Genomic DNA, 222,290 nt, shown 5'->3' on the forward strand with positions numbered 1-222,290 from the left:
GCCCTGGTGCCCGGCCTGGTTCCATGCGGCTCCCACAGGTCCTGATGGGTCAGCCTCGCTGGTCCCCCAGCCTTGGCCTCGCTGCCTAGAGGAGAGCCACACAGCCACACACCCTCAGCTGTGGTGGCCGCAGGTCCTGTGGGGGAGGTGGTCAGCTCTGCCCTGCTCGTCCTTGCTCTGCGCACAGATGGACACACCATAGGCTCTAGTGGGGTGGGATGGGGGCTTGAAGCCGCTGTGCTCACTAGAAGATTCCCCACCTTGACAGGAAACCATTCGAGACTCCTGACCAGAGGGACACAACGGGTGGCCAAGATGGAGCCTGGCACAGGTAGCAATGACGAGGGGTGGGCTTGGGCAGCAGAAGCCACCGGTGGGGGCATTTGCAAAGTTCTCTGGGGTGAGTGGCCAGGGAAAGAGTCTTGAGTCAGTTCCTGCTGTGTGACCCAGCCTCTCTGAGCTCTGCACCTGGTGGTATCGCCGTGATAAGAGGCTTCCATGGAGGTCAGTGCCCTCCTCGTCCACACAGGGGGGGACAGAGACAGCCTCCTGTGCTCCTCAGGGACACAGCTGCAGTGGCAGAGCTGGAACTCAGAGACAGGAAGCTTCTGCCGAGGGCAGCTGTCCACGGCGGCTCCTCACTGCCCAGCCCCCCTGGGGCCAGGGAGCAAGACCAAGGTGGGGATCGGATGCCTGTGAGACAGCGGGTCTTCAGGACCACGGTCCCCAGTAGGACCCCCACGGGATCTGCTGGCTGAGCCTCTCAGAGGTCCACCTGCCCCGCCCACTCTGAGCCCCACATCTTCTGGGGAGAACACCTCCTGGGCCCGTGCTCTGGGCACCACCCACGGTGGGCGTTTGTGTCCATGGTCAGTGGGTCCCGGCCCACACTGGCTCTCCTCCCGTCCCCCTGCCCTGACTGCACAGCTGACCGGCCAGAGCCCTCCACAGCCTGGCACCCAGCTGCGGCAGCAGAGGCCGGCTCCGCCTGCAGCCCCTGCCTCCCGGCGGCATCCCCGGCCCCTGTTCGCCCATTTCCCTCAGCAATACCCCTCCCACCCGCTCCCCCTGCCTGCCTACAAGCCCAGTCACCCTGGAAAGCTTTATCAGCTATCCCCCTCCTCACCAGGGAGACCTCACTTTCCCTTCAGGCCACCCTGGGCCTTGGTTTTACCCCACCAGATTTTCACTAGTGTCTGTGCGTGTCTGCCTCCCCCCAGAAACAGAACTCAGAAACAGGAGGCCAGCACGGGGCGTGGCCTCGACGGAACAAGGCAGCCTCTCCCCACTGGCCTCCAGGGAGCGTCACTCAGGAACCCTGGTGGAGGTCTGGGGGTCCCAGTGGAACCCTGCAGAAAGCCAGTCTTGGCAACGTTTCCAGCCTCCACTCTGGAACAAAGGCCCCGTTTCCTCCAAAAAAGATGGGCCAGGGTGACGAGGATGAACCCCGGGCACCTGCCTCCCATGACAGCACAGCCGCCTGCTCTGGCCGAGGCGTGTGCACTGGCTTCTCAGCAGAACCAGCTCCCACACAGTGGGGGACTTAGCGCCCCCAGAAGGGGAAAAGACAAGGGTCCCCGGGAACCTCCAGGAAGGAACGTGGCCCTGCCAAGACTGACTTCAGCCTCTGCAGCAAGCCCACGAGGCTGACCGCCCACCTAGGACCACGGTGGCCATCTCTAAAGGGTCAGCTACTGAGCTCGTGGGGTCTGTTACATCGGAGCAGCAACAAGTGCACCGCGCCTCCCGGGGGACACCGGCTCCCAGAGAGGAGAAGGACCTGCCCAGCCTACTGCCAGGCCTCCTGACCACTGCCCAGGGTCCCCGCCCGGCCCACCCTCCTTGGAGGACAGGACAGAGGCACCAGCAGACAGGCAGTGCCGGCCCTGAGAGGCCAGAAGCTGCGGAGCCCGTCGCTGTGCGGCCTCAGGGAGCTGGGGGCCGGGGCGGGGGGCTGTGTGCGGAAGCCAGGGAGCAACTGTGGCAGAAGTTGGAACTTGTAGGGAGCCAGTGCCCTGCCAAGAGCCCCCTGGGGTCCCCACGTCCCTGCAAAGCAGGTGGTGGCAGGCGCCCACGTCAGCCTGGGTCCAGAGAGCACCCAACACACGCCCTCGTCCCCGGAGGCCGGTTGGTGGCTCTGCCTATTTATAGAACCCTCATCCATCTTCCTGCCTTTGATCAGGGAGGGGCCGGGCTCCTAGGAGGCTGCAGATCTTGGCAGGCCCTGCCTCTGCGGCAGGGTGGCCGGGCTCCCCTCACCGGGGTGGGGCCAGCACTGGGGCTGGGGAGCACCAGCGGCAGATGGCCTCAGGCCACCTCAGGCTGACCGGCAAGGGAGGCTCCTGGTGGAAGGGCTTCCGTGGGCCCTTCTCCCCCGCAACTCTGGCAACCAGCCATCTTGGCGTCTGTGGCCCTGGGGCTGCTCTCCTGGGAAGCCACTCGGGTCTCGGGTCCTGGGTGCCCTCCCTCCCCCCACCCGCCATCGAAAGTCCAAGGTTCCCACGCTCCCTGGAGTTTGGGCTCCCTCCTTCAGAAGAGCCCCGCGCCCAGGCCCTGGGGGGGGCACAGAGGCGGCCAGCGCCTTCACTCCCAGGGTCAGCCCCTCCTGCTGGACGGTGTTCCATGCCCACCCCCACTCCCTCCGCGTGACCAGAGCCAGGAGGCCTGTGTTCTGTCCCCGACACGTCCCCGACACGTCCTCGAAGGGCAGCTGGACCCTGGGGGAGTGTGAGTGTCAGGGGCTGGGACTCCCGGGCTTCCTCAGCCGCTGCTCCCTGGACTCGAACCCTTCAAGGCATTGGCCTCCCTGCTCCGTGCCTTGTCCCCTGGGGCTGGACACCAGGGCTCTGGGAGGGGACTCTTGGAAAGGGGGAGGTGGAGCATCAGGACTGGCTGGCCGACTGTGACCGGGCGCTGCGCGGTTTTCTTTCTTCTTTCTAATTATTTGAAGAGATCCTAGATTTGGGCAAGGTCTTCGCCTGGCCTGAGTCTCGGGGTCCCCTTGACCGCTGTAGAGCCCCTGGGATAATCCTCCTTGCCCTCGAGCACCTGTCCCTGCCCCCACACCCAGGAAGGGTCTGAACATGGAGTAAGAAGTCAGCCAGGAGCGGGCACAGCCCTCCGGAAGGGGGGCGCACAGATGGGACTCCTGGGGGGACCCTGAGGCCTTTCCATCTCCGCCTCCCCCACGCCCCCCCCCCGGGCTGCCGCACACAGTAGGTCTCCTAACTGGGTCCCCAGGTGGGTCCTGATCTGACTCCCTCAGTTCCAAGGGGAGGCTTCCTGCGGAAGCACTGGAGGCGGAGGAAGGGACGGGACTCGCCATGCCACCAGGCCGCCTGCGAGGCTGCCAGACAGGGTGACCCTTGCTGTCTGATTCTTTCTCCCCTCAGGTCCCGCGGGCTTGCTCCCAAACTCCAGCCCCAAGCAGCCATTCCTGCACCCTTCATGGCTCGTCAGCCCAGGAGGCGGCACGAGCATGGCTCCCTGGCCTCTCCGCCACTTCCAGGAGCCAGGGTGCTGGTCTGGAGGCGCGGGCCTCAGTGCCACCCTCTGTCCTCAGCCCTCCCATCACGTCCCTGGGGGGCCTCACACAGCACTCTGCACGCACCCCGGTTCCAAACTCCTCCTGCCCCAGGGCCTTTGCAAGGACTGTGCTTCCTCAGCTGTCTCCCTCAGGCTCTCCCCTCCATGGTCTGGCCAGAGGCCTTCTCAGAGCACCACCCCACAGTCCTCCTGCCACTCTCTCTGTGCTCTTCTGCATGGTACCATTGAACCCAGGGACACTTTACCACCGAGCCTCTTCTGCAGCCCTTTTTATCTTTATCTAGTTTGCCAAGTTGCTGAGGCTGGTCTGGATCCTCCTGCCTCAGCCTCCCGAGGCCCTGGTGTTCCAGGGGAGCACCCCATGCCAGGCTCTCCCTGGGCTCTTCCTTGTCTTCTCTGTGGTGTGTCCCCTCACCCGTGTCTGTTCTCCCCCAGGACAGTAACCCTGGAGGACTCGGTGCTGCCCGTGTGCACCTTGGTCCTGAATGAGTATCCAGTGAATGAGGGAAGGCCAGCGTGTGGCGGTGGAAGCCAGGCCGAGGGGCTGTGGCCAGTTTGCCACCAGGGCTCCCTGAGCCGCCCAGCGAAGGCAGGATACGGCCCTGGCCAGGGGGGAGCCTGATGCTGGGGTGTGGCTGGGCACGTGGCTGTGGGGCGGCCGTCCTCCTGTCCAGAAGACTCGGGATGTGCCTGGAGCAGCCTGAAAGCAAGGCCCCTGGCCTCTCTGCCTCACTTGGTCATCCCGACTCAGGACAACCTGAGCGTCCCTCCCCGTGCCCAGTGAGGTCCGAGGAAAGTCCCCAGGGAAAGTCCCCTGCAAGCCATTGATGACAGCACGGTTGTAGCTACAATGCTAAAATATGAAAGTAAAGAAAAATTTCAAAAAAGTTTTCTGTGTGCAAGTTTGTCTCGCCTTTTCCCCCACCCAAAAGGAAGGGAGGTTTTCAAAATAATCAAAAAGGAGGAATCAAGCCAAAAACCCATTGACTGGAGGCTGGATAAACCAACCAGGGTGTATCCACAGCACGGAACATTACTGAGCCCGGAAAAGGAGGGATGCGTAATTTCATGCCCACTAGCGGCGGCGTGCGAGTCGGGCACTGCTAGAAAGCAGTCAGGCACAGAGGACGAGCCAGCGATTCTGAAACTCCTGGAAGAGGTGCAGCCACAGAGGCAGAGGGGGACCAGTGGTTTGTGGAGGCCGAGGGGGCGGGCCGAGGAGGTGGGGATGACTCTGGGTTTCTTTTTGGGTGATGAAAACGTTCTGGAATCTGATGGTGATCGTTGCACAACTTCGTGTATCTACCTGACAACCCTGAGCTGGGCCTTTAGGAAGGTCAGAGTTCATGGTTTATATAAAAAGGGAAGAGGATGAGTGTCGGGAGGGTGATCGGTCAGCAGTGCCCCACACTGACTGCATGATAGTGTAAGGGGTCGTGCAATACCAGCGGGAACAAGGACCGTGTTGGGCACGGTGGCCTTGGGGAGCCTGGGTGTTTCCACTTGGCTCTGTGGCCACCCAGCTGCGCCCCAAGTGCGGCAGCCAAGCCCTCGGGTGTTTGTGTTGGATTTGGTTCTCCTGGGGAGGGCTGGGAGCGCACTGCCCCCGTGAACTCCGTGCCCTCCTGGTCTTGGTTGGCTGCCAGGTCCCCAGTGGAACCGGGCACCCTCACCCTGCAGACAGCCAGGGGCTGAGCACATGGGCAGGAACACGGGCAGTGTGTTCAGGAGGCGTGTGGCTGGCACTGCCCAGGGCAGCAGGTGAGCTCAGAGTCCACACTCACAGGGTGTGCTGCTCTCAGCGCCAGGGCTGCGGGTGGGTCTCTGCCACCAGCCAGGGGTGGGTAGGTACTTTGGGGCAATCTTGCAGGGGTACACATGGCGTTTGGCCACTAGGGGTCAGTGTAGCCCCAACATGGGCCCCTTGCGCACTGGGTGCTTGGTGCTGGTGGGGGCGAGGGGCGCAAGGTGGGTGCTGTGCAGGTGAGGGGCACCTGTCTTCCCTCCCCACCCAGGCTGCCCACAGAGGCACGAGGGCAGTTCTGAACATGAGATCGGCACCTATCACCTGCCTTCACCCCGTTTCGGGTGGGCCTAGAGTTGAAGGGGCAGCTCCTGTGCATGCCAGCAGGGGTCCTGGAGCTCTCCAGAAGCCTCCTGGAGCTTAGACTGCCCCAGTGATGGGCACAGGTGGGTTGGGTGCTGGCATCTCAGAGTCACCTGAGGGAGCTGAGCCCCAGGGAGGGACTTCTCCAGGGCCCAGGGTGGCCACACTCTGCACAGGGGCAGGAATTGCGGCATTATTTGTTTCTGGACGGATTCTGGCACCTTTCAAGCAGAAGAATACTGTCCTTTCTTGTCATGGTGCTCTCCTGGTATCTCAGGGAGGTGCTGATGCAGGAGACGGACTCGATGAGGCTCCAAATCCCCCGGCCCCTCGCTTGGATCAACATCCTGATTAATTCAAGCCTCTGCTTTATTCCATGATTTAACTTCATGATTTTCCATGAGCCGGGCCCACCAAAGGTGGGGGCCTGGGAGGGGCCTCCACCTCTATTCCCTGGGGATCTTCCGAAAAGGGGCAGAGTGGAGCCCCGCCTGGACTCGCCCTGCTGGGTGGTTTCTTAGGGCTCCTCACTGTTTAAAGCCTGGCCCTGGAATGTGCTGTGTACCCAACAATTCTACGACTCACTGGGGTTCTGGTTGGAGCCCCTGAGAAAAAGCACTCTAAGTTCTCTTAGCTCACATATGACACTAAAAACCTAGAGTTTCTGCATTATTAAAATGAATTCTATTTTTTGGGGGGGGGCGGTATGGGGGATTGAACTCAGGGGCACTCAACCACTGAGCCACACCCCCAGCCCTATTTTGTATTTTATTTAGAGACAGGCTCTCACTGAGTTGCTTAGCGCCTTGCTGTTGCTGAGGTTGGCTTTGGACTCTTGATCCTCCTGCCTCAGCCTCCTGAGCTGCTGGGATTACAGGCCTGTGCCACCATCCAGCTTCGGTTTCTATTTTAAAAAACACTCGAGTTCATGTGAAACACTTCAGGCGGCTTGCAAAATAGAAATATCAGACCCGGTTCCCTGAGCTCCTGGGAATGGTGACAGCAGTGATTCCAGGCACATCAAACACCATGGGACAGGTGTGGAGGCACACACTTCTAATCCCAGTGACTTGGGAGGCTGAGGCAGGAGGATCTCAAGTTCAAGGCCAGCCTCAGCAACTAAGCAAGGCCCTAAGCAATGTAGTGAGGTCCTAAGCAACTTAGAGCGACCCTATCAAAAAATAAAAAGGCTGGGGATGTGGCTCAGTGGTAAAGCAACCCTGAGTTCAATCCCTAGGACAAAAAAGTCCCTTCAACCTAGTGTGGGTCCCTAAGTGAGAGTCAGTGAGTCAGTGGGGGGGCCCTGGTCCTTAGAGATGGTGGGCATGTCCTGCTTGGAGCCACCCCACGGCTCATCTAAGGAGAATGGTGGCCTGTGCTGGACGGGGCCACTCCGCATGCCATGTCCCTCCATGGAACCCCATGTTTCCCCTCCCCTCTGTGGGCCTCAGCTCCACTTTGTGTACGCATGCTGGTTGGACTGGACCCGTGCCCAGCACAGACCACTTGGGCCACTGGATAAACGCTACAGCTCCTGCTGCTCGCTCCCCGAGGAGCTGCTGTGCTGGGTAACAGCCGCAGAGAGATGGCGGGAGGGGAGAGGCTAGGGTCCACACAAGCCAGGCCTGCGCCAACCCCTTCATGCGGGGCCTCTCCCATCCTTCGCCAACACTGGGAATCCAGCACCTCGGTCACGTTCAGGCAGAATGAGAGGGCAGGTAGGCCTGCGCCAAGCTCACGCTAGTCCAAACGATGCCAACCACTTCAGATTTGTAATTTTACTTTATTTTTTGTGCTGGGGATCAACATCAGGGACTTGCTGGGCACACTGGTGCATGCCTGTAATCCCAGCAATTTGGGAGGCTAAGGCAGGAGGATCAAAGTTTGCAAGTAGTAAAACACCCCTGAGTTCAAGCCCCAGTTGTACACCCACACAAAGGAAAGAGAGAAACCAGGGCCTTGCACACACGAGGCACTCTGTCACTGAGCTTTCTGTCCTGTGGATGCCACCGGTCACCTTGCAGCCCCACCAAGCACGGCAGCCCATCTTTCTATAGCACCCCCTCCTCCCTTTAAAACTGTGGACTTAACATGGTGGACCCCACGCTTGCCTGCACCTGGGTGTGAATGGGATCCTCTTCTGTCTCTACCCTTTGCAGATCTCCTGTAAGTGAGGTTTGGCCATGTGTTCCTGTTTGGCCCCTAGGACCAGGAAACGGTGTCTGGGCTGTCCCTGTGGTTACCTTGCAGTCTGCAGGTGTCCTGTTCCAAGGAAAGCATGCCCACACCCGAACCCACTTGCTGTATTTGAATTCTGTTTATTTAAACCCACCCCACCCTATTTGAAACCCTATTACAAAATATGCACTCCTGCGGGTTCTCCCACTTTCCGCTCTCTCCACCCCCTTCAACCCAGCCCAAGTGTTCCTCCCGGGCCTCCAGGCCAGGGGTCCACACTGCCTCCTCAACCTGAACCCCGAGCTCCCCCCATGGGAGTCCAAGTCCAGGCCCTGGGCAGTCTGGGGGGGTCCTGGACCTGTCACATTAGGGGGTGGCCTTTCTCCCTCCCTCCACGCACACATTTCCGGGAAGGACTTGCCAGTGGAAACTCCCTGAATTAAAAAGGTTCCCACGTAACCCTACCTTAGGTCGCCACCGTTTCCAATGAGAGCGTAGGAGACACACATGTAGAAACCGGGCCCAGGCTCTAAGGGACCCTGTCTTGGACGCTGAGCTTGGGGCTGTGGCCCAGGAACTGGTCCAGGCGGGAGGTCTACCCCCTCCTCCACGTCCTACAGGCCCGCCCCTGAGGGGTGCCAAGCCCTAAAGCCTACACCTCTCATCCGGCCGCCCCCAGGGAGTCGCAGATCTAAGGCTCCCTCCCCGTCGTTCCCTGCGGGAGTGGGACGGTGTGTCTCACGCTGTCACAGGCTCTGCTCCGCAGGGACTGCCGGGGGTGGTAGCTGTTCCACCTGCCCACCCCGCCAGGAAGTGGCCCGCCGCCAGTGGCCTCCAGGGCCCTCATTCCCCAGCACTGCGCTTCAGGAGTAGCTGGTGGCCTGGGGACCGGACGACGAGTGCGCGAATGCGACAAGCTCGCCTCCGCTGTCCCCTCCGAATCCCCACCGGCAACCCAGGTTAATTTTCTTTTCTTTTCAATGTTGCACTTGAATCAAGTGGACTGAATCTGGTTAGCTGCGCTCTGGGTTTCAAAGTGCAGAGAACTTTGTGTGGGGGTCAAGCATGTCAGGCTCGGTTCGCGCCCGGTAGTAAATGTGTAACTGACCCCCCTCCCCCGCAGTCGCAGCTCTTAATGGGGGCTCCCGGCACCTGCGTCACTGTCCGCCCCGGGCCGAACCCGCGCGGCACTGGGGGCCACGGTCTCCGTGGATCGGCCCTACCAGGGTGGGGTGAGAGGCTTTGGACCGCTCCCGCGCGCCCGAAGAGCAGAGCCAGGCCGGGGGTCCCGGCTCCGCCTCTCTGCGCGCGGCTTCCTCGGCCCCGCCCCCGGGGAGGTCCGGTGGGGAGGCCGCCGGGGAGTGGGCCAGGTCCCCCGCCCAACCGGGCCGCGCCCCCGCGTCTCCATAGCGATCATCCCGGCTCGCACCTCGGGGCCGGCTCCCCCCGGGGTAGAACAATAAGCGGCTGGGCCGAGGGCGGGGCGGGGCCGGTCCAGGGGCGGGGAGAGCGCCGGCGGAGGGGCGCGGGCCCAGCGCACCGCCCAGGCAGCAGCCGGCCGCCAGGGTCTGCGAGGCGCGCTGCGGCGCGGCCCAGACCGCTCCAGAGCTCAGCCCCCGCCCCGCCTGGGCCCGCCCCGCTTCCCACGCCCGCCGGGCCGAGCCCGCGCCGGGGCCACCTGGAGCCGCCTGGAGCCGCTGCTGCCGCAGGTTGATGCGCGGCGCCCTCCCGGGACGGCGGAGGAGCCATCTTGAAACCAACTTCGCAAACTTTCGCAAAGTGCTTTCGAAGTGGAAGCTGCGGGGAAGGCCGGGCGCGTGGCCTCCGGTGTCACCGTCTGGGCCCCCGGGGAGGCAGGGTGCGGGTCGCTCCGAGGGCCCGGCACCGGGCGCGCGGGAGCCGCCCCCCGGCCACGCCGGGTGGATGCGGAGGTGCGCCGGGTGCATGGATTGTGCTCGGGCGCCCGGCTCGGGCTCCGGGCTATGGCGCCGTCGCCACCGCCCGTGCTGCCCGCGCTGGTGCTCCTGGCCGCCGCCGCCGCCGCCCTGCCGGCTCTGGGGCTACCAGCGGCTGCTTGGGAGCCGCGCGTGCCCGGCAGGGCCCGCGCCTTCGCGCTCGGGCACGGCTGGACCTACGCATTGGATGCTGCGCGCACGCCCCGGGCATTGCGGGAACTGCTGGACGTGAGCCGCGATGGGCTGCTGACCGGACGGCGGCGCGGGCTGGACGCGGGGCTCCGGGGATGCGCGCGATTGTTGGGGCGGCCGCTGCCGCTGCAGGTCCGTCTGGCCATGCCCGGCGCCCAGACGGCTCAGAGCCCGCTGCTGCTGGCGAGCACCCCCGGCCCCGGCTGCGGCTCCCGGCTGCGGCGCCGATCGGTTCCCGGCGCGGAGCTGCGAGCGTGGACACTGCGCTCGGTTCCTGGGCTCAGCAGGGCTATCTGCTTCCCGGATCCTGGCGGCAGCGCGGCTCCATTTCACTCGGTGCTCACAGTCCTTACCACCTTCCCCGCCTGCAGCTGCCCACCGCGACCTGGGTCCCGTTGCCCGCGCCGCCTCCTTTGCCTGCCGCAGGGCGACTCGGCCAGCCTGCGCTTCCTGTGCGCCCTGCAGCGTGCGGCCGGCGCCGTCCAGGTTGAGCAGGGTTTGGAGATGACCGCGGGGACGCCCTCAGCGTCGTCGCCGCCGCCGCCGTCTCCAATGCGGCCCCAGGCCAGGGCGGGAGCGGCGCGGCGGGCCCGGCGGGGCGCGGGCAGCAGCACGAGTCCGCAGTTCCCGCTGCCCAGCTACCAGGTGTCGGTGCCCGAGAATGAGCCAGCGGGTACATTGGTCATCGAACTGCGTGCGCTGGACCCCGACGAAGGTGAGGCGGGGCGCCTGACCTACCAGATGGAGGCGCTATTCGACGAGCGCTCCAATGGCTACTTCCTCATCGACTCTGCCACGGGCGCGGTGAGCACGGCCCGCGCGCTGGACCGCGAGACCAAGGACACTCATGTGCTCAAGGTTAGTGCCGTGGACCACGGCTCGCCACGGCGCTCGGCCGCCACCTACCTCACCGTTACAGTTAGCGACACCAACGACCACAGCCCGGTCTTCGAGCAGTCTGAGTACCGCGAGCGTGTGCGTGAGAACCTCGAAGTGGGCTACGAGGTGCTGACCATTCGTGCCACCGATGGTGACGCGCCCTCCAATGCCAATATGCGCTACCGCCTGTTGCAGGGTGCGGGTGGCGTCTTTGAAATTGATGCACGCTCGGGAGTAGTGCGCACCCGGGCAGTGGTGGACCGGGAGGAGGCGGCCGAGTACCAATTGCTGGTGGAGGCCAACGACCAGGGACGCAACCCAGGCCCGCTCAGCGCCACGGCCACGGTGCACATCTTAGTGGAGGACGAAAACGACAACTACCCTCAGTTCAGTGAGAAGCGTTATGTGGTTCAGGTGCCCGAAGACGTGGCGGTGAACACGGCTGTGTTGCGTGTGCAGGCCACTGATAGGGACCAGGGTCAGAACGCGGCCATCCACTACAGCATCATCAGTGGGAACCTGAAGGGGCAGTTCTACCTGCATTCTCTGAGCGGGAGCCTGGATGTGATCAACCCGCTGGATTTCGAGGCCATCCGGGAGTATACACTTAGAATCAAGGCCCAGGATGGGGGCCGGCCTCCCCTCATTAATTCCTCGGGGCTGGTCTCTGTGCAGGTGCTGGACGTTAATGACAACGCGCCCATCTTTGTGAGCAGCCCCTTCCAGGCTGCTGTGCTGGAGAACGTGCCTCTGGGCCATTCGGTGCTGCACATTCAGGCGGTTGATGCAGATTCCGGTGAGAATGCCCGTCTGCGCTATCGCCTGGTGGACACAGCCTCTGCTGCCCTGGGGGGCGGCAGTGCTGGCTCTGAGGACCCCACCTCCACCCTGGACTTCCCTTTCCAGATCCACAATAGCTCGGGTTGGATCACTGTGTGCGCCGAGCTGGACCGGGAGGAGGTGGAGCATTACAGCTTTGGGGTGGAGGCAGTGGACCATGGCTCGCCGCCCATGAGCTCTTCTGCCAGCGTGTCCATCACGGTACTGGATGTAAATGACAACGACCCAGTGTTCACCCAGCCCACGTACGAGCTGCGATTGAATGAGGATGCAGCTGTCGGGAGCAGCGTGCTGACCCTGCAGGCCCGCGATCGCGACGCCAACAGCGTGATCACCTACCAGCTCACTGGTGGAAACACGCGGAACCGCTTTGCGCTCAGCAGTCAGAGCGGCGGCGGCCTCATCACCCTGGCGCTGCCGCTGGACTATAAGCAGGAGCGGCAGTACGTGCTGGCGGTGACCGCGTCCGACGGCACGCGTTCGCATACCGCGCAGGTCTTCATCAACGTCACTGACGCCAACACGCACCGGCCGGTCTTCCAGAGCTCCCACTACACCGTGAGTGTTAGTGAGGACCGGCCGGTGGGCACCTCCATTGCCACCATCAGTGCCACCGACGAAGACACGGGGGAGAATGCCCGCATCACCTACGTGCTGGAGGACCCTGTGCCACAGTTCCGCATTGACCCTGACACTGGTACCATCTACACCATGACGGAGCTGGACTATGAGGACCAGGCCGCCTACACACTGGCCATCACTGCTCAGGACAACGGCATCCCTCAGAAGTCAGACACCACCTCCCTGGAGATCCTCATCTTGGATGCCAATGACAACGTACCCAGGTTTCTGCGAGATTTCTACCAGGGTTCTGTCTTTGAGGATGCTCCCCCATCTACCAGCGTCCTCCAGGTCTCTGCTACTGACCGGGACTCGGGCCCCAACGGCCGCCTGCTGTACACCTTCCAGGGCGGGGATGATGGTGATGGGGACTTCTACATTGAGCCAACCTCAGGTGTGATCCGTACCCAGCGCCGACTGGACCGCGAGAATGTGGCCGTGTACAACCTCCGGGCTCTGGCTGTGGATCGAGGCAGCCCTGCTCCCCTAAGTGCCTCTGTGGACATCCAGGTGTCTGTCTTGGACATTAATGACAACCCCCCTGTGTTCGAGAGGGATGAACTGGAGCTGTTTGTAGAAGAGAACAGCCCAGTGGGGTCGGTGGTGGCGAGGGTACGGGCCAGCGATCCCGACGAAGGCCCCAATGCCCAGATCATGTATCAGATCGTGGAGGGCAATGTGCCAGAGGTCTTCCAGCTGGACCTGCTGAGTGGGGACCTGCGAGCCCTGGTCGAGCTGGATTTTGAGGTCCAGAGAGACTATGTGCTGGTGGTGCAGGCCACATCGGCCCCGCTGGTGAGCCGGGCCACAGTGCGTGTCCACCTCCTGGACCAGAATGACAATCCACCCGAGCTGCCGGACTTTCAGATCCTCTTCAACAACTATGTCACCAACAAGTCCAACAGCTTCCCCACTGGTGTGATTGGCCGCATCCCAGCCCACGACCCCGACCTGTCGGACAGCCTCAACTACACCTTCCTGCAGGGCAATGAGCTGACCCTGCTGCTGCTGGACCCGGCCACGGGTGAGCTGCAGCTCAGTCGGGACCTGGACAACAACCGGCCGCTGGAGGCACTCATGGAAGTGTCTGTGTCGGGTGAGTGGCCGGGGGAGGAGGAGGGCCTTCCTGTGGGCTGCCTGGGGAGCTGCGGGGACCCGCCAAGGGCCCTGCTGGGCCTGCTAGGGCCCATTCAGGCAGGGCCTGGGCAATTCTTGGGGCCTGTGCTGCCTCTAGTTGCAGGTTGGGGGCATGCTGCCCGCCAGGCCAAGCAAGGGGGGGAGGCAGCACTCCGCTTTCCTCAGCAGTTTTGCCAGGAGCAGGCCTGGGCTTCTTCAAGTTCAAGTGCAGGCTTTCTCAGGGCTTTCCTCCAGTTGTGCTATTAAAACCTGGCCTCAGGGTTATCTGGGTCGTCTGGTGTGCTGAGTGATGTCCTTGAGTCAGCCGCTGCAGGCAGGGTTGTCTGAGGGATCAAAGGTCACTGCCTGCCCCATGTGCCAATTAGTCCCCGGGTGGGACCGTTGGAAATTGCTGATGTTCCCTGAGTCACCCTGTAATACGGCTGGAGTTCCCTTGGTCTGCTTTTCTGTCTCCTCCAGATAATAACAGCTCGGCTCACGTGTGTGTTCCCGCCTCTGTGTAGCTCTTTGAAACGTGTAACTCCGTTTGATCTTGGCTCCGGCTCTGGACGCGGGCTTGTAATTTGGGAGTTATTTCAGAGGCCGCCCATCTTAGTGGTGGATCCGGTATGAGAACCTTGCTTGCCTGCTCTGGGCTGGGGGGCAGAAGGGAGAAGCGTCTCAGCTCAGCTACCAGTGGCTTCCGCAGGCCCTGCATGCTGCTGACCCTGCACTTGCAGGGGCCCAGCCTGTGGTACCAAGGACAGGAGGACCATAGAGGGTGTGGGAATTGGGAGTCGTGGGGAGACAGGATTGGGCAGGGGATAGGGGACAAGGAAGGGTCCTCCGGTGGCTCTATGAGGTGGCCTGTCTGCCTACCCACCTGTGGATGTAGTCAGCTGGGCAGGCAGGTGGCCTTATTTATGAGACCAAGATCCTGCCCAGAAGGACCCTGTGGCCTTTAGGTCCCTGTTTAAATGATCACTGTGATACAGTGTTGCTGTGGGCGTCCTGTGCGAAATGAAAATTCACTTTGCAGAGTTTCCGCCGCTGGCTGTTTGTCGGTAGAGAGTTGGCATGGGACAGACGGTTCCTCACAGGATCTGGTCTCACAGGGTTGATTTTGAAGTCATGTGACACCTCAGCCTAGCTTCTGGCCACGAAGTCACCCTGTTGGTGACCACTTCAGGTTTTGTGATGCCGTGAAAGTGTGTAAAGCATACGGAACAGGCTCCAGGGGACAGACTGTCAACCAGACTGTGGGTACTCCTCGTGTACCGTGCACCCCCACGCCTCTTCATCTGATGGAGTGGAAAATTAGGCCTGTGTAGAAACAACTTGGCAAGATAGTAGGGTTGGGTGTATTTTTCAGGGGACACGGTGCGTTAGTGGGAGCAGGTGCGTGCTGAGACAGGGTGTTGTGTGGTGTCCACGGTGCGGGCCCCTGTGTGAGTAGAGAGCAGGGTTCAGGTGGATGCGGATTACCGAGGGCTCCCAGCAGGTGGGTGCGCAACCCAGGTCACCGCTGAGGGGAGGTGGAGGCTCCCCGCTGCGTCTCAACGGCCATTTCTGGCTGTGGGTCCTTGGCCAACTGGCCCTCAAGGAAATCTGGGGCTTGGTGCCCTGACACCCCCACATGACAGTTACCTTAGGCTGGTCTCTGGCTGTAAGGAGCTTTCCAAACTCTCGCAGTCACATTGTCATTTGTTCCTGGGTGACACTGAGGTAGGTGCACAGGTGCTGAGTGACCTTCGCAGGGCTGTGCAGCCAGTGATGGGGCACCAGGATGGGAATGAAGCCAGCCGCCCCTCACGCCCCCCTCTCCTACCTTGGGAACAATTCTGAGGAATCCAAAGCTGGATGACTCCAGGCCAGGTCAGAAGCTGTGTGAGGTAGTCATGTTGGTGTGCTGTGTGACCCTCAGGCCATGGACACTATTTACTGCCCCCAAGAAGCTACTCACAGGAGATTGAGACCCGCAGGTCCTAATGGCAGATTCCTGTGGGATCCAACCAATCCCAGTAGCCTCCAGACTCTGGCTTTGTAAGGAACCCTGCGGGAGGCTGTTGATTCAAGCTGAAACCACTTTCAGTGAGGTGCAATTGTCAGCGCAGGCTTTACAGCCTACCCTAAAGTCTTTGATGCATTATTACTGCCCTGGAGGCTCTGGGCAGGAAGGCCAGCCTGGGTAGTTCTGGGCCAGGGCCCCGGGCATGCGCTAGAGGGGGGCAGCTCCCTGCAGCCTGGCCTGGGGATCATCTTCATTCTCCAGGGATAGCAATGATGGTGTTGGGTTGCCCCCAAGGACAAAACACTTTTTGGGAAAAAATGTAATTTTTTCCCCTGGTCCTAGGGATGGAACCCAGGGCCTTGCACATGCTAGGGGAGTGTTCTACTGCTGATTGATACCCCAGCCCCCACCTTGAAAATTTTTGAAGTCTGAATATAGTGAAATTCAGATAGCTGCCATCTTTTAAATACCATTAGCTATTAAGATGTTCATTTCATAGGTGACACTTTTGAATGAGGTTTTCGATTTCTGTGGCTGGGATTTTTTTCTCATGAACGTTTATAAAAGCTGCGTGTGTTTTTCAAAGTCGTGTGCCTGGGAACCTGATGCAAAACTCCAGCATGGCCCCTTGCCGACGTTGGTCTTTTAGTGACGCTGACATTTTTAATGCACCTGGAACATGTGGGTGCCTGTGGGTGGGTTCTTAAGCTGTGTGCATCACAGAACTTGGCAGCCGTGGAAGGTAACGTCCCCACGTCTCCCACGGTGCAGGTGTGTGGCAGTGTCACGGGGCAAAACTGGTTGGTCGGTGAGTCATTCACATGTGTCAGAAAATGTTGGAACTCAGCGAAATAATACGACTGGGAATCTGTGTGCCGTTTGCTCTGGTGGGGAGTGGACGGTCCTGGAGGTGGGTAAAGTTTTAAAGGTATTGGCCTAGTTAAATGCAGGATATCACAGGGACTTTTAAACAGCAGGTTACAAACAAGGAAGTCGGGCTGCCTGCTGTGCCAGGCGCGGCCTGGATGGGAGGTATTACATTTCCCCGAAACTCGCAGTTGGCAGAGGTTGGTGGTCTTGAATCGCCTCAGTGGTCGAGCTGGATTCTCTGAGGGACAGAAACCATGGGCCACTTTTGGCGACTGGTTAGCCATTTAAAGGCTCTGACGGCTTTGGAGAACAGCCACTTGCTCATACGTTTTAGAAGCAGGAGTGACTTTTAACTTACCGAGCATCCATTGTGCACAAGGCCCAAGAGCCCTTTTGAGGCCCCAGAGAGCCAGCGTGGCCCTGGCCATACACAGATTGCTGACTTCAGTGGCAGGGGTGGGGGGGGTGGGAATTTGTGCCAACGTGGGGGTGTGAGGTGAGCGGCTTGCAGGGAGACCAGAGGTGGAGGGATCCCTTGAGCCAGGAGCGATCTACCATGTTCTGTAGGACCTGCTGGGGACAGTGTTGTGGTTGCTGACGGGCTGGTCTCTGGGCTGAGAACACAGAAAGCAGGGCCAGGTGCTTGGCCCCTGGTGAGGTTCCCGTGAAGCATGGGTGAACAGGGAAGCACTTGCCAGCCTAGACGGTCAGATTCGGTGGCAGTGGCGGGGTCATGGCGTGACCGGGGACTGTCCTCCCGGGCCACATTCGAGTCTTGGCTGCCACCTCCTGATGTGGATGGACCTGGCATTACTCCCATCTGAAATGGGCACACCAAGGAAGCACTGGGGACACCTGCGTATGGTGGCAACTGTGCTCCCATTCATAGGACCAAAGGGTCTGTGGGAGGCCAGAACAGGACTGACCACATGGGGAAGAGCCCGAGGGGGGCTCCTGAAGGAGGCCCCTTCCTGAAGGAGGTCCCTGGGGTTGGGGAGCCTGAGGACAGGTGCTGGCGCCTTGTGAGAGGCGGGGAGGGGAGCTGGGAGCTCCCTGGGCTCCAGCATCCTGGCCCGCCCTGCGACACCACTGCTCCTGCAGGTGCCTCCTAATTGGGTACCAGCAGCCTCTGGGCCTCTTTGGAGTTGGGGTGGGCATTGTTCCAGGGTCTCTCAGGCCTGCTGTGGCCAAGCCCTGTGTAGCTGGGGGGGGCTGCTGGTAGCTGCTTCTCTGAGTCTTTGGGCCTGGAGGGGGCGGGGAGCAGAGGCCGTGGGAGCAGGGCCCTGGGAGGCAGGAAGGGGTGCAGGTCCACGGGGGCCTGACGTGCCATGGCCGGGCGCCCAGCAGCACCAGGTGAGGTGAGGGGCAGGAGGGGGCTGCTGAAGTCACCTGGGTGGTGGCTGGTGTTCTTGGTGGCTCTGGAGCTCTGTGGAGGACCTGTGTCACCGTCGAAGAGTCTGCTTGGTTTGAGCTGACGTGTAGGCCTACCCGATGGCAGACACCGGTTGAGGAGCGGGATAGGTGGAAGGTGGGGCCCCTGGCAGCAGCGTCTGGGCCTGGGGCGTGTGTATGGCCGGGTGCCACAGGCCTCTGTCCCTGCCAGCGCTGAGATCCAAACAGAGGTAGATGTTATCTTGTGGGGCAGAGCATGTGGAAAGTATGCACAAGTTTGGCCAGGTGTTCGCTGTTCACAGCCCGCGGGAAATAGTTTTCTGTGGTTTTCCTTAGTGTCCTCTAACCCGAACACAGGTTCATGTCAGTGTCCAGAATCAGGTCCCCGAGTACCGGGAGGCGTCCCTTTAGATCAAGGGGCCCTTTAGGTCACACTCCCTGGTCTTCCTGGTACTTTCCGGTGTTCTTTTTGGAAGGGTGCTGGGTCCACCCCAGGAAACACGGGGGGTTGGGTTCTAGGCTGTGAGGGTCCCAGGGACAAACTCATGCCAGTGGCTGCTCCTTCCTGCAGGGTGACCCCCACCCCCACCCCCACCCCGGCTGCCTCTGCTCCCCGCGGGCCAGGGGCCTGGCTCTCGGGAACACTTGGCAAATATTTGTTGTAGGTTATTTCTGGAATGAGCTGGGTGGGGTCACCCAGAGGCATGGGGCCCTGCCAGGGGATCCAGAGACACCCCCAAGAGCCATCTTCAGTCCCTCCCTCCGTGTTGGGGGACATGCCCTGGGGCAGGGGATGGGCCTTTTTCAGGAAACTCCACAGTTGGATTCTCACACTCTTGCTTCAGGTGAGAACCTGTGCGTACCTGTGATCCGTCCAGTTTTCGAGATGTGACATTCCACAGCTGGGAGAAGCCCCACTTGGCCAGGTGTTGCTGCTGTCACTCTAGTGTCTGTCTCTTGGGGTCCTGGATGGAGGCCAGGGCTTCTGTCACTCGACACGTACCCCTGCTTTCAGGCAGATCATGCAGGAAAGCACCTTCCTCCAGCCACCCCCAATGCACTGTTTTAACCCCGTCTGGGGACGCGAGGAAGTGTGCTGGGGACCTTGAGAGCTGGGGGCCTTTTGGGGGCTGGGAGTGTATCCTGAACTGTGGCCCTCCTGGAAGCAGGGAGGGCTGCTGGCCCTGGGTTCACAGGGCTGTCCTGCAGAGGTCAAGATGTCAGACGTATGCACCCTCTGTGGAGAGTCACAACCGGGAGCTGTTGGAACAGGTGGTTTGTCACTGCGGGGGGAGTGCAGGGGGCTTTGCAGCTGCTTTTCCTGGGACACTGTGGACAAAGGTGAACTTTGGACGAGCAGGTGACCCTAGGTTCCTGGGCTTTGCCATCCAGGTGGAAGCACCCCCATTTTCCAGACCAGGAAGTGGGGCTCCAAGGGAGCCAGCGGTGCCCAGGTCAGCGGTGCGCACAGCAAGCGTTAGCAGCTGCTCCTGGCCGCCATCCTGCCCTTGCATCTGGATCCTCAGTCCTGCTTCTCTGTAGCCCAGGAACCCCTCTGTGGGGTGTTTGGGCAGTTCCTGGGCCCCACCAGGCGGGCTGTTCTGGCCAGGCGTCGTGGGTGCTATTGCTGCCTGCCTGGGTTGTGGTCTGCCCACTATCTGGGCACCTGCTCGGGGTCTGCCTGCATCATCCCACAGAAACCCATTGTCAGGCACAGAAACTGAGGTTGGAAGGCAGAACCAGGCCCAGACCTGTGCGTCTAGTGCTCTAACCACAGTGTCCACTGCTCACTGATGGCTAGGCCACAGAGGGGCTACTGTGACAGCCCAAGGCCTTGGGCACAGGCTCAGGGATTCTGGGCATGGAGCCCAGTGTGAGCCACCACCAAACAGGAAGCAGGAGGGCGGAGAGTCCTGTGCACGTGGTGCCTGTGCTGCTGGCTGCCCCGGGGTGTGTCTGCAATGCTGGGCGGGGGTAACAGGGGGTTGGGGGATCTCGGGGAGTTGTCTCTGTCCCTGTGGGTCTCTGTGTGGAGCTGTTGTGGATGCTGGTGTGTGCAGGGCAGGTGGGCACCAGGTGCAGGAAGGTGAGCCCCTGCCCTGTGTGGGGCGGCCCTTAGGAGTCAGCAGGGCTGCTTCTGGGGTCCGGGGAGGCAGATACCAGGTGAGGCGTCTAGGCTGAGCAGGGGCGGAGCCGGGCTCTGAGGGCCTTCCAGATGCAGAGCCCAGCCGCCACTGACAGGGAGCTGCCTCCCGCCCCGCCTCGCACCCTCCCTTCGGCCATCTATATATCCGTCAGAAATTTTCCTTCTTTATCATAGTCTATTTCCACTCCCAGTTCTGCATTTGTTTTTACAGTTTCAGAGCTTTTTCATATCTAATCTAAATGACACTCAGCTAAGGTAAACTAACAGCGACTAATTCAAATAAAATCCTGCTCTGTGTTAGCATTGGGAGATAAGAACTCCCTTGCAGGGCAGTAACCGCTGATCAGCCGGCTGATTGCGCACAGTCAGCGTGAGGCTGGCCAGCTGCTGTGCAGCTCTACCGCCGGACACCGCTGGGCACGGCCATGGGCCAGCAGCCGTTCTTACATGTGCTGTGACGCTGACATGGATGCCCGCTAGCTCTCTGAGAGAGCATGAGGTTTCACCGGGGCTTGGCCTGGGTTGGGCCCTCCCAGCTGCCCACTGCTGATTGCCTGACTCCAGGTAAGTCCAGCCCCCTCTGGGCCTGATGGGGAAGGACCAGAATCTCCCAGGACCTCTCTTTACTTTCCCAAGGTTTGAATTTTTTTAGGTACAGGATTGGAAACGCAGACGTCCAGCCAGGAGGTGGCTGTGGTTTTTACTCTCTTCCTCTTGCCTATGTACCTTACAGGTGCTGAGAAATCATCTCATTTAAAAACCGTCACGAAGCTGAGTGTGTGGCACTTGCCTGTGATCCCAGCCACCTGGGAGGCTGAGGCAGGAGGATTGCACGTTTGCAGCTATCCTGGGCAACTTAGACCCTGCCTCAAAATAAAAAATAAAAAGGAAAAAAAGTAAATAAATAAAAAGGGCTGGGGATGTAACTCAGTGGAAGAGTGCCCCTGGTTGTTTGGTTCCTGGAGCTGAAACATTTGTAAATTGTGCGTCTGTTAAGGGATTAATATCCAGAGTATATAAAGAACTCCCACAATTCAATAAGAAAACAACCTGAGATTCAAAAATGGGTAAATGGCTCCAATAGACATTTCCCTAAGAAATACAAATGGCCAAGAAGCACATGTGAAGATGCTCAGCATGGCTCCTCCTTAGGGAAATGCAAATCAAAACCACAGGGAGGTGCCACCACTGGGGCACAAGGAACAGCAGGCTTCCAGATCAGCGGACTTCCCGTGGGATCTGGTAGCCTGCTTCTGAGCACGTTCCCCAGAGAATGAGGAGCAGGTTTTGAAGAGGTAGTTGTGCACCGTGTTCAAGGCAGCATTGTTCGTGATGGTCAAAGGTGGGAGCAGGGCTGGGCTGGGGCTCAGCGGTGGAGCGCTTGCCTGGCATGTGTGAGGCCCTGGGTTCGATTCTGTGCACCACAGGTAAATAACTAAATAAAGGTCCATTGGCAACTAAAAAAAAAAATAAACCAAGGTGGAAACAACCCAGCATCCATCACAGGGCGGGGTGAACCAATGTGGTCCACCCACTCAGCGCCTTCAGAAGCAGGTGTGTAGTTAGCTTTTTGTCTCTGTGACCAAAATACCTCAACAGAAAAAACTTAGAGGAGGAGAGGTTTCTTTGGGGCTCATGTTTTTTAGATGTTCCATCCATGGTCCATGGTTGGCTGACTCTGTGGCTCTGGATCTGAGGTAAGGTAGAACGTCATGGTGGAAGGCAACTTCTCACTCATGGCAGCTGGTAAAGAGAGAGTGGGTGGGGGAGAGAGAGAGAGGAGCCAGGGACAAGATATAGTCCAAGGCCACACCCACAATGACCTGCTCCCTCAGCTGTGCCCCGCCTGCCTGCAGTCACCACCTAATAGTCCTTCAGATCATCAGTCCACCGTATGATCAGTCCACTGGCTCTCCTAATCATTTTGCTGCTGAACTTTCTGCATTGCCTAACTCATGAGCTTTTGGGGGAACACCTCCCTTCCAAGCCGTAACAGGCAGAACACTCATACCTGGTGTGACGTGGTGAGCCTCAAGGACATTCTGCTCAGGTGAAATGAGTCAGACAAGAGAAGGACCTGGGAGCCCATTTCTGCAACGTGAGTGGAGGAGAGTCACAGTGACAGAGAGCCCCAGGTAGTTCGGGGTCTGGGGGATCAAACTGTCGTACACCTCAGGTGGCGGAGGCGTGGGGGTGGGTCCTCTGCTGTGGGGTTTCAGGTACGGTTTTGACCAGAGCATGAGTGGCCGAGCAGCCCCATCATCCTGAGTCCCGAGGCCAGTGCCCGCCTCTGGGGTTCTCCTCCCGGGCTGAGGTCTCTTCATTCTGCACATTCTTGCACAAACTCTTGACCCACTTCCTGTCATCCTAAACAGCCAAGGGGACACACTCTTCAACATAAGTTCTTTTGTGCCTGGTATGTGGATAAGGTCTCTGGTTGTTTAGCTGCATGGAGAGAGCTCACAGAGAAGCATGTTCCTTGGGAGCCTGGGAGAGAGCAGGGACTGTGTAGAGGCACCCATGTGGATGAGGGGCTCCTCAGCTTGCTGCTGTGTCTGGGACCTCCAGCTTAGGGACAGGTGTTCCTGGATCTTTGGTGTCCCAAGTCTCGCAGCCCAGCCCAGGAAGGGAGACGAGTTGCGGATTGAGGCCTAGTGCTGGGTACCTCTCCTGAATCTACCACCTGGGGGGAGAGGAAGTGAGAGGAGGTGGCGGGTGAGCCTGCAGCTGCTGTGTTCCAGGGCTGACCCAGCTCCTTCCCCTTCCCCCAGGACTGAGTCTTGGGTTCCAAACCGCTGCGTGGGTGCTGGCTTGGGTGCATTTTTCTTTGGCATTTGCTACCTTTAGGCAGTTTGGCCTGACGTCTCTTAGCGGGTGGAGGGGGAGGTCCTGGGGTATAGGAAGAGGAGCAGGCGCCGAGATCAGATGCCCAGTTCTCCTCTGAGCACCCGAAACACAGCACCGTCTCCCTGGTTACAAAGCCACGTGGTGCACAGGGACCCTGCTCCTTTGTCCTCTGAACAGATCGAGTGTTGCTCAGGATGAGGCCCCTGTTGGTTGTGTCCTGTGGGCTCCCCACTCCCTAAATAACTATCAAATGATCGAGGTGCGGGTGTGGGCTGTGGGAGGCGCCTTGCGGGGCTGGTAAACAGCGGTGTGTGAGCTTTGGGCATTTTTAGGACGTTGGTGCACACCCCCACACACACACTGTGGCTTGAAGCCAAGCTTCCCAGTCGCGGGGGTGGGGGTGGGGGCGCCTCTCCAACTCGGTGATCTCTTACGCATGGAAAATTCTGGCACGTCATTGAAAGTGCCCATATTTTCAAAGAAGAGAGAATGGAAAATATCAAGGTTTATTGTTCTGAGAGGCTTCCTGTCCGTCCAGCACGTGGCCGTCAGAGGTCAGGGGTGCCCGTGTGTGTGCAGGACAGGAAGTCCAGGCCATGGGCTGTGGCGTGTTGCACGGGCACCTGGCTGTGAGCGCGCTGCGAGGCAGGGGAGCCGGGGCGTGCACGCCCGATACTGTGTTCTGAGTCCTGGACGCGGCCTTGTGCTGGAAGGAGAGTGAGGAGGGCCTGGTGGGGTCTTCTCTGGGGGAGACCAAGCCCCAAGGCAGGCAGCTAGTGGCTTTAGGGTTGGGACAGCCTGGTTTGGCTGGAAGTCCCTGGGCCTTCAGCAGGGTTCCGTTTCCCTCCTGCGTTTTTCTCTGCCATGGGTCTGACATGTCTTGAGCTAGAAGGGAACATGGGGTGGTTTAAAAGTGGGCCAGGTGTTCAGGGGCAAGATCTCTTTTTTTTAATACCAGGGACTGAACCCAGGGGCACTTAACCACTGACCAAATCCCCAGCCCTTTTATTGTATTTTGAGACAGGGCCTCACTAAGTTGCTGAGGCTGGCCTCGAACTTGAGATCCTCCTGCCTCAGCCTCTGGAGCCACAGGGATGACAGGCCGGTGCCACCACGCCCAGCTTTAGGGCCGGCTTTGTATCTGGGGGACTGAGGCGGGGGGCTAGGGAGGGCCTTTTGTCCCTCTGTGCGGTGGCTCCTGGGGAGAAAGCCTGCCTTTTGGGTGCCAGGGGACTCTGGGTTTTCCTTCACTCCTCCAGTGCCTCTGCCTCTGCTTTCTGATGGGACGAGCGCAGCCTCCTGGGCCTGTCTTTCCCTATAACCTGCTTAGAAAACAGAGGGGCATCTCACGGTTAGCCAGCCCTGGCACAGGGCTCAAGTAGCACTTGTGGGTGGGCCCTGTGGGTGGGCGGGCCTGTGGCACGGGCTGCAGGGGGTCTGGGGCGCGGGGTGGGAGCCATGCAGGGTCAGCCCGGGCAGGTCGCCTGCCGTTGCCTGCTGGCCCCCACCCGCATGGCCGCTGTGAGCCGCCTGCGCTCCCTGCCCTGCCTCAGGGAGGTGCCCAGGGCCTGAGGGTGGCTTAAGGAGCCCACTGTGAGGTGGGCAAGCGGACTCTGCTCTGGTTGGCTGAGCGGCAAAATGAAGTGCCCCCGGGGGGTGTCCAGGTGGCAGAGAAGAGAGTTGAAAAGTGAGCCTTTCCCAGTGGTCCCTGGGTTGGGTGGTCACGTCCTTACAGGGGCTCGGGTGGCACTGCCAGCTCACGAGGACTGGCCATTTCAGTGCGTCCAGCCTGGTGGCGCTCAGTGCCGTGGCAGCATCGTGCCCTGTCACCACTGTCCGGTTTCACGACATTTTTTGACACCCTTAGATGGTATATTTTTAAGTTTTTTTTTTTTTTTTTAAAGTCAGTTGGCAGTTTTCAAGCTGAATATCACTTTTGGATTGTTCTGATGACTTGGAAGGGTATTGTCAAGTCATGAGATGCACTGACCTCTCCAACCAGGGTTGCTGGTTTTGGTGGCATGGGGGTGGCCGGCTGGAAGGCAGTAGGACTGCACGGTGCTTGAGGGGCAGGGTGGCTGCCTGTCACAGGTGAGGCCCAGGCTGCCTGGGGATCTCTCCCTCCCTCCTCTGGGCCTTGCTGGGGTCCCCTGCTTGCCCAGGGTGAGGGATTTAAGGACTGGGCTTTCTGTGCTGAAATGGAAAACCGTGGACAAACCAGCCCCGTTGGTCACCCTTGCTGTTGTCCATGAAGCCTCCTGCATGGTCGCCCGGGGCTCCTCTGGCTTTGTGACCGTTGCTTGGGCCTGTGATGGGAGCCCAAGGCCCTCCTGACCACCTGGCCGCAGACCTGAGCCCCGGCAGCACTGCCCGTACTCCCTCACCTGTATCTGGGAGCGCAGCTGTGCCTGCTGTCCACTGCACTGGACCAGCGCTGCCCTCTCCGCCCGCCCCCACCTGCACGCAGCAGGCATTTCTGGGCCTCGGCCTTCCTTCAGCCTGACTCCCTGCTCCGGCTGGAATCCTCTCCCCTCCCAGAGCCTCAGCTCTGAGGGCACCTGCTGTGGGGGCTGGCCCCACCCAGTCCTGAGCCCCAGCATTGCAGGTCCGTGGACCAGAGCCGTGTCCTCACCAGAGGACAAAGCCCACGTTGTAGAAGTGAGCTCTGAGCCAGAGTCACGTCCTGCCGCTCCTTGGTGTCCCGTGGAGGTCCTGCTGCGGGTCTGGCCCCCATCCGCCTCCTCCCCAGCAGCCCACCTGAGGATGCGTCCTTCCTGGGGCTCCTGGCACTGTGACCTCCCTAGACCTGGGCTCCCACACCTGCTGGCCTGGCTCCAGGAAGCCCGGGCTCTGGCTGGGTGGGCGAGCGTGCCCAGGAGAGCGGAGGGCCTGACGCTTCACACGGGAAGGGCCAGGCACCAGGGTCCTCCACTCCTGCTTTTGAAAGAGCTGATCTTACTGACCAGAGGAACCTGTCAGAGTCCACCGGGGAGGACAGACCTGCTGGGTGATCCGAGCAGGAAGGGGTCTCACAGAGGGAATGGGAGCAGGGCCAAAGGGGGTCTGCTCCCCACTGCCTCTCCCCACGCAGGGGCCTGCTCAGGACCACCCTCCCCTGTCCCAGCAGCCCTGGGCCCTACCTCCTGGCAGGTGACCCACCTCCCAGGTGTGACCCACCTAGAAGCCTGCTCCCACCGCTGTCCTGCAGCCTCTGAGCAGGCGTCCCTTCCCTGTCAGTGAGCGCAGGGCTCTCCCACTGGCAGGACCCACAGGCCAGTGGGGAGGCCTGGGAGAGGCAGCGGCCAGGCCTCCAGCCTCCCCAGGAGTGATAATCAGCGGGAGGCGGTCCAGCAGCTATCCCTCTGCGTTCATGACGGTGTTTTCCAAAAGCACCACTTGGACAGAGTGTGTCGTGACTTCTCTGCGAGCTGTCGTGGGCATTCCCGTGAGCATGTCCGTGTCACCCTCTCTGGTGGCTGAGAGTGTGCCTCCGCAGCCGCCAGGATTCTCTGACCTTTGCTGGGACCCAGGTCCTCCATGACCGTCTCCTGTTTTGAAGGCTTTTCATTCCTGCTGTTGTGGATGGTGGTCTGTGCTGGGGACCCGCAGAACGGGCTGCATGGTCTAGCTGACCCTGTGGCAGGAGCTGACCACCCCACACTGGCTGTCAGGAGCCTGACTGTCCTGCAGATAGGTACCTGCCAATCAGGAGAGGACTTACAGAGCTGGTCACGGTCTGTCCTGTGCTGAGGAGTGCATGTGGGGAGGCCTGTCCGTTGACTCCCCAGTGGGCACCTCCTGCAGCCCTGAGCCACCATCCTGGGCTCAGGCTCGGCCCTCCCAGTGCTGCCCTTCCAGGGAGAGGCAGGCCGCCATGCTTCCTTGTTTCCTGTCTGCAGCCTTAAAGGAGCCTGTGGTTAGGCCCCCACTTTCTATTTAGCTTATGAAACACCTGGGAGCCGTCCTGCCTGGGCCACGTGGCTCGGGAGTGTCTGCTCACAGCTCTCTGTTGTGGGGGACCTGTGGGCTGTGGTCCCAGCTCTTCTGTTCCCCCCAGGAGGGCCCAGGTGGGGGTCTTGGGCCCCTTGCCTGGTCGGGGCTGGCAGTGCGTGGGCAGGGTCCTGGCCCACAGTCTGCCTACAGGACTGGCTGGCCAAGTGGCTTGACACCTGGGCTGTGCCAGGGTGTGTCCTGCTGGTGCCTGGGGGTTGGGGGGTCAGCTCCTTCTCTCAGCACAGGCTGTGGCCGAGGTGTGCCGTCTGGGAGGGGCTGGCCAGAGTTAGGCTGCTGCCCACACCTGAGAGGGGCTGAGGTGGAGGACGCAGCCACCTCGTGGGTGACTGTGAGTTTGGAGTGGACCCCGGCGGTGCAGGTGGGTCTGGGGTTCTCCCCTAGGCCCGGGGCTGGGCTGATAGGTGCCGGCAAGCCTGCTGGGCTGAGCGGGAGCCCCAGGCCTCTTCTTGCAGGGGCTTGTGTGGGGATGAGTCAGCAGGGCGGGGCGGGCAGGTGGCTGCTTCCATGAACCCCAGGTTTGGCTGATCTGGACGGGGGGAGGGAGGGGGACCGAGGAGTCAGTCTGGTCTGGGGAGGGGTGAGCTGGGCCTTGCCTCATCCTCGTTCCAGGGGGGTCTCCAGAGGATGCACAGATGCTGTGGAGGTGACCTTGGGCCACATCTTTGTCCCTCCAGGCCCCCTCCTCAGAACTGTGTTGGAGTGACAGTGGGTAGCCAGAGCTGGGGGCAGGGTGGCCTGAGCAGAGGGCCTGCCTGTGTCGTGCTGGGACCCAGGGTTGAGCACCCAGCCCAGGGGCGGGGAGGCTGAGCCACGCCAGTGAGGAGCCCCGGCTCACCACCACGGCCTCACTGCCTGCCAGGCCCTCGACACCTCATCCTGAGGCCTCGTGCCCCCACCCCGGGGATGCCCCTGCTCCTGCCGTGAGTCCAGCCCTGGAGCCTGGGGGGTGGACTCTGCAGACCCATCTCCCAGTGCCCTCTGGAAGCTGGGCCAGTAGGAGGAAGGCCTCAAGGGCCTACACCAGGGGGCCTGGAGGGGAGGGCAGTGTGCACCCAGTAAGGAGCTGTCCCACGTTAGGTCAGGTCCTTGCAGGTCTGTGATCCTAGGAGTGCGTCCCCACTTCCCTGCGCTGTTAGGTCTCAGACCTTAGCTCCCAGCACTTCCTGGGGGCCCCCCTGGGGTGGCAGCTGCACACTGCCGTGTCCCCTGCCCGTGCAGCTGAAGGCTCCAAGTTCACCTTTGCCCCTGAGGTTTGACGGCAGAGGACTGGAAGCCGCAGCTGCAGCCCAGGCCTGCTGGCGTCCCCGGCCCCCGTGCAGACCTCCCCACGTCCCCGTGTCCCCTGTGCCTGGCTGCGGACAGGGATGCAGGTTGGACTGAGCATCCTGTGGGGGGTCGAGCCTCGCAGATTGCAGAGTCCTGCCCTCAGCCATGCCAGACGCTCTTCCCTGCCGCTGTGGGCTGTCCAAGGTGGCATCGCCACTGCTTGGTGTCCCCCTGTGTGTCTGGCTCCCCGCTGCAGCCTTGGTCTGCAGCCTCACGCGGGCCCAGGTGGTGGGATCTTGGGAGGCCGCTGTGGAGATGCAGCTCAGGGACGTCACTCCCCGTCTCAGTGGCCTGGTCATCCGCTGGTCACTGGGACGCTGGACAGGTGAGGCGACAGCAGGGCATGAGCGCTGCGTTCTCACTGCTGTTCACGGTCGTCCCACTCGGAGCCCTGGCAGCAGGGCCCTGGTCAGGGTGAGGCAAGGCTCCTGAGACCCAGCACCCAGTGACGTCCCGACGACTTGCTGGCTGCCCTGGAGGCAGCGGGGAGAAGGCTCCCGGTGGAATTGAAAGAGCTGGCGCTGGGGGAAGTAAAAGATGAGCCTCCTCAGGGTCATGCAGCCCAGCATCGGACGCTCCTATAGTGTCCACAGAGCAGTGAGCACAGAGCGGGCAATGTGTCTGGCCACTCTTGGTGCTGGTGTCACACGTCAGCTGTAAAGGCCACTCATCCTGGTGGAGGGGCCCCGTCACCAATCCTGACCCTCCTGCCCTCAGCACAGCCCCTGGGAGACCCCACCATACCTGCAGCCCCGAAGGGCGTGGGGCACTGTGAGGAGTCCCTCATTGTGGGATCGTGGGTGCCTGCGCTGCAGGAGCCTGGCCCAAGGTCAAGGGGCCCCCAGTGATGTTGACTGAATGAAGGCAGCATGCCCACGACGGTCAGCCTGACTGACAGCGTGCTAGCACAGGCGGGGGACGTGCTGCATGCTGTGCTGCTGGGAGAGCCAGGCTGCCCGGACAAACCGCTGGTCCCCGCTGGCGTCTCACGGCCTTGGGAGAGTGCGTGTGGCAGGAGCCCTGGGCCACCAAGCAGCTGGCTAGACCTGCCTTGAGTCCGCCAGCCTCACACTGCAGGGCTGGTCCAGCGTGCTGGAGTTGCCCTTGGCCCGGGGAGCGTGCAGCTGGCTGCGCTGTGTACATCCAAGTACGAACAGAGCTGGAGGCGCCCCCTGAAGAAGCGCAGCGCGAGGTGTTGACCCGTTAGAGCTTTATGTTGTGTGCGTGAAGTTGCTTCTCAGAATATAGTCTCTCTGTTCTGTTCCCAACGGTAAATGTGCTCACTCTAGAATATTCTAAGACCAAAATACAGACAGCAAGGCGTCCCCATGCCCAGAGGCGGTCCCTACTGGCCGTTGGTCTGTGGAGGCGGCCTCTCCACCCTCTGGGGCAGTCACTGTGGGGCCGACGGGTCTTGGCAGCACCTGGGCTGTTCCCGAGTCTGCTGCCCTCCAGGCCCCGGTGGGCACAGGGGTTGTCATGGCAACGAGCCACCCTGAGCTCATTGGAGGCACCTCTGGGGCCCTCCGCTGAAGAGCTGGCCCTTTGTCTAAGGACAATGGGGCCCTCAAGGACTGCATGTGGGACTGGCTTTCTTTAATTACCCCCGGGGGAAGCCCTGGCCACAGTGCTCTGGCCTCTGGCAAGGAGCTCAGTTTGGAGCCCTTCTTTAACGTCCTGGATATCACACGGGAAGACCCTCACTCGTACGACTTCACCTAATGGCCAGAGATGGACTCCGAGGGAGCCCCGTGGGCTGCGTTCGCCTGCTGGACACAGAGGATTCAGAGCTAGCCCAGCTCACTAGTTTTAGAGCCAGTGTTCCGTGCCTCTCTCATTTTCTGTCCCCACTGGCCTTGGAAAGAGGTAGCCCCCACCCCTGCGCTCTCTCCAGCCCCCTGGTGGGAGCGCCCTCCTCCCCACCCTGTGCCCTCAGCCCTGAGGTGCCCTCTGTGCCTGAGGAGGCGTGAGGCCCAGTTCTGCCAGTGGGCATCAGGCTGCGTGGAGGGGGGAGGGTGCTCTGGGTCCCTGGTTCCTCGCCAGATGGGCCTGTCAGTAAAGGACCTACTGTGTGCCCTCCGTCTCGAGCAGGGTGCCCCTTAGCACTGTGCATGCTGGGCGGATCTCTGTGGCGGGCCTTCCTGGGCACTGCAGGATGCCGACCAGCGTTCCTGCCCTCATCGACCGTAGAGGCCGGTAGCACCTGCCACCTAGCAGGGACAACCCAGAATCTCTCTGGATGTCACCCATGCCCCTGGGACTTCTTTTCACGGTTACAGCTACCCCAGAGCTGGACCGTATGTTGAGGGAAGCCCCTTCCTGGGCCTGGCACAGTCCCCAGCACCCAGGAGGCCTTGAGGAAATCTCTGAGGGTCCCAACACAGATGACAGGTGGAGTTGGCCCAGGGCACTATGAAGCACAGAGTGATCATGGCCAGAGCGACCTGTAGCCCGTGGGTTCCTGGAAGGCAGGAGGCTGGCTTGGCCAAACCCCACTTGGCTGTGTGGCTTGGGGTGTGCCCCCTGCGGCCAGCCCCTCTCCTCATCTGTGGAAGGGGGCTACGGGGCACCATGGTAGGTGCCATGGGTCAATCAGTGCCCACCTGAAGGCTGCATCTCCACCCCTTCCTATGGCGTCTGTGACCCTGGCTGGATGGGGTCCCCTCTAGGACTTGGTCACGGGGACAGCAGGGTGTCTGCATCCCCCCAGCTGTTCACCCGGAGCAGGTGGGGGTGCTGCTGACGGGCCGACAGGGCACCAGGTAGAGGACAGGCCTTGGTGTTAGAGCAGGGCACAGCTGAGCACCGTCCTGCCTGGGAGCTGTGGTGGGCGCCCGCACACAGGGCAGGGGCTGTGGAAGCCTCGCAGCTGGAGCCTGCACAGCTGGCTCCTCCGTCCCGGGATCTCAGGCACGGAAAACTCTGTGTTTAAAAATAGCCTCACCCGCAGGTGCCTCTGTGCTTCCCGTCACCGTCACCGAGGGGACATGTGTTGACAAACCCCCCGGACGGCTCATTCTTAGAGATCTGGCATTTCTAAATTCCCTCCAAATGGGGATCCTGCAGAGCCTTGGAAGTCAGAGGAGCCGTGAGGGCCTTGTGGAGTCGGGGTGGCCACGGAGAGCCCCCTGGGGGTGGCCATGGCGGGGGCAGCCTCGGAGGGATGCCCAGGCGCAGGGGAGAGAGGAGCCTGGGAGGCCACCTTGAAGGGGCCTGTGGGACAGTGGAATCTGGCAAGTAAGCGAGGTCCTTCGGCGGGGAGGGGCCAGGCTTGTGAGAAATGCCAGACAATGGAGGGCTCTCAGGGAGGGCCAGGAGGCCAGGCAGGCCGAGGGGCGGTCAGGACGCAGATGACAGGAGAGGGAAAGCAGAGCCAGCTAGCCTGGCCCCTCCCCGCCCTGCCCCCTGCTCCTCCGGCCAGACCCTGGGAGCACCTGCTCCCTGCGGACTCAGGCGTCCTCAGAAGCAGAGCTGGCCTGCTTGCCAGAAACTTCTGCCCAGCTGGACGGTCAGCGCCCAGTTCAGCTTGCCACCGAGGCCAGAGCTATGGAGCCCGCAGGATGCTATGGCGGCCACAGCCCTCGTGTGCCTGGGGGCTGCCCGGGAGCTTGGCAGAGCCTTCCAGACGCCGGTGCTCCCCAGTGAGGCGTGATTTATTTATTTATTTACTTTTTTGAGAGGAGCAAGACTGGGTGGATGAGATGTGTTTAAAAAAGTCCTTAAGATTCTCATTAGTCGAAACCCTAAAGCAATCTCACAAACTTCCCAACCCAGAAGTGCATAAAGCAGAACCCACCCGTCAGGGTCCCCTCCCGCGTTCCCGAGGGTGTCCTTGGTGTCCCATCTGCCGCAGGCGTGACTGGCTGGGACCCTGTAACACTGTGCACTCCCGTCCTGGCCTAGACAACCTGCCTCTCCTGCTCTGTCACCGGCCCACTGTCCCTGGTGTGGATGTGACACTACGTGCTGTCAGGACCCCTGTTTGTTCCCCATTTCTTTGGTGTGGAGTGTCGTGAAGCCGAGTGGCTTCCAGGCTGTTCTGAGTAACAGGCTCCCGGAGGCTGGGGGACTGCCACCAGAGCTCGCACACCTTCTGCTGATGACCTGGCCGGGGCCAAGGACAGTTTGTGGTAATTTATTCTGGAACCAGCAGCGTGTGAAGGCCCCTCCCTGATATTTTCTCCATTGTTGGAGAGAGAGATCTTTCTCGTGTTTTCTAATCATCGACCTTTAAGTAGATGTCTTCCTTTTTTTGTTCTGCATGCCTCTCTTTAGGGACAGTGCACAGTTTTTTTGGCTTTTTTATTGGGCCATCTCTCTCTCTCTCTCTCTCTCTGTGACTTGCTGATCCACTTGTTCAGTCAGCTTGCTTAGCTCCTGTACATGTATGTTTCTCCCAGTTGGCATGTTGATTTAACTTGTTGTGACCTTTTTTGTACCTCACCGTGTCAGTCTTAGATATTTCTAGTGGTGGGAAGATGGTCTTTTTTGTCCGTGCTTCTGTGTGACCTTGCAGAGCTGAATCCTCTGTTCTTAAACACAGGGACTGTGACCAGCCCTCTCAGGCCACTGGAGGACCACAGGGAAGAGGGAGGAGTAGTGACGAGCACCTGCCCAGCCTCTGTTCTGTTGGACCCACAGTTAATTTTGTCCCTCTGGCAGGTCTCAGAGGCTTCCAGTCGTCCCAGGGGCGGGACATCTGTCGGGTCCTCCCCACGTCCTGCGCGCCTTGAGGGACAAAGGGGGCAGGAGCCTCAGGCTAACTGCCCACCCAGGCAGACTGTCCTTAGGAGGACACACGGCTGCGTCCTGGCTCCCATTCTGTGGCCCTGGTAACATCTGGGAGGAGAGGGTGGCAGGGAGGGCCCCCTGCTCCCCGGGCACAAGGTCAGCTGTCCCCTGGCTGGATAGCAGCAGAGCATCAGCTTATGAGCTCACTGGCCGTTGGAGTCCTGAGCGCCACTGTTCCTGGGTGCAGGCCCTGAGCCTGCGGGGTCGTAGGCCCTGTCTCTTGACCCTCTTGGTTTTGCTGAGCTGAGACTCTCCCATCCGAGGCCACTTGTGTTACTGGAGAGAGAGGGACAGAGATGGGGGCCTGCCCTGGCAGGGACCTGGGGTGGGCCCTTCGCATAGAGCCTTTCAGATGCCGGTCAAGTGTCCTGGGGTGCAGTCAGTTATCCCCCTTACCCAGAATGCTTGGGGTCAGTGTTCCGAATTTTGGAGTTTTTCAAATTTTTAAATATTTCCCAAATCTGAAGCTTCTTGAGGGCCAACGTGACACTTTAGTAGCTTTCAGCAAGTCAGAGTTTGGATGTCCCCCTCAGGGACGCCTGCACTGCCCCTGACGGAGCACGTGTTCTTTAAAAATGTCTTGCTCCTGATTTGGTCTGGTCTGTTTGATATTAAAAGACAAAGGCAGAGAGACAGGAGGTCGTGGTGATGTGATTCTGAGTTTGGGAGTCACTTGCCTGGTGACCTGGAGCTTGTCACTCAGTCTCTGGGAACTTGGTTCCCTCATGTGACAGCCGGGCGGTGGGACCTGTTCCACAGGTGTCTGCAGAGCAGGGCGCAGGGCCTGGGGAGCTGCCCTTGGTGGCTGTGGTCTCATTGCCCGTTTACAGTGAAACGTGGTTTTCTGTGGGACGGCTGCCAAGCCAGCGGTGGAGAGGGGACAGTGGAGGGGGGACGGTGGGAGGGGACGGTTCCTCCTGCTCCTTCGGTCAGGAGGGCCCCACCTGGCCCCCACCGCAGGCCTCCCCCGCCACTTCCTGATTTTTCTTCATTTTCTCGTCAAGCCCAGGGAGCTCGTAGCCACGGATCCAGAACACCTGGCCGTTCCTGTGGGGGAGCCACTCTCCCAGTTCACGGGAGGACTGTCTGGTCATTTCTCATCTGAGGGGTGCACATGTCAAAGGGGTCGTGTGGGATCTTTGAAAAATGTACATCTTAGTTGCGCGGGGAAGGGGGCCTGGAGCCAGGGATCTGGGTGCGTGGCACCTGCAGGCCATCTCCAGCTCTGCTGGGAGCCCGCCCAGGTGTGCCCTCAGGACAGGTGTGCCCCTAGGACAGCTCAGCCTCCTCCGAAAGCCAGGGCTTGGGACCCCCTGTGAATTTCCTTTTGAGACCAGAGTTGAAGGCCCAGTTATGGACCCGAGAGTTGTTATAAAGTACTTTTTAAAAAAGTGACATGGGACAGAAGCCCTGTTGTAAAAGCCCCAGGAGATCAAAAGCCCAGGTGTGGGCCGGTGCCGCCCCTGTTCTTTTGTGAGAGTTATGGGTGTCATTTACACCCCTTTGGAAGCTTCTGGAGCCTGCATCATTTTGCCAGTGGCCTTTGTGCTGGGCTCCCATTCAGCCCGCCCCCCTCATCTGAATAAGCACAGAGGCCCTGTCATTGTCCCCCTGGTTACCCATCAACCCTCCGCAGCCTGTGTTGGGCTGCCAGTCTCCATGGTTACCGCCACCTCTGTAAATGTAATCTCGGGCCTTGGGGGAAGGGGACTGAGCGGCTACACAGAAAAGGTCATTTGCAGCAGGCAGTTCAAGCCGGAGCACCAGGTTCCTTGCAGTGAGCCCTGCGATCCTGCTGAGTTGACCAGGAAGACAGGGGCCTCTGTGCCTGGGCTGGTGGGAGAGGCCACTGCAGAGCCAGGAGAGGGGTGGAGGTGGATGTTCAGGGTGGTGGACGGGGCGGCTGAGGTGTCCTTGGTCACCCTTGGGACCTGGTGCGTTTGGAGGAACTGAGGAGGCAGGGCTTTGGGTTTGGGGAGGGGGTTTGCAGGCAGTGAAGGGACATCAAGTCCTATGTGTCCAGGAGGAGGCTGCGCCAGCACCTGGCAGGGTCATGGCACCTGGCCCTGGGATTCTCAGATGTGGAAAGAGAGATGCTGGGAATGGCCAGGAGCGCAGCCTGGCTGCCTGGGTACCCGGTCACAGCCCCTGCCAGCTCCCGTGGACTGGGAGGGAGGAGGCCCTGTCCTCTTTCTTTCTGTTGTAAGGAGTGGTGGCTATCAGCGGGACAGATGACTTGGTGTATGCATTCTGAGGGGTCTTGAAAGCAGGTTTGTAGAGGTGGGCTTGCTGCCTCGATGATACGTCATGTTGAACTGTGGGTCGAATCACCAAATTGCCTTCGGAGACTGTTTTCCTAGTGGACATCTTGCCACTGGGACATAAGCTCGTTAATCTGCTTTTTCCCCAACTTTGATGATATCTTTGTCTGAACTTTGCCAATCTGATGGGCAGAGCAAGCCAGGTCTTAGTTTTCCACCCGTCTCTGGTTCCTTTGGGTGGGCTTTTTAAATTGGCTGTTCTGTTTCCTCTGGGGCCTGACAGCTCCCCCCGCCTGAATCTTCCTTCTTGGTTTCAGGTATGGGGATTAGCATTTCCAAACCCCAGAGGGTCAGACTCTTTCTTGTCTTAATTTAATGTGTTCTGAGTTAATTTGGGGTAGGGCATGGGTGGGGGTTTAGTTTCCCTGCTTGTTTCAGTATCTTTTATGCCCCCCATGCCACCGTCATCACAAGCCCCAGAAGGGGAGCGCCTCTTGCCGTGTTGCAGTGTCCTACCTCACACACTGCTCTACCTACTTTACTGTTGTTTTCTAGCATATTCCAAAAGCCGGTGGTGTTCGATTCCTCTGGATGTTCTTTTCAGTTTTCTTGCGTTATTCTTATGGCTACTCTTTTCGGTGTGAGTTTAATAAGTACATTATAAATGTCTATTTAGTGCAAGAAGAAAATCCTGTAGGAGTTTTGGTGAGAATGACATTGAGCTTACGAATTACTTTGGGTAGTGGGTTGAATAGTGGCCCTCCAAGGTATGTCCACCCAGAACCTGTAAATCCGACCTCATTTGGAAAAAGGATCTTTGCAGGTTTATGTAAGCCGAGGGCTTGGAGATGACAGTATCCTGGACTGGGGTGGGCTGTAAATCCAGTGGCAAGTCCTTTTAAGAGACAGAAGTCCGAGAAACATGGAGAGAGGAGGAGGAGGTGTGAAGATGGGGGTGAGATGGGGATGGGTGGGGCACCCCAAGCCAAGGAGCACCAAGGGTTGCTAACACCAGAATCTGGGAGAGAGGCTCGGGACAGGTTCTCCCTCAGCAGCTCTGGAAAGATCCAGTTCTGCAATACCACTGAAGCACGTCCCCACATTCAGATCGTACTTTAGGTTCCTTTCTAGGAACTTTGTGGGTTTCACTGCTGTCATCAAAGGTCTCTCCTCGTCACATTTTTCACCTGACTCTTGCTGAGTGTTGAAAAGTATTGGATGTTTTATCTGATGATTTTGCACCCACCCAACACCCTATCAGAACCTGGAAGTTAATTTCCCGGTTCATTCTCCAGGAGAGCTGCCGTACTGATTCTAAATAATGTAGGTTTTGTTGCTTCCTTTCAGTTATTTTCTCGTTCCCCTGTTTTCTTCTCCTCTTTGTAGCCACGTGATTTCTCTCCCAGCTCTCAGGTCTTGAGTAGCCCCTGCTTCATTTGCTTACAAGCAGGATTAGGATCTTCTTCCGTGAAATCCAAGAACTAAATCTTGCCCAGAGACTTGTGGTGACCAACTTGCTGTGGGTGATGAGTTAGCTCACTTCTGGCACATCAGTGTGAGCATTTAAGTCATTCATTTGCAGTACTCCTTTAGTGTCTTGTATTTGCCAGACTTTGTATTAAATCCCAGGTATGTAACATTGTTTTGAAATCTTAGCCAATGAGGTAAGACAAGAAAAAAAGTTATAAACATTGAAACACTGCTACGATTCACAGATGATATGGTTACATACAATGGAAATCCGAAGGAATAAGTAAATGAGTGATGCAGATGGTAAGTGCGCTCAGCAAGATTGCTGGATACTTACTCCATAAAACCCAAGGCAGTCTTGATTTATTGGCACAGTAAATGGAAAATGAAATGAAATATTTTATGAGACTCAGTCATGTAAAGATGTCATTTCTCCCCAGATTGGTGTATATGTTCAGTGCATTATTAATCAAAACCTAAGGGATTTTTTAGGGAAAGTTGAAAAAATTAATAAGCTGACTTTAACATTGATATGTGACTAAAATCAGCCGAGACCAGCGAAGGCAGCCTTGAAGAGTGACGGGAGATCCTGGTTGGCTGGGTGCCCAGGCTTACCACGGGGCTGTGTGATTAAGAGAATAGCCATGGACGGTTAGGCAGGTGGACAGAACAGGGAGCCCCGAGGACAGGCTCGGCGTGTCTGGAAATACAGTCAGTCGAGTGGTAATGCAACTGAGGGACTCACAGGCTGGGTGAACGCAGTGAGGGGCGATGCTGTGTGTACCCCTTGTTCTTACTTTGCTTGGTCTGAAGCTTCTCTTTTGACTTTTTTTCCAGTTTATTTTCTTAGCAGCTGAGTCAACTCTATTCTTCAGCTCATCTGTCGAGTTTTTGATTGTGTTTTCGGTTCTAGAATTTCCTTTGGTTACTTTTCTGATCTGCCGTGTTCTTTTCTGTGGTCCCTGGTCTTATGAAGTCGTCAGTCCTCTCAGCTCTTGGAACACTGTGGGGACAACGGTGCCCGTGTCTGTGTCTTCTAGCTCCCGTGGTCTGTTTCAGGCCGTCTCTGTGTCTGTCGAGTGTGCTCAGGTCTTGTCTCCTTGTGTGCCTGGTGGTTTTTATGTGCCAGACGTTGCATTTTCATAATTTTAGGACTAGCATGAGGCCTAGGATGCTGTTGTCTTCCTCCAGGGAGGTCCTTGTTGGCTTCTGGCAGGTGCAAAGGTGCTAGCCATTCGGGGTCACCATTCTCTCTGGGGACTGACCACTGTTTCAGTACTGGCTAACAGCTGTCAGCTCAAGCATGGCTTTTCAGTGCTGGCCCTTGGTGTGCATCCTTCCTGTGGGTGATCAGGGTCATGTAAGTTCTCCACAGACTGCTCACAAGAAAACATGCTGCAGCTTAGCGGTGCATGTAACGTCGTTGACCATGCGGTTTCCATGGGAACCGTGGTCTGAGCTACAGAATTTTACAACCTGTTTGGACGGGGCTTCCTGCGTGCATGTTCAGGGGGGGCAAATGCAGCGTATTTGGAAGCTGCTCACACTGATCCCTGTGAGCCGGTCAGAGAGCCACAGCCTGAGGCTTTTTCCAGCCCTAACACAGGAGGGATTTGCTCGAGTGACAGAGCCCCTGTCACTGTGCAGGCTCAGTTTTAACAGCTAAGAATTTAGGATGTTAGGATCTAAAGGACCAGTGCCCCAGCAGTCGTCTATGGTCTTGGAGCCATGCTGAGGCCAGCAGGTGCCCGCTTCTCTCCCTGGGCACTGGCTGTTGGGCACAGCATACCACTCGAGGCTGCGGCTGCTCCTCCTCTGGGCCTGGCATGCCGTCTGCCCAGCGTGCCCGTCAGGGCCTCGTGACTCCCGTGGTCGCTGCTCACGCACACTCCACGGGGTGGAGCTCGTCTTTCCCAGCTAGTTCCCAGGCATCATCTTGGAGAATGGATCAACGGATCACCATCATCCCTGAGTACCCTGAAGGGTCTCCACTCAGACCTCCTCACTCATGGCCCGAGCCGCGGTCTCCCTGAAGAGGCAGCTGTGAGCTAGAGATGGCGGCTGCTCCCCATGACTGCCTCTCCGACCTCGTGTCCCCCACACGCTTGAAGATGTAAGAGTCACCCCCGAGCTTAGCTCAGAAGAAGAGCACGAGGCCTTGGTGGGCCTGTGGCCACACGGCCTGGGCTCCCTATGGTGGGAGAGTGGAACCTCCCGAGCAGCAGAGCTCTGGCCCCCACCTGACCGGGCCTTGGCCCGTGGCCGGGTCTCCAGTGGTGGTCACTATTGGTTTTTGTAGGCACCGGGGTAGCCAGATGTCAGGAGATGGACCCAAAGCCCCCACCCAGCTTGTCACTCTGGAACTCAGCAGGCCAGAGAAGCCACCGGTGCCTCCGCTTCCTGCAGTGAGCAAGGACACACAGAGGGCCGAGGGGCGCGGGGCGCGGGGAGCCTGCCGCTGCACAGAACAGGGCCGCTTCAGCGTCTCCTCCTGCCGGCTTTCCTACCCCCAGAGAAATTTTAAACGTTTCCATGTCTTTTCAGCTACTTTTTAATCCTCTGTCCTCTGACCAAACGCCTGTTTCTAACCTCAAAGAAAATACGTCCAGGTCGGACAACTCCAGCTTCGGGCTCTTAAAACAAGTGGGTGGTTCTTATGGAAAAGAGGAATCAAGAGTTAATCTGGGGCCTGGCTGGAGTGGGGCCAGGAGGGCTGGTGCTGGAGGGAAGGGGACTTGCTGGTGGGGCTTGCAGAGCTCCCTGGACAGTTCATGGACATCCCAAGGCTGGGGCCACGCTCGGCTGACTCCATGAAGGAATTTCCTAGTGAGGAGCGGAGCTTCTGTTTGGAGGCCGGGTGGAGGGTGAGAGGGAAATCGGCCTCATTCCTGGGCGGGTGCAGAGCCCCGGGGCCACTTGCACCTTGGGGAGCCCCTGAGGGCCAGCTTGGCCATGGCGGGTCGGGTGGCAGCATGCTGACCGTGCCTTCTCTTCCCTTCCACTCCCCACGTGTCCAGCCACTGCCAGGATAGCGGTCCCTGGGAGCGTTTCAACCCTGTGCACCAGAGGCCGTGGGGCTGGGGCCAGTGCACAGGGCCCAGAGCTCCTGGGTGGACGTGGGTTTGCAGCCAGGTGGCCGTGGGCACAACACGTCACCTGACCCTCCAAACCCGGTCTGTGAAGCCAGAAGTCAGCAGAGTGAAACCTGCGGCCGGACCTTGTGGAGGACCAGCGTGCAGCACCCGGAGCAGGTCTGGGCTGCTGGAGAGCAGTGACGGCACCGGAAACCCACCCTGTGCTCAAGGGTGGGCCGACGCAGGCGCAGGAGGCGGGTCTGCGGGTCCGTCCTTAGGGCCCACCACCTCCCTGTGTCTGCAGGCTGTGGCTCGCGGTGCAGAGGACGGGAGGCCCCGCGAGGGTGGTGTGGATCAGTGCGTCTCCCAGCTCGTGTTTAAAAGTGCTTCTTGGAGAACAATAACTGCAGCCCCAGAACGCGCTGGTGTGTTTCTGTTCCCATCGACACTGAGAACAGGAGGCAGCAGGGGGGCTTCCAGGAGCCCCGGTTTCTCCCCAGCCCTGCTGACACCTCTCCAGGTGACCTGGAGAACCCCTTTCTCTGCTCTGTTGCTTCAGGTGTAAAGTAGGGTGCGGGACCTGTGAGTCCGAGGGTGTCCTCTGGCTGCAGGAGGCCGGGTCCCGGGAGCACAGCGGGTGGATGTGCTGTGGCTCCCGAGGCCTTTGCACTTAGAAAGCTGCTCACTGGGGCTGAGGCTCGTGTGGCAGGAGTGGAGGCTCTCACTGCAGGGAGGGAGCAGGCCGGAGAGCCTCAGCCCGGGGCTCCCTGTTCTAGGAACCTGGAGCCCCCAGAGAAGAGAGGATTTTCCCACAGAGGCTGGGCTAGCCCCACCCATCTCAGGTCAGTCTGTGGCCCCATCAGCAGTGCCCACCCTGCAGGGGGGAGGGACACCTGGCAGAGGCCCAGGCCTCCTCCCGGGCTCTAGCAAGTGTGCGTGGTGCTGACAAGTTACAGTGCTGTCCCCTGGAGCAGAGGGTCAGTGGGCAGATTGAGGTGACAGGTACAAGCAACCTGCTCAGAAAGCAGGGTGCCCAGGCCACGGGCCAGGAAGAGTGGCCCCAAGGTAAGTACCAATCAGCATTTTGGGCTGTGAATTGGGGACATCAACTATTTGTTGGTTTAAGGTCCCAAGTGTCCCCAAGACTGGTCACAGACTGAGCATAAATGTCACTTTGGAAGTTACTGGCAGTTACTCGTGAGGTCACTGTGTACCCGGCAGGGAGGGCCCAGCCTGGTCAAGGCGAGTGGGTGCTCTGGGACCTGCGACCTACCCAGTGGCCGCACAGGAGCACGGCACTGCCGTCCTGCAGGAGGAGGCGGTTCTGGGAAGTGTCCACCTGGAGCACGGAGCACTCCCCGGTCCCTCATCCAGGCTCAGGTGGGGCTGCTCAGGTGGGGCCTCCCCCAGCCTGCACTGAGTCCTGACCCCGGTGCAGTGATTCGAGCCACGGGCCCCAGCTCACTCTCTCTCACACGCGCTCGCCTGAGGACCTGCCCGTGCACACACGCGTGCCTGCCCGTGTGCACACAGGCTTCGCGGGTGGTACCTCCCCCACCTGAGACCGGGGCTCTGGGGCAGGGAGGCCTTGGCTGCCTCTCACCCTACACCTCTCCCATGTCCGCCGGCTTCCCACGGAGCACTGGCTCTGGGTGCCATCTGGAGGACCCCCATAGTTTCCAGCGTCACGCAGTTCCAAGGGAGGAACAGACTTCCAGTCCCTGCAGGTGCGGGCCACAGTAGGTCCCATCTTCACCCGGTGTCCCACCCTGGTGCCCCTCCCCCACCCAGGACGCCCCTTCCCCACGGCACCCCCACACACTGACCTCACGGTGCCGGCCCACCAGGAAGGACACCTTGAGGGCAAGACTGGTTTTCCCCGTGGTATCCTGGACGCTCCGCCTGGCACACACAGGGTGCACATATTTGTTGAATTAATGAGTGACGACACTTTCAATTAGTGTTCCTTTGAGTTTAGGTTGCAGATTAGGATCTTCAGAAGGACTTTCTGGGCTGGGTTGTGCTCAGTGGAGAGCGCTTGCCTGGGTGCTATTCTCAGCACCTCACAAAAACAAGTAGATAAATAAAACAAGGCTTCAAAAAGGACTTTGCACCAAATAATTTTTAATCATGAGTGACTTGAGGGTGCAGGGAGCGCAGTGTTGGGGAGAGAGCCGTGTGTCCTTCTCAGACCCTGGGGAGCTCGGAGGGGCCGTTTGCTGCTGTGAGGTCGTCCCCAGCACCTCTGCTCAGGGTCAGGTGACCTCCTCAGTCTGTTCAGACCCCGGCTCCAGCCCGGGGGGCTCTGGAGCTGGTCTCTCCTTGGGACCTTGGGAGTGCAGGGTGGGGGCGTGTGTGTGGAGGAGGGGCAGGGTGGCCAGGCCACCCTCAGTGCACAGTGCACACTTGGTGTCAGTAAACACAGGTGCTCAGGGTGCAGTGGAGAGGCCTGCAGCTGGGCAGTGGCAGGGCAGGACACGGGAAGGCAGGCCTTCGAGACCCAGCACTCCTGGGCAGGGAGCTGGGGGGGACTGTCAGCCCCAGCTCCCGTGTTCTCCTGGACCCCCCTTCCAGCTGCCCCCCCCCCCCGGCCTGGCGGCCCCTCCCTGTGCTCAGCGGGCCAGTCTGCTGGCTGTCAGTATCAGGGGAAGGAGCGGGTGGACAAAGGCCTGGGCCGGGAGCCCGGGAACCACAGAGCGCAGTGGGCAGTGGGGACAAGACCGCGCGAGGTGGGAGAGGGTTTTGTTCCCGCCTTGAGTTCTGGGACCTGTTCCGCCATCTGGAGTGGAGAGAAGGTGGCCTGGGAGAAGTGAGTGGGGGCCACACAAAGCCCTGGCCGCCCTCTGAGGACCAGCAGGGATGCCCCAGCTCAGGGACACCCCAGTCCCTGGAGAGGTGGGGGTGGGGTGGTCTCATTTTCTCTCATTTCCTCCACAAGTGTCCCTGGTTAATAACCCAAACTCCTCGAATGTCATGCTAAGTCGGTCTCTTGAAATTTAGGGCTGGAATTTTCTTAGCAAATATTTAACTAAAGAGCAACCCCCCGCGTTTCTGGGTCCAGGAGTCAGAGCGGAGGCCCAGGTCGCGGAGGATGGGCCATGTTTGATCTGCACCCCAGAAGGAAAGGAGCCCCTGCAGTAACGAGGGTGATCTGCGTGCCCTGGGGGTGGCTGTCCCCTGCTGATGGAGGGGCTGGGCCTCCCCTGCGCCCGGTGGGAATCAGCCACTGCAGTGTCTCCTACCAGCCTCTGGGGCAGAACCCTGCACCTGCCACCAGGGTGCTGCAGTGAGGGGCCCTGTGGTGGCCCTGCCCCGGGAGCCTAGTGTGTCCCCGCTCCTGAGACCCCAGGCTCTGGTCCACCAAGGGTCAGTGGCCTCCTACAGCTGCCCAGTGGAATTTGCATTTCAAAAGAGTCTCAGATTATTCTGGAAGCAACTTGAAGGCCCCCTGGGGGAGACAGGGTCCAGGAGGGGCAGCTCCTCCATAGCCAGAGAGGGTTGGGCCTGTGGCAGTGGCTGTGGTCAGGGTGGGAGGGAGGGAATCGTCCTGGGGGGCCTTGCTGGGCCCAGCAGCCAGAGCTGGTGGGATGGTGGCTGCCACCCCACCGGTGCCAGTCCCCACCTCAGCCCTGTCCCCACCTTCACAGCTGATCTCCTGGCAGCTCCCTCACCTGGCCACTGGCCCCAGACCCTGGGCCTTCCTCTATCAGTGAGTCTGAGAGCGGAGGCAGATCTGGGGACAGCTCCCTGGGGACGGGACTGGCTGCGGTGCTGGTGGCCTTCGATGTCACACTTGCTCTTCCAGCCGTGCTGATGGTTGGCTTCAGGAGGCTGCATGGCCGCCTGTCCTTCCTAGGCCTGTGCAGTTAGGGTCATCCTCTCCCCAAGGCATGTGTGAGGAACAGCCCCGGGAAGCCGCCGTGGCGAGGATCAAGTCTGTATCCCAGTTGCTGTGTGTCCTGGGCACAGTCCCTGAGCCTCTCTGGGCCCCAGATCCCTCATCACTGGGGTAGCAGTGTCGGCTCCATCCTGCTTTCTGGGTGGGAGGAGTGACAATGACGCCAGACATCAAGAGTGACGCCTCGCGGGCCCCAGGAGGCAGGAGACCAGTCACCTCGGCTTTACTGATGGGGAAACTGAGGCCCAGAGTGGCGTAGAAGCCTGCCCCAGGTCATGGAGGAAGCAGGTGGACTGCCCCCGGTTAGGGAAGGCACGTGATGACCTGAGATCCAGGGCCGCTGTCCGTCCTGCCTCCCTGGAGTCTGGGTGACCCGCCCTCTTCCCTGCCTTCCTGTCTCAGGCTCTCCTCGTTCCTGTCCCCTCTCCTGGGCAGCTCCTCATGGCCCCACGAGGCTGCGGCCTCCCTGCCCTCCGTGCCCAGGCTCCTGGGTTCAGACCTCGCAGCCCCTCCGGCTGTCTCCCTCTTCCTGGTGTCTCGCCCACGGCCACAGCCCTGGGTACCTGACTGGACTGCTCTGCCTGGTCAGGCTCTGGGCACCGGCCTGACGCCCCAGAGCCATCTCCACCAGGACCCCGGAGGGCGCCTGTCTGGTCACCTCCTGCTGGTGAGTCTCCCTGCGCCACGGCTGCCCGTCACCTGGCCTGAAGCACCTGCGTCCGTTCTGCCTGGGTTTTCTGTCAGGGACAGGAGGGACACCTTGCTTCTGCTACACGGCATCTGGGGACTTCTCTGGGGATGAGGTGAATGGCAGCCAGGCTAGAATGGCCAGGGCGGAGTGGTCTGGACAGGGGTTGGACGCTGGCCTGTTCCCTACATGTTTTATCATGACCCAGCTACGCCTGTCCAGGGGCTTGTCCAGGACGGCCGTTTGCATGGCCACACACTTTTCTGCTTGGTCCTTTATAGGAATATGCCCCCTCCCCAACCCCCGTCTAGAGTCCCCCTGGAGCAGGCCAGGAGCTTGGTGGGGACGTGAGCCTGGCTGGCCAGCAGTTCCTGGGGGCCTTGGCTTCTTGCATCGTGGCCGCTGGCTCCTGAGAGGGAGCATCAGGAGCCAGTGTTGGGGAGCCCGGTGGAACCGACCAGCCTTCTCTGTCCCAGCTTTGGGGTCACACCCGGCCTTCCTCTGGTGGTGGCCTCCCCAGGCCCACCCAGATGCAGGGGAAGGGGACGCAGTCTCATCTGCAGGTGGGAGGACGTCGTAGCACTTGTGGTCATTTTTTTTTTAAAGCCACCGCGTCCTTTAGAGTACTCATGCCCACCCCAGACGAGTGCTGCCCCGCCGCCCCCTGGAACAGTGTCCCTGTTCAGGCCAGAGCCCGCCCCTCCTCTTCCCGCCCCTCATCATCCTCTGGTCCACCGCCCATTTCACCTAAGGAATTTTTATTGTTGTTTTGAATAATTCAAACACGTGCGCTCCTGAGCCCGACGTGGGGCGCAGAGCACAGCGGAGACGTGCGCCCCAGCAGACGCCCTGTGCCTCCCGGGCCACCTCTCCTGCCACCCAGGGAATTTCCCTTTATTTTCCTTTGCTTTTCGTCTTGGCTCCTGGATTGTTCCGAAGAGACGCTGGTCTGCAGCCCTTATCTGCCACTCCGAATCCAAATGCCCTGAAAACCAAAGGGGGGTTTGAAAAACTCCATTTGACAGCAAAACATGACCCACATCGGCCAGCCACAGTGGCTCGGGAGACTGAGGCAGGAGGATTGCACGTTAAAAGCCAGCCTCAACAAGTCAGCGAGGCTGTAAGCTACCTAGTGGACCCTGTCTCTAAATTAAACAATTAAAAAAAAAAAAAGGCTGAAGATGTGGCTCAGTGGTTAAGCGCCTCTGGGCTTAATCCCTGGAACCAAAAGTTGACCCACCCACACCAGGTGTCCCGGCGACCGTGTTCCCATCCTTTGCAGGCATGCACCCATCTGCTGCAGGAAGGTCAGCATTTCAGTGCCTGGGTCCTGCGCGATGTCGGGGGTCGCGCCTGTCCTGTCCCGGCTTCGAGAACTCTCAGTTCCACGGCCTCCTGCTCACAGGGTTTTGGGTGGAGGATTCTGCACCTGTCTGGGGCTGGATCAGAGACACAGCCCTTTCCAGCTGGGCTCTAAGCTGCAGTGAATGGAGACTCGCCGACCCCCAGGGCCCGGAGCGCTGCGGCTGGGTGGGGGGCTGGTTGGCGGCTTGTTAGCCCCCGTCTTTCCTTCATCCCCTTCCTTGTTGGGCTGACAGCAGCTCCGCGACTTGTCTGGGTGGAGAGCATATGGGCTGTCCCTTGGCAGGTGCTCAGGGGCCACATTGTCCTGCCGGATGGCGTCACTGGGCTCAGAACCAGGCGCTCACTGTTCTCTGAAGCCCACATTGTTGCTTAATCTCCGCCTGGGGGGACTTGGCCCGTCCTCCTGGGAGGGGGCAGAAAGGTGGGCTCTCTGGCTCTGGCAGGAAGAGGGGGCTGGACAGGCGCCCTGCTGGCCCAGCCAGCGGCACATTTGGGGCCCGGCTGGCAAAGGGAAGCCCCAGACAGCACTGCCGGAAGGTGTGGAGGCCCTGGGTGGCCTGGAGCAGCTGGGGTGCTAAACGAGGGGCCCCAGGCGTCTCAAGCTAGGAGAGCCCAAGTCTGTGTTTTCCCGAGGGCAGGTTGTCAGCTGGGCACAGTTCTGACCCAGCTGCCATGGGACAGCGTTGGGAAAAGGACAGAATGTGCTGCTCTCGTCTCCTAGGTAGAGGTCGGGGGGCAGCCTCTGCAGGGGTGCCCGCCCCAGCCAACTGCCCTAGAAGCCAGGGCTCTGTCGGCAGCTGCCACCCCTAGGGTCGTGAGGCGGCCTGCTGCTGGCCTGGCGTCCGAGCAGAGCGTGGTGCAGTCAGACCTCCAGATTCCTGCCCCGCGGTGAATGTCTACTGATGGCCAAAGCTTCCTGGGGCTCTGTGTGACCCCAGCCTGTTCCCTGCGGGCATGGGATCCTGCCGGTTTCTCCCCCAGAGTCTGGTTCACAACACAAACACACTGTGGGGGCTTTGGCGCCCACACTTGAGCAGGAACCAGGTCTTCACAGCCAGCAAGGGGTACCGCCCAGGTTAGGTGGCGGCTTTGCCTCCTGCCCCAACCTCTGACCTCCTCTGACTTCCTTGGCCAGCCAGACTTTGAGGAAGTCATTCTGAAATGCCTTTCAGCATGGCTCTCACCTTTTGAGTAATCTCACGCAAAAAACAAGGCATTCTTATTAAGAGCTGCAGTGCCCCTTTTTTTTAAAAGGAGAGGAAATTCACTTAAGATAAACTAGCCATCAAGGGGAACACTCAACAGCACTTGGGACATCCCTCCCCAGTGTCACGCAGCCGCCCCTGGACCACCCGCAGGCTGCACGCCCTCCGCCCTTCTTCTCTTTGCTTCCTGCCTCTGTGGAGTCCCCTCTTCTGGCCATCCTGTGGACGTGGCCCTTTGTGGCTGGCTCCTTCCATTCAGAGTGCCCGTGTCTCCTCAGCTCTAGAGGATGTGTGAGCACTTCTATAGGCATCCCCCGCTGCCCCGTGTGGACCAGATGGCCAGCCCTGCGTCTGCCGATGGACATTTCCCTCTCGACTTCCTGGCCATCTGAAGGTGCTGCTCTGAGCATTCCTGATGAGTTTCTGGGTCCACGAGTCTTTATTCTTTTTTAAGTTGCATGTAGGGATGGAATTCTGGGCCATACGTCAACTCTACGTTGAGCTTTTTGAGGAACCACCCTGACTCTTAGCTGGAAGTTCTGTCTCGTGGCAAGAGACGAGTCTCGGCCAGCCGGACTTTCCGGAAGTCATTCCGAAATGTAGCTCCTGTAGCTGGGGTTGTACTGGCCACGGTGGGGTAGGGGGCCTGTTATGATCTCAGGCTTCTAGAAGGTTCCGTCAAGTACAGGCAAGACCAGCTGTGTTTTTTATGGAGTAATTAATGGGGTGTCCACCGTGGGACCAGCTTTACTCACACACAAACCAGGACAGACCATTTCTGAGCTGACGGCGTGATTTTATTGAAGTGATGTGGTGGTGTGTGTCAGTCAGCTTTCCCCGACTGTCACCAAAACACCTGAGAAGAACCGATGGAGCGGGAAGGATCTCTTTTGGCCTGTGGTTTGGAGCTCCAGTCCTAGGCTGGCCGCAGGGCAGAGCGCGTCAGGGCGGAGGGTGCAGTGGCAGCGGCAGCGGAAAGCAGAGGAGCCAGGGAGAGGCTGGGGACACGCCCCAGCGACCTGCTCCCTCCAGCTAGGACCCTCCTCCCAGGAGTCCCTGCAGCCACCAAGGGGTTCATCCCTGATGAGGTCAGAGCCTTGGTCCACTCACTCCTGAGGCCCACCTCTGGGCCATGCCACGTTGGGTGCCAGGCTTTTAACATGAGCTTTCAGGGACATTCCAGATCAAACCGTAAGAGTGACATCGAGAACCAGGCCTTAGGGATCTTCATCGTCAACTTTTTCCTGCATTTATTTACTTCTACTGGTGGCAGGCTTTATGTGACATGGAACGTGCCACTTCAACAGGGACAGACAGTGGCATTAATCATTCACATTGCGGTGCCGCCGTCATACCAGCCACCTTCAGGACGTTCACCGTCACCTCCTAAGACGGGGACTGCCCTGGGGCACCTGCCCTGCCCGGGGTGCGTCCTCCTCCTCTGAACTTGACTCCGTGGGCGCCTCGCACGACAGGCCTCACCTGGGATCTGCCTTCTTTCTTGGGCTCATGTCACCTAGCACGGGGTCCTCTGGTCGCTTCCCTCCTGTGTGTTCCTGTTTCTTGTCTGCCTGGAGGCGGGTCCTCTCTAGAACACGCGGTGTCCCCCGACTCCTCCTGTGCTGGCCGTCTGGGGACAGCGTCCGCCCCGGGTCTTGTGAGAGAGCAATTCCTGGCACCTCCAGGACCTCACGGTTCAGAGGGGAGGAGGGGCTCGGAGGTGAGTGTCTTGGGGGCAGAGGATGCCGAGGGGCATTGGGGTCTGCCGCCCGGACCCAGTGCCGGCCAGGGCTGGGGGTTCATGCCGGCTGCCTGGGCTCTGGTGCTTGGTGTGCCCCAAGATCCAGTGGGATCAGCAGGAGAGGGCCATGGAGACCCCCTCTAGCAGTCTGAGGGCAGCAGAGGGGCAGTTACAAGGTGAGGACCTGGGTTCCAAATGAGAGACCCGTGTGGGCTGCTGGGGTTCAGCGGGGACCCTCCCTTCACCAGAGAGAGCTGGGGCCGAGCGGGTGGGCTGCACTGGGACCACACGGTGCCCAGTGTGCTGGTCACCCCCAAGCTGGCCCACGCTCCTCCCAGGGTCTGTGGGGTGCTCTTCCTCCCTGTGGCCGGGGCAGGAGAAGCTGCTTCGCCCACAGGAGCGCCCGCCCGGCCTGTCCCTGGGAGGAGAGTCTGGGTCCAGGAGACGCAGGTTGGAGATGTGGACTCTGTTTCCCTGAAAGGAGGGACCAGGTGCCCTCGGGAGCAGGAGCCGAACGTCACCCCTGCCATCTGGCCTCACAGAGAGGAGCGCCGTGGAGAGGGAAGCAGGAAGCCACCTGAAGCCACCTGCTGTGAGGGGGACCTCCAGACCCTCCTGCCCATTAGGAAGACTTGAGAGGGGACAGGAGCAGGGGACAGAGCAAGGGATGGGAGCACAGTGCCCTGTGGAGGGGCGGGGTCTGGCTGTGGGAGGGCTGTGAACAGGGACCTCAGCAGAGACCATCAGCGCAGAGATGCCACCCCAGGCCGAGGTGCATGGGGTGGGGTCACAGGGACCTGTGAGCAAGTGTCTCTGGCTGTCCTCAGCAGGCAGGTCGGGGTCCTCTCAGGCCAACTGCCCCATCCACCTGACCATCTCTGGTGGGGCCCAGGGCCAGGTTGAGTCTGGGTCCTGCTGCCCACAGCCCGAGTGTCCTCGCTGGACAGAGCCCCTCTTGCCCTGTGTCCTCTTCTGTAGAGTGGCCAGCACGGACCCTCGTGGTGCCCAGGTCCCACCCACAGCCGTGAGGACCCCTCTCCTGTGGCCACTTCCCCCAGGGCCTTACCTCATGGGCCCAGCAGCAGTCAGGAGGCCTCAACCTGCTTGTGGCCTTGTCCCTCCCTCCTCCACGTCCCCACTTGTCCCTGGCTGAACGGTGTCCCCGAGTCCGAGTCCACCTGGAACTGCAGCACGGGTGTGGTTTGAAGAGAGGCTCTTGCAGGTGTCACCAAGGTGACGCTGGATGTGGCCCTCGTCCAGGGACGGCGTCCTTTAGGAGAAATCAGACACAGAGGGAAGGGGGCCTCCTGAGGCCAGGGCGGGGGTGGGAGAGGCGTGTCCTCGGGCCAAGGGACTCCAGGGTTGTGGTGACACCAGAGGCTGGGGTCCTCCTGGAGCAGGTGGTGCTGTGGGGCCTGTCTGGGACCAGCCCCGACACCTAGACAGTGGGCTGTGGTCCCCAGGACCAGGAGGGCAGGCGTCTGCTGTTGTCGGGTCCTGGGTCGTGACACTGCGCAGGAGGTGGCTGCCGTCTGCCTGGCTTGCCGCTGTCCTACGTGTGACGTGCAGAGGCCCTTCCTATCTGTTTCCGAGGCAGGCCCTCCTGGGGGACACACCTCCCCGGTACCTTCTGGGGTCACCCAGCCCTGGCCGCTGTGCCTGTCACTTGCAGCGAGGTCACCTGCCACCTGGCCTCAAGATTGTGGTTTGGTCCTTGTCCCCCCACCCTGGGGGCCGTCAGTTCCTTGGAAGCCGTGCTGTGACAACTCCCCTCAGTCCCCAGGGGTGGGCCCACCACTTGGGCTACAGCTAGACCCCCACCCTCCTCCAGCCACTGTCACATCCATATGAGAGGGTCATATGGGCCCCACCCCAGGCCCTGGAAAGTCCCTGCCAACCTTGTTTGGGTGACGCAGGAAGCACCACCAGGCGGCCCCGCAGCCTCAGGCCTGCCGTCTGCCCATGTCCTCTGCCCTCTCAGGGACGGTGCGGTGACTCGTCCTTCCCAGGGTGGGCACAGAAGGTGCACTGGACTGCCTTTGGGGTGTGTGGAGCTGGCGGGACGCTGATCCTCCAGCTGTGGAGCAAGCGCCTGGACGCAGGCTGGGTGCTGGAGCCCACTGTCCTAGCAGCATGGACCTCTGCACCAGCCGTCCACACTCCTGGGGAGAGGGACGTCCTGGGGAGAGGGACGACCTGAGGGCAGAGTGCGGGCCACCACTGCCTCTGCCCCACCTTCTCCACGCAGCGTGAGCAGCACCCCTCGGGCTGCCGGGTCCGACCCAGAGGAGCAAGGGGACGTGGTGGCTGAGTGTCGCGTGGGGTCTTGGGGTGGGAGGGACAGTAGGTAAAGACCTGGAGACCTGAAGACAGCGGGCTGTGGGCAGGCGGGGCGAGGCCGCCGTGTGGACAGGGAGCCTGGGCGCGGCCCCGGGTGAGTGTGAAGCTGTTGGAACGTGAAGGTGACTCAGAACAGAACCTGTGCCCCGCCGGGCCGCTGCTGAGAGGATCCGCACTGGCAGCTGCTACTCCGTTGGCTCAGCCTGGTGCTCCATCACGGGGGTGGCCGCTACGTCACTCGGTGGCCCCTGGCTGATGGGCACTTGGTTTGTGTCCTGGAGGCTTGTTGAAAGCAGGTGGCTCAGAAGCCCACCCTGGAGGCCGCAGAGTGCAGGTCCATTGTCCCTGTACCTGGGTGTCCACGGTCGTGAGTGACGCTGACGTTGGGTGGTGGGTGACGCCTGTCATGTTCCCAGCTCAGCATCGTGCGCTGACGTTTAATGCCGTTTCCTGGGCCCCAGAGAGCGCGAGTCCCTGGAAGTGGGTCTTTCCTGCAGGTTTCCGCTATGCTGTGCCCTCTGGGTGCCCACGGGCGGGTGGCCGAGTCCTGCAGCCCCCAGCCCTGGGGACAGGAGAGCCCAGTGCAGCCAAGGAGGTCTAGGCTTTGAGTTTCCTGTGGCCTGTGCGGCCAGGGCCAGAGCAAACAGACCCACGGTGGCTTCAGGAGAGAGGAGTCTGGTGAGTGGTCACCAGGAGGCCAGCCATGTCCTGCCTGCTGTGTTGTCACAGCGTTGGCCAAGGAAACCCGGCAGCTTCCAACAAGTAAAAACAGCTTGGGTGGACAAACGGAGCCTCCCGTGCAGTCTGCGCGGTGGTGCAGGTGGAAGAGCTGCGTGGGAGCCTCCTCCCGCCCAGGTGTTCACCCAGCAGCTTCTCAGAGGGGAATGTTCTAGATGTGGCAGGAGCAAGACCTGCAGGTCTCAGCCCTCAGACTCCCCGGGGAGAAACAGGTGTAAACAAATAAGGGTGAAGTCGGGCAGCGGCAGCTCCTGTGCAGGAATGAAGTGGGAACTCGAGGTGGACGGGGGTGCCCTACCAGAGGGCTCCCGTGGGGGGCAGGTAGCTGGGACCCAGTTGGCCCTGCTCCAGGTGGAAGACAAGATGCGCAAAGGCCCTGGGGCAGGAAGAGGACCTTAGGTTGGCAGGGCGGCATCACTGTGATGATGGGGAGGGTGAGGGACATACCGTGAAGGACCATAAGACAGGGCAAGGGCTGTGTGTTTTATTCTAGGTGTCATAAGGGGCCACAAGGCAATGGGTGATGGCGCCACCCTTGGGGACTGTGACCGCAGCATGAGGGTGATGGTGGAGGGAAGCCGGGGCTGATCGGCCCAAGCCGAGCTCACAGGGTTCAACCAGGCTTCATTTTTCCTTTGAAAATTGAATGGCAGAGTCGGGTGTGGTGGCGCACGCCTGTGATCCCAGTGGCTTGGGTGGCTGAGGCAGGAGGATCGCGAGTTCAGAGCCAGCCCCAGCCACAGCGTCTCCGTTTCCCACCTGTTTTTCTTTTTGTTTCTTTGGTGCCAGGGACTGAGCCTGGGGTGCTGAGGCCGGCCTGGAACTTGTTATCCTCCTGCCTCGGGCTCCTGAGTCCCTGGGATCGCAGGCGTGGCCACGGCACCCAGCTCAGGGGGGATGCGGTGGCTCCTGTTGGGGTCTCCTGGGACCTCAGGTTTCCCGTGACAAGGCTCCTGCCTGCAGTCGTGACTGCGGGTGCTGATGCTCTTCACTGTGTGGACAGGTCACGTGACTTGGATCCTTGTGGCCCAGAGACAGCCGGGGCTGCAGGCGACCAGGGAGAGCGGCCCGGGATGCGGAGGCTCTCTCTTCCCTCTGCTGTTTGGGGGCTTCTTGCACATCTGTCTGCACATCTGTCTGCACATCTGTCTCCTCTGGTTCTGGGCTTGGAACTGGGTGGTGCGACTCTGTGACCAGCGTCGTCCTCCCTTTGGGTCTGAGTGCCCAGTACTGTCTCTTGGTTTGTCCACTGTGCTGGCCGGGACGCAGTGCGGCCCCGTGTGCCTTCCTTGGCATCCCTGCCTGTAAAGTGGGTACGACGGCGTGTCTGGGTGGGGCGATCTCGCAGCGCCAGTGCAGGCTTGCAGAGCTCCCGGGGCTGCAGCTGGGCTGGGGACGAAGGGCGGAATGTGGGCAGAGGGCAGGTGGCGTGGGGTGCGAGGGCCTGGTGGCCGGGTCTGTGATTGGAGTGAGGTGGTGAACCCCCGGGAGCCCTGAATCATGGTGGTCACTGGGGTGCTCCCCTTCATGGTTGGGGGCCACTGAGGGCCTCTGAGCAGGGGAAGGACATGGTGGGCTGTGGTCTGGAGGCTGGTGGGCGTCAGTGGCAGAGGGAGGAGGGGGCCGGGAAGCAGGAGGTCGAGGTGGGGAATGGGCCTCTTTGCCAAGTGCGTCTTGGGCTGTTCCCTGACCCCCAAAGGCATCCGTTGACCCCACTCGCTCTCCTTGTGTCCCCAGATGGCATCCACAGTGTCACGGCCCTCTGCACTCTGCGTGTCACCATCATCACGGACGACATGCTGACCAACAGCATCACTGTCCGCCTGGAGAACATGTCTCAGGAGAAGTTCCTCTCCCCGCTGCTGTCCCTCTTTGTGGAAGGGGTGGCCACAGTGTTGTCCACCACCAAGGACGATGTCTTTGTCTTCAACATCCAGAATGACACGGACGTCAGTTCCAACATCCTCAACGTCACCTTCTCAGCACTGCTGCCGGGCGGCGTGCGGGGCAGGTTCTTCCCGTCCGAGGACCTGCAGGAGCAGATCTACCTGAACCGCACGCTGCTGACCACCATCTCGGCCCAGCGCGTGCTGCCCTTCGACGACAACATCTGTCTGCGGGAGCCCTGCGAGAACTACATGAAGTGCGTGTCCGTGCTCCGCTTCGACAGCTCGGCCCCCTTCATCAGCTCCAGCACCGTGCTCTTCCGGCCCATCCACCCCGTCAACGGCCTGCGCTGCCGCTGCCCGCCCGGCTTCACCGGGGACTACTGTGAGACGGAGATCGACCTCTGCTACTCCAGCCCCTGCGGGGCCAACGGCCGCTGCCGGAGCCGCGAGGGCGGCTACACCTGCGAGTGCTTCGAGGACTTCACGGGTAGGTGTCCAGGCCTGGGCTGTGGCCCCGGGGCTCGTCTGCACTGGCACCCGGGTGCCCGGGTCACACGTGGGAGGGGTTCTGTGGCTCCTCGGTCTGCTTCCCTCTTGGCGACGTGGTCACAGGACAGGTGCTGGGCCCAGGTGTGGGCTCCGTGTGCCTTGAGGGGTCTCTGGAGTGGCACTGGGCTCGGCCTGCTGCGTGGGAGGAGGCCCTTCCTCCCTGACTCTGAGGTCTCATTCACACCTGGGAGCCTGAGGCCGTCCCTTCAGGAGGACTGCAGGAGCAGGCCGCAGTGTGAGGTCCCCCCGAGGTACCCAGGTGCACGAGGGCACGCATCACCTCTGAGTGTTCCAAATGCGTCATTCCAGATTTCCAGCGCAGTTGGTTAGTGCAAAGTGGAACTGGGTGGGAGTCCTGGGCCGCCGTCCCATGGGTCCTAAAGGATGTTACCTACAGTTTTCCTGCCTCATTGTCACTGTGGAAAATGGCTCACCTTCCCCACCCTGAAACGCACTACCACAACGCGTCCTGACTCATGCCAAAGCGAATCGCTCCACAGGCAGCCAGCGGTGGGCCCTCGGCTGTACGTAGGATCATGGCCCCTTTGAGAAACCAGTTTGTGGTGTTCCTGTCGTTGGAGGTTCTCTCTTTGGAAAGCCCCTGGGGATTATGCAGGACTTGATCTGCACCTGAGATAACTTCCAGCCCCTTCCATCCGTGAGCCGTATCCACGATTAACCGGCCTGGTGTAAACACTGGGAAAATCAGAACCCGCTGCTGGTGGGGGAGGCTTCTCCGGCACAGAGCGGGAGTTTATGGGCTTAGACAGGAGCTGGAGGTATCAACAGGTACTTAGGGAGCAGGAAGAGAGCGCAAGGGAGGACAAAGGGAGAGGAAGTGTGGGCGCCGAGGTCTGTGCGCTGACCGGGAGGGAGACCAGCTCTGGAGCCTGGCATGACGGCTGCTGCGCTGGCTGCGTCTGCACCGCGTTGGTTGTGGTCTGGCGACGTGGGGAGGGGGGAGGGAGTTTCTTTCTCTTGCCATCTGTGTTCTGTGTACCCCTGCCTGGCTGGGGGGGCTGGCTGCCAGCAGGACCCAGACGTCTCTTGCCAGTCCTGCTGAGTGCTGACCCTCAATTCCCAGCTTGCAGGGAGCAGGAAGGCAGGACAGGTTCCCTGCCACTTTCAGGATGGGGGCGGGGGGGGCGTGTCCTGCCCAGCCTCCCCCACCCGTAGACTCGCATGGTGTGGACTGCATCTCTTCCAGAGCGGCCAGTGGGACACTCAAGCCAACTTGTGTGGATGGCCTCCTCCTGCTGGGAAGCCCCTGGGGGCTGGTGCCCCTGCACCCCTTCCCTTCTGCCCTGGGACCCAGAGGGGCCCTTCACTGACTGTCCTGTGTCAGATGGAGAAGCTGGGGCCACTGTGCCTGAGAAAGGGCTGGGGCCTCCAGTGGGGTCAGCCAATATGTGGTCTTCATTTGTGCCACAGATATTTACTGGGTGCCTGATGTATGCACCCCACCTCACCCCACCCATCAGAGAGGGTAACCCCAGTTGATCTATGCTTTCTGCCCTTGTATTGGCTGAGGGGCAGCCCCCCATCTGTGGGGTGGCGCCGCTCACTGTGTTAAGGCCAGGCGTTGGCCCTGTGCAGCTGCGTGGCTGGCCTGCTGGAGACGCATGGGCTACGCTGGGGCAGGGCGAGTGAGGCCACCAGGGATCGGGGCCCTGGGTCCCCTCTGAAGACAGGTTGACCCGCCGGGTGGAGCCGATTGACTGAGACGTTCTCGAGTTTCCTTTTCATCAAGGGAGTCATTTTTGGAAGAATAATGATGGGAATGGCCAAGGCTGTCATCGCTGGTAAGACCGTGACGCACAGTGATTGGCAGGAGACTCGTCTGACTCCCATTGGGTACTGAAAGCACCCTCCGTGTCCCCCCCCCCCCCCGAGATAAGACTAATGAAGCCTGATTATCTTCCTCGTCCTCTTCCTCCTGCCCCCTCTCTCCCTTTGAAGCACTGGTTTTCTGAGCCGAGGTAATTGCGCTCCTCCGTGCGCGATGAAAACCGCGCTGTCGTCGCGGGCTCCCATTACCCGCTGCCGGGGAAGCCGACTCGGGCCTCTCGGCGGCCTGTTGGAATCAGCCCAAGGGGCGCTGGAAGCCCTCTGCTTCCTGTGAGCCGCAGAAGGAAGGCATCAATTAATCCCAGGAAAACCTCCGCGGGTTTGACGCTGAGAAGGTATCCTGACAGCCCTCCTGAGTGTCTGCTCCATCTTGGCCCCAGACCCCCGGGACCTGGATCCCCTGGGCCCCGCAGGGGAAGAGGGCTGCAGGCTGCTTCGCGGGGTCTCAGCTCTGCGCTGGGGTGGCCGTTAGGACCAGCAAGTGTCCCACTCTTTGAAAGGGGTAGGACAGGAAGACTTAGGTGTGGACAGTTTGGACGCTTTCCCACTTTGTCAGTCTGCTGATGTCCCAAACAACCCGGTGGCAAACGCAGGCTGTTCCCGTCGTCCTCTGCGCAGTCTTGGTTTCGTAAACGCTGTAGTTTTGGTTTCTGGGTCCCTCAGGCCTTGGTCCAGATGTGGACGTGTTGCCCCGTCTCCTGGCTTCCCATGTGCCCTCCGTCTTCCTGAGGTCTTCCTTCCCCTCACCCATCACGGGACACCTCGGGGCCATCCCTGCTCTGGAAGGTTCTGGAGGGTCTCTCCACCCCCTGGCCTCCTGAGTGCCACCTTTGCTCCTGGGGGATTTGCTGGTCAGTGTCTCAGGACAGTGTGACTTGTAGCCGTGTTTCTCGAGTGCTTGGTGGTGCTCTCAGTGTTCTAGACGATTCTACGGGTGTTTTCTCACAGCAGCCCTGTGCCCATTTCAGAAATGGAGAAACTGAGGGGCAGAACATGAATGCATTTTGCCCACAGGCCCCTGGCTGGGGAGATTTTGCCCCTTGGGGACATGGACAATGAAGACAGTGGGTTGTCAGACCTCGGTGCCCTTGGGAGGGGCCAGGGTTGCTGCTCAGCACTCCACAATGCCCAGAACAGCCCAGCCCAGTGTCCACATGGCCAGGCCCCGCCCAACTGCCCACATGGCTGATTGAGGACAGTTGGCCTCGTGTGCTCCTTGAGGACGAGTGGCGGGGTCTTCCCATCACCTCCTTCTCTCGCTTCCCTTGTTTAACAGCACTCCGCGGAGATGCGTGCTCTGTGCTGGGCACCAGGGCGCACAGGGGAAGCGCCGTGGTCAGCGAGTAGCCAGGGGTCATAAGGAAATGGCTCCTGCCTCCAGGCACTCACCCATGTCCAGGCCAGCCTTGGGGCTTGGGTTGAGATCTGGCTGTGCTCTGGGCATGCTGTCCCCAGCCACACAACTGTGGTCACTCCCTCTAAGGTGGGAGACTCTGGTGGTCACTGAGGTGGTCTCTGTTGATGCCACGTGTCTGTGACAGCCCTTGGAGGGGCACTGTCATCCAGTTTTACCCACGTTAGGCTGTGGAGCTGGGTCTGATCTGGGGTCTCTCCTCCCTCTGCCGACGGTCAGCTTCATGTGCCACTCAGGCGAGGCTGGCCTCCCCTGGCTCCAACCTCCTGTGTCCGCCTCTCCTGGGTGTCCAGCGGCAACTCCAGCACCAAGTCTGTGTGTGCCCCGTTGTGACCCTAAGGCTTCTCCTCCAGCCCCCGGGTCGGCTCACCTGTGCTGACCCTGCACTCGGTCTGCCATCTGGTCCTGGTGACTGCCCGTCATCGTCCCCTCCTGTCTACACATTTGCCTTGTCACCTCCTGACTGGTCTCCTGCTGCCCCTGTGGCCCATCTTCACAGCCCAGTGTGTCCCCTTACACGTGCACAAGGCTTCCCGGAGCCGCTCTGGCCTGAAGTCCAGTCAGCCTCTGGGGCCTGCGGCACTGGGGTCCACCCCACCCGATGCGGCTGCCCCAGGCTCTCCCCGTAGCTCATGCTGACCTCCGGCAGGACGCTGCACTCCCAGGGCGCTCTCCCCCAGGGCCCTCTGGGTCCCCTCCAGTCCCTGTCCCTCTGGCTGGCGAGGGCTGCCTCGGTCTCCTCTGTACTGGACGCTTCCTGAGGACAGATGCTGGTCTTCTGCTGCCGGTACCCTACACGGTTGGCATGTGCAGCCCTTCAGCGGCACCGTGTCCCTGGGAACTGCCCTGTCCCCTGCAGGTCAAGGACGCATCCTCCTCCTCAGGTCCATCTGCATTTTGTGCTGTGGTCAGTGACGCCTTTGCTGCTTTTGGTCCTGAGCTGGAAGGGGAGTCCCTGTTGGTCTGCTGGGTTCCTTCCTGGGACACTGGGCCCTCTGATGCACTGCAGGTGTGGGGCTGGCCAGGCCAGGCTGTGAGCTCCTGAGGAGCCCCTTCCCGTGTCCCTCTCTCTACCTGAGGCTGAGTGGCAGGTGATGGTCACCTCAGATTCACGTCCCCTGTGGGGTGCGTTCCTGAGCCCCAGCTCTGATACCACTGAGGAGGTGGGTTTCCTGCAAACTCAGCCCAGCTGGGGTTCAGATCTGGGCGGGGAGGGGCGGCCAGGGAGAGACCGGGAGCCACCTGCCCACCCGCCTACCCCCCATCCTTGGGGAAGTCCTTGTCCTTGGCCCTGAGTCTGGGGGACGGTGGCCCGGGTGCTCCTCCTGGGGGCTTTCGTGGGCCGGGTCTTCTCAGTTAGGGTCGAGTTTATTCTTCAGCCCTGCTTGTGGGACCTGGCTGCTTATCTGCCTTCAGAGCGAGTTTCAACAAACCCTGGAGCAGAGCCCGCGGCTGGCTGACCCTGGGCTTGCTCGTCCACGTTGCCTGGACTTGGCAGTGGGACTTAGCCGCTGTCGGTCAGTGCCTGGGAGGCCCTCAGTGGGGCTGGGCTTGGGCTTCACACCGACTCCCCCAGGGCAGGACCCCGAGTCGTGCCTGTAAAGGCCTCCACAGGGCCCCGGGGCCCCAACGGTCCAGCACGAAGTCACCCCACACTAAACCCACACCTTCGTGCTGGATTGAAAATGCCGCGGTCACTCTGGGCTGTGCCATGTCCCATGAAGTGATGGCCTTGAGCACGGGGTCCCTGCCTGGGGGCCTGGCGTCCTTGCTGCAAGCAGAGCCAAACTCAGTCCTTAAACCCAGAGCCGGTCATCACTAGGGGCAGTCTGCCCGCCTGCGCCCACCTCAGGTGCAGCCAGAGCAGAGCCCTGTCTTAGGAAAACGCACTTTTCAGGCATCTGGTCGCTTCAGGCTCCCCTCGGTGAAGTCATGTGCTTTACTTCACGTTCTTTCTGGAGTCCGCCCGCGGGTCCCCCACTCCGTGTGCTGCATTCCTGGGCAGCGTGGCTTTCGGCTGTCGTGGACTGAGCGATGGGGGTGGACGGGCTGGCAAGTGGCTCCCGTTCTCTGCCAGGACTTATCTCCCAAGGCTGAGCTTGGCATCAACAGTGAGACCCTGGCAGGGTGCGGCACAGCCAGCCAGCTCCCGGCTGGGAAGGTCACCCTGACCCGCCTCCTCCTCAGGCTCTTGTTAGCTTGCCTGGCCGCTGTGACCAACCACGTCCAGGTGAAACATCCCGATCCAAACTCCAGAACCTCTTGTGCACTGACGTGATGCCACAGTGGGCAGTTCTGCGCCTGACCTCACGTGACCCGTCATAGGTATGACCCAGTGGCGCTAACACTGTGTGTGACATAAATGAATTTTGTGTTGAGACTTGGGTGCTGTCCCCAAGATGTCTCATCACGTATATGAAAATATTTCAAAATCCAAAAAAATCTGAAATAGAGACGTTTCTGGTCCCAAATATTTTGAATAAGGCTATTTGGCCAGTGCTGCTCCCTACGGGGCTCAGACAACTGGGGGGTGGCCTCGTGCAGTCTGGAGGCCAGAAGTACAAGGTCAAGTCGTCCCTCTCAGGTCCCGGGGAGGACGCCTCCTGCCACTCCTCCACTTGGCCCTCGGTCCCTGCCCTGATCTCCTGGGGCTTCTCCCTGACTGTCCTGTTCCCCTCTTAAGAGGCCACCAGCCGCTGGAGTAGAGCCCACCCGAGTCCAGTGTGGCCGTGTCTCAACTTGATTTTACCTGCAAGAGCCCTTTTCCACACAAGGTCCATTCCCAGGTGTAGGGAGCAGGTTAGGACTTGCCTCTGTCCCTTGGGGGACGCCATCCACCCCCCCCCCAGGGCTCCTGGTGCTCCCCACCATCATCAGCTGGGAGGCACTTCCTGAGCTTTGCTCTCTTATGAGATCTACACCTAGGGCAGGAGGGTCCCCAGGGCCACCACGCCAGCCTGCAGGAGGGTGTGGGAGGACTCGGTAAGGACTGGTCCTGCAGCAGCGTGTGGGATTGTGCTAATGGGGCCAGAGCACAGGGCAGGGGCAGTGAAGCCTGGCCGGGGGAGCCACGCGGGCCCCAGTGTTCACCATGGCACCACGGTGGGGGGAGGCGGCTGCCCAGGGGTCCTGGCCGGGCCTGCCTGGCCGCAGGTGGTGGGTGTCTGAGGGTGTCTGGAGAGCCACTGATCAGCTGCCATGTGGCCTGTGTCCACCCGCTACTGCCCCATGGCTGCCGGAACAGGTTTCCACAGGTGGGTGGCTTAAAACAGCACAGGTGATGCCCTCAGGCCCCAGGGGCACGTCCTGGAGTCCAGGGGCCCGCCGGGCTGCTTCTTCGGAGCCTCTGGGGCACGCCTGTTTCCTTTCTTCCAGGGACCACTGAGGTCCTGTGCCCCTTCCTCAGGTCACGCCAGCCTCTGTCCTTGTGTCTCTGACCCCCCTCCCTCCCACAGTCCTCCTGCTAACCTGAGCCCACCCCGTCACCCAGGGTGGCCTCTGCTTCTCAGGCCCCGTGACCTGTTCCCATCTGTAGGGCGTGTACTCAGGCCACCAGGATCAGGGCGGGACGTCTTCCTGGGTCCACGGTCTGCTGAGCCACTGACTCCCACCGGACCCAGCGTCCCCTCAGCACTCAGTGGATATTTGCTGATGGGCCGAGAACGTCCACAGGCCTCTTCCCAGGGCAGTGCAGGGGCCCGGTGTCCTGGCTGTTGACCCCCAGAAGACCTCAGGGGACAGAGCTCGCTTTTGGCCAGTTACCCCTCCTGGGCCCTCTCCTGGTGTGGGCAAGCCCTCTGTCCTGCCCCGTTTCCAACAGGTCCACTGGGCACAGCTGGTAAGACCATCTGGGCGAGCGCCCCTCATGTGACAAGGGTGGGTGGCTGCTCTCTGGCTCCTAAAGACAACTAGGAGCTGACCCTGCTTTTGCTGCCGGCCACCTGTCTAAGGGCTGGCTCCTTCCTGCACCCGGTGGGCGGGGTGCGGGGTGCTGAGCTGCTGTTCTGGGTCTGGACACCCTGATAGTGGCTGGTCAGCCCGTCCAGGCCCCCAGGCTACTGCCTGGCTTGCTCCCCAGCGTGGGCTTGTCCTGTGCCCGTCCCTCCCACTGGCAGCCACCCGGAAATTCCCTCCGTGGACTGCAGTGTCACCTCCTGACCTGCCCCGTGCGCCGGACTCTCCAGCCAGACGTGGCCGCAGACATTCCTGTCTCTGACTCTCTTTGTTCCTCTCTTTCTTTCTCTCCCTCACTCTATCTCTCCCTCTCTGCCTCTGTCTCTCTTTGTCTCTGTTTCTATCTTTGTCTCTCCTCCTCTGTCCCTATTTTTATCTCTGTCTCTCCCTCTCTCTTTATCTCTGTGTCTCTTTATCTCTGTCTCTCCCTCTCTGCCTCTGTTTCTCTCGTTTTAAAAAATTGTTTATTTCTTGGTTGTAGTTGGACACAGTACTTTTATTTATTTCTCTGTGGTGCTGAGGATGGACCCAGGGCCCCCCCCCCCCCTATACCGCTGAGCCCCGCCCTAGACCCTGCCTCTGTCTTCTTTGTTTCTGTCTCTACCTCTGTCTCTCCCTGTCCGTCCCTATTTTCATCTCTGTCTCTCTCTCTGTCTCTGTGTCTGTCTCTCCCTCTCTGCCTCTGTCTCTCTTATCTCTGTGTCTCTGTCTCTCTCTCTCTGTCCACTGCTTTCCACTGGTCTTTTTCTGGTGGCCCCTGACTGACAGCTGTCATTCAAATCTGAAGAAGTCCCCTGTGCCTTCACAGAGGCCCCTGGTGACGCAGTTTCTCATGGCCCTAATTTAATCCTGTCTTTTGGCCTTAAGGTGCGGACCCAGACTCCAGGGTTAGGCCGTGGCAGTGTCCTTGGGCCACCTTGGCTGTTGCCACCTCACAGTGGCATCAGAGGAGGGAGGTTGGGAACAGTGCCCCTTCCTGGGAGGTGGTGTCCCGTGGGATACCAGGTTGGGAATAGCTGGGAGGGTTGTTCTGGAACCTTCTGCTTGAGCACCGGGGAGTTAAAATCCCGAGTCCTGGGGCCCAGCAGGCCCCACCTCGCCACAGGTGTCCCCTGTGAGTCAGTGGGCGGAAGCGGGCTGTGCTCTGGAATGCAGTCTTAATTTATATTCTTAAAATGGGTGTGTCTGAAGTTCTGGGAATTTGCTTCAAAGAGGAAGATGAAGTCGTGGGAGGAGGCCCTCCTGGCCACGCACAGCCTCATCTTCCAGGGGCATGCGGTGGGGGTGGGCAGCGCTGGCCCTCACCTGGCCTCTCCTGGCCTCCCTGCTGGGTGGGGAGGGCCAGTCGGCAGAGGGTGCTTCAGGGAGGAGCCAAGGGAGCCTCAGGCTCCAGGTGAGAGCGTCCCACACAGCTGGGGACTCCCGGGGGCAGCAAGGGGGAGGACCAGGCAGAGGGCAGCCTCTGACCTCTGGGGCCTGCGCCCCTTCACCACAGTGGCCTGCAGCTGAGAGGGCCAGGGCCCTGCCTTCAGGGCTGATGTCCAGACACTGGCCGGAGCCTGTTGAGGATGCCTGTGTCCCTGCAGTGGGGCTCCAGGGTTTGGAGGAGGGGAGTTGAGGCCCTGTGACCTGCCACCTGTGTCCCCTGGCTCCTGTGTGGGGCCTGGTGTGGGTGCTGAGGCAGGGCTGGGCACCGTGCACCCCGCGCCATGCGCTGTGTGGCCTCTGACCTCTTGGAGGCTGTGTTCCTGCATCTCTGCCCCCAGAGGGTGAGGCGTGCCCCACAGGGAGGTTCCCTGGGGTGACACTGACCAGCCGGAGCTGAGGCTGCCGCCTGAGCGGCCTCAGCCCTTCTCAGCTCCAGTGCAGTCCTGGTGGCAGCCAGCGGCAGGGGCATCCGTGTGAATGGCGGGCTCCTGCGGGCACGTGGCCCTGCCCGTCCTGCCTGCCTGCCGTCCTGCGTAGCCCGCCTGTGGAGCAGGCGGCACCGCTCCTCCTCTGTGGCCCACTTGCTGGACCAAGCGCCCAGTAGCTGAGGGACTGTGCTGGTCTGGCCTCTGTCCGGGCTGCAGGCCACCGGGCCGTGACTGCTCTGTGTAACCTGGCCACAGCCCTCGTAGGGGGCAGGCCTCGCAGGTGTGCGCTGTGGTGTGGCAGGGCAGCAGGAACTGCGGCCCGCGTGTGCACGCAGGAGCGTGTGAGTGTGTACCTGTCGGGGGACTGGAGGTGCTTTCCCAGCCGGTTGGGATCTGCTGGGGGCAGCAGGAGCCCAGGCCCGTATCCTGCCTCAGCTGTGCTTGAGGGGCCTCTGATATTGATGGGCCTGACGGGTCCCTGAGCCCTGCAGCCCCACTGTCCTGACTGTCCCCTCCCCTCTCCTCAGTGCCCACGCCCTGTCCCCATTCCCCTCCACTTTTCCCATCTGCTAGAAGACTCTTAGCCCATATGTTCAGTTTTCCTGAAAATCTGACGTTTGTAACTCATATGGGAGCTCAGCAGGGCCGAGATCTGTTCATGGTCTCTCGTAGCGCAGTGCCCGCCCTGGATAGACCAGCAGGTAGGGGGTCGGGGGACAGAGGAGGGAATGAAGAAGTGGTTAGGTGGGTAGATGGGTGGACTGGTGGGTGAGGGGACGGTGGATGGATGACAGATGCATGGGTGAGGGGTGGGTGGACAGGTGGGTGGGTGGGTGGGGGGATGAGTATGGTGCTGCCTGGAGCATGGGTGGACAACGTGGGCAGTGTCAGTCAAGCTGATGGACACTTCACAAGCCCTGTCCTCTCTGCTTCCTGTGGCGTGGGGCTCCTGCCTCCAGTGCTCCGCCATGTCCTGGGTGAACACAGGAGGACCCTGGGGCTCTACTGTCTCCAGGTTGGAGTGTCTGTTTGGTGACCTGGTCCCGCGTCGTCTGTTGGCGCTGAGCTCTTTGCTCCTTCCTTCCTGAGCCGTGATTCTGCCCCGACCTCGGGGCCCTGGTCCTCTCCACCGGTGCCCAGGCTTTGCTCCCGCTGCCGTTGGAAATTCTGGTTTTTCTAGTTCAAAGCCTTCAGCTCTTTCCTGGACTGGAAGGAATTGTCTTTTTATTTACTTAAAAACTTGAGTTGGCACACCTTTACCTGCCTCCCTCCTGGGTGTGTCCAGCCCTGCTCACAGTCCTGAGGGCCAGGGCGGCCGGGCTCCCTGCACCCCTCTCTGCCCGCTCCTGGGGGCCCTGAGTGGTTCTCTCAGGCTCACATCAGCACCTCCTAGTCCAGGCCCTCCCGGTCCTCTCCCTGCCCTGGCTCCCCTGCCCCCTGCTCCAGAACGAGGCCGAGGCCATCAGTCGCCCCTCACCACAGATCTGACCCGGCACAGCAGCTGCCTTCCTCTGTTGCAGGCACCACCTGCTCGAGCCCCGGGGAGCTGGGGCGTGACCAGGCCCTGGCTTTCCTTAGGTGGAAGGTCAGGGCTCTGGCGCTGCCAGCCAGGGTCGCGAGGCAGGCAGAAGGGTGTCCCCTCCCTCACCACTCACCCCAGACCTGGAGTGAAACAGGTGCCCGTGACGGTGCCCAGGCCCTGGGGCTGGGTCCCTGGCCCCTGAGCCGAGGCGACTGCCCTTGGGAATAGTTTCCACCAGGCCCTTCCCAGCTTCTCTCTGGGGCTTTGCTTTGGCACCGGAACCCAGGGCCGAGGCCTGCGTCACTCCCGCACACGGGGTTTGTGGCCCGCTGGGGCACGGAGCTCGGTCGTCAGGTGCCCAGGTGAGCCTGGTCCGAGGTGGGGGCCAAGGGGCGCAGCAGTAATGGGGGGTGCAGGTGGTGGGAGGGGGCGTCGCGAATGACTCGTCCACGTTGGACTCCACCAGAAGGCCAGGGCGGGGGACGCCAGGTCTCATTTTGAATGAGAAGTGCTAAAATAGGAAAGTGGCATCTCACCCACAAGCAAAGGCTGAGAAGCCTCGTCCATCACCATGGTTTCCGTACGGGGGTGACCGGCTGCCGTCACGACACCTCTCTCCTCAACTCCGCACCCAGCGCCATCAGGTTGGCAGTTTGAAGGTGGCCATGGGGGGCTCGCATGTGCTGTGGATCAGGGTCCCCAAGGCCCGGAGTGAAGTGCTCTGCTGCTCGGGGCGGGGTGTGCGCAGGGAAAAGTGTTGGCAGGTGACTGCACGGGTGACACAGGCCAGCTGTGGTGGCTGCTGTTGGAGTGTCCTTGTACATGGACACTGGAGTGGACACTGGAGCAGACCCCACCAAGGGTCCCCGGGGACCTGCATTGTGCCAGAGATGAGGCTGGCCCGGCTCATCTCAAGCCTACACTCAGGGAGCTGCCTGTCGTGAGGCCGGCCTGTGGGTGCCGTCAGTCCCTCTGCACGCCAGCCTACTTCCTGTGTGGTTGGGTTCCAGCACCTGAGTCACGTGGCTTCCTGATTCTGTGGCTTATGAGCCAGCGTCAGTCATCCATGCCTTGAACTGGGGAGGGGCTGGTGTCTCATGACCTCATCCCACAAGCACTCCCCGGGGCTGTGGATCCGGCTCCCCTCAGCCACTGCCTCCCTGCGGGCACCTGTCCAGCACCCTGCACACACAAGGTGCCCACTGCGTGCTCGACTGAACAGACACTGCAGCTGCCTCCTCAGAGCCAGGGGAGAGAGATGATGCCGGACGTCACGTGAGCAGGGGTGGCGCAGAGCTGGGACAGAGAAGGAGCAGCCTGGGCTCTGTGTCCTGGCACCAGCACCTGCTCACCAAGGGGACAGGCCCCAGATGAGGACAGGGGTGGGGAGGGGACACAGGGTGGCCTCCAGTCCCTGGGAAGCCACATGCGGAACCAGGGGAGAGGACTGCAGGTGGGCCCGGTTGGGTTCCCATCACTGATAACGAGGGACAGCTCCGGGGGCTGCTGGCCGCCTGTGCTAACTGGTGGATCCCCTGGGCCTGGTGGAGGGAGGCAGGGAGGCTGGTGTGGGGAGGCTGGTGCAGAGGGGCTGGGCCTGTTCTTGATGGCCAGCCCACGGGGTGGGTGGTTCTAAGCCACTGGGACCAACACACAGAGCCCGGCAGCTTGAGAGGTTGTCTCCCGTGTCCTGTGCAGAGCAGGGCCTGTGAGGGGGGCGCCGTGGGCAAGGGCGCTGTGGGCAAGGGGTGCAGGATGAAGGTGGCAGTGTGGGTAAGGGTGTGGAGTTGGCAGGTGAGCATTGTGGGGACCAGGGGCAGGGCTCAGGCGGATGGCTGTGACTCAGAGCCTCACCCCAGATGGGGGCCCCGAGGAGAACCAGGTTGGAGAGGGAAGGTCTGGGCTTGGGGTGCCTGGGGACCCAAGGAGAGAGGGAGTTGGGGTGATCTGGGCTGCTGGCTGGGGAGCCCAGGGCTCTGCCTCTTCCTGGCTGGTGGGGAAAAGAGCCAGGCGGTCGTCCCCGAGGAGAGGAACCACAGCCTGGGACCCAGCCTCGCGTAGTAGACCTCGGGGAAGGACCCAGCAGTGTCTCAGGCCACCGTGTTGGCCGCTGTTGGAATTCTAGGACCAACACAGAAGGCCCCGAGACCCATGTCCACTCTCATTTGGAACGTGACCTCTTTTGGAAGGAGCATCTTTCCAGACGGGAGGAGCTTAGACCCGAGATGAGGTCCCCAGAGCTTAGTCTGGACCCCAAATCTAATGGCCAGTGTCTTTGTCAGAGGAAGGGGAGGGGACTCCACCAGGGAAGGTGGCCGTGCTCTTGGAGCAGAAACTGGAGTGATGCGGCCACAAGCCAAGGAACCCAGGAGCTCCACCCTGAGGCTGGGAGAGCCAGAAGTATCCTCCCTGGAGCCTCCTGCGAGGCCCGGCCCCGTCCACAGCTGGGCCCGGATTCCCGCTCCAGAACATGACAGTGGTGACTGTGGTGTTGGGTTTGTGGCCTTGTGTCACACAGCCCGGTGGCAATGATGACGCTCTCTATAAAGCCAAAGAAACAAACGCTGGATCCTGGAACCAGGCCACCCTCCTCGTGGGACTGGGAATTGTCGGCCACGTATTTGAGATGGCATGGCCACCTACCTGGGGACAGGAGTGCTCCCTCTGGGGCTCACTGTGGCCTTTCTGTTGGACACCAGAGGGTTTAAGGCATCTGGGGCTCAAGTGTCCCTGAACGTGACCCCACAAGGACAGCCTAAGGGCTTGTGGCCCCGTTGCTGCGGAGACCCAGCCTAGAAGCAGCAAGTCCCAGCCAGTCCTTACAGCGTGAGGGTCAGCTGTGTCCCCTGGCTGCCTTCCTTCCCCCTGTGGGCTTCGGTGGGGAGGTCCTGGGCTTCGGTGGGGAGGTCCCTGCGCTGGGATCAGAGATTGGGCAGGGCTGGGAGGACGAGGGTCTGGGCATGGAGGCCAGGGCCTTCTTCAGGGTGACTTGAAGGTTCCCGCGGCCTGGGTCCTGAGGGCTCTGGACCTGGCCGGCGAGCGCTGTGGGCAGCGTGTCCTCAGGGCTTGGCGAGCACTGGGTCTGCCTGTCCTCCTGGGGCCGTTTGTTTTGGAGAAAGTGCCTCCCGGAATGCTGCAAAGCGAACCCTCCCAGACGCCCGCGTTTCTAAGTGGAAACGAGAATCTGAAGTGGCCGAGGGAGGGGTGCAGCTGAAGGCCGGGAGAAGGCAGAGTGTGCCTGTGTGTGCGCGGGTGTGCACGGGCGAGTGCCTGTGTGACAGTGTCGGGGGTGTGTGGCTGTGTGTGGTGGGCATGCATGTGGGTGTGCGTGTGTGTGGCAGGGTGAGTGTGTGATTGTGCATGTGAGGGTGACACCACACATGAGACGGTGGATGTGCAGGTGTGTGTGTGTGTGTGTGTGGGAGCAGGTGCATGACTGGGTGAGAGGGTAGAGTCTGAGTGTGTGTGAGGGCTGGGCCCGGCCCTGCCTGCTGCTGGGGAGAAAGCACCCACTGGCCTGGGCCTGACCCGGAGCCCGCAGCCCCTGGGGCTCTCGCGGTGGCCCCTGCTTGGTAGGGTGGGCGTTCAGCAGGTCAGCAGCCCTCCCCCCCAGGAGGCTGGTGTTTTTCTGGGCGGGGGCTGGAACCCGGGTGCTCCACCGTGGAGCCCATCCCCACCCTTTTGTTTTTGAGACGGGGTCTCCCTGAGTTGCCCAGAGCCCCCCTCAGCCTCCCAGGCCCCGGGATCACAGGTGGGTGCCCCGCCGGGGGCCTCCTTGGTGTTACGAGGGTTCAGAGCGGCTGTGCGCGTCGGGGTCCCCCCTGCTCATGGAGGGGGCATGGGAGCAGAGAGGGGAAGAGAGCTGTGGGAAGGTGGCTCGTCCCTGTGGCTGTCACCGTCTCAGATGGCTCCTTCCGCTCTTCACACCCTGGAGGCCTTCCCTTGGGTGGGGGAGACTCCTGACTCCGTGGTTGGGACGCATCAGGCTGAGCGTGGCCTCCTGGGACCCGAGGTGGCAGGTGGGTGCTGGAACCTTCTTGGGTCAGGGGCAGGCTGCGCTGAGCGGAGCAGAGGTCGGCTGCCCGGGTCGGCCCTTCAGTGATGGCCTGCGCTGGGCCTGTGGCCCCTGTGTGTGTGCCCTGAGCAGCTGCTGGGAGGGGTTGTCCCCGTGGCACTGTCCCCTTGGGTGGGGTGGCGTTGAGGGCTGAGGGCGTCTGAGTGCAGGTCCCCTGAGAGCTGTTGGCACAGCCCGGCCTTGGCCTTGGGGGTGTGGCGGTCCCACAGGACTCTCCCTCACAGCTTCTGGGTCTGTTCACAGAACTGAGGGTGAGTTCCCTGCCCTCCTCCACCAGCTATTGGGGTTCCCGCAGCCTCTCAGTGTCTGCTGAGGGGTGAATGGGCCTTCCCACCCAGCTCCCCAAGTCCTGGCTCTGCTCCGCTTGTGAGGATTAATTAGGGGTTAAGTGGGGTCACGAGGATGGGTTCAAGACAGAGTCAGTGTCTGTGTCAGAAGAGACAGAGCTAGGGTGCACCCTCTCTCCCTCCTTCCCTCTCTGCCATGTGAGGACAAGCCAGGCAGAGAGCCCCACCAACAACCCAGCTGGCCAGCACCTTGATCTTGGACTTCAGCCTTCAGACTGAGAAGTAAGGTCTGAGACATCTGACTTAGTTCATTTTGTATTGCTGTAACAGATTACCTGAGACTGGGTACTTTAAAAAGAAAATAGGTTTATTTAGCATAGTTCTGGGGCCTGAAAGTCCAAGGTTGGGTGGCCCCATATGTTTGGCTTCGGGTGAAAATCTGGCCATGTCATAATATGGCAGATGACATCACGTAGACCAGGTGTGAACAGCCACACAGTAAGAGAGTAGCTGGGGAATCCACGCTGGCTTGATAGCCACCCACTCCCAAGTACCAGTGACCTGATCACCTCTCACAAGGCCCCCTTCTTGTGGGTGGGCATGTGAGCTCATGTAGAGGGCAGTTTGGAAATGTCTCCCAAAATGTCATCGAGCTACCCTGTGACTCAGCACAGCCGGGGGTTTTCTCTAGAGACTCGGAACACGAAGGTTTATGTACAAGGAGGTTGGAAAGGAAAAGATTTTTGCCACTGAGGAAACCACAGGCTGGGGCTGGGGCTCAGTGGTAGGGCACTTGACTCGTGCGTGAGGCCCCGGGTTCAACCCTTAGCATCACCTAAACAATAAAATAAAAGTGTTGTGCCATCCACAGCTAACCGTAAACCGCCTGCATGGCCATCGGTGGGAACAGGTGGCTTGAGTTCTGATGCCACCAGTACCAGGCAGCCCTTGAGGGTCAGCTCCAGCCGCCTGGCTGGGGCGGGGGCTCTGGCTTTTCCCTGGCAGAATGCGTTAGAAGCTGCTGGCCGCGCCGCGTGCCCGGCTCCTGTGCCCTGATCTTTAGTAGATGAACGGGACACTATTTTTAAAAAATGCATTCACTTTAAAATCAACGACCCGGGAAGAGGCTGCTGGGTGGTTCTCCTGTTATGTGAAGGGTCTCTGGTCAACGTCCCTCCCTGCAGAGGTGAAGGAGGCAGGTGCACTGGGGTCATCACCCCCACGGGGGAGGGAGCACCACCCAGGCCGCTGGTCCGGACACCACCTGTGCTGAGGGTTAGCGAGCCCGGGGCCCTCCTGGCTGGGGCCTTCAGGAGATAGGTGGTCGGCTGTAGGCACCCCCAGGCTCTCTGGAAAAGCTTCTGGAACCATCCTGAAGCAGGGGCCTTAGGCTGTGGGGTGGTGCCCCCCCGCAGGGAGGCCATGAGCTGGTGGGAGAGACAGATGTCATCGCCAGGTCGGAACCTGGTGTTGGCTGGTCTGGGCGAGGGGTCTGAGGGCCAGCAGGGAGGACGGGCATCCGGAAGCCCCTGAGGAGGGGCCCTGGGCCCGGAGCTTGTGGCACGTCCCTGAGTCCTGGGCAAGGCACAGATGTGGTCAGCACTGCCCGGGTGCAGGGGTGGGGAGGGCTGGGAGCCCCTGTATGTCTGCACAGTGGGGCGTTGAGCTCAGCCCACAAGTGCCTGGGGTCCCGCGCTGCCTGTCCACCACCCCGCGCTCCCCAGGGCCCAGCAGGCCTCCTTCCTGACCCCTCAGTGAAGACCTCCCGGGTGCACATTTAGAAAACCCCATGCTCCCCACCCTGTCCTCAGCCACCTGGGAGCTGGGGGCTGCCGCTGGACCAGGAGACCACTGGGCGCTGGGCGCTGGGCGCTTGCCCCGGGGGCCCTCCTCTGCTCCAGCTGGTCTTTCCCTGATTTGCTGCTCTGTGGGCCCTCTGAGGCCCGTTGCTGTCCCTCGGCCTCCCGTAACCTCTCGCCTCTGCCTCTCGTCCCCAGGGGACCACTGCCAGGTGAACGCCCGCTCCGGCCGCTGTGCCAACGGCGTGTGCAAAAATGGAGGCACGTGCGTGAACCTGCTCATCGGCGGCTTCCACTGCGTGTGCCCCCCGGGCGAGTACCAGCGGCCCTACTGCGAGGTCAGCGCCAGGAGCTTCCCGCCGCGGTCCTTCGTCACCTTCCGCGGCCTGCGCCAGCGTTTCCACTTCACCATCGCCCTCGCGTGAGTGCCCTGCGCGCCCGGGCTCCCCGCCTTCCTAGAGCAGGTGTCCCGGGGTCCCACCTGGAGGGGGGCGTGCCGTGCAGCCAGAGCTGCCTGACTGACGACGGCCCCCTGTGCGCCTCCTCTGTGCCTGGCAAGGTGGGCTCACGAGGCGCTGCCTGGGGCCTGGTGTGCGGCCCTGCCTCTGCCCAGTCCCTGCCCTCTGCCCAGAAGGCCGTCCCCACAGCACAGCCTCCAAATGAGGGCCCCACCACTCTGCGGGGTCCCCTGTGCGGGTGATTCAAGCAGGGCTCCCGCGAGCTCCCCCACGTCAGAGGAGCCCCGTGTCTCTGGAAAGTGCTGTGGACTGTGACTTGAGTGAGTTTGGGGCATGTGTGTGGACCCATAGTCGGGGCCACCTGCCACCTGGGTGTGGCCAGCAGCCCTCATGACGACTGGCACACTGAGCTGCAGGAGGGCACCCCCACTGGAGGCCGACCTCAGAGGTGACCGGGCCTGGTTCCAGAGGGTGGCCGTGGGGGCCAGGGAGGTGCTGGAGGCTGACACAGGAAGTCTTTTGGCTCCTGACAGAGAGCAAGTGAAAAGCAGCAGTGTTTAGCTGAGTGTCCCCCAGGCAGGGTGACGTCCAGTAGCCGTCACGCTTAGCTTTTCTAGACTGTTATGGAGGATCATTCATGGACCCTTGGCCTGAGTGACTTCAGCCGTGAAGCACGAAAGCCCCCAGGCCCGTCCCAGGCCCGTCCCAGGCCCGTCCTGCGGGGACTGTGGTCCTGGGGCTGGCACCGGGGCCCCTCTCGTACCCAGCCAGGCCCCACTGAGCGGGCAGGTGCGGCCTTGGTTTTAGGTGGCCTCTGTGCGAGTGCCGGGCCCCGCGGCCGCTCCCAGCAGCCTCTCCCTGACTCTGTCCTGTCCTCTCGGGGCCCCTGCGGCCTCGGGGTCTGTTTCCCGGCGTTTCTGCTTCTGCCCGCATTGTCCCCCCGCCCCCACCCCGGGCCCCGGCCCCTTCTGCCCGTGTCCAGCGTGGCAGGGCCCTTTGCCGGCCGTGTGCCAGCCCCAGGCCAGCACAGTGAAGCCTGCGGAGAACCAGGTGCACCCACAGCCGCCACGCCACGCGGTACCCGCTCACTCCCAGGCCCAGTGTCCAGCGTGCTGTGGGCCTTGCCCCTGCCGTGCCGGTCCTCGTTCTGGCAGCCGCCCTGAGCCCATGTGGACGGGGCTGTGTCCACTCAGGGAGAGACCGAAGCGAATGTGCGAGGCTGGCGCAGGCTCCCACGCAGGACGGACGGCACAACCCGGGGCCGAGGGAGGGCTCGGGGGCCAGGTCTGGTGGGCGGCTACCCCAGCACCCCAGGCAGGAGGGGCTTCCGAGGGGACGGCCCTGCTCGGGTGACAGGTCTGCCGTGTCCCCGCGTCCCTTGGTCCAGTCCCACCTTGGCCATTCAGGGATTCAGTGTGTTCTCCATAGCACAGTGTGGACCAGAGGGCACCAGGGTGTGACAGAGAGGAGAATCACAGTCCCTCCTCTGCAGGACGGATGGCACACCCTGCAAGATCACAGGGTCTTGCTTTCTTATCAACAAGCAAATAAATAAATAGGGTGATTTCAGAAGTGAACAAAAGAAAGTGATAGACTGTTAGAGCAGAGGCGAGATTGAGCTAAAGTTGGTGAGGGAAGGTGCGACTGATCAACCCCTGAGCCACCTGCAAAGCCAGGGAGGATTGTAACGGGCAGAGGGAGCAGCAGGTGCAAGGGCCCTGGGGTCCTCTTAACCTGTAACCTATATTCGGGAGCAGAAAGACATGGGAGAGGTGATGGGGGTTCAGAGGAGGCCTGAGGTGTTCCTTCAGCTCCAGTGTCCCTGTGTGCGCAGGGGCTTGGGGACTTGGGGGTCTCTCTCCAGTTGCAGAAGACACGTTGTGTGGTGTGTTCTCTGTCCAAAACGTGTATGGCTGGCGTCTTGGCCACATGTCACCCTTCTAGCCCACGGGGGGACTGTGACGGGCTCACGTTCAGCAGACCGTCCTCACCAGGGTCCCCCACGTTCCAGTTGACCAATCAGGCCGTCAGCTGCGGCACCAGGGTCCTCCCTGAGCTGTGGCCCTGGGCTTGCCCTCCTGGGCCAGCCCTGCCCCTCCCCAGTGGCCCGATGGCCCCGGGACCTTTGTCATGTGACGTGGCCCGCTGCCCCGCAGGTTTGCCACCCAGGACAGGGACGCCCTGCTGCTCTACAACGGCCGCTTCAACGAGAGGCACGACTTCATCGCCCTGGAGATCGTGGACGGGCAGGTGCAGCTCACCTTCTCAGCAGGTAGGCCCCTCGTCCCACGGCGCCCCCAGGCGGCTCACCCCACGGACCCGATTCTGTGTCCAGGGACCCACCTTATGGAAGAAATCCCGAGGGCACAGCTGCTGGTCACAGTGTCACTCGCGGTGCCGGCAGTAGGGGGGCCGCTCCCGCTTCCCAGATGGGGGTCATTCGGAGGCGTGGGCTGCGTCTGCAGCTGAGTGTGGTGGTGCGCGGTGCAGGGGCTGAGCCCAGGTGCCAGGCAAGACTTCACCACCCAGCTGACCCAGCCCTGCAGACCAAAAGTTGACAAAGACATCAAAGGAGTGTCCTGCTGGTAGAGTCTAGAGGCCCCTGGCCATTCTGGTCTGTTTTTCTGGCACAGATGATGTCTTAGTCTGCTTTCCGTCGCTGTGACACAGACCTGAGATAAATAGCTGATGAAGAGGAGAGGTTCCTAGTTGGTTGGACCCATTGCTTCTGGGCCTGTGGTGGTTCCATACCTCATGGCAGGGGCACCTGGCAGCAGAGACCCTCATCTCCTGGCAGACAGGAAGCAAAGGGCAGGGGACACGCAAAGGCAGGCCCCAGTGTCCCAGCCTCCACCCACGAGGCCCCCTCTGGAAGGTGCCACCACCTCCTAGTATCGCATTGACGGGACCAAGCATCCATACGTGGCCTTGGGGGAGAGTGAGGTCCTGAACTCAGCAGGTGATTTTAGAGTGCGCTGTGTCCCTGGCAGCTCCCCAGGACAGCCCAGAGGTGCTGCGCTTTGGAGCCCTGGTCCCGACTCCCACGTGTAGAGTTGGAGGCCAGGACCTGATTTCATGTGGATAACAAGTAGGGACACCCATGACACCAGCCGGCTGTCAGGGACGTGGCCACCTCTGCAGGCTCGAGGGGGAAGTCGCTGCTCTCTAGACCCTGCCCCTCTCTCCAGAATGTCCTGTGGTCCCCTGGGGAAGGCAGTCCCTGCTGGGGGCCTGACATGGCCCTCCTTGCCCTTTGTGCAAGTGATGTCCCTTCCTGCTAGATGCCCGTAGCCAGCACCTCACCAGGACCCTCCACGGGTTCCAAAGGTGCAGTTGCCCGGCACCACCTCCTGAGGCCGGTCTCCTGGGAGAGTGATGGCCTCAGTGCCCCAGGACCCAGGTGTGAAGGGGACATACTCAGGACCTCAGGATGTGTCCTGTGGCTGGGAAGGCGCTGACAGTTGTCACTAAGTGACAGAGGAGGAGACAGCCGGGTGTCCTCGGTGCTGGCCACTGCCGTGGCACAACTCTCAGAGGAGGGCAAGGCCCTGTGCCGACCACGGGGCACGCCGTGGACTGCGTGTGCTTTCCCTGAACGAAGAGATGAAGGAGGGTGCTTCTGTGATCAGAAAAGAAACACGGAGCAGGCCACTGGGGAAGTGGGCCTGGGAGGGCCATCCCCTGGGCGCCCCCCTGTGCCCTTCGAGGTTGGGGTGGAGCCCCCTTGGCGAGGGGAGGGAGCACGTGCGTCTCTCCAGCAGTCTGGAAGCCGCCGAGGTCCCCGCGAGGCCCTGCTCACCTGCCTTCTCTCCGGTCGTCCCCTGGTGCAGGTGAGACCACCACCACAGTGGCGCCGCAGGTCCCTGGAGGCGTGAGTGACGGGCGGTGGCACTCGGTGCAGGTGAAGTACTACAACAAGGTAGGACCCGCAGCCTCCGCGGCTGGGCTGCCACCGGGCCGGGTGACGTTCCTGTCTAGGACAGTCGTTCTCTGAAATCTAAAAGCAGGTGGTGTCGGGAAGCGACACGCGCCCCTCCCTGTGCTGGTCGGCAGGAGGCAGGACAGGGACCGGGAAGCACATGGCACCAGGGCGGGAACAGAGCCGCAGCTGAGGTCCCTGCTGTTGAAATTCCCAGCCGCGGGGACGCAGCCCTGGCCTGGGCCGATTCCTGGGCACTGTAGAGGGGGGTGTCCGTCGGAGGCCCTCCCTCCTGAGAGGCCACAGCGGGAGGGGGTGGTTTTTAATTTCTCCTCCCTGGGTGGTGTCACCTCCCGCCAGTGGCCTGAGGGCACTGTGCCCACCTTGCCCCCGCCTCTCGCTCTTTCTTCCCCTGATGGTCATTGCTGTCCCTCTGCCTCCCAGGGCTGCCCCCCTGGACATCCCATCATGTTCCAGTGACCCCAGACAGGTTCCAAGAGGTGGTCCTGCATGGTGGCCACAGGTCTCCTACTGTCCCTGGCTGTGGTGGTGCAGTGCAGGCTCTGCAGCCTCCTCCGTGACGAGGAGGGCCCAGGGGACAGGCTGCTGGCACCTGGGCTGCTGTGTGCTGGGGACATGGAGGAGGGCAGGTGGCAGTGTCTGTGGTCTGGCTGCTGCAGGCCCCGGAGCTCCTGCTGCCCTCCCCCCAGTGGGGCCACGGTGTCTGGCAGGCCACGGTCACCTGAGGAGGAGCCGGGCGGGCTGGGCAGGGGAGGCGCGTGCCTCTGCCTGTGGCGTCCATCTGGCCTCGGTGTCCTGTGTCAGGGGCTGGAATCTTGTCATGACTGGGACAGTCACAACTGCGTAACGGGTGCCTGCCTGCGTGCAGGGGTCGTGTGGCCTTGGGGAGGCAGGGATGGCGTCGCCCTGTGCCCCTCCCCAGCCCCTTCCCCAGGGCTGGGGTGGAAAACCTGGTCTGGGCTCTTCTTCGATGGCATCTTCACCCACGATGCGCCTTCCCCAGTGGCCATCCCAAGGTTCTCCTTCCCATCTCAGCTGCTCTGAAGAGCAAGCTCCTACCTTTCTGCAGGGTCCCCAGGACCCCCACGGGAACGGGTGGGTCCTGCTCCCCCCACCCAGGAGAAGATCCGTCCTGTGGCCCTTTTCTCTCCATGTGGGGCCTAAAGGACAGCCACCCCCTGGGCACACAGGTGAGAGACGGCTCCCTGTCGCAGGACACTGGAACCCTCTGGAGGAGGGGTGGGTCCCCATGTCCCCACTGAGTGTCCCCTGAGCTCAGCGACTGTTCTGCCTGACGCCAGGCCTGGGTCTGCTCTGGCAGGGAGCCCAGACAGACCAGGTGCTCCTGCTTCCTGTCCAGGTCATCTAGACGGCTTTCCTAGGTGCAGCAGACCAGGGAGCCCAGGAGCAGGTGCAGAGCCCCCGGGGGCAGGCACACCTGGCCGGGGCGAAGACCAGGGTGCCGCATCCCGGCTGGCTGGGCAAACTAACAGGGGGGTGACGAGGAACTTGTGTACACTGATACAGCAGGAGTGGGAGCCCTTTATTGTAGGACAGGAGGGGTGTATATACATTCCACCCAGCTTATCTAATTAGCATAAACTAGATACAGCAGCCAACCAATAAGGAATCTCCACACTTAATGGCTCGCTGGCGTTACTTCACAAACCACTCCCTCTGGCAAAATGCCAGGCGCCATCCTGACTTGTTTACAGACCCTAACACCGGGGGTCTGTGGTTTTCCCACCCACATATGACCTGGCTTTTGTCCTGGTTTTGCACACGCCCCTTGCTGGCCCCTGGCCCCAGGGCTGACACATTTCAAGAGTATCTGCTGGGCCACCTGGACGTGCCCCCTGGAGCCCTGGTCTTCCCGTGGGCACAGCTGCCAGGGTCGGCTTCCAGTGGGCACAGGCTCGTCGGGGGGGGGCAGAAGGCATGGTGGGCCCCGAGCTGCACACAGCAGTCGCCACCCACGGGTGCTTTCCCTCCTGCCTGTTCCAGAATCATCCAGGCCTCAGGCTGTCTGCGGGTGGGGTGAGTGGGGGAGGCCGAGTCAGCCTCGGTTCCCCCCGGGCACTGGCGGACACACCTGATAATGACCACAGCAGTGTCGTGTCCAGCGGTTGAGTAGGCCTGGGCCCTCTGCCCAGGCGCTAGTTCACCTCTTGGCCTGTTCTAACACCAGGCGCGTCAGCCAGGCCCCCGCCTGCCCCCGCCTGCCCTCCCAGGCAGCTCTTCAGAGTGAGCACACCTCGCAGAGGCCCCCGGAGTCCCTGGGGAAGAGGCCCCGGAGTCCCTGGGGAAGAGGGACCTTGCCAGGCAGGAAGGTCAGCGGGGGGCTGGGTTCCCTGGCCACACCTCTCTGTGCAGGGCTGGTCCGTCAGCTGGTCAGCGGCTCCCAGCACAGCCCTGGCCCGGCTGTCCCTCTCTTGCCTGAGGCTGCTTTGGGGAGGACACCTAACAGCCTCACATTGCTGTTAGGCTCCAGCGTGTGGCTCCAGTGGGCCCCACAGTGGGAAGCTCACGGGGACCGGGAGCCACCGTCGTGGGGGGCCATGCGTTCCTACGTGGCTTCTCTCAGAGCTGTGGCTCTTACCTGTCCAGGTGCAGAGATGTCCTTGGAGTGCCCGGGGCCGGGCAGGACTGTCAGGCTGTGGCAGTTCCCAGGGAAGGAGGGAGGGAGGGAGGGAGGGAGGGCTGCCGGCCCCACGTCAGGATGTGCTAGGGACACTGGGCAGAGGGACCTGAAGAGGTGGCTTTCCCTGCTGGCTTCACGCTGTCATCAGTGCCAGGGCTCCTGTCCCCTGGTCACTGGCTCAGGACAAAGCCCGGGATTCCCAGAAGCGTTGGGCTTTCAGCAGAGGGCAGCCCCTGCAGCCCCTTCCCCATGCGCTGGCCGTGCCGAGGGGCCGCGGGCTGCCCAGGTGCCCTCCTTCCTGAGAGCCTCGGCCCGTGCTGTCGCCGCTGCTGGGTTCCTTCTGGGTTGTGAAGAAACTGTGTTTAGGAGGGTGGGCCTCCAGCCCTCCAGTGGGAGGAACGCTGGGCATGGGGCGTCCAGTGCCCTCCCTGCCCTCGCGCTGACCGCCCTCCCAGCACACTTCCGCCTGACTCACGTCTGCTGTGGTGGGCTCCGTCCTGGACGTGCTGGGTGCAGGAGCTCCCTCCTGCTCCGAGGCCGCCCACCTCCTGCCTGGGCAGCTTCAGGGACCCTCCCTGTGTGGGCTGGTGGGGGGCCTCGGAGCCTCCAGGCTGGCTTACTGGTCAGGGTTCCCTTGGGAAACGATGGAACATGCGGACGGGATGACCCCAGCAGGGTTTATTTACAAAGGGACGGGCAGGCTGTGGGTATCAGCCAGGGGCAGCAGAGGTGTGACGACCCTCAGTTCTGGAGGTACAAGCACAGTGGGCAGGTGGACTGGAAGGAGAGGGTGGTGACCTGAAGCCAATCCAGAAGGGCTGTGACCCTCATCAGTGAGGGATGCAGCGGGGGGGCCTCTGGTGCCCTCCATCCCTCTGTCCTCCTCCTGGGCTCCCATTGGCTGAGGTCCTCCAGAAGCCAGAGGCCAGGGAACCCTCCCTCCCTCCCCAGGTGGGAGCTGGCAAAGTCGGGATCTTTTTCTTTCTGCTTGATGACATTGTAAACGAGAAGACCTGTCCACCTCATTCACCTTCCACCAAGCCCGAGTGTTGGGGGCGGACCTTGTTCCGGGAGACCTCTGCCTGCCTGTTGAGCTCTGCCCACCTGCTCCCGTGGCCACCAGGGAGGTGATCTGGAGTCTCTGTGGCCATCGCCTCTTGGCCCACAAACATTCTCCCTGGGTCTTTTGTGAAAGACGGTTGAGAATTTCGGCCACCTGTAAACATTGGCTGAAAAGCATTTGAAACTATTTCTTCACACTGAGACTCAAGTCTGCCATCTGGCTTCTTCTCAGTGCTGCTCTAGCATCACCCCTCAGCCACACACACCTGGGTGTGTGTTCTGGGAGCAGAGGTTGCCCCGTGCAAACAGCTCTGGGTGGGCGTCTCTTCCCCTCCTGGACTGGAAGGCCCCTTCCAACCATCACTGGGCAGTTGTTCCTCACTGAGGACCTCTGGTGGCCGTCTGTGGAATTACGTCAATACTCCTTGCCTGGCTGCAGCGTGGGGCTGGGGCACAAGCTATCCATAGGCTCCTGGGGAAAGGACAGCCCCTGCCCGCCTTGGCCAGGCACCATGGAGTGTCCTCCAGGGCCAGACGTGCCTGCCTGGGTTTCCCAGGACCGCTCCTGGCTGATGAGAAGCGTGGACAAGCTGGGGAGGGATGTAGGCCTGGCTCGGACACTTGGGCAGGCGGCCCCCGGGGCCTGGGGTGTGGTGGGGCGGGTGTGGGCAGTGAGTGGGCTGTAAGGCAGGGCCAGGTCTGTGGGGCTTGCATGAAGAAGGGATTCAGGAGGAGGGGCACGGGCACCTCGCACTAGTGGTATTTGGGGCTGGATGATTCTTCTTCTGGAAGGGCCTGCATTGGGTGGTATCCCTGGCCACTAGCTGAGAGCCACCAGTTATAGTGGAAACCAGAATGTCGCCAGTCATTGTCAAATATCCTCCGAGGGACATTTGCTCTGCTGGAGAAGCACTGGGCTGGAGGGGTGAATCAGCAGTGGGAGGCTCAGATGACGGGGACGGGATGGTCAAGGCTCGAAGGCAGCCTGGACGTTCTGGTGCAGGTTGTCTTCAAGGGCCATCACTGTAGTGGCCGTGGTTCCCCTGGTGGCCGCGTGAGCTAGGGAGGCCTGCTGTCCGTAGGGCGCGTGGCCCCCTTGCCCAGCCTGGCCTCTCTGGGCCCAGGCAATTCCAAGATGGCATGGGGCGGTCTTTGGTGCAGTCTGAGTGTGTTCATGGGGACACGGTGGCCACGGATGGGATGTGCTGCTCCCCTCTGCACTGGGATCTCGGCTTCTGATCCAGCAAAGGATCCCCAGGCTCCAGGTTTTCGTGACTGCGGGGTGACCTCTAGATGTGGTGTCCTTAGGAGTTGCTCCCCCTGGCTGGAGTGTGCACCCTTTGCTTATCTGCCTTGTTTTTCCTGCATGTGAAACCCCAAGGTTCCCAGGACTGCCACTCTGACCCCGGCCCCTGGCGCCTGGAGCCGTCTTCCCGGGCCCTGTAGATGCGCCACCTGGTGGCCTAAGAGCCGTGTGGCCTCCCTGGTGACCCCCTGCACCTGTTCCCTCCCCTCCACTTCCGTCTTCCTGGCTTCATCAGACATTCATGGAGGGCCTGCCACATGCCAGGCACTCTTCTGGCAGTAAAATCCTGTTACCTGCTGGGTGCGGTGGTGCATGTCTGTAATCCCAGCAGCTCAGCGGGCGGACGCAGGAGGATGGCAAGTTCAAGGGCAGCCTCAGCAACTGAGTGAGGCCCTAAGCAACTCAGTGAAACCCAGCTCAAAATAGAAAATAAAAAGGGCTGGGGAGGGGCTGGGGCTGGGGCTCAGTGGTGGAGCGCTCGCCTAGCACGTGTGAGGTCCTGGGTTCCATCCTCAGCACCACATAAAAATAAATAGAGTAAAGGTATCGTGAAAAAAATTCTTAAAAAAGAAGGGTCTGGGATATGGCTCAGAGTAGCCCTGGTTTCAATCCCTGGTACCAAAAACCTCTCCAGACCAATGTCCCTCCCGACATCGACTCCTGTTCACGTAGATGCCCCTGCATGTGTGTTTAAAGGGTCTGGATTCATAAGGGCTCCAACTGGGGACAGTTGGCCTCAAGTGGCTGAATGGCTAAACAGCAGGTTGGTCCACACTGGGGTCGGGGAACACTACTGAGCAGTGGGAAGGAGTGCACAGCTGAGCGCCAGACGTGGGCACATCTCCAGAGACTCAGGCGCATGAGAAAGGCCCATCGCATAGGTGCCACCCTCGGGCTTCATTAGTGTCCTTAGAGTGACGCGGTGATAAGGATGGAGCATGGGTACCTTTCTCAGGGGGGCAGGGGATGCTGCAGGAGGGGACGTCCTTGACATCAGCGTGTGGTCTGGGCTTGGCCCCACCCTGTGGTGGGATCAGGTGGAGGGAAGGGAACTGTTATTTTGACAGTTGTGTGTGCAAAAGTGAGCTCACATCACTGAACACAGAGAACTTTTAAAGGGCACAGGAACACACGCTGGTGTGTGCGTATTATTCTTCTGAAGGTGTCCCTGTCCTCTCCAAAAACATGAGCCTGTTCAGAGCATCCATCAGATGGCCTCTGCTGGGCCACAGTCCACCCCACGGTGTGGCGTCTTAACCTCTGATAGTTATCCATCCACTGGATGGAGTAGCGTGGCCCCTGGTTCTTCCTGTCTGTGTAGTTCAGCGGGCTCTTCTAGAACAGCCTCGCTCCTGTGCCCAGGGTGTTAGAGGTGGCTGTCGGGGTCTGTCCTCTGGCAGGCTGTCCAGGCTGTCCACGAGGCTGCCAAGGTGGACTGGTGCTTGCCGGGGCTCCTGCGTGTCACCCCTGCTCGGGTCAGAGTCTGATCACGTGGCCACGCTGGCCTCTAGGTCTGAGTGATGGGCTTGTTGGCAGGAGCCCGAGTCCCAAGGCTGTGGTGGGCAGAGACGTGCCCCTGAGTTGCGAACAGGCAGGAGACATCGGGTCAGGCTTGTGGGAGCCATTTCAGCCTCAAGTTTTCTGTTTCTTTAGGCCATCAGGTTAAAACTGTGCGAGGTACAAAGAACTAAACGTCTGTGAAGTTAATTGAGCGTTGTGAGACCCTCCCGGGTGCGGGCTTATCGTCTCACCCATCCTGCCCGGGCCAACAGAGGGGGCGCGAGGTGTTTCATGGGAGCGTGTGGGATACACCCTGGGTTCAGCGACCATAGCGGTGGGCTTCCTACTTGTGCAAGCCCCTCTCCCGGGCCAGGCGGGGATTCCATAAAGATCGGGTATCGACATTTCCATCAGGTGACATTCCACCAGTCCTGGGGGATCACGGGGTGGTTCTGAAAGGGCTTATCCTTCATCTCAGGCTCGGAATGTTCAATGCCTCCCTTGAAGCCGAGCACAGCAGGTAATCAAAGCCCGCGGAGGGGCCCCGAGTGGCTGGCAGCAGTGAGAGGAGAGCGTGGTGCCCAGCTCTGCACGGGCGGACACACCCTTCCTGCGCTGGCGTCCTTTCCTAAACAAGACCTCATCAGATGGAGACAGCCACCTGCCATGGAGAAGTGCAGCCCCACCCTGGGGCCTTTGTGTCCCAAACCCTGTTGTGGAAAGTCACCGGGGCTGGGCGGCTCTTCGTGGGGTGCTTCCTGTCTGGCTGGTGGCCACTCTTCCCTCCAATCTGTCTCACCGTCCCAGCCCACCCCCTCCACGCGCACCTAGGGCCTTGGTGTGCAGGGTCCTCCCAGGACCCCTGGCACTGGGCAGTGTGCCCTGACTGACGCCCACCCGGTGCCCACTGGGAGGAGGAGGCCCAGGCCGTCTTCACCCGCTGCGTGTCCAGGGCTCTCATGGAGTTGCCCAGGGCCGTGACGTGCCCCCACCCGTCCCTCCCCGACTTCCTCCCCTCTCTTTGCTCTTCTACCCACAGCACTTGCTCCCCGCCCCCCACCCACCACCAAGCAGTGTCTGAGTGGCCTGCAGACAGGGAGGAAGGGGCGGCCCAGAGAGATGGCCGAGGAGACAGGAGGCCCGGGGTCGCTGCCCAGACTGGGGACAGAGAGGGCCTGAGGCCCTGGCAGCAGCCCAGGGCTTTGTCAGTGTGTACGTGTACAAGTGTGCAAGATTCTGTGTGTGTACAGAGTGTCTTCCGGTGAGTGTGCATATACTTGTGTGAGTGCAAAGGTATGCATGTGCACACATCTGGGTAGGGGTGTGAGTGTGCATGTGCAGCGAGCATGAAGGAGCACATGTGTGCAATGAGTGTGACAGGGCGTGTGCGCAGTTCTGAGCTGGGCGGTGGCTCCTTAGAAGCTGACCTGCTGGGCGTCCTCTTCCCCAAGCGCCACCTTTCTTCCTGGGACACGGGTGGCCTGACTGTGCTGGCCAGTGCCCGATGGTGGCCCCCGGGGCTGCTGCCCAGCAGTGCCCCCTCTGCTTTGTTCCTCTGGCTGGGACTTTTGTGTCTCCCACGTGTGGTATCTGAGGTCCCACGTGTGGACGAGGAGGACCAGGTGGCCTCCCTTGGCTTCCCAGGACGGTGCTGTGTCTCGCCTAAGACCCGACGTGGCCTTCGGTTGTGCGGAGCGAGGCTCCCACCTCGGGGAGGGCCTGCTGGGCGGCAGGGCCGGCCCCTCCGTGGGCCCCGGGGCTCCTGTTGGGACCTGGGTCGGGCTCGTGGGCCGAGCACTGGGCCTGTTGGGCCTTTTCCAGAGCAGGTCGTGGGGTGGCGACCCCGAGCCCTCCGGGGCACGGGCCTGCTGAGGAGCTCCTGTGCCTGCTCAAGCTGCCCCATCTCTGAGCTCTCTGCCCCGGGAGGGGACAGGTACCGTTTCTGTCTTCGGCAAAATTAGTGAAAGCCCAGGAGGCCTCCTGGCCCGGGGGGTGGAAGGTGTGGTGGTCTGGAGGCCTTCTAAGGTGACGTTCTGGCCCCCTGGGTCCTAGTGAGCACCAAGCAGCTGTCGTCCCATCGCCCTGGGCGACCAGCGGCAAGGGAGAGGGAGAGCCGTGCCCTGGGGAGGCTTCAGTGGTGTGGACCCGGGTGTGCAATCACACCCTGCTACCCCTGCCTCTTTTTTCTTTAAAGATGCAAAAATAAAACAAACACCCTTTATAATTCAGAGCAGGAGCTTTCCTACAGCTGGGGAGAAGGGCCAGAAGGGCCAGAGCTCACCGCCTCTGTCTCCTGTGAGAAAACAGTGCTGCAGACCCCGCGCCCCCCGCCCCGTTCTCCACGCGCTCACTCCCCCCAGGAGGGCTGCTCTGGTTCCCACAGGGTCCTGGCGCCCAGGGAAGCACGTGTCTTTCCACGGGGTCAGGAAGTGGACCCCTGGCTTTCAGGAGGGGGAGCTCGGGGGCTGCTGTCCTGCGCCCCACTGACCGTAGGCCCTTGCTGCTGACCCTCACTGGCAGTGGGGTGAGGTGGCACGGCCAGCCCCGCCAGACACTCTGCAGGGTCTCAGATCCCGTGTCATCGTGTTCCCAGGAGTCCTCAGGGGCTGGGCACTTGCCCACGATCTGGAACTGTCCACTGGGCTCAGGGCCCGTGTCACCTGCCCGTGTCAATAGCAGGTGGTGGAGTCCGAGCACCGGGCCCCTCTGAGCCAGGGCTGTGTGGGGTCACTGGACCTGCTACTCAGCCTGGCGGCAGGCCAGCAGCCTGATGGCCCGTGGGACCTAGGTGGGACGAAGACGAAAGGGATAAAACGAGGGTAGCCATGGTGCCAGGCTCCAGACCCGAATCCCACCTCCACACACGGAGCATGAACACTCCCAAGTAGCCCCCTGCCTCACCGCAGGTCCACGCATGGCCCCTCCTGACCCAGGGCAGAGAAAAGGACCCAGGAAGACTCTGGTCAACAAGGAGATGTCCCTGTAATTCACGATTTCAGGGTCTGACGACTGGGCCCCTGTGCTCCTCCTGACAGAGCCCTCTGTGGTCCTCAGAGGCTTCAATCCACAGAGCAGAAGAGTGGGACCCACGGGGAAAGCACTCGGGTTTTTTTCACCCAAAACCCAGAAGTCCCCAGCAGAGAGTGAGAAACACGTCGGGCGACCTGCCCAAGGAGGACTTGAGCCGCCTCCGGTCCCATCCAGCGATGGCGTCTGCCTCTGTGGACAAACCAGCCGCGGGGGAGCCTGCAGCCCCCAGGCCTGACTCTGCTGGCCCTGCGGACCTCTCCCCTAGCTTCTCCAGAGTGAGACCAGGCCGGGCTCACGTAGTCCCGTCCTTAAAGTCCCTTCTACGAGGAGGAGGTCGAGGAACCTCCTGTTGGGTACACTCCTCTTGGGGACCTCCTCAGCCTCCATTCCACAGTAGCCTCCACACGGGGCTGCCCCCGCCCTGGGGAGCCGCGACGCCTTCCCAGGGTGCGGCTCTCCGTGTCCCGTGGGAAGGCTCCGGGGAGCCGGGCTTCTCATTTTGCCTTTGATGTTAAACTCAGGAGAAGTGTTTATAACCCAGGTTGTGGGGACGGACTGGGAGAACACTCTACACGGAGCTGTACCTTCTGTACCCCCTTTATTTTGTGCTCATGTGTAACTTAATTTTTGAGGCCCCCCCAAGTGTGTGCTGGTGACCTAGTTGACCGGAGGAGGCAGACTGAGGTGGTCAGAGCTCTTGCATGTCCAGCCTGAGGGTGGCAGGTGCAGCCTGGGTGGACTTGGGGTCTGGTCCACCCACCTCCAGGTCCCGGGCCAGCCCAGTGCTAGGCAGAGAGAGGTCTTCTGTCCTGGTGCAGAAACCCAGCCTTGCCCTGGAGACCTCTGGACCATCTGTCCCCCTCGAGAGGCTGGCCTGGTTGTGCGGTTCTTCAGTCCCCCGGACACTTGCCAAGGCCTGCAGTGTGTCACACCGAGGGCTGGTGCCTGTTCATCCCACCCTGGCTCTGCCAGCCCAGCCCAGCCCTGGGAATTCTGTGATGGGAGCAGGTGACGTCCCTACTGTGGGGTCTTGTATTCTGGTGGGGAGACCAGGAGAGACCAGGAATATCAAGGAAGTGCCTCTAGAAGAACCAGGAGCACCCTGTTGGGGGACGGGACACCATGTCAGATACACCTGGGTGTCTGGCCCTCCCTCTCCTCTGCCCCTGTCACGTGGGGCCTGGGGTGGGCCTCACTGCCTGGCGAGGACACTGACCCAGCGTGGGTCCCTGGCCAGGCCTCCTGGCCCTGTGTCTGTGTTCCAGCGAAGGCCGGCTGGGGCGGGGGGTGGGTCCTGCAGGCCTCAGGAAGGCTGTCTCCTTGGGCCAGCTGACCAGCTCCCATCGCCCCAGCTGCCTCTGGAGCCCGGTCCCCTGGTCCAGGGCTGGCGCGGGCTCCTGCCCCTTCCTGGGGTGTGGTCTCCAGCCGGTCCACCCTCTGCGTCAGGGAATGACGGCCCAGTAGGTGCAGCGCCAGGCTTCGCTCCCCGCGGCCGTGCCTCACGTCCCCAGCTGCGCGTCCTGTGACGGGAGCGCCAGCCCGTCACCCCGACAGCGAGCCAGCATCGCCGCCCCGCGTCCGCTTTCCCGGGCACCCAAGCCCCTCCCCGCACTGAAGCCGTGCCCGCCCCCACCTCCCGACGCGGGATCCGCTGCAGCGGGTTGGCGGCTGCGGAAACGCGAGCCCTGGGAGAGGACACAAAAGCTCCCCGCGGCTGCCTGGGGCGCCTGCGTGGGCGCCAACGGGAGGCCCACACGGGGAAGGTGACAGGCGGCCCCAGGGACGCACCCGCACCAGGAGTCCTGCTGCAGCCTGGCCCTCGGGGACCTGCCAAAGTGCGCAGCGGCCCTCGGCCTTCTCGGGGAGCGGGGAGTGGCGTGGTGGTCAGCGCTCGCTGGCCTGTTTCCACTGGCCCTGTGAGGCGGGCTCGGGGTGTCCTGTGCCAGGCAGGGCAGCGGGCCAAGGGGCCTGGGTGCCAGGGGCGCGCTGCTCCAGGTGCCCCTCCTCGGCTGCCCCCACCTCTGCTGTGTGCTGCTCCTGCTTCGTCCAGCCCTGAGCCTCGACAGGGCCTCCGGGTGTCTGTCCCCGGTGTGGGGCCCGGGGCTCCCTGCAGGGTGGCTGGTGCCTGTGCCCGCCCTGCGCCCGCCCGGCGCCCTCCCACTCCAGAACTGGGAAAGGGAAGGGTCGCCCTTGGGCCCTGGCATGGCTCGCCCCGTCCTCTCGTCTTGGGAGAGCTGCAAAGCAGTGCTTCTTGGCTTTGCTCTGTCCCCGTCCTGGGCAGGGGCCCGTGGGCCCGTGCGCCACCCAGCGCGCTCTGGCTGGACTGCTGGGGGACCGTGGGCCGGCGTCCCTCCAGCGGCCACTCTCCTCGGCTTGCCTTTGTTGTTAAGAACATGCCAGACGAGTGCTCTGCCACCGAGCCGCGTCCCTTAGACAGAGGCGGCCGCCCCGTGCCTCTGTCTCTGTCCCTGCGAGCCGCCTGCACGTCGTCCACACACTACGACCCTCACGGGGGACGTCCCCCCTCACAGTGAGCAGCCTAGACAGGGAGGCCACTTGATGTGCTTTATCATATGTCACAGGAAAACACGGGGACAGATCTTTCCCAGGTCATCCAGGTCCAGTGAGCAGGGGGCCTCTCTTCCCTGTTGAGTTGAGGCCCGTCACAAAGGATCTGCTTTGAGGTGGCCCTGGGAGCATGGTACGGCAGCTCCTCTCCTGAGGTCCAGAATAGGCCCTCCACCCTGGCAGGACACGCTGGCCCCGAGGCCCTGCCCCACTCAGCTGGCCTCGACCTCTGGACGTGTCCCCTCGGGGCGTTTCGGGGAGGTGGAGTCTTGGGCCCGTGGCCTGTGTGACGGCCCCTTTCACCCAGCACCATCTCGAGGGTGGCCCATGCCGTACCGTGTGCTGGTGCTCGGTTCCGCTGCTGACCGAGTGACCCCTGTGTGGCTGGGCACCTGCGGAGGGGCATGCGGGTTCTGTGCTGCGGAGGACAGTGTGGGCCTGGTTCTCTTTCCAGCTCCCTGGTGTGTGACCTGGGACTGACCATGGTCCAGGTCAGCCGTGGGCAGCCCCGTGTGGTCCCGGGTCATCCATCCCATGGCTTCCTGCCACCCTTGCCCTCCGTGCTCACTGACCACATGTTGCTGGACAGAGTTGCCGAAATGGGGGCATTTGGATTGCTGTCCCCAGCTGCTGTCCTGGGGCAGCATGAGGAGGGCTGGGCAGTGGACACCAGCTTGCCGCTCTGTGGAGCCGGGGCCAGGCCCCAGACCCCAAAGGATCCCTCTGCCCTCAGCCCACGGTGGCCCTTGTGCTGGGCCTTCCTGCTCTTGACCGCTGGTGCCCAGTTCTTTGACCACAAGCCTCATCCCTTCGGCCTGGGGGGGGGCATCAAGCCGTGCGGGCGGGCGGCGGCTCTCAGGCCGCGTCCTCCAGCCGCGAGCCCTCTGCTGCGCAGACCGCAGACGCTGAAGTCTGGTGTCGGCAGCGGGGTGCCCACGTCAGCAGGGGCTGTTCTGATGCGGACGTGTAATTTTATTGGTCTTCTGCCCCAATTTTCTTTTCCCTCGCGGCCTGTGCGAGCCCGGGGTGCTGATTACGGGCCGCCGTCTGCCGCAGCTGCAGTTTGGTAAACAGCAGCTTCGTCTCGTTAGGGCCTTCCGAGCGTAAGTGCTGTTTATGTCCTGCCTCCAAACGTCTCGCACCCGGCCCCAGAAACTCAAATTATACGCCGCGGAGATGACGCCGGGCCCGCCCAGCTCGGACGGCTCTCCCTCCCCGACGGCACCTACCACTTACACAGCCCTGATGGGCACTTGCTGGTGTCTGCCAGGGCAGCCCTGGGTTACCCAGCGAGGGCAGATTCTCCCAGGAAATGGGTTAGCAGACCTGGCGAGTCCATCAACTGGTGTAAAGGGTTTCCCATGAACCAGGACGGTTGGCATCAAAAGCCTCTCCTGGATGTACCCAAGACGTTCATGTATCTTCTGTTGACATCGCCCTCAAAGTCCCTGTAACACAAAGAGGGCCAGTATTCTGATATTAAGTCCTTATCCTGTCCACAGAGAGACCCAGGTACAACAGTGGGCCTTATTCAGCTCAGATGATTGGATGAGCTGGAGAGGAAGGCTCAGCCGGGGAGGCCAAGTACGGCCACGTAGGCTGTGCACTGCACAACTCCAGGGGATGCTGCCAGGGTGAACAAAGCCCCCGCAGCCAGACCCCACACCTGCCTGGGCTCCTGGTACCAGCAACTGTCTTGCAGCTCAGCCTCCTCAGTCAAAGGGATGCTTTGTTCCTATGGGAAAAAAAAAAAATGAAGTTTATTTTGGAAGGAACTATGCTGTTGTACCCTTATTAAAAAGGCATTCAGGATGGTTTAATCGCATCGTTTCTGTCACTGTTTACAACAAAACTAGGAAGAAGCACAAGATCAGACCCTGTTAGAGGCTCAACCCGATCCCAGGGATGTTGAGGCCCTTCTCTTTTTTTTGAATTTTTCACTTTTGAGAAGGGGTCTCCCTGTGCTGCCCGGCTGGCCTCAGACCCCTGGGCTCCAGCCCATCTCCCACCTCAACCTCTCGAGTGCTGGACTCCAGGCGCGTGTCCCCCGGCTGAGGGCACATCACTCTGTGGGTGGGGAAGGACGTTGTGGGCTTCCTCCCGGGAGGACGGAGCTGTGGGCGCCCACGCTGACCTCCTCTCCAGGGTCGGGTGGCCGTGCAGGAGGCCTTGGCGCACCTCGCAGATGGGATGGCCGTCCAGGAGGCCTTGGCGCACCTCGCAGGATGCGGGTCTTGGCATCCGGGTGGCAGGTGTGGCCTCCGCCGCCTCCTGCCCCAGCGTTTCTAGGACACTGAGACCCGCATGACCCTGTGGTGCTCTGTCTCCTGTGGAAGGACCCCTGGGCCGCCTGGGTGGACACTAGGTGTCCTGAGAGGGGCCACCGTGAGTGGACAGCTGAGAGGGCACAGCCCTGGACAAGGGCACAGCCTCACCCACCCCCGGGCAGGACCTCAGGGAGGCCACGGGAGACCAGGGCTTGCTCTGGGGCACGGGGGTCGACTCCTGGCCTTGAAGGGGGCATGGAAAGCACGGGTTCTGGTGTGGACAGGCTCCTGGCCTGGACAGGGCTCCATGCTGTGTGGGGACACAGGCCATCTCAGGCAGGCAGCGGCTCCTGGGATCTGTACCCTGTAAGGTGGGTGGGGTGGGCAGGGCCTGCGGGGGGCCCAGTGCCAAGAAGGTCCCCAGAAGAGCAGAGGCAGGGGTTAGGAGGGTCCCCAGGCTTGGCGGAGGCTGCGACCTGGGCCCACAGTCGACCCTCCCTCACTGGGGAGTTGAAGGCAGATGGCTGGGGACAGGGCTGTGTCCCTGGAGCCTCCACGGGCCATCCCTTCTCTTCAGCCGTCGGGGAGGCCGTCAGGCCGTGTCATGCCCTGGCCACAGCCAGTCCCTGCAGCCTGTGCCTCCGTTGCCCCGGCGACCCCTGCAGACACCAGCTGTCTTGCTGTGTCCTGCCGCGGGCTCATCTCAGGGCAGCAGCCCTGCTCCCAAGGCCTCACCCCCAGGCTCTGGGGAGGGTGTGGACTCTGGGGCCCCCACACCTGTGCAGCAGGTTCAGGGAACTCACCCCAAACCAGGCTCTGGCCCTGGTGCCCTGGTGCCCACGGGGCTCTCCAGCCTCCTCCCTCCCGGGTGGTGCCGGGCAGGGACCCGCTGGGTGGTGGCACTGATGCAGTCTGCCCTTCTCTTCCTACAGCCCAACATCGGCCACCTGGGCCTGCCCCACGGGCCATCTGGAGAGAAGGTGGCCGTGGTGACCGTGGACAGCTGTGACACCGCGGTGGCTGTGCACTTCGGGAGCTACGTTGGGAACTACAGCTGCGCTGCCCAGGGCACTCAGAGTGGCTCCAAGAAGTGAGTCCTGGGGGCACCGGGCGGCTGTGCCCCGGCCACTGCTGCCAACGCTGGATCACCCGGGCCCAATCCAGCTTGGCCTTAGGTTGCCCCCTGGTCAGGGCACCGAGTGCCCTCAGTGGTGTCTGTCAAGAGAGTGTCCAGGGCAATCCAGGACTTACCCAGAGGCCCCCCTGCCCCGTCTCCAGGGATCCCTGGCTTTGTCCTGGCCGCACTGGGGCCTGGACACCAAGCTGCCGTTAGCGGGAAGTGGCCGGATCTCCTGTGGGTCCTGGAGGAGGCTTGGGTCTCCCTCCAACTCAGGACGGGATTGCCCACAGGCGAGCAGGGCCCTGCTGGGCCTGTTGCTCACCATGTGCAGGTGGACCTTGGGACCTTCTGGAGGTCACATTTAGTTGAGCCTGGTGTGGCCTGAGGTTCTGACTGATGCGGGCCCAGGATGACCATCTGTCCCCCAGGCCCCACCCCGCTGTCCCTGGAGGTCCGAGCCCTGGCCCGAGGGCACACAGTTGCCATGGGGGGCTGGGTTCCGTTTTTCTTTTGTCCTTCTCCTGGAGGGTCTTGGGGCAGGGGACCTAAAGCCCCCTTGGCCTCACTGGTCCACCTTCCACTGGAGGAGAGGACCTGCCCAGGCACATGGACTCGGTGGCTGGTCATGGTGAGCCTGGGACGGCCAGTTTTCCAGGGTGACATTGAGGGGGAACAGGCCCAGAGAGTCCGTGAAGAGCCAGGGTGGCCCCAGAAGCAGAGTCCTCCTTCCATTCTCGCCTTGGTCCCCTCCTGGACTCCTACCTGCTCTGTCCACCATGGAAGATTTCTGGAGGCAGAGATGGCAGTGAGAGATCTCTGAGCAGAGCCGGGGCTGTGGCCACCTCTCACTGCCCGACGTCACAGGGGACGGACGGCTCTCCCTCCCCAGGTCCCTGGACCTGACGGGCCCCCTGCTGCTGGGGGGCGTCCCCAACCTGCCCGAGGCCTTCCCTGTGCACAACCGGCAGTTCGTGGGCTGCATGCAGAACTTGTCCATCGATGGCAGCAGCGTGGACATGGCTGGGTTCATTGCCAACAACGGCACCAGGGCAGGTACGTGGCTGGACATGGGCTGAGCTCTCCACGGCCAGCGGTGCTGGCCTGGCCTGGCTCAGTCGGGGACCAGCTGGCCCCTCGGGTGAGGCTCTGCTCCTGTGCCTGCTGAGGCCGGGCCGTGTGCTGCCCGTCGACAGGCTGTGCTGCTCAGAGGGACTTCTGTGACGGGATCTGGTGCCAGAACGGGGGCACCTGTGTCAACAGGTGGAGCACCTACCTGTGCAAGTGTCCGCTCCGCTATGGCGGGAAGAACTGTGAGCAAGGTGAGGTCTGGCTCTGCCCGCATCCCCTGCCAGGGCCACCCCGGGGAGCCACACGGCTGTGAGCCCGGCTGGGGGGCTGAGCGGGTGAGGCTAGAACCCGGGGGCTGGGCCCTGCCTGCGGGGTGCCCTGCCTGCTCCGACCAGGGCCACGTGAGGGCAGGAGGTTTGCGGTGCCCTTCCCTGGGGACACCCTCCAACCTGCTGCTGGCTGCTGGCCCCGCCCCTCCCCTGCCTCCATGCGCAGATGCTGGCGGATTTTAAGCAGTTAGCTTGTTCTGCAGCGGGACCTTTTAAGTGGGTACCCTCACTTTAAAAATCACTTCCACTCTTCAAGAAGGTGAACCAAAAGGGTGGTATGACCCCGCTGCCCCCCACTCAGATCCTCAGTGCTCCCCAGCAGGTAGAAGGTTCGGAGATGCCCCGCGCTACCGCCGCCACCCACAGCTCCCAACCCCACAGTGCGAGGTGGCACCCGCTCCTGTCCTGCCCACATCCATCAGGGCTGGGCATGGAGGTCAGTGCTCCTGAGCTGGCCTGTGCCCCACAGGCCCACTGCAGAAAACAGGCGCTCAGTGCGGGTGGCCCCGTCTGCCTGGCCGAGGGTTTTTCAAGACGAGGCTGTTTGTCCCCATCTTGAACCACCGAAGGGGTCCTCACATGCTAGGGTCCTGGGAGAGCCAGAGCTCTTCCATCTCTGCCCCTCCCCGGGAGCAGAGGACAGCAGCCTGGGGGCCTGGGGGCCACAAACCCACCGCCATGTCAGGCCACCGCAGGTGGGGGGTGCTCAGACGCTCACGCTGCGTTGCACAGCGTCCTGTTGGTAGGTTCTGACACCCCAGAACCCTGTCCTGTCCACCCCAGAACCCTGTCCTGTCCCTGCACCCCAGCCCCACAGGTGTGGGGCCCCGGGACACAGGAGTCCCAAACCACCTCGGCCCCGTGCCTCTTGTCCAGCCTGGATGCTCCCACCCATGGCCGAGGTGTGGCCAGCCCGGGCCTCCTCCAGTGGAGGCTGTGTCCCCGGGGTGTCTGAGGACCTGCTGCTGGACTCGGGGCCATATCTGGCACAAATGCTAACCTGAGCCTGGTCTGGGTTAGAATGAAAGGCCCAGGAACGCCACCCCCGCCCAGGCTTGTCCTCTCCCCCACAGCTGAAGGAGGTGCTCCGTGTCCTCCTGATGGGGGAGGCACCTGAGGTCCCCGTCTGTGCCCACAGTCATGCCCCATCCCCAGCGCTTCACTGGAGAAAGCATTGTGTCCTGGAGCGACCTGGACATCACCATCTCGGTTCCCTGGTACCTGGGGCTCATGTTCCGGACCCGCAAGGAGGACGGCGTGCTGATGGAGGCCACGGCGGGCGTGTCCTCCAGGTTCCTTCTCCAGGTGAGCAGGCCACCTCCCACTCGCCACCTGCAGGGTCGCCGGTGCCTGAGAGAGGGACCTTGGGCCGGAGCCTCCCAGGCACCTTGGAAAGGCACCTGAGGACCTGCCCGGCCGACTTGCACAGCGTTCCCTGCATCGTTTTGGTCTTTGATGATGTCCCCAAACATTTCTAAGGTTCACTCCCCTGCACCCCACTCCTGGGGCAACACTCCTGTCTCCCAAGCGCAGGTTCATTCAGAGAGTTGCAGGTAGCCTCCGTGTGGGAGGCCAGGGCCCAGGCCCCCGTCAGGCTGCCCTTTGACCTCGGCCTCTCTGCTGGAGGCTGAGGGGGGAGGAATCCCCACCTGGCCCTCACCCTGGGTTCTGAGGTGTCCCAGGTGTGGCCCAGGTCCAGGATTTGCTGCTCTACTCCCATCCTGTGCGGGGCCCAGGCAGGATGCTGACCTGCTCCTCCTGTCCTCACGTCTGCAGTGGGACAGGTACCAGTGTTCTCACATGAACCTCAGGACCTGTCTGACCAGGGTCAGGCTCCCAGGTGCCCAGGCTGTCCTCGGAAGCCGGCTTTGTGACTCTTCCTAGACCTAAGTTGCCCTGACTGGGGAGCAGCCCGAGGGGGGACTCCTGCCTGAGCGTGGCCCCTGGTGACCTGCAGTGTGTCTTTCTGTCTTCTAGGCTCTTCCTCCAAGTATGGACATGTGCGTGCACGCATGCGCCTCCTCGTGCTGTGTCAGCCTGTCTGCGTGGTCTGTGTGCACGTCTGCATGCCTGCGTGGCTGTGCGTGGGTGCGTGTGCACGTGTGCATGTCTCTGCATCCTGTCTGCAGTCTCTGTGTGCTCGTGTGCATGTCTGTGTGCATGTGTGAGCATCTGTGCGTGGGTGCGCATCTGTGTGCCCTGTCCCTGTGCGAATGCGTGTGGCGGGGCTGGGGCACGCCGGCTCTCTCCCTGCAGGAGGCCAGGGGTCTGCACCACGTGAGCTCGAGCCCCTTCAGCATGGCGGCCGCCTGGCTCCGCCTTTTCTGTGGCTTTAACCTGGCCACACTGGGACACATGGCACTGCCATCCCAGGATAATGGGCGCCAGGTGCAGCGGCCCTGAGGCTGGGAAGTACCTCTGGAGCTGGCACTGGTGTCCTGCACTGTCCCAGCGTGTCCTCACAGAGCTGGGGCTTGTCTCTTGGGAAGCACCGGTGCCACGTTCCCATCCACACTGGGCAAACCAGGGCCCAGGCTGTGGTGTAGGCCTGGGTTCACTCCCACCTGGGGCCCTGGGATGGCCCAGGACCCCTCCCACGGCCCTGCAGGCCACCCATCTGGGACCCCTCCCACGTGGCAGGCTTGCAAGGAGGGCCAGGGGACAGTGAGGATACCCGGCATCCCCTCCCCCAGCATCCCCTCCCCCAGCTCCCTGTCAGAGGTCAGCAGGGCAGGACCCCTCGACGGATCAGTTTGTGGGTGGTGGAGGTGGCCAGGGCCCAGAGCCAGACAGCGGGCCTCCGTGGTTCTCCTGCCCACGTGCACCCCGCTGATTCCTGGCACGGCCACTTGGACCAGGTGGAGGTGCCGCACATGCGTCAGGGATCTTGCTCCGTCATCGCGTTTCCCTCGTTAGCTGCGGCTCCTCGTCTGCCTGGCTGCTCCGCAGCCCTCTCTGGGCCAAACCCAGCAAGCGTGGTTTGCCCGGGGATGGCATTTTTTTCTGTGGTTGTTTCTCTGTTGGAACAAATTAAATTGGCTGTTTTCAGTCCAGGTGATGAATTGGAGCTTGCGAGTTGTCACTTGGCAGCGGAGTCTCTGTAGGAAAAATGTACGTGCTCTGTACAGCGCTGACAGCCCAAGGCCCCGCGTGCACGGAGCAGTTACGCTATTTTAGATCATCCACAAATTGAGGGGTTTTGCCTGGGACTGCCGCCAACCTCCCTGTGGACCTTGTGGGTGGCAGGGATGGTGGCCCGGCGGGGATCCTGCAGGGACCCTGCAGGCCCTGGGGAGCACCCAGCGGCTGCTCCAGGACGCTCCGAGGCCAGTCTGCGGCATCGCAGGCCTGCCCTGGTGGTTTCTGGGTGGCACCTGGCTGTGGGCTTCCTCAGGCCCTGTGAGCTCTGTGTACACAGCAGTTTGGGTGCCTGAGAGTCCCTGCCCCTCCCCAGGGCAGACCAGACACAGTGTCACCATCCGGCAGCCACACCATCTGGGCGATTGCTCAGGTGCCCAGCTGTCCTGCATTGTGAAGTAGGATTACCTGGCGATTGTTGAAGGCTGCTCTCAAATCCAGAGACGCCTAGCACGGGAGCAGCTGTCCAGGGCTGGCTCTGCAGACAGCACCGTCGTTGGCCGACACAGAGTCATTTTGATGGCTGCTGACTCCAAGCTTTGCTAGCAAGGACGGGGAAGGAGAGGGAAGGAGAGACTTCTCCAGAACAGAAGTGAACAGAGTATTCTATTGTTGAAACTGGCCCTCGGTGGAGAGCAGAGTGTGTTGTCAGTTATATCACTTTTGTGCTCGGTGAACCACCTTCTCGATGCTCTCCCAGGTTCATTGGAGGCCTGTGGGGGCTCCCGGGCTGGCAAGCACGAGGCGTCTCCCCCACATCATTTGGGGTGTCTGCAGCCTGTTTTCCAGCAGAGAGCTGAGGCCGTGTGATTTCAGACCTTTGAAAGACGTCGAGGCTGGTTTCTCAGACCTCATCTATCAGGTGTGCTTGGGAAAGAACTTGCCCTCCGTGGCTCTTAGGCACAGGGTTCTGCATGTGTCAAGGTGAGGTTTGCCGACTGGGGTTCAAATGGTCTACATCATTATGATTTTTTTCTCTGTTTCCTGAATTTTATAGATTTTCAGGTGATGTTATCAGGTGCATTCAAGTTTAGGATTGTGTTTCCTTCCTGGAAGATTGACTCTGTTATCACATGACAGTCCGTTTTTTATCTCAGGGTCTGCTGTCTGTTTAATGCAGACACGGCTGCTTTCTTTCGGTTGGTGTTTATATCTCTTTTTCTGTCTTTGACTTTCAGCATTCTCTGCATCCTTATATTTCAGGGGTGTCTCTTTAAAGCCCGGTGTTAAAGGTTGGTTGGTTTTAAAATCTAGGCCGCCTGTGACTGGAGATGGTCTTTATGAGTATCTTTGGTGAGTTTTCTGGATTTTCCTTACGAGTGTTTAAACACGGTAGCTTGGCTTTTCATGAGAAGGGACACAGCTAGTTATGCAGGCCTGGTGGTCATCGAGTCTCTCTGGCAGAGTTCTGCGGTTGTCGTGGGCTGTCCCCAGCAGGGTCTCACCATCTGTTGTCTGGACCTGTTGGTGTGCCTCTCTCGGATTCCAGGCTCGCTCTTATCTCCTCACGTATTTGGTCATTTTTCATTGAGTGCTGGACATTGTGCTGCAAAGACAGGGAGACGGGGTGCGGTGGGTGTCGCAGCCCACGGGATGGTTTCCGACCCTGGCATCCAGAGGGCGTGGTGACCGCAGCCTGGGCGGGGTCGGAGCTGGCGTCGCTGCGCGGGGTCTGCTCTGTTTCCGGCTTACTCGTCATGGACGTCCTTTGGGGTCCCGGCCTGAACTGAGACCGAAGGTGCCTGCCCACTTTCCTTGGCAGGCCCTGAACTCCAGTTTGAGCCCTGCCCCCAGGGAGCCTGCCCAGCTTTTCAGCTCAGCCACGTCTCCCAGAGCCAGCTGGGGACCTGGAGGAGAGGCCCGAGCTCTCCCGGGCGGCTCTTCCTCCGGGTCCTGTTCACGTGCCCCTCTGTGCCTCTGGTCTCTCTGATGCCTCAGAGTCCTCCCCTGCTTGTCCCTCTGTCCTGCGTACTCGGGAGGAGGTTGGTCCCCATTACCTGTGCTTCATTCGGGCAAGAGAGCCCCAGCCCAGTCGCTGTGAGGTGCTGTCCCGGCCAGCGGTGCAGGTCACTACGCATGGTGGACGGCGCTCCATGAACAGAGACCGCCTGGTTGCCAGTGCCCTTCTGCCCCGGCCTCGTTCCTCGAGCCCCGCAGAGCGTGCTATGGGTGCCGCCTTGCACCCACCGTGGGCGTGGCTCCCCTGCCCCACAGATCCTGAGCGACTACGTCCAGCTCGAGGTGTCCCACAGCCCCTCCGACGTGGCGTCCATGCAGCTGTCCAGGTTCCGCGTGACCGATGGGGAGTGGCACCACCTGTTGATAGAGCTGAGGAGCGCCAAGGAGGGCAAGGACATCAAGTACCTGGTGGCCCTGACCTTGGACTACGGGATGGACCAGGTGAGGGGCACCAGAGTCCTCTGTGGCACAGATCCCCTCCTCAGGCTCCCTGAGGGTGCAGGGGGGCTTGGGGGTGCTCTCTGGGCCCCAGGCTTGGTTCCCACATCCACATCACGTGGCGGTCACCGGCCTCGCTGCACCCTGGCAGGCCACTCCTGCTTGGGGACCAGGAGGTCTTCCGCCTGCTCCCAGCTCCTTTAGCCACGCTGGCCGGAGCCTCAGCGGGAGCCCTGCAGCCTGAGCGTGGGCCCAGGTCCTGGAGGGGCCGTGGGACACGGGGAGGTACTGTCCCAGGCGGGCACCTGCCCGAGGCTGGTTCCACAGTCCCCGCTGGTAGCATAGGACATGTCACAGGACACCCACACTTGTGGGGAGCGGCTGGTGACTCCCAGGGCCTCTGGATCTCGGTCGTCCTGTTCCACATCTGAGAATTCAAGCTGCTGTGTCCCTGGTACTCGCCATCTTGGGACCGAGGACCGGCTGGGACTCCCCGGACCCCACGGCTCTGACCATGTTCCTGCTCTACCAGCCTCATTTCTGCCCCGGGGCTTGCTCAGTGCAGCGCCCGTTACAGGGGTGGGAGGGATGCCCGCGGCCCCTGCTCGCCACCTTCGCGCGCCCTGTAGTCTGCCATGCTTTCCCCAGGAAGGCAGATGGTGAGCCGCCCTCTCTTAGGAGGCCCAGGTGTCCTCAGGCTCTGGGGTTTGTTGAAATGTAGCCCAGCAGGAAGGTGTACCCAGATCAATGGACGTGACCTCCACAGCCCCTGCCCCCAGCACGCCCATACAGAGGGCTCAGTACAGGGTGGAGGACGTAGCCCCCAACACCCCCATAAAGAGGGTTCAGTGCAGGGTGGAGGATGTGGCTCCCAGCACCCCCATACAGGGGGCCCAGTGCAGGGTGGAGGACACAGCCCCCAGCACTCCACAGATACAGCACTGTGTAGGGTGGAGGACATAGCCCCCAGCACCCCCACACAGGGGGCCCAGGGCAGGGTGGAGGACACAGCCCCCTGAACTCCCTCCCAGGGCAGGGTGTAGGATGGAGGACGTGGCCCTCAACACACAGGGCACCATACAGGATGGAGGACATAGCTCCCAGCACCCCTGCACACAGGGCCCAGTGCAGGGTGGAGGGCACAGCTCCCAGAGCCCCTCCTTCCTCTCTGCGCAGAACATGGTGCAGATCGGGAACCAGCTTCCTGGGTTGAAGATGAGGAACGTTGTCGTCGGGGGTGTGTCTGAGGACAAAGTCTCCGTGCGCCGCGGTTTCCGGGGCTGTATGCAGGTACGGGGTGCCGGAGCCCACCCTTCCCCGTGGCTCAGGGTGGCCTGCGCAGCAGCTGCTTAGTTTTCAGCGACCAGGGACTTGTCCAGTAGGCGTCCAGCCTGGGAACTCCTTCTCCCGCTAGGCCCACCCTGCCCCACGTCCCCTCAGTGCTGGCCCTGCAGGCCCTGGCCCCAGGCCGACCAGGCCTGCTGCTGCACCTTCGGCCCCTTACCTCTGCCCCCGCCTGGTGCAGCTGCCCCGTCCACCCCGACGGCCGCCGGGCTTTCCTGACCTGGGTGGCTGCAGCCACTGGCAGCTGCTCCTAGGTGGCTGGCGCCCGCCCGCAACAAAACCCGACCTCTCCTTCCTTAGCTGCTGCCCAGGGGATCCGCCCCGCTGGTCTCTGAGCGCCTGGTCCCCTCAGGACGGGCAGAAGCTGGGCTTCCCTCAGCTGCCCTTGCCTTCGATGCTCCTCCAGCCCCGACGCCCGGGGCTGACTCCAGTGACCCCTTTATGAACACAGGGAGTGAGGATGGGGGAGACGGCCACCAACGTCGCCACCCTGAACATGAAAGACGCCCTCAAGGTCAGGGTGAAGGACGGCTGCGACGTGGAGAACCCCTGCGCCTCGAGCCCCTGCCCTGTGCACAGCCACTGCCACGACACCTGGGACGGCTACTCCTGCGTCTGTGACAGAGGTGGGCACCCTCGTTCCAGAGCCCACCGGTGGGGACCGGGGCACCTGGGCTGGTTACATCGAGTGACCCTGCAGGTGTGGGCGCCCTGGCTGGCGGCGTGGCCCGCCTTCTTAGGCCGAGCCCCGAGCCTCTCTCGTCGGGTGCGGGGAAGGCGCCTCCTGGGTCCTGTGGCAGGGGTGAGAGTCAGGAAGGAATTAGTAGAAGTGCAGGTCTTCCTCCGAGTTCAGGGGCACCCACTTGTCCTCTCAGCTGCACCTGTCACCCTGGGTGGTGGGAGCTGGGGGCAGGAAGCGTCACGGGAGGCCCCGGGGGCTGTCTTCACTGGAGGGCATCCCCCACCCCCACAGGGTACTTTGGAAGGAAGTGTGTGGACGTCTGCCACCTGAACCCCTGCGAGCACCTGGCGGCCTGCGTGCACTCCCCTAGCTCCCCGCGGGGCTACGCGTGCGAGTGTGGGCCCGGCCACTACGGGCAGTACTGCGAGAACAAGTAAGGAGGGCACACCTGGGCCTCGTCCCCTCCAGGGTCCCCCGCCCCTCCCCTCTCATCCTCCTCTCTCGGGGTAACAGGACGCCGTCTTTCCCCAAACTTCACGTGAAATAAGTGAGCGTAGCTTGGGCGCCCGGCATGAACCCGTTTGAGCGTGTTCTCCCTGGAGGCAGGTGGCACAGGTCACAGCCGTGGAAGCCCTGCCACGCGCACGGGATAGGGTCCTGAGAGGTGAAGGGAGATGGATGTGACCGTGGACGGCTCTCTGTGGGAAGTTGCCTTCGATGTGTGTGGAAGTCCTGGGGTGGAGGGTACCCAGGGTGGGAGCTGCACCCGCCCTGGGCTTCTGGGGTGCCGTGTGCACAGTGTGTGGCTGGCAGAGCACAGGTGTGCGGTCACACAGGTCGACACCTTCCCAGCTGGAGCCGCGTGGTTCTTCACGCACCAGGACTCTGGCCCCCTGGCTCACGCCCTCTGCAGACGGCCTCGGGTGAGGAGCCACGTGGGTGCAGTCCAGCTGAGTACTGGGCACACTTGCCCTGCTCATGATGTGCCCAAACCCCGCACGTGCTGTGGTCCCTGGCTGGGAACCTGTGCCCTTGGGCTTGTGACCTCATGGGAAGACGCGCCCCGCAGCGCACTGGGTGTCATGGCACCTCATCAAGGAGAGCTCACAGGAGAGGCCCTGAGCGCAGGGAAGGGCGAGCAGGGGGGCTGAAGGTGGAGTCCCTCGGAAGGCTGCCGAGAGGACTGGTGGGAGGAGGCTGGCCTGAGGAGCCCAGCGGGTCGGTCCTGGGCAGATCCGGGCATGTGCTGTCCTGAGCGGGGGGCAGAGACACAGGGAGGAAGTCCTGCCCTGCGAGGCAGGAACAGAAGGCGACTGTGGAGCCCCTGCAGGGATGGCAGGGCCAGGGTGGGGTGGAAAGCGTCCTGGCTGCCCCCAGGGATGCAGTCTGGGCGGGGGAACTGGGGCAGGGGAGCCCCCGGCGGCCAGCACTGGGGCCTGGCGTTGCAGACACACCAGGCTGCAGAGGGGTACAGGGACGGAGGTCCACCAGGGCTCTGGGCTCTGTACCCTGCAAGTGCAGTCCACCAGACAGGTCCCCTGGGGCTCAGGGGCGCTGGCCGGTCATGTTCCTGCCTCAGGTAGGTGTGTAGTCGGCACTTAGCACTGGTTGCCGGGTGTGCCAGGGGGCACAGCAGGTCGCTGGTCGGCTGGAGGAGCGTGAAGGGCGCTCTTGGGGCAGGCGTCTGTAGGCAGGTGGGTCCGCAGGAGATGCTAGGTGTGGTCCACCTTGGGAACAGGTAGGGTGGGCAGAGCACAGGTGGCAGTGACTCAGGCCTGGCCTTGGCACTGAGACGTTGCTCACCCCCAGTCCTCCTCAGGGAGGCAGGAGCAGTGCCCCCCAACCCCAAGTGCCCTAAACCCGGCACGTGGCTGCTCACTGCTGACGTGAGGGCCACGTCACATGGGGCAAGGCTGCCCAGAGCATCGTGGGCACAGTGGCCAGTGTCAACACGGGGGCCTGGGGGACAAAAGATGCTGCAGAATCTGTTGCGCTGGCGGACACTGCGGTTCCTGGGCGAAGGTTGCCAGAGCAGCTGGGCTCAGTGTGCTGAGGGGGCTGCAGCCACGCAGAGCCAGAGGCAGGGGGCTGCTGTCACAGAGCCCAGAGTGGGCAGACAGGTGTGCCCGCCATGCTGGTGTGGCTGAGTCCTGGTGGCCGGTGTGTCTTCAGGTGGAGAAGGGTGAGGAGGGAAGTTATCTTAAGATACCGTCTCACGGTGGAACCTTCCTGGTGGACCCTGACGCCCGGGAGTAGGGCACAGGGTTCCAGGGGTCTGGAGGGCGGGGCTGAGCCCACGGAGGGGAAACTGAGGCCATGTGGAGGGGGGAGGTGACGGGGAGGGTCACCACCATCTCCTCACTGCCAGGAGGCTCCTCTCGGTGACCCTTCCGTCTGCCGCCGTCTTTTCCTAACAGAATTGACCTCCCGTGCCCCAGAGGCTGGTGGGGGAACCCCGTCTGTGGGCCCTGCCACTGTGCTGTCAGCCAGGGCTTCGACCCCGACTGCAACAAGACCAACGGCCAGTGCCAGTGCAAGGTGAGGCCCGCGGGCTGCCCTCCTCCTCCTGGGCCTGAGCCCCGCACTCGTACCTCCACGCACTCTCACGTCTGTCCGCACCCGCCTGCCTGCCCATCCCCCGTGCCTCTTCTCACGTGCTTCTGTGTCAGCGCTTAGGAGCCTGCTGTGGCCCCGACCTGGGACTACCTGGGCTGCTCCTCACAGGGACCCTGCCCTGGGCACCGGGGCCCTGGCCAGCTCTGCAGCCCCTCACTTGGTTGGCGCAGCAGCCCACCTTCTTGTGAAGGCTCGTTCACCTGCAGCACCACCGGGCCTCCTAGGTGGCCACGTCCTCCACCGAGCCCGTGCTCGCGGCTCGCGGACGGCGAAGCTCTGAACGTATCAAGGGCTGGGCTGCGGCTCGGTGGCAGAGTGTCCCTGGGGTGTGGCTCAGTGGCAGAGCGTCCCTGGGGTGTGGCTCAGTGGCAAGCGCGTCCCTGGGGTGTGGCTCAGTGGCAGAGCGTCCCTGGGGTGTGGCTCAGTGGCAGAGCGTCCCTGGGGTGTGGCTTAGTGGCAAGCGCGTCCCTGGGGTGTGGCTCAGTGGCAGAGTGTCCCTGGGGTGTGGCTCAGTGGCGGAGCCCTTACCTGGTGTATGCGAGGCCCTGGGTTCGATTCTCAGCACCACATGTAAATAAATAAATAAAGGTCCATCAACAACTAAAAACTATTCAAAAACAAAAATAGTACGTGCAAGAAAGAGTTCAACGGGTCGTGGTTGCCCCCCTGCCCCAGGCCTGCCCTGTGTGACCAGCGCCCTGCCGTCCTGCTCACAGCTTCCCAGGTGTTGGAATTCCTCCGTCAGGACGGCTGCATCCCCCCGAACGTGGCTCAAGTCCACAGCCCACCCCATTTTCCAGAGGGGAGCCCAGGTGGCCAGCCCAGGGCAGAGTGGCCAATAGACAGCAGAGCTGGACGTGATCCCAGGCCTGTGAGCTCTAGACACGCTCTTGACCATCCCTGGCCTGCCCCACAGTGTGCATATGGATGGCTCCGAATGTGTCACAATCATCTAAAAATAGAACTGAGTGCCGTCCTCTCACGATGATCTCCGCTGAGTCTCTGATTCTTTTCAGAGCAAGTGGAAGATGCCCGTGGCACGGATCAGAAGGGGAGAGCGGGAGGTGCTTCTGGGAGAACGCCCCTGGGCCTGGCACTGAGGGCCCCAGGGAGCCGCCCTGGGCATGGGCGGAGGCAGTGAGAGGAGCCCAGAAGTTGGTGGCCACGGCTCGTGCCCAGCGAGGTGGACCTTGGCGGTGCTCAGGAAATATCCTCCCGGAGGCTGGCCTCTCGCCAGCCTCTGAGGTCCCCCGTGCTGCTTCGGCTTTTGCAGGAGAATTACTACAAGCCCCCAGCCCAGGAGGCCTGCCTGCCCTGCGACTGCTTCCCCCACGGCTCCCACAGCCGCGCGTGCGACATGGACACAGGGCAGTGTGCCTGCAAGCCCGGCGTCATCGGCCGCCAGTGCAACCGCTGTGACAACCCTTTCGCTGAGGTCACGTCGCTTGGCTGCGAAGGTCCGATTGCCCCCTGACCCTCTTCTGGTCACACACAGGGACAGGCTACAGGGTGGCCTGCACGCCCCTGGACTTAGGGGCCCCTGACACTCCTGACCTTCTAGAAACCTGACCTTCAGAAGGGGCAAGGGTCAGGGCCACAGGGCGGGAAGGTGTGAGGGGTGTGGCTCTGGGAGAGTGTGTCCTGGTCCTGCCGCTGAGGACTTCTTTCTCTGCACCCCAGTCATCTACAATGGATGTCCCAGAGCGTTTGAGGCTGGCATCTGGTGGCCGCAGACCAAGTTTGGGCAGCCGGCTGCTGTACCGTGCCCCAAGGGATCTGTGGGTAAGTCCTGTGGCCCGTGGCATCCACAGGGTGGGAGATTAGACAGAGATAGGCCTTTTTGGGGTGAAATTGACCCACGCATCAGAATTCACGGAATGTTCCACGTTTAAAAATGTCTCAAGGCAAAGCGTTTGGGAGAAACAGTGACGTTTCCCTCCAGGGTGAGCCACGTGCCACGACACGTGTTGGGCCTGGTGAAACTGCAGGTGACACACTGCGTGACACCCGTCTGCCCAGCCTGGATGCCCTCATGGCTCTGCCACACTCACAGTTCACGTGGTGGCTTCTCTTTGTGCATTGGGGTAATGGGGGTGTCCACACCTCAGGGCACCCGGGAATTCGGCGAGGTGTGTGTGGTGACCGCTGGCCCTGGCATGTGGCTTTCCTGGCTTCTCGTGGATGTGCTGGGCAGCCAAAGGGCCTGGTGTCAGCCCAAGAGGTCATGCACGGGGCCCAGACTGAAGGAAGGGAATGTGTGTTGGCTCATGGCTGTGGAGCTGCCCGGCCTGGGCTGCCCTGGGACCCTTCGCCGAATTCCAGTATGGGCATTAAATGGGCATCGACGGGCAGGAGGTGCACACGGCATGTTCCCATTGCCTAGGAAACGCGGTTCGACACTGCAGCGGGGAGAAGGGCTGGCTGCCCCCCGAGCTCTTCAACTGCACCACAGGCTCCTTCGTGGACCTCAAAGTCACGGTAGGCCCGGAGCCTCAGGGCACATGTGTGCACCGTGTGCGTGTGTATGCGCGTATGCGTGTGCGTGTGTGTGTGTGTGTGTGTGTGTGTGGCGAGCCCCAGGTGGGGCAAGGGCACAGAGGCCCCTGGATCGCTGGGGCTGGTGCTGCAGGCCAGGGGCCAGATGCCAAGCAGCCTCCCTGGCATAGCGTGTCGGGTGGCTGGCGAGCTGGGCACAGGCAAGCCCTTCTCTTGGGCCTTCAGTGCCCAGCTCAGCATCCTGGGTTCTGGAGCGCGAGTCCCCGCCCGCTGTGTGCTCGGGTCTTTCTGTTCCTCGCTGTGCTTTGTTGTTCTGCTCCGTCTTGGGGCGTCCCTTCCGAGCCCTGCAGACACCTCGCTCCCACGTCACGGTCCTCAGTCAGACGACTTTCCTGGCTTTGGGCTGTGGGCTCCTTTCTGACCAGGAAGCTTCCATGGAAGGTGGTGGACGCCCGAATAGCAGGAAGGGCCTGGCGGGTGTCGGTTGAGATGTCCTGGTCTCTGTCCTTCCAGAACGAGAAGCTCAGCCACAACGAGTCGCGGCTGGACGGCGCGGGGTCCCTGCGGCTGGTGAAGGCGCTGCGCAACGCCACGCGGCTCGGAGGCCCGCTCTTTGGCAACGACGTGCGCACGGCCTATCAGCTGCTGGCCCGCGTCCTGCAGCACGAGAGCCAGCAGCAGGGCTTCGAGCTGGCGGCCACGCGGGAGGCCAACTTCCATGAGGTAGAGGAGGCGCTCGGGGAGCCCAGCTGGGGTGGGCCGTGGCGTGGGGCGGCGCTGGGCAGCCGGAAGCCCCAGGCACTCCAGGCAGCACTCGGCTTCCCAGGCGTGAGGGGGGCGCGGGGGCTGGCCGAGCTGACGCCCTGCTGGCAGCAGGTGGGCAACGCAGGGCAGGCCCAGCCCCGGTGGTGACAGCCCCTGCCGCTGGCAGTCGGGGGGCACCTAGGGCACCAGCCTTCCACCGGCTGGTGCAGCTGACCCCACCTTCCTCCCCCACGGCCGAACACGCGGCTCGTCGCCCACCCACTCGCCAGGTTAGGGAAGGAGGCACAGAGAGCTGGGGCTGGCCCAGGGGTGCGGCTGGCAGGCGGCGGGCCCCAGCGAGGGGCTCGGGCACCTCCTGCAGAGCCCCTCCCGCCCCGCGTCTGCTGGGGTGACCGGGGAGGTGCCCCTCTGTCTCCGTGCTTGTGAGCCACTCTGGAGTGTTCCAAGCTGCCCCTGGCTCCTCTCCAGGCCCCGTCCTGTGCCCCCAGGGACCCGTCTACCCCACCCCCAGCCATGCACAGCACTGGGGGCCCAGCGAGGCCCAGCGAGGCCCCTCGTGGTGATTGGAGCCTGGCCTGGGGACTTGGGCCAGAGGAGCTTTTCTTCGTATTTTATTCCTTCCTGGTTCCTGTCTCGGGCTGAGCCCTGGCCACACATCTGAGGGCCCGTCACGCTCCTGCTCAGCCGAGCCTGGGGGTCCTGCTGCCTGCCCTCCCCAGGGGTCCAGGGGTCCCAGCACATCTCCCCCGTCAGCGTCTCAGGGCACATGGTGGAGCCCTGGCAGGGCGCCTCCTGATGGCCTCTGGCCTCCAAGGCCACCTCCCCGACACTGGCCTGGTGCCAATGGCCTTCTAGCCGCACGGCCGGACTCCATAGCGAGACTGAGCATGGCGTCTGTGTGGCCAGGACGTTGTGCACACGGGCAGTGCCCTCCTGGCCCCGGCCACCAGGGCTGCGTGGGAGCAGATCCAGCGGGCAGAAGGTGGCGCCGCGCGGCTGCTGCAGCACTTTGAAGCCTACTTCAGCAACGTGGCCCGCAATCTGAGGAGGACCTACCTGCGGCCCTTTGTCATCGTCACCGCCAACATGAGTAAGGGCTGCAGGGCAGCACCCCCGAGGGTGGGGCCCCAGGATGCCCAGGTGTCCTCGGAGCCGAGTCCTGGGGCAAGGCCGTGGGTCACCGCCCAGCCTGGCCTCTCTAGAAGAGAGAGCCAGTGACCCTGGCCTCCGTCTCCCAGTGGTCAGTGGGAGAAGTTGCCCGTGGTCAAGGGCCTTTGGGCGATCTGCAGAAACACACGGTGCTCCAGAGGCTGGGCCAGCACGGGGGTCGACGGGTGGAGGTGCTGCCCCGTGGTCTTTGGGTCCAGGTGTGAGCCTGCAGGAAGGCGTGGGTGCCGGGGCTCCCTGCAGTGCACCCTGCCTGGGCAGCAGAGCCCTCTAGACTTGGCACAGATGGGCAGTCTCAGGGCAGAGGCAGGGGCACAGGCTGTCCTGGCCAGAGCCAAGCGGTCTCAGGACCAGCACCTCGTGGCCTCAGCACCCTGAGCATGGGGACACGTGACCTGGGGCTGGAGTTTCACAGGGTGGTTTTCAGGCAGAGAGAGCTGCAGGGTGGAACAGCCGGTCCCCACCCCGGACAGCGCAGGCCCACCCTGTGTAGGCCGGCAGCACGTCTGACCCCGCAGAGCCCTGCCAGCCACAGGCTGTCCCCTGGGCATGTTCTGGGCTCTCCCCTCCCGAGGCCCAGTGTGCCCGCCCAGCCTGGCCCTCGCTCCTGCAGGTAGCCAGAGGGACACTGCCCTCGTGGGGAGTGTTGGCTTGGATGGGATCACTTGGGAGGCCCAGGCGTGCAGAGCGGTGTCACTGGCCCAGCAGAGGGACAGTCGGACGGCCTCGAGCTCACCAGGGCCCTGCAGGCCGTCCTCAGGCAGAGAGGCTCGGGCGATGCCAGCCCAGGCTCCCTCGGGGTCAGGGTTCCAGTTCCGTCTCTGTCCTGTGGCCTGTCTGCCACCCGGAGGGCTGCAGGGAGTGGCAGGATCTGCGTGTGGGGCTGGGGGCTGCACTGCTTGGCCAGCACGGCCGGCTTGCCCACCCAGAGGTGTGTGAGACGGTGCTGGGTGCCACCTCGAGTGGCATCGTCTCCCCCTTCTCACGTCACCTCAGGTGCCCTGCTGCCAGCTCAGCAGGCTGAACAGAGGCAGGGAGGTACAACTGGGCTCTTCTGAAGGCGCCGGTCACCGTGGGCAGGACGGTCCTGGGCACGGTGAAGGCAGGCTCAGGAAGGCCTGGCGTTGTGTGTGAGTGAGGAAACTGTCCCCAGTTCTTGCAGTTGACGTCTTCGACAAGTTCAACTTCACGGGTGCCCGGGTGCCGCGGTTCGAAGACATTCAGGATGAGTTCCCCAGGGAGCTGGAGTCCTCGGTGTCCTTCCCAGCCGACGTCTTCAAACCTCCCGAGAGAAAAGGTGAAACTGCAGCCTGGGCATTCCTACTGTCCCCACTGACCATCCAGGGCGGCGGCCACTCGCTGCCATCAGCCCCAAGGGCAGCTGTGCTCCCTTCTCACGGGACCTAGGTAACGTGCAGGGGCGAGGTAGCTGTGCTCTGCCAAGCTTGGTGCCCTCGTCCCCTGCTGGAGGCAAGACGTCGCCTGCTACCCAATGCAGCTGGCATGTGGCCTCTCGCATGCCCGCCTCACGTGCAGCTGGACGCCCACACAGGCCTGAGATAAAGCCTGGGGCGGAACCCACACAGGCACATGTCCATGTCCTCCCAAGGCTCCCTAGGGTGGCCCTGGGTGGGGACAAGGAGCAGGTGGGGGACGGACATCAGCTGACCATCACACGACTTCCGTTGTTGGTGGACTCTGGCTTCCTTTGGGGGCTCTTGTGAATTCTGCTGCTATGAACGTGGGTGAACATCTCTTCAAGACCCTGTTTCAGCTGGGTGTGGGGAGGCACGCCTGCAATCACAGCCGCTAGGGAGGCCGAGGCAGGAGGATCGCAGGTTCTACTCAGCGAGGCCCTAAGCAACTCAGTGAGACCCTGCCTCAAACTGAGATATAAAATGGGCGGGGGGGTGTGGCTCCGTGGTTAAGTGCCCCTCGGTCCAATCCCTGGTACCAAAACAAAAACAAAACAAACCAGCCAGACTGGGCTGGGGCTCAGGGGCAGAGCGCTCGCCTAGCACGGGTGAGGCCCCGGGTTGGATCCTCAGCGCCACATAAAATTAGATAAATAAATAAACCCCAAATAGACCTGCTGGCCACACAGTGACCTGTGCTTGCTTTCCGGGGAGCACCGTGCTCTCTCCCGGGACGGCTGTCAGTGTGCAGAAGCACTTGCAGAGGTGGAAGGACATGGTGGGGACACAGGTGCATGGCCTCAGCTTCATGCTCACGTTGCAGAAGGCCCCGTCGTGAGGCCAGCCTGGAGGGCCACGCTGCCAACGATGCCACCGGGGCCTGGGACTGAGAGGGAGGGCCATGTTAGCAGGCGACGGAGACACCCGGAGGATCCCAGCCAGTTTGCTGTCGCCCTGGTCATCATCTACCGGACCTTGGGCCAGCTCCTGCCTGAGCACTACGACCCTGACCGCCGTAGCCTCCGGTGAGGCCAGGGATTGGGGCTGGGGCGGGCTCTTCCCCCAGGGTCCCGGGCTTGGGGAGGGCCTGCTTCTGCGGGGTCCCGGGCTTGGAGAGGGCCTGCTCCCCCGGGATCCCAGGCCTGGGGAGGGCCTGCTTCTGCGGGGTCCCGGGCCTGGGGCGGGCCTGCTTCTGCGGGGTCCCGGGCCTGGGGAGGGCCTGCTTCTGCGGGGTCCCGGGTCTGGGGCGGGCCTGCTCCCCCGGGGTCCACAAGTCCGAATCCTGATCACCTTTGTCATCGTAACAGTCTTACACCATGACCTCGCCAAAGACCAGGACCTCGCCCCGTGGTGTCCTGGCCCAGAGGTCTGGGCCAGCCAGATGGGCACTGCATGCTGGGACATTATGACCTTCACCTTGGCTTGTCCTGGCCCTTGTGCCCAGATGTGCCTCAGAGTGTACCCCACTTTGTGCCTCCGTGGGTCTGCCCTGCCCCACCCCTCACCTGGGGCTGTGGCGTCGGAGCCTCTGCTCACTGCCCCCTGCCATCAGCACCAAGGGTCACTTGGCCAGTACTAGCCTCACAATGTGTCTTCCACCTCAGGGGCCTCAAGTCTGACTAAGGGTGTCCACCAAGGTCATACTTTCCAACCCCAAGGTCATTTCCCAGATACCCCCTGGTTCTGTGGACCTCATAGTCACATCCCCTGGTGACTGGATGAGGAGGTGCCGTGGGCTTAGTCACTTGACCAGGGCCTGCCCTGGGCTCCTGGCCCTCCCTTGCTCCAGCTGGGCCGTTGACATCTTTGTACATGAATTTTCTGTTCGTTTGTCAATTTCTGAAGCCCCCGTGTGGCCCGGAGGTGACGCGTCTCTTGTGCCTGAGAACAGGGCCACTGTGTGTGCCCAGGGACCATGACTCCTTGCTCGTCTGACCCGTGTCCCCTGGCATTCATACTCTTTTAAAGGGATGTGGCCTCCTCACTGTTGTCCCCTGGTCTCGCTCCTCTGCCACAGGCTGCCAAACCGGCCGGTCATCAACACGCCGGTGGTGAGCGTCATGCTTCACAGTGAGGGGGCCCCGCTGTCCCGCCCCCTGGAGAGGCCAGTCCTGGTGCAGTTCGCCCTGTTGGAGACGGAGGAGCGAACCAAGCCCGTCTGTGTGTTCTGGAACCACTCTCTGGAGTAAGTGCCACTCTAGGGCCAGGGACAGCCACCTCCTGCTGCAGACACCCTGAGGCCCAGCCAAGGCAGGACTCCTGGACCGTCTTCTGGCCTTGGTGGCCAGGAGCTCCTCCCCCCGTGCTGCCTGCGGGGGTGTCGGAGCCTCCTCACACAGACACACGCAGACACACTCAGACACACATGGAGACACACACGCAGACACATGGACACACACAGACATACATGTAGACACGCACAGACACACACGCAGACACACAAACACGCAGACACACATGCAGACACGTGCAGACACACACAGACACATGGACACACAGAGACACACACAGACATACATGTAGACACACACAGACACACACGCAGACACACAGAGACACACATGCAGACTCACATGGAGACACACATGCAGAGTCACACGTAAACACACGCAGACACACACAGAGACTCACATGCAGACATGCGTAGACACACACGCAGACACACCAGGAGACTCACATGCAGACATACGGAGACACACATGAAGACGCACACGCAGACACACCAGGAGACTCACATGCAGACACACCAGGAGACTCAGATGCAGACTCACAGCCAGGCACGCGGGGTCCCCCCAGGGGCCTGAGGCAGAGCCGGGCTGCCCGCTGTGGGACTTCAGAGGTGCCGACTGACACCAGTGCCCAGGCCTGTGCGGCTGAGCATAGAGGGCGAGTTCTGAGCACACAGGGCGATGGGTCTCGGGCCAGGCCCAGGCGCCCAGCTGTGGCACCTTCCCCAGGGGTCCCTGGCCTTTGGCCAGCTCGGCGCCCCACCCCCGCAGCAGGTTTAGGAGGCTGTCAGGCACCCTGTGTGCATGAGCACCCACAGGAGCCAGGAGAACCCCCGCGTGCTGGGGAGACGTGGGGCTGCGCCTTTGCCCCTGCTCACACGAGACTGGCTCTGAGGCCCGTCTTCCTCCCCTGGCCTTGAGGTTTTGAGCTCTGTGGGGGAGGCTGGCTTTTTCTCCTCTAGTTCCTGCTCAGTGGTGCTGTCTTGGAGTGGGGGGACACTGGTGGGACCGGTGTGCGCAGGAACGCTCCCCTCACCAGGTTCAGTGCCGTCTGCACCGTGATGGTGGTCGTCTCTCCACCGGGAGAGCTGGGGGCTGCCAGAGAGCCAAGCCCCAGGCCCGCCCTCATGCGGGAAGCGAGGCCCCAGGTGCGCACCTAGGAGCTCCTCCGTGACAGGGCCACCTCCCGGGGTGTGGGTCCTCTGGATTGAGTGGGCGGCCACCACGGGGCCGTGCCGGGTGCAGGCCCTGCTGAGCAAGCGGGCTCCTGTGGGGCACACGTCCGGCTTGGCAGCGAGAGCTCACGCGCCTGCACTTTCCACACACTCGCCAAGCCGCCCCCGGCCTGTCTGGCTCTCAGAGGAGACGGCGGAGGGGCCTGCGCCCAGTGGGAGGCGATGGCATCTGGCCTTGGCCCGCGGCTGCTGGGCATGGCGTCTGGCCTTGGTCCCTCGTTTGGATCCTGGCAATTAGCTCTGGCTCTAGTGATCTGCCCCTGCTTTATGTGGCTCCTTTATCCCCAGATCTGAGCGCCCTTGGCAAGCGCACCGACGGTCACGGCCCGTTTCACAGATGAGTAAATTCGGGATCAGAGAGGTCACGTGACTTTCCCAGCATCGGGGGCAGGGCCCAGAACAGCTTGTTATTTGGGGCTCCCCGTCCTGAAACGGGAGGAGTATCAGGGCCCTGACTTCCAGGCAGCCCCGTAAAACACGGTGCAACCTGCCGAGGAAAGTGCGGCCGACGTAGGAGTGAGTTCTGAGATGGCCAGGACTCAGGCCTGCGGGGGGCAAGTGGCCATGGTGCCACGGAGGCGCTTCTGGCGTCAGGCGCACAGCGGACGCGAGGCTCCTTGGGGTTTCTCTGCTGTGACGTGGACCATTCCATCTGGAGAGGTGCTAGTGAGAGGCGGCGGCCACCAGGGGACGAGTGCTCCGTGGTGTCAGGGGCAGCACAGCTGTTGTCCTAGCCACAGGCCGTGCAGTGAGGGGGCAGGGGACACGGCAGAGGCCACCGGTGAGGTCATGGGACACAGCACGCAGGGCTGCTCTGCGCGGCCCACTCCCACCGGCAGGGTCCAGCTGGCCAGGGCCAGGGCAGGCTGCTGCGCCTTGGCCGTGTCACGGTTTCGGGGACCGTCTCACCCCTTGGTCCCCTTTCTCTGCAGCATCGGTGGGACTGGAGGCTGGTCGGCCAAGGGCTGCGAGCTCCTGTCCAGGAACCGGACCCACGTGGTGTGCCAGTGCAGCCGGGCCGCGAGCTGCGCGGTGCTCATGGACATCTCCAGGCGCGAGGTGGGCATCCCACAGCCACCGCCCCACCAGCAAGTGCGCCCCACGGGCCCCAGGAAGTGGCTGAGCCCCCAGACCACGCTTCCTCCTCAGCGCTGTGAGCAAGCCCTGCGGCCCATGAGCCTGAATCTGGGGTGCCCCACCCCCCACCTAAAGGGTTCTGAAGAGCCCAGGTTGAACACCTGACCTGAAGCAGGGGACCCTAAGCTCAGACTCAGAGGTCCCCAGAATGTCACCCCCCTTCAGAGCAGGTCCCAGCCTTCTGTTAGACAGTGTTTCTGCCTCTACTTTGAAAGACGGGCAAGACAGCGAGGCTGGCATGTCCCACGCGGGTGTCACTGCGGGCCACATACACCGGCCCCAAGGACCAAGGGGTCAGGTCCTCAGTGACAGGCGGATAATCTTTGGCCTCCGACGTCTTAAGCACCCTGAGAATGTGAGCCACACATCGTGGGGCGGTGGTAGGGCAGAGGGGCCCTGGGCAGGGCAGGCTGGGAGGACCTGTCCTGGCCTCCTTCCCAAGGCAGGGAGGTGGCCCGAGGCCAGCCTGGGCAGCGTGGGACACTGGCATCCAAGAACCCGAGGCAGAGGCCGGGGTGGCCTCACCTGTCACCTGCTCAGGGCGGGGATGTGGCCCAGGAGCCAGCCCGTTGTCCCTGCCAAGGCCATTCTGGTGTCCTGGGGCTCAGGCTTCTGCACCTTCGTGGAGGTGTGAGCCAGGTGGCAGGTGCCCAGGAGAGTGGCTTTCGTGTGCTGTGCAGGTGAAGCTGCGGCCCGGCCCCCAGGGCGTCTGCGCCCTCTCCCGGCACCCACCTCCGTGGCAGGCAGCACTTCCAAGCAGGTGCACCAGGGCCAGCCGGAGGCTGATCACCGAGGTCTTGAGATAGGGGTGAGGTTCCTGTGGCCAGGAGGCTGGGCAGCACTCAGATGAAGCTGAGGTAGAAGAATGCGATGGGAGTGGTCAGGGGCTCCTGTGCCCAGGGTGCCGCAGAGCCACAGATCTCTGAAGACCCCTGGCCCCGAGGGGAGTCGGGTGCTGTAGGCTCCAGGACTCCAGGCACTCGGAGCCTCGAAGGAGCATCTCTGGGCCCAGTCCCCTGAGCGCTTGTCCTCCTGGCCTGCCCGTGCTGGCTTCCCAGGACCCTGCCAGACAGCCTGCTCATGTCCAGGAGGTGCTGGACACCGGGAGGCTAAGGCAACCCGGAACCTGTGTCCTGGGCAGGAGTCACACTGTGCAGATGCCCAGGAAGCGCACAGTGGGAAATGGCTGGGTGGTAAACCCCTGCTGCGTGTATTTTCCACATTTTTTACAAAAGACACATTCATTGACCACAAGAGATGAGTGGTAAGCCATCTGGAGGTGACGCGGGTCAGTCTGACACGAGCCACTGTGGAGACATCTGCGTGGCATAGACCGGGGGTCACTCCTAGCTCACAGAAGGCTTCACACTGCGGGGCAGGTAGGGTCCCAGGAAGGAAGGCCCTGCCCGTGTGACTGGAGCTCTTGTTGGCCCAAGTCCCTGGCACCTGGAGTCCCACCCGGCCAGCTGAGTGGCCTCTCGACACTAGTTTTCCCGTCTGTTGGGATGAGGACGGTGCTGGCCGTGCCTCGTGGGCTGGATCTAGGCCTGGTGTGGAATAGGGCACGTGGCAGGTTTGTGAGTGTCCCTCCCACACAACGGACCCCAGGAAAGCCACGGGTCCTTCACGTGTTGTTCCAACTCCTCCAGCTTCTTGTGAAGAGGGAGTGACGTTTGAGCAGAGGAGTGAATCTGTGACAGTGTAAAATAAAACAGAGCACAGGAGGCCATGGAGCGCCCACCGCCCGACCGCGTGTCCTCGGGCACCGTGTCCCTCCAGAAGGCCTCTGTGGCTCCGGATTCGGGTGGGCAGGCCGAGCGTCTCCATCATGTGACCATTGAAGGGTGCAGTCCGAGGCGCGGTGTGTGCCCGTGGCTGTGTGGCCGTCTCCACTGCCCTCCACAGTTGGTCCTCATTCCAGATTAATCACTGGGTTTTGTTCCACCTGTGCCACCCGAGAGCCAGGTCATAGCCACATGGTTCCTGCCAGTCTCTGCTAATTTGGTGACGGATCACGTTGTTGGCCTCTGTCACGCAAAACTCAGTGAGAGCCAACCTCACCATCTCCTGCTTTAACCAACCCACCCGCAGCACGGGGAGGTCCTGCCCCTGAAGATCATCACCTATGCCGCCGTGTCCTTGTCCCTGGCAGCCCTGCTGGTGGCCTTCATCCTGCTCACCCTGGTCCGGACACTGCGCTCCAACCTGCACAGCATCCACAAGAACCTCATCGGGGCCATCTTCTGCTCCCAGCTGGTCTTCGTGGTCGGGATCAACCAGACCGAGAACCCGGTGAGAACCCGAGCCACGTGGGCCATCACGTCCTGGAGGCAAGCCTCCCAGCCTCCCGGGGAGAGGCCCACACAGGGAGGAGGGGCTGGGGTGCTCCTGCTCTTTCAGTGCGGCTGGGAGTCCTGGGGGCAGTTGGGACTATCGGGTTGAGCCAGGTGGACTCATCGCTTTGCCCCTGGGTGGGACCGTCCCCAGAAGGGTGCCCCAAGGAGCCCCATCAGAAGGGCCTAGGACTCTGCACACATTCATTCTGACCCTGTGGCCGTTCATACTAGTGGCCTCATAGGAAATGACAGTCATTTGCCAAGTCCCAGAGTCCCATGCTGTGCAGGCAGAGCACCTCACAGCCTGAAGACTCAGGGTGCAGCTACTGATGAGAACCTGAGACCAGGGACAGCAGCGCATGCTGAGATCCAGCCCTTGCTCAGAGGCTGAGGCAGGAGGATTGCAATTCTGGCCATTCTTGGCAACTTAGTGAGACCCTCAGCAACTTGGCGAGACCCTGTCTCAAAATAAAAACTTGGGATGAGGCTCAGTGGTAGAGCACCCCGGGTGCAGTCCCCTGCACCAAAGGAGGAAAAAGAGTGTCCAGGACACACAGTGTGTCCAGCCCCTCACGCCTCCTGTTTGCGGTGAAAGCCACAGGCTTCCCCAAAGTGAGCAAGACACCTACAGCAGGACTGGGGGGAGGGAGGTCCGGGGATACAGAGGACCAAAGCAGAAGGAACTTTCCAGAAGAGCAAATGGGGGAGGAGAGGAGGCGGAGACGCTGGTGAGATCCACACCAGGTGTTGTGGGGTTCCCCGGGGGCTCCGTGGGCCTGGGCCTGTGTGGACTCAGGAGTCGGGGAAGTTCATGGTGTCGTGGCAGCTTGTGGGGGGGCGCCTGGCCACATGAGCAAAGCCAGTGAGTTTTTGCTGGACGCAGGGATGATACCAGGCCACCTTCTCCAAGACCCTGATTCCCTCTTTAAGCCTCTGAGCCCCTGACTTGGGGAGGGCCGGTTCCCTGGGGATGACCACGTAGACGTGAGCTGCTGAAGCAGGTAGGGGCCAGCACCTGCCTGCATCTCGGGTTTTCACCCTTGAGGAAAACTGGTCTTTTCAGGGTGAACCGGACTCCCTTGATTTGTGGCCCCAACGATAATGCCAGCACAGGGTGCTGGGCCACCGGGGCGCACTGCACAGCCAGCCTGAGGGCACCGACCCTGGAGGATGCCCAAGGGAGGCCGCTGAGAGGCAGGGGAGTGGGGTCCCAGCTCACCTTTCCAGCAGGAAGTGGCTCTTTGTGAAGACCTGGGAGGAGCACACTCACCCCAGGGGGCAGAGTAGCCCCGTCCCCCACCCTCCCGCTGTCCTCCTGGAGCTGGGCCCCCACAGCTGGGAGTCCCCAGGGAGATGCTCCTATACTCTGGGGGCCACGAGGTGGAGAGCTGGAGGGACATCCCCAGGCAGCCATCTGGAGTTGCAGGGGGAGGGGTGCTGAGACGGAAGCATCCGGGCTGGCCAGAGGTGGGCCAGGGCTTTCCCACTCCGCCCGTGGCCACGTCCGAGGCCAGCAAGGCCTCTTTGCAGCCAGGTCTGATGGCCTCTGACAAAGGCAAGCAGTTGACTTAGAGTGACTTAGAATTGTCTCGTTGGATTCAGAGACGCCCATGGGACTCTTGGGAGATGTGTAGATGGGGAGCCGTGAAGGACGTGCCTGTGAGTGCCAGCCAGAGTAGCCTGAGGGTCCGCGTGGCCAGGTCTACGTGCCTGAGAGGAGACAGCAGCAGCAGTGAAGAACGGGTCACTATCTGGTGACAAAAAGGCCGCTTCACCAGGAGGGCAGAGACCCTCTAGATTTTTATGTGCCTGGCAAAATGAGTCAAAAATCCACCTACAGGAAGCCAGACTTGATGCTTTGGGTCCAGGGGAAGTTGATGAGACTCCAATGGTTCTGCCTCCCACGAGGCGGAACCGTGACTCGTGAGAACTAAGAGGAAAATCCAGCTGCCCCAGCGTTTCCTGTCGCTGGACACAAGTCCTGCACAGGCAGCTTGTGCTGTACACCGCCAACACGGTCGCAGCATGACCTGCCACCCACTCCTGGTGTCGGGTGAAGAGCTGCATCTGTTCAGGGCGGGGCTGAGGGGGACCACCAGTTGCCACCCATGAAAAGGGGTTCAGGGTAAGCTGGGGACTGGGTCATCCTGAGGTCTGCATCCAAGAATGCACACAGCCTGCCCTGGGGAGCCCTTGGGCAGCCTGAGGGTGGGAGGTTGACCAGCCCAGACGGCCAGGGGAATTGAATCTGGAGCAGAGGCCGGTGAGTAGGCACAGAGAGGAGCCGGAGGGAACAGGAACAGGACTCAGCGACTCTAAACTCTCCAGAGGATGCCCTTGCCGGGCAGCGGTCCTTCTGCGTCTAAGCGGGGGAGGGCCTGGGTGGGAAGCCATGTGGATACTTTGGAGCCCTTCCAGTGTGCTTTAGTGGAGGGAAAGGGGCGGCCACTCGTGCCACCAGACACCAGGTGTGAAATGCTGAGGGGCTCCTTCCTGGCTCCTCCGCCCCCTGGAAGGAGACCTTTTTGGTGGCAGCAGCGCATCTGTGAGCACAAAGATGTGGAGGAAGCGGGGGCAGGGTCCGGGCTTGGCCTCGGGTGACTGTTACAGGTCTTCTGTAAAGTCACAGTCTCTTCTCTGGGCAAGGCCCTTCGACTCCCAGGTCTGGCCGGCTGGAGTGATTTACTGGACATGAGGCCATCTTTGTTCAGCTCCCAGGGAAAGTGGCGCCCACGGTGCCTGTGCGCGTACCTCTCCCCAAACCCCGGAGGGCGGCCCAGCCTGTCCTCCATGTGCCTTGCTGCCTGAGCCCGCCCTCTTCGCCCTCATCCCCCTCCTAAGCCAGGCCAGCCGCGCTTCCACTCGGGAAACTGGGCTGTGAGCGGGGTGGGATGGCTTGGTTTGTGCCACCCAGGCAGCCGCTTCCTGACGCCCGCAGTGGGCATGTCCCCAGCCAGGACCCCGGGTCCTGTCTCCTCAGCCGGGTTCTGCCGTGCACTGCTTGGCAGAAGGGAATGGGAAAGGGTTCCTCCCACACCTCGGGCTTTGATTTCTGAAGAGCACCTGCCCAAGGAGGCTGGCCTGGCAACAGGTGGCCCGGGCCATGGGCTCTCTGGCCTATTCTCTGTGGACCTGTCCTGGTGTGGTGCCTGAGCACAGCCACATCATTGTCAGGATGAGGTGCTGGCTGCTCCCTGTGCCGGCTGAGGGGTCTCTTTGGGGAAGACGCTGGCCCCCAGGAGGTTGGGAGGTTGCATGTGCACGGGCTCAGCTGTGGGCGTGGCCAGGGAAGAACCCAGCTGTGGGGGGCAGCTCTGCTATGCATATGGCTGGGGGGGCTAGGTGGGCCACCTGGAGTGGGGCTCAGTTGTGGGTGTGTCCTGGGAGGAGTCCATCTGGGGTGGGCCCAGCTGTGGGTGTGGCCAGGGGTGGGCCCAGCTTTGGGTGTGGCCAGGGGTGGGACCAGCTATGGGTATGGCCCCGGGGTGGAGCCCAGCTGTGGGTGTGGTGTGGTGGGCCCAGCCTTGGGTGTGGCCAGGGTAGGACTAAGCCTTGGGTGTGGCTAGGGCAGGGTTCAGCTGCAGGGTGGGGTCAGAGTCCCACTCAGTTTCCTCTTCTGCTGACTGGCCCGGCTTCCTGGCACCTGGAGGGGGACCTGCAGCCAACTCCTAGGTGGCTGGCCTTGAGAGCCCCGGCTGGGCAGGTTCTCCCAGAAGGCCCATGTGAAGGTGCTCTGGGCCACATTTCCAGTCCTGTCCTAGAACAAGTGGGAAGGCATTTGTGCTGGTGTCTGTGGCCCAGTATCCTCAGATACCATCCTGCTTCTTCCTGGGCTCCCACTGCCTGTGTCCAGGCCAGGGGCTGGACCCCACTGCCCACTGCCCCAGGGGGGGGCATGCTGTCTGTTAGCCCCCTTGTGGACACTATTTTCTTCTCCCTGCACTTGCCCCTTGGCCAGACACAGCACTGCCCAGCTAGGACACATCCTCTCATCCTGTTCTTATTTCAACAGAAAATATAAGGACTTTGTTTGTTGGTTCTAGGGGTTGAACCCTGGGTGACTACCACTGAGCCACACCCCCAGGGCTTTTTACTTTCTGAGACAGGGCCTCACTAAGTTGCTGAGACTGGCTTGAACTTGCCTCCTCAGCAGCTGGGACTACTGGGGTGTGCTGTGTACGTATGACCTTGTTCTTTTTGGACGTGAGGTCACTGCATAGATTCTGCCATGGAAGCTCATGTAGGGTCAGCAGAGGTGGGTACAGGCCAAGATCCCAGTCTGGGACCCTCAGCCTGAGCAGGCTCAGCTCCACAGTGTTTTTTAAAATCTAAATACCAATATTTAAAATTTGGGGACCATCACATAAAATATGTATTTCTAGCTTCTCTTTAAATTAAACCTGAGTGCTCTGCAACCTTCATCCCTGAGCCATGGCCAGTGGACCCTGGCAGTGGTCCACACCCAGGAGGGTCCCTTGAGCGGGGCCCTAGATGCCTCCCTCTGTCCCAATTCCATCTCGGGGCCTGAGGCCCTGGGGCCGTTGGCGTGCCTGGTGAGTCTCAGCAGGGCCACAGAGACAGCTCCATTTCCCTTTGCAGACGCAACAGAGCCCTACATTCGCAGAGTGGCCTTTTGGTCCCCCCCCCACGCCTATTGGGCCTTGGCTTCTGTGGGTGCCCTGAGTCGGGTACCTCTCCTGGCAATCTCTGTGCCCCGTGGGGCTGTCCCTGAATCGGACACCTCTGCAGCATGCCCGCTGGGGTGCCCATTGAGCCCGTGCCCTCTCTGCACAGTTCCTCTGCACAGTGGTCGCCATCCTCCTGCACTACGTCTACATGAGCACCTTCGCCTGGACGCTGGTGGAGAGCCTGCACGTCTACCGCATGCTGACGGAGGTGCGCAACATCGACGCGGGGCCCATGAGGTTCTACTACGTGGTGGGCTGGGGCATCCCGGCCATCGTCACAGGTGAGCATGCCCAGAGCAGCCCTGCCAGGGCGGCCTGCGTGGGAGTGCGGTTTCCAACCCACCACGGCCAGCGGCCCTGCGAGCAGGCAGGAAGGGCCTCCGTCTCTGCTGGCCTCCCAGGCAGTCTGCACACCTAGGGGAGGCTGCCTGGCACCAACAGGAGATTCCATGCCTGCCACTGGGTGCGTGGGGACGGGTGGGGGATGGGGGGATGGGTCAGTAGGTGGTGGGGGGGCCGCTAGATGGAAGGTGCGTCGGTGGTGAGTGGGTGGACGGAGGGGGGCGATGGTCAGTGGCTAGCAGCTGGATGAGGGGATGCTCGTGGAGCAGCGGCACCTCCTCGCGGTCAGGAGGTGGGTGTTTCCTGGTGCACGGCCCTCCCCTGTTCACAGTGGGAAGTGCTGGCCCCGGGTGGCAGGACCCCAGGGCTCTGTGCAGGTGTCTGCACCTGAGGCGCCTTCCAGCCGCTGCTCCTACAGGACCGCCAGGGCCTGCAGCTCCTGATGTGACTGCCCCGGCTCTGTCCAGGGTGCCCCCTGGGACGAGGCCCCTTTGTCCAGAGCTGTGGAGGCCGGGCAGGGTGAGCCCAGAGGCCACCTAACTCGACAGAGTGGGCTTTCATCCTAAGAGCGCTGAGCTGCAAAACGGGATCTGGCGAGTGATCTTTCCAGAGCCTGCTGTCTTGGAAGCCACCTCCCCCACAGCTCTGTCGGGTTGTGCCTGTGAGAGCTCCCGCCCCAGGACCTGGTCCAGATGCCAAGCGCACGTTCTCACTGACTTTAAAACACGTTCTGACGCTCACGTCTCCTCGGAAAGACCCTAGATTCCCCGGGAGCCTCAGGCAGACGAGGCCTTGGCTGACGGCAGCGCCCGCCAGGCCCAGGATGTCCAGGTCTGCGCGGTGGCGGATGTCCCTGAGGGGCGGGCCTGCGTCCCTTTCCTTGCCCTTGGCAGAGAGCTCCTTCCAGGCCAGACGCCGGCAAGGGAGGAGGCAAATGGGAGTCCTCGCTCAGAGCGGAGGTGACGAGTGGCAGCCTGAGGTTCCGCCCTGGGCAGACCCTGTGCTGAAGGGGCCCAGAGCCGGGTGGGGTGTTCCTAGGACCTGCTCTTGCCTGGAGCCAGGCAGGGGGCATCCTGGAGCAAGTGCCACTTGTACTGGAGGGTGGGGAATGTGAGGGCGGGGGGCGGGGTCGGACCCCAGCAGGGAGTGTGGCTGGCAGGCCCCACACTTGCCTGGCAGGCCACCGAAGCACCAGGTCTGTCCCCTGAGCGCAGTGGGAGGTCCCAGGGTGGGGGTTGAGCAGCAGGGGACATGGTCTTTAAGATCTGTGTGTGGAGAGCATCGGGAGGGTGTGGACCAAGCCAGCTGGAGTGAGGGTGACACAGGCACCCTGTTCCTCTGTCCCATCTGAGGTCTGTGTTGAGGGGCTCCCAGACTCATCTTGACGGGCCACGTGGACAGGCTGTCCTTGTCCAGCTTGTCACCAGTGGTTAGAAAGACACTACGTAGGTGATGTGGGAATGCCATGTGTATAGCAGTCGCCAGTGAGGGGTTGTGTGCCTATGCAGTGTGGTGTGTGTGTGTGTGCCGTGTTGAGTGTGGCGTGTGTGTGTGTGCCGTGTTGAGTGTGGTGTGTGTGTGTGCCATGTTGTATGTGGCATGTTGTGTATGACATGTGTGCATGCACCTGTGTGTGGTATGTTGTGTGTGTGGCATGTGTGACATGTTGTGTGTGATGTGTGTGGCGTGTTGTGTGGCATGTGTGATATGTGTGTAGTGTGTTGTGTGTGGCATGTGTGTGTTCACCTGTGTGTGGTGTGGTGTGTGTGTGGTGTGTTGTGTGTGAAATGTGTGTGTGACATGTGTGTGGCATGTTGTGTATGACATGTGTGCGTGCACCTGTGTGTGGTATGTTGTGTGTGTGGCATGTGTGACATGTTGTGTGTGATGTGTGTGGCGTGTTGTGTGGCATGTGTGATATGTGTGTAGTGTGTTGTGTATGACATGTGTGCGTGCACCTGTGTGTGGTATGTTGTGTGTGTGGCATGTGTGATGTGTGTGTGGTGTGTTGTGTGTGGCATGTGTGTGTTCACCTGTGTGTGGTGTGGTGTGTGTGTGTGGTGTGTTGTGTGTGAAATGTGTGTGTGGCGTGTGTGACATGTTGTGTGTGGCATGTTGTGTATGACATGTGTGCGTGCACCTGTGTGTGGTATGTTGTGTGTGTGGCATGTGTGACATGTTGTGTGTGATGTGTGTGGCGTGTTGTGTGGCATGTGTGATATGTGTGTAGTGTGTTGTGTGTGGCATGTGTGTGTTCACCTGTGTGTGGTGTGGTGTGTGTGTGGTGTGGTGTGTGTGTGGTGTGTTGTGTGTGAAATGTGTGTGTGGCGTGTGTGACATGTTGTGTGTGGCGTGTTGTTTTGTGGCGTGTTGTGTGACGTGTTGTGTGTGGCGTGCTGTGTGACGTGTTGTGCGTGGCGTGCTGTGTGTGTTCACCTGTGTGTGGTGTGGTGTGTGTGTGGTGTGTTGTGTGTGAAATGTGTGTGTGGTGTGTGTGACATGTTGTGTGTGGCGTGTTGTTTTGTGGCGTGTTGTGTGACGTGTTGTGTGTGGCATGTGTGTGTTCACCTGTGTGTGGTGTGGTGTGTGTGTGGTGTGTTGTGTGTGAAGTGTGTGTGTGACATGTTGTGTGTGGCGTGTTGTTTTGTGGCGTGTTGTGTGACGTGTTGTGTGTGGCGTGCTGTGTGACGTGTTGTGCGTGGCGTGCTGTGTGTGTGCATTTGTGTGTGGTGTGATATGTGGCGTGTCTGTGATCTGCTCACCCACCCGCTCACTGCACATGGTGACCCTGCCACCAGGGCCTTCCCCAGGCACTGCCAGCCTTTGGGGCTCTCGGAAGCTGCCCACCTGTCTTGGGCCCGTTGGCCTTGGCCAGCCTGTGGTGTCTGGACAAGTCTTGCTCAGAGGGCCTGGGCAGGCTCCCTGCTGCAGCCGGGGTCTCCGTGCTCCTTGCCCCTCCTCCCAGGAGGCCAGTGCAGGGACCCTTGAGTGGCCCTTCTCTGGAAACCCTCGGAGTCCCCGGCCACAGCTCCAGGGTGTCGGCAGCTATCTGGATGTGTGGCCCTCACTCTCCTCTGCCCTCCTGCTGTGTGCAGGACTGGCCGTTGGCCTGGACCCCCAGGGCTACGGAAACCCTGACTTCTGCTGGCTCTCCCTCCACGACAGTCTGATCTGGAGCTTTGCGGGGCCCATCGGAGCTGTTATCATTGTGAGTGACAGGGCCTTGCAGAAGACACCTTCCTTAGGATGCGGGGCCCCGGGGCACCCTGGCTGGAGGGGGTGTTGGGGCTGGCCAGCTGGGCAGGAAGGGCTGGTCTCTGGGCCCAGTCCTCAGCCCACTGGTTTCAGGTTACCTTTCATGTTCACCAGGAGGCCACGGTGTCCCCCCAGCAGGAGAGTCCCCACTCAGGCTGGCAGAAGCCTGGCCCCAGGGTAGCCTCCTCAGGCTGGGGCTGAGGCCTCTAACGCAGCCACAGCTTCCCAAGATGTGGTGCGGAGCTCCAGGAGCGGCGGCTGTGGGGGTCGCTCGGTCGAGACGAAGAGCCGGCCCCGACTTTGTTTCCTTTATTTCTTCCCAGATCAATGCCGTGGTCTTTGCCCTGTCCGCAAAGGTTTCCTGCCAAAGAAAGCACCATTATTATGAGAGGAAAGGGGTCGTGTAAGTGGGGCTGGCCCTGACCAGTGGGCTGGGACCTGATGCTGAGCTGGCCCTTCCCAGCCTGGGTCAGCTGGGCCCTGAGGCCCCTGAATGTCCAGTTTATGTGCTGGACAGAGCCTGTGAGAGTGCATCACCCAGCGGCCAGGCCCTCCTGCCACTGGCTGCCTGGCCTGGGAGTCGTGGCCAAGTGTGCTCCTGGGGTGGGTCCGCAGCCCTGGCGGTAGATCGGCCGAGTGGGGGAGGGTTAGCAGTGTCCAGGCCTGGGACAGCAGGGCTGTGGAGATGGGAGGAGAGAGCTCCACCCTCAGGGTCAGACGTCATCAGCGTGGAAGCACCAGGTCAAGGCAGGGTGGAGGGGACCTGGAACTCCACTGTGACACAGAAACATCAGGCCTCGAGTGGAGGAACTGCCTAGGGCGGGTGCAGCCTAGGAGCTGGGGACAGTAAGGGGGAGCCCCCAGGGGCTTAGGGTCGAGGGTGGAGGAGCAGGAGGGGTGGTGGGAGAAGGCGGCAGTGTGTCCGGGAGCTGCAGGGGTCAAGAGGCGTGATGGGGTGTCTGTGGGAGGCCAGGGTCCTGCTGACCTGTTTGATAAGAGAGGAGGCCAACTTGGGGTGGGGTAAAGGGGTGGTGCCCAGGAGGGGCCTTGGGCAGCAGGAGCCATGCCAGCTCCCGCCCTGAAGAAGGAAAGCCTGATAGGCCAGGTGGTGGAGGCTACGGCCTCAAACTGAGCCCGCCCTTCCTCCCTCGTCCCCCTGTCCATCCCTGACACCGCTTCACGCGGACACACTAAATCCCCCCCCATGGCAGCTCACTGTTGACTGTCATCCATTTGTGCCAGTGGGAGGCCACGACAGGTGGGAGCATGCCTCCCTTGTCCCTGGCTCCTGAAGATGCTTGGGGAGGGCTAGGGAGGAAGGGAGGCAGACAGAGGGGGTATGGCTGCCGGACGGACAGAAGGACGAGTGGACTCCTGCCGCCCGCCCCCAGCTCGCTGCTCAGGACGGCCTTCCTCCTGCTGCTGCTCATCAGCGCCACCTGGCTGCTGGGTCTGCTGGCTGTGAACGGCGACTCGCTGGCCTTTCACTACCTCTTCGCGGCCTTCAGCGGCCTGCAGGTAGGTGTCCACAGAGCCCCAGGGGCTCTGCCTGAGCCAACCTGGGGCACCCCAGTGCTGCACCAGAGGAGGCCACGGCCCCCAGCCTGCCTGTCCCCAGCCTTCCTGGTCCCCGCCCACAGTCACGCTGGCCAGGACAGGGTCACTCCTCCCACCGTCATCACTGCCAAGCTGGCCCAAATCCCACTGTGTCCCCGGGAGGAGTGGCTATTTGTGGCTTACACCAAGGGCTGCCTGGAAAGTGTATTTGTGACACAATGTCGGGGACCCCAGGAGACTATGGCCTGGGGCGGGCGGGCCCCTCATTGTCCCAACATGCCTGCTGCCCTGTGCAGGCCAGCTGTTTCTGGGGCTTCCCCTGCCTAAGACAGCAGGGGCCCTGGGCCGGGCCCCTCTGGGCCACATGGCAGGGTGCTTTGTGCTCTCGGCCCCACGCCCTGGGGGCACCTACTCCTGCGGGGCAGCAGAGTGCACCAGGGCCACCTGAGCCTCCTCCCTCCAGGGCCCCCTTGTGCTCCTGCTCCACTGCCTGCTCAACAGGGAGGTCCGGAAGCACCTGAGGGCAGTGCTTGCTGGGAAGAAGCCGCACCTGGATGACTCAGCCACCACGAGGGCCACTCTGCTGACGGTGGGGGTCACCGGGCACCCTGTGGGGCTGGGAGTTGGGCAGCACTCATTGTGGGGCTGGGAGCTATAAGGACCAAATACCAAATGGGGCTCAGTGGCTTTGGTGTCCCAGAGCTGTCCCTGGACACGTGGCCATGGCTCCTAATGACTCTTGGGAGAAGGAAAATAGCTAGGTGGGGTCTCTTTCACGGCTTCCGGAAGACGGGGGCCAGGGCAGGTGAGGCCCCTGGCCCAGAAGCAGTGGCTGTGGGCAGGAGGTGTGTCCTGGGGCCAGGCAGTGCTCTCCCCTTAGCTGCCACGAGGCTCCCTGCGATGCTGCCCTCCTGTCGCCAGGCAGGGGCACAGCCAAGGTGCTGGCGAGGGAGCCTCTAGGGGACAGTGTCCTCCACAGTGGTCTCTGACAGCCCGCCCTCCCTCCCCAGCGCTCCCTCAACTGCAACAACACCTACAGCGAGGGGCCCGACATGCTCCGCACAGCCCTGGGCGAGTCCACCGCTTCACTGGACAGCACCAGCAGGTCAGGCTGCTGCCCGTTGTCATCTTGGGGTGCAGTGGGGCCAGCTCTGTGGCCTGGCCTGCAGGGAAGGTCCCAGCCACGCGCCCTGATGTGGAGACTCTTCATTTGTCTGTGTTGTTACCATTGATCAAAATGTAGCTGGGGCGGTTTGGGGGAATCTTCCAGAACCCCAAGTGGCCATGGTGTGCAGGCAGAAAGTGCTCGGTCACATCAGGGCCTGTCATCTATTCCACTGAGCAAGTGCTGAGCCTGCGCTTCTCTCTAGGGATGAAGGGGTCCAGAAGCTCAGCGTGTCCTCCGGGCCTGCACGTGGTGGCCATGGGGAACTGGATTCCTCCTTCAACCCCAGGAGCTCTAAGAAACCTCATGGTATGGCTTCCCCTGATGGCTGCAGGGGCCCAGGCCGCTCTCATGTGTCCACATCCCCATAGCCAGTGGAGGACATGCCTTGGAGGAAGCACAGATGGCTTGCTTACCTGAGCCTCGATGCCCGCCCACCCCACAGGCCCCGACTCGGACTCGGACAGCGAGCTATCGCTGGACGAGCAGAGCAGCTCCTATGCCTCCTCACGCTCGTCAGACAGCGAGGATGATGGCGGGGAGGCCGAGGACACATGGGCCCCGGCGCAGGGCCCTGTCCACAGCACCCCCAAAGGTGAGTGGTGAGGGCATGGCCGGCCAGGCAGGCCTCGGTGGCTGTGTGCCCAGCAGAGCTGCAGCTGTGCACGGCACGTGGCAACCGGCCCTCGGAGGCCCCACCCTCTGGCCGGCCACACCCTGCAGTCCTAGGGCTCTGCAGATGGTCAGCGCGCCAGGTGGGGCCTCCAGAGTAGCCACTGCGTGGCTAGGTGTCCAGGCAGTGGGGAGCGTGGCCAGGGCCCTCACATCAGGACTTTCCTTTGGGCCTGTTCCCCTCTTTGGGAGGCAGCCCTGCCAGGCCTGTGGGTGGAGGGTCAGGGCCACCCTGGGGGCTTGCCAGGCTTGGGATGCCCAGTGCCGTGTCACCCGTCTCAGCGGATGCCCTGGCCAACCACGTCCCAGCTGGCTGGCCTGATGCGAGCCCCGCAGGCAGTGACAGTGAGGAGGCGGGCACTGAGCCCCACCTGAAGGTGGAGACCAAGGTCAGCGTGGAGCTGCACCGGCAGGAGCAGGGCGACCGCTGCAGCACCCAGCCTCCAGACCGGCCATCCGTGCCCAGCAGCCAGCCCCCAGAACAGAGGAAAGGTGCCCAGGAGGGAGGCCTACCACGGGACTTGTCCCTTGCCAGCTGGTGGGGACAGGGCAGGGGCCTTATGTAGCAAGGTGGTGGGATCTTGTGGGGCATGGGCGGGGCTTAGGCAGATCAGAGAGGACTCTGAACTGGAGGAGGCACAGGTGTGACCCTGTCGGGCCTCCCTCCTCCCAGGCATCTTGAAAAACAAAGTCGCCTACCCACCACCACTGCCGGGACCCCCACTGAAGTGCCGGCTGCGGGAAAAGCTGGCCGACTGTGAGCAGAGCCCCGCATCCTCGCGTACGTCCTCCCTGGGCTCTGGCGATGGGGTCCGTGCCCCCGACTGTGTAATCACCATCAAGACCCCTGGGAGGGAGCCAGGCCGCGAGCATCTGAATGGGGTGGCCATGAACGTGCGTGTGGGGAGTGCCCAGGCTGAAGGCTCCGACTCTGAGTGAGTAGTATGGGCCTCCAGGGCTGGGGTCAGGGTGGGGGCCGCCAGCTCTCCCCTCGTCCAGGACCCATGCAGGCCCCAGGTGTCTATTCCTGAACTGGGGAAGTTCTGCCCCCACTGACTTTTGATCCCACCCAGCTGCCACCCTCACTGACCCACCACCCGCCTGATGGCTTCTTCCACACGCAGAGGCAGTAATGAAACTTCAATTTGAACCATCAGGAAACCATGAGGCAAGCCTGTCACCCCATACAGGCCACCACCATCCTGCCTTGGAGCCCGGAGGGCTGCTGCCTCCAGAATGAAGTGGGCCCTGGGTATGAGGGTCCCTGCAGAAGCAGCTCCACATCGGACGGTCCAAACACGAAGCCCTTGGCTCTCCCATGGACTCAGGGCCTGTCAGACCCAGTGACAAGTGCCAAAGCCACTGGCATGTTTCAAGGGAGATGTTGACCCTGGGCCAACACAGCTGGGTCCTCAGCCTGCACAGAGTCAAAATCATGCTTCTGGCCTGTGCGGGAGGCCCAGCTGGCCTGTGGGCTCAGCAGGGCTTGCAGGTGCTGAGCAGACTGGGGGCCACATGGGCATGGCTTGCAGTCTCTGCAGCCTCGGGCAAAGGCACCCGTCTCCAAGCAGATTGCTTTGCTCTGTTGAAAAGGAGGAAATACTGTTGTATATTTGACCTGAACTTGAAGACAAAAAAACCTGTGTATAATTTGCATTTGGGCCGGTTGTTACTGGGAGGTCTGTGGAAGGATCTCTTACCATTTTCGTACGAGGAGGACTTCACAGTTGGACTTGAATCTGGAGCTGCTGCTACAGCTGGCGTCCCCACATCAGAGGTGATGTGTTCCTGCGGGGGCTACAGTCTTCCAAGTTCCTGCACCTGCTTTCAGCCAGTGAGCAAGGAGGCCTGGGACTACTGCTGGTCTCCAGAATCCACAGCATGTGCTGTCTCAGTTCCTCACCCCACACATGCGGCCCCACAGGGCCATCTGGGACCCGCCACTCTAGGGGCCTGCTGTGGTCAGTGTGGACTGTGGCTGCCACACTGATCTCACACCCCCACCACACCCCCATGCCTGGCCCCCTCCAGGCCCAGGGGGCCCGGAGCCTGGTACTGCAGGCAGGGAATTCCTTTGTTCCTGACTCTTGCTCCCGGTGTGATCTCGAAGCATTCATACAACCCAATTCAAAGGAGCTGCAGGGTCTCCAGGACATCATGTCCTCCTGCCAACATCCTGGCTCCTTTAGATTCTGGGCAGGCTGGGGTGCCATCCCCAGAGTCTGGCCAGTTACATCATTTTGCTTCAAGTGGTCAATGGTGCAGAGGGACAAAGCTGCAGCACTCTTTCCAATGACCACCAAGCTGTTTTTGGAAACTCACGTGAAGTCCTGTGATTGTCCCTGAGAGCCAGGGCACAGCACAGCCCGAGGGGCTGTGGAGCAGGCCCAGAGTCCTTCAGATGCATCTTATTTCAGCATGGCCTCTGATCTAAAATCAGGTGCCCAATCAGGTGGTCGGCACAGCTGCTTCCAGGTGTGACAAGCCACTGGTCAGTGAGAGGCGGATTCTGTGAGGGCAGTGCACGTCCTCAACCTCCACACCCAGCGGGGCGTCGGGACCTCGTGCAGGCCTCTGGGGGAGGGAAGGGGCGTTGTGTCCCTGCTGCCCCAGCTGCCTGTCGCCCCTGGAGGTGTAGTTTTTAATTTGATCAAAATTGTTACCAAAAAAAAAAAAAAGGCATTTTAACAAGACAGGAAAAATTTAAACCTATTTTCATGAGTAAGACTCTGAGAGATCAGACACTGGAGGTTTTAACACGTGTATTTATTAATGTCAAACACTGGAATGACAACGCAAATGAGAAGAGTCTACAATAAATTCAGATGTCTGAGTCTGTTCCTCAGCTGTGCGGGGCTGCCCTGCTCCCCTTCCCAAGGTGGTGTGAAGGGCACCTCAGGCTCCCTCCTGGGAAGCGGGTGGCAGGTCTCACTGGGTTTCTTGAGAGTCGGTCTGTGCCACCAAAGCTGAGAAGTCTGAGTTGTTCCTTCGACTGCTTTCCTGCCCCATCTCCCCTCCTCTCCTGGCACCCGGGGAGGGACAGGCATCCGGCCTCCGGTGCACCCGTCCCTCAGGCCTCCTTCACGGCTCACGTTTCTCTCCCGTTCTGGAGTTGATCGTCCTGGTCCTTCCGCCTCATCACTGAGCGTGTCCTTTTGTCTTTACTTCAACACTGTCACCTGCAGTTCTTCACGTTCCTGGTTCCTGTCCACACTTGGCCTTCTCTCCACTGGGCCCTGCGGTTGCCAGCACTTGCCTTTTCCTCCTGGGGCACCTCAGGAGCACTGCTCCACCTTGCTAGTGTGAGCTCTGTCACCTTAAGGCTGTAATCTGTCCCCTGTCTTTCACTGGTGTCCCCGAGCCTGTGGCTCAGTGATTTCAGGGGAACCCTGCATCAGCACTGGGTCATGCTGGGCTCTGGGCCGGCTGGAGGCCTGAAGCAGCCTGGTCAGGTTCCTGCCAGTCCCACCTGCCCTGAGGGGTTGGTGCCAGCTCCAGAGCCAGGGCCTTGGGTCTGCTGGTGTCCAGCCGGGGGCCCTGGGGCCTGTGCTGGGCTGCTTCTCCAGTCCTCGCCCCGCTGGGACTCACCTCACTCCTCTTTGCCCAAAAAGACGGGTTTCTCCCCGAGTCTCAGCCACCCGCACTGTCTCACAATCTGCCCCCTCGGCCCCCAGGCCTCTCCCAGGTCCTGGCCCAGGGCCCAGAGCCCAGAGAGGAAAGTGACCCATAAGAGCGCCACACCAAAGGCTGCCCAAGTGCTGCCTCCCCGACGCCCTGTGCGTGGACTTCTAAAGCCCCGCAGCCCAAAGCTATGCTCACCAGGAAAGCACCGGGTTCTGCTGGAAGTGGGCCCTGCAGGGCAAGGGGCTCCGTGTGCTTCCCCTGTGGACTTCTGGGCTTCAGCAGACCTAATGTGGACGGCTCTCTGCCTTCCCAAGGCATAGAGCTCAGGCCCCAGAGGGAGGCCAGGCCATCTCTCGGGCCCTTCCCTTGCTGTCCATCTGCCTTCCATTCCATCAGCTGCCAGTGATGAGCCCCTGGACAGCCCACCCAGGCCCCCCAGCCCCTGGACACAGTGGTCAGACTCCTCATCCCAGTTGGACTTTTTATTCAATGCCGTCCCTGCAGTGTTCTTCCAGGGCAACTGTCCCAGGGGGTGAGCATGAAGGAGACTGAACAGGGCCTTGGGGCTGACCCACTGACCATCGGATGCTTCTGTTGCTGGTTTCAGCACAAAGACCAAGGGCCTTCCTGGGGCTGCCCCTGGTCCAGGCAGCACTGAGTCTATCACTGCCCTGCCCTGCCCTGCCCCACCTACGCTGCTCAGCCCCAGGCTCTGCTGTCACAGGGTCCTCCTGCGGCTTGGCTTCTGTCAGGGTGTGGGGCACGGGCCTGGATCTTTGCTGGGTCCCTCACTGGAGCCCTCAGGAGCCACTCTGGCTCTGCTCCTGCCCTTCTGGAGTGTGTAGGCCGACGGCCCCAAGCGCAGGATCTTCCCACTGCCCAGGCACTCATCCCCCTTGTAGAACACGGCAAACTGCAAAAGAGAAGCCTCAATGTGGGAGTGCGACTCGGGCCTGTGGGGCTGAAGGGCGGGAGCCCAGGAGGGCTGCCAGGTCAGTGCTTCAGCTCTCCAGGGCAGAGCCACAGGCACGTGACCACAGTGGATAGCAATGACGAGTGCCTGTCCAGCCGTCCTGCTGGGTGTCCCTGTAGTCCCCCCGCCCCTGCACCCGACTCACCTGCCCCAGGGCGAGGGCCCGCACAGCCTTCACAGCAGTCACCCACACGGTGCCGTCCTGATTGAGGGTCAGCACACAGGGCACTGGGTGGAAAGAGGGGCCTTGAAACCCCTCTGCCAGGGCAGGGTAGGACAGCAGTCTTCAGACATGGCAGGGCATGACAACATACCATCTGCGCGGCCCCCCTCACCCCAGGCCCCTCTATGGCAAACACAGGTCAAGGGAGTTTTGAAAGATCACATCGTCTCAACATGAGGGACTTTCCTGCCCAAGGGGCTCTGGCCCAAGTCTGACCCCAGGGACCTCAGCTCCAAGAAGCCTCCCTAGCCCCGCCCACCTAATCACCTAGCGCCATCTGGTGGCGGAATCGGAAGTGGCACTCCATCATCTTATCCCGGACCAGGGGGGCAGGTGGCTCCTCTGCAATCCAGTGAACACGGCTGGTCCTCAGCAGGTCCCGGTATAGGGCTGGGTGGTCTGTCCGGGGGGCCTGCGGAGGAGTGAAAGCTGTGACGCCTTCTAGCCCTCAGAAGACAGCCCGGAAGCCCGAAGCCCACCTCACTGGCACCTAACAGCTAAGGAGCACAGACTGGTGACAGGCAGCGGCCTGGTCCCTGGAGTCTCACTGAATCATCCATTGTGTAGTTGGGGAAGCTAAGGCACAGGAGGGAAGGGAACCTGCCATGTGGCAGGTGACAAGAGGCGGGGGCGAGACCTGAGCCCAGGTCCAGGCACTCTCCTCCCTGAAGCCCAGGCCCTGCCCTCCACCTCTATGAGGACTGGTTTTCTGTTTCCAGGGACATCGGCCAGTCACACCACTGGCCTTTCAAGGAAAGCAGGGCCTGGAGCAAGCCCAGGAGCAAGCCCAGGGCTGTGTTCACACCAGGGTCCGGCCCTGAGGCTCTCCGAGGAGTAGGCCATGCCCACACCTAGGGCAGGACCAGGAGCACCAGGTCCAGGGGCTTGGGTCCTCTGCAGGTACTGAGGCCACACAGGCCTCCACAGCAGACTCCCAGGGAATGTTCACTGCCACTCCCACCTGCCAGGCTCCCCACACACAGCTCTTCCTGGAGGGGGGTGTCTTGGCTGGCAGGTGAGGTCTCCTGGCCTCTTGAGCTGCCACCAAGAGAAGGCCCCCAGCATTCACGACAGCAAGAGCAAGTTTTCTATTAGGCAAGGGGGATGTCCTGTGCTCCTCAGGCTATTCAGCAATGTCCATGGCCTTATCCACTGGATGCCAGCAGACTTGGCCCCCACACTGAAACTGTGACAACCCAAAGCATCTCCAGACTTTGCCAATGGCCCCCATGGGGGTGGGGGATGCATGCCCCTTGAGAAACTCTGCTCTGCAGCTGGGGCAGCAAGCCAAGGCCGGGACAGCTCAAGGCCCAGCATGGCAGATAGCCTGGCTTGTCCTGGCTCAGCCACTGGTTTCTGCCCCACGAGGACCTCCGAGCTCCTACCACTGCAGCACCGTGGCTTCCTCCTCCTCTCCACGTGACCTTCACCAGTCACTTATCTGTGTGTCCTCCTTGTTCATAAAATCAGATGAGCCGCTAAGCAGCACGCAGTGACTTGAAGAGTGACCCGCACACAGCATGAGCCTAGTACCCACCAGGCCAGGACCCTCTGTCCGGGGCAGCCCCAGGAGGCTGCGGAGTGTAGGCGAGGCCTGTGCCCAAGGCGAGCCCTACTCCTGGCCCCCCACTCACCACGAGCACGTCACCCTTGGCAGCGTCCTTCTCCACCACGTACCAGGGCTCCCTCAGGCCGCTGATCTTAGCTCTCTGGCCCAGGGTGTACAGGAACCAACCTACAGACAGGTTCTCGTGAGGCCTGGGGAGGAGGTCCTGGTGGAGGCAGCAGGTGGCTCCAGGGCGACCCCAGACATGGCTGCAGTGACCAGGGTCCACTCAAAAGCCGTGATCCTCCAGCCTCCAGAGCCAGCCCTGGGCTGGACACAAGGACTATGACCGTGGCAGAGACCATACCTCTCACCTGGCATGAGGAGCAGGGCCAGCTCCTGTGAGATGTCTGAGGTGTGGCCCTGCCTGTTAAGCCCTGGTGCGCCTGCAGCTTTTATAGGCAGGTCCAGCGTGGCCTGTGAGCGCACCACCTGCTTCAGGGCTGACCAGCTCTCTCCACATCCCACTCCACCCATCACAGGGTCCCCAGCTCTCCTGTGCCTCCTCTGGAATGCATGCATGCAGTCAGAGGTGACCTGACGAGACCTGCCACCACACACCAGGCGCAGATTTAAGACACGAGCCTCCAGCTGCCTGCTACGGGAGATGGCAGCTCTGTCCCTGGCAATGTCATTTCTCGGGCTCCCTGCTCAGCTGTGCCTCTCCCTCCACAGGAAGTGGGGGTTCTCCAAAGCACAATTCAGAGACTCCCCCACATCAGAGCATGGCCCAATCCTCCCAGCCAGGGCAGGACTGTGCTGGGCCAAGACTCACCTCGGTGTCCTGCCCTAGGGGCCACATCCCCATCAGCCCACACTGTCCATCCCTGCACCAGGACCGTGAGCACCTGTGCCCCTATGCCCAGCCCAGTGCAGGTCACAGTGGCCCTGTGCCATGAATGTCAGCAAATGTGGGCAGCACCCCTGCCAGAGGACACCTTACCCTGTCCACACATCCAGCTATGATGACCAAACTCCTTCAGCAGAGTGGAGTTTCTACAGTTTCACATTTTCCTTGTTCAGTGAGAAACATACTCTACCTACAGGGACTTGATTCACAGCGGAGACTGAAGCCCCCATTAGGTGGCAGCTTTTTGTCAAATCCAAAGCTCAGGAGGAGACACCATGATAACGTGCACACAGCCCCAGACAGACTGCCCTGGGCCACCACACTTACCCAAACCTGCCCCCAGGCCTTCTGGGACTCCTTGGAAAGGTGGAAGGGACCAAGCCACCTTGTTCCCAGTTCCCAGAGCCAGCACGCACCCATGGCTGGAGGAGCTTAGGGAAGGGGCCAGGACTACAACTCACCTTTATGTGTTCCCAGAACTGAATTGTCCTCAATAGAAATAAATTTCCCAGGTCGAGGCTGCAAATACTGGAAGACAAACATCTCATTACTAATGGAGATCCAGGGCTGGAGCAGCCGCACAACCTATCAAAGAACACTCACCTGAAGAATGAAATGCTCAAAGTTTCTTTTACCGACGAAACAGATCCCCATGCTCTGAAACGAGAGGAGGGTGGCAGATGAGGAGTTGGCAGGAGATGAGCAGATGGCAGGAGGTCTCCTGTGCTAGGAGGCCTGGGCCAGGGAGAGGGAGAAACCAGGGCTGCCCTGGCCTCCCACCAAATACACTTCTGGGTCAGGGCCTGAGGGCCTCCTCCAGCGCCCTCAGACACCAGGCACACCTGCAAGCAGAGCTTCAGGGCTTCACGGATGTCTGTCTCAGGCCGCTGGGTCCAGGTCCCCTAGATGCATACACTGCATGTGCCCAGGGCCTGCCCAGTGCTACACAACATCATGAGCTGCCCCAGGAAAGAGAACTAAGTCTAGCCCTCAGGAGACACTGGAGCAGGGCTGGAGCTAGAGGGAGGCTAGGGCCCAAGCAGAGGGAACAGGGAGGCCAGGGAAGACTCGTCAGGGGCCGGCTGTTCCCTGCACAGGAGGCCAGGCGGGAGGAGGCTACTTCCCTTGGCAAGTAGAGAGTCAGCATTGATGCTTTGGCTCATGTCCCTCCAGAACATGGGCCCAGGAAGGTACGGCCTGCCTCACGAGTCTCAGCAACGCCCTCCGCTCCCACCATGGAGCAATTACTGGAAACTGAACAACAGAGGAGCGAAGGCCAGAGGGAAGGGGTGTCCTCTCTGGGGAGGATGCCTGCTACCCATTCCTGAGAATCAGGCATGAGTGGTGGCTAGAGCTGAAGCGCCTCTGACCTCTGAAGAGGGCAGGCTCAGCAGTCAGGAGGTCTGTGGGCTCGGAAGGCTGACCCTGCAGCAACCTCGCCTCACCACTGAGCCCCTGGCATATGACTTCACCCCATTCATGCCATCACGCCGGCCCCCTTACCCAGGGCCTTTGCACAAGTTCTTCCCTCCACGTGGATTTTCTCACTAATCTCACCTGTGCTTTGCCCTGAAGTTACATGTGATTTCCCCAGGGTCCTTTCTTGGCACCTCTGCCCCTAGCTAACCGGCACCCCAGAGGTCCTCGCAGGATCTCAGCCCTTCCGCCACAGATGCCCGCTAGGTTTACAACAACACATCTCACATATCTCTCTCCCTTTCTCAACTGTAAACTTGGGCAAGGCAGAAATGGAGCTGTTTGCCCGTCACCATCTCCTCAGGCTTTAGCAGCACAGGGCCTGGCACAAAAGCAGCATGAGATGTGCCAGGGTGAAAGGGCAGCTTCGTGTACAGACGGCAGCAGGGCTCCTGCCAAATCGGAGGGCCCAGGGAGGGAGGGGAGCCGGTGCAGCCTCTGCCGCACACCACAGTGCTCAGGCCTGCTCCCAGGGGCTCCGCCTGATGCTGGAGGCCAGGTTAGGGACCCACAGCTACCACGTCACCCTGTGCTGCGGCCAGAGTGGATGCGGTGTGCCCGAGTCAGAGGCCAACTCTCACACCTACCTCTTTCTTCTGGAGCACATGATGGAGTCTATTCTCAGCAGCTATTTTCTTTACAAAATCCTTCGTTAATCCCCCTAGAGGGAAGATAGTTCTTCTCAGGGCATCCTGGGAAACCTGGCTGAGAAAGAAGGTCTGGTCTTTAAAGCTGTCAGCTGCTTGGAGAAGTTTTACCGCTGCCAAGAGTAAAGAACAAAAGATGTTGCAGGAATGAAAATGATGATACTTTGCCTTTAGCCCTATCTTTTTGCTCACTTGTCCCTGGACGGTGGGAGCAGAAGCCGACCCCACAGCAGACCACTGGGGGAGCTGCCAGCGGGGCCCATGTGGGGAGGACTCTCGCCTCTTATTTATCTACCGTAAGAAAACACAGGGCAGGCAGATTTTATATTATGGGACATTTATTCCAGTTCACAATTTAGACTGTAGAGTTCCAAAGATAAAACAGCTTGTGAAAACCACAAAGTGAAAAGGGGAAAACACAAGCCCCAAATAAGTTCAGCCACAAACAGGCATCTGGGCAGGAGAACAGCAGGTTGGCTTCCCACCCTGGTGCCTGGTGGGACAGCACAGGGCGCTCCTGGGCCACACCCGCTTCCTGCTCAAGGGCCCTGTCTGGAGGCCACACTGACCTCACAGCTGCTGTGTTGTTTCCCAAACATGCTCCATTTCACCGTAAGGAACAGCGCTAGCACTTCAGCAGCTGTGCAAAGGCATGAGTGACCCTGGCCCTCCAGCAGGGGAGCTGCCGACTGCCCATCCCACCCAGGGACCCAACCCATGGAACTCATCAGAACAATGACCTCACTCTCCTCTCACCCTCTCACCTCTGGGGCTCAGCAACACCCCAGGTTACAGGCAGAGCTTGCCATGCACACGATAGGCTTCAGCAACACTGTAGGCTTTATTTATTTATTTGTTTGTTTATTTATTTATTTATTTATTTGGGGGGGGTACTGGGGATTGACCCCAGGGGCACTTAACCACTGAGCCACATCCCCAGCCCTTTTTATTTTTTATTTTAAGACAGGGTCTTGCTAAGTTGCTAAGGCTTTGGTAAGTTGCAGAGGCTGGCTTTGAACTCGCATCCTCCTGCCTCAGCCTCCCAAGCAGCTGGGATGACAGATACACACCTCCCAAACCATGCAGGCTTTATGTCAGCACAGCGGTGTGGGCAGTGTGGCATCTGTGTGGCTCACATTTCCACCCACCCATCACACATTAGCCTGCGGTAGAATCGTCCCCATTTAACAGTTGAGGAAACCAATGTTCAGAAAACTGAAGCTTCTGCTTCTATCCCAGAGTGACACAGCAGAGAAGGCAGAGCCAGAAACAGCCCGTCTCCTGACCTCTGTCCCCACTGTGAGCACCAAATACCACAACCAGCCCAAACAAAACCTGCCCCACTGACAGACGGGAGCAGATTCATGTCTCAATTTCCTATTGTTTCAAAACAAAATTCTGTCAAATATTTTGAGTGCAAAGGCCTCCAATTACTGGGAGGAATTAAGATTTTCTTAGTTCTGAGTTACTTTAAACTAAACACCTGTGCTTTTTCAGGAAGGAAGCTGGCAACCCCATGGCTCCTGCAGAGGAGCAGGATGGGAGCAGCTGGGCTCGCGCTGCGTGCACGGGAGGAACAGGCCAGCCCAGCGCTGTGGCCAAGGCTCTCACCTGCCTCCACCTGCCACTCCCTAGGACCGGGGCCAGGCCAGGACCACTAAATAAGAGAACGAAAGTCTTGGCAAGCCTCACACACAATGAAACAGACTTGGCAGCATTACTGAGCAGACCCAATAGTGTACCGATGCTCTTGGCAGAGCCCTAAAGTGAGCACGGTCTGGACGAGGGCCAGCAACTCTCTAGGGGACATGCAGGCCTATGTGTTCAGCTGGGGAAATGTCCCAGCTGTGGGTCCCAGGAATCCACAGATGGCGAGTCCCACTGGGAGCTCCCAGTCAGCAGGCTGTGCCTCCGTCACGCGCTCCGGGGTTGGGGCTTTCGAGGTGAGCGTGCCCAGGAGTGAGAATCCAGTAGGTAAGAACCAGGGTGCCAAGGGGACAGAGGCCCCACAGGTGGACACAGCTGCTGAGGTAACACAGAGGCCTCCCATTCCTCCCAACAAAGGCCCAGGCTTTCCCATGGGGCAGGGGTAGCAAGGCTGCCGAGTACCTGTGCTTCGAGAAAGGAAGGAAAACAAACAGGTCGGACAGCCCCTGCAGCAGGCTCTGGCGCCCAGGACACAGCGCACGGGACTGCTGCTGGTCACTGCTGCTGTCAAAACGGGCTCCATGGCTGGCACAGCAGATGGGACAGGGATGAGTGAGCAGGCTCTGCACCTGGCCGTGCCCGGTCAATGACTTGACCACGCCTCAGATTCCTCATCAGGGAAAAGAGGTGTACCTCATCAGACGGCGAGGAGGCACAAAGCAGAAAGTGTTCCCTCTTCCAGAGGTCCCCAATCCCCATGCAGGGGGTGGTGGGAACCAAAGCTGAACTAAGAGACAGCCAGGTGCCTGGGGGTAGGCTGCTGGCTGCCGGACATGGAGAAATGCTGACCTCCAACCACTGCCCGCAGCCCAAAGTCCTTGTGGAAGCGAGCCCAAGCCCCGTGTTTTACTTGACAGTGAGACGAACTCCCCTTTTCTAACAAATGAAAGAACGGCACGACAAGCCAGAGGCTTCCTGCTCAGTCTCGCTCCTGACTTTCCCCAAAAGTGAAACTTTTTTTCCCCTGACATTTATAAACCACTCTGAACACACATTGTGCACAGGCTCAAGCTGGCCCCAGACCTGCCCAAGGTGCCTGCTCCCTGAACTTGGGTCACACCTAGTCTTGAGCTGCAAACCCTCATACAAAGAAAGCATATCGGAATCTATGGGACACAATGAAAGCAGTTTTAAGAGGGAAATTCATCGCCTGGAGGTCATTCCTCAAAAAAAGGAAAAACCAACAAATAAATGAGCTCACAATTCATCTCAAAGCCCTAGAAAAGGAAGAGCAGTGGTACCTCATGGCTAAAGTCAAAAGTTTTCCCCGCTGAGCTCTAGAATATGCAAATGACCCACATACAATGTCTAGAATTGGATGCTAAGTTTCTAATTTAATTCCCCCAGGCCTTGCTCTGCCACCTGTTTGGGATATCTCTTACTGGCCCCTGGGGAAGTGACTCTGTTGGCAACTGCGCCTTTTCAAATATGAACCCAAAACCAACCAGTTAATTTAGAGCGCAGAGAGAGCCAGATGGCGGCATACTCAGACCCAACTCCTGACATTCTTCAAAATATTTTGCTTTTTTCACAAAGAATTAAGTTCTGGCCTGGGCACATGAACTTACGATTTCTAACTTCAAATCGATTTCTGAAAAGCCCTTCTGGCCTCTTAATATGCTTCTGCTGAAAGACTTCTTCATCCTCCAGTGAAGTTCTTGCGTAGTGGCCTGTGGCAACAGCATCTGCTCCTGGGAAGTTTTAAAAACACAAGGAAGTGGGCTGGGGCTGGGGCTCAGTGGTGGAGCGCTCACCTAGCATGTGGGAGGCACTGGGTTCCATCCTCAGCACCACATAAAAATAAATACAGTAAAATAACTGTATTAAAAAAAAATAAAACCACAAGGATGTGTTTTCAAACACATGTGAGACTCAATGTGAGACTCCAATTCACTGGCCTCGGTCAACATGAGCCAAGGTGATGAAAGAAGCACGCAGACGCGCAGTCCTATGCGGCGGCCTGTGGGGACTGGGCCAAGTGGGCTGCTGATCCAACCTTGCCACACACTGATAATATGTCTTCAAGAGCCTCTCAAAAGTGTCGAGCCATTCATTCTAGTTTAAGGAAATAATCCCACATACACAGATTTAAACTCAAAAAGTTCATTTCAGCCTCATAGTGACACACCTGTGACCCCAGCTACTCAGGAAGCTGTGAAAGGACTGCAAGTTCACGGCCAGTCTCAGTAACTTAGTGACCCTGTCTCAATTAAAAATCTAAAACAGGGCTGGGGGTGTAGCTCATAGTAAAGTGCATCAGTTTCGATCTGCAGCACCTCAAAAACAATCCCCCCGAAAATAACAGCTCATTTCAATTCCTTAAAGCGTTCAGCACCAGGAGGACGATGCCTCAGCTGTAGTGCAGTGGCACTTACAGATGAGACACAGAGAATGCCCATGACACTGTGAAACAGAAGGGTGTATGATACGACAACCTGCAATTTCTGAAGAACAGAAAAAGATGAAGCACCACAGGTTTGCTCCCTTCACTGTGGGAGTGAAGTCTGGATAGCACTTCCCCTCTTTCTTCAGTCATCTTAAATTTTCTAATAAACATAAGTAATTATTGTCACTGCGATGGACCGTACAACATATTCAATTTCTTCTGTCTACATAATGCAAAAAAAGTCAACAGAAACTATCAAAGTAGACTTTAGTGTTGACCCTTTCACTGTGTGGAAATTCTAACTCTTCAGTATCGCGAGGCTTCATGCCAGGGGGTGCAGCGAACCTGATTCCACCCTGAGCAGCCAGAACACTCCGTGCAAAGCTCAAGGTGACTCAGGAGGCTGAGAGCTGCCTGATGCACATGAACTACTGGGAAAGGACCTTTAGGAACACACATTACATCTTGACTTCATTTTCCAACAGAGGAAAAACCCACTTGGTAAAATAAATAAATAGATAGATTAATTAATTAATTAAATTTAAATAATTCAAACATTAAAAAATAAATAAAAATTTTAAAAAATAAAAAATTTTTTTTAAAAATTAAATTAAAAAATAAATAAATAAATAAAAATAAAAATCCACTTGGAATCTTGCATCCTTCAAGAACAACCACTTATGCAGCCAAAACCCGCAGGGTTCTTCTGGGAGAAGCCCTAACATGTCAGAAGGCTTCTCATGTTTCTTCCCCATTATGCTGTCTGTGCAGTTAATTCAGACATGGAAGTGGGCACTGAAGGAGCTCCTTCCAAAGTAAGCCAAGCAACACACACAGGGCTCTAGAGCACTCTGCCCAGGGAGCTTGCATCCCAGAGGCCAGCACTCCTGTCTGGCTCGCCGTCACACCTGCTCCCAGAGAAACCTCTCTCTGTGAATGCCAGCCCTGCTCTCTGAATGCCACACAGGAATACAATCCTCAATCCTCGTGAGCATCCACTTGACCACTGCTGTGGTGACCCGAGTGATCTCAAGAGTTCATCAGAGGACATTTCCACACACACAGGGAATGAAAATCAGCCCACACTCTATCAGCATGTCATTTTTTCTGGATAGCAGGTGGGACCTGACCAGGGCAGACTGTGGAGGCCTCTTCTCCCTGCCCCACCAGCTCAGTCTACACTGGCTTGGACAACAGACTCTGTTGTATTCGTCAACTGGAAGCAACTAAGACCTAGGATCTTCTGCATGCGAGTGGTGACCAATCCAGCTCTTCCCCGCCTGGTGCCAGGACTGCTCGCTGAGCCTTGTCAGCAAACTGCAGCCACATCCACCGCGTGCCATGCTTTTGGTGAGTCCGGCCTTCAGATTTAGGACTTCTTGGTTTCTCTCTTTGTTGCCTTTTCTTTTAACTCCTAATGCGGCAAGTCAACTTTTCATCACCATCGACTCAGCCTTAGGTCACTGACACCTTGCGTCTGAGTGCTACTTGATCCTCATCCATGTCACTGCTAAAAGTGCTGATGCTACTGAACAGGGGCACACGATTACACCTGCCCTGTTCGAGGCCATGCAGGCAGGCAGGCAAGCATCAGTGAGGCAGAGCAGACTGAGAACTGCAGAAGATCATGATGGTAACCCTAAGGAAGAGGACAGGAACAGCTAGCTACCAAAAGGACTTCTAAGTGATTCAGCACCAGGAAGTCCCAACAAATGGGACGGGTGTCAAATACACAGACAGAATCAAGGAGGGGAGATTCAGGAACAGAGAAAAATCTGCAGATTCAATGTGCAGGGTAGTCATCAGCTGGCAGCAGGAGTGGGCTTCCAGCATAGATTGGTAAGATGGCTTTAAACCCATAGAAGAACAGGGGCCGAGGACCAGAGTCAGGCAGAACACGGGCCCATCCTCAGGAAAAAGCACAGCCTCCCTTTTGGAAGCAAGAGCAAAGGTCTCAGTAGGACTATGGAGAGGGATGACTAAACCCAAGTTTCCTGAGCCATGAATTTGGGCTCCAGAAGCTCCCCCTAAGTACACTCGCATCTAGAACCAGAGCTGCCTTGAGCAGAACTGAGCTTCAGGTGGGGTTCATGGCCCTAGGTAGGAGGAGACACTGCAACAGGGAGCCATGTAGGATCAGGGCCTGTAAGTTCTGCAGGCCACCTAGTCACAGCTCAGCTGGACCTAGAGACAACTTTATTGGAAAGGCTGGGTATCCTCTATGGGTGGCACTCTCTGCACTACTTTGGATCCTGGTTTAAAGAGTCTTCCCTGTGCCAGCATGGTGCAATGGCACACAGGCCCCTGGGCACCAGGCCTGGTGCTTTCTTGTGCTCTTCTTTCTGGGCCAAGCTTTTTTTTTTAATAGCTTTGTCGTCTTCGGCATCTTTCCAAGGCTCAAAGCCTCTGGACACATGTACAGGTTCACCTACTGGCGTTTTTCACAGCCTTTTCTTTCTGATGATACCTCATCAAGGTGGCTGATGATCCACTATCATCAATTATGACTTACAAGAATCTCCTCCTCCCCTGAGGCACTGTCACCTTCCAGCCCTTTGGCCAGGAACCCAATACATCTTTCCTTGGGATGTCGGCAGCCTGTCCTCATGTGTGAGTGGCCCATGGGGAAATACCCTGTCCTCCCATCATGTGCACCTCACCAGAAACCTCCTTCTCACTCAGTGAAATACAGCACAACTTCAGTTTCCCTGCTTCTTTTCCTCCTAGGAAATGAAACTGCTCATAAGGTTTTGGCTTCTGTCTTAGCTCTGGAAAATCTTTTTTTTTTTTTTTTTTTTTAAACCAGGGATTGAATCCAGGGGCCTTCAACCACTGAGCCACATCCCCAGCCCTTTTTCATATTTTATTTAGAGACAGGGCCTCGCTAAATTGCTGAGGCTGGCTTTGAACTCACAAACCTCCTGTCTCAGCCTCCCGAGCTGCTGGATTACAGGCATGTACCACTGTGCCTGGCTTAGCTAAGAAAATCTTATAACATATGGAAAAATCCCATATTTCTTACCAAGATTATCCACAGCATAATGGAAAAAGCAGCTGAACTTGATATGCTTGTTGCAGACTATGTCGGGGTTAGGAGTCCTTCCTCTTTCATACTCATTCAAAAAATCACTGGAATAAAAGAAAAGCACTTCAGCTCTAAGAGCAAAATAATTCTTAAAAACAAAACAAAACAAAAAACAGCAGAGTCAGTAATTTAGTGTGGACTTTGTCCTTGCCCTACCCACACAGGAACTTTCTTCAACAGGGAGCTTTGGTACCAAAACACTTCCTGTGTTTTCATCCAACGTTTGTTCAGAGCCCCTGCACTTGCCATCTGATGCTGCGATGACTGACAAGCCTAGATGAAGAACAGGTGTGTCCCTGCTGCTGTGGCTCAGGTGCCACCTGCCTCCTGCACAGCCAGGGATGGGGAGACAAGGCGCTGCACTCCTGCTCCCCAGGACTCCTCCAACATAGGACATGTGAGTCACAGCAGGAATGAGATCTTGAGAGTTACAGAACTCGATGCTCGATTCTGCAATCCCAGGCTGGGGACCCAAGTCACTGGACAAATATGCCACGGAAACCTTTCAGAGGACTAGGAAACTCCTGGGTGCTGAAGCGCATCTAGTTGTCCTAATCTGGTGAATTTCCATCTTAACAGACTGCCCAGGCATCACCCACAAGACATGGAAAGAATGCCAGTCTCAGAAGTCACTCCATGCCTATTTCAGAAGTTTATAATAGGGTATATTTTTAGTATGTGTGATAATTTCCTCATTTAACCTAATAGGCTTAAAAAATGATACTTACCAAAAAGGATGCATTATGAAGACAGAGTGACCTACATGGGATCACAGGTCACCTGTGCATCACCAACAGCAGCAGGCAAAGTCTAACTTTTCTACCTGCCCCCTCGGTGTTACAAAACTGATCTGGTTTCAGATTTGTGATAATACTTGATATTATTACACTCTTTCTACTGTTTCTAATCGTTGAAAGTTGTGAAGAAGTTCATTAAATTGTAAATTACCCAGATGCACGTCTCTCTGTATGTTCACAAACCCAATAAACTTCCTATTTCACAGACACTGTTGAAAAAGTTTAACATTTGACCATTTCCTGACAGAGGAGGGAGGCCCATCAGGGGCACTAACAAAAGCAATGGAGGGAGGCAGCTCTTCCATGGGAAAGAGACCTCACCCCTGTGCGGACAGAAGGAGAAGGGGATCAAAGAACGATTTACTTAGACCCTCCCAGGCCAAGTGGGTCTTTGAACCAAAGAAATTACTAAGCTTGAGAGTGTTTTCAGAACAAAGCTCAACGAGCACAGTTTTGGCTACCCCAGAGCAGCGAGGCAGAGGGCAGCCTGGCCACTGCTGGAGGGGAGCTCAGAGGTGGGTGCACAGGTACTCTCATGGGGCCATGTCAGTCCCTAGTGAGCAGCACCCTAGGGTCAGTGAGGCACCTGGAGATACAGAGGTGCATACTGGCCTGGATAGCGGGGCTTCAATCCCAGCTCTGCTCTCAATCTGCTGCAGCACCCACTACGCCTGTCTGGCCTGTTAGAGGTCAGCTAGCCTGCAAAACCACATGTAGATGCTGTGAAATGCAGCACTGCAGGAAGAAGTTCAGACTCACCTGGGCTTCTTGCCATCATCTGAGACCCCAAGGACTCAGGAACTCAGTCAGTGTCCAGCCCATGTGGACTTGATCTGAACCCAGCACTGGCTCCTCCTCTCTCTGGCCTCCTCCAGGCGCCATTCATCACACTGCTTCCCAAAGACCCTAAGAACCCCTGGATCAGAACCCACCCAGGTTCCAGTTGTGTTTAGCAAGTGCCCAGTGCTGTGCTGGCCTGCATCTGCTGTCCAGTAGACTTGTCCTCTGGGCTCTGAGCAGCCAGCCTTCACTTTCCTCTCCCACATCATGTGTGGGAGATTTTAGGGGCAGTAATTCCTTAGCTGCTGTGCCTCTGGTCTTCCATAATTTATCCTAGACTTGGCTGTGTACTCGCCGAACAATAAAAACGTACTGTGCTAGAACTTTGTACATAATCTCACTTAATACCCCTTGGAGGTATTAGCATTGTCCTTATTTTAACATGAGAAAACTGAGGCTTAGAACAATCAAGTAAATTGCCCAAAGTTGCCCAAGTAGCAGAATCAAGACTGAAGCCCACTCAGGCAGGGGCAACCCACACTGTCCATGTGGCCTGTCTCGGATGCCACTGATGGCTACCTGGCACTGAGCATCATCAGACTTCACCACAGACTAGCAGCAAGGAGGAGCCAAACGTGCAATGCTCCTGAGCCAAGCTGGGCCCCCTCTGTCCCTTCACTGCTGCTTTGGTGCCCACATGGTGTCTTCTCTACTTGGTTGTTTTCAAGCCTCCTCCACGATGCCTTCCTGACCCACTCCACACAGCAGACTTCCCTCCTCCCAACCTGGGCACTTTCCGACATGCCACTCCTCACTAAGGACAACATCTCCCAACTGGATTGCAAAGTCCCATACAACAAGGCCTGGTATACAACGTTCCCAGAGGTAGCACAGTCCTGAGTATGCAGTAAGCAATCACCGCTGGGACTGTATTAGATTTTATAAAGTTTCTGCCTTTTCTTTCCTGTTTCCAAAAGGCACAGGGCAGTCTGTCACATGACACTTCTCTGAGCCTCCCAACTACTGGGCTGTCAGGACACATGACAGCACCTTCCAGGACGAGCTCAGCCTTCCCCTCATCCCAGCTCAGCAGCAGAAACATGTCAAGGTTCACACAGGCTTTAAAGAGACTTCTGGCAGGTGGCAAAATAACAAGAACAAGAGCAGCAGGGGTACAGAGGTCCCCAAGGCCAACTGAGGGCTCCCACAGTCTGCAGCATCATGGCTAATGTGGGTCCTGCACTGCACACCCTTGTGTCTGGCCGACAGTGGCAGAGGATCCACAGGGAGTGGGAAGACTCCTGTGTGCTACACGCTGAACTCACCTGAACACTTCATTCCAATACTCCTTCACATAGGACACCTGGTGGAAAGGGATGTCTAAGACCTGGCAGACCCTGTAAGCATCCTCGCAGTCCCGGTCAGCAGCGCACACGCCATGTTCATCCAGTGAGTCCCAGTTTTTCATGAACACCCCTGTCACCTGGTAACCTGGGCGAGGGAAGAAGGTCACTTGGAGAATGTACAGATCAACCTTGGATAAAAAAGCTCCCAGCACAATGTGGCCTGAGCTGTCTGGGCTTCCCATGAGGACTTGGGTTTACTCCAACGCTCACTCACTTTGTAAAAGCCCCTCGTCACAACACATTAGGGACTAAGACTGGCTGCCCGAGTGCTCAGGTGCTCAAGATGGGATTTTTCTCTTTATCTTTGTCTCCACCCATGTAGAGGCATGGCACCTAGCTCATAGGAGGGACTTAGCAAATTTGTGCTCAAGGATCCAAAGGTCATGTGGCACTCAAATTTTTCACTGCAAATATAAACTGCCATTCAGTTATTGGAAAAGTAAGCTCATTTCAAAAGTTATTTCCAGCTGCTAAGTAAGGCTTAAATTCTAAGTTACCAGATATAAAGACAAGTAAAATTTTGGATATTTTATGTATCCAAAATATATGCCTTTATATAAGGCATAGCTTAATGATAGAACTCATGCTTAGCATGCATGAGGCCTGAATTCAATCCCCAGCACCAAAAACTAAACTAAACTAAATAAATAACCTGGGCATTTTATTATAAGGATTTTACTACTTATATACCTTATGCCAAATATCAGAAAGGTTGACATTAGCCTCACACCATCTTAGTAACTATCCAGCTGCCTACCCTGTATTGAGCAATGTTTCTTTTGAAAGGCTGAATATAAGGAAAGACAGGGTATTTGTGTTAAAAAAGGCTTAAGATAGTATCCCTGTTTTAGCTTTTTCTTTGCTGTAACCAAAAGACTTAACAAGAACAATTGATGGAGGAAAACTTTAATTGGGGGCTCATGGTTTCAGAGGTCTCAGTCCACAGATGGTTGACTCCATTGCTCTGGGCTAAAGGTGAGGCGGAATATCATGGCAGAGGGGTCATGGCCACCAAGAAGCAGAGAGGCTCTCCTCACCATGGACAAAATATAAACCCCAAAGGCATGCGCCCAATGACCACCTCCTCCAGCCACACCCCACCTGCCTGCTATAAGAGCTTAATGCACTGATTAGGTTAAGGCTCTCATAACCCAATCACTTCATCTCTAATCTTCTTTCCATTGTTTCACACGTGAGCTTTTGGGGACACTCATATCTAAAATCTAACCTCCCAAACCAGGGGTCTGTTGACACATCCTTGCCAAAGTGAAAATGCACGCCCACAAGGCCCTCACTCTGCATCCAGAAGCATGATGCAACTTCCATCACAGAATTTGCCACCCTGGGTCCAGCTGTTAGTTCCCTTGCCACTCACCAAAACAGGGAGCTCAAGGAAGAGACTGCCTAGTTCAAGCCTGTGTCCCCGGCTCTAGTACAGTGCCTGGCACATAATGGGAGCTGAAAAGGATAAATAAACTACACGGAGCTTTAAACTCCACTCCACCTGTGGCCTCATCTGCCTGCTCGACCCACTCACACTGGAGGATGGGCCCCCCTGACTTTCCAGGGCACACACAACAGGATAAACACTGAAAATCCTCAATGCCAAAATGAGAGGACCATTGTTTTTCTCAACATCCACCAGCCCCCTCCACGCAGGAAAATCCAAGGCTAGAAGGTGCAGATGCCCGGTCTAGACACAGAGGGTTCATCTTTTTGAAGTAGTTGGATCTGGGCAATCACCCCAGTTTTCCACATCCGCTCAAACACCTAGTCCTGCTCCTCCTTGGAAACCCTCAAGAACTCTGAATTGCCTCCTCACCTTGGCCTAACGTCCCCAGTAAGTGTAACAACTTCCATGATCTTCCAAGATCAGGGCTCAACGCTCCCGCCCTCCTCTGGCCAGACCAAGCCAGCACTTTGCCGATCTGTGCTTCTGCGGGGCAGCTAAGTGCCCAGGCCTGCAGTTCTCTGCGGAGTGAAAAGCCACTCCTCTTCCCTCTCAGTTCAATGGTCCACCTGTAAGGCGCCTGCCTCGGTTCCCGTGAAGGGCAAGCCTTCCTTCCCTGCAGCGCGACTGCTGACCTCCAGGACCTCGCATGTGCTGGGCTGTCCCAGTCCCCGGGTTCCACCGTCCAGGAGCTTCGCACGCACCTCCGCATTCCCAGTGCCGACGCCGGAGGGGCTCGCAGCGAGCCGCGCCAGCGCGTCCGAGCAAGGCCCCGCCGAGAACCCCCAGCACCTGCCCGGCTCGCGCGGAGGCCGGGAGAGGACGCAGGCGCGTCCGGCCGGGTGGACGCCGCACCAGGCCTCCAGAGCGGCCGCCGTCCGCCGCCGACCCGCGCGGGCTTGCTGACCCGAGGCGACCCCGTCCCGCTGCCCCGGGCGTCCCCGGCCGCAGGGCGCATGGCCACCTCACCTCTCCGCCTCAGCAGCAGCGCGGCCACCGCGCTGTCCACGCCGCCGGACAGGGCGCACACGACGTGCCGCGCCGCCAGCATCAGCCCGTCACCCAACTGCCGCCCGCAGCCCGGGCAGCCGCCGCGCCGGAAGCCGCCCCAGGCCACTGCGTTGGCGTTGGCGTTCGCGGCCCGGTCGGAAACGCGCGCTCGGCGCCTGGCGTTCCGCCCTTCCGCGGCTCCGCGCCCGGCGTCTTGGTGCGCCGCACCGACCCTGAGGACCTGGAGTTCTGTACGCACGGCTCGTTGCGAGCGGCGCGGTCCTCGGGATGCGCTCGCGCTGCCTCGTGGGCGCCCGCCGGCCAGGAAGGAGGCCATGGACAGGACCAGGCGAGCTAGTGAGGCCATGCAGATGGAGGGAACCTGCAGTCCTTGCCCGTGGAACCGCGCAGGTGAAAGGGTGGACCGTCCTCTGCAGTTGCAGCCGCCTGCGGGGGCACGCGGTGCTGGGGCTTCCAGGAGCTGCCCCGCGGAGCTCAAATGCCCGTGGCACGGCGCTCAGGTGGGATCTGGTTTGACGTCAGAGGCTACTCCTGCAGATGCAGAGTACTGGCGTTCTTGACACCAGCGACTCCGCTTTTCCAGCCTCAGTCCACATTGACACTTCACGGAGGCCAAGAACACACAGATACTACGCGGACAACTAAGGGTAAGGAAGGCTTCTCAGAATGCCTTAGAATGTCAGGTACTGTGATTTTATTTTCTAAGATTTGCTAGTGTAAACCGGTCGCGGTGGCGCATGCCTCTAATTCCAGTAGCTCGAGAAGCTGAGGCAGGAGGATTGCGAGTTAAAAGCCAGCCTCTGCAAAAGCGAGGCGCTAAGCAACTCAGTGCTTACCAAAAAAAAAGGACTAGGGAAGTGGCTCAGTGGTCGAGTGCCCTTGAGTTCAATCCTGGCACCCTGGTACCCGCGGCCCCCAAGAAAAGAATTGCTTGTGTAAGCCACTAAATTGATTTGTATAGGATTTGAACCGTGGTTACGCAAATGCAGGGGAGATAGTGCACGTAGGTCTTTGTTTTGGGTTTTTGTTTTCTTTTCTGTTTTGTGTTGGTGCTGGGGATTAAACTCAGGGGTGCTCAACAGCCCCAGCCCTTTTTCTTCTTTTTTGAGATAGTCGTTGATAAGTCTGGCATGGAGTTTCTGATCCTCCTGCCTCAGCTTCCCCAGTTGCTAGATTATAGATGTGAGCCACTGTGCCCAGCAACGCCGATCGTGTTACATCTGATCAATAACAAACATACCAAAAGTTGGCAATGAAATTCTGTTTTTCTTAAAAGCCCAATAAAGCACACAAATGCTTAAATGTGGCTTCTTACTAACTAGAGTTGATAGCTTTCCTGAGAGAATAGTTTTAGGGATGAGGGTAGGTGAGGGAGGTTCTGAAAACCCATTCCCAAGAAGAGTCTGAAGAGTCACTGGTCACTGGTGCCAGGAGGTGCCAGGAGATGCAGGGTGAGCACAAGACAGGAGGGAAAACAAAAACCTGGGTCACATGGGCAGCAGTTTGATCCTGCACTTCCCAGGGATGCGGAAAGCCATTATCTGACCCTGACCTTGGGCAGACTGAGGGGCACAGAGTGAGGCCGTGGTCGTGCTGGCATCATTAGTTTGGTCTCTGTCTAGAGGACCAGGACACCCCTTATGGGGAGTGGCAGCTTGGTAAGTTAATGGTAGGCAACTCCCAGTTTTTCTGCCTAAGCCAAAAGGGCTTTCAGCTTCAGCATGCTGCGGCCAACATATAGGGCTGCTGAAACGCGATGCCCTTGAGACTCTGCAGTCACACACCGTATATTCGCTACTTTGTACTGTAGCAGTACCCCACGTGCTACCTGGGGACAGCAGTGTGTGGTATGTGGATTTCAGAGATGGAAATGAGACCTGTGTTCCACAAAATTAGTGAAATAAAGATCTCAGGAGTTGGACCTCCTGAAGCCGAAGCCCTTGGCACCTCCCTGAGTGCCTAGTGCTTAGTCTTCAACTGATGTCGAGTGCCTTCTCTGGGGCGGAGGCTGAGGCTGACCAGGGGACACTGGGGTGGCCCCAGTTACTCACTTTCTGTCAGCTGTGCAGCCACTAGGCAAAGTCTTCATGGAACTAGATGTGCACAAATCAGTGACTTCAGCTAGTCATCAGAACAGGAGAGCCAGTGAGGCCATCAGGTGGAGGGAACCTGCAGTCCTTGCCCGTGGAACCGCGCAGGTAAAGGGTGGGCCGTCAGCAGCAGCAGCCTGAGGGGCACACGGTGCTGGGGCTTCCGGGAGCTGCAGTGCGAGCTCAGGTGCCCTGGTGCCCTTGGTAAGAGCAGGCTGGGGGTCCGCCCCAGCACCCGGCCTGGAGGCCTCAGCCAGCAGGGTCCACTGCCTTCACATTCAGGTGCCCACTACAGCGCGGGTTCCCAGTCTGTCCAGACCAGGCACCTGTGAAGATGAGGCTGGCTCTGCATTTATACCAATTTTTATTCACGATAAATTTTGTAGATTTCTTTTATAAAATCATTAAAGTCTGGACAATCCAGATTTTACAGTGACTGGAGTAATGAAATAGCTACACATTTGAAAATCAAGGTAACCTTTAATACATATAATTTTTCATACAAACTTTTGACTTTTAAAATAGTGGCTTGCTATTTTACAAAAAAAGTTCAATAAAAATCCTTAATTTAGATGTTATACCATAGTCTAGTGGGAACAGGGAGGAGGGAGCTGTGGAAGAGACCCAGGCCACACTCCACAGCCCTGGTCCCTTACCCTGCCCGCTGCAGTGAGTGTACTTTGGGTTTTAAAAAAACATTGTCTTAAGTCAAATGCAATTTCTTCTAAAACTTGTTTCAAAAGCCACTTCACGACTGTTCTTTCAACAAAGACTAAAGGCAAGGACCTTGCTGTATCAGAACTTGAGAAGCGGCGAGTCCACATTCTCCTTGTCAGCCTCAGGGCTCAGCTGGACCAGAGGGGAGCCCAGGTCAATTAGCTGGAAGGGCAGAGACAACAGGGTGAGCGGAGCTGCCCTGGGCAGGCCAACAACTCAGCCCCCTGGATCACCCGGTTCAGGTCCACTTAAAGGAAACCTCGACCATCACATCTAAGCCCACACACACTGACCCCAGGCCCTCACACACTCATGCTCCTTCCCAGCTCTGCACACCAGGGGGGTGTGGAGTTGGGAACATGACCCCTGCCCCCAAGGCCTGGCAGGGGTTCACCACTCAGCGTCAGAGGGTGAACTTCAAGAAGCTCAGGCCAAGCAAGAAGCCTCAGGGCCACCATGCCATGCCCTGGGGCGAGGAACCAAACCAGGCTGAAGCCAGCAGGAATCACCTGCCACTTCTCACCTGTCCCTCGGCCTGCAAAGGTTTTGACACACTGTTTTTTGACACGCTGTTTCTGTTCACATCTGGAGTGTTCGTGGTGAGGTCGATCAGGGGTCTGCTTGCAGATCCCAAAGCCACATCTGCTTCAGGAGGGCTGCAGAAGTCGATGAGGGGGAGATCTGCCGGGGGCCTGCTTACCACTTGAGGAGTGATGGTGAGCTGACCCAGCCCGATGTCTATGAGAAGAGCCTAGGCAGGACAGACGGAAGGTGGTCCAGCACTGTTCTGCCCTGCTCATGCCCCGAGGGTCCACAGCTGGAGCCAAAGAAAGAGGCTGGGCCTGCCGCAGCAGGGTGCACCAGCCCACCCACCTCGCACGGAGGACTGCCCTGCTCCCACTTCCTGTCCTTTGGCTCTGATCAGCTCCGCGGCCAAACACAGGTGAGAGGTGTTGCTTTTCTCCCCTTTACAGCCCCGAGGTTCTGACCACCCCTCTTGGGCCCACTGGAACCCGAGGCCAGGTGGCAGGATGAACTGCAGGACTCTGTCCTTGGGGTGAGTGGCCTCCAGAGTGGCCCTGTGACCCTCCGAGTCAACCAAACCTGCATCTGCGTACCTCCCCAGGGCAGGTGTCTTCCCCCGGCTTGGCCTCAACCTGTGCTGCTCCTGTGAAGTCTCCTGAGAAAGGAGACTCATTCTTCTCCGGAGAAAAATGAAGTGCCTGAGGCACAGAGGGTGGAGGAGAAGGGCTGCCACTGGGTGACAGGCTGGCCAGCCTGCCACCAGCCCTGCGGCTGCTCGCTCCCCTCGCCTCAGTCCTGTGGGAGCAGAGGAAAACAGGCTGGATTTCTCTAGAATGCTCACTCACCTGGCTAGATCTGGAGGCAGACCGCTTCTGGAGGAGTGTCCTGTGTTGGGGAGCTGCTGGCCCTGATGGCAGCTTGTCAGAGAAAGCCACCTACCGCGGGGACAGCTGCCCCTTCAGCCCCCGTTTCCTGTGTAGAAGACTGGGGATTTCCAAGGTTCCTTTCAGCTGGAACATTCTACTTGTTGATTTCACCTGGTGCCTAGTCTGTCCCTCTCAGAAGTGAAGGCTGCATGCAGGGGTTCTGCCCGTCCCCATGAGGCAGCCAAGGTGACCTCCCTGTTCCTAGACCCAGTCCCTCAGGCTCAGGAGGGCTGCTGCCTGCTCCACTGGCGCAGACACCCGCTTGCACTGCGTTCCCCAGCTGGGTCCCAGCCAGGCACAGGCCTGGCACTGGGCTTCCACCCTGTAACAGGCCCCGCCACTGGGCACGTCTCCTTGTGCCTCCACTAGACAGTGGCCTCAGCACCAGGCTGGGTGCACTGGGCCAGCAGCCCCCATACCTGATTCAAATCTGAAGCTGAATGGTCTGGGGGAACTGAGGAAAGCAGATGTCCACAAATGAGCACAGTGTGTCTTCTTTCATAGGCAAAGGCTCAGGACACTCCGAGGACAAGTTTCCTATACTCTGCAGTCACTTTACCACTGGGCCCTCCTCTCTTTGGGGCAGCCCATCTTCTTCCAGCCTGCTTCCTGAGTGACCACACCCTCCCTGGCAAGGGGACAGTCTTGAGGTCTGGGGCACTAGAGACGACCTTGCTTGTCACCTGTCTCACCTCACTGCAGATCTCCTCTGAGGCTCAGAAGAGAGTCTCCGAGCAGGTGCACAGAGCGGGGAAGCCGGAGCTCGGGGCAAGGTTTTGGGAGTCATCAGAGGAAGGCCAGAGAGGCGCCAGCCGCCAGGTGTGGGCAGTGCTGACACCCGTCGCGCACTCGTGGGCGTCCCTCTGCTGCTCAACAGGCTTTGTGAAGTTGGCCCTGATGAACGTCTTGCAGGAGTGCTGTGAGCAATGGCCCTGGTGAAGACAAAGAAGAGCCCTGAGCAGAGACGGCCTCGACAGACTGGAATCCAATGAGCCAGCGTGCTGACGCAGAGCAAGTCCACGGTTTCAACAGGCGCAAGACCCCAAGCTGCTGCCAGCCCACCACGAGACCTCTGGTGGGTAGAGCTCCCCCCACCCACAGGCAAGGAAGAGAGAATCTCATCAGATGTGGCTGTACTTCACAGGGGTAGGAAAACACATGGAAGTCAAAAGAATCTCAGCGGTCACTTTTTTAAATATATTTTTTAGTTGTGGATGGATACAATACCTTGTTTTCTTTATTTATTTATATGTGGTGCTGAGGATCAAACCCAGTGCCTCAGGCATGCTAGGTGAGCACTGTCCCACTGAGCCACAGCCCCAGTCCCTCAGCAGTCACTTTTGACAGCTTGGATCATCTCCACAGGAAGTTCAGACTCACTGGAGCCTGGCCACACAGGTGAACGCACAGGCAGGTCTCACTGCGTGCCACAGTCAAAGGGGCACACGGGGAGTAGAATCAGAGAACTGGTGCTTGGTTCTATGCCAGTCTCTGCACTCTGATAACTCACTAACTATTGGTTGGTCCTCTCGCTGAGTCGATTGTTACTGGCTGTGGTCTGAAGGTATATGCCTACCACAAATTCCTATGTTGAAACCCTAGCTCAAGGGGCAGCACTAGCAGATGAGCCTTGGGGAGTGACGGGCCAGTGGGAGCAGCCCTTGTGAGCGGAATCAATGTTCCCATGAAGGAGGCCACCCTCCCACAAGCAGACCTGGCGGGGGGGAGTGCCACAGCCAAGCAAGCTCTCACCAGACCCCACGTCTGCTGGGGCCTTGACTTAGAGTTTCCAGCCTCCAGAACAGTGAACAATAACTTCCTATTGTTAAAGTCCCTCAGACTGTGGTATTTTTGTTATAGGAACCCCAAAAGTGTAAGACATTATTTCAAAATAACGCCAGGACATACTAGAAATGTCCCTGGAGTGTGGGGAGACTTCATCTATTGGTTCTATCATCCTTTAAAGACAATGTTTATACTCTTCAAAGAGTCTAAAGCCAGGCATAGTGGCTCATGCCTGTAATCCCAGTGATTCCAAAGGCTGAGGAAGGAGGAACACAAGTTCAAGGCCAGCCTGGGCAACTTAGCAAGGACTTGTCTCAAAACAAAAATTAAAAAGAGCTGGGGATGGGGCTGGGATTGTGGCTCAGCGGTAGAGTGCTCGCCTAGCACAGGCGGGACCTGGGTTCAATCCTCAGTACCACATAAAAATAAAGGCATTGTGTTGTGTCCATCTACACCTAGGAAATAAATATTAAAAAAAAAAAAAAAAAAGCTGGGGATGTAGGTAGGTGGCTGCCTAGCAGTGCAAGGCCTTGGGCTCCATCCCTATAACACACACAGTCTAGAAGCAGACACATTCGGCAGGTCAGGGTGGCTCTCAAGCCAAGCTCCTGCCCTCTGCCAGGTTCTGGAGCAGCCCCCAGCCCTCCACTGCTGCCATTGCCAGCTCTACCAGGGACTCCTGAGGACAGGAACAAGTGCCAACAGACGCATCCTGGAGGCAAGCCCAGGAGGCAGGGCTCTCCTCCCACCCCAGAGTGGCTGCTGGCCTCTGCGCTTGCTCTTGCACTCTGCAGGTGGGAGGGCCCAGCACAGCCTCTGCTACAGGGAAATCATCTGTCTACCCCGCAGAGTGCAGATCATCAAGGGATTTGCGGACAGCCAGGCTGGTCCATGGCAGAGCCAGAAGTGCCCCTCTTGTGTATCCTAGCCCAGGGCCTACTCTGCCCAGCCCAGCCTTCGAAGTCCAGAGCAGTGTCCCCGCCCTGGCCACAGGCAGACGCCAGCATCATGTCCCGGGGGGCACAAACCCAGTGGGCTGCAGCCTTGTGGTGCCCCCACCCCCGTCCAGGGAGAGATGGTGAGCTGTAGGCAGGGCTGAGAAGCTTGGGTGTGGGGTCTCCACTCCACCAGAGCACTCAGGAGTCGTGCCAGCACCCAACCTCAGCGAGTGACAGCAACGGGAGCAACAGAAGGCAGCTGGGGCGGAGTTATGTTTGCAACTCCTGAGGGCCTGGTGTCCTACTCTCCGTGTGCCTAGTCTGCAGGCTGGCTGGGTTGGCTGGACCGTCCTCCAGCCAGTGAGAAAGTGCGGTCAGGAACATTCAGTGGCTTGCACCAGGTTCCAAACCCTGAGCCTTGAATAGCTGTACCATGCTGGTGGCCTTTAACTGTGGCACAAAGGAGTCACCTGGGAGCCTTTACAACACCCAGCCCCACCAAATCAGAAGGGGATCCTGTTGTTCAGCACAACAACCCTCCAGCCCAGAGCTGGGAACCGCCAAATCACACTGCACAGAAGCAGTCCTATCCAGCGGGAGCTTAGCGGGTCAGCCTGCACTCCACGTCTGCTGTGAGGCTGACATGGCCGAGGGGCAGCCGCACTGTGAGCCTCAGCCACACACATGTAAGAAAAGGAAGCAGAGCGAGGCCAGTACCTGCCAGTCGAGATGCATGACTGCAGCCGCTGTGCCTGGGAGGACCTCGGCGTCCTGCTGTCTGGGGAGCCTCCTACGACCAGAGAAGAGTGCACGAGAGTCAGAATGACCAGCTGGGAAGCCACCACACGAGGGTCCTTGCCAACAGGCAGTTCTCCTCCACCTAGCTCTAATTTCTCAACCTGTAGCACAGGTGGCACTAGGATGGTGGACCGAGGGTCAGATGAGTCACACAGGGAAACTGCCAGCAGTGGGGTCACGTGAGGGCACTTTCCTCTACACCAGCCTCAGCCAATGCAAGGGCCTTCACCTGCCAACGGTGCAGAGGAGAACCAGCCTCCTCGGGCTTCACCCTCTACCAGATAGGAACAGGACTCTGAGGGCGGCTCAGCCCGCCGCCTCTGCCAGGCCACGACTCCCTGCACTGGTAGAAACGTGGGTGGAGGCCAGGCAAGCCCAGCAAGGCCCTACATACCTTAATTTTCCTGAGCTGTGGCATCGCTGGGATAATTACATGTCACATCATCTATGTGCTGTTGCACAGTTGCGGGAAACAGCGGGTCAAAGGAAAAGGGTTCCTGCCACTGCGGCCTCATCTCAGGCAGGTGATGGTAGCCTCTGCTATTGCCTGGGCCCCTGCCCTTGCCCAGGGGGGATCTTCTGGAAGTCATCTTAATCCCTGCCTAAACCCCTCTGCACTGAGACTGAACCCTGGGGTCACAAACTCTTCCTGAGTTAGCCTGAGCGACCTCTCTGCTTGGTCTCTTTCATTTGTCCCCTGTGCATCAACCTGAGGGAGGTTGCTGGCTGCTGTTCAATAAGCACTCTCCTCCTCACATTCAGAAATTTTAGCTGGGCACACAATGAAAACATGGACTCTTCACATCCTTTGCAGGAAGTGTGGTCATGTGACTAAGTCCTGATCAATGGGACATAAATGGAAATGACAGACAACCTGCAGTAAGTACTGTATCCTTGAAAGATAGGGAGGGGTATGTTCTTCACCTAGGATATCTTCCCACTAGCAGGTGTGAGGGCTGGAGCTAGTACAGCCATACTGGACCATGAGGAGGAGAAGCTAATCATGGCAAAACAAGATGGAAGAGGCCTGAGTCCCTCAACAGAACAGCTCATTGTCATACACAGGCTCAAAATGAGGTGTCGGGAGTTGAGGGCACCTGTACTGACTAGCAGTGCCAGTAACTTCAAAGTATCTGTGAAAGCTGGCAGGATCACAATGGGGTCGCTTGTGCATCCCTAACAAAAAACAATCAAGTCCAGTCCCTGAGGCTGCCAAGGAAGGGCTCACATGTACCCGAGAGCACGACCACAGGACCCTGCAGGCCGCCAGACCAGGGGCCACGCAACCTCCCACCAAGAGCTCAGCTGCAAGGACACTGCAGGCTCCTCCACCCTTGGGACTGAGGACCACTGCTTCAAAAGGCCCGCTGGGTGCTCCTAAATAGAACAAAGGGGGCCTGGGAACGTCCCCTCGGCCCGGCCTCCTTGATGTGCCCGGAGCCCAGCAGGGCATGCGTGTCCCACTGCAGTGCCTGTCACTCCCAGATCACCCTCATGCTCTGGGGAGCCTCTCACTGTCCGGTAGGGGGACAGTTCTGGTGTCCAGAAGGGGACCTGAAGCTGACACACTTTTAGAGGGGACTGGGGAGCCCGGCAGGCAGCCCCCCGCCCTCCTGCCTGCTAAGCCCCCTCTCAGCAGGCCCTCGTCCTGGTGGCAGCTCCCTGTGGACTTCACTCGGGATCAGGATCGGAGCAGATGTTTACACACAGGACTCGCGCCCTCTGTGGGCTCCAGCAGGCGGTCTCTTCCCAAGAGCCCTCCCTGCGGGACGCTGTCGTGTGAGCACATTTCCACAGACCTCACACTGCGAGGACTTCACATTTCTTCTGTTAATTCTCTCTGTGATGCACACCAAGTGCACTGTTTTCTTTATCTGCAGGCCTAGTTTGAAATTTCCTGTGAGCACCTATATTCTGGCTTACCTGGGCCTGGCCTCGTATGTCTCTAAATAACGTGACTCTACTCTTTTCCTATTTCTGAAAAAAACTTTTTTTAATGTACGCATGTATTTACTCATTTATTTTTAAGTGGTGCTGAGGATTGAACCCAGGGCTTCGCTGAGCCAGGCGAGCGCTCTGCCACTGAGCCACTGAAAACTTTCTGGGAGCAAAAACAACGATTTAGATGGAGGGCCCAGGACTGCCACTTAAAAGCCACAAGGATGGCTGTCACCATCTTCATCCAAGACAAAGAAAGTCTCCTGCAGGAAGTCTGTCACAGACAGCCCTGATGGCCACCAGAGTGCCTGCCAGTCTCCGTGACCAGGGCAGAGCAGCCTCAGGTCCAGGCACTCTGCCTTGTGAGTTAAACAAGAGCCCCGCCCTGATGTGGGCGGCCTATACCTGGCCTTCTTTGACCTGGCTCCCAGGGTTCCTCTGTTCTTGGAGACTGGTAGGAAACAAAAGGGGACTAAGGTGCAAAGACGGTTCCCCCGGGGACCCCAGCCAGCTGCATTAGGACACATTCTCAGCATGGGGTTTGTTCTATCCATTGCTGAGCTGCAGATGCAAGCTCCACACCTTGGGAGGCTTCTGACCTCTAGATCTTAGCTTTGCCTATTCTGAATCTGCTGACTTTTTCACTGATATCACGATAAAGACAAACTGAAATGAAGCCAGGACAAAGCCTGCTTAGCAGTTTTCTTAAAATATTTCAGCTGAGATAGCAAGACAAAACTAAAACAAAACAGAACAAATCTTCAAATCAATGGTTTTGTCATTTGTGGCAGCTCTGTGGCAACCCACACACTAAGAACCATTCCTTTTTGAAATGAAAATGTGGCTGATGATGATGGTTTAAAAAGGAAAAGTTCTGCCCTTTTTAAACCAACCTAATGACTTGGTCAACACTTTGAGCTGTGTCCAGCATAAAAATTGTTCTGTCTCCCACACCAGCCAGGAAAAAAACAAAAGTTACAAATAATCTTCAAAGAACAATTTTTTGAAATTCTTCTCACTGGCTTCCAGCAGTCCAGCAGAGCAGACTGGCAAGCAAGAGGAGGTGTCCCTCCATTTAAGGCTGCCTGGAGGTTGTTACTGCAGCCACCCCAAGCCAAGTGTCAGCACCCGAGTGTCCCCCTCTAAACAAAAGCTGACCAGAGAAAAGGGAGGACCTTTCCAAAACCATGCTGCCTGGGGACTCCGTTACCAAGATCTGGCCTGCGCCTTCCTGGACTGCCCTTCCTGGCCAACAGAAACTCCTTTAGCCATTGAGCAGGTGACCTTCACTTGTCCCAATTTGTTAGAAATATAATCGATTCAAATGTCTTTTCACAAAGTGGTGAGTTTACTATATTTTTATATTTTCCACTTACATATTTATAATACTTTATACTTATATATTTACTGTATTTTCCTGTCATGACTCAAATTCTAAACCGGGAGGAACAAGCTCTTGCTCCACCCGTGTGCTCGCGGCCCGTGGTTTCTGCACGGTGAAATCCTGGAGGAATTCCACGCCAGGTGGCTCACGTGAATTCAGACTGCTGGAGGAATGAACCCGATGTCTTCTGCTCCACAGGACCACAGTCAACCTTTCAAGTACAAGTTGGTTTAAAGTTCGCTGGTAAATAAAAATGAGGGTATGCTCAGAACCACGGGCTCGCTCCTGTCTGGCTGCTGGCAGGCAGGGTCTGCTGATCCGTCAGATGCTCAGGATCCTCAGTCCACGTCTGACTGACAACCAACATGCAGAGGGAAGTGCCAGGCAGAGCCTGCGCGTCCTGTCTGTCGGGGGGGGAGGGGGGGGGTGACTTGACCGCTAGGCTTGTCTTTTGTTTTTGTTATTGTTTTAACAAGGAAATAATGACTGTGTTTGTCTAATAACTTATGTTTTATGAGTAATCTAGGTATGATTATTAAAAAAATCAATTAGGTGAATATAATTGGTTTAATGTTTATAAATGAAATTTCATGTAAGTCTTAATATTAAATTGAGTAACATATGTACAAAACATCTGAGTCATTTCTAAGTAAGCTAAAATATAGAAACATCAACTGCTAAATGTAAATTCAACTTTGGTTTCTTAAATTCCATATAAAAATGATTTATGCATTTGTATCTATTAATAAGAAGGTCCTATTCCATATTTAAAAAAATTTTTTTTTCCTAGGACAAAGCCCGTGTTTCCAGAAATGATAAAGCATGTTCTCATAAGCTATTCACCTATGGCGGGCAATCCAAGACAGTTGTTCTCCTGAGATTCTCTAGAGATTAAAGTCACTAGGACTTGAAAATTCTAATTAATATACGGAATTCTATATGCAAAGAACATGAGGAAATTAAGATGTTTTCAATAAAACTACAAAAAATATACATTTTTATAAGGAGTAATTTTTTATCTAAATCTGGAGATTTTTTAAAGGATTGTTCCAAAATATAAACTTTAGAAAGGAAATAAGAACAAGGTAGAAAGGAACTAGGAAGTAGAAGAAAGATGAGAACTTATGAGGAAAAAGGTGAGGAAGGTGAAAAGAAATGGAATGTTAGGTACACGAGGAAGAATCTGTGAGACAGGATAAGATTTTTGTCCCTAAAGTAGCATTGGATTGTTCCAGAAGGAAGAGAGTACAAAGACAGGACAGGATACATTGAAGCAGTTCATAAAGGCAGAAGGTCTGTGAAGAGCCAATCTTAGGGGATCTCTGTGGGACCAAGTTGGCTAGAATTCAAAGAAAGCCATGTGTAAGTTTTTCCAAAAACTGAGCATAAACACGCTGATGTAAGACCTGAATCTAACAATTCTGCATCTCTAAAGCAGCACGTTTTTCTTGAAATAGTCATCTGCTCGCAGTCAGAACTTACAGCTTTTGATTCTGGCCCTGTGGTCTGCCCGGCAGCTTCTCCTCCTTGGCTCCGTGTAACTGGGGCGCTCTGAGGACTCCAGTCAGCCCCGCAAGATGCCTGCCAATTCCGACCCTGCTCTGTGGCCTGACCTAAAATGCTTGTCTAGGCCTAGAACAATGGGATTTTCCACTCAAGGCTCTTCTTGATGTATCTGAAGTGCTCCATGAAAACAGAAAATCTCAGGTGCTGCTTCTGTTCCCCAGAGGCTGCTGTCCCTGCACACAGCTCCTTCAGCATGAGGCCTGCCTCTGCCCCTGGACGCCTCTGCACGGCTAATCACACTGACTGGGCCCGTCAGCTGGATTCCTCCTTGTGTGATCGGCCTCCCATCAGGAGCAACCGCCACACAGGGCTTTTCTTGACCCTTTGGAAGCTGGACCAGGAAGCAAAGACTTGCTGTGTCCAGGTGATTTCTTATGCCTTAGGTTTTGGTTACTTAGGGAAACAGTCATTAACAGGATAAATTTTTTTGTTTTTCTTTTTAACATCTCTTTCCTTTTAAGTTCTTTGATCACTTTGTTTATAATGTGATCACTTTATAACTAGCTAAATCATCCTGGTTAAATGTTCTGTAATCTTATTTTGACATTTTTGGCATATTTCCTGGGATCAAAGTCCTAAATTAAATCTTTTTGACTTTGGTTTTCCAGCTGGGCCCCTTGAGATCCTCAATCGTTCTCTCTGATTTTGCAGATGTAATGAACTAGCTGGGGGTTCCTGGTATGTAGGATTGTATGGGAAGCACCATCAAATAATCAAGCGATAGTGAGCCTTCTTTACTTGGATTGATAAGGCTGTGTAACTGGTGTGGACGTCCTGATGGTCCTGGAGTGACAGCGCCACTGTTCTAGAATGCTGGTGCTTCAGTAACTGAATCTCCCATCGAATGCCAAACTCTCCTCAGAGGCGTGTCTCGTGTCAGCCACAGTTTTGATTCTTCTCTAAAAGCATTTGCCATCACATCCATGGAACAGTGACAAGTTCTCTTGAAAAGAGGTTTTTGGTAACTGTAAGGTGAACAGACTACACAGAAATTCCCAGAACCCTAAAAAAGGGAGTGATAGTTCATGAAACTGCTCAGGAGGACGAGACAGAATAAGAGCTAACTGCTTAAGTCAGCACGAACTGAGTCTCCAGCTTTACCTGTCGTTTACTTGACATCTTGTTGGATTTTTACCTAAATGTTTTTATTTTCTAGATTTAAAGAAACAACTTCTTAAGCTATCTAGTTTTGATAAAATAGACATTTGTTAACAAAGTTGGGATGATTATGTACTTTTTTTCTCCCTACTCGATTCCTCCCAAATTCAAACACTATTCATATCTTAAGGCAAATGGTTATTTGCACAAGTTCAGGAAGGATTTGCTCCGTCACAGGACATACTGGGGGATGCTGGCACATGTGAAAACACTCATGGTATGCCTGGAGTCAGGGTCTGCAACCTTGCATGAGCGAGGGTGAACTGTCGCTTCCTGGCAGGCTCTGGAGTCTCAGGACACAAGAGGAGGGACGGTGTGACACAGGTGAAGATCTAGTGTCTGCCTTGGTTTGCCTTCTAGGCTCAAGAAATCTCTAACTCTGAGATTCCTGTATAGTAAATCACTTTTCTGGCCACAGGAAACAGCCGAGCCAGAACTAAACTCCTTTTGTAAAGAAATTGTTTTTTTCTGTTATCTTTAGTTTAAAAAAAAAAAAAAAAAGTATTTCTCTACAGAGAAAAATTATGTTTCTAAAGAAAAACTACAGCACGCCTCTGCTCATGTCCTCAGGCTTCTGTCTACCTGGAGACCAGACTGGGTCCTGGATTCTTCTAGGTTCCTCTGATCCAGTTTTCTCCCGGAGTCACTAAGAACGGGACTGCACTTTCCCACAGCCCCATGAGCAGAAGCTGGCCTGATGTGCGGGCAGCTCAGAAAGTGCCAAACTGCTGGGGCTACAACCAGAGACATTCAGACCATACTCTGGGCAAGAAACTGATGTCACAGTTCAAATCATATCAAAATTAGGCAAAATAAGATGCTTGCCCTTGTTATTTGTTATGTATGCTCAGCTCTTTCTCACTTGTCAGGACAACGATGTAGTTAAAATCTCATATTCAATAGCCACTGCTGGCAACTTGACAGGACCTACTCGAGGAGCCCTCTGACAGTATCCTCTGCACGACTTTTTGTTGCACCCGCAGTCCTCTTTACAACATTCTCTCAGTTCAGCCCCATCCTAGTTGAATCTCTCTGTTATTTATGGGCTAAATAAGAAAACGTCTGTTACAGTTATAGTTTGTGCTGGATCTGGAAACTGAGGCCTGACCACAGACGGCAAGACAGTCAGTTCCCTGATCCGGGAAGGCTGGCCTGGTCGCCTCTGTTCTGGTTCAAGCCCCTGTGCAGACTGGACTTGCTGTGCTCTTGTTACCATTTTCCTTCTGGACTCTGTGCCTTTAGCAACTGCTAAAGGCTCAACTCCTGGCAAAATGATGCTGCTAGTGCCTGGAGCCAGCCAACGCCCCCGGGCAGAACAGAGAGGTCCATTCACCAGCCCTGCTGGAGGCACCTGGTGGGCAGGATGCAGACGACAGGGTAGCCTTGCTGTTGGAGGAACAGTGACTGGAGCTCTGGGAGGGCTAAGGTGCTGGGATTTGAGGGGCAAAGGGCTGGAGAGGAGGGAGCTACAGAGAACTCTCGAGTCACAGGGCAGGGCAGGCACCCCACTGGGAGCCGGGGGTGGAGCCATCAGACCATGGTCCATCAGCAGAGGCCATGGCAAGGCCACTGGCAGCGCAGCTGGACCACTGCAGGCACCAGCGCCTTTCTAGACCCACCCCAGAAGGGCCTCAAAGGAAGCCTGGGAAGGATCAGGTTAGTCTGCACATTCACTGCTGCCAAGCCGAAGCTCAGCTCCTCAAAGACGTACAACTGATAACATGAGCCATGAAAAATGAGACCATCACCAGGAGAAAGGTCTGTGAGACAGACTCCCAAACGACAGGGAAGATGGGATAAGAAGAAAGATTTCAAAACAACCATTTTAAATACATTCAAGGAGTTAAAGGAAAATGTAAGGGCTGGGGATGTGGCTTAAGCAGTAGCGCGCTCGCCTGGCATGCGTGCGGACCACGTTCGATCCTCAGCACCACATACAAATATGTTGTGTCCGCCGAAAATTAAAAAATAAAAATATTAAAAAATAATTCTCAAAAAAAAAAAAAGGGCTGGGGATGTAGCTCAAGCGGTAGCGCGCTCCATCCTCAGCACCACATACAAACAAAGATGTTGTGTCCGCCAAAAACTAAAAAATAAATATTAAATAAATAAATAAATAAATAAATTGACCCTGGGTTCCATCCCCAGCAAAAAGAGAAAAAAAGTGTTTAAAAAAAAAAAAAAGAAAGAAAAAGAAAATGTAAGTATCACAAGAACTGGAGAAACAAAAACAATCAAGACTGAAGCAATAGAAAACAAGGTTGGAGAAAAGAGCCCCAGAGATCTAAGCAACACCGTCACACATCAGAGAAGGAGCTCAGACATCCACGCAGGCTGCAGAGGATGCCATGAGGAGGAGCTGTGGGAGCAGCGTGTCCCACACGAGAACCAAGGCTGGAGAACCCCAAGCCAGGTCACTGAGCCAACAAGAGTGGCAGATGGCGGAGCCCTCCCTGAGGGCTACAGAGCAAGGAAGCAAGAGCGCCACCATCCAGAATGATGTTTCAAAACTTAGGAGTTCTTCAGTATTTTAAAACACATTAAAATTTATCTATTACTTACCAGTAGAAAACTTAGGCATTTCAGACGGATTTGAAGGGGTGGGTATGACCTTCGTCTTGGAATTTAGACAAGAAGCTTGCCTTCTTATACTTCCAATTTTATTTGGTTGGGAAGAGGATGACATGGAGTTAGAGTGCAGCCTTGGGCCTCCACTTCTTGGGGTCTGCGGCAGGGCGAGAGGTGCTGTGCTGGGAGCCCGGGGTTGCCCGTCCATGGACTCAGCAGTGTTGGCCCTCCTTGCTGGCCTGCAGGATGCCCCTGTGGGGGCTGTTGGCAAAGATGGGCACGGCATGGCCGGTGCCATTCTGGCTGGCTTGCCAGTACTTGGCAGAGGCCGGGAGCTGCTGCCAGGATCACCTGCAAGTTCACCTGCTTCAGGTGCAAGAGGAGACACAGGAACATCACATTGTTTAATAAGCACAATAAATGTACCCAAAGCCCATTCCTGGAAGGCCAACTGCACTTTTTAAAGTGTAGCCCTCACACCTCTGTATGAGGAACGCGTGGGGGAACTGGCTGAAATGTAGATTTGGGGGCCGTAACTCACACCCCGAGATGGCTGCTGTTGGTCCAACTTTTGACCTTTCACTATGTCTCAACAGAATAGTGGTGCTGGTGAGGGAATCAGTGGAGCAAGATACAGCTCAAAACACCTTGCATAGTGGCCAAGGGCTTCTGTTTTCAGAAAGTGTACATGTGCCACAGAAGAGCCAGGCACCTAGCAGGGTACTTCCCAGTCACCTTGGTGGTAAAAGTCAGGACACGGACTTCTCCGTCTCTGCTGACTTTGTTTGGACAGTGCTGGGGATTGAATCCAGAACCTCACATAAGTACTCCACACTCGGCTACACCCCCAGCCCTTTTAATTTTTTGAGACAAGGTCTTGCTAATTTTCTGAGGCTGGCCTCAAATTTTCGATCCTTCTGTCTCAACCTCCTGATTAGCTGGGATTACAGGTGTGCCCATGTGTTTGTCAATTTTCTTGTAATCACCGAATGGCAGGGTCCAGATTCTAAACACGATTGGTCTGCCTCAAGAGATCATACTTTTCATGTCTCATGAAAAAAAACCCTCAGTGGACTCTGGCCAGATTCTACACTGCATATATAACATGAAAAGGATTTAGTTCTCAAGAGCAGAAAAGATGCTTTTCCTGCCGCCTACAAGTAATTCTGCCCTTTACCACTAGATGGTAGCCTTGGCTCAGCAAGATAAACATGGAGCCTGAATGTGAACAGTGTGACAGGAGGGATTCAAATACATGAAGAAATCACAGGGGACACCTGCCCCAAATTGACGGGACAGTTGTGTCTTAACATGGGTGTCTGACTACTTGAACACGAGGCTGGAACAAGCACCCTTCTGCATCTCAGCATTGAAACGTGCACGTTTCAAGAGCCACCCATCTCCTTACTGGAGGGAAGCACCCCAGGGCAGGGATGGAGTTATCTTCCCCACCAGCCTAGCCACAGCCCAGAGCAAGCCCTCCACAGCCTCCTGCTGAGCCAGGACACAAAAACAGTCTCAGCCTAATGAACAGGGGGTGGCTGGCTGTCCACGCCTCATCTGGTTAGTGGGTCTGAGCATGAGCCGCTGGCTGCTCACCTTTACCTGCTGCTGGAGATGCACACACACTGGATGTCCTGCTGGAAACAGACCCTGAAGAAGAGGACTTCCTTGTAAGACTGCCAGTATAGCCAGGTAGCTTTAATAGTGTCTTCTTTAGCCCCCACAGAGACAAAATGTTAAAGAACAGAATCAGCAAAGATTTCATTATCCATCCATACTTACTTCTGCCAAAGTAGGCTTTTAAAATAATTTGTAATACTTTAATGATTATCATCTTTAATTTGGTAATGGTATCCATGGAGGATTATCCCCAGGACCCTGCAAATACCAAAACCCACAGATGTTCAAGTTCCTTATATAAAGTAGCATAGTATTTGCACATAACCTACACATGTCCCCCTACCTTTAAGCCACCTCCAGATGACTTACAGTGCCTAATGTGAAGTAAACAATGGTGACACTGCATTGTTTAGGGGATCATGACAAGAGGAAAAGCCAGTACGTGTCCAGCACAGATGCAGCTTTTGTCCTGAGTGTGCTCACTGTGCAGCTAGGGCACGCACACGAGTGGGGACCAAGGACATGGAGGCCGCTGTGCTTCTCCAACTGCAGTCTTCAAACCTTCGCTTGAGGAACAGATGAGGAAACTAATTGAAATGTAGATTTGTGGGCTCCAACTCATACCCCAAATTGGCTGTTGTCGGCCCAATTTGTGGCACTTTAAGAGGGAACACCAGTGATCTTTACACATGGATGGCCGTCTGATCAATACCAGAAAACAAATGGCAAAAGGTGGGAGTCTCCATGCCTTTGGAGAGCTGCAGCTCAAAACATCTCACCACGTCCTCTGCAGGGGCCTCGCAAGGTAGACAGGGGACGTCCCACCATTCTGAGATGGACCTTCCCCCGCACACAAGACTTTTTCACCAAGCTGCCTCTAGTGGACAGTGTTTTCAACTTTCCTAATTTGACTTTAATCAAAAATCACACCCCTAATAAACAAAGTTGCTACCCTGTTCCCATGTATGGCAAGTTACAGCCCCTGTGGCCCTGGCAAGACTCACCTTGCTAGGAATGGGGAGTGATCGCTTGCCTTGGCCCAGGTGGCTTCCGTGAGCTGGAAGGCTGACAGCATCCAGAGCCAAGCTGGGCTTGTCCAGGAGCACATCCGCGTGAGGCTGCTTTTCATTTAGGAGTTTCACCCTGGAAGGACTAGCTGGTCCCTCTGTCTTGGGCTGAAATTTTTAATTTGAAATAGGAGAACTAGGTAGTCCTTAACAAGATCCAGAGATGCTGAGGCTTCTCAAGTGACCCCAGACCCTGCCTCTCCTCCCCAGATCTATCACGCTCCTCAATTCATCAGCTGGCGCAAAGGAGTGAGGTTCACGTCCTCCACCAAATGACTCTGCGCACACTGATGATGACATGGCCTCCTTGTCAAAAACAGCATGAAGTAACCCCAGAGAGAGATCTGCCAGAGCCATTCCTCAGTTGGGTCCTCACTTAAGGACAATAAACTGGCTCCAGCTATGCAGATTCTAAAATGCTGCACAACAAAGCTTATGATGAAGTTCACCTCTACCAGAGAAGCCACCCAACTGCAATAAATCTCATTCTAGTGCAGGAAGCCACTTCCTCGGACCAGATATCAAACAAAAAATAAATTCCCAACATACTTAGGGACAAGGGCATTCGACTGCTCCAAGCTCACATAAACAGCAAGGAGGTTAATAAGCCAGGAGCGGCAGATGCTCACAGTCACGAGGGTGCAGCAGCAACCCCTCCCTTGCAGCATCTAAACACCCAAGTTACACTTTACATTACAAAACCACCATTTTAAAGTCTACACTTGGTGGGTTTTCATATGTTTGAAATTCTCTACAACCATCAACGTAAGCTTGTTTTAGAACATATTCCCCTAAAAGAAACCCATATATATTAGCAGCCCCTATCCAGTCTCTCAGCCTCGCCAGTCCTGGGCAACCACCACCCACTGGCTTCTGCTATAATGTGCTCCTGATGGTCATTTCATCAAATGGTCAAACAATATATGACCTTTTGCATCTGGCTTCTTTCACTAATCATGTATTCAAAAGTCATCTGTATAAAGGCATGTATAGTACTGCAACTTTTTTTTTTTTGGTACTGAGGATTAAACCCAGCATGCTTAACCACTGAGCCACATCCCCAGCCCCTTTTATTTTTTTTATTTTCAGAGAGTTCTCACTAAATTGCTGAGCCTGGCTTTGAATTTGCAATCCTCCTGCCTCAGCCTCCCAGGACAGGCATGTGCCACTGTGCCCAGCAGTACACCTTTTTATTGCCAAAAGAATTCCACTGTCTGAATATACATCACTTATCCACTGTCAGTTGATGGACTTGGGGTTGGCTCAGTTTTTTGGCCATTATAATAATGCTGCTGTGAATCTCTGCTCTGAGTACACGTCTAAACCCGCAAATCCTGCCCTATATCCATCTGTGCTATACTCACAAACCCCTAAGGTCAGGTCTCTGATCATGGTCAGGAAGTCAGAGGATGGGTTTAAGAATGGGAAAGGGCATTTCTAGGCAGGTCCTCACAGTGGGTTCTGCACTCACCTAACCCTAAAGCAGCCCACAGTGTCATTCCCTATCACTGCTGCCCACAGCAGGGCAGCGCTGGGAAGGGCGGCAGGCCCTCAATAACCTGCCTTGCCAAGTCTCTCAGACCTCTCCTCCACGGGAGGAGCAAGAGGTGGATCAGATAGGCCGGAAAGCAGGCTGTGGTCTCCATCTGGCATACCCTTCTCCTGGCCATCCCTCTACAAGCCTCCCAGACCCTCAGTTCCCCAGAGTTAGCTGAACGTACCCCAGTGGCATACCCGTCAACTACCATTTCCCAGGACAGCTCTTCCCCACTCAGTGCCCAAGTGGAAAACAGCGTAAAGCTAAGTCACAGCCAAGGAGCATGTGGCTACTAAGTCACAGCCAAGCAGCATACCCAGTGGCCACTAAGTCACAGCCAAGGAGCATGCCCAGTGGACACCCGAGGAGGGAACTTCTGGAAGAGGGTATCTGTTAAGACACATGCATCCCGGTGGTGGGACACCCAGTGCTGTGACAGAAGCCAGTGTGAAAGGCGCTCTGAGGGCGCATTCCCAAGCTGTCGCTTCCGTGCCCCACTACTATCTTCCCATCCCACACTCTGGACCTCAGAGATCTTGCGCCTCCAGGTCTCCATGGCAGGGTGTGGGTGGGAGGCTGAGAAGCAAGGAGTGCCTGGGTCCCCAGGGAAAGCCGTGCCCTGTGGTTTTGTCTACCTTCTCTAATGCGGAGGGAAGGGGCCGTCCTCTCACAAATGAAGCCCGAGGCAGCTGCAGCTTGCTGGCAACCCTCTTTGGAGGCACTCCCTGATCCGGGGGGCGGACAGCACCTGGTTCCCCTGGCAGAGGACGAGAGGAGGAGGGCAGTCCCTGTGTCAGGACAGGGCCCACACGGGCAGGGGTGCTGGGCAGGGCCAGGGAGGAGGCTGGGAGCAGGGGCTCCCCCGAGGGTGGCGGCCCCTGAAAGGGGCTATCTGACAGGTAGTATGTCTCTCTTTTAAGTGACTTGGGGCTCTTCTCCATTTCCTCTTCTTTCTCAAAGAGTTTCATTTTTAGTTTTGATTCCTGGATGAACCTCTCCACACCCTGGCTCCAGGAGTTCCCGGCCCCTGCAGCTGGGACCCCCTCTTCTCGGCTGTGGCTCTCCAGCTGCAGAGCCAGCAGGCGAGCCTCTCTGTACACTTCCACGAACTTCTCGGCCGAGAGGGGGCTCAAGGTGCAGGGACCATCAGACGCTGGCAAGGGAGGCTGTTGGGCTATCTGATGATTTAATTCCAAGCTGGCAGGGATACATCTTTCTCTATGCCCAACAGGCCCAAAAAAGACTTCATCATCTTCATTTGCACTATTTTTAAAGAAAAGGATTATTAATCATTCGTACCACTGGCACTCAAATCAAAGACTTTACTCAATGTGGTTGGGTCCCCAGCAAGGGAAGAAAACTCATTTGTTTACCTTAAAGAAGACAATGAGAGGTCGAAGTCAAATTTTTCATCGGCCAAAAGAATACCTGGGGGAACAATGTTGAATTATTTTAGGATTGAGGTGAAACAGGAAAATATTACCAATCTCTATAGCTATGAGGGCCATGAGGAAATTTCACCCCCCAAGTATAACCTACTGCTATTTTAATTTAGTGGTATTTTCATAGGGAGCTTATTTTTTCCATTTTCTTTTTTAAATTGCACCAGCAATTCTGGGTTTGCTAAACCACCCCAAAAGCACAAAGCCTTGTTTTTGTGATATAATCTAAAAATGCATTCACCAAATCATTCAGCTGGCTTTTCAAGATGAGCTAAGTCATTTTCAGGTATAGAACCACCAGTCTCAGCTCCCTTAGAATTAAATTCCCCCCTCCCTTTTTTTTTTTAGTACCAGGGATTCAACCCAGGGGTGCTTAACCACTGAGCTACATTCCCAGTCCTTTTTATTATTATTACTTGTTATTTGTTTTGAGACAGTGTCTCACTAAGTTGCTTAGGGCTTCACTAAGTTTCTGAGACTGGTTTTGAACTTGCAATCCTCCTGCCTCAGTCTCCTGAGTTGCTGGATTAAAGGTGGCTAAATTCACCTCTTATAAACCACAAAATACCCATTCTGTAATACCTCTATAAGAGCATTCACCTTTCAACAATGAATTCAAATACAATTGAAATGCAGAGTAGAGACTCAAAAAGTACCTGTTGACACCATCACTCCACGGAGTCCTTCCAGATCCCCTCGCCCATACTTCCATCACAGCCTCCGCTGGCCCTGTCCTTCACCCAGCTCCCTCTAACAGACCCCAGGCTCTGGTCAGTGGGTCCCTCAGCTGGGGCAACTGCTCCCCACCTCCAGCCCCCATGCCACAGCTCCCATAGCCTTTGCACCTGACCCCCCCCTCTGGCTGCACTAGCCTGGGCATTTGGGCTGTCTCTGGCCCCAGCAGGGCTCAAAGCTCCTCCAAGACAACAAATGTCTTATGTGCTCAAATTCCCCAATGTCCAGCTGAGGGCCTGGATGTTTAGCAAACAGTTACTGAAATGCACTGAACTGCTACTTCAGTAATTAAATATGCAGCATTTTCACAGACGTCTTATTTAATCTTAATAAACAATGAAGCATATTTAATAAAAACCCCGAGAATCTGAAAATACACTGGCATCCTACTTAAATCTTAGTTAAACAGTCCTAATTATCTAATCAAGGAAAAATATAGACAGGCTGGGGGTGCAGGCCAGTGGTAGAGCAAAATCTTAGCTCCTATGAGGCCCGGGATTCAATCTCCAGCACCAAAGCATAAAAGAACTTAGACAGCGATGGCCACCAGAGAGAAGTGAAAAGGTTCATAGGCTAGTTTGCTCAGCTTCTGGCACTATGCCTATGAACATGGCTGAAGCGGATCATTTTCCAGGAAAATATTTGGTTTTCTACTATACTTATCCAAGATGATTTATAAACTGAGTCAAGAAGAAAGAAAGTAAATCCTAGTAGTTCAATTATCATAAAATAACTGGAGAAACATATTACAGGCCTATCCTAAGGAAAAAAAAAAAAAACAACCCCAGCTGGTTTCACAGGATAATTCTATCAAAGCTCTGTAAGAGCATCTAATTCCAACACTATTTACATTGCTCCAGAAGACAATGAAATAAACCTGGTAACCTGCTTCTATAAAGCAAGCACAGTGATACCAAAAACCTGTGAAGGGGGCTGGGGTGTGACTCAGGGGCAGAGCACTTGCCTAGCACATGAGGCACTGGGCTCGATCCTCAGCACCACATAAAATAAATAAATAAATAAGAGTGTTTGTCCATCCATAATTAAAAATACTAAAACAAAAACACAACAACAAAAACTGTGAAGTTTGCTCAATAAAGGTAGCTGGAGACCAGTCTTACTGTGTCAACAAAAATGTCCTCAACAGGAACAATAGCAGGAGAATCCAGCAGCACATTAAAGACTAATAATGCTTTACTTGACCAAACTCATTTCATTTCAGGAGTGTAACATGGTTTAATTCAACACAATGTTGCAATATAACCATTATATTACTAGAACTAAAGAGTAAGCATATACTTTGAAGAGGCATATGCTAAAATGCAACATATACTCTTGATTTTAAAGGGTCTTAATAAAAAGTAATAGATGTATTTAATCATACAAGGAAATTGTCATCTCAACCCAAAAGCTAAAATTAGGTTCAATGGGATAAAATCAAAAGTATTCCTTCTGGACTGGGGTTGTGGCTCAGTGGTAGAGCGCTTGCCTAGCAAATGTAAGGTACTGGGTTTGATTCTCAGCACCACATATAAATAAATAAAGGCCATCAACAATGAAAAAAAATATTAAAAAAAAAAGTATTCCTTCTAAGGCAATAGCAAATGTACCTTATCAGCTGGAATAGGTTAACTGCTGATATAACAAAGAATCCCCAAGCTCAACTGGCTGAAACAATAAAGACAAATTTCTCACTCAGACTATGTCTGCTAAGGGTAGGATGTACCCTGCTCCATGGCCTCCCCACTTCAGACCCTGGGCTGACTGAGCCTCCAACATCAGGACCACAGTTGGTTCCCATGACAGGGAGAAGAGGAAAGAACAAATTCCAAGCTGGTTCTTAAGGACATTTACCCAGAAGGGACACACAACACCACACTCCCATTTCACTGGCCAAGCAAGTCACCTAAACCAAATCTAAACTTCAAGTGGGTAAGAGGTATTATTTCATCACATACCCCCCCAAAAAAATCCACAGAAATATTAACGAACAGTACCAGTGGCTACCATCTACATGTAAATCAGCACACAAGCCAGCATTAGGCTTAATAGAAAGCCACAGAAACAAGCCCATTAAAGCCAGGCACCAGGCAGTGTTGCCAGACCCCACAGTTCTTAATGTTCTGGACACACTGACCAATATAAACAGATAAAGGAAAGAACATGGAGACAAAGTTTGAGGGTGCACCAATGCTACAGTTATAGACTCAGAAAATCAACTGAAAGCTATTATGAATAGTAAAAGGATAAAAGAACACTCCCAAGGACAAAATTCTTACATGGCAATCAAATCATTCACATAGACAATGAACAGTTAGGAGACATAATGGGCAGAAAGTTTGATCCATATATCATAACATATCAGGACAAATGCCAAATAAATCAAAAACCAATTGAAAATAAAAAAGAAGCCTTAAAGGAGCAAGAGGAAATTGCTTTTTAATCTTGGAGTACCAAGGCCTAACTATGACACCAAACCATAAGCCTTAACATAAAAAAATTGATTTTCAAATATATAAAAATTTGTAAAATCTCAAAGTGGCAAAAATCACCATGAGCAAAGTTAAAAGGAACAAGAAGCAGGAACGAAGCTATTTGCAACTTATCTCACAAAGGGCTAATTTATAAGAATACCTACAAATTGCTAAGAATACAACTAACAACCTAATGGAAAAATGGAAACAAATTTCACAGAAAATGAATAAAAATGTTCTTAAATACAACAAAAAGTTCAGTCTCACTCAAAAGAAACTGGAAAAGAAACCTTCCCTAAGGCTTGACTTTTCACCTGTTAGACTGGCAAAAAGCAAAAAGTTTGATGGACTGTAGGCAAAACTGCACGGAAAGAGACAATTCCTAGACGCTTTGTGCAAGGCAAAGTTCGCCGCAGCTTTGTGGAGGGCCACCTGGCAGAAATGTCACAGTAAAACTGCAAGGCCCTTGGACCCAGCAAGCCCACTTCTGTGAATGTACTCATTTGTAACAGCAAGACAATAAGCATAGACTCAGTGTTCACCTAGCAGATGAATCAAATTGCAATTCATTCCTGCATAGGTACAAAAAAATAACAACATGCCTTTTATACTGACACACAACAATCATCAAGATAAATTAAGTGTGAAAAACAAGACGCAGGACAGGGTTCTATGTGCTCCACGAGAATATACTGGCACTGTCTACATATAGGCTGGCATTTGCACAAAGTGTCTCTAGCAGGGGATACAAGACATTGATGACATCAATGACTTTTGGAAGAGGCCAGGAGGTGAACAAGGGACAAAGATGAAAGGGCTCTATTTCACTTTTTACAATCTCAACTTAGGAAATCGATTTTATAGGTCACTTCCAGAAACTCTCTACTGTCTACTGTGGAAAAAAGTATGGTGGGCTAGAAGCCAGCCTCTTCCAGCCTGGGCTGCCTGACTCAATTACTCTGCAGACTCAGGAGCTCTGACAAGCCACATCATCCACCAGGTGCCAGGCAGATTCAGGACACACGGTGTCGGCCCTCCAGCATGCACCAGGCAGCACAGTGAGAAGATAACACACAGAGGGGACACTCTGAGGAAATTAAATAAAGTGTTTGAGGAACTGGTCAGAGGTCAGTGGCTGCAGCAATGCTGAAGAGGTAGAAGGTAAGCAGGTCAGATCCCAGGGGGCCTGCAGCCAGGCACGGGGCCTTCGTTTTATTCAAGTGCAACGTAAGGCTATGAAGGGCTTTCAGAGAGTGTTATAATCTAACTTGTGTTTTAAAGCATAAGGTTCCCTGGCTGCGTGTACAGTGTGTCAGAAACAAAGCTGCAGTTACAAATGCACAAACTAGCTGTTATGGTTTAGACGAGCTCTCCCCAAAAAGTTCATGTGAGACAACGCAAGAATTTTCAGAAGTGAAATGATTGGGTCCTGAGAGCTGTAACCTAGTCCACAGATTAAGCCACCGTTAAGGATTAGCTGGGTGTTAGCTGTAGGTAGGCAGGGTGTAGCTGGAGGAGGTGGGTCACTGGAGGTGTGACGGCGGGGGGCTATATTTCCGCCCTAGTCAGTGGAGCCCTCTACTTCCTTGTTGTCCTCTGCTCCTTTTTTCAGCCTCACCTCAGGACCAGAGCTGGAGTCACCTGACTGTGGGCTGAACCTCTGAAACTGTGAGCCAAAACAAACTTTTCCTTCTCTAAGTGGTTCTTGTCTGGTGTTTTGGTCACAGCAGAGAAAAAGCTGATTAAAACACTGAACAAACAGGCGCAGGCGAGATGAGGTGGTTGAGAACAGGGTAGTGGCTTCTGAATGGAGGTGGAAAGAGAATGGATCAAAAATACATTCTTGGGGGTCTGGGGATGTGGCTCGAGCGGTAGCGCGCTCGCCTGGCATGCGTGCGGCCCGGGTTCGATCCTCGGCACCACATACAAACAAAGATGTTGTGTCCGCCGAAAACTAAAAAATAAATAAATAAATAAATAAATATTAAAATTCTCTCTCTCTCTTTTAAAAAAGAAATACATTCTTGGGCTGGGGCTGTAGCTCAGTAGTAGAGCAGTTGCCTCATATGTGTGAGGCACTGGGTTCGATCCTCAGCACCACATAAAAATACAAATAAAGATATTGTGTTCATCTACAGCTAAAAAAAAAAATAAAAATAAATACATTCTTAAGGTGGAAACCACAGTGATTGGTGATGAATGTGTGTGGAAGGTTCTCAGCCTACACAGCTGGGTAAACAGAGGGGCCGTTTACTTTGCTGGGAAAGACAAACAAGAACCAGTGAAGACTGGGGTGTGGTGAGGGAGCACATTAGGATTGAGGTGCCAAAAATTCATGTGAAGCTGCCAAACAGGTGACTATCCAAGACCAGAGCCCAGAAGAGAGCTAAAATTGAGCATGTCCACAAAGCAGACAGGGCAGAAACCCATGGGATGACCACCCGGCAGAAAGTACAAAGAGGTCCCAGGCCAGGTCCAGGGGGATCAGCTTGTAAAGATGGCAGAGGAAGAGCAACCTGCCGAGAGATGCCAATTCACCAGGTCAGGGAGGAGAGGAAAAACAAGAGAGTCTTGGAAGTTTCCAGAAGGAAAGGAGGTGGGATGTTATTAGAAAGTTGGTTAATTAAATGTGGACAGAAAAATGGCAAAAGAATTGGCAATGTGGAATTTTAGTAACTGATAATAGCAACTTGACTGGAGGGGTGTGGGCAGAAGCTGGAATGGAAGGAGAAGGAACTTGGCTCTGAACAAGGAACAGCAGTGGAGAGGTAAGGGAGAAGATGCGAAGACAAGGGAACATATTTGCATGTGGATAATGTGTGTGATCTAATGGACAGGCAAAAACATGGAGGGCAAAGGAAGGGGTGAAGCCCTTGAGGAGCAGTGGGGTTCAGTATGTCGTCAGAGGGTCTGATTTGAAGGGAGGACACAAAAGGAAGGAGCGAGTGCAGAGGAAACAGCCTTCCAGACAAGATGAAGAAGCAATGATGACTGGTAGGTAGTCTCTAGGATTCCGCACAACAGTGATGCTGAGGGCACTGTCGTACCTAGTGCCCCTGCCTCACCTGAGTGTCCTGAGGAACAAAAGACAAAAGGATGTCAAAATGCTTTAAGAGGAAAAGAGGGTATAACCTTTACAGCTGGCCCACCGCCTGAATCCCCTGGCTTCCACATCTGTGGACACAGCCAACCTTGGATTGGAAATACTTGAATCCAACTGAGCCGGTCCTGAACCTGAAGACTTCTTTTTCTCGTCATTATTTCCTAATTCAGACTGATAACTACGGACACCGGTGGCGTTTATGCTGTAGTGGGCATGTTAAGTGGTCTAGAAATGACTGGGGGCACTGGGAGGACACGCCCCCGTTATATGCAAATACCATGTCATTTTACGGGAGCCTGGGCCTCCGGGGGTTTCCCCGAGGGCTGCTGAGGGGCAGCTGACCTTCCGTGGATGTCCTGCTCTCTCCTCTGATAACCACCAGAGCAGCGGCCAGGCTCCCCGGCTAACACGGTCCCCGCGGTCCTAACCAGTCTTAGGAAACAGACGGCCAGCGACCAACGAGAAAACGTGCAGGTCACCGCGCACACCTCTGCGCAGCGGGCCCGGCGGGGTCCTAGGCGGGCGAGGCCGCTGCTTCACCGGCAGCTGCCGGGGCGCGACCCGCCGGCCCCCCAGCTCCCGGAACCGCCGCGCTGCGCTCACCTTTCTCCCCGGCCGCGTCCATCTCGGCTTCCCGGGAGGAGCCTGCGGAGGAAGGGCGGCGGTGAACAGGGTCACGGGCCCACGGACTCTCGCCCTCGCCTGGCCCTCGCTTCACCCTCGCCGGCCGCGGAAAACGAAGCCGCCCCGCCGAGGGTTTAAATGCAGCGCCGGGCGGCTCGGGCCGCCGATTGGTCGGTTTGAACAGGCTCGCCGCCCGGTGCACCCTGGAAGTTGAAGTCCGAGCACCGGAAGTGAGCCTAGCGCGCACGCGCACTGCTCCGCGCGTCGGCTTGGCTGCGCGCGGCGCGGACACTCCTGCCCGGAAGTCTGCGGACCTCCAGTTGCCGCCCCCGATTTCGCTTAAGCTACGGGGCGCTTGGGAAGGGCTAGGGAGATAAGGCTCGGGAAGGCGGGGTGGTCTGCAGCGTGGGAGGAGGGTGGCCTCCCGATGCACTCCCCTTTTGCGTGTCCTGGCATCCCCGACGCCTCTGCATCCTGAGGCTCCCGCATCATCCTGGGGCATCGATGTGCTGGGACCCTTTTACCTTTACTTTCCCGCCCTGAACCTCTGACCTTGGGCCCTCTTCCGAGTAGCATTCCTTGTGTTTCTCAGGATCTCATCTACCTGGAAAATAGTGTTGATGACAGATCCACCCAGGTGCACACCCTTTGGGTGGCAAATGACCCTAAGCCAGCTTCAGGCCGGTTTTAGAAAGGAGGATTTCCTGGTTCCCAGAACAGGGAAGTCTGGGGGTGGCCTGCATAGAGGAAGGCTCAAAGGAGAGTGGCTTGGACCTCCCATCCACCACTTCTTGGTTTTGCTCACGCGACCCCACCGCTCTGGCCTTGTTGGGCCCACCAGCTACCTTCTCTTGGGTGGTGGCCAGTTAGTTTCACCTGCAGTAAATCTGGGATTGCAAGGGCTGGGCTTACTTGACTCACAAACAAAAGGGAAGACTATGGCAGGAGCTCCATGGCCCATACATCTTTGGCTCCACTCCTGCCTTGCCCTCTGCAGGTTAGATCCTTGCAGCCCTAAGGATGTCTGCTGGGGGGAGGGGCGGTCCCTAACACCCACTCTAATGCACCTCTACTTATATCCTATCAGCACCCAGAAGGATCTCAGTAAACAGCACTGATGGTGAATAACTTGTTGCCAGCGTGACCTGTATCTTCCCTCCATTACTCCATTCCTCTCTGGCTTCCTCTTTCATCATTGGCCTGCCCGCTGTAGGCTCACTTCTTCCTTCCCCAAGTCTCGTTCTACTTCATTTATTTATGTATTCTTTCAGACATTCATTCACCAACTTTCACTGACAGCTTCTCAGTGCAGGTCGTGTGCCAGTGATGCTAGGGACACAGATGCTGTCCCTGACCTGATGTTGCAGCAGGAGAGAAAGGTGCAATAGCAAGGTCAGGTGGCAATGGCTGTGGGACACAAAGGAGGCACCCTCACCAGCCTGTAGTTGGAGTGGACAGCTTCCTGGAGAAGGGACTAGGGTTCCCACTTCCTTGGCCAAGTTGTGTCTGGCTTCCAACCAGAAAAGGGAAGGAGGCTCCCCCTTGAATGTGTCCTCAACTTCTGGGTAGAGACAGCATGTCCCAAGGGGGCAAAATTGTGACGTATGCAGTCGAGGGAGAGAAATAAAGAATGTCCACGTGCTTCTGCCCTTTTCAATGCTTTATTCACTCAAATCACTCAATACAATTTCACTCTATAGGTTCTTAATCAAGAAAACGGCAATCCTTACTGCTAGGCATTGCAGTAGACATAATCAATTCACAGAAAACGATCTGAGATTAATTCTAAGCACAGCAAAACACACTTAATCATGACAGGTTAATGACAGACATTCCCTCTGCGTGCTAAGTTCAGAAGTCTCAAGTCTTAGGCTTGATGTCCAGCAGATGCACACTCACTCAAACCTCGGTGATCAGGTCTGGAACCAAGGCAGGCTTCTCCTAGTGTGGAGTGGACCACCAGTTGAGAATGTCATAGGGAGAAGTTTGGCTCTTACCAAGGTCCAGATGAGGCCGTAGAGTTTGAGAGCGGTGAGGATCATGCAGAGGATCAGGAAAATGATGACAAATGATGGGATGTCAGTCCAGGTCCTCATTAGGCCCTCTAGTACATCCTTGTTTTGGCTGGCTGAATCCCTGTTCATTATTAGCTCTATTATTTATAATAAATTTTGGGGCTTTTGACCCCCCTTTCAATCCTCATCAGCTACCACCGGATATCTCCTTGACGCCATTTATCCTGGGGTCAGAAACATCTGGCCTGGTGGTCTTCACCCTGATCTTCTCACCTAATAAGTGAGGATAGCCTGCCAGAGGCTTCACTCTATCAGGGTGAGGGGAAGTGACTTGTTTATGTCTGAGGGCCACACTGGAGGGCTATGTTAGCTGTGCCAGCCGAGACGGCAGGTTTCAAACTGGAGTTGCTTAGGCTCAGGCCTAAGGCCATCCTCCCAGTATGTCTCTTTTTCTCCCTGATACTGGAGATTGAACCCAAGGGCATTCTACCATTGAGCTACATCTCTGGTCATTTATTTTTTATTTTGAGTCAGGATCTCTATAAATTGCTGAGGCTGGCCTGGAACTTGTCATCCTCCTGGGTCACTGGGATTACAGGCATGCCCCACCAGGTCTGGCAAGACACAGCACCTCTCTTGAGATCAATATGTTATTAACTATTTTCTTGAGTTGCTGCCCACCCACCCAAGTTCAAGGAGAAGCTAGTTTTTGCAGAATCCAGCCCAAGTATTGGAACATTCAAAGGTGCCCATAAGAATTAGGGAAAAAAAACCAAAAACAATTAACTCATTTTAATACTGGGAATTTGCCCAGGCTTGAGCAAACTGCAGGGGCATAGTGGGTCTGAAGGCCTCCTCTCCCCTTCAGGAGACCTGCCCACTTCCTGCTCCAGTGAGTCCCCAGTGAACTTTAGTGGGAACTGAAGGGACTTGAAAAACATCTTTGCACTTGAACCTCCCCGTCTCAAGGCTGCCAGCAGCACAGCTGCCAGGGGGAAGCAGGAGACAGGCAGCATTCACAGGACAGCTCCAATCCTGTTCCAGCCACACACCAGTGCTTTGGTTGTTGCACAACAGAGCACCCCGGAGCATAATTCACACCCCAGTAATGCATGTGCACCCAGGGGATAGAATCAGAGTGCACCCAAGGCCTCATTCCCAGGTACAGTTCAGAAAGAAACGAGCCCAGATGGACACCACCAAAGCCCCCAGGGAGGGTGGCTCAAGAACGTCCCTCCAGAGACGAAGCAGGAGTGGCTCTGTGTGCTTGTGATCTAGGAGGAGGGCAGTTGGGGCAGCACTGGGGGCTGAGGCCAAAGACAGCGAGGTGAAGACCCTCCCAGGGAGGTCAGGTGGCTTCACTGGCTATGACCCTGGCGGGCACACTCACCCACTCATCACACCCTCCCCTGAAAAATGGGACAGGAGGACTTGTCTAGAATACAAGGACATGAAAGAATTTCCTTCAAGGGCAGCCAGGTGTGGGCAGGGCTGCCTCAGCTGGCCAGCCCCACCTTCCAACCCATGAACACCGGGAGCTGGTGTTCAGTGTGCCCATGGGCAAGTCTGACCTACAAGGCGACTAGAGACAGCAGCACCATGAAAATTGCACCCTCACCCTTCCCAAGAAAATGCCGAATCACACTTTGATTTGTGTTCTCTTTCTAAAGAACCGCTGGCTCAGGGGGCTTTTGCTAAGGCCGAATCTTGCCCTCTAACAACCAGCTGTTTCCTAATCCTAACCCCAGGGGAGCCCAACTAAAGCTAGGAGGCCACCACTGAGCCTCTGCAGGCCATGGGCCAGGCCTGGCTCACTCCAGGAGGTGGACGCTGGCGGCCTTGCGGAGGAGCCTCTCGGTCAGAGGTGAGTTGGGCTTCAGGGCATCGCGCTCCATCAGCAGGCTCCTGCGAGACAGACGTGAGGTTCTGTTGTAGGACACCTTCCAAAAGAAGGTGGAGGCCTGTTGTCCCTTGGGCCCAAGGCAGGGACCCAGCAGCCCTGGACAGCCCAGAGGCCTGGCCTCAGCTGGGGAAAGGGTGGGGGGAGGAAGCACTGTGCGCTGCTGGCAGGAGCAGACTGGGACACCTGATTCCGCCTCGGAGATAAAAACTAGATACCCAAGACACCAAGGGCAAGGGTTCTGGGTGGGGTCATCACTGTGACCTTGTTAGCCTCTGGGAAAGCCAAGGCTCAAAAGTTCACAGCTCATCATCATCCATCAGCCCAATGCTGGGGACAGAGGGACAGCAGATGTGGCATGGGCAGGAAGCACACGGCACTGTCCAAGACATCGAGCTACAGAACAGAGGTGGGGGTTGGGAGCAAGGGTGAAGAAAGCAAGTATAGGTGTGGTTTGAGGTAGAGACCCTGCTATGAGCTGGGCATGGTGTTCACGCCTGTACTCCCAGCTACTAATGAGGCCGAGGCAGGAGGATTGGCAAGTTAAAGGGTAGCCTCTGCAACTTAGTGAGAACCTATCTCAAAAAATAAAAAGGGGTGAGGATGCAGCTCCGTGGCAGAGTGCTTGCCTAGCATGCATGCAGCCCTGGGGTTCCATCCCCAGGATTCAAAAAAAAAAAGATCCCGCTGTGGACGGAAATCAGTGTCCTTCCCGCAGCCCTGGTCCACATGTCGAAGCCCTCGCCCCAGCATGATGGCATTAGGAGGTGACTAGGGCATAAGAGTGGTCCTCGTGATGGGGTTGGGGCACCTGTAAGAAGGATGAGAGATTCACTCTGGCATTCAGAGGAAGTAAGATGCAGCAAGAAGGCGGCCATCTGCAAGCCAGGAAGAGCAGCCTCACCAGAGCCCAAACCCTGATGGACCTCCATCTCAGACATTCCAGCCTCCAGGACTGAAAGGCAATAAAAGTATATTGTGTAAGCTGCAGTGTTGTGTTGTGTTGTATTTTATGGGAGCCCAAGAGAATAAGGCAGACCTCAACAACTGACAACAAGGGTTCTGTGGTGGATGAGTGACGTGAAGGGACTGAGGCTTGGTCCTTCGGGTGGAGACACTATGGCTAGGGACCAAGGGTGTATTAGTCTGTTATCTGTTGCTGTAACAAAATACCAGAAGCTGGTACTTAGTTGAGAGGTTTTATTTAGCTTAAGAGATTTGGAGACTGAAAGTCCAAGATTGGGCAGCTCCATCTGTTTGGTCTCTGGTGATGATGCCCTTGGATGGGTCACAACACAGAGAAGCAGAAAGAAAAACAGCTGCATGCCAAAGTGGCCAAGTGCATGGGGTGGCCTTGCGTTACAACAGCATGCTACGGAAAGAACTAATGGAGTCCTTCCAGAACTACATTCTCTCTTCTGAGTGACCTAGCCAGCTGCCACTAGGCCCCAGTGACCTAGCTATCTCCCAAAAGCTCCACCAGCTTGTCAGCATCCCCACACTGGGGACCAAGCTCCCAGCACACACTGGGCCACACTCTGACCTATGCTTTGGTCTCCTGCCTTTGATGGGATGGCCTGTGCCTGGTGGGCACCTGGAGGGAACACCATGCCCCGGGTGGCCAGGTCATGCAGTGGCTCCCCTGGCTCCCTCACCCTGCCCCAGGAGACCCAGGCTGCTCTGCACTGCCCGGGCACCTGCACCAGTTCAGCCCTCAGCCCTCCTCGACCCACACAGGAGGAAGGAAGACGTACATGGGGAGGCAGTGTCGGCCAGTTCTCTGGGCACACTGAGCAGGCTGACCCAGAACGTGATCCCAGGTAGCCTTGTGCCTTCCCAACCTCAGAAATCGGACCCTCCAGGCATAGGGAGACCCACATGAGGTGAGTGTGCCGGGGAAGGGTGGGGAGCTCACCGCGCCACGTTCTTATGCACTCTGGAGGTGCAGTTCAAGGCTGCGTGAATCAGTAACTGGTTGAAGACGTCTCTCTGCAAGGTAATTAGCAAGTCAGGTGCCTGTAACATGGATGAGAGATGGACCCCAGCCCCACCACGCAGCACAGCCTGCAGCCCTCGATGCCACACTTACAGGCAGTGTGAGGGACAAGGACACTCCCACCTCAAGGACACTGATACCACAGGAGAGACGGTGGGCCGCAGGTGCCCGGGCTCCCTGGCCCAGGCCCTCCCGCTCTGGCCAGTAGTTTCACTGGGGGCAGCCAGCTCACCTGGGCATTGCTGCCCCCTATCTGGACGATGCGGTAGCGAATGGGTAGGAGCAGTTCCAAGACGCGGTCAGGGTTCCCATCCTCGGCTGCCACCAGGGCCTGGCACAGAGGCAGTCCCACATCTCGGGCCAGCAGGTGCTGGCAGTTTTCTCCTGGAGATCTGCCATCAACAAGACTCTCAGCAGCTGTCCTGCACAGCGTGACGTCCTGCCTCCATGAGTGTTCTGAGCGAGGACCCTTTCACAGCCACAGGGCAGGTGCTCTGACAGGGTGAGGCCACAGAAGCAGCCCAACCACGGGAAAGGAAAGCACTCTGAACTCTGGTCTGGGCTGGACACGGCCTATTGTCAGCTACCTGGCCCTGGACGGGTGCCCTGACTTCTGGCCTCAGTTTCCTTACCCATAAAGTGGGTATAACAGTGGCGACCTTACAGAGAGGTTCAGACTGCCCAAAGGCACTGAAAGTCAGGGCGACCACAGGAGGGTATGTCTGTGGCACCTGTGCCTCCCAGGCAACCTGTCAGCCCTGGGCAGTCACTAGCCCCAATTTGCAGATGAGGAAGCTAAGGCTCAGAGCAGAGATGCACCTGGCCTAGGATCTCAGGTGTCTCTGGTCACAGGGCCCCCCTGTGTCCCCCACGGGAGGCTGTTCATGACACTGAGGTTCGAACACCCACCCTGAGGATGGAAAGAGCAGTGAGCTGGGGTACCAGGTGCACCTCTAGACATCATGTGCCGGCAGGGCACACTCCTGAGAATGGCCCTCCGCAGGCGTCCCCAGAGCCGACTCCCTGCATGGCCTCCACCCCAGCCTCCCCAGCAGGCAGCAGCAACCTTGAATAGGCCTTCACACGGCCCCTGCTCCCCCACCCTCGCAGCAGCAGGGGCCAGCCCCACCCTGGATGCTGCTCCATGGCCCCTCTGCATACTCGCTGGCATCCTGCAGGGTGGTCAGCAGCTCCTGTGTGGTCTGGGGGTCCCGGGCGCCCAGGGAGGCCATCAGGAAGTGTGCATCATTGAACAGCAGGATGTGGTCCCGGCTGTGCCTCTGGGTCACAGGCAGAATGTCCTGCCACCTCTGGCCCACAGATACCCCTAGAGACACAGGACTTGGCATGAGACTGGGAACAGGACGTGCCCTGCACTCTGGCCTCCCATGTCCAGGCACCCCTCAGGAAGCCCACACAGTCCTGCTCCAGGGAAGCAGCCAGGTAAACGGGGCTGAGGAGGCCTGTGGACCCTGCTTTAGGTTGACTTTGTTTAACTGTAAGGACATTAAATGTATAGGTGAAGCCAATTTTAAGAATTGTCAAATGTTATTAAACACAGCCTTTGACCCCTCTGACAAACCCCCAAAGCACTTGAAATGCTTCAGTTGTTAACACAAGTACAGAGTCTGATACATAGTGGGCGCTCAATTAAAAATCTATGGAATTAACAACACCCTTCTGCCTGTACGCCTGTCCTCCTCAACTCCAGACGGCCCTGCCTCTGCCCTCCCTCCCTCTGCCGCCCCTCCTGGTCCTCGAGCCCTGGGTTCTCCTTCTCCCGGGCACCTGCCTCTCCACCAACGTTGCTCCTGATCTCTTTTTCATCCTATCAGACTGGACAATGGTTCTGGAGTCTCCACTTTGTGCTGCAAGGACAGCAAGGGCCTTTCTCATCCCCTGCCTGCCCCCTCGCTCGGCCACCTCCTCTCAGGCTGGAGTCTGGGCTCTCCCAGCCCTTCCCTAACCTCTCTCTGCATGGAGGCAGCCCAGATCGAAGCTCCCCAGAGAGTTCCAAGTGCCTTTGAAGGTCTCTTCCTCCAAAGAGGAACGTGCAGGATGCCAGGGTCTCAGGGTCCAGGGGGCCCCCCCCTTGCTGCCCAGTTCTAGGCCAAGTTTGGCCAGTTTCAGCTTTTTTACTTCCTTGACTACAGGAATGACCACAGAGCTAAGCCTGGAAAGTGTGGCAGCAGCCTCCTTGGGGACCCTGGCCTCCTCAGGGATCCCCTGGCCTCCTTGGGGACCCTGGCCTCCTTGGGGACCCTGGCCTCCTTGGGGATCCCCTGGCCTTCTTGGGGATCCCCTGGCATCTGTGAGGATCCTCTGGCCTCCTCGGGGACCCTGGCCCCCTTGGTGTTCTCGGGTCTCCAGCTGAGCTGTGCGGTCTTTCTGGAAGGCAGAGCCAAGCCCTGTCCAGTACTGCTCTGGCAGGCTCCCTCCCACTCCAGATAAAAGCCAAACTGCTTGCTCTGACCATCCTCTTGCCCCATCTGACCATGACCTCTCAAGCCTGCCCTCCCACATTGTCCCTCGCAGGCCACTGGCTGCTCCCTCTGTCAAGACCCTTCCCCGTCTCTTGCCACCATCAACTTCCATGGTTCACATTTTACCTCTGCTAGGAATCCTTCCTGGAACCTTCCAGAAACAGTTCACACTGCCCCCCCTCGGGTCCCTGTGGTGCTTGCCCAGGGCCTCCATCCCCACGTGGTCCAGTGCCCCAGGCCCTAGCGCGGGCAGTGCAGATTTGGCCCTGCTGAGTCTGGAGGAGTGGGGGCCACCTGGCTCTGTAGCAGTTGGCGGGAAGCCATCTACAGCCCTGAGCCGCGGCCAGCCCTCTCCGGGTCACCTGCAGAGCATCGGATAACAGGGCTGAGAGACCACTTTGTGATCCCAGGGTTGAGAAATGCTTGCCTTCCGTGCTACAGGAGAGGACTGAGGTAGGTAGCCAGGTGTCATCAGGCCCACAGGCCTGAGGGACAGGCTGTGGGAACAGCAGCTGCCACCCTGGGTACAAGCCTGAGGCTCCCATGCTCAGGCGAGATGGGGACTGGAAGAAGAGCAGTAGGTGGTGGCTGTGGCCAGTGACCTCAGGCAGGCTGGGAAACAGCCATGCAGCTGGCACCTGGGGGGCAGGTGGCAGGTGGCCACTTGCCTCAAGGCCTGTGGCTAAGGAGCTCTTGCCCAGCCTAAAGCTCACCCTCATTGTGTTGGGAGAGGGGGGCAAGGGGCCCAGGGAGGGCAGGACACACTACCTTCCATCTGCAGGCGATAGAGCATTGAACAGCTGTCCACCACGTCCAGCATTGCACCGCTGGACCGCAGGCTGGGGAGGATCTAGAAGACAAGAGCCACTTAAGGCTGGACTCAGATGGCCAGCTGAGGGTGGGGGAGGGCAGGTGGGGGCACAGGGGTGACCAGAGTCAACGGACCTGGGCTGTGAGTGCAGCCCGCACAAAGCAAGGCCTCAGCTAACAGGACCCACCACCCCAATCATCCAGACCGTCACCCTGTCATGGCCCACACGGATACATGTACAAGAGTGGGCACAGGGCAGACATGAAGGAGCCCGCCACACTGAGGACCCAGGGGCATATGCCAGGCCCTGGCACCTGTCACCCCCCAGCTCTGAGCATCAGGAGACTCGGCTTAATGTTAGAGTCTGTAAACAAGTCAAAATAACACCTGGCATTTTGCCAGGGGAATGTTAAGAGTTCATAAACAAGTCTGGATGGTGCCTGGCAAAATGCCAGAGGGAGTGGTTTGAGAAGTAACAAAAGCGAGCCATTAAGTGTGGAGATTCCTTATTGGTTGACTGATGTATCTAGTTTATGCTAATTAGATAAGCTGTGTGGAATGTATAAATACTGCTCCTGTCCTGCAATAAACGGCTCCCACTCCTGCTGCATCAATCTACACAAGTTGTTCGTCACCCCCCGGTTATTTTGCTGCAGCCGGACTGCGGCAGCTTGCGGCTTGCATTTCTAGAATTTGCCCAGCTTTGCCCAGCAGGTGATCTGGTCTGCACCTCCCGGCACACAGTGCACACCACCTTCATGACTCTCAGAAGTCCTGACAACGAGGAACGATCACTTCAAGGATCCGTTCAGAGGGTTTTTCTCTAGTGTTCAGACTCCCAAATCATGGGAACTTCTGTGGCCACAGGTCTTAGTACTGAGCCCTCACTGGGTCATTTTTCAAAAGAACACCAGGGGCTGGGGAGGAGGGTGGGCACAGAGCTTCAGCATAGGAAGACAATAAGTTCTGGAGATGGAGGTGGGGACAGATGCTCAGTGTGGCCCACGTACTCAAGCCACTTAATTTTACATTTTGCATAAAAAAATTCCAGGGGCAGATCAATTATCTTACCAAAGAAGAGCAACCTAGGAATTAGCGATTACAGAGATGGTCACCTTGGACATGAGCATCTACCACACCTGCAGGGTGGACAGCGTCAATGGAATGCCCACTGCACACTGAGCTACAACACGGCTCTTGGCCACACTCAACCCTCTGAGATCACACACAAGGACGGGTCTCTGCTCCTACTGCTCTTTGGCTGGGACAGTGCTGGTGGCACAGAGGTCTATCAAAGATGAGAAGGCAAGTACTACGTGGACAGAACCCGGAGCACTTACATGCTGGTCGTAAATGGTCAGTGCAGCCTCGTATTCACCCTGAGGACGTAAAGTCACCATGGTTAGCAGCTGGAGGGGCAAACTGTAAAGCCGAGAAAGGCACTGAACACAGCCAGCCAAAGGCCCCACGGGACCTCCACCTTATGAAGGGGGATGGGAGGGCTCAGGCCTGCGTCCTAGGAAGGGAAGAGGCCAAGCCTGCTGCCCCCACTTGGTTCTTGGCTCCAAGAATTGAGATAATGACAGGACCCGAAACTGCTGTGGAGAGAGCCGTTTCTGTGGAAGCACCATTTTTCCTACCAGGAAAGTTCACTCAGGCTGAGCAGCCCTACACTGAAAACCCCAAACCTGAAATCCAGAACCTCTGAGCACTGACATGACACCCCAAGTGGAAAATCCCACACCAGACCTCATGTGACGGGTGCAGTGAGAACACAGGCACAAGCTGCGCGTGGCACACACCCATGATCCCAGCCACTCCGAGGCTGAGGCAGGAGGATGGCAAGTGTGAGGCCCATCTGGGTAAGACCTCATCTCAAATTTTAAAAATAGAAATAAAAAGGACTAGGGGTGCAGCTCAGTGGTGGAGCACTTGCCCAGTGTGTAGGAAGTCCTGGGTTCCATCCCAGGACGAAAACCAAACACAAAGGCACATGCCAAGCACAGCACCAAGTCACCCCCAGACTACGTGTACGTGCATGTGAGTCATCAGTGACTTTCGTGTTCAGACGTGGGTACCAGCCCCAGGATATCTCATTATGAATGCACAAATATTCCTGAACCTGAGAAAATCCTAAATCGGCAACACTTCTGTGTCAAGCACTCTGCACAAGAGATGCTCAGCCTGGGGGCGCACGGCTCCCATCACCTGTTAGGAGCTTCTTCTAGTCTTTTCTTGCTATTTTCCCTCCTGTATATTCAAGTGGTTCTCTGCTTGCTTTTTTTTTTTTCCAAGTCACCACACCTTACCTTGCTCACCCCTCTCTCCCTGGACCTCCAGGGAGCCTCCTGTCTCTATGATGACAGCATAAAAGAAGCACCCCCATAAGCTCAAGGAACCCCTGAGGCCAGGGACTCCCAAGCCCCCACTCCTTCTGGGAGTTCCCATCTGTGACCAGCAGAGATACTGGTCACAAACTACCCACAATCCACATGACTCCCACTTATCAAGAGTGAAAGATGGCCGGGCACGGTGGCACACACCTGAATCCCAGTGGCTCGGGAGACTGAGGTAGGAGATTGGTGAGTTCAAAGCCAGCCTCATCAATAGTGAGGTGCAAGCAACTCAGTAAGACCCAGTCTCTCAATAAAATACAAAATAGGGCTGGGGATGTGGCTCAGTGGTCAAGTACCCTTGAGTTCAATCCCTGGTACCAAAAAAAAAAAAAAAGTGAAAAATGCTTTTTAGCAGCTCCAGCTTGAAAACACGCAGCTGTCTGGCTCCAAGGCCAGCTCGGGTATAAACACAGCACGGGGCTCGGTGGCAGAGGCAGACAACAAACCCTAGACAGCACTTCTTCCTCCAAGTCTTCACAATGAGGCTGCCCACAGGGTGGCCATCTTACCTTTTCAATCAAGTATAAAGCCCAGTGCCAATAATTATGACAAGCAAGCATATCCGAGTCCTGTGGAAAGAAGAAGAGAGTCAAAGAAGCAGCTGGCAGCCCCAGGAGAAACCAGTACCATCCTGTGCTGCACAGAACCGGCCACCTCCGAGGGCAGCCCGGCAGCCCTGCAGCCCTGCCAGGCACCGGCTCCCAGGCCGCCCTGTGCTGGGCATCTGTACACTACCTTATGGCCTTCAGGGCTGAGGGGCAGCAACCATCACTCCTGCTTTTACAGAGGGGAAGCTGGGGCTGGGGCAGGTGGATGCATTGTCAGCCCCCAGCTAGGAGCAGCAGTCCCCGGGTCCCTGCAGGGAGCCTCTCAGTAGCTCCAGGTCCAGCCCCCCTCAGGTGAGGAGCAGGGAAGGAATGTTAGACCCCACCGTGCACCCCAAGGGCTCATGGCATTTGGATAAAACCGTGAGGATCCCCAGCTCAATCGTGAGGGGCTAAGTGTGGGTGTGCTCCAGCAGGGCTGGGGAAGCCCACGCAGGGCGGGCTGACACTCCAGTGGTGCTGCTGTTGGCTAGAGCCCGGCTCTCAATGGAGGCAGGCTCTGCTCAGAGCTGGGCCCACGGGGGCATCCCAGGCTTGAGGGACTGGGCTCATGACCCCTGCCAGGGGCAGTGTGCAATCCCTGGAAACCTAAAACAAGATGGCTGTGAGGAGGGACCCAACTTCTCCTCCCTGCCCTCCACAGAGCTGAACCCCAAGGTCTTCCTCACCCTGAAGGAACATGGGTATTCAATAAAAGCTGAGTGAATGGTCTGAGGTCTCCATCCACTGCCCCAAGTCCTTCCCAGCCCTGTCTGTCCAGAGGCACCACACAGTGATGCTTGCCCTTCCTTCTCTGAGACCCCTGCAGTGGCTCCTCCTCTCCCCAGACCCCACCTCACCCCTCCAGGACAGGCCCCTCCTACACAGCCTATGTCCACCTAAGTTGCCACCAACCGCCCGGCTCCCCTCTCAGGCTCTCATAGGCCTTGGCCTTTGCTCCAGCAGCTGCTGGGCTAGAATACCCTCCACTTTCACCACCTCCATCTGCCAAACACCTATCATCCTTCAGTACTCAGCTCAGAAGCTGCCCCGTCTAGGAAGCCTTCCATGACCACTGCCCCCCCAAGCCCAGTGGGGTCTGACACCTCCTCTGGGTCATGGGGTAGCACCTGCACTCATCTAAGCTACTCATTCCAGGTCACCAGGCCCTGTGAGGACAGAGAAGTCTGCACTGGACCCTCAAGGATTCCCCAGGGAAGGACAAAGGCCTGGGACAGAGACTGGAGTCTCACTGAGATCTGGGTCTGCAGATGCAGAAGGCAGGTGCCGAAGAAGGAAAGGGAGCCCCAGGCCATGCCACCCACACCCAGAGCTATCCAGTCAGGCCAGAGGCTGCCAAGAGCCACCAGGACAGATAGGACACCAAAGGATAATCATCCATTCTGAGACGACCATTGGCTGTGTCGGAACCCAAACTGATGGGGGACTCATCTGGGGCCAAGGCTTCACATAGCACAGATGAGGAAAACTGGGCTCAGAGGGACCAAGGTCATGACCCAGGGTAGAGCTGGGCCTCTATGGCCTCTGTCAGGCATGGTAAAACTAGAGTGCTGAGGAAGGACTGTGAGCAGGACGGGAAGGAGGCCCGGCCTCGCTGCCCCCGGTGCTGCCTGGGCCAGCCTCCTGCCCCTCAGCTGGGAGGACTGGGATAATCTAGTGTTCCTCACCCCAGACAGCTGCCCACCTGCCTACAAGAACTCACAGTACCTGCCTGGGGAGCCAGAGGTGGCAGGTTCCTGGTTCCCCAGGGCTGGTTCCACTGCCCCTGGGGCCTTACAGTGCCCAGAGTTTGGGGATCCATAGAAAGATCTGCACGTGGGCCTCACAGATCAGGGTTCTCAAATATGGCTACCTCTTAGCATGCTGTGCCCAGGAACACTCCTGGAGATGCCGGAACCTTCTTGTAAGCCACACCCCACTGGGAATGTCATGGGCCAGGAGGCGGCTCGGAGGGACATTGGGTCCTTTTTCCTCACATCACTGAGCACCGGCCACCTGGTACCAGGCTCTGGGGAAGACTTGCTGCCCCGGTAGACGGTGCCCTGGGGAGCCCACCATGGTACACAGAAGGACAGGACAGCAAGGACACCTGGTCAGGTGGCCAGGCCAGGTGCCAGAGCACGCCTGGGGCAAGAGGCACACAGAGAGGAGGAAGGGCCACCTTGGCTTGCAGGGAGGGAGGAAAAGATCCCAAGAAGGCAGCCAGTCAACAGCGGGGCTGAGTGAAGTCAGGAGCCGGGAGTGGGCACAGTGAGGCCGGAGTGGTTGGGCCACTGGAAAGGGCCTGGCAGGGTGCCACGACTCTAGAGGCCCCAATACCTGCCCCCCATATGCCAGTCCTGCAGACACCACGGCCCTCGCCCCCACAGGCCTCCTGGCCTTCTTCCCAGCTGCATCAAACACTTGCCGAGGCTACTCAGCGATTTCAGGAGGAGCCCCTGGCCAATGCCAGCCAACTCAGGGTCCCACCCACACCAGGCTTTAATCTCCCTAGTGACCTTTTGATCCGGTTCTTTTGCAACCAAATGCCTCAGGCCCAGAGCAATTCTAGAGTAACCTGCAACGTTGGCAGCTGTGGCTCCCAGGGAACCCTGCTGCCTGGCCCAGGTACTTGGAGCTGATCACACTCTGGAGAGCTAAGCCACCTGGGACTCCCATGCAGAAAGCCTCGGGGCAGATGAGGTGACCACAGAAGCACACCTTCCAATGGGCTTCCGAGTGCTGCATGAAGTCCATCCCGGCCCGCACCTCGGCTCTCATCTCATGGATGTGGGCAATGGTGTGCACCGACCACGCATCCGTGGGCTCCGCGGATAATGCCTAGGTAGGGCGGGTGGAAGAGCATGGGTCAGTCAGGTGGCCTGGGCTGGGGCAGCACCTTTCTAAGGGGCACAGGGTCTGACCTGGACAGGGCAGAGCAAGTGTGAAGACTGAGTTCTGACTCAGCAGAGCCACAACCAACAACCAGCTCCTGTGCCTGGGGCACACCCAGCTGGTGGTGCCAACCCCGGGATGTGCTGAGGGGGTATCCCCGCCCGTTCCACACATGAGGACACTGAGGCTCAGGGGGGCTGAGTGACTCGCCCAGGTTTCCGAAATCCAGAGCTCAGCCGCTGACCTCACAGCCTCCTTTGTACTGCTGAGCCGTCTGGTGGCTCTGGGCCTGGTTCCCCCTGGTGGAGGGGTCACTGATGCCACCTTCCTGTCACAAGCCGCAGTGGCTTGTGGCTGCCCCCTCCCACTGACATCCATGTGATGACCACCCGGGTGGCCTTCTGAGTCCCCTGGTGAGGCCCATGCCAAGCCGCGAGTCCTGCAGCCCCACTGCCTCCACCTTCCCACACCTTCCACAGCGGCACGGAAGGGCCGAGCACCTCTGTCCCAGCCGGGCACCCACGCAGGGTTTGGCAACAGGTGGTCCCCAGCAAGCCCTCCTTCCTGTTCCAGCCTTGGCTTTCTCAGGCTCTGCCCACTACACATGGGCCTGCGGGAGGAAGAGAGTGGGTCCCGGGTCCCGGGAGGCCCAGGTGCCAGGCACCTGGGGACATTGCTGTGCTCACGCAGGGCAGAGGAAAGGGGCTGTGGCTCAGAGCAGAGCCCTGCCCCCGCTGGCTCTCGCTGGCTCTGGCGGGGGCCACAGCCTCTTCCCTTGCATGGAGCCCTCTGGAGGACCCTGGGAGCGTTCAGGCTTCCTTCTCAGGCTCCCCTGGCCAGCCAGCCACTGCCTCTCTGGCCCCTCACTAGGCTGGGGCGGGCCTAGGGGCCCTGCTGCTGCCCTAGGAGGCCTGTGCAGGGCAGTGGAGCTGCTGCCACCATCCTCGCTGTCCTAGGAGTCTGGTGGACACATGGAGCTGGCCTTCATGCTCAGTGATTGTCTATGGGGGTCAGGACAAGAGTCAGAGTGTGCGGCCTGGGAATAACAGGAGCCAGGGGCGCAAGGGAGCAGGGCAAGAGCAGGGCCTACCTCACTGCCTCTTGCTCCTGTGAGGCCCACCCAAGCCTCCACCTTTTGCCATCCCCTGGGTGAATCTGCCATGTTAGTTCCCACAGCCTCCCTGCCCCAGACCTTTCTCAACTCTCCTGCTGTCCCTCAGGTGCCCACTGAACGTCATCCAACCAGAGAGCCATCTGTGATGGCTCCTAAGAGATCTTCCTGTGGCTGGCCCCTGGACAATGGTGCCTGGTCACCAGGGAGCCAGGATGGCCAAGAAGCTACCCAGTCCTCCCAGATCTGACTCAGAGCTAAGGCAAAGAACCTCCATCCTGAGCCTCAAACCTGGGCTCCGATTCTGTAACCAGGCAGTCTTCAGACACGCCTAGCAGTGGTCTCGTGGGGAAGGGTACTTCAGGGCCACACCTGGGGGAAGCCTCCTGGCTAGGATGCCGGGAAGCGGGGGTCTAGACAGGCAGCTTGAAGCCTTCCAGTTTGGTGGCCCATGTGAGAATCTGACCACCTCCAGCAGTGAGCAGTGTGGCCTGGGGCAGGCTCTGGCCCTGGCCTCTCCGAGCCTCTGCCTGTCTTGTCTGGGCAACAAGGAGTTTAGGATCACAGGTACAGAGTGTGGACAAGAGCTGGCATACATGACATGCCAGTCCACTGCTGGATCAGGAGCAGCTGTCACCCTTTGTGCAGGACAGTCCCTCCCTGAGCCTCAGTTTCCACTCTGCAGGGACAGAAGTGGCAGAGAGGGACTCCTCCAGAGCTTGAGTTGCCATACATGTAGGCCTGCTGCCTGGCCTGAGATCTGGGCTGGTGGAGCATCCACCAAGCTCTGTGCCAGGCAGCAGGCACCAGGTGGCATGGAGTTGGGGCCTGGGAAGGCAGACATCACCTAGCAGGCTCTGCACTGGCCCTTCCCACAGGTATGTACACTGAGCAATAGGCCTGGCCAACAGGAGGACTTGTAGGCAAGAAGACCTCATCACTTGAGGGGGACGAAGAGCCTGTGGCAGCCTTTATTTATCATTACTGACTCCCAGAGCCTTGGTGCCATTAGCAATGCTTACCAAAGTCAGTTCAAGCAAGAAGAACAAGTTTGCTTCTGCCTCATCACCTGTAAGATCCTGTCTCAGCCAGGCACTTATGGCTCTGGAGACAAACAGGGCTGATGGGAGCCCAGAGCCACCATACTGTGCAATCCCACGTGAGTGAGGGGCCCCCGCCTCCCTGTCCTAATCTGTAGACGTGGATGTGGCTCTGGACACCTCAAAAGGCACAGATGAGTGACAGACAGGAGGAAGCCCTGCCTTGGCAGATGACTGCACCAATGTGAGCCTCTTCCAAATCTCTGAGGATGCTCAGAGTGGGTCACAAATGAGGGGTGGCCCTCAAAAGCTCTGCCCTACCTGATGGCCCCTCTCTGAAGGGTCATGCATGCTGGTAAAAGCTCACTTACCTCTTTAGCAAGTTTTTCTGCCCGGTCATAGAAGTTGGTTTCCATTAATCCAAATGAATAGATGCCTTTCACATAGCTGGGAACAGAGAAAATGTCACAATATAAAAAGATGGACCTGTAGTAGGTGGAACTGTATCCCACAAGGCGTGGTAACATTATCACTCTCAGGACCTGTGAACGTGACTGCACTTGGAAATAGGGTTTTGCAGATATAATCAAGACAAGCTGAGGTGGGCGTAATCCAAAGGCTGTGGTCCCTACAGGAGGCCACGGGAAGTCAGAGAGAGGCACAGCAGAGGGCCCGTGAAGACGGAGGCAGAAATTAAAGGGACACCAGAGAGTCTGGCCACCACCAGAAGCTGGTGGCGGGAAGGAGGGACCCCCTAGACCCTTCGGAGAAAACAGGTCTGGCCCAAACCTTGCTGCAGACCTCTGGCCTCCGAACCAAAAGTGAATGCATGTATGCTGCTTTCAGCCATGCGGCTGGCGGAACTCGGTTACGGCAGCCCAGAGAGACTGGCCTGCTCCAGCCCGTGCCAAGCCCTGAGCTGCTCAACCATCTGAGGCTTCTGGTTGGTGAGGAGCAAAGTGGCCTTCATCATCCACGTACTGTCCCCAAGCCCAGCGCCATCCACATAGCAGTGGCCTCAGTGTCCACCTCCTCAGACATCAGCAGTCTCCAATGAGGACCGCTGGTCCTCCTGGCCCTGCTGAAATCCACCCAGGGGCATGGCTCCGGGCACCTTCCCAGGAAGCCTCTGTGGCCCGTGGGCTGTCGGCGGCTCCTCCTTTGCTCCTGCAGCACTGTGCACAGGCCCACTGCCCGACTGGACGCACCCACTGGACAGCCTGGCCACTCCCAGGCCCAGAGCGCCAGGACCTGTTTGTCTAATGCACTGTCAGCCCTGGCCCTGCCCAGGCTGGACTCAAGACGCTGCTGAACAGACACACACCCGCAGTTCTCATCCGGGCCCCAGAGCCCCAGGGTGGCCTACACGAGAGGCGTTCTCCCTTGTGAGAACAAGATAGAGGGATGCTGGTTCTGCTCCAGGCCCAGGTGTTGTCCTCACTGATCTTTACCACCATGGACAGAGACGATTCTAACTTTCGTTATTCACCAAAGCAAAGTTCTAAAGCAGTAGCTCCAGGTGTAGCTTTAAAGACAAAAACAAAAAAATTACTAAGTGCTCACTGCACTTCAGGTATTATCAGGCTGTCAGGATAATTTCATGTGTCAGCTGGGTGGGGCCACAGTACCCAGTTGTTAGATGAAAACCAGGGTAGCTGATGCTGTGGATATTTTTCTTTTTAGATGTGATTTTTAACACTTAAATCAGTAAAATTTGAATCAAACAGATTACCTTCCATAATGGGGGTAGGCCTCCTCCAATCAGTTGAAGGTGTTAGGAGTAAAGACTAAGGTCCCCAAAAGAAGGAGCTCCGCCTCCAGAGTGCCTTCAGATACTCGACTATAATGCTAGCCCCTGCACGAACTTCTAGCCTGCTGCCTTGCCCTACAGATTTCAAACTTGCCAGACCTGACAATCACATGAGCCAATTTAAAACAATTCTTTCTCTCTTTCTCCTTCTTTTTGGAGAACAAAATCTAAGGGATGCTTGTTATTGTAGCAAAAATGATCAAGAGAGAGATACGGACTGAGAACAAGCCCAAGTTCCTACTGTTTTTGGCTTTTGTGGGGGTTTTTCGGACAGCCATGACCAATACAGCTCTTTATTCTATTAACCTGTTTGATGCTCACAACAATCCCAGGACTAAATTGCAATGAAGCCTATCATGGGTGGTGGTCAACAGGCTATTGTCAGACACACCTGGCCTTCCTCTCTTTCCAAGCATGGGACAACTGTACTTTCTGCTCTCCCCTAAGGGGATCAGGTCATGTGTTCAGTTCTGGTCCATGATGTGGGAGAGGCAGGGTATCCCTTTCATTCTGAGCACTGAATTGCCACTATGAACCCTTAAGAAGAGTTCTTTTTTTCTCTGGTAGCAACTGTGTCCAGAGGGCAGCTACGTCACTAGCTGGGACCCTAGCGGGAGACAAGGACACTGTCACAGAACCCTTGGCCTTCTTTAGATGGACATGGAGTATACGTGAGAAATTTGCTATAATAAAGTTTGGAGAATAAGATCTAGGGAATGCTTGTTTTGTTTTAATTTTTTTTCAGATGTAGTTGGACACAATATCTTTATTTTTATTTATTTGTTTTTATATGGTGCTGAGGATCGAACCCAGTGGCTCACACATGGGAGGCAAGCACTCTACCACTGAGCTACAACCCCAGCCCTAGGGAATACTTGTTATAGCAGCAAACAATCCCATCCTGACCAGTACATAGTATTACTACCATTTTCACAGGATGCAAGATCACATGAAGAAGAGGAAACCTTTTAACTTTGAAGAACTAGAATAGCAACAGCGGTCTCATTACTTTTAGGGCAGATCCATAAGGGTGGTTATATTTTTAGGGATGAAGAAAGCAATTAAGATATAAAAATGATGTGATTTCCACCATACCTGCTAAGTGGGATGTCAGGTGTCCAAAAGGGGTAAACTCGAGCAACAGAATCTCGCATCTGTTCCTGATAGCCCAGGTAAAAATAGGCATCATGGGAAAATTTCAGGGCCAACATGTCTGTTGGGTGGTCTCGGAGAATCTGTTCCCATAGATCACAGGCTTTGGGGAAGTTCCTGGAAACCAAGAGAGATCTCTCAGCTCCGCTGAACACAAAGCCCACGTATGTGGGAAACGTAAGATACCTGGTGTCGGAGTCTGCACTGAATTGTTTTTTGCTTGTTTGTTTGTTGTACTGGGGATTGAACCTAGAGGTGCTTTACTACAACTAAGTCATATTCCCAGCCCTTTTTATTTTTTTATTTTGAAACAAGGTCTTACTAAGTTACTTAGAGCTTCACTAAGTTGCTGAGGCTGGCTTTGAACTTGCGATCCTCCTGCCTCAGCCTCCAGAGTCACTGGGATAACAGAGTATGACACTGTGATCGGCTCACTGAATTGGTTTTTAAAAATTATAGTAGGGGCTGGGAGTGTAACTCAGTGGTGGAGGACTTGCCTAGCCTATGGGAGTCCCTGGGTCCCCTTGTAAATTGATCATTTCAGTAGCTTTGTCAGGGTCGGAGAGCAAATGGACAGCAGTCTGGGTGGTAAGCAGTATGTGGGTGAATATGTCCTCTTCTCTTCTCTCTTCTGGATATGTCTGTAATGCCTTCCCATCCGTTTTTTAGTTAAAATAATAAGCCATTTAGTTAGGAATCAAGTCGCCCTGAACACTGATTGGGATCCCACACAACAGGTACCTCCTTGCCTGGCATACAGCAGCCAGCAGGACGCTCTCTGCAGCCAGCGGCTCCCCAGGTGGGGATTCCTCTGAAGCTGCCCCTTCCCGAGGGCTCTGGGACGGCCTGCACACCACCCCGCATGGCCTCGCAGCGCCAGGCCCTGGCCCAGGGGGCCCCTCACCCCTTGGCAAATGCCTCCACCGCAGACACGTGCAGCTGTTCCCGCGGTGTCAGCAGCTGGGTGTGTGAGGTCTCCACCATTGTCTTCACGGCCAGGTCCAGCTCTCTGTCTAGCCTCACGGAGCTTCCCGTGCCGATGAGCACGAGGCCGTTAGAGATAACCTGGCCCATGGCTGGCGGAGGATTGGAAAACAGCTCTGGATTTAGACGGCCCAGCTGAGCCCTGACCAGCCCCGTGTGGGAAATGGCCAGCTCACGTCCCAGAAGTGTGAGCCAGACTACGCATGCTCGATGGCTTGTGCCAAAAAACAGAACTCAGTCCTGGCCCTCAGTGCACGGTCGAGCAGGGCAGCCCTGGAAGCAGCCACACATAGTTTCTTAACAGGGTACTCTGGCGAGTGCCCATGTCCCAAGCACCTGCCCTTTCACCTGAGGAGCGGGGGAGGGGTCTGCCTGTGGGTTCATGGGCTGGTACTGTCACTACGACCAGCGCTCTGTCCCCTGGAGATGCTCAGTGGACACCATTCAGGTTGGTCCCACGAGGTCCCAGAGCAGAGGTGCACAACCCTGCCCCACAGCTCTCACTTGCTGACAGTGGGGGTCAGGGTGCCTTGGGGCAGCAGCTTGTCAAACCCTTCCTTGGCTTCCCAGCTCCCACCTTGAGAGAGGCAGGGTGTCCACTGGCCTGGGACCTAGAAACTACCACAGTGCTAGGCCCGTCCATGCGGCCCCTGTTTCTGAACTGGGCTTGAGGTCTTCTCAAAGAACCTGAGCCCACCCTGACCACTGGCTGCCCCTGCAAGCTGGGGTCAGCTTCCCCTTTCCTCCCCAGTTCCATCCCCGTCTGCCCTCGCCAGGGCAGCACGAGGCCTCTGCCTTTATCTGGACCAGGGTACAGCAGGTGGGGAAGGGTCCCTGCTGCCAGTCCTCTCCTCTCCTCCCAGGCCCAGAGCCTCAACCCACACCGGGATGCCCACCTAGGGTCTGGGATGCACTGTGCTGACGCCCTGCCCACCACCCACAAGGCTTGCCTGTGTGCCAGCCTGTCCCGCAGGGTCCTGCCCTGCCCCCACCCTGGCGGCTCTGACAGAGTCTGTAGTCACCACCTCCTGAGTTCAGAGCTTGGGATTCAGACAACTTTGGGAATGTGCCTTATTCTCACTGAAACTCAATTTCCTCATCACAGAAGGTGGATCAGTGTCTTCGTGAAGAATTGATGGTAATCAGGAAAAAAACCTGGAAAGAGCCTCCTACAGAAGCAGCTGGACCCAGACATGACTGCAGCCGAGGCCCTCCCTCCCGTGGCTGCCCTCAGCAGCCCTCCCCACCAGCCGAGCCCACACCGTCTCCTCACTGGGGAGATCATCACTCACCAAAGGTCGGATCTGCTGCTCTGAGCTTTGACAGACAGCCCTCAATGCCACCAAGATTCTTGTCGTTGGTCCATTTTACATACTAGAATTAAAAAGGTAAAACCAAGTTGTCCTCAGGGACCCCTTGAATCTTATTAATGAAGGCAGAGTCTAAACCTGGATTTTTTTTTTTTTTTTCCAGAGCTGCGGTCTCACGCAGGCTAAGCACATGCTCTACTGCGGAGCCACACCCCAGCGCCAGATTCCTTTTCTCTCTAGGACAGTGGGTATGTTTGGGACTCTGGCATAACTTTTGAACTCGTAGAAAGCATAAATTGTGGTTTTCTGGGAAGAGATTAAACGCAGATGACTCAAGATGCTTTTTGGCCTGGTGATGCCATTTCCCAAACCCAAGGCTGGTCCTCCTGACAGGTAGCCTGCCACACATCAGCTTCTCTGCCTGCAATTCCTGCTTCTAATTCACTCCTCTTAAAAATAACTAAAATAGGGCTGGGGATACAGCAGTGTTGGAGGCGGAGACATTTTGAGGTGACCAGGTCGTTAAGAGGAAGTGAAGTCCTTCTCCTGAGGCCATATTAGTTCTCTCTGAGCAGGTTATAAATCAGGCCGCCCCTTGGTCCCTATCCCATTCTACTTCCTGCCATGAGGCCCTCACCAGAAGCTGAGTAGATGCTGGTACCATGCTCTTGAACTTCTAGAATTGCAATCTAAATAAACCTCTTTTCTTTAGGAATTATCCAGTCTCAGGCATTCTGATCCAACAACAGAAAATGGATTAAGACAGATACTTATTTTTTTTAAATCCTAAAGTCATTAATAATGCATTGGATTTTAAAATCTGTCCTTTGGCTTTTTCATAAGGCACAGAGTAGCTGGCACAGAGCTTCATGAACCCCTGCTGAGGCAGGAAGGCACAGAGACACCGGTATACAGGGCGGAATGTGCACAGGCAAGAGGGTGAGCTGCTGCCAAATGAGGAATGTGGAGTGGAAGGGCTCAAGTACTCCCCAGGGGCCAAGAAGGCACAGCAGGGACAAGGGGGACCCTGATAAGCACAAAGCAGACAGCTCCAAAGCACAGCACAGAGTCGCTTGGCAAGGACAGGCTGAGCACAGAAACACCCACAGGTGGCAAGGGCACTTCAGCCGTGAACTTGTGCAGTTCAGATGCTCCTAAGAGCTCCCTGGTCCTCCCGTGGTGTGGACTGAGTCGGTCCAGTCGGCTTCCCTCAGCATGCTTGGGCCAAGATGCATCCTGGCTTTGCCTTTAACTCCCCGGACCACCTTCTACTCTAGTCAGCTCAACCCTTGGGGCCTCTGTTTCCCAACCTGTCCAACAAACTGGTTGGTCTTTACTCCTGGGTCAAAAACCACAGGATCCCTTGCTGGTGGAGAAATCTGCAGTGTCAGGTCCTGGCCTAGCCACACGCAGGCAAATTCGCAGACCAGCCCAGCGCAGGAACCCATTCCCTACAGGTCAGAGCCCACATCAAAGCCTCAGCAGTCCACAGGTGGGGGCTCAGCTGAGTCCACTGTTGTCTGCCTGCCCCGGGGGACTTCAGGAGAAGAGTGAGTACAGAGGGCTTCTCAGCCACACTGTGGCCAACAGAGACACTTCCCACATGCTCCAAAGGGCCGGATTTCCCCGCAGCCCAGTGCAACTTAAAAAGCTTCCAATTAGGTGCAGAACGCTCTCCACAGAGCCGCGCAGGAGGGGCCCCGGCTGCTCTGCAGGCATACCTGGGTCAGGGTGGCGTCAAACAGCTTGCAGGCTTCATTGCTTGGCGTGGAGAGTGGGAGCCCGGCATCCCTCCATGCCTACACACAGGAAGAAGGAACACCAGGGCCAGGTTCCATGAAGTGCCTTGAACTTGAGCCCCACCCCGCACATTGCACATCTGCCCATGCCCAGCACTCAGGCTTCTGTAAGGTGTGGCCTTGCCCGGCTCTCGTGGGCTTTGAGACTTCATGCAGTGCAGAGCACAGCGAGAGGTAAGCCTGTCTGGGACAGAGTCCCATCCAATCCCTGAAAGCTGTGTGTCCTCAGCAGGACCCTCCCTCTCAGACTCTGTAAAAACGGGAACAGGAGGATCCAGGAGGGTGACCTAAAGTGTCTGCAGGAGGCACACACTCAGCACAGGAGGGGAGGTCCAACCTTACAGGTGAGGAGTCTAGCACATAAGAGCAACCTGGAGGAGGGTGGGCTTTCCACCTGGCTGGCAAAGTGTATAGCACCTGCTGTCACAGGGCACAGACCTGCTACGAAATGATGGCAGCTGTGGAGACCCTGCTCTTCAAACTCCAGTTCTTAGCTGGGTGTGGTAGTGCACGCCTATAATCCCTGCAACTCAGGAGGCTGAGGCAGGAGGATCACAAGTTTGAGGCCAGCTTGAGCAACTTAGGAAGGCCCTAAGCAACTTAGTGGGAACCTGTCTCAAAATAAAAAATAAAAAAGGGATGGGGATGTGGCTCAGTTGTTAAATGCCCCTGGGTTCAAACCCCAGTACCAACCAACAAAAATCCACTAGAAAGATTCCAGACATGTTGTTCAGAGTAACAGGCATGAGTTTATTAGAAGGGATTAGAAAAGAGCAAAGGAGACTCTCTAAAGGGAAAGTGTGGATTCTCTCAGAGAGGAGAGGGACAGTGCATCCCTCCTGCCCTCCAGTTTTATGGGGTGGGGGGGAGTCCCATGGCAGTTTCCAAAGAGGCTTGCCCAGCTCTAGTCTTGATTTTTAACGACAGCATAAGAACTGCGTGGACCACAGAAAGAGAGGGTGGTGTAAATCTCTGCTGGAGATTTTTAGGAAGTGGAGTCCCCCTGTTTCAGCCTCAATTTCCTGTCCCCTTCATCCATTTGACTAGCCCTCAGCAAGCTGTCCTTGTGAGGGTCTTAATGTTTCAGTTGCCAGGGTGAAGGGGGGTTGTGCCAGTCCTAGTGGTCAGGGAGGGTCCAGGCCACCTCCTGGGGTGTGACATGATCTTTCTGGAGGATGTCTTAACATACCAAGCCCCAACCTTCCAGGTGCTGTCGGGCAAGGCTCCCTATGGCTTTCAGCAGCCCTTCAAGGTCCTTTCCCGTCACACCCATTTGTGACTATCTACCTAACACTGTCAACCACCAAACCACACCTCCCACCTTCCACTCTATGGGAGGACTCAGACCCTCAAGTCCCCCAGAGAAAACATCTCAAGATGGTCAGATTCGTTCACTGTCACAGCCACCCTTGGTGTCAGGCCAGAGGCCAAAGACCCGCTGATTTCCCCGAATGGAGGAAATAACCCTGGCCAGCAGAGGGCCGTCCCCCTGGGCGATTTGAAGAAACCTCCTTCCATTTGGTGTCCATGTGGTACCAGTCATGTCGGCTGAGCAAATTTTTTAGGAGGTTCCTGGGGTCTCCCCGACTCCGAGGGGCTTTCCTAGGTGGGGACGCCACAGGAGGATCGTGTAGCCTCTCCGTGCGCGGACACCGAGACGCCCGGGCGCCCAGGACCGACTCCTGCGCCAGGTTCACGGCCAGTCCTCCTCGGCAGCGCCCCCTCGCCTGACCCAGGTCGTCCGCAGGCCGGTCCCGCCCTGCCCGGCGATGGGCCACCCCGTGGGCCGAGGGGGACCCAGCGTACCTGACAGTCGCGCAGCTGCGCCAACGCGGCCATAGTCGGTGGAACTCGGGTCTGGGTCTGGGATCGGGGCTGCGCGCGCTGCTGCCGCCTCCCGGGACGGCTCCGGGCTGAGCGCGGCCGGGCGGGGCCGAGCTCTTCCGCCCGTTCATTGGTCGGTCAGCCCCGCCCGGCCCGCCCCGGCCCGCCCTCGAGGGCCAGCCGGACTCCTGAGCGCCGAAGCGGGCCTCTCTGGGGCTGTGCTCCAGGGCTCGTCCCTGCTGCTAGGCAGGGCACGAGGGGAACCTGCTTTGGTGTTAACCTCAGTGTCTGCGCTGGCCTTAGCCATCAGATAGGAGCCTGGGGCGGGAAGGCCAGAGCACCGGGGTCCTGAGCCGGCTGGCCTCCCAACCCCCTCGCCCCGCCAGAGCCTCCTGTCTGCTGGGGACCCTCTTGGGGAAGCGACTGCAGCCAGAGTCCCTTGAGAGGAAGGAGTGCCTGGGACAAGGATCACTTCCAAGTTCTAAATAGTCCCCCTTAGGTGTGGGAGGGAAAGGGAGGAGGCAGGGTAGATTAGCAAGGATGGTGGAATGCGATGGACTTAATTATCCAAAGTACATGTAAGAAGACATAAATTGGGTGTCAACCTACTTTATATACAGAGATATGAAAAATTGTGCTCTATATGTGTAATAAGAGTTGTAATGCATTCCACTGTTGTGTATTTAAAAAAAATAAAACCAATTAAATTAATAGTCCCCCTAAGAAAGCCACGCGTGGATACAGCCACATATTCACGAAGTCACTTTTGGTTAGCATCTCAGGGAGTGACAACTGCAGTCACCTGCCTGCCCTGGCTCCACACAGAAGACCCCGCCGCAGGGCTCTGCTATCAATATGCTCCCAAGCAGGCGGCTCTCTCCTGGGCTTTTTTTTTTTAATATTTATTTTTAAGTTTTAGGTGGACACAATATCTTTATTTTACATTTATGTGGTGATGAGGATGGAACCCAGTGCCTCATGCATGCTAGGCAAGCACTCTACCTCTGAGCCACAACCCAGCCCCATCTCCTGGGCTTTAATCTAACCCCTCCCCACCTTCCTCCAGGCTGCAGGAGTTAGGTGAGTGATGCAAGATCTTGTCTGTATTTAAAATGTTGATTTTTGTTTATCATGGCTTTTTGCATTACTTTTGATTTTCAGAAAATTTGTATTAATTACTGTTTATGTAAGAACTGAAACGATGAAATTAGTAGAAAACATAGGCAAGATCTTCATGACCTTGGATTTGGCAATGGATTCTTACCCACAACACAAAAGAACCACTACCCAGAACAAAATAAATTGGACTTCATCAAATTAAAAACTTTTTTGCTCAAAGGACACTATTGAGAAAGAAAAAGGACAAACTACAGAATGGGAGAAGATATTTACAAATCATATATTGGATAAGTCTAGTACCCAGAATATACTAAGAATTCTTACAACCCAATAGCAAAATAACAAATAGCCCAATTAGAACAGGCAAAGGATATTTTTTAAATGTTTTTTTTTTTTTAGTTGTTGATATACTTTTATTTATTTATATGTGGTGCTGAGAATCGAACCCAGTGCCTCACACATGCCAGGCAAGTGCGCTACCGCTGAGCCCAGCCTCAGCCTTGGGTAAATGGACGTTCTCCAAAGAAGATGCAGACTTTGCAAGCTTGACAATTCAGAAGCACCCTTCATGCAGTTGCTAGCTGAAAGAAGCCAGGTACAAAAGGTCATAGACTGAGTGGTTGTAAGTGCACAACAGGCAATCCTCAGAGACAGATGTAGATTGTTGGTGGCCAGGGGCTTGGGGAGGTGGTCTGCTAATGGTCATGGAGTTTTCTTTGGGGGTGATGAAAATGTTTTGGAACTAGATAGAGATTATGGTTGAAAACATTGCAAATATACTTAATATCACTGAATTCTACACTTTGGAATGGTTAATTTTATGGGCACATTTCTTCAATGAAATATTATCTTAATTATATTTTGGTTGTCCTTGCCCCTTAAATTTTGCACTTGAGTTGATGCTTGGAGCTCCTCACCATTCCTTCCTCCCAGCTCACTGTAAATCGTTTATCACTTTGGAGAAGAGTATGCTGCATTTGGGTGGTACAAATGAAGGTGCTCAGACCCCCAGATCTTCAATATTCCACTCTGAATGACCAGGAGCCCCCCAAAAGGCCAAAAGCAAAACTCTGGGTGGCCAGAGATGAGCTGGATCACCCTTGCAGGTACCATGTCCAGGGTGCCAAGGGCAGAGGCTGAAGAGGCAGCGGGGAGGGTATCTTTGGAGACCATTGAAGGTGCCAGGTACCATATACATTTTCCCTCTCCTTCCCCTCATCCCAGCCCAGTGGTAGGACCTTCCTGAGACCCCTCAACCTGCCTCCCTGGAGAGCCTGGGGCCCAGAAGCTGGTGTCCACTGGTAACAGTGGCTTTGAGGGACAAGCAGAAGCAGGGGCTGTGGGACTGGAGTGGGGAGGAGGCTACAATCCCAGGAAATTCTGGCAGAGCGAAGGGTGCCGGTATTTCCTTGGGCCTTAGCATGGGCCTACAGGGAAAGCAGGTCTTGACCCAAGAGGGTCATCTGGAGGGGTGGTAGGCTTGTACAGGGTGACCCAAAAATCTGCACACCCAGGATCAAAGGATATTAGGAGAGGCCCTGCCTAATGGAGGGACCATTGGTAAGAGACCTTCACAAGAGCTCACTGCATCCTCCAAGGAAAAGTCAACTTTGATGCCATCAGTCACACAGGTACCCAACTAGGCCCTTTTTCTGCTTGCTCTCTCTCTCTTCCCCTTTCAATTCTACTTAGGGGTGAGAGATGACCTGGGGAGAAGACAAAGACCAGAGCTTGGACTGGGAGAAGTTAATGTAGAATGAAGTCAGGTCTATTACATGGGCCTGGATAGGTTAATTATAGAAAAGTAACTTTTCATTGAAGCTAATGGTGAACAGAACACTTTTTATCCAAGGGGTGGGAAAGAACTGGCCTCCTACAGTGAGACTGAATGAGCTGGGGGTAGGGAGAGGAGATATAAATTCTTTTTCTTAAAATTGGAGTTCTGCTTAGCCAACATGCTAGTTACATTTGAGAGGGAACATGTTTGGGGTTGGATAGCTATATTACTGGTCATAGAAAAGAACATAGAAACCAATTTTGACTACCATCAGTAGAAAACTACAAGTTTGTGAAAATGAATAACTAAAGCTACCTGAATCAACATGAATGATTCTCACAAATACAGTTTGTAGAAGAACATGTACAGTAGGGTGGCATTACAGGATTACATTAGTAGCCTGCAATTGACAGATTGCTAAGTGATCTGTCCCTGTGTAATAAAACAATAAGGAAACGTGTGAGTGAGAAGTACTAGGCCTGGATTGATCATTACCTAGTGGGGGTGGGATTTTCTTGCAGATGAAATAATTCTTCAAGAGGTTTTTAGCTGTATTGGCATTGTTTCTTTGACTGGGATATGGGCACTTGGGTGGTATTTAGTTGATCTTTTTGTACATAGTAGTTTATAAACAGTTAAAATGACCTTTGTGTTGGGTGTGTTGGCCACACCTGTAATCCCAAAGCTTCTGGAGGCTGACGCAGGAGGGTCACAAATTCAAAGATAGCCTCAGAACTTATGGAGGCCCTAGGTAACTTTGTGAGATCCTGACTCAAAATAAAAAAGGGCTGAGATTATAGCCCAGTGGTACAGTGCATCCTGAGTTCCATCCCCATTATAAAAAAAAAAAAAAAAAAAAAAGTCCTTCACCTCTCCTACTCCCCCCAGGTACTGCCCCACACCTTGGCTCCACAAGGTCTCTGCACTAACCCAAAGAGTTGTATGTGGTTGCCTCCACTTCCTTGTTCCCTCCGGTTCCCCCTTCAGCCCACCTCACTCAAACTTTTGTCCCCACACCACCAAGCACCACAGACACAGCTCTTGTCCGGGGCACCACAGACTGTTCCTAAGTCCAACAGCAGCCTCACCCACGTCCTCTCTGGTGACTCAGCACATCTGGCATAGCCAGCTGCTCCCTGCCTGGAAGCCCTCTCCCCTCATTCCTGTGCACCCCAAGCCCCCATCCAGCCCTGCTCCTCTCCAGCTATGCTTTGGCTTGACCTGTAAATTCTGAAGGACTCCATGGCCTGTGGTCTTCTCCACTGGGACCTCTTCCCGACATGGTCTCTGATAACCCCAACCGGAGACCCTGAGCCTTGACATTTCCCCTAATCTTGGGCTGTCATAACAGAATGTCACTCGCTGGGTGGCTTAAATGCTTATTTCTCATCTTCTGGAGAGAAATTCAAGATCGGGGTGATGGTGTGATCAAATTCTTGGTAGCCCCCTTCCTAGTGTATGGATGGCACCCTTCCCGTCTTCACACAATCTTTCCTTGGTGTGTGCACATGGAAACGAGGAGAAGTAGGGGAAAGTGTACCCGAAGTCAGATCTCCCCGGGGCCTTAGGAGCTCACAGTGCCTCTTGACTTCCAACATGGGGGAACTGGTCTTCCCAAGGAGTGAGATTTTTGCTAAGGAGCCTTCTTGGTGGGTCAGGATAAGGTAGGATAGCAGGAATAAGAAATAGGTACAAAGGAGACATAAAGGAAGGACAAGGAAATAAGATATCAATACAGAAGTCCCCTACTGCCTTTCTCCCAGGCCATCATCCCAAACTCCTGGGAAATCTGTAAATCCACCTGTGCACTCTTGACCCCTAATAAATACAATATTTTGAAAAATCTCTAATTTAGGAGACTTTCCAGGGCCCATCTATTGATCAGATCATGAAGACCTCATTGGCCTGAGCATCCTCAGATTGGCCGGATCACCAGAACCTCTCTTCAAGTCACTGGTCTCACTCCCACACACCAGCCCATACCCACCCCTCACCAAGGTTCCTCTAAAAGAAGGGCCGAACTTCAAAAAGGCTGCTTCTCCTTCTTGAGATGGCCCCATCCTCCCCTGAATGTGTATCGCCTGTCCTCTGTACCTCTCTATACCTCCTCTATACCTCTGATGTGTGCTCAAATTATTTTCCATCAAGGAAGACAACCCTGTGAGCCCTGAGCCCGTTCCCTTCTCCCCTTGACTCTTTGGCCCCTTCCTCAGACACCCTTCCTCTCCCCTCATAGTCACACCCACTGGAATCAACCTCACTTAGCAACCCTGGGCCCTGGGGCCTGCACACCAGTGCCAACAGAGGTGGCACAAGGGTTTCGCCACCTCCTGTTCCTGAGACCCCAGTGAGCCCTTACCATCTCCCTTGCCCCTGCTGTTCTGGAGTCCCCACCAGATCCACTCTGAGACTCCACTTACCTTGGGACCTCCAGTGTTCCAGCTGCTCTGTGTACCTCCCTGATTCTGAGACCCAGCTGCCCCTGTGACCTCACATGTCCCAGTTTCTCTAAGAACCTTCCTAATCCTAAGCCTCGCTGTGTCCCTGAGACACCCTCAAGGACCTTCCCCGTGACCTCTGTTGCCCGAGCTCTGCTGTCCCAGTTGCTCTCGCGGCTGCTGCGGCTCCCGCGCCCACGGGCCGTTGGGCCAGTCCGCGCCGGGCGGCTCTCGCAGCTTCCCCGGCGGGCGCCATGCGGCCTGGGCCCGCGCTCCTGCTCCTGGGCCTGGGCCTGGGCCTGGGCCACCTCCCGCCGCCCGCGGGCCGCCGCGGGACGTTGGCCTGGCCGCCGGGCGCCCTCAGGAGCGCCCCTGGCTCCGGGCAGCGCGGCAGCCTCACCCGCCTTCGCCCACAGCCCCGCGCGGCCCGGGAGGGCGGCGTCCCCTGGAGCGGCGCCCCAGCCCCAAGGCGCGCGGACCCGGCCCTCCAGCCCCACCGCCGCGTGCGCGCCCTGCCCCGCGCCCGCCGCCCGTCCTGGAGTCCAGCCTGGACCTCCAGCCCGCGGGTGCCAGGACCCGGCAGAGCCCGCCCCACGCCCCGCTCGGTGCAGCCCGACGGCCGCCCGAGCAGGTGTCCGGCGAGCGCGCCCGCGCGCCAAGGCTTGAAGGCGGCCAACTCGTCGGGCAGCAGGAGCACAGCGCCCTTCGAGTCCTGCCAGTTGGCCGATTGCGTCATCCACCGCGTGCAGATCCGCAGGGACCAAGACCCCGTGCCCTTCATCTGGATGAAAGATAGCTCCATCAACGCGTCCGTCCAGTACGACTGCCGCATGAACGTGTACATTGTCTACACGTGGCAGATCTTTCCCGTCCGCTCCGTAAACCACGTGCCCGACTGGACCCGTCCTCTGCGTGTTCAGCTGCAGGCGAATCTGCCCCTCTTACGCATCCCCAAGTTCACTCTGCAGCAGGGAGTGTATGTGTTTAATTTCAGCATGACCATCAACAAGCCGGATGGAAAAGTCTTATCCGCGACAGACGCCGTGTACGTCCAGGTTAGCGGACACCCGCTGAAGGCAGTCCTTCTCGGAGGCGCTGATGTCACAGTGAATTTCACAGATGAGCTGATTCTGGATGGAAGCAAGTCTTCTGACCCAGATGCAGACAGGCCCTTAGAGGGGCTCGTTTTTTCTTGGTACTGTACTACAAATCTAAGCAACTACCATTTAGATCAAATTACAGTGTTTAGTAAGGAAGTCTGTCACCCAGAGCAGACTAATCTGAATTGGCTGCAGGCTTCCAGCCCAAAACTGACACTGGCCCCAGAAACACTTAAAGGGGACAGAGTGTATTATTTCAGAATGATGGTGAAGAAGGGTTCCAAGTCAGCATTTTCTGATAAAAGGGTGCGTGTGCTCCCGGGACCACTGCCTACAGCACACGTCTCCTGCACCGAAAACTGCGGCCAGAGTTTAGTCGTATCGGATCGATTCTCTTTGTTCCTCAACTGCAAAGACTGTGTCAGCAGGGACTTCTACAACTGGTCGATTTTGTCCTCAGCAGGTGATGAGGTGTCATTTGACTGGACGCGGCAAACTGTAACGGGGAGGAATAGTGCTTATTTGTTGGTAAAAGCTTTTGCCTTTTCACATTTCTCTGAAGCTCGGTTTTGGGTTTCTGTCTCTCTGACAAGTTGGAAGGGCATGACCATGGTGTTTAGATATGGCTTCATCATCAACCAGGGGCCTCAAGTTGGGAAATGCCAAGTTAATCCAGCTAGAGGATTTGCAGTCGTTACTAAATTTGTTGTCCAGTGTAGTAATTTCAAGGATAAAGACATTCCCCTTACATATAAAGTCATTGTTTCCGATGTGGAGAGTGTTGGAGAAATCAGTTCAGTGGAGGAGAACACCATGGGGACCACCCTGTATCTGGGGACAGGGTCCACGGCACCTCCTTCCTTTCTCCCTGCTGGTGTGCCAGCGAATCATTATGCCTTGAAGTTTTACGCTCAGGTTTATGACTCCCTAGGGGCTTTTTCTCAGGTGACCTTTTATGCCACCGTACAGGCTCCTACTGACAAAAACCCTTCAAAGACTGTGTTGGATCAGTTAGTCCATCTCACCACAGGACCCACTTCATTGCTGTCCACTTTGCTTCAAAAGCAGGACATGTTACCTGCAGGTTACTTGATATATGTAGTGGCTTCTGTCTTGAATAGCATGAAAGCTGAACCAACACTCCAAGGTGACAAAGTCAATCTCCAGGAAGAACTTGTCAAACAGTCTTTCAAGCTTCCTGTAAACACTTTGGATGAAATTGGCCAGGTAGTGATGATCATCACCAAATTAACTCAGAAAGGCTCCGAATTCACTGAACTTGCTCAGCAGAAAGCCCTAGAGAAGCTATGGCAAGCAAACCAGGCCCTGCAGGAGTATCAACGAAAAGACAAGAACTTTCGCTCCGAGCAGGTAGACATCATGAGCACTGGAATCCTGATGAGCTTGTCCAATATCCTCCACCTGATGGTTCAAAAGGGCCGAGTGGTCGAAGACCCTTTCAAAGTAGTAGAATCTCTGTCAGACACAATACTGGCTGACAAAGTGCCGAGCAATGAGACCACTATTCTGAGGACTCCCAAGCTGAACATGTGTGTGGAGAGAGTTGAAAAGTGGGACGTTTCCCAGGCTTTCAGAAATGAGGAATGCTGCCGAAATTGCTTCCATGCTACACTGAATGCAAGCAGGGTTCCTGGTCTCCCTGCAAAAGCTCCAGTTTCTATGATGTTTTATGAGTTCACAGATTACCCCTTTCCTTGGTTACATGCTGCAGAAAACACTTCTGCAGGGGTGATTGGGTTCAGAATGACAGGGGCCACAGAAAAGGGAAGAGTGATAGAGATCACACCTGATGTAGTAGATGTGTACCTCGTCAGAAAAAACTTGACCTCTGCGAACTTTAATCTCACGGTGGGACCCAGCAAGGAGCGTGGGGGGTCCTTGAAGAAAACAACAGGGGGGTTTGAATTCGAAGTGGACATCAGAAGAGTCAGGGAGGTGCTGATCCATTTTGTTACAGAAGTAACTGTGTTGTTCAAGGTGTTCGTGTACGCAGGCAGTCAGGGTGCCCCCGCTGATGTGGTCGCTGTCTACATCATGGCTCACGACGTCCCTCCAGTTGTAGACCACAGTTGGAGTGACCTGTCTGACGTAGCCTGTGCCGTTAGGGAGGCCCGCGTGGTTTGCCTGCCGCCATCCGTGCTGCAAATCATAGCTCAGCGCAGCCACTCACCCAAGTGTACCATATCCATGGTTCTGCAGGCACCTCATTTTGTCCTGGAGCCCAGTGACAAGCTAGTGAGAATCTCTCTCTTCAGTGTGCACTGCATGGACATGTATGGGATCCAGAGTGACTGGAAGGAGGACACCTGTATGCTGGGTGAGAAGACCACTTGGGATACAGTGCACTGTGTCTGCAAGAGCGCCGTGAGGACCAGGCGGCAGCTGGGTGCACCCAATCTGGCCTACCATCGCCTGCACACCCACTTTGTGACGGCCAGAGTGATCGTGATTCCAAATACTGTGGATCTACGGCTCACAGTCATCAGGAATGTCAGCCAAAACCCTGTAACCCTTTTCACTGTGCTGTTCATCATACTCCTCTACACAGTGCTGGCCTTCTGGGCCTTGCACAGGGATGAGATGGACCAGTTTCTTCGGGACCATGTGATAATTCTGCCCGATAATGATCCTTATGACAGCATGTGCTACCTGATTACTGTTTTTACAGGGAGTTGTTGGGGGGCTGGGACCAGGGCCAATGTCTTTGTCCAACTTAGTGGAACAAAGAGTAAGAGTGATGTGCATTGTTTAAGCCATCCACATTTTAAGACTCTCTACCGTGGGAGCATCAACACTTTCCTCCTTACAACAAAAAGTGACTTGGGGGACATCCATTCCATCCGTGTGTGGCACAACAATGAGGGAAGAGCTCCAAGCTGGTATTTAAGTAGAATCAAAGTGGAAAATCTGTTTAACAGACAAATTTGGCTATTCATATGCCGGAAGTGGCTTTCTGTTGACACCACTTTGGAAGAAACATTTCCTGTTACCCTCCCAGATGAGCCTCTGAAAAGAAAGGACTACTTCCTGATAGATATGACCAGGAGGCTAGGGAAGAACCACTTGTGGTTCTCTGTTTTTACTAATATTGTTACGAAGTCGTTCAACAGGCTTCAAAGACTGTCCTGCTGCTTAGCCATGTTGCTCAGCTCCCTCGTTTGTAACATCATGTTCTTTAATCTAAACGTAAAAGAACAAACAAAAGAGGGACGCTACATCAGATCAATGATGATAGGAATTGAAAGTGTCATAATTACAATCCCTGTTCATCTATTAATAACATTTTTCTTTACTTACTCCCAGAAGAGACCTCAAGTGAGTCTGGATGAGGTGGCTCCTCAAAAGCATCCCCTTCTGTCAGAAGAAAGTGGGTACTGGAAAGAGCGCCTGGACAAGTGGCATGCTTACGAAACTTCCAAGGGGTACACCACAGAAAAGGCAAGCACCAAGAGGACAGCGAGTGCCAGGCAAACCCCAGTCGCCAGGGGAGCCCCAACCATCAAGAAACCGACAAGCCGAATCTCAAGGGTCAAGCCTGGGCCTTCTAAGTCTTTTCTTCGGGTCACTTTTAAAGAGGAGCAGCAAAGTGTGAGTGAAGAGACCAACACCTCAAACATCCACAGGACCAACACAAATGCCAGTAACAGAAATAGAGAAGACGATCAAGATGTTCCTTCTCAGCAAGAGAGTCCTCAGCACCTTAACAAGAAGCCCCAGGTTATCTTGCCTTCGTGGTGTGTCTATGTGGCATGGTTCCTGGTGTTTTCCACCTGTAGCATATCATCATTCTTCATCATATTTTACGGGCTGACTTACGGCTATGAAAAGTCAATGGAATGGCTCTCTGCATCTGTGTGCTCATTCTGTCAGTCAGTCTTTCTGGTGCAGCCCTGTAAGATTATACTGTTGTCGGCTGCCAAAACAAGTAAGCAGAAGTACTGCAAGAACCTTTCCTGGTCAACCAAGCATGGTTACATTGAGATCAGGCTGCGGGAGCTGATAGTACCTCCGAAGGAGATGCAGACCTTCCACAAGCACATCCTCAACCTCCAAGGCTCAAGGATGTACCAGCCTCTCACCGAGGATGAAATCAGAATATTCAGAAGGAAGAAGAGGATCAGGAGAAGGGCCATCCTGTTCCTGAGCTATCTTCTGACCCACTTCATCTTCCTGGCCCTTCTGCTGCTCCTTATTGCCCTGCTGCGTCACACTGATAGCTTCTACTATAATCAGTTCATCCGGGATCAGTTCTCTGTGGATCTTGCTGCTGTGACAAAGCTGCAAGACATCTACAGATGGCTTGATGGTGTACTCTTGCCTTTGTTCCACAATGACCTGAACCCAACGTTTCTTATCGATAGCTCTTCTAAAATCCTTGGCCTTCCCCTCCTGAGGCAAGTGAGAGCAAAAGCTGGGGAACGAGTGTGCCTGCCTTCTGAGAACTTCGTGGAGAACAGCATCTCAAAAGAGATCCATTGTCGTCCCAAGTACGGCACTGACCCAGAAGACACAAAAAACTATTCTAGCTTTTGGAATGCAGTTAGCAAGCGTGAGACAGACAATGCCGCCAATGGGTTTACTTATAAGCCTCGAGAAAAAAAATGGGTGTATTATTCCTATGGACTGCTAAATACCTATGGATCTGGAGGGTATGCATTCTATTTTTTTCCAGAACAGCAGCAGTTTAATTCCCCATTGAGGCTCAAAGAACTCCAAGGAGGCAAATGGCTTGATGAGAAGACATGGGCTGTGATTCTGGAACTAAAGACTTTTAATCCAGACATCAACCTGTTCTGTAGCATTTCAGTCCTATTTGAGGTCTCACAGCTGGGGGTAGTCAACTCCAGCATATCCACACACTCCTTCCCACTTGCTGACTTCAACAGGAAAACATCAGCAGAGATCTACTTGTATGTGGCCATTCTCATTTTTTTTCTAGCCTATATTGTGGATGAGGGCTACGTAATTTTGCAAGAAGGAGCCTCCTACATGAAAAGTGTTTATAATCTGCTCAACTTTGCTTTAAAGTGCATATTTACCCTGCTGATCATGCTCTTTGTCAGTAAGCACTTCTTGGCCACTGGTGTGATTCAGTTCTACTTGTCCAGCCCCGAAGACTTCATTCCCTTCCACGCGGTTTCTCAAATAGATCACACCATGAGGATTATTCTGGCTTTCCTGTTATTTCTGACCATTCTGAAGACCCTCAGGTATTCCAGATTCTTCTATGATGTGCGCCTGGCTCAAAGGGCCATCCAGGCCGCCCTGCCTGGCATCTGCCACATGGCCTTTGTGGTATCTGTGTATTTCTTTGTGTACATGGCTTTTGGTTACCTGGTCTTTGGTCAGCATGAATGGCACTACAGTAACATGATTCATGCCACTCAGACGATATTTTCCTACTGCGTCTCGGCTTTTCAGGACACTGAATTTTCAAGTAACAGAGTTCTTGGGGTTCTGTTCCTGTCATCATTCATGCTGGTGATGATCTGTATCTTGATCAATTTATTTCAGGCTGTGATCCTCTCTGCTTATGAGGAGATGAAGCAGCCTGTGTATGAGGAGCCATCGGATGAGGTGGAAGCCATGACCTACCTGTGTCGCAAACTAAGAGCTGCATTTACATTTCTGACCCCTCAGTCTAAGCACAAGGATGAGTCGGAGTTCCTCGCCACCTTGCTGTATGGGCAGCCAGAGAAGAACAGCCACCGGTACCTGGGGCTGAAGACCAGAAACATCAATGGGAAGAAAATGGTCTACCTCGTTGTTTGATCAGTAACAGGTCAAGAGATAGAAGTGCTTTCCAAATGCAGTCTGTGGGATTAAGGAAGGTTTAGTGACTCAGCCATGTTTTCTACCCAGATCCTTCACAAAGTACAGCCCTACATTTGGAAGTATCCCCACTCTGGGCCCTGCTGTCAGGACCGTGAAAAGTAGGAGCAGACTGTTCAAGGAGAGAAGAGGCACACAATGTGGAATGCCTGATTGATTTCCCTCTAGATGGGTTCGGTGACTCCTGGTCCAGGTGAAGCCCCCATTTCTTGGGAGCTCACAGTAGTTTGGGGTAGTTATACCCACTGGTTTTGAGGACCAGATTTGAAGAAAAAAGCCTGAGGCCCCACTCTGGAACTGGCCAGGGCGGGGCAGCCTCCAGCTGCAAGACCCACAGCTGCTGCCCACACAAAGCCCCAGACGGCTTGGCCTCCCCGGGAGTCCCTTTGCAGACCAGGGATATGGAGCCTCCTCGTCCCTACTCCTGATGGCTAGAGTTCCAGGTGCCTTGTGGGGAGTTCTAGGACTTCCCCTTGAGTTAGGGAAGGGATGGGAGCCCTTCAAGTCTGAAATTTTCCATTTACTCCTTCATGTTACTGCAGTTCAAGTCAACTTTTTATATTCTGACTAAGGAGCGTGGCTTTTGTTAAAAAGGTACATATGGGCTCATGGTGAAATACAGCACAGTCTCTATATATATAGAATATAGCAGCATGTCCATTCAGGGCTCGGGCACTTGATTATTTATGGCATATGCATTATATAGGAATAAGCAATGGTGGTTTATTGTTTAAAAGAAACAAGGGCTAATATATGTTATATTTTTACTTAGAAACACGTTTGTTTATGTAGATGTCACTTTAAGTTTTATCAGAATTAAATGCATGGTTTCTTCTGAGACTTGCAGTGATTTCTACCTGAGGGGCAGATACACCTGTGGTGCCAGGAGCAGTGCTGCATACCTGAGATCCCAGCCACTCAGGAGGCTGAGGCAGGAGGATCTCAAGTTGCAGGCCAGGTTTGGCAATTTAACAAGACCCTGTCTCAAAATAAACATTGAAGGGCTGGGGTTGTAGCCCAGTGGTAGAGCGTCCCTGGTTCAATCTCACTACTAAAGGAAACACACACACACACAGTGCCTGTCCTCAATCAAGGGCCAGAAAAGAGGGAAAGAGGGACACCACTTTGGCATCTGGTCACCCTGACCTGTGCAGGAATGGCAGTGGCAGGCCCCCGTCCCCAGGTGCACATTTTCCATATCTTCCAGAGAACTAGGCAGGCTTAGGCTTCTCTGGCAGGTGAGAAAATGAAGCCTAGCAACTTGCTCAAGGCTACTCACACAGTAAGCATAAGGGCAGATATAGATGTTCTAACTCCATTGGTGGGGAGGTCATGGGCATGGCTGGCCCCCACAGGCCACTCCCTCCTGGAGCACACCTTCATATTAGATCACCTGACTACTGGACAAACTGTTAAAGAGTCCACATGGGGCTGAATGATTGCTTTTTACTGACAGAAGCTGGCTGCAGTGTGGTCAAACGCACCCCCCTGCACTAACTAGTCTGTGGGGTGTTAGCCCTATGGCAGGCAATGCTGCCTTCAGAGGTGACAACCAATGGGAGCAGGCAAGACTCATATGACTCCATGGATGGGTACAACCAGGCATGCTCTGCAAATTCAGCAACCAGCTAAAGGGTCTGCTTCCTCCAGGGGCTGAGCTGTCTCAGGGTTACTCTGGCTGTCTTCCAAGAAGGGAGCACCAGGGATGGGAGCAAGTGTTTCCCAGGACCAGTGCCAGCTAACAACTCTTGACCCAGCGCTGTGGCAAGAGAATGAGTTACTGATGAGCCTGAAGGGTCGTGGTCATAAACACATGGCTTGAGAGGGCCGCACAACCTGAGAGGCCTCAGAGAAGCACTGGGGGCCTGGTTACAGCAGAGTCCAGGAAGGAGGGCTCAGGAGCAAAGGCTGGAGGAGGCTTGGCTGAGGACCAGGATGGCAGATGCTGGTCCTGCCATATGAAACCAGAGTCTCAGCTTCTTGGTGAGAAATACAGCAGTCACAGGACAACCTCAGGCATGTTGGGGAAGGGGAGAAAACAGGGGTTTCCTCTTAACAGGAAAACCAAAGACAAGAAACAAAGAAACACAGACACACTAATTTTAACTATCAGGGAGATAAGAGTATCAAGCATGACAAACCAAAATTAAGTTTCTTTTGAAGGCCATTTTCACAGAACTTGGCAATAATTTCTGGAAGAATCTTTTGAGACTACCTTGTTCTCACTGTATTTTCAGCAACAGGGTAGGCATATTCTGGGACAACTGGGAGCAGTCCGGAACATCCTCCTGGCTCTCTGTATTGCACTGAAAAGACAGATGTTCTGGGGCTTTGTTCTCAATTTTGCCCCTCACTAATTCAGAATGGCTAAAGAAACTTCAAATGCTGAGAGATCTTCCTCTAGCTACAGGAGAGTGGGGTATGTCCTTCATCTATTTCAAACTCTTTTGTTTACTGTGAAGACTTGAATTTTCAAGGTCTGCTTCTAGGATTTCACTAGTTAGCACTAAAAGCAAAATGTAGGCCTTTAGACCTTTTTGTTATTTGTAGAATGGTGAGGATGAAAAGGATTGTACTTAACAGCAAAATGGGATGCCATCAGGAATTAACTTTTCCTAGTCCTCCGGTGCTGCAGTTTGGATCCTGAATGCCCCCCAAAGGCCCATATGTTAATGGCTTGGTCCCCAGCCTGGTGCTATTTGGAGATGATGGGCCCTTTAAGAGGGGAAGCCCAGTGGAAGGAAGTTCGGTCACTGGGGGAGTGCTCCTGAGTGGGATCCTGGGACCTCACCTAGTCCCTTTCTGGGCCCCCCTTTTGCTTCCCAGCCATGAGGCAAGAGGTGCTGCTCTGCCACACACTCCCCTCATGACTACTGCCTGGCCTAGAGCAGCAGGACCAACTGATCATGGACTGAATCTTTATAATTATGAGCCCAAACTAACTTTGTCTCAAGTGTTTGTTACAGTTAACAGAAAGATGACTATTAGTCATACATTAGCTTTAGGTTTTAATCTGCATTTGGTCACTTTTGATGTTCAGATTTCCTTTCAGTCTTCTCCGAAATATGATGTACAATATTTGTTCAGTATTGTGACACATTTTAAGACCACATTTATCAATAATTTATAAGTATTACTGTCGTGACACACGACTAAACCGATCAGGGTCACTCCAAGTGAATTTTGGCTGACTAAATAAACACACAGACATGGAAAGTACCTTTCCAGGTTCAGGACCACTCTTCAGCCACAGCTTCCACAAGGGGGGTAGGGCAGGCAAGAAAGAGAGGGAGCACACCTCAAACCTGGGTTTTACTGGGGGGATGCCATTCAAATGAGGCAAGGGGCCAGGTTGAGTTTAACTTCAGGGGGTTGAGTCTAGCTTTGTGATGTCTTCCTGTCAGCAGGTTGACTGACATCTTGGAAGGCCATGCCCATCTCATACGCTGTGTAGGGATCACAGGCAGAGTGAGCGAAAGGGACACATATGTGCACAGCCCAGACAGAGCAGCATCCTCAGTCCAGTCCACTTTGTGCGCTCAAAATGCTCATAGCTCACACATACAGCCCATGGCTGGCTCGCCACATATTACCATAACATTTATGCAACTATTTTCCCCACCAAGCCCATTCCTAAAATCTGTGGGGCGCAGGGCCAGAATATAAATCTCCTTATGTACAAATATTTGAAAGCTATAAGATATGCAAACTGTTACATATGATGTTATATCCACTTACCTTGATAAATATACCTTTATAAGAACAAAACAAAAATTATGTGTGGAACTCTGACTCCTACATAACTAAAAATTGGCAAGAAATCAAAGATAACTGAATTGAATTGTCATTATGCATTTTTGGGCTGCTAATGACTAGATGAGTAATAAAAATATGTAATCCACACATTATTTATTCCACAAATTTTATTTTTCTTGTCTTCTTCAGAAAAATCATTGTGTTAATGTAATAAATATTTTCACGTAATAGTGTTCTTGACAACAGTGCCAAATAAAAACAATTGTGTATTCACTGTAATTATGAATAGGACTCCTTAAGTTTTAGATTCAGAATTAAATCATGAATATTAATATCATGTTTAAATATTACTAGGAAGGTACATATGAAAAATTATGACAGAAAACATTACATTTGAAACATTACATTACATATGAAAAATTATGACAGAAAACATTACATTTCTCTATCATTATCTAGTGTTACTGTTATTTCCCAATTAGTACTTTTTCTTGGAACAACAGGATTTCTTTAAGTTCTTCTTCTTTTACATTTTTCAATGCCATCATTTTAAAAACCTAAAAATTAAAGTGGATCTCTTGTCATTTTGCTCAAATCTTTCTTCAATAGAAGCTATATCTTGAGCTATAGTGACCAGAAAATAGTCTCTACAAAAATTAGTTTCAGGATTATGCATAAATATTTCCTGGTTCTAATTTCCCTACATTGTACCTGAATGTCATTTTAATGATTATTTCATATGCAGTCTATTTTCTGAAACCACTTTTGTCTAAAACTTTATGGAATACTTTCAATGATTTTGGATTTTTGGTAAGCTTTTTCTAATAACTGAACAACTTTTTAAAGTTAACTCTTGGTTGTGCTAAAGACCACAATTTGCTCTTAGTATTTCACTTAACTCTTACACTGCATGCAAACTTTTTTTTTTTTTTTAATATTTATTTCTTAGTTCTCGGCGGACACAACATCTTTGTATGTGGTGCTGAGGATCGAACCCGGGCCACACGCATGCCAGGCGAGCGCGCTACCACTTGAGCCACATCCCCAGCCCAGCAAACTTGTTTAAAATAAGTCTGCTGTAGCATTCATGGGATTACCACAGTGTACCTCATAGGTTAAATCTGACATGCTTCATCAAGTTCATTGGGCAGATCTGGAAAACAAAAACAAAAACAAAAACAATCTATGAATCTAGTATATTATCTTTAAAGGGATTGGAAGAATATCATTGCTGTAAGCAAAGCTGATGTCTACTAGTGAGGAAATAAAATGCTTGCTAACTCTTGCCCAGGTCCGAGTGGTTCTAGTCCCAGGTATTATTGCTAAAATCCTCCTATTGATACTGCCAGTTACCTGCTTCTTCACGTGTTGAAGCATAATATTAGAGAAGCACGCTGTGGCAAGCATGTAAAACAGGGTTTGTATAAAAAGGGGTAACATAGACTTCTCCCCAGAGGAAGAAGGGGGCCATAGCTGGTATCCTGGTATCCCAAGAAGTGAGGGTGTTCTGCCTTTTTGTATAGCCTAGGCTTCTTTTGTTCTCCTGCTCTCTTTCCCCTTATCTCTCTCCTTTCTTGTGCATGACTAGGTCCAGGAGATGCTCTTGGGATGGCCAAAAGGTGGGAGACAGGCCAGCTGGAGGAGTCAGGGAAGAGTGTTCTGGGCAGGAAGGGGGCCCAGGGTGAATTAATTAGCAACTTTTACAACTCCCTGTAGGGAGGGACAATTCCTGGGGCAGCTTACCTTAGCAACAGGTGGGAGCAGGGGCAGGTTCTTGATAAAGGTGGAGGAAGGGCTCTGAAGGAATTAACATTTCAATCCCTCCATTCTCTGGATTTGACCCTTGCCTATCTGCCTAATTCTGGCTTCACTATAATTCTCAATTCCCCAAAGGAATGAGTCCCAGACACCAGTCCCATTTAAATGCAACTTTAAATATGGAATTGACAAATGTAGGGTAAATTCTGGTCTACGAGATACAGTTGCAGCCCCCATAGGCAATGAGTGAATATGTCTCACAGAGCCTGGGGAATTGGTCCAGAGATCCCACTAACTATGCAGGATGTCGAAGAAGACTGTGGCCTGGTGAAACAGAACAGTGGGACCTGCCGCTGCAGCAGGTCATCTCTCCCACAGAACAAAACCCCTAAACCACCGGGGAAGAGGCGTAGCGGATCCTGTTCTCCCCCAAAGCTCAGGTGAAGACCCACTGCGTTTAGGGAGAGGCCAGGAGTGGAGTCCACAAGCCAAGTTCAGCCTGCTGCCTTCAGAATCCGTGCCTGTAACTCCGCAGACTTATTAGTGCTTCCCATTAACGGGGTCCAGGAGTGGGGGCGGGCATTTCAGGGCCAAATAACAGCGGGCTGAAAAGGGCGCGAGGCGCAGACCAC

General features: G+C 57.5%; 5 protein-coding genes and 1 long non-coding RNA gene across 11 annotated transcripts; 3 read left to right on the plus strand and 3 right to left on the minus strand.

Annotated features, from left to right (window-relative positions):
• Positions 1–9,813: 9,813 nt before the first annotated feature.
• On the plus strand, positions 9,814–129,561 carry Celsr1 (cadherin EGF LAG seven-pass G-type receptor 1). 2 transcript variants are annotated; one of them, XM_027954608.3, is made up of 35 exons: positions 9,814–13,414; positions 53,349–53,987; positions 71,003–71,225; positions 73,419–73,534; positions 75,093–75,181; positions 90,509–90,666; positions 91,586–91,749; positions 91,890–92,015; positions 93,232–93,398; positions 97,446–97,631; positions 98,805–98,918; positions 99,424–99,598; positions 99,946–100,087; positions 102,072–102,192; positions 103,544–103,727; positions 103,951–104,052; positions 104,654–104,748; positions 105,280–105,489; positions 106,438–106,621; positions 107,852–107,995; positions 108,937–109,138; positions 110,131–110,298; positions 112,509–112,635; positions 114,805–115,005; positions 119,844–120,018; positions 123,175–123,287; positions 123,658–123,737; positions 124,726–124,852; positions 125,355–125,480; positions 125,902–125,996; positions 126,262–126,365; positions 126,502–126,651; positions 127,011–127,220; positions 127,402–127,663; positions 127,853–129,561. In XM_027954608.3, the coding sequence occupies exons 1-35, from the start codon at positions 9,814–9,816 to the stop codon at positions 127,875–127,877; spliced, it is 9,105 nt and encodes a 3,034-aa protein (XP_027810409.2). In that variant the 3' UTR covers positions 127,878–129,561. The 2 variants fall into 2 exon arrangements, with proteins under 2 accessions (XP_027810409.2, XP_027810410.2); XM_027954609.3 differs by having other exon boundaries at positions 127,886–129,561.
• A 1,260-nt stretch (positions 129,562–130,821) lies between these two features.
• Positions 130,822–148,845, minus strand: Trmu (tRNA mitochondrial 2-thiouridylase). 3 transcript variants are annotated; one of them, XM_027954614.2, is made up of 11 exons: positions 148,708–148,845; positions 146,208–146,373; positions 143,243–143,349; positions 139,403–139,525; positions 136,068–136,240; positions 134,608–134,661; positions 134,466–134,532; positions 133,183–133,283; positions 131,816–131,960; positions 131,471–131,553; positions 130,822–131,265 (listed from the first exon to the last, which is right to left on the minus strand). In XM_027954614.2, exons 1-11 carry the CDS (start codon positions 148,787–148,789, stop codon positions 131,101–131,103), a joined length of 1,266 nt encoding a protein of 421 aa, XP_027810415.1. In that variant the 5' UTR covers positions 148,790–148,845; the 3' UTR covers positions 130,822–131,100. The 3 variants fall into 3 exon arrangements, with proteins under 3 accessions (XP_027810415.1, XP_071465488.1, XP_027810417.1); XM_071609387.1 differs by lacking the exon at positions 139,403–139,525; XM_027954616.2 differs by lacking the exons at positions 146,208–146,373; positions 148,708–148,845 and having other exon boundaries at positions 136,068–136,181; positions 143,243–143,343.
• Positions 148,846–148,977: 132 nt separating this feature from the next.
• LOC117794905 (uncharacterized) lies at positions 148,978–154,231 on the plus strand. 3 transcript variants are annotated; one of them, XR_011706986.1, is made up of 4 exons: positions 148,978–149,249; positions 149,333–149,396; positions 151,583–152,499; positions 153,512–154,231. It is a non-coding gene; the product is annotated as an uncharacterized lncRNA (long non-coding RNA). The 3 variants fall into 3 exon arrangements; XR_011706987.1 differs by having other exon boundaries at positions 148,978–149,139; XR_011706988.1 differs by lacking the exons at positions 148,978–149,249; positions 149,333–149,396; positions 151,583–152,499 and adding an exon at positions 152,745–153,193.
• Positions 151,300–177,805, minus strand: Gtse1 (G2 and S-phase expressed 1). The gene is made up of 11 exons (XM_071609388.1): positions 177,727–177,805; positions 170,743–170,797; positions 170,005–170,632; positions 167,770–167,940; positions 166,742–166,856; positions 165,137–165,508; positions 156,448–156,520; positions 153,700–153,939; positions 152,675–152,876; positions 152,080–152,307; positions 151,300–151,718 (listed from the first exon to the last, which is right to left on the minus strand). The coding sequence occupies exons 1-11, from the start codon at positions 177,746–177,748 to the stop codon at positions 151,635–151,637; spliced, it is 2,190 nt and encodes a 729-aa protein (XP_071465489.1). The 5' UTR covers positions 177,749–177,805; the 3' UTR covers positions 151,300–151,634.
• Positions 177,806–180,321: 2,516 nt separating this feature from the next.
• Positions 180,322–203,945, minus strand: Ttc38 (tetratricopeptide repeat domain 38). The gene is made up of 14 exons (XM_027954612.2): positions 203,840–203,945; positions 201,956–202,033; positions 200,217–200,298; positions 198,845–199,016; positions 197,884–198,057; positions 195,350–195,425; positions 192,654–192,773; positions 189,858–189,917; positions 188,293–188,331; positions 186,910–186,991; positions 184,820–184,985; positions 183,891–184,050; positions 183,578–183,651; positions 180,322–181,667 (listed from the first exon to the last, which is right to left on the minus strand). Exons 1-14 carry the CDS (start codon positions 203,870–203,872, stop codon positions 181,574–181,576), a joined length of 1,410 nt encoding a protein of 469 aa, XP_027810413.2. The 5' UTR covers positions 203,873–203,945; the 3' UTR covers positions 180,322–181,573.
• Positions 203,946–209,445: 5,500 nt separating this feature from the next.
• Pkdrej (polycystin family receptor for egg jelly) lies at positions 209,446–216,084 on the plus strand. Its single transcript, XM_027954626.2, has 2 exons — positions 209,446–213,789; positions 213,889–216,084. Exons 1-2 carry the CDS (start codon positions 209,446–209,448, stop codon positions 216,082–216,084), a joined length of 6,540 nt encoding a protein of 2,179 aa, XP_027810427.2.
• The last annotated feature ends 6,206 nt before the right edge of the window (positions 216,085–222,290 follow it).

Source organism: Marmota flaviventris, chromosome 3 (genome assembly GCF_047511675.1).
Source record: "Marmota flaviventris isolate mMarFla1 chromosome 3, mMarFla1.hap1, whole genome shotgun sequence".
NCBI lineage: Eukaryota > Metazoa > Chordata > Mammalia > Rodentia > Sciuridae > Marmota > Marmota flaviventris.

Bases quoted from the DNA above. Each gene is read 5' to 3' on its own strand.
- Celsr1 (XM_027954608.3), top strand. From the start codon at position 9,814: ATGGCGCCGTCGCCACCGCCCGTGCTGCCCGCGCTGGTGCTCCTGGCC. The intron at 109,139-110,130 runs GTGAGGCCAGGG...CCTCTGCCACAG, and splicing joins CCTGACCGCCGTAGCCTCCG to GCTGCCAAACCGGCCGGTCA. The intron at 110,299-112,508 runs GTAAGTGCCACT...CTTTCTCTGCAG, and splicing joins TTCTGGAACCACTCTCTGGA to CATCGGTGGGACTGGAGGCT.
- Trmu (XM_027954614.2), bottom strand. From the start codon at position 148,789: ATGCTGGCGGCGCGGCACGTCGTGTGCGCCCTGTCCGGCGGCGTGGAC. The intron at 139,526-143,242 runs GTAAGAAATATG...AAAACTTCCCAG, and splicing joins TTATGCTGTGGATAATCTTG to GAGCAGATGCTGTTGCCACA. The intron at 133,284-134,465 runs GTGAGTTGTAGT...ACCTGTCTGTAG, and splicing joins AGTTCTGGGAACACATAAAG to GTTGGTTCCTGTACACCCTG.
- Gtse1 (XM_071609388.1), bottom strand. From the start codon at position 177,748: ATGGACGCGGCCGGGGAGAAAG. The intron at 166,857-167,769 runs GTGAGTCTTGCC...TGGGGGCTAAAG, and splicing joins CACTCCCCATTCCTAGCAAG to AAGACACTATTAAAGCTACC. The intron at 152,877-153,699 runs GTGAGACAGGTG...CTGCTCCCACAG, and splicing joins CAGAGGAGATCTGCAGTGAG to GACTGAGGCGAGGGGAGCGA.
- Ttc38 (XM_027954612.2), bottom strand. From the start codon at position 203,872: ATGGCCGCGTTGGCGCAGCTGCGCGACTGTCAG. The intron at 199,017-200,216 runs GTGAGTGATGAT...ATCCTCCGCCAG, and splicing joins AGCAGCAGATCCGACCTTTG to CCATGGGCCAGGTTATCTCT. The intron at 184,986-186,909 runs GTAGTGTGTCCT...CTGTGTCTCTAG, and splicing joins CTATCGCCTGCAGATGGAAG to GGGTATCTGTGGGCCAGAGG.
- Pkdrej (XM_027954626.2), top strand. From the start codon at position 209,446: ATGCGGCCTGGGCCCGCGCTCCTGCTCCTGGGCCTGGGCCTGGGCCTG. The intron at 213,790-213,888 runs GTCGCCAGGGGA...ACTTTTAAAGAG, and splicing joins CGAGTGCCAGGCAAACCCCA to GAGCAGCAAAGTGTGAGTGA.